Genomic DNA, 250,749 nt, shown 5'->3' with positions numbered 1-250,749 from the left:
GGACTCCGTGCCCAGCACAGCACAAGACTGGGATCCGGACCTTAGATGGCGGTTCGTGTAGTGGAGACCTTTCTGGACAACACTGCCAGAAGCGATGGGTTTCTGCCAGGAACTTTTCGATGCTGCTGAAAGAAGGGCTGACGGAGGTAATGTTCTTGTGTAAAAGCTTGTCTACGCTGCAATACCCTCTTAATGTGTCCCGATGAGTGCGACAACAGATGGAATGCCTTGTGAATTTGAACCTCTTTGTTTCTTTGGTGAAAAAAAATCACCGTTTTCAAAATTTTGGGTCAGACATCAAGTAGAAGTTTGCATGGGACTGTATGTTCAAGGTGAATGTAATGATAGTTATTAAAACAGGATAGCCATTCAGCATGTAATTAGGGCGAAAGAGACAATGTAACCACTATAAAATGGCGAAGTAAAGAGGTTATCAAGACAGATAAAGGTTGTTTTATTTTTATTCACCACTTCCGGAACCGGCACTAGCTACTTCTAGTTTTAGAAGGGGGCCATTTTGAATTTTAGATCTAGTTATATCAATCTTGTGTTTTATGGCTCAAAATTAAACCAAAATTGTTATGAACTTAATCTAGATTGATCTGTCTTCTTCCTGGCCATTTTCAAGGCTAACAGTTTAGAAATATTTAGGGCTTTTCTGTTGAGTGAAAAGCTCACTTCCCGTTCAAGATGGCAGCCATTTGAAACAACCCCTTAACTCAGCTGACATCAATTTCTCGCGGTGGCACTATATCAGATATCCATTAACACGTCAAAGATTACCTTTCTACCAAATTTCGTGCTTTTAACAGAAAGTGAAAAATTCTACCACTTATCCGCCCCATTATTCTTGATGTAGATCAATCTAAATCATCGTTTTTAATTATTGGTCTCAAACTAACTTCTATGTTCACTTTCGTTCCCGTTTTGGAGGGATTATGATTAGCATGTCATAATTTAGAACCAACAAAAGAGGTAAAATACTTTTTTCTCAGGTAAAATTTCGTTCGGTTTTATAGTCTCCATTAATGCTATCACCTGTCTTAATTAAAATTTATTTAGAATTTATGCATTTTAATGCTAATTATTGAGAGATGAATTTGAAGAACAGAAAGATTTAATGTGCCGTCATTTAATTTTTCAGCCTCAGAAACGTGCTAATTAGCAGGAAAATTTTAAAAAATAAACTCCATTTACACCAAATTTTCTGTATCACGCTATACTCAATGGAGTTGTTTCTCTCAGTTTTTCCGCTGCTTTGTCTTAAACTTGAGTTCAATGATGACGCATCCCGAAGAAAATCTTGGTGTAGTAGGAAATTGAAGTAACAGAGTGGTATAACAATAAAAATGTACCATCGGATTTATTACATTTCGTATATGCCACAAATCGAAATCGAAACTTAGCAGCTCGCAGGATGTTTGCCACGTGAATTTAGTTTAATGTTCTTAGCTCCCACGAGTCTCCTCTAAGAAAGCAATTTCTGTGTTGGTTTGGGCCTCATTATGAAATCGAGACTAAGTGCAAAATTTTTATTATGAAAACGTGAAAAAGAAACTAATTTTTGATATGAAAAGCTTATACTTAGCAGTAGTATGGGATATGAGGGGATCGACGCATTTTAAATTGTCCGACTGTTACACTTTTTATTTTCAATTGTCCGACTGTTGCACTTTTTAAAGGTTTTCGCTGCAATAATAACCAGGCTGTTTTACTTTTTCCCAAAAATTGCACCAAAAATTGCACCAAAAAACTGCGCAGAAAAACTGCGCAGAAAATTGCGCCAAAAAATTGCGCTGATTTTTTGCGCTGATATTTTTTTAAAAAAATAGAATCAATTATTTTTCCAAGTCGAAATATCCTCAAGGCATTTTCAGAAGAAAACTTTTTGGAATTCTATATTAAAATATCCACAAAAGTGCGTTTAAAATAATCATCATGTGAAATCATTAGTCATTTCTACGCTTGGTCTTTTATTTGGTTTTTATGGCTCAGGCGAAGCCAGGAGTTTAGCTTTTCGGCAGCGCAGCGCGAGCAGCGAAGCTGAGAAGCGCGAGCAGGGGATTGAAAAGCGTTAAAAACTCCCCCGAGGTTTCGGTGGGAGGAGGAGCGAAGCGACGATGGACCGAGGGGATTATTGCGATAATAATTTTCCAAGGTTGAATCCATAAATTGCGTAAATAATTTCCCAAGGTCAAATCCAAAAAGGCTTAAAGAGAAACCGCTTATATATAATATATTGAATGAGTGAATATAATATATTTATTTTAAAAAACCACTTAGTTAATCGTTTAAATTCTTTTATGAGATGTATAAATAATGTTAAAAAAATATTTATTGAAGATGTGAAAGAGATATCAGGGGAAGATATTACTGAAAGCATGGAATCTTATAAAAAGTTTTTAAAAATTAAAGAAAAAATTGGAAACTATTTGCATCATTATGAATTGATGATTGATTATGACTATATTTTGCATTGTTTATATAATCGGAAAATGATTGAAAAAATGTTTGAATGTGTGAATTGTAAAAAAATACAATTAGTTAAATGTGAAAAAAATAAATATATTGAAAATAGTGAGAATAAAATATATAGGATATTTACTAATTATAAAAATGAATTTTTTCCAGTTTGTTTTAATTGTGTTAATGATGGTAAAACTTTTGTAACGAAATTTAAAAAATATTTTTTTCCAGAAAATACAATATCATATGATAAATTTAAAAAAATACATCCGAATAGAAAAGAGGCAAAGCATTTTAGAAGAAACTATTATGTTCCAATTAGTGATGAAGAAGATAGTCGTTATGATGTTTTATCAAATTTAGGTATTTGAAATAATGTTTTATGGAAAAATCCTTAAGATTAATTAAGGATTTTTAAATGAAAAATTTATTCTTTGCTGTCAATAGCTTATCTCTTCGTCGTTACTTTTTTTCTTACGCGTAAGAAACGCATTCACACCATTATCCAAACACTGTTTCACTTTCTCGGAAATGATGTAATGCAGTGGGACTTCCCCACTTGCGTCTAAATTTAGTCTATTGTGTCCAAGGTCATGTGACAGTCGTATGATTCTATCGACCAATCAGGAATTGTCTGATGCATCAGACAGATTCTTTGTTTAAGATGATTTTGAAGGGAAGGAGTATTTCAGTACAAACATGAACAAGAAACGTTTCACCGAATTTGCGAATTACCTCGAAGCTTTTACACAGAGGACTATTGTTCAGTTCCCAAATTGCAAAGATTTTGTCGAAAGTGAGAAGAAAGAAATGTTGAAGAAATTTCCAGAGCTAAGAGCATCATCTAATCCCTCATCAGGACGAAGTAAGTTTGAAGTTATCAAATATACATTGAAGTCTGCAGTCAACGAGGAAAGACGCAAGTGTTACCATGAGGTTGAGATAAAAAGGGACTCCCCTGAAGCCTGTGTGGAAACCATCAATATATTATCAAGAGCTGTTGGAAACGCACATAGAGATATTTTGTTTTATTCTTCAATGCAAGGCGAAATTCTTTCAACTCTGAAAGAATTTTGCGGTGAATCATTTGTTCTTATTTTGCGAAATAATATCGACATCTCGAGGTCACACGCCTACTTTTTAATGAAACTTCACAAACTGATATTGGAATATCCAAGACTTTTGAAATGTGAACTTCCTCTTAGCTTTTTTCAAAAGAATTTTGCGAACATTGAGTTAATTTGTAAAAATGATGCAGAGGTATGGAAGGCTTAACCGCGTATCTTTGTTTATACTGTTTCAACTGTTTAATTTTTAAACAGTTTCACATTTTGCATATCAAAGGATTTTATCAAAACAAAGGCTTCTTTTTTTCTTCAACGTATTAAACAATATTGTGCACAATTATATATTGTATAGTAGAATGAATTGTGATTTATGTTCATCAGAAATTCATGAAGGTTTCAAGAATTTTGGAGAGTCTTGTCCTTTCTGTCATGAGCAGTTTGAAAATCGTAAGTCGAACGAACGCGAACAATGTTGTTGTGATAATGCTCATATAATTCTTGATAGAGGTTATTCAGTTTGTAAAAATTGCGGGCAAGTTGCTGGCTATAAAGTAGTAAACGAATATGTTAATTTCCGAGAGAATCTTTATCGCTTTCGTAAAAAGAGTGTTTACAATCGAAAATATCATCTTGAAAATATAATCGATGATTTATTGGCAGCATCGGTGATATGTGTTAATTATCAACAGAGGGGAAAAATACATCGTATTTTCGTCGAAATAAATAAAATTCTTCCCCATATTAATGGGAAAAGGAAACGTATTATCAGTATAAAATTTTTATTAGGACAAATTTTAAGCGCCATGGGATTAGAACACAGTCCGCTTGTTTGTATTAAGAGTGACCGAACATTGGCTAGTTATAAACAATATTGGGATAGTGTATTGGATTTGATTGGTGGTGAAATAGGTCAGTGAAATAACTTATCATACATCCTTGATTGTTTATCAACAATCGGTGTGTTGTCTAAAATATAATCATCAGCATGTTGTAGTTTTTTCAGGAGATCATCGTCAAATTCGCCACTTCTGAGGATTTCTTTTATAGATATTAACAAGTGCCCGTATCTTTGATAGGCGTAGTGACATTGGTATGTTTCAATGTCAAGATTTTTATGCTTCAAATATATTTGAATAAAAAGTGAAACAGCAGTAGCCGCAACAAGAGATATGCCTGAAGTGGGTAAACTACTGGATATACCACCAGCAGCAATAATTGCAGAACTGATGTTACCGATTAATTTCCATTTTCTATAGGATTTATAAGCTTTTTTGTAAATCCACATTTTTTTGTGATATGTTTTGTAATAAGATTTCAATTCATCAACTTGGTCAGATGATAATGTGTTGCTGACATGGTTGAACTCTGTTACATCAATCATAGTCTTTTATAATTATTGTCCATACAAAATTTTATGATTTTTTAAGAGCTTCATTAATCGTGCTGATTATTAACGGTTTTACTTTAGTACGCATCATATTCTCCAATAGTCCTTTGATGTCAGAATCCAATTGCACCAAAGATTGTCTTATACTATTGTCAATCAGTGGTTTGATAGTATCCTCTGTGTGGCTCTGGAGTTGACTCAGAGATATTGCATGATTTGGTTGTGTTCCATCTTTGATAATCAGATGACGGTCTTCTGTGTCAAGGTGATCATCATCATTGACGTGAATTGGTTCTTTCCATATGATATCTTGCTGCATTTCATGTCTGACTGTATATACAAACTTATTTCCGTTTTCATCTTCTACGTATGGCATTGTATATGATATTATTATATTAATATTGCTTTGTGATAAATAGTAAAATAGATGTTTCTTAATTTTGCGCATTGCAGTGAAACAATAGTATCGAATAATCTATTTACAGTTATCCATACTGTGTTAGCATCTTGAAAATCAAAGTTATAATTACTTTTTTGATTACTTAGAAGTGTTATAATAATTGTGTCTGTGACTCTTTCATAAGTTCTTCTCATAAGTCTTATATCTGTGATCCATATTTTTTTATCGAATCTGAGATAAGCGCCTTTTGTGACGAAATAACCATTATGTATAACATCTCCGAAAATCCGAACTGGTCCATTTTTTTTCTGTAGAAATTGTAAATTTACAGCTTCTTTATCATCTGTAGGATCAGCCAAATTTACGATCCTATTATTATTCATATTAATATCAGCGTACATCTCATTTTTCAACCCATCATAAACCCTCGGATCTACACTATCACTCCATCCTTTGATTCCATAAATAACCAAGTATCGTTCTGGGTTCTGGACTACAGCTGTACCATGAATTTGCAACGTTATACGATCAGGTGTGTTTTTGCTGTTGTTATTTATCTGAACAAGAAGTTTGCCGTACGTGTCGAATGCTCGGTAGACTTGTTTGTGAATATAGACAGTTGTTCCAACAGTAAACAATGATACATTGGTGGATTCAGGGAAATAATACTCGAATATCATTGTGAACGTACCAATGGGTAATGGATAAATGTTGAATGAGATACCACTTCGATAATCATTAGACCCAGAGTCCTTAGTCATTGTGATAGCATATGCTTTCTTATTTTGGTGAGCTGATTCTCTGAAATTGTTTTCAAACCCATTTACCCTGATATTATATTCTGAAGCTGATTCATCTGTGTCATACAGGTATTTGAATTCGTTTGTTTTGTGACTGCTAATCAAATGTGATTCAGCAAGTTTATCTTCAAAATACTTTTTATTTACACCGTCTTTATCATTGGTTGGCTCTTTAACATTTATCAACTTATGATCATCCAAATTTAAATCAGCAGTCATTGAATTGGTTCCATCTCTTCTCAGGGTGGTGTTTAAATTGGTATTAACTAAAGTTGAAACTGTATTGATAACATAGGTATCTCGATTGTCAACATAGTCTTTATCAGCTTTGAGATTCAGCTCAGCCACCCGAGCAGCAGCTGATGGCTCGCTCGATAATTCCAGAAATTTAACTGTATGACCACGCATGTCTAGATCACCATCCAATGCATCAGGATTTATACGGTTAAGAAAGTTTTGATCAACGTAGTGTTTAGTAACAGCATCATTATCATCAGTTGGGTGTTTCATATCTTTTATCCGATGTTGATCCATATCAAGATCACTATTTGAAACTTTTTGTTGGTATTTAGTATCACAAAAACCCAAATTGACAACATCATAGGTATTTTGTATATTAGCACCAAGATTGGTGATTTGTTTATTACCCATATCAAGGTTACCAGTCATTGGTGATGATCCATCCTTTTCCAAATAACCTGATAAATCAGGTGATGGTATTTTTTTAAAAGAATCATCAACGTACTTTTTATTCGCTGCTTGATCGTCATTATCAGGTTTTAAAACATTAATATCAAAAAATGTTTTCCGTCCGGTGATATGTTGTTCTGTTGATGTAACCATTATTTCGCTTTTAGCTCGTCCACCATGACCATCAAAGTTTTTCAAATCTGGTATATTAAGATGAATGTTTTCATAAGACTGATGCTCAGTCATTAATCGAACATCATTGGAGCTACCAGCACCGTCTGGTGTGTCTTGTAGATAGATACTATTGGTATGAACACTTCCACTGTTGCTGTAAATTACTGCTTTATTATTAATGACTGTACCTGATTGTGCTCCATCCAACAATTGTATTTGGCTCTTTGTGACAACATCATTGGGATCAGCTCCTTGTTTAACATTAACAAGTTTTTTGTTTTGTAAGTTATAATCACCATTATCTGTTAGTATAAAACCAACGCCTGGAGGTCCTTGAGGACCTTGTTGTCCTATTGATCCAGAACCTGTTGTAGAAGTTGTTTCATCATTGAAAATTCCCATTATACTAATTGATTAGACTGTTCCGTAAAAGTTTCTTTTTACAACTTTCATAGGTCTGTCCACATAGAGAAAATAATATGGTCTTTTGGTGGCTTTAATATATGTTCCCTTATCAACTCCCAATTCACGGGATATCAGACTCTGTTCATTATTGCTTGGGAAGTCGTAGACACAGAAATGTGAACAGTTTAACCTGATGTCCTTTGGAGTCTTGTAAAATGATTGACTAAGGTAAATAACAGAGCAGTTTTTATGCCGACCTCTTATAAAATAATCGATTAATGGTTTTTGGTTTTTATCACAAATAAAGTCATCGAATATGACAATCTTTTGTGATTCATCATCCATTAAACTCTCAACTGGAACTATCTGATCATTGCTATAAACTATCACATCATAACCAACACTATTTGATATATCATTTAGCTTTTGAATCATATCTTTATACTTTGGTTGTTCAAGATTTTTTGCATAAAGATGTATCTGGTCATAGTATAATAATGGCTTCATAAGCATGTGATAAAGAAGATTAGTTTTCCCCGAACCAGAATTACCGCATATAAGCATTCTAAATGTATCATTAGGCATAAATCCATACAGACGTTTGAAATTATTGTTTTCATTTTCATTGTCATAGTTTGGTATATCCATTATACTATTTTATTAGACAATAATAATATTTATTTGTATATGATTTATGAAAGATAAGTTTAGATAAGTTTATGTAAGCGAATAGTATAATGGACTTACAAAGATTAAAACAAATATCTGAAGCCAAGATTAAGGCTGGAATTTTAACTAAAGAGGTAAGAGACACGTTGAAGGAATACAAGCATAATAAACAAGATTTACAACAGGGTTTATCAGAAACGTTCAAACCAATAATTAAAGCTCAGGAAGAGACAAAACAAACAATTGATGCCAAACAAGACAAATTGATCAAGCAGCTGCAGGAAAACCAAAAAGCTATAACATCAGGACTGGAGAACATTGAGATGTCGGCAATTCAACCACCACAACCAAAACAACCACAACAAGAAACAAAACTGTCAATTGGTTATAAACCAGCTATGATGAAATCATCATATGAATCAAATCTGGACAAAGGATTCAATGATGATGAAATTGAGATAATGATGGAATATGAATTAATTCCACCTAGTTCACTATTAAAATTTATTAAGGATGGTAAGCTTACTTTTAATGATTATGATTATAAGGTTGGGAAAGTACTAAAGGAAATTGGTAGACAAAAAGGTGTTTTATCAAGAGGTAAAGGTAAAAATAAAAATGAAGCTAAAATCGATATTTTAAACATGAAAATGGAGGCTGTTAAAAAATACAGAAAAAGAATTCAACTCATCCCAGAAGGTCTCAAAACCCTCAGTGGTGAAGGCTTGCATACACAACCAAAGCGGAATGCGTATAAGATAAATCAATATGGTCAGTATGGTGGTCTCATAATTGATATCCCCAAATTGATGGGACAATTACGTCTTATTGCATCAAAAGATGGACAAAAAGTGCTTGATAAGAAGGTTGATTTTGACACCATTGATCTCCTCACAAAGAGATTCAATTCAAAAAAGAAATACAGTGATATAGCCAAAATGGTTTTCAATGAATTAAACCAACTGAGTGAAATTCCAATCCATAAAACCAGTAATAAGTTCAAAAAAATAGGGTCAGGAGTTGTCTATTTCAATAATATAAATGACCTACTTGACAGAATGGAACTTCTCGGCGGATCCATTTTAGCTGGGAATAACTCCGTTAAAAATGAATTTTCACAGATTGCCCATAAATTGAATCAACTAGGTACGATTTCCAATAAACAACTCATTGAGCTGTTGAAGAATTATGTATTCTAATGATATATATGCAAGAACGAGAAATAAAGATATCATCCGTTAATCGTCAAAAAATAGGTAGGAGTCAGCCTGAAGACTTTTCAATCAAGTTTAATCCACCAATTTATCTTGACAGCAATATGAAACATGAACTAGCAGTCAATTGTGTGTCAATGACTTATTCATGGCATAATATCAATAATAAAAACAACAATAATAAAATCAAATACTCCAAAGATAGTGGAGCTAATTGGGAAACAATCACATTTGTTGATGGTATGTACAGTTATGATGATCTCAATAATTATATTACACAAGCCATTGAGCAAAACGATGATAAACCAGCCAATGGTGTGGCTGTCAAACTGTATTTTGTTTTATCAAGTTATCGTGTCGTTGTCGAACTTGGAAATAAATGGAGATTAGATATATCCAATTCAAAATTCGGTGATCTGATCGGTTTTGAGCCCAAAATAATAACACAGACTGAATATAGCAGCAAACTTCCAAATATAACCAATAGTATTGATGTCATAAACATAAATTGTGATCTTATAACTGACAGTATTAGCGATGGAGTATTAACAAATACATTAATAATGATTCCAACAGATAATTTAAGAAGATCATTTCCATTTACTTTTGAGCCAAAAAGAGCTTTATTCAGTCCAGTTTCAAAGAATATTATATCCGAAATCAGAATAACGGTAACGGATGCATTAAACAGACCCATTGATTTAAATAATATAGATTGGTTTATGAGTTTAATTCTACGTTCAAGTTTTGTGTAATGAAATTGTATAATGAGACAAAGTGAATTCAAAAGAAGATTTGACCCAGAAATGGGTCGTTATGTTAGAAAGAATATTTACGATGAATCAATTGTTGGTGGGAATATATTTACATCAATTGCATCAAAATTATTCGGAAAAACAACCAAAGAATTAGCTAAAAAAGGAGTGAAAACAGCAGCTGAAAAGGCTGTTACAAAAACTGGAGAACATATTGGCAATAAAGCCGGAGACAAGATAGTTCAGTTATTGAGCAAAAAACAACCTCCAATTTTGTCACCTACTAGTGTGTACACTCAGCCAAAGGTGACAAAACAACTTTCTGATATGGAAATAGCAGATCGAGTGAATCAGATAATATCTGGTGGGAAAATCAGAAGGAGGAAAATTGTGTAATATAATAGTATAATGAAATCATTCAGGAATCCAAAATATTTTGAACGTTATGAAGATGTCTTTTTCGATCTTGAAACACCACTGAATACTGGTGATCCGGGAAACGACAATTCTCAGAAGAAAACCGGATACAGGTTTGTGGTTGACAACACGGGTGAGGTAACACCTTTCGACTGGTATAATGCCAGAATCTCAATGACCTTCAAAGTACAAACAATGGCTAACGCTAATATTGCGGCTGATGATCACAATGGGATCGTTAATGGATCTCATTCATTCATCAACAACTTCGATGTTAAACTAAATGGTCGGAAAGTTTATGACTGTAACGATGCAAATCAAGCTGTCAATATCAAGAATCTGTTGGAATATAGCCCAGTTTATGCTCAATCAACTGCAACAAATGAATTATTTTATTTGGATACAAAACGACATGCTGAAGAAAGACCTGCTCAGGCAAATTACAATAAAGGGTTTGCTGCAAGAAAAGCACTTTTGGGTTTATCAGCAGATGTTACAACAGAAATTACTCTTAACCGTTATTCATTTTTTGAGGCACTACGAGATGAACTTCTTCCTTCAACAAGAATGGAAATAAATCTACAAATTGAATCAGATAATAATCTTATTTGGCAAGCTGGGGCTGCGTGCCGTGTTATGATAATGAGGATGCAACTAGTTGTGCCAAGAATAACTTTCAATTCAGAAGGACAATCATTATACATTGATCAGTTTATGAAACCACATAAATGGACATATCTACGTGAAAACATCGAACGATCAAACAGTACTAGACTGCGATCTGGTATATTTACAATATCAACTGGCATCGAACGACCAAGACATGTGTTTGTGTTCATCATCAATGATGCCAATATTGGTGCACAAACGACTAATCCTTTCTTGTACAACACATTCAATGTTGCTAATGATCGAGCACTATCATCTGCTCATCTGGTTGTTGCAAATGGTAATGAATATCCTGATGTGCACTACAACCCATCAACTGATATGACACGTGTTTACCGAGATATACTGAAGTATGTTTATGCAAACAATGAATATGGACAAGGTACACTTTTGAATTCTTCTAATTTCAAATCATTATTCGGGTTTTTATACTTTGATCTAACAAAACAAAAGACGGATATTAGAGATGGAACAACGAAACTGGTATTTCATTATGAACTATCAGGTGCCACAAATGCAAACTATTCAATTTATGCCCTCACTTTATACGAACAAGATGCTGAACTTGTACAGAAAGACGGCAAGCTTTTATTCAGATAAATATAATTTTATCTACACATATCATATATAAGATATGACTAGCTATCATTCACATGGTGTAAAATTGTCTCAAGGACAAAAACAAAAATTAGCAAAAGCATTGAGAAATAATTCAGCAATAACAATCATATTATCACATGATGAACTAAATGGACCTGACCAACTTATGTTAACAAAGTCCCAAATAAATAGATTGCGAAAATCAATGGCAAATGGTACTGGTTCTGATATCAAAATATCAAAAACACAGATACGAAAAGCAGTCAAAATGGGAGGGAGCCTATGGTCATCATTATTCAGTCTTGGTGCTAGAGCACTTCCAGCTGTAACAAGTCTTGCTTCAAAAGCTGCTGGTCCACTGGCTACAGGAGCATTATCTGGTCTTCCCAGTCTTGGTGTTGATAAGATATTTGGAAAAGGAAAACAGGTTGGTGGGTTCTTAATTCCACAAAACAAAGTTGATCAATTGATAAAGTATAAAGATTGGTTGACAAATGAACAAAAGAAACAAATCGTTAATGCAATTCATACTGGTGGGCAGATTGTTATCAAACCGACAAAGAGTCAATCAGGTGGTTTCTTGGGTACATTATTGGCTTCAATTGGCGTTCCTTTATTGTTGAATGCATTGACAGGAAAAGGTTTACAAGTGGATAGAGAGAGATTGAGACGGTCTGTACCAGTTTATGTTCCAAAAAATACCAATGGTGGTTTGGTTCTTCCGGCTGATTATAGACCACCTCCATTTTATGGTACTTGGAAACAACCCATAGGCATGGGAGTAAAAAAAAAAAACCTCCAAAAAAGGAAAAGGGTTACTACTGGGAAAAAACAGTCCTTTCAAAAACATTCCACTAATCGGGGATATCTTGTAGAATTTATTAATACTCCGCTTAGCAATTTTGATCTTAATAATTGGGTTAAACAGCTTGGTATCAAATATTTCAGAGGAGTTTTCAGCAAAGATAAATTACCCATATCCATCAGAAACAATGAAGTGGGGATCATAAATCTTGATGATTATATCGGATCAGGCACACATTGGGTTGCATATCGAAATGGAAACAAATATGCTGAATATTTTGACAGCTTCGGATTACCTATGCCAAAAGAAGTGGAAAAATATCTTGCAACAAGTGGTAAACCTTTGATATATTCATCAGATGAAATTCAAGATCGAGATTCTGTATTATGTGGATATTGGTGTCTCTATTATCTGCTTGAAAGACAAAAAGGAAAATCGATTCTAGAAACAATTCATAATACCAATTTCCATTTGAATACTACTGATAGTGATAATCATGAATTCATAATAAATTATTTCAAAAATATTGTGTAATATATATGTATAAATGGTAAAATCGTATTGTGTTAAACAGAAAAAACAAACTGAATGTGTTGAACCTTCTGGTTATTTCCGCACAAAAAATAATAGATTAATGTTTTTTTGTACTTGTGCAGAATGCGGGATAAAAAAAACCAAATTCGTTAAACAAAATCAGGGAAACGGAGCAGCCCGCACAAAGGGGCGGGCATAATGGATACTTTAGCATCAACTGGTACTGATATGTTAATTCAACATGGTATCCCATGGTTGGGTAAAAAGGCTGTAGAAATGGGTAGATATTACGGATCTGAAGCATTGAGAAATCCCAAGCTACAAAAGAAGGCTCTTGATTATGCTTTAGAAAAAGCTACTCCTTTTATAAATAAGACAGGTTCTGAAATGCTTGATCAATTATCTACCAAAGTACGTCCTAATAAAAAATATGTTACTGACAGAAAGGATCTCGATGGGAGTGGTTTCGATCTTCAAAAACAACTAACCAAACTTGGAGAATTACATATGAGAACTCCTAAGGGGAAAAAATACAATTATTGTGGACCTGGCACAAAATTAGAAGAAAGATTAGCATCAAATGATCCCAATTATCGAGAACCAATAAATAAACTAGATGCTATTTGCCAACAACATGATATAGATTATAGTAATGCTAGATCATTATCCGATAAACACGTAGCTGATGATATTATGCTACAAAGAATATCTGAAATACCTTATCGTGAAAGACCTTGGGGTACAAGCTTAGCTCAAGCTGCAATAGCCACAAAGAAAAAGCTTGGACTTGGAGCTTCAAAAAACGCCAAAAACCGTCGAGTAAAAACTGGCAAGAAACATTAGCTGATGAACTGCATAAACCCATAAAGCGTAACTTTACTCGACGGCGTGTTATTGTTAATCATGTTGATGAAATATGGGCTGCTGATCTTGTTGAAATGCAACAGTTGAGTAAATGGAACAAAGGTTATAAGTATCTTCTCATGGTTATAGATATCTTCAGTAAATACGGCTGGATTGTTCCGTTAAAAGATAAGAAAGGTGAAACTGTAACCAAAGCATTCCAACAGATTTTCAAAGAAGGGGATAAACCAGAGTATCTATGGACTGACAAAGGCTCAGAGTTCTACAACAAACATATGAAAGACTTACTCCATAAACACAACATAAAACTCTATTCAACAGAAAATGAAGAAAAATCATCAGTGGTGGAAAGATGGAATAGAACAATCAAAACCAAGATGTGGAAGCAGTTCACTGCCCAAGGCAATACAATGTATCTGGATATATTACCCATGTTGTTGAAACAGTATAATATGTCTAAACACAGCTCAATCAAAATGACACCAACAGAAGCCAGAAAAAAGAAAAATAAAGGAACTGTTTACTTCAACCTATATGGTGATATGAGGCAACCAAAATTACCTAAGTTTAAAGTAGGTGACAAGGTCAGGATATCAAAGTATAAAAGAAAGCTATTTGATAAAGGTTATACACCAAATTGGACTGAAGAAGTGTTCATTATCGACAAAATCCAATACACCAATCCAATCACTTACAAACTGAAAGATCTCAATAATGAAGAGATACAAGGCAGCTTTTATGAAGCTGAATTGTTAAAAGCAAAACAAGAGGTCTTTAGAATTGACAAAGTCATCCGGAAAGATCACAAGAAAAAACAAGCTTTAGTGAAATGGAAAGGATATAGTGATGATTTTAATTCTTGGATACCGTTGAAGAATTTAATGGTTTAAACAGAAATTAATATATCATATATTATATATGGATAATATAGATTGGAAAAAAAAACTTTTCAATGAACTGGCATATTCACATGATGACGCACACTCCTGGAAGTGTATCATTGAAGATATTGATGAATTAAATGCTCTTGTTGACTTCCCATCAAATAAAAAAAAATTTCATGATCCTTATTGGAAAAATAAATTATTATACATTATTAAAAAAAGTAACTACCTTGACTATAAGAAAATTTACGAAAAAATAACAGCAACTAGAAGTAGAGTTTACGATGATGAAATCGATGATTATTCTGAATATTTCATGTTTTCAGAAGACTCTTCTGACTCTTCTGGCTCTTCTGACTCTTCTGATGATTCAAATGATTCAAATGATGAAACAGATAAAATGTCAAAAAAGTCTTCTAAAAAGCCTTTTGTAGTGAAACTGACAAAAAAAGATATAAAAAAAATGACGAAAAAAACGGGTGTTAATATACATTAATTTCTCCACATTTTTTTCTATGATAATTTTTATATTGATTTTTCATTGTTTGACCACATTCACAGGTATATGTTCTTTTAGCCCATTTTTCTTCATCGCTTAATAATCTCATTCTTTTTTCTCCTGTTCTTGATGATTTGATATAATCATCCGGCATATCTTCTTTTTTCACATATTCAAATTTGTAAGAAATACCATTCTTTTTGAAAATTCCAGTTTTGCAGTGGTTAATACCTTCGCAAACCATTTTTACTATCCCTGCATTAATACCAAGATATTGTTGAATAGCATACATACTATTAAAGTATGTCACCTCATTATTACTACAATTGATGGCTTTTACAAATTTTTTATTGGTATGATTATTTGCCACAAACGAATAATCACGTTTTTTATCAGAAATTTCTATCATATTTTATAATAGTGACAATTCTTTAAACCGTATAAAAAATGAAATCTACATTATTATTATATGAGTGATCTTTACATCGAATTATTATACAAATGTTATGAATATAATCGCCAATGTAATTCAGAAATATTTGATAATATGTTGAGATATTATAATTATCGAAATGATGAAACTCTTCTCGGATATATCACTGAAGATCGTTTAAAATATTTGAAAGAAAAATTCATAAGTGGAGAAAATGGCTTTTTCTCAACATTGATTAAAATATGTGAATGTTTACAACCTTTGAAAAATCGAAAAATTGAATTATTAATTGAATACGTTATTGATTCTTTGAAAAATTGATCTAGCATATACTGGTGATTCAATCTCCTGCTTCTTTTATTCGGTAGTGACCATATGCATAACTATTTATCCCATCATCTAGTATATACCTTTTATCATCAAAACATGACAATGAAACTTTGTTTAGTGAAAAACTCTTGAGGATATGCAAATCACTTCTGATCGTTTTCATGTTATGATACATTTGCTCGTTGTTAAATAATATATTTTTGTAATCCTCATGTTTAATGACTTTTTTAATCACATTTTTTGCAATACCTTTTGCAGTTTTATTGTTGGTACCATCATCTTTGGTGTATGAATACATTTTACTACGTAAACCAATGAATTCCGTTATTGGTTTGCCAGCCGCTTCATCTTTAAACTTACCTATTACCTTTTTATTACTAGCATCATAAAATGGATTATCTGCTGGATAATCACTGTTATCAAATTTATCTTTGTCGTTCCAAAAATCTTTGTAGGCATCTTCTGTTTTAATTTCATACGTTAGAGAATCAGTGTCTGTAAATAATAATTTTGCTCTGTTTCCGTATTTTGATTTCATGTAGTTATAATGAAAATCATATATTAGTGTTTTACTTATATCTAGAATACACATCCCAACATATGCTGGTCTATTTAATGTTAATGTCTCTTTTATCTTATGAACTGCTACTAGATTCTCGTTGAAAATTTTACTTGAAACATAGGTTGGTTTTGATGTTAATTGAACAAGTTTCTTTTCATCAGTGACTAACCTTACATCAACTCTTTTTCTGAGGTTTTCCATTGTTTTTCCAAATACACTATTATTCATAAGTTTAAAGAAATCTTTTTCAAAACTGTTTTTGGCATTAGTTCTTTTAAGAGTGTTGAAATCTATGTATTGTTTTAGCCATGGTGATTGATCAAATTCAAGTACTCTATAAACCTTGGTTATTTTCAAACCTAGATCAAGATATAAATGCAAATTTCTGTAATGTAATACATAGTTCCGTTTTTCAGACAAAGTTGGAATTAATTTATGAACCTGACCAATGGAAATATTATACTTTTCTTTAATCGTACTACAATAATTCGACAACATATTCTCTTTTACACAAACTTGTTCTGGTGCTATTGGAAAATCATTATGAAGATCATGTAGTGAGGTAGGATAATCCAAATCAACTTCCAATATTAATCCCTTTTTTGATGAGGAATCATACTTAGCTAAGTCAAGTTCATCGATTTTATTTTGAGACATCCATTTAAAACCTCCTGTTGGAAGATATTGTGACATAGCCCAACCATATAAATTATTTGCATCAAGATACATGATATAAGAAGATGGTTCTTTTTCATCATACTCTTTCATGTAGGGATTATTTGCTTTTCCATATCGATTAGCAATGTAACTGATACCACCTCTTAGACCTTTTTCAATAAATTGGAACATATCAATATCAGTCATAAGTTCTAATTTGATACCAGTCATTTTTAACATAGCATCCCAACTCAAACCCGGACTTGTGAAATAATGACACGGATCTAACTTATAATATTCCAAACACGTTTTTCTAAAATTTTCAAAAACATCTGCCAATAAAATTACGTCACTCGCTAAATAAAGATCATGATATACTCCCATATTTTCTACTTTAAAGGTTTTCCAAACTTTTTTTGCATGGTCATATTGCTCATCAGATATATGCTCATCATTCAATTGACTATAAAACTCTTCTTTTGATGGTAATTCAGTCGTTTTAAACTTATCAAAACTATCCATGTAATCATATGGGTATACACCTTTCTTAGTCATTAGATTGAAATATTTATCCTTTTTGAAAAATTCTCTCGTGTATTTCAAAGCATCTTTTGGAAGATTGTTAACAAGATTAGCAAGTGATTGGCTCATAAACTGAAAACTGTCAATAAATACCAAACTATTTCCCAACATAACAGCCATATATTTTTCCATGTTATTTGGAATGGCATTGACATTCATTTGACACTCCTCACCTTTTCCATTCACATATGTATGTTTTTTAACAATTTCACCAATCTGCTGCATTATAAAATGACTATCGTATCCTCTCAGATTATGAAAAACCACAGGTATCTTGCCAGTGAGTTTAAACGACAAATTGCAATCTTGATGTGCTGAACCTCTAAACAAACCTGTAATATGACAATGGTCCCTGACTCTTATATCTTTGTCATTATACAATATACCACAAATATGACACTTATCAGCTTTTTTAAATTGTTCTTCATCAACATTAGTCATTTTCAATGGCTTGTTGAATTTTTGTTTGATAATATTTTTGCAGTAACTTACTTCTTCTAACATTTTTTCCAAAAATTTGTAAACAGCATTTTCACCTCTATAATATTGAACATCCTTGGTATACTTATCATCGTAACAACAAACAACTTTATACCCATATCCACAATCTGTATGCTTTTGATAAGCATCTGTAAAAGATTTATCATTGTTCTGTTGGCAACCATGTATCCGTTCTGTTAAAGCTTCAAAGTCAGCATATATTACAAATGGAGCTGGTAATTGCTTGTGGTAATGGTTATATTTTAAAATGTTGTTATCTTTACTTGGCATTTTTATGGCTTGTGTACCATTTATTACAATACAGTTTTTCTTGTGGACATCAAACACATCTTTTGTGCTAAAACATTGCAAACAATGCATACAAAAATGTTTCTTATTTTTATGCTTGGTTTGGTTAAACATAAATCTATTAAAATCTTTGATGTACACAAAATGTTTATTCTCATTTTCAGATATAAGCAATAATTCCATATGATCTTCAAACTTTTCTTTTGAGACAAATAATGGATATGGTTGCTTATTCTCATAACCGAAAACATTGATATTGATTTTATTTTGTAATTCAATTTTATTTATCTGTTTGAGGGAAACAGGAAATACAACTCCATCATAATTCAATTCACTAACATATTTTCGGTCAGATTTTTTAATACGCTGTGGGTCTTTATCCATTGGACATAGATGCCTCACATGACACCATCTAAAACATTCATTGTCTTTATTCTGCAGATTAATTAATCCTTTCTTATTTTGTAATTCAATTGGCAGTTTAAGATACGATGAACCCTTCATTGGTTTATATCGTACAATATTCAGATAATGATTGTCGATTGATTTTATGATGATCCATCCTGAACCCTCTGATATCCATTGAGCTATCCTATTCAAGATTTGTTCTGCAGTCAATTTTAGTGCTTCAGCAATTTCTATTTGGTTGATGATCGTTTGAGCCTTACTGTTAAAATATGCCGTCTTGGATATAATTATATCACCTGTTGTTTTTTCAAACGTCACTTTCAGAGTTTCAATAAACTTCAAACCTTTCATGGATTCTAATATGTTTTTGATATAAAATCCTAGTTTTTGTCTTGTTTTTTGCAATTGAACTAAAGGGTCTGTTTCATCTATTATATTAACCTCATATGATTCAGTAAAACCTTTCAAAGCTTTATTCACTTGCTTTATTTTAGTTCGGGGAGGTGGAACTGGCTTAATATTTTCCTCATATTCTTTAATCATTTGCTTGACATTTCTCCTTGGCTCTGAAACTGGTTTTTTAATTATTTTAGTTCTTAGTGTTGTAACTGGTATTACTGGAACTGGTTTGTTTTTTGGTTCTATTAATTGTTTATTCATATTAATTAATTGTTCCATTTGTTTTGTTAATATATCAATATTCTTACTTTGCTTGGAAATAATTTGAAATAATTCAGATTTTGATAATTTTTCCAATGAATCCATATATATATGATTAGATTTTTTTTCTGGAATTTTCTCCATATTATATATAAGCGGTTTCTCTTTAAGCCTTTTTGGATTTGACCTTGGGAAATTATTTACGCAATTTATGGATTCAACCTTGGAAAATTATTATCGCAATAATCCCCTCGGTCCATCGTCGCTTCGCTCCTCCTCCCACCGAAACCTCGGGGGAGTTTTTAACGCTTTTCAATCCCCTGCTCGCGCTGCGCTGCCGAAAAGCTAAACTCCTGGCTTCGCCTGAGCCATAAAAACCAAATAAAAGACCAAGCGTAGAAATGACTAATGATTTCACATGATGATTATTTTAAACGCACTTTTGTGGATATTTTAATATAGAATTCCAAAAAGTTTTCTTCTGAAAATGCCTTGAGGATATTTCGACTTGGAAAAATAATTGATTCTATTTTTTTAAAAAAATATCGGCGCAAAAAATCAGCGCAATTTTTTGGCGCAATTTTCTGCGCAGTTTTTCTGCGCAGTTTTTTGGTGCAATTTTTGGTGCAATTTCTGGGAAAAAGTAAAACAGCCTGGTTATTATTGCAGCGAAAACCTTTAAAAAGTGCAACAGTTGGACAATTGAAAATAAAAAGTGTAACAGTCGGACAATTTAAAATGCGTCGATCCCCTCATATCCCATACTACTCTTAGCTCGCTTTCATAATGACGTTCACAGCAACTCGGAAATGGCCTATCAAATGGGGAAAGAAACGCTACCGTGTAGCACGAAAATTTTGCGGATTGGCTAGTTTTTGTGGTTTGCGGGAACAAATTTTTGCGGTTCGAGATGACTGAAATTTTTGCTGGGAATTAATTTTTGCGATGCTCTGTTCAAGCAGCAGAACATTTAAGTGGAAGAAACCTTAATACTTTTAACTTTTATTGTACGGTATGTTGAGTCACAGTTCACTCTACTTACATATTAGAGACATACCACTGTAATACCTTACTGCGTAAAGGGACTGAACAACAACGAAACAAAACAAAAAGCCTACCTCGCCTACTATGCACAACCAAACACTATATTGTTTTATAAGAAAGCAGTATGAATGTTTGAATTACCCGTAGCTGAAACCTTTCTAGGCATACAGAGGGGCTTTCGAGTGAAAGATGTAGCAAGTATACAACTTTGAGACCTAACTGGGAACGGCCTGCTAAAATGCAAACACTTTGCCCTAGTGTAACGCAATGAGGCAGACTTAGTCGGTGATAATAGTTCACTCTTGTTCAGTTGAAGTTTCAAGAGTTGAAATAACTTCTGTGCAGGCCGCCGCAGAAGCGCCACTAGAGCATGGTTGGTCTGTTTAAGTCCAATGTATATCGCGCCAGTGGCGCAGATCTATTAAAAGTGAAATTTTTGCGGCGTTTTATTTTGCGGGTGTTTTTTTCTGCGGGAACTAATTTTTGCGGATCGACGTCAAGCCGCAAAATTCGCAAAAATTAGGACCCGCAAAATTTTCATGCTACACGGTAACCCTTGCCCGCCCTCGCCTTCGCTCAGTATACCGAGAGCCTGGAACAGAGTGCAGAGCTAACCTCGTTGACAGGTTCTACGAGACACTGGGAACTAGGTTTACGATACATAAAGATATGAACATCCTCTGCGGCTGATTTATATCAATATTGAACAAGAATGGCGACAACAAACATGACAGCACAAGGAGAGAACGTAGCTGGTGAAAAATTTACTTGCTCCCCAAGTTTATCTAATGGAACACTGATCCAGCTGACATTTCTCTCCGTGTTGAACATTTTCATGTCTATAACAGCATTTCTGGGGAACACTCTGATCCTAGTCGCTCTCCGTAAGGCGTCTTCCCTTCATCCACCATCCAAACTTTTGCTTCGATCCCTGGCAACAACTGATCTGTTTGTTGGCCTTGTTTCAGAGCCTATGTATGCTATCTATTTAATGGCCATGGTCAGTGGGAGTTGGACAGTTTGTCGCTACGCCTTGGATTCTCTTTACATAGCAGGCTACATTTTAGCTGCAGTGTCTTTGTTGACACTGGCAGCCATAAGCGTGGACAGACTTCTCGCCCTCTTGTTGGGCCTCAGATACAGACAGGTAGTAACTCTGAAGCGAACATATGCGGTAGTGATCTGTTTTTGGGTTGTGTCAATAATCGCCTCAACCTTAAGCGTTTGGAATTCCCTCATACCATTGTGGTACGGCAATATAGTTACAGTTTTGGGTCTTTTGACTTCAATTAGCTCGTACACGAAGATTTTCCTTAAGTTGAGCCATCATCAAACTGTAGTACAAGCCAATTTTCAAGAGCAACCAAGCCAGGCCACTCCAATGAACGTAGCGCGATACAGGAAGACAGTCTCCAGTGCACTGTGGTTGCAGTTGACATTAGTTTTTTGCTATCTTCCATATGGTATTGGAGCTACATTGAGGGACCGAAGTATATCTTCGACTATTTTTTTCGCGTTCGAATTTACCACGACTTTAGTTTTTCTAAATTCGACATTAAACCCGATTCTTTACTGCTGGAAGATCAGAGACGTGAGGCGAGCAGTCAAAGAAACTGTGCGACAACTTTACTGTTCATCGAATTAGTACCTTTGGAATGATGCCATTCATTCTTTGTGTTCGATTAGAAAAGGAAGAAATTCGTGGTCGTCTTAGGTTTAACCGGAAAAAAGACAACTGCAAATCTAAACGATCGTTGCCACTGCCGAGCTTGTGATTCCTGTCTCACTTAACGCTTAAACAGATATATTCAAACCGACGCAAAGCGGAAAAAGACTTCGCGAAAAATTTCACTGGAAGTTGATTAAACGCCTCAAATCTAAATTCATCAACTCAGTGGGGCAAAGTCGACAAAGTTTACTCTTGATTTTGTTTTTAAAAACGGACGTGACAAGAATCATCAAGAGACGCTTGAATAGAACAAATAGTATGACAGAAGTTAGGATCTTGAACAGCATATAAAACCCTGAAATGTTAAAAACGACAATGCTGGTGGCAAAATCTGTCTCCTAAGATGACAATTGCATTGTAGTTACCGAAATTTATTATTTTCGTTCTTATTTATTTACATATTAATAGATGATCTGTAGCTAAATCGCGCTTTTTTAAACTTCCTGTAAAGATTTTAACAAGGGATAAATTCAGACAGATTAATAAGCACGGGAGCGCTTGCTTGAACACCTGCCGAGAACAGCCACTCTTCTGTCAAAGTCAACGACTTATTTACCCAAATTTGAATAAGAAAACTAATTAAGATGTCAATTAAATGACAGGAGTAGCAAATCCAGTGTTCTGTTCCGAAAAGTGGCACCAGCACACTCGTTTACCACTCGCTAATTTATGACTTATTCTCCGTTAAAAACATTTGTTTTGCAACTCCGAAACTTTACCCTTTACCCGCCTTATTGTTTTTCCTGAAAACCACTGCCCCATTGGCTGGAGAGCCTGACGTGATTCTCGAGTCTCGTCACTAAATAATGCAGTTTTTAGTTTGAAATGTTTCGAGGGCACAACCTGCTTCTTGTAAGTTTGCTGATAACACTTAGTAATAAACGGATGCCTTTTTTTGGTGCAGTTTTGGTGAAATCCCACTCTGGTGGTTGAACTTTTCCCATTGTTATTCTCTGGAGATGGCAAACAGAAGAAATAGGTCAAACTGCTGTTTTGCTCAGCTGGTTTGAAGAATGGAATGAGTACCTACTTTCCTTCCAAGTACACTGATCCAAGTAGCTATTAGTTTCCCATGCTAATGGAAGGAATAGGTGTAAACCAAATATATAACCCTTAGAAGCACCCAGAGTGGTCAGGCGTACAACTGTTATTTACATATCTATAGGCCTAAGCACGTCAAATGTGTCCAGCGCTGTCAATAATTCACGGAATTTAGTTTTTTTTTTGTCCTTGTGTAAAAAATTCAATGTTATTAGAAGAGTTTACACAATTAATTAGATTTGTAAAAAAACCTTCGAATTCTTGATGGACGATCTGGATCGGCCGTATACAAACGGTCACTATCAACCAAGTAAACGTTCTATGTCATATTTAATTTCAATATTTTGTTCTAAGGAGGACACTATATAAAGGATAAAATAATAAAAAGCAATAAATAATTATAACTGAGCGATAAAATACCTTTTTTTATTCGAAATGAGCCCGGCGCTAATAAAAGGTTTCGATTTGTAATTTCGGGGCAAGAGGTAGGCGCATTTTAAATTTATTGCGAAACATAATAACTCTTTCCTTTTCCTGAAAATTGATATCAGTGAAAAAGACAAACACGTATACATTAAAAGGTCTCTCTGTCACGGTCTCCTACGCTTTGTTGACATTATGCTTTTGGTTCGTGACTAAAGTGCTCCAACTTAATGCTCTATTCTTTTCGCCACAGTGCTTGGGTCACCCGAATATGCAAATTGCTGAGAAAATGTTCGGCAATGCACGTTTGTTCTATTAATTCTAACGTTTTAAACAGGCTGTTAACGTCTGACGCTTTTCTGAAATAAGAGAGTGGATTTATTGCAAGATTTTTTTGGGCTTTTTTTTTACAGAGTTTTGACGGACATTCAGTGTACCTATTACTAGATTTTCAGCAATTTAAACATATTTACGAAGGAAAAGATGTGAACTTATTGTTGCATAAAATTTGTTTTTGCTATTTTGACAAATTTGACATGAAAAAGGGGTAAACATATTGGAAGATTGAACTTTTTGCTAGATTTTTTGCCATTTTGACGAATTTGAAACGAAAAAGGAGAGAACTTAGTGCTAGATTTTTAAGTTTTTAACACATTTCCGATTGAAAAGAAGTGAACTTATTGCTCTATCATTAGTCACTAAAGCGATTTTGAGGTAGATAAGGAGTGAACTTATTGCTAGATTGTTTAGCTATTTTAACGCATTTACGACGGAAAAGGGGTAAACTTTGCAATTGCAAAGAAGTTTCTGGAAATTCCTAGAATGCTTAGTCACGCAATGCATGTACCAGAAGTTTCTACTGTCACACTATGGAACTGTCTAGAACATTCTACTAGATGATGTAATTATGATGTAATGCTACACAAATAGTTGCGTTGTAAGCTCCCACAACGTTCTAGAATACAATATTAATAATTGTATATAAGGACTCAGCTAGCTAGTAGTGTGGCTGTTGTTGTCGGTAGAGAGCAAAACTAAGTCACGTAGTTTGGGAGGAGATTTCATTGGAGACATCGACGTTTACTGAGGGTTTATGTCAGTGTGGAAATTTCTAGAATGCTTGGTCACGCAATGTATGTACCAGAACTTTCTACTGTCACGCTATAGAAATGTGTTGAACATTCTACTAGATGACGTTATTATAATATAATGATACACTTTATGGAAATGCAAAGAAATGTATAGTGGATCCAAGATGGTGGATTTCTTGACGTCATGATGTAATTCTCACGCCATGGAGCGTTATATAATTTTATCATTGTTATGCCATCAGTTTAAAGTAAACGTGTTTCAACGTACTGCACACGCAATTTTTCTTTCATGGCTTTAATATTCTTGGAATTACATGAAAAGCCTTTTAGTTTGGAATATTCATCATAGACTCTTGACAAGTAATAAATGCTTCCGCCGCATAAATTTCAAAATTATAACTGTGCCCAAAAAGCATGCTCAAAATGGCTGTCAGCTTGATTTGAAAGTTCGAGATTTCATGATAACTACCACAGAAAGAAAGTTGTACAAATATCTCCGCAGAGTTCTTAATCAAAGCCATAGAAAACAATGCTCAGCTATTCGTTGCTAATTCAACATGCCAATATGAATCTACCATAATATTCAGCAACGTATGCTTTATCTTCATCAATTTGATATCACATTGAATTCAACAACAAGGATTACGTTCAAACTCTCGATTGTAATTTAAATGGACAAAAAATTTTCTTTTCACTCAATGATTGCAAATTTATCAGTTTATTAATATGTTAATATGCAGTAGTTCCCCAAGTATTGCGCTTTTAAACAGCAGTGTTCAAAACTTCTTTTCACTGATATTCTCAGTTCTTCACGAGAATGTTAACATCGTCGTGGGTTCTTAATCCTGGCTGCCTTCAAGATGTCTTCAAGGCTTTTATAGATACCTCTCCTTCGACATCACTGAGCCATCAGCAATAATTTCAATCCATCACTCTTTATTCTGCCGTTTTACCCAATGTTTAATTTCTTCTACACCACCTCACTTTGCTCGTCGCAATTAAATTTCGTCTGCGTTGAGCCAAGAATAGCTATGGAGTGCTTTCTTCCAATAGATTTGGTAAACTCGGCCTCCATTCGGACGGTTATCTCTTCAAACACGTCCGGTGACTCTCCGTGCTCTTCCAAAATGCAGCGCACCAGCGCCTTGAGCAAATCGAAGCAGTGAATGAGTTCCCCAGCTCGTATGGGAATGTCCAACTGCCTCAAGCGTGATTCGTTTGGCTTGGAAAGCCTGAATGGTTTATCGAGCTGATCAACAAAGTCTGAAAGTTGACTGAGAGGAATGAATTGCTTTCCATTGGGTACAAACGCTGCCCATTTGCTGTAGTACCTGTCAAAGTCCTCCTTCGTGATAGCAAAATCGTCGTTTTCATGGGCGCGGTTCACATTTTCCAGTATAACCGCGATGTACATGTTGACGATAATCATGAACACGATGACGATGTAGGTAATAAGATAAGCGGCCGCTCCTAGCGGAGAGCCACAGTTGCCTTCTGGGAATCCTTGGTAAGTAGGATCACAGTCCGGTGGTTGAGCAGACAACGAACTCATTACGTCATTCCAACCTGAGCCCGTGGATAGCCGGAAGAGTAGCATCATTGAATTACCAAACGTCTCAAAATTCACGATGTCATCCAGGCTTCCTTCTTTCTTGACTCGGCCGAACGCAGACATGCCGATTATAGCGTAGATAAACAGGACTAAAAACAACAAAGTGCCAATATTGAACAATGCTGGCAGTGAGATCATAAGTGCCACAAGGAGCTGGCGAATTCCCTTGGCAAATTCAAGGACCCTTAGTAACCTGGCGATTCTAAAGATCCGCATAACACGTAGTAGACTGGGATTGACCACTGTGTTCCTGACGTTAACCTCGTCCAGCACCACTCCTGTAAGATAATCAGAGGTTTTACCAGTCGTTATTTTTCCACGAATTATACCATATCTTAAAACCTGTTTTAACATTTTCTATAGTTTGAAATCAGTAAAATAAATATATGTTGTAATTCATATAAGGGATAACATTTAGCATTTACATTAGCCAGTTTATTACTGATCACCAAAAATGGTATTTTGGTTGTGATTCAAAGCAGTAATTTTGTAAGAGAACACACTAAGGAGAAATCCAGACAACTAGCGAGATAAGTGCTGCAAACTGGCATCGTGAACTAATTTATATTATTTCTGGACGGAGCAGTGCAGCTAAAGTTGGGCTGATTCTGGGAGGGCCAATGGCTTTACGGTTAAACGTTTTATCAGTTAATCGTATCGTCACGTAGTAAATTCCAGGTTCCAGAAAGTAACCGGTTAACTTAACAATTTTAGGAAGAGAATACGAATATTTTTTTGGTTTCATTTGAAATCTCCATCAACAACCGTGATATAAATTCCCTTCACTGTATATTAGATCCAGCCAGGATATTTTTTTTTCAGTTTTTCTCAGACTCGAATACACATTAAAAGTACTGGCCCCGGTTGTACAAAGCTAAGAGCGGATAGCTTTTTTGGTTGGAGTGCATTTTACCCGCTGGATAGCTATTTATCCTCTGGATAGAGTTATCCGCTCTTTGAACAACCGGGGTCTGGTTAATGACAACAGGAATACATTACCAATAACAGATGACACAACTATGACAAAATCGAACACATTCCACGCCTTCTTGAAATAGTGCTGTCGTAAGGCAATGAGTTTGACTATGGCTTCAGCAGTGAATATTCCAGTGAACACCAAGTTTGATATCCGTGTTAGCCAGTCAGGCTTTAGTCAAGGAATCTACTCTAAAGTAACAATGAGAGATAATGAAAACATTTGCCTTTGGTACATACTTCAGTCGGTCTATGATGGGGCCTAGCTATTGGCTCTATTGCTTTGACTGTCACAGAAAGTAAACTCAAAAAAGGTCTATGCCACTTCTACTTTACAGTGCCTTGAAACGTGTATCGGTAAAAGAAGTCATTTAAAGCTAAAGTTATTGCACAATTGTAGGGCATGCACACACGTTGCGTAACTAAGTAAAGTAGCCTAGTGCTAATACACAAACACCCAGCAAGAGTCAGTATCATTTAAAGTCAATGTTGCCATATACTATCCAACACATTGTAACACTGCCCAAATATGGTGATGGTACACTGAATATTCGTCGTCCGTAGTAAAAGGATATCCTACGATATACGTACTTTGGTGTGTCGGGGAGAAAAAAATCGCAAAACAAGGGCTGCCTCCAGCTTTTCTGTAATGAAACTATGCTTTTTCATCAGTGTGTTGAATAATAAAACAATTATCCTGCTCAATCTTGCGGAATGTTCCCTGATTTTAGTATTAAGCGATATTCTGCGGGATTTCGCAGGATAATTGTTAAATAATTATATGCATGTATGAACGGATGACCAATTCAGCCCTGCGCGTCTGTTAGTTATGAGTCCGTACACCAATAGATTTCGTGGAATAAATCTTAAACTTGTACTACATGGATGTTAGTAAAGGATATTTAAGATTTCCGAGATCTGGGTCGACTGTCCGTGGTGCTGTATTGTCATCATGACCATGTTGCACATGATCACTGTCAGAATGGCGATCTCAAACTTATCTCCTGTCACCACGTCATATAACACACCACGGAATCGGTCCTTTAAACATGAAAGACAAAAATTACACAAGGACTAAGTTTTGGCATGCGTTCAACTTTTTTAAGCCTACAGCAAACAGACGCTCTGACTGGCAGATAGATGTGTTTTTATATACGACATTAATTGAGAATGATGTATTTAAACCAGCATTAGTTGAATCTGCTTGTATAAATATCGCTGATAAATAAATAAATAAATAAATAAATAAATAAATAAATAAATAAATAAATAAATAAATAAGTTGGAGCTAACATCAGTTTTGTGTTTGCAAAAACAAGTTGAAGCCACGGAGAGTTGCAGTGTTTACATGACTTTTACTTGGGTCCTTACATGCAGAAACATAGTAAGACTGTTTTTGATACAGTTTTTAAATGACTTGAACTCAAATACTGTTAACGCTTGATAGGTTTCCAGCCTTACATTGGCATCTATTGCTTTTTATCACGGCAACGATCATGTCCTCATTAAATCTACATCTACAGCCCACGTATCACCAGTGGCACTTTACCTTTGGCCTTAATCCTTTTGCGGCAGGTTTTTTCTTAGCTGCCTCTTTCAGGAAATTTACCCACTTTCTTTGTGAATCAGTCAGTAGCATCCCCATACTGCTTATTTCTTCGTACTGCAATTAGATGAATATCACCGCAGGGTCAGCACGACTAAACATCCCAGGTTCCGCGTTTCCCCCCTCACGCTCAACAAAACCGATCATTAAAGGAATGAATGGATCTAATGTAGAATCGACTTACTTGTCAAATTTTTGAGAGTTTGTACAACTTGTAAAATAAAGGGTATTAAAATTGACCAATCCGATCAACAGTCAGAGACCATTAGATGTACTTTTGCGGCACATTTTCCACATTTGAAAATGTCTTCAGAATCTGTCCATCACTAGTCACAATTGCTTTTGGTCCTCCACAAATCACAGAGTTGGCGTGGGGAAGGAGTTTAGCCTACAATTCATTCGATTATGGGATTATAGGGCTCATGGAAATTGAAACGGAGCAAACAGTTGTAAGGCGTTGTTGAAACTTCTTAACCAAACAGATTTTTTCGGTTTTGAATACTGCGAATGCATGTGAGTGACTTGATTTGTCCACAGAACTTACGTTTGTTTAAAATTTTCAAATTTTGTATTATTTTTAATTTATTAGATCGGTAAGAGAGCAAAATAAAGCTCACAGGTAACTTTGCCACTGCGAGAGCAATAATTTGATTGAAGGGCGAATGGGTGTTGTCATGGATGGAAGTCTTAAACACGCTTTTCCAGAGCGCCAAAAATATTAATTTGCACGTATGTCGCTCTTGCCACATTGTTTCAGTCAAGACTATGAACAGTTACACGATGTCCCCGATTAGAGTACCACTTCTTTGCCTATTTATTTTATTTATTTGCCCTTAATACATTAATGTAAGACAAAAGTAGCAATAAAGATATGGAGAGGAGACCCTCAAGAAACCATTGGGCTTATATGAAACGGTCAGCTCGAAAACACAATAAATACAAAACAGTGATACGTATGTGCGGCATGAAAAAAAAAAAAAAACCAGAATTCGTTTCTTGAAGGTAGGAAAGCTAGATCAACCTGCGGTATGTGTTGGAAGAGAATTCCAAGCTTTTGTGACCTCGATAAAGAATTGTAAAATGTATTAGTACGACAGGCTTCTGGTCATTGTTTCATACCTTTTTCTTCAAGGAGTTGAAGTTGTCAATTACAACACCAACAAACAGGTTGAGGACAAAGAAGGAACCGAGAATAATGAAAGCTACAAAGTAAATGTATGCAATCATATTGTTATCGACTTTGGGCTGCTGGTCTACCTGAAAAAGAGAAATAACTGAATCAACAAAATTAAAGAAAACAAACCGTTTCCTGGGTAGCGCAGTATGTTTGAGCGTTACAGGCTGGAGAGAGAGTGTTTTGCAATCATGTGATTTCAACAGCGCATATATTTTGTGGGTCACCCGCTTCCAATTTCTAAATCACTATACTGAAGAATCATCGTAACTTTTGTTTTGTACCAAAAATTGCCGGCAGTGCACACGAGTGTTTTTGAAATCGCATCTCGGAAATCACCACCAAAATATTCTGTGTAAATGAACCTTTTTCCCCCAATCCGAATAAAACCCGTCCGTTCTTATTGCACCCCGTACGCATCCATCTAGCCAGCCATTTCTTTGCCTTCCACGCTTCTTCGGTTATTTCTCAAGCTATGTTAAGTATAAAGATGCTATTGCTATAGTGCCATTAACTAAGTAAGTGTCCAAGTTTTTAAATTCATTGAACAGATGGCCATCCTCACACACATGTACAGACTGAGAAGCCGCTTTGTTTCTCCACTATAATCTGACATAAAGAATAAGTAAAATGGCACATTGCACACACTTAATACCTCAGTTGAATCAACGGCCATGTGCATGATATCAATCCAGCCTTCAAAAGTTGCCTATAATACAGTTCAAAACCATGGATTAATGATGATAACCTTGGCAATAACTTTCCTATAGTATCTGTTCTTAACAAATGGGTTTAAGACAAGATCTCTTCAAAGAAAAGTTATTACTTTTGCAGACAGCTAAGAAATAGTACTGCATGGTTGCTGGTTTTAGGAATGGCTATGGAATTGCCAATAGCAAAGGGAAGGGCTATATATATGGTTAACAAAATCCACTTTTTCAAACACCATTGAGGAAATCTTACGTTATTCATGTCAAAGTTCGAGCAAATATCAAACGACCACTTATAGCATTTAGCTACATCAATTTATTAACGTAGCGCATTGCTAGAGTGGTGAGAGCCAATGTGTAATTGCTGTAGTTACCGGAAATGTTTTGTAAATTTAATCAAGAAACAACAAAAGGTCAGAGAACAGGCCATAAATGACAGTGATGAAAACAGGTAGGAACTCACCACTTGGAAAAGTGTAAGGAAGCCATTGAGAACGTTATCAAAATTTACGTCAGCATTCCTCCATGTGTAATCTTGTTGGAAGCAAAGACATGCTGTTTTGTTCGGAACAACGCTGGCTGGTAATCTTTCATCATCTCGGTCGAAACACGCTTGGAACTTTCCGGAAAACAGCTGGACGCCAAGGATGCTGAATATCAACCAGAATAGAAGGGACACCACAAGCACGTTACCGATACCTGGAATGGCTGCGAATAATGCGTTGATGACAACCTGAATGTGTTAAAATGATGCGAATGGACGTGAACATGGATGGTAAGAACTGAGAAATGCATGAAAACTTACATAAAGCCACGACCAAACGAAAAAGCAATCAGATTGCGAGACAACCGAAGTTTGGAAATGCCCACTTGTCCATGGGAAAGTCACGTTTACAAAACTTGATAGCCTTATGGTCTTCCAAATTAGCCCAAGTAAGACATAACGGGTGCGATTATTGGACTTCTGAGTAGCTTTCTGCTTACTCAGGCGGCCTTTTATCGACTTGCATTAGCGACCAAACGGTGAGACCCGCGCCAAGTTTTGTAAATTTAACTTTGATCAAATTTAACTCCAGTCATCGCATTCAGCTGTTTCGACAAAGGTTGTCCAAAAAAAAAAAAACGTAAAAGCGTACGCAACAATGTCGAAAGGTAGTCTGGGAAATACCCAATAGATTTCAATAAACGCTCAGAATCCATAATGCCTCGGCGGGCGATATGGATTCTGAGCGTTTATTGAAATTTATTGGGTATTTCCCAGACTAACTTTCGGCATTGTCGCGTACGTTTTTACGCTTTTTTGGACAACCTTTGTCGAAACAGCTGTATGCAAGACCTGTCCAAACCAAGTTGTCGATGCCAGCTTACCATCTGAGGGGCCAGTTTGCTTGACTATAATTAGACAAATGCCATTGGGCAGAGATGCTATGTAGCTATCCTCATTGGTCCAGAATTAGCGTTGTAATACTCCAAAAGAAGGGTATCTTTGATTTGCTTTCAGGCGCCAATGAATTTTGTTGGTAAAAGTACGGAAACATAGACGCGCGGCTTGATGGAAAGGCATCCTGTATAATTACTGTTCTAACGTCAGGTTTATTTCTAACTGACGATTTTCATGGACTACTTCGAGAATAACGAGAACTAGTGCTGTCCAACGTTTTGATGATACTACCATCATTATCAAGGAAAAGTGAATGTTTCTTCGTGGTTTTCTGCTGTTTCAGTAAACCTCTAGTTCGCTGACGAATAGTGATTACAATATTTCATGAATGACATGTTATACTCTGGTCCCTACCTTCATTCCCTCCATCCGGGATATAGCTCGAAGAGGACGCAGCGCTCTCAACGTCCGAAGAGATCGAAACACTGCCAACTGTTTGTTTTCTGACAAGCAAGCCAGTGAGATCTGTGGCGAAAATATTGATAAAACGTTAAGTTATTTTCCTTCCTTTGGGCTAACGTATTAATGGATGAGGAAGTCTAGTAAAACTTTTAAAGAGTAGGAGGAAATTAAAAGCAACAACAACAACAACAACAACAACAACAACAACAACAACAACAACAACAACAACAACAACAACAACATCAACAACAACCAAACAGAGGAAAAGCCGAACAATATTTTTTTTACGGCACACTACCATTTATGACTCTACTACTTAAAAGAAGAACAGTTTCATAGCAAATTGGCAGTTATAGTGTCCTTCTGTTCTTAACATCAACCTCAAATGTTAATATGTTATAACTATGATTGCAACTGTCAACCACTTTAAAATCTTTATTACTCTCTATGTTACCAAAACTCACTAATTCTCTCGTTTTTATTTTCTATGAACAGTCTCACAATAAAACATTCCGAGCGATGGGTGAGGCCTCGCACTATGATCAGAGGTAAAAGAGCTAAAATTTTAAAAAAATCTAGCAACCAAAACCTTAGTAAACTTAGGAAAAGAAAACGGACAAAACAGAAGACAGATTATTCGCCAAAACATTATGGGTCGTTTGATGTTTCATTCAAAATCTAGGCACAAAAATCAAAGTTTAAATGGAAGGGTTTCTGTTATTTTGATTCGCTTATATGTAACGTCAGGAAAAGAAAACTAATACTACTGCTTATAACGAGCTCCAAAGCACGCTGACAAAGCCATTGCTGTGTTTTAACTCTAATACCCAAGTTCACTTGTTTTTGTTGGTGCTGTTGTTTTTTTTAATAGTTAAACTCACCGCTACAATAAATGCGTCTAAACAGTTCCATACTGAAGAGAAATATTTTACGACACCAAGGCCGAGAATTTTGAGCAGAAACTCCAATGAAAATACAGCAGCGAAGAAGTAGTTAAGAATTCCTAGCGCCTTTTGGAGCAGTGGTCTCTCGGGAAGGTGTATGTCCTCAAAAATCTGGAGAAATAAACATTACAGTTTCGATTACTTTTCGTATCTCCCGGCCAGTTTTCATCATTGTTATGTGAAGGAAGTTACCCTAGGCAGCGTCTTTTAACTTAAGTTTTATATATGGAATAGTTCCATTCTGAAGCTCCAGTCTTAAGCAGAATCTCTTTCCATCTTTACAATTGTACGAATTGGTCAAACTGGGAATCACGAGAACCGAGGATCACAAACAATTAACTTGCCTTGAAATTTCGGTAAATAGGCCATTTTCATGATGGCGTCATTTGACTACAACTACCAGAATTCATTTCGTTTTCTTTTTCAAATTCAAATTTTGTAATCCCAGTGAAGACCAAAGAACAATAGCTCTAATGCGCCGATCAAATCGAAACTTCAACATCCCCCCCCCGGGCAAACCCCGGGCATTTGACTATTTTCTGTGCCCGGGGGTGGGGAATTTGACCAGTAAGCCCTTCCCGGGGGTGGGGAATTTGACCTTGCCTGGGTGGGGTGGGGAAAATTGAACCTGAAGTGTCAGGTTTCAAATCGCTCCTTTTGGGCGCCGAAGCCGCTAACAGCTATAAACACGTGTTTGGATGGGATGTAGCTTTTGTGAGAGATTGGCTTACAAAAAAGGTCTTCAAAAGTGAGAGTGCTTAAATATTAATTATTTATAGATTGTATATAAACGATGTAGATTTTTTATAAAGTGAGTCAAGCTGCGGCTTTGTCCTGCAGTGAATAGTGAAAGAAATAAACACTGTCGAATGAAAAACCGTTTTGGCTTAAATTACAGAATATCTTGCCACTTGAACAACATTCTACGTAGCCGGCTAACTAATTAAGATGTATTTCTATTTCTTTAAACGATGTAGATTTTTTATGCAATGAGTCAAGCTGCGCCTTTGTCCCGCATTTATGTCTGCAGAGGTTTTTAGAATAGCCATAAAACAGCAGTGAGCAGTGAAAGAAAAAAAAAAACACTGTCGAATGAAAAACCGCCGCTTTGGCTTAAACTGCAGAATACCAAGTCGCTCGAACAGTCTACGTAGCCGGCTAACTCATTTTAAATATGTTATCACGTATTTCTCGTTAAACAACCTTTGCCGTGTTTCGGAGTTAGAACAGTTTACACTTGCCGATTGACATTGTCCGACTTAATAAATTCAATTTCCAATCATTTTTTAATAGTTTCAACGTTAAAGTTGTGGTTTTTGTAGGAACTCATGACAGCAGCCGACAAGGATTGTTCTTTAGGAGGGGCATTTGACAGACAAATCCGACGATAAGGTAGGGCATTTGAACACCATTTTGGCCCGAGGGGGCGGGAATTTGAACGATCCAATCTTCAAAAGTTCAAATGCCCGGGGTTTGCCCGGGGGGGGGATGTTGAAGTTTCGAGTTGATCGGCGCATAATTAGCATGAGAAAACAAAAAACTGAAGGATTCTGGTAGTTGTAGTCAAATGACGCCATAGTGAAAATGTCCTATTGTCCCATCGGGTACCACAAGGAAAATACGGAGAATTTTAGGGAGAATACCGTAAACTGCCGCTTAGAAGACCTGGGCTTATACAACTTCGTAAGGGGTTTTAGATGGGTTTATAAACAGAGGGGCTTATATCCAAAGGGGCTTATAACTGAAATAAAAAAACCGTTTCGAAACGAGCTATAGCAGTGTTGATCGAAATAAGTTTTCCATTCACTGGTTTTTAATTAAGCTTAAAACGTCATGATTAATCAAACTCATTATAAAATTTGGAACAATAATTGTACAGTAATACTACAGTAAGGCATCGAAAAGTTACTTTAATAGTATTTTACAATAGTTATACGGTAGTTATACAAAGAAGTACTTAAAGAGCAGATAATCAAAGGGAGTAATAAACTTATATTTCCGTAATAATTTTTCCAATTTTCTGTTGGAAGTAGTACAGAGTTGAAATATTTATTTCAAGCCTGGTGAATGAATGAGAATGATGTATTATTCCAGAAAGTGACACAGGCATACTCGGAAAGAAGAAATCCGAGTGCTAGTACAGAGTTCAGTTGTTAAAAGTGCTTAATATCACTCAAAACAAGGAAAGCTGAAGGGGGGCTTACATCCGGGGGTGGGGGGGGGGGGGTTATAAGCGGATGTATTTTTTGGTTTACAGGTAGATGATAACCCGACGGCAGTTTACGGTGTGCATATTGATATTTGTGCTTCAAGGGGTTAATATCTTACCAGAACGAAGCTACTGAACATAACAGTAAAGAGAATGAACCACTCGGTATACTTGTGCTCCACAAGACATCTGATACTGCATCTGAACTTAAGCCACGTAAAGTGCTGTTTTGAGGACACAGGAAACATGCAACACTCTGGCAGACAGTCATCTACCTCAACAATGTATCTGTTCGGTGTCCTTCCTGGAGATTTGGTACTAGCCATTATCGCATCTCCCCGCACTGGAGGGAAAAAGAAACTTGCATTCAACTGCTTTCATAGCAATGACATCTGGCCTGATTCTTTCTGGTAGTGATTTTATCCATGCAGATTGAGACATTTATTCTGAATAGTACACACTAAAATTACTTCCAATGTCTGAGAACTGTCTGACTGGACAAAAGGAGTGAGTGTGAAAGTAACGCGTAAACTGAATAACATGATGATAATGATAATGATAATGATAATGATATTTAACAATTATTTGCCGAAGGCGAAGTATATATTGGTGAATATTCCCCGAGACGAAGTCGAGGGGAATGTTCATCAATATTTACTGAGCAGTTCAAAACTCATGAACAATAACACTGTAAGATGTTAATTTAACTTGACTCTGTTTTTAAACATTTTAAGGGGGAGGTGGTTAATGCTTTCGTCAAGGTGATTCCAAACTTTTACAGCTGCATAGCGAATGTTGAATTTACCATAGTTTGTTTTGATGGTGTTGATGTAATAGGTTGATTTAGAAGCAAGCCTGGTATTGTATGAGTGTATGGATGCTACCAAATCTACTGTAAATTGTTCCAATTTACTTCAACTCTATCTTATTACATTTCATCCTTTCCCATTCCACAATCGAACATCCACATTATGCTGTTCTATTCCATCCCACCTCATTCTCATTACATCTCATCCTATGGAGTGTTTTTGATTTTCATGGCGGCCATAATGGAGGAACCAACCAATGAAAGATATTTGCATAGAGATAAAATTTATTTGCCATGCAAAGGAAAATCATTCTATTGTTTCGCCCCTCCAATATGACATCACATTAATTTGCAATGTTATTAAAAAATCTCGTATCCCCGTTCAACTTAATTTTAAATTATGCTAACCCTCCTGGAAGTTCCCGGATGTCCTGCTTGAGACGCTACCTTGCTGCCTACTCAGAGGGGTACCCTGGTTCGTCAGGTTGCTTTCGAGAAGTTGCACCTCGTACAGTTTGTATCGTTCTTTGAACGTTGCTACGAAGAGTCGAGTCTTTTTTGTCTTAGTAAGCTTCTTGAGAAGTTTCTTTAGTCTGGAATTGTTCCCTTCCTCATCATCAGAATCATTATCGCCGTCGTCAGTGTCAAAAGCACTCAACAGGAGCGCGATGAAGAGGTTGAGGACCTGCATTGAGATATAACCATGGCTGTCATAAGAAGGGTCTTGCTTTCTTCAGACTAAGGAACTGTTTACATGGAGGGAGGAAGATCCTAGCACTGGGAAGATCCTAGAAGGCGGATCATCCTAGCGCCGCATGTTTTTTGTATTCAGTTTACATGCAAAAGGTTGTACTTGGTCCTAGCGCTAGGAAGATCCTAAAACTATGTAAACCGCCTTCTCTCAGAATTTCCTAGTACTTGGGACAGAAGAGAAGAAACATGGCGGCAGCCTGGCGTTCAGCTGCTAAAGTCCGACAATTTTTCTTCGTTTCCTTCTCCTTTTGGTAACCACTCCGACCAAAATTTTTGCATGTAAACCAAACGAAAAGTTGTTTCGCCTTCTAGGATCTTCCTCCCTCCATGTAAGAAACCCCTTAGCAAGACTGGAATTAGAAGACGAAGGACTTGCCTATTAAGGATCCAACCACCGTATAAAAGAATCTGTCCTAGGAGAATTTAAAGTAACGAGAAAATACGCTGAGGAACTTAAGACTGAAATACTCACGATGAAATTTCCGATGACAAAAGCAGGTAAGAAGAACAATATGGCCATAAGGTTAGTGGCCCTCATACAATCCCAGAGGGGCTCGATCCACTCCCCACACAGCACTCGAAACACCATCATGAACGCGTGCCAAAAGTCATTGAAGTTCCAGCGCGGCACACCATCGTCACCAAACTTGTCCTTTGTGTAAGCGTCCCCAAAAACCTTTATTCCAACTACAGCGAATATATAGATGATTACTCCGAGAATGAGTGTGATGTTACCAACTGGCCCCACGCTTTTGGTTATCGCTGTCACTAGTTTCGCCATGGTTTTCCAGGATTGTGCAAGGTTGAGGACTCGGAACTGAAATGGCAAAGTAGGTAAAGAAAAAAGAGAGTCAGATGTGTGGTTACGGATAAATAAATAATAAATAAATCACTTTATTTTTAAAAGTGTCAATGTATTTAGCACAGAGCACTAATTTGGACACATTCCAGATTGAATTGGAATTTAGAAGTGTTTTTGTGGAGACGGGAAAACCGGAGTACCTGGAGAAAAATCTCTCGGAGCAAGGACGATAAACAACAACCTCAACCTACATATGACGTCGAGTCCGGGAATCGAAGCCGGGCCACATTGGTGGGAGGCGAGTGCTTTCACCACTGCGTCATCCCTGCTCCCCCAGATGGCGTGATCCGCTTACAATGTGGAAGGTTTCACATGCCGAGTTATGAGATTCTGAGAGTGTCCTCGTCGTTAGTTCTCACATTCTGTTTTCTCTTTGGGGAAGGAATGTGCGAAGGACTCTTGGTATTTTTTGTTTAAATGGTCTTTGAAATATCGAAACTTTATCTGCTAAATATAAATACCGTTAACAATTTTACGAGAACTTCGAAGTGTTAAATGAAAATTAAGTTTTGATCAGTGGGAATTTTGCAGATAGACACCACCAAAACCTTTATCCTAAAGCTCAAGTCAGCTAGAAGTGCAATTTTATTCGTGGAGATTGGTGACAGACCAAACCTACCAGCCTCAAGCTACGAAAAATACTGAAACTTCCACCAGACGCTGTAAGATACCCAGCAACACTTGCAATCACAATGAGGGCGTCAAATACGTTCCACCTGCTCTTTGCGTATGTCAGTGGTCCGAAGGCGATAAGTTTCCATATCATCTCAGCTACAAAGATTATCGTGAATACCTATAAATTGGATAATAATCTTTAATATCCTACAGAATTCAAACGTAAAATGAAATAGATTTTTTCTTATCTGTTTAACACTGGCAGAGCAGTTGGTTTATTATTTTCGGTATTTATTTTCAAGTACAAACTTCCTGGCTTCTTAAGTTGACCGTTGCCCCCAATTTCACATTATATAGGTTGCTTAGGAGTAAAACATGGATAAGCACAGTTTTAAAGTTGAGATGGTTTCTGGAAGTATTTTGTTCTTCAGACAAGAAACTTTACTCCACTTTGTCTCTCTTTACCCAGGAGTAAGGAAATGTTTTACAACACTGTATTTACTTATGGTCAAGCAAAGAAGGCTACTTGTTGTTGTATATGTAATAATCTCATCCAGGGAGCAATAGTAAAATTTCCCCGATTACGATTCTTCTTTACAGAGTGGGACCTATAAAAACAGGTTCTGTTATCCTACTCACATCATTGTCTTGATTTTAAATTTCTACAAGGTATGACTAAGCCATTGTGGATATTAGAATAAGCTTTTACATACCATATTACACAAGTCCAGGACTTTCTCAAACTTCTTTTCAATCCCATGATGATAGAGAGCAAGTACAATAGTGTTCAGCAAAATAACACCGATAATAACTGCATCAAACACGGCGCATTCCGCAACAGTACGCATGCGTTTTCTCAGGGGCTTCACAAATGGTAACTTGTTTAAACAAGTGTCGCATTTCGTCTTTGCAAATCGCAAACATTTCTGGACTCTTCCAATGAGACTTTGCTGATTACGGGCATCCCCTTGTTCCACCTTGGGAACTTCAGTGACAATACAGACCGTCTGTGTTACTTCAACCATGGCCCCTTTGGTCTTACCGAGTTTACGCAATGGTTTAAGGACCTTTAAGGTGTCTGAGTCTGCGGTGTAAGAAGCAGCGGTTTTCTTTAGGAGCACTTTTCGCCTCTCCTGATAAGCGAAACAATAAGAATAGTAAGAAAAAATAAACAAACAAAATATTAACAAGGACAAAAGACTCAACCGTGCCTTGTTTTGTTGCAAGGCACAGGAAGGGATGAGAGCGCTAAGAAGGTCGGGAAAGCACGAGCCACGGGCGAGCGTTTTCTCGCCCAATTTAGTGCTCTCGTCTTAAAATTTAATGCTTCCTGGTGTTGTGTAACATAGCAGAGTACAGTTGAGGATTTTTTTTTATTTCCAGAGGGGACGTGTGTTGTCAACGCTGTACTTGGGAATATGATATGGCACGCTAGTTTTGGCAAAACAGGGCGCTTTTAGCAATGTATCAAACATATTGATTGATAAACGAGAGAAAAGGTCAAAAAGATTCGAAACTTGACACGTTTACTGAACCTAAAATCTGATTCATGAATGAGAAAACAGAGCAGGCAGGGAAAGCGGTAAAAATAATGGTCCCAAGTGTTCAGGGAAAACCGGCTGAAACGACTCACTTCAACAGATCGAGATCGGGGGAGAGTCGGAGATTCAAAATAGTCCCTAAAGTACAAACTAAAATTAAAACGCCATAACTCGCTTTGCGCATGCGTTCCACGAGTCCTCCTGGGGTGTGAGAAATTAAAAAAGGCAATTTTCGAGTTGCTGTAAATTTGTTTATGAAAGCGAGGCTAAGTGCAAAGCTTTTCACATGAAAAGTAGTTTTCATTCAACTTTGCACTTAGCGTCGCTTTCATAATGAGGTTCAGAGCAACTCGCAAATGGCCTATTAGGATGACCTTATTTTTTTACGACTTGGATGAATTGAATAATAGAAACTTACAGAAAAGGTATCAGGGTTTTTTTTCTCCTACCTCATGTTCAATTGATTGCATTTCCTTTTCGTAGGACAAATACACCACAGCTAAGACAAGATTTAGCAGGTAGAATGAGCAGAAGAAAATCGTGATCACGAAGTAGAACACGTACCACACTCCTAGAGCCTTGGTAACCTAGGATGAATTGGTAAATATAAGGTGAATAATTGTACAAAAATAATTTTTATGGGATCGACTGCTGTAAAAGATATGGACAGAAGGAGAGTAGCAATAAGTTTTAGATGCAAAACGACTATTTTCAATGTAACAGACATATTTTGGTAGAAAATGTTGTCTTCTTCATTGCCAATGTCATAGAAGATGCATCATTAGCATTACGAGTTATGTATATTCAAATTTGTATATCTTCTGTAACATTTGCGCTGAAGAGGGTAGAAGTTTCTGGCGAAACATGTCTGTTAAACAGAAAATCTTCGTTTTTTATCTAAAACGTATCGACTGTCGTGTTGAAATTCATAGGAACTCGAAATGTGTCTTAATTTTCAAATATTACCAAACGTATTTACAAGTTATGTGGAAAGTCTTTATTTTCTTAAATAAAGTTTACGAAACAACACAGGAAAATGGACTGCAAAAGGGAACGTGGTGTACAAATTTTCACCCCTTAAAGGAGAAGTATCGCGCAAATTTTATGTCACTTCAAACCCCCAAAATATTTGTCTGTCAACAGATCAAGAAACAACAAAAAAAATATTTGTCCATTTTTGTTATCACCACAGTGCAATAAAACTGTCGATTACTGCCTCTGGCCAGAGACAAGGTTGGTCGGAATGGATTGAAACTTGAAAAGTTTTTAGGCTAACGCATTTTTGTTTCCAAAATGCGCTAGAACAGATCACGAGTTGTTCCTTTCACGAATTGAGTTGCTTTCTTTCCTCTCGTCGTTCTAGAATTATTTAGTAGCAAAGTGAAGGTCTTATTTCACCATTTTTAACAAAAGAGGTAAAAAAACCCACGACAATTCCCTTTTAAATTAACCCTTCTTTTCATTCCCGTTAAGACTTTTAATATTAGGTTCAGTGTTCTGACCATCACAGCTTTCCAAAACGTGCAGTTTTGTCCTTCTAATGGTGCTGTACATAGGTGAGGGATAGTTCTTTTGAAAATTTGTTCTTTGTGTTGTTTGGTTTGTTTTTAAGCCAATGAATGAATCCAAATGGAAATGGAAATAAGGCCTGAACACCTTGTTGTAAAGATTTTCCCAGTAGTCCATTGTAAGAATTTGAAAGGCCATCAGTAAGGCCCACCCAATGTTATCGAAGCTGGTGAAGCCGTGATCAGGGTTAGGTCCAACGTCCGCCACACAGGTGTAATTATCTGGACAAGACCTAAAAGAACAATATTCGTCATAAGGTTTGAACTATTATTACTGGGGAAAATACATTTGGTAAAATGTTCGGAATGAACAACAGAAATATCCAAATTAGAAAGAATCGTGTGTCACGTAATGTATTTCCAACCTTCGCTTTTACTCTCGACTCTGTGGATCAATTTCTAAAGTGTTGTCAGCACTCAAGTCAAAGCCCTTGAGTGGTTCCTTTTGTTTGGTGATGTTTATTTATTGCAAGTGGAAAAAAAAGCAAATATATCTGCCTTTGGTAGTCTTAAGACCAAAAATAGTGTGTTTGTTCAATATAGGTGTCTGGAATCTGTTATCTGTTTTTAACTGCACTTACCCGGCCCAGGAAGAGTTCCCACATATAACTGGTTCGCCCTGACGCATGTGCCACATACCTGATTAAGTAAGATAATTTATCAAATGTTTTAGTTTGTTGTATTTCAAAATCAACAGGCAAACAACAAGCAAGAAAATAAACCAAACAATGGCTTCATCACGCATGTTATCGCGACTGAGGAAAAGGCAATTTTCAATTCTGTAAGTAAGCTACTCTTGATCAAAGCAATATGCACTTTCACGCACTCTGATTGGTGCCTTACAACTTGGTTATCAGCTAATATCCTATCAGAAGAGACATCACCAAAGTAAACAGGGTAAATTATCAGAATGAAATAGGTATTCGTTTCGTTGGAAAGAGATTTATGCAACCTAGCAATGAGTGCTTCAATTTTTACTCTCCTAAGAACCTCGCAAATTAGCGGGCATTAATGCAAAAGACAGCTTAAAAAATCTACTTTTCTACCTCGAAGACGTTGCGAGTAGCTATAGCAAGCGGAAATTTCCTTTACGGTTGGCGTGTCGGATAAGAGATGATAGATAGGTCTAGATAGCCAATGAGGAGCGCAGCGCTGAGTTGGCAATAATCATCTCATATCCAACAACCGTGAGTGGAATAATTGTTTTAAACAATCAAAAAATATTGCTAGATCTTGCTGATTTCGCTTTGCAAAAACAACCAGAAGACAATTTAATGGTAGCTATTTCTCGTGCATAGTATAATAAAATGGCTCATATATTATGGCCGCTTAGCCAATCAAATCCCTGGAATTGCATTATACTATGATACGTTATTCCTTACTTTCATTCTGGATGTATTCCATGAAATCTACAGTGACGTTAGTGGGGATGTTGAGAACACACTTGTTCCTTAATTGCCCCACAAACAGCTGCAGTCCAATGAGCGCCATGACAACGAGAAAGAACAGAAACAGAACCAGGACATCACTCAGTAGTTTTAGAGAACGGAGTAACGTGTTCACCATGGCGCGAAGACCTAACAAAAGAAAGCGAAGATGTCTTGCTAATGCTCTCAGAATAAATAACTTTTGTTTTTCACAGGCTACATTTATGCATAGAAACAACTGAAAATATGTGAGCAGTATCTTCCTGTAGTGATGTTATAGCACAGATACCATGAAGTTATTATGTAATTTTGGCCGAAATATTTTCAAAACAAGTATGACCATTCCAATGAAAACTGTGAAGTAGTAGTTTTAGTTATTTTTTTCAATATGTCGTATCTTTTTAATTTTGAGCTTCCACGCTCCTAGGAATAAAAGAATTACCCTGTAAAGAAGGCATAATACAGACATGTCAGTATTCGCTAAACAGGAAGCCTTTGTCTTTCGATCATTCTGGTATTAAATCCAGCTTATAATGTGCTTTTAAGAACGTTAAGAAGCCTCTTACCTGATATAACGGAGATAGTTCTAAGAGCCCGCAATACACGAACTGTGCGGATAGCTGTAAAGTTTGCGATGTTTGGCGCCATCGTGATGTATCTATGAAATAAAACAATAGTAAAATGCAAAGTTTTAGAAACAAATTGGCCAAGTTCTCAGATGCGATGTATCGAGTAGTTTCCCCCTTCATGTTAGTTACCCTAAAACGACGACGATGAAATCCAGCCAGTTCCAAGGATCTCTGAGATAAGCGTAAGAATGAAGAATAAATCCACGTGAGATGATCTTTAGAATCATTTCTGCTGTGTAAATTGTGGTGAATACGTACCTGCAATGATTAAGTTAAATGATACTTTGTATTGCAATTCATAAAATCTCTGTTCGTTATTTACAAAATGCAGCTGATAAATACTTAGATTTTCTGCCTTAGGAAAGGCAAAAATTTGACAAAATTTATGTTTGACTTTACGGGATTTAAAAACTGTAAGTGTATACTTTGACAGAGTTTCAAAAGAAACTTTTGAGATTTTTCATACTCCAGTACAAAGATTTTATTAACTTTTCATAACTCTAGCCTGTTAAGGGTACAGAATTTCCAAGGAACTGCGTTTGGTCTGTAAATCACGCCTGGCCGAATATAAACTTTTGAGTTTATCAAACTCTTTTGGGGACTATAAAGCTTTAACGCCATTTTCTATTTTTGATTTTTGAATATAATTTTGCTGGGGGAAAAGCCTACAGGTTCTGCAAATTTTAAATAGCATAATACGACAAACTTATCTAATCAGTTAAATGACAGTTATCTCATAATTACTCAGTTTCCTCTGGAGGATCTGTAAGCGCAAGAAACACACAGTTTATAAGGATGACTATGATTACAAGCAGCTCGAAATATCTTGAAACAGTGCAGTCAAGAAAAGCTATCTATCTTTAGTGAAGAATAGTAAAACTGATTTTGAACAGCAATTTTAGAGGGCCGTTTTCACTCGTACTAACCGTTGAGTTAGCTCGTTGTTAACCCATTTAAATTGTGCTATCACTGTCATTACCGGCGGTAACAATGAGTGCTTCCATTTTAAAATTGTGTTCCTAAAACTAGACGAAACTGTCTCTTTAAATCGTTTGCTGGAACGATCTTTCGCACATGTGCCATCGTTCGTGAACCTTGCGGATAAACCTTACGCTTTGCTTCCCCATCATAACCTATTGTATTAAAACAATACTCCAGGTATGCAAGCGTATATCTTATCCTAATATAGCTTTATGAATCCTGCCCGGGTTTCTACATATAACCATTAGCTCGACGACAAATTTCTTATGTTTAAAGGATACTGGTTAGTGACTACACTCATTGTCCATAGTCTGAGAGGGTGCAGAGGACCAAACAGCCATAAAGCGCGCGCCTTGTTAAACCGAAACACTTGATGAACTATCGACGTTGTTCCGTGCTGACGTAGAACAAGAAAGGTGTCGTCGGCAGGAACCTAAATTAAATAAAATTTTCAGGAGAAATATTTTAAAATAGTACAAGAGAAAATAAGGGGACAGAGGGGGAAACTAGGGGCGTTGGCTGGGATATGTGAACTTCACTTAATTTATTTTTAGACATCGTCTGAACGGAAGTCGGTTTTCTCGAGACGTCCGTCCGTCCGGTCTGTGTGACGTCAGGAGCGTACCATCGCCGCATTGTGTAATGGCGGCTGTTGAATATTCAGTATGGCTTTCCTAAGTGGCATTTACGGGCGTCTAGATACCTTTGCGGACGTCTCGGGAAACAGACTTCCTTTTTCACGACGTCTATTAATAACTTAAGTGAAATTAACATGTCCCAAGGGCTATACTGGGGATCTCCCTCTCTGTCCCCTTATTTTCTCTTGAATAGCAAGTAAAAACAGAATAAGCGTTAACATTTCTATGTACTTATTATAAATTCAACTTTGTACTTAACTATTTAAAACTGAAGACGACAGAAGAGCTGGCGAAACATGTATTTAAAAATTAAAACTGTTGTCTTTTTTCTCAACCTTATAACTTGCTTGCTGCTATCCAGAACTTTTGGCAAAATCTTGATACTTTGAAAATTCATTTCCTTTTTTAAAACTTAGATGCGTTTGATTTTAAATGACATCTTAGCTTCTGAAACAAACATTTACAGTTTTTACGTTCAACGGTACTCACGTTGCCTTCCGTGACGTCATAATCCTCCAGCGGCATGTTCAAGAACAGGCTCGGGTCTTGTAAAGCTTGTAGGTTTGTCTCGTCAGAGCAAGAAGTTTTGCAAATCTCTGACGACTGCGAATCAGTTTCACATGTTGCCAGAGCTTGTATCTCGGATAATTCCGCCAAGCTGGCAAATGTCACAACCTTTTTCCGCCTTCGAGGGCTTGGTACCATTTTTTCATCGACGTTATCTCCTGCGAAGGAAGAATCGTCTTCACCATCTCTAAGCATCTTTCTAGGATACAAATGCTGATCCAAGTTTTAAGGCAAAACAAGCAGCATCTGAGGATATTTTAATAGATGTAACATATGTTAACGCTGTTCATCGTGGGGACCTAGAGGCTTTAATGTAAGTAATAGAACAAAACTTTGGCCAGACTATGTTACCACTTGATGCTCCTATCAGCTTTGGTTTGGAACTTAAGGATGTTGCCTACTATTGTTACTGCGCATACGTTCTGTGCATCTTGAGATACTCCGATTTCCTATGGGTGGTGGTTTAAAACTATGCAGAGAAAGCAGAACTTAGCAACTGCTCTTGGCATCCATAAAGAAAATTGGGGGTAACCATGCATTTTTCAGAGATTATAAAGCTTCAATTTGGAAAAAAACGCCATACATTGCTTCGTATTTTACTGCTTTTTAGAATAATTGTTGCTTAATTATTTCTAAAAATTACGTGGTTCCCCCTAATTTTCTTTTTGGATTTCCATAGCCCTTGCTAAGATCTGCTTTTCCCGCATAGTCATAAACCGCGCAAAAATACTTCGGTAGTAGTAGGCACCGTCCTTAAGTGTGAGTGGGTGTGTGTGGTGTGTGTGTGGGGGATGGGGGTGGGGGAGGGAGGAGGATGAGGAGAGGAAGAAGGGAGGGACAGGACGAGGATCGAACTTTCCGCTTACAGTATCTATATATCTTTCTGGGAACGTTTTGTGAACAAAAAAGGTACTTAGTTTTAATTTTAGCACAATTTTGTTAAAAAAACTTAAAAATCCCGATGACATAGCCCTTTTTTAAAAAAGGCACGATTGATATATTTTCTTATTAAGATATTGCCATGTACGTCCACGAGTTTAGTTGAAGTCAACTTTTAAAATTAACTTATGTTTGCCTAGCGAGATTTCCCGTGGGTTATATTTTTTTCTATTCATTACAAAACTTGAGAAGCGCGAGAAAATTACTAGGCCTCCTGTCGCGACGATATTATAAACACCTCATTTTTTATTTATTTTCGGAGATAGTGGACATGAATTTTCCCGCCTAGTCTCGTCAAAACATAATTTAAAACGTACTCTACAAAACCCGGTATTTTCGGTCAAGGTCGTAATAAATTGAAATTTAGATCCCTTGTATTGTTTTAATTTCCTGGTGTGAATTGGAGATTGTTATTAAGCTAAGCTTGACAGATACTCAGAAAAATTAATTAAGACGCTTTCAAAAAAGAATAAGTTTTTTTGTCAAAGGATTTAAAATTTCATAGCCTTTAAACATCTGGTATTGAAGAGTTAAGATCAGAATTTAAGAAATCCCTTTGTTGAGATTTCCAAAGAAAGTTTAATATTATTTCAAGCGATTGCGATGCTATATCCAAGACTGGCACAACCAAAACATGTCATGTTTTTTTTACATAATGCTACTCTTTCAATAACAAAAGGAAAACTGTAAGTCCTTGATCGATCTTCGCGGACTTGACCACTACAGGTGAGGCGCATGTAACAATGTTACAATTTTTTGTCAAAGTAGACATAAAGATGGATACACTCTTTTGCCTTCAAGTCTCAAACTATACTGATAAGATGTTTATTTTTGCGTGGTTCATAAAATTCAGTCATTAACATTTCGACGTCTGTATCATTTTATTTGTAAACTCCAATCCAATGGAGTATAATCAGCGAATGCCCTCTTATAAAGGTTATCTCGGTTCACTCATATTAGTTTAGCGACGATGGTACGACATCTTTCACGTTTCAAGGGTATTCATGAGTTCGTAAGTTTTGCTGTTCGACATAACCTCGAATACAACATGTTTTCTCTCCTTTTACAAAATGCCGCCATAGTTTAAGAATTAAACGTAATTAAGCGTACTTTTGTACGGTCAATGTTAAAGTCATTCTTTTCTTCAGGGTTGAAAGATTTTTAAGAAAACTGGTTCACAACGGAAAGACGTGCGAGTACTTGTCTCACTTTCGTCAATCTTATTCGCCCAATTCAAAGTTGAATCAAGAGACGTATTTCTAAAATAATAAATAACATGCATCAACTGTGGAAAGAACTTCTACCCAGCTTTAATTTAAATGTTGACAATTTAGGATTTTATCCACAGGCACAACCGCCTTGTACAGCATCATCTTGATGACAAGTATACCAGAGAGGTAGTTGTCGACAAACACATTGTTTGTCGGGCCGTGCTTGCCAATGAAACATGGCTAATTTTACTTCAAAAAGGTTTATCCCGGCGATCTTCTTTTGCAGTTGTCGTTATATTCGTTGTGAAAGGGCATAATTCTACCTGAGGTCTTGTTGACTTTCTTTCTTATTTGAAGGGGCCAAAAGCTAAGGCGTCTATTCCAAATTTTAAAAAAAAAGTATGGAAATTTCCTATTTTGGTTAAAAATGCAATAAAAATTCACCCCTACCAAAAAATAGAAAATAATTTGTATCTCTTTAAATGTTCCTCTGGCTGTGAAACGCACTTTCGTGGAATTTGCAATTGATTCTTTACTAGGGGCAATTCGCAGTTTTATGGGTTGACCAACTTTGCTTCAAAGCCTCTCATTTCACCCTCACTTTTGGCTGAGTTCAGATCAAAAAAGTATATTCAGTATCAAACGCGCCATTTAACGCTAAGAGAAGGTAATAGAACACACCATAAGCGGTCCGGAATCTTTGTCGACTGGGTCGAGTAATCATTCTAATTACATTTTTGACTGCATTTAAAGATCTGTTAGACGTGCGGTGCTGCGTGCAGAGTTTGGATCCAACGTTGAGGATTTTGCAGTTTCCGGTGTTGAGACAAAAGTATCATATAGTTCACGAATATAAGGCTTAAATTAAAACTATTTTGATAAAAGGAAAGCAACAAGATAAATTACTTCTGCCGTTTTCACTTTTGCCTTGATCGACTCGCAACCTCCTTAGATCATATAAAACGACTAATTACTGGGTTCTGTGTATATTTTAAAAGGTGGTATATTGAAAATGTGAACTCCCAAATGGTTCGCACTTGATATTTTGATCTTTAAAAGAATTTTTTTTTTTTTATTTTAAGAATGTTTGTTAGAAAATCAAGGGTAATTTTTTAATGGAAGGCCTTTGTTTAGACGATCGTCGTTCGGTTGTCGAAAGTAGGGAACTTATGTTAATCCTGGTGTTTAAAATTATCATTGTTTCTTTTGTTTAAAGCCATTTCCAAGGCCAAAATTATGATACACCTTAACATAAGTCTACGTAAATAACATGGACAAAACCGTTTTCTTCAAAAGGTCTAATTCTGAATTTAAATTAAAAATTAAAATCCAATTAAAACTACAATCGTACAAGCCACTGTGAATGTAGCTTAGCTTCAAACAACCTGGCATTTTTATGAAGCTTTTTTATTTTTTTTTCTTCTTAAAAGGCGGAGATTTTTAGAATACATTGTTTTAATTTGAGGACCACATGTCATTGTCAACAGTAAATTAATTCAGCGGCTTCTCTTGTCGAAGGCATATCCCACAATTCGTATTAAATGATAATTAATCATGGTAGTTCTTCTTTAACCCACAAGTTATGACTTGCTAGACACTATTTGTTTCCAAAGCTTTAATACTGAAACTTAACGATATTGTGGCTATTCTTGTTTCAAAAAGTGAGTCAGAAATTAGTAATTTTCAAGATATTTAGAATTTTTGGAAAAATTTTGACATTTTAGGAGAACTGGCGAAAAAGAAATGAACAAACAAACACACAAACAAACAAAAAACAGCTGGGCTATTTTTTTCGAGATGTGTTACTTGGCTGATTCTCAATCTTCGAGGTGGATTCAAGAGGAAAACTGGAAGTTGGGGTACTAACATGTTGAGTGTTTCATATTTTGCATATATCTTTAAAAATGTTCAAGGGAAACTGCCAGACGGAATATATTTGTTCCAGAGTTCAAATGGAGACTGGGGACGAGTTTTTAAATTTTCATTTAATCAGAAATAGGAGTCCATCACAAGAAAGATCACATTAAAATTAGTTAGTTTACCAATTTTGAGGTTCTGTCGTTAGATTGTAACCATGTAGAAGGCTTTCAAAAAGGAGAATAATTAGAGACTTTCTATGGATTTGGGAGACCATAGACATTCGTATGGAATTTGTGTGACCTTTAACAGGTCACGGCCTGGTTACTACGCAATGAAACATATCCAAACCTGGTAAACTTACTAATTTTTATGTGATCATCCTGGCGATAGGATTCACTTCTTCATATGCCGCAATTTGAACAATGTGTAAACTAGAGCCTAGTCTCTTTGTGAACTTCGGAACGGGCGATTGTTCTTATTGTTCATCAATAAATTTTCTTCCGACCAAAGATCAGTGAAACTGGTATTGCCAATATACAGCTCAACAATTTGACCTGCAAGGCAAACCGTTGAAATAAAAGAAGCGTAAGCATACTAGATATAAATGCAATGAAACAATCTGTTTGTTAATGAACTAGAAAACTAAATGCGTAAGTTTTAGTTTTGCAGACGGGTTCTATCCATCCAGGTATTTAATTTTTGTCAGCTGAACGCTATTGCTTCAGCAAATGAACACTATCACACCAAGTGATAAATTTAAACCAATCGGTCTCAGAGAAAATTTCTTGGTAAACTGCAATAGGCCATTTCGGAGTTGCTGTGAACCTCATTATGAAAGTAAAGCTAAGTGCAAAGTTTTTATTATTCATTCATTCATATGCAAACAAAACTAATTTTCATATGAAAGCTTTTGCACTTAGCCTCGCTTTCATAATGAGGTTCACAGTAACTCGGAAATGGCCTATTGCCATTATTACAAATTGTATATCATTGGATAACAAAATTCTTGAGTTTTGATTGGTTTAGCGACTATGCAATATCAGCCATTCTACCATGCCTTTAATTAAAACCGTCTTCTGGTCTTTCTTGCAAAATAGAATCAATAGGGTCCAGTAATAATTCTTGGCTATTTTTCAATGAAACAATTATTTTACTCCCTCTTGTTAGATGTGGCATGTTTATAGTTATCTATCATGCCATATCCAGCCTTCCCTTGTGGAAAGACAACGGGTTGTCTGCAAATATGGCGTAAATATTGTCTTTATCTAATTATCTGTGTTTTCTGGATCTATGATTAACCTGATAGTTCTCGCTCGTTGACTATCCGTTGTTAGCATAACCCGCTAACCAAGTATTAAGCAAACTCGCAATCTGATTGGCTAAACAAGGGCTTTTTAATTTTCGAAAGACTGCCGTAGGAGCGCGTGCAAGCAAAATTGCCACCTCACAAATCAACTAACCAGCTAGTAATAAACCACTTTAATTTTACCGCTTTTTGTTTTCGAATAGATCACGCACCAGCTCAATTATGTTAAAACAATAAGGCACGCTCTCAGTTCTGTAAACTTGAAAACTCAGCTCGAGGCATCGCCTCTTACTAACCATCAGCCGATGGAAACCTCGAGCTTGCCGTGGAGTTAAATAAAATAGTTAAATAAAAAACTTCGTTTCGTAGTCTAATAAAAAACGACCTAATTAATTGAAGAATATTTAGATATTCCCTTGGCGTTATTTAACGCAAATTGATTACTTCTTTTCAATATCGTTGATATAGGCTTCTTTTTTTAAAACGATCCAGCTAAGTAAGTTTCTCTATTACGTAGAAAAAGCCTTTAGATTCAAAATTTAAAGCATTTAGAAGTCACTTTGATCATATACGTGCTTTTTCTTGGCAGAGGGCAATCAAATACCCAATGCGTCTGAAAGGCGGAATATTTAACAGCTGCCTTAAAAGCCCAATTTTAATTAAAATGTTGGATCTGTTATAATTTCTGTCATCCTTCGGTTTATCGGCATGCGACCTATTTGCGTGGGATCAACACCACAGGTTAACAAATTTCTTAGGTAACGTTGGAGGCGAGAGAACAAATTTTAACACCGAGTTATCAAGTTTTTTTTAATATCAAGACTTTGCGTGGCAGATGGGGAACGAGTCATGAATATTAACTTCTCCCGCGTTATTAATAAATTGTCGCTTTCGTAACTCATTCATATGCGTCACGGAATTTTGTTCTCCGTAAATTTATCGTCATAACCAACAGTTTTGTTTGTCAATGACGTTTATACTTTCTTCGTAACTCTTGCTGTGCAAAAATAACATTTTAAACTGTGATAAATGTAGCCGCTTTGTCGAGCCACTGGCAAATTACTTTCTGGCAATTTCTCGAGGAGTACTGACGTCCTTGTATCATCATAATTTCTTTATTTCAAAAGCGCCGGACTTACGAAGTTAACGAGTTCTCTGAGTACAAGCTTAAGTGGAGCCTCAAGCGCATCGCATTGAACAAACGGAAGCGCCTTTGTAAAAGCTACAAATCAATGACGCACCTTTACCCTCACGAAATGTCGTATAAATTTTCTTCCTTAAGAAATAATTCGTCACATACCTAAAAAAATACTAGACTTTGTCTTAGTGCAGTACTGTCAGTACTGACTACCAATGCTCATGTATTTTTTAAAAATTTAATAACTCAAAACACGTCCAATTGATTCTTGTTTGGCTCACTTCAAAATTAATTCCAAAAAAGCCTGAAAACAATAATTTTGATCAGGAAATAAATTGTAAGGATCGATGTGATATCGTGTAAAAAGTGCCGTAAAAGCCGTATAGACTGATACAGCGTTAGTTTTACAACCATTTGAAAACCGCCGCTGAAATGATTGTTTTCTTGGTTGGGAATATTAACACCAAGCGGAGAAAAGAACTATTAATTTGACAAGCAAAGGAAGTCTAACGATCTTATGCCTTGTACACGAAAAGCACTGCACTAGAAAAAGCGGTACATTGACTATCGTAAATATAAATTATACAGTATTGCAAGACGAGTAGGTATTCCTCGAACACTACTTTAAATCTTGATTACATTTTAAACCGCTTTAGCTAAAACACTTATATAGCGCCCTCGAGCCTCTTTTAAGTGGTCTAACGTCCGTTCTATTATTTGACCAATGAGCTACGAGAAAACTGCAAACAGCTCCTTTTCAGATTAGAAATTTTGATTGACAGGCACGTGCTTGTCACATTTGAAAAGAAATTCACGCGGCGTATGTTTTTTACACTGACTTCTAGCTGCGTATGTTCGTTCGTTCGTTGCATTGTCCTTTAAGTATCACAAACAAATTTAAATATACTTGCAATTTTGTTTGTTCCTTCTAGAAGCAATCATTGATTGCCTTGACTCGGAATACCATTGAGTAATTTTACCACCATCGTACCCGCTGTTTACAACGTGACGACTTGAGCAGTTATTCCACAAAGCGCTCATTCATGGAAGAACTAAGGTAGGTGAGCTTCAGTTTGTTTGTCCTCTAAGCTTGTTTAGTTGCTTCGTGCCTACATGTTTTCTTTTTTAATAGTTGCGCCATCAACTCTAACTCCTACTTTCAAAACCTGAAGTAGCAATGATTTTTTGTTTCGTTTTTTATCTATTAGTGAAATTTGTGTGAAACATAAAATCATAACTAGTACTTTACTTTGAAGAAATTCAAAGCGGATCAAAACGCCGAAGGAATGAATTGATGTCGTAGGCAGTTTTATTAAAAAAAATTTCACTCTGAGCCAAAGTTGCAAACGCGCGCGTTTTACAGGTTTCGTTGAGTTACAAGACAAGCAATGTTTAATTTTTGCTTCTTTATACCCTGGAAAAAATTGTGGCAGGTGTCACGAAGAAGTTCAATTTTCCTTTCTGAGTATGAATTCATCTGAAAAGTATAGAATGCAGTACGAACTTGGTAAATATGGTATCTCGAAAACCAGACCTAAATCTGAGTTTGTTTTATGAACCAAATTTGACGTGCATGAAAAATAATCCGTTAAGTACTTGTGTTGAGCCAATTGTTTACAAAACGTTTTGAATATCAACTGGTTTAACATTTTCATTTTGTTGCGTTTTTAATAATAAATCCGTCGTTGACAGTATCTAAAATATAATTTAAAAGAAATACTTTTATTACGTGAATAAATTTCCTATTCCTAGGATATCATGAAACAGAGATAAACTGAGAAAATTGTGGCCGTTACTTAAGTGAACAAATGCTATACGTGTATAGGTGCGTAAAACAATACTTTAGCAATAGTCTTTTTACTCCAAGTGCCGTACGCAGGTGGATTGTGAGATCAGTTAAATCATCTCACTCCTCTTAGATTTCTATCTGTAAGATCTGATGCCATTAAATTCCAGTTTTTATTTTCTTATTGAGTTCGGTATTTTCCCCCATGTTTGCATTCCCTTCATCGGAGAGATTAAGAATTCCGCTTAAGGCAAACGGCAAAACGACAGAAATTAAACTACGTGACCATGTTTAATTTATCATTCATTAGCCGCTCGCTGTTTTCAGTTTCTCAGTAACAATTGAGTAGCTTTGCTTTAACATGAAAGGCCAGAATTATTTTGCACCGTTCTCATCTATGTCCTCTTTTTTTTGAAGAAAACATATTCTTACGTTTGCCGTTTGTCGTAAACGCGATTCTTAGTCTCTCTACTATGGCGTAAAATATCTGTAAAGTTTATAATTTAGTATTTTCGTTGGTTAACCTTCGGCCATATGGAACTCGAAACCCCGAATTACCGGCGGCTTTTCCTTATCTTTACTTACTGACTGAACGTTTCAGGTTAATATGAAGCCATGATAAAAATAAACTACCCCATCTCATTCAAGAAGCCGGATAACCAAGTAAAAATTTGTATTGAAACATTAAGGAGGCGCACTTTCATGTTTTACTACTTATAGCTGCAAGCTACAATGCTGTTGGGAAAGATATATATCTTGTTTCTCAACGTAAAACAATCAAGAAAATAAACAAACCAAAGATAATGGCCATAATTTTGTGTGTAAAGATTTCAGAGGTTCTCAAATGGTTTAATGTATAAATTGGTTTCACTTTGCGTTGGTTTGGAGAACAAAGAATAGATGCGTCATTTATACGGAAGGAACAATATCAAGCTAGCGGCATGCATGCGCAGGGAAAAACAGTGAAAATAAAAGCTATGAAGCACGCTAGAGCAGTTATATTAAACAAAACAAAATGTTTGGAAACAGTTATAGTTACCCAGCAAGGTATACATTGCGGAGGTTGTCTATCATGGTATATTTAGTAACAGAACATAAATCCCCATTAATTTAAATCGGACATTTACAGCATCCTGTTATTCCCGATGTCCGCTCATTCGCTTCACCAGTTCCGTGTGTCGGATTTATTTGACTACGCTTCATCGCTGCGCTAGACGCTCCGTGGACATTACTGATCTTAGAGGACTTGCTGCAAATATGAACCTATAGCTAGTAAATGCCTTCGCGATTGGTCGCCACAAGGGTTCCTGTAGTTTGATGGTTAGAGCATCCCATACATATGACGAAGATCACGTGTTCGTATCACATCGAGTACTTTTGTAGTCCTGTTGTCGTGAAGAAGTCAATACAGGTTGCTTACAACAATTTTTCTACTTTCCGTATTCTTCTTCAAAGTGATGGAGAGATATTTGTGGCGCAATGTTGACTTTTATCTAACCACTACCTTAGTAAAATGCAGCCAAACTACCCAATGCAATTATCTTTCATGTTCAGATGTTTGAAAGTACCCTTTTGGAGCGCGCGCATATATAGCGTCGTTTCTATGCCCACGAATACGTTAAACGTGTCCTTGATTAACTACGAAATCTACGCGGCATAAGGTATTCATATTCGAAATAGACAAACTAACCAAATCTGAGTATGTGATGTTGTCGATTCCCACCTTTTGGCCTTTACTGGGAAAGCCAGGGCCAGTTTGCAGCGTTTCAAATGATTTTGTGGAGCTCTATATTGGATCACTGGGATGAAGGCGGTTTACTGAGTTTAGGGAACACAAAGAGAGAGCAAGAAAATCCTTCGGAAGACAAGGAACGACTTCAGAAAACTCCCAGTCAGGTCATTGTGATGGTTTGCATCATGTGTGGTGATTTTTACATCGCCTTACATCGTTGCTATCTACTTGTTAACTCGCGCAAGTCCATCATTTTAACGATTGTCAAGTTTATTTATCCATTAATGCCATGCGCATGAGAGAGGCACGTCAACTCGGCTCCAGGGAACTGTGATCCATCAAAATCTGACTTGGACTGACTTAGATTGTTATGTTTGTTTGGTACAAACATAACAATTTTATTGTTTTGACTCTCGATAAAGCGGACACCATGAACTTCGCATGTAAAATAAATTGCAGTCTGATGTTCGTCATTTGTCAAAACACACTTCAAAACACTTCTGGAATGTTTATTCTCGCGTAAATTTCATTAGTGGTTGTACAACACTCTTGTGCCTTTTCCCTCCAGATTCTTTAGGAGAGACCAAGCCCTCATCCTCCATTCTTAACGACTGCTCAGCAGATTCACTACTGTTGATAAGCTTGTTCTTACACAATATTTTGGGTCGCCACGTAACTCATAAATAACTGGAATCTCAAGCCCCAGGCCGCCACCTCTGTTGATCCTCACACCCCGTTTTTACGGACTCTCGCTATTACGGACACTAAACGACGTCCCGAGGGTGTCCACTGTAACGAGAGTTGACTGTTTTTCATAAAAAAAATTCAACCAGATTGCCTCCTTAACGCATCCTGTCACGCTCATTAAGGCATGTATTTGTGAGGCTTTTTCCTATTTTATCGCTTGGTAACAAACATCTTCTGGCGTTAAACGTAATGACGACACAAGTGCGTCACGACCATGGTCCCCTTGGATGGTGTGGGAGCTTGTGTGTTAAAAGTATTACAATTATCAACCAGTTTGCGAATTTCTAGCCAATAAATGCTCGAAAACTTCAGGAATGCAGTACTGTTCTAATTATCTGGCAATCTACGGCCTTTTTTTTAAAAAAACGTCGTCAGAAATTCAGAATTCGAAATCGTCGAATATTTTCAGGTTCCTTGAAATTTTTTGGAGGTGTTATCAAAGAAGACGCTACAAATGGTCTTAAGTGGAGCAAGTCTTTATACAGTGAAAACGAATGAAAACGCACAGATTTCCAAAAAGGATACGAAACGTTTTTGAACAAGCATTTTTAAGCTCTCTAGTTTCTAACCTGAAACGCGCAACAAAACTCTATACACCTGGCCCCAGTTGTTCAATAGCCGGATAACTTTTTCCGCTGGATAAGGCACTCTTCAGCGTCTAAAATATACTTCACGTTAAATGTTTTCCAAGATTTTCGTACACTCCCCAACTAAGCAGTGGTTAGAGTGTGCATATTCTGTTGTACAAGAGGAAATACTGAAATCTTTGCACAGATTGAAACTGTCGGATAGTGACTTATCCACTGGATAAAGTTATCCGGCCTTTGAACAACTGGGGCCTGTAGTTTAAAGAGATGCATAAAACAATGAGTGAAAAAATAAAAATATCGAACAGTGCAGGTATTTAGCCATTTAAAGAAATAGTTGTTTCAGTGTTCAGTTGTACAGTTGTATCACGAGGTTTTTAAAACACGGAGTCTTTTTTATCCCTGCTGCTTTCAGACTGTTCTGAGTAGAAACTGACTCGGCACTTCTACATTCTTTAAACTGAAATTCCAGCAATTGGCGATGAAACGTAAAACTTTTGCTCAAGTCCGTAATCAAGTTCAGTACGTGGAAGGTGGAGACATTTAACGAAGTGAAATTGGTTTGTTTAGGTGACAAAGTGGAACTTTGGGTTATTTATTTTAAAAATGACTAAGGTTTTTGTTGATAGGTTAAAAGTCGTTAGAATTGGGTTTCTCTCGATGACATTTACTCAGGCGGGGAACGAAAAATGAATGAAACGAAACAAATTAATCTGTAAGAGAACGCAATTAGCGGTTGATTAACACAATTGGGGGAGCCAAGGTAAAAACTTTCAAATCATTTTTCCATCCTATCCAAAGCTCTCAGTGACGGAGATAAATATTAATATGTTTAAGATATAATTTTGCAAACGAGGAATTGTGCTTAAGTGCGGGATTATCACAAGAAGTGGAGATACTATGATGAAATCTCTCGTTCAATCTTAAAAAGCAATTTTCTTTTTTCTGCGATTTTCGCTTTCGCAAAATGAAATACCGCCGATTGCGGAGATACTGGAAATTTCGTACGTTCGATGATATCAGAAGTATGATTTAAGTAATAGTTTGTCACGCGGTCAAAAGGTTAAAAATCCCGGGAAATAGATTTTATCCCTGACACTCTAGGTTCAGGGAATTATAGGCATTTTGCAAAAGGGTTTTGTAGCAGACAATTCAAAAACGCCCTTCTAAACGATCTAAAGGTGTGTTGGGTCTTCCAAGAGGAGTTATCATTCCGAATCACTAAAACTTAGGTTTTGTTGCCTTTTTAACTGAACTGCAACATGAAATGAAAAAAAAAAACAAAACAAACAATCTTGTCACTTCGTACCTGTAACAAGCGATCCACGGTGGGTCAAAATCGAACACAAAAATCGCCAGTTGTCGGTGATTCTTGTTGCCTTTACCATTCGTCTGAGTTTGAGCTAAATGAATTTCATGCCATCTCTTAATTCTTATTTGTATTACCCCGTGCCCGCTAAAATAGATTTCAGCGCTAGGTGTTGACTTGGAAAATTATTTGCGGTCTCGAAACAAGTTGCTCAAGGTAAAGAGAAATTTTTCAACCAATGATAGGTCATGGCGCAAGTGCGCTGAATATTGGCGTCATTTCGTGTTTGTTCGTTGCCGGAAAATCCAACACGAACTATATTTAGTTCTGGGCTTTAGAAGAGAAACCGTACCGAACGAAACGAGCTCAAAAATCATTATTTACCATGGCTCTGTTTTCGTTGTGGGGATATGGTGTTTATCGTATCGTGTCATATCATTTGTTGCATTAAATATTCAACGGCATCTCGGCGCGTCGCAAACTCGTTACAGCGAAAAAGCGGCTTGAATTGCAATTCCATTAAGTTTTTAAGAATGTTGATTGGCACTTCGGTATATCATAACTTTCTGCTTTCACCTGGTCGCGGTTATTTAAACTCAAAAACCGCAAAGTAATATTTTATTCAAGGTAAAATGTGCCGTTCTTGTATCAGCTGTCGCGTAAAGTTGCTCGGGCATGGATGAGGAATGCATAGAGTTGGATGAGAATGTTTTCACTTCTCAATGGTTATCTGCAGACCAGCTATTAAACCAGGATGAGAGCTTTGTCGAGGATACGTCTTGTTTACGGAAATAAATAATTGTCCGCCCCTATTCTCATAGAAAATTTTCGCAGCTTTTATCAGTACGATGTGAATACAACAAAGTCACCGAGAGCGTACGAGAATTTGAAACAAAACTGCCCGAGATTGAGTGTCGTAACGCTGGTGAACTCTCGGAGACCACCGTTCGCCTTAAATAATGGAACTTTTTTCTGCTCTGAGGGGCTAAGGATAAGTCAAAGTCAATTTTGGTTTTGTAATGTGCTATCAAATCCTTATAAGTAAACAGCATTATAACTGAAATTTTGATTATATTGGCTGGAGATCGCAGCAGGCTTTTAAAATCTTGAGTGAGGAGATAGCATTCTTCTCAGAAAAAATAACAATTACGTTTGTGAAGTCATGATGTAGACAAAGTAACTTTTTAAACGTCTAACGCCTAAAAAAATAAAATAAAATAGAGTAAGACAGAAAGTTACAGGTTACTGAAAAATTTTCACAATAGCCCTACGACGCCTTGAGTAATTCAGACACTCAGCTGCCCTTATTAAAGCAAGATATATGTTCTGATTCAACCCAGTCATAACAGAAGGTAATTTTGTCATCCATCAGTAAAGCTGAGAAATATTCAAATGATATTTTTAGTTCGCCTCAATACAACGAAAAATTCTTTGAAAGCTCCAAGAAGAAGAAAGTTTTGCTGCTCTACCATGCAGACTAAAGCGATGGATTAATATACTTTTCGATAAAAAAAATGTCGAAAAACCATCCTACCAGCGCGGTTTTCTGTGAGTAAAATGTTTGAAGGGTGAAAAACGAAGTAACTCTTATTTGAGTTTGAAAATATGTTTGAATATTTGTCCCGCTCGCTTCTCAGAACAGATCACATTCGCGGTCGAATATTAGTGCGTAGTAACTGTCTATTAATCCAATCTGGAAATGTGGGATTTTGCGATTGAAAATTGGATTTACCGTTCTGTTTAGGGATAAACCAATATGTAAGCTGCAGTCCTAACGCTAGTTGCTCGACATACAAATCGGCGTTGTCGGAATCTGTACCTTTTCCTTTATTTATTTAACAATTAGATTATGAGCTCGAGATTTCTATCGCGTGATAGTTGATGAGGGCGAAGCCCGAATCAACTATCACGCATAGAAATCGAGAGCGAATAATCTAATTGTTTTAGTATAAATCTACTAGTCGTTCAAAACTAAACAAGTAAATTATCTATTTCCTCATCGCAGACACTTCAAAAACGTGACGAAGCGGGCGCCATTTTGTTGAAAATCGCTACTCACTATCTATCACAGAATAGATAGCGAGTAGCGTAGCCAATCAGAGAACGGCATTCGTGATAGAACACTAGTAGATTTATACTAAAAATATTTAGACTGCGTTCACGATCGGAAGTCGTTGAAGACGCATCGCGAATTATCTATCACGTATAGAAAGGAAGATCTAAACAGTAATAGAATTGTTTTAGCATAAATCTGTCACTGTTAATATTCCGCTGAACTGTTTCCGATGTGCTGTTTTTCATGCGTCGAGCACCGACCTTTTCGTTACTCGTGGCTGGCTATCACATATTATACAGTAACGAAGATTCTATGCGCGTTACGATTGGCCCGTATGTGAAACGCATACGACTTTATTGTGCGGTGTGACTCGTTGACGTTCACGTAAGGAGCCAAAGTTCAAAACAGGCAACGTTTTGCAAGTTATTTTGCTATGTGCCGGACAAAGACAGCAAGAGTTTCTCGCCTAATTTAACAGTTACTCTTTAAAACTGAAAAGAACCCGGTGATGGAAATGACTTCAAGCTAGAATTTTGCCGGCTGTCGCTGTTTCGCCACATCATGACGTAGTCTGTGATCTATGACTGAGCAAAGCCAATCAGATTGCGGCATTTATACAATTTACAATAAAACTAAGTAGATTCAGAGTGAAGACAAACAGGGAAGGAGGAACATGAAATCCAAGGAATCCGGATCACTCGGATTTTCAAAAACGAAAAAAATTAAAAATCTGAAAATGGTCGTTTCAGACGGTGTTTAATGGAGTGGAATTCTTGGCAATAAAAAAAACCTGTGATTCCACCTGTGCTGGGACGAAAAACACAAAACAAACAAAGAAAAAGCAAAAAAGAATGAAAAGAAGAAGATTGAGTGACCACTACCTGTCGGCTATTATTGAGTTAAAAAAAAAAAAGAAAAGAAAAAAAAAAAAAAAACAGGAACCATTTCAGACCAATTTCACGAAGCAGAACTTCCCTTCTGCCCACCGCTTCATTAAAACACAATTTTTTTTATTAAATTAGCAGAAGATTGTTGACACAGTATCAAGCAACAGGTGAGACAGTTGTATAACATAGTTCAATCCCACTGACTCGATATCCTAACGACTCGAAGGTCCATTGCTAACCCGAATGACTTAAGCACTTTCGTGTGTACAATGACGGCTCAAGTTATCAATTGTTACTGGCTAGCTCAATTTTTACGTTCACTGTTCAACCGCTTCAAATATGAAATAAATCAGCTCAATTGCCACACAAACCACAAGGAATACACTTAAAGATGGATTTGCACAGTCGCTTAATTTTACGCGCGTAAATCAAACTAGAGAAAATGTATGGACAGCTTACGTCCGCGGCAGAAGTTGAACTTGATTTCATGTGATTTATTATTCTCTATAAATTTTGTTTATGCACGTAAATTTACGCTAGTTAACGCAGGTAAAATTACACTGACGAGAGTCGAATTCTGCCTTCACTTTGGGAGATGAACGGCATAAAAGTCGAACATGGTGCCTGCAAATTCGATTTTTATTTGTAGCTTGAACTGGTTATATTCTACGCCACGCGGTTGGAATGAGACATATACTAGAAAAGGTGTAACTGTAATCAGGAACGTGCCGTTCATTAAAACACCTGCAGTAATGTGGTTAGAAAACGTTATTCACAAATGGCGGGAAGTTGGTTTCTCTTTGACCACATATAGTTTAAGAAATAGGTCACCTGTGACCACAGACGGTGCGAATGTAGGTCATTTAACGCCACAAATCTGAGCGAAATATAAGGTCGTGTATGACCGCAAAGAGCTGGAAGGTCGCTTATGACCGCATCAAATGAAGAGAATTGACGATATTCTTCAAGGTTGTAAGAACTAAAACGTTCAACTGTTGTGAACAGTCAGCGCGAACACTGGTCACAGTAAAAAACGTAGCAAAACGGCGAAAAATCAGCAACATTTCGATTTTTCAGCTTCTTTAATGAAATCACGGCATACTATGTGTACAAGGTACGAAAAAGTGATTGAAGGTGATTCGCACTTGTATTGCAAATAAGACATTTGATACGAACTCATTACCTTTACGGTGCCGGTATCCACTAGCGAGCTAGTATAGCTGAAAATTTACCATCATCAACACTCTTTTACTGGTTTCAGATCGTGAGAACTTAAAGACTTAGACGGAAATGCGACAAAAATAAGTTCCCATTGTTTAAATTGCGTTAAGGTGATTCTCGCGAAAGAAAAGTCGTCGTGAAAATTTCCTAAAACTTTCTGTGGTTGATCACTATTACGTTTTAGTATAAATCTACTATTGTTCTATCACGAATGCCGTTCTCTGATTGGCTACGCTACTCGCTATCTATTCTGTGATAGATAGTGAGTAGCAGTTTTCAACAAAATGGCGGCCGATTCGTTGCGTTTTCGAAGTGTCTGCGATGAGGAAATAGATAATTTACTTGTTTAGTTTTGACCGACTTGTAGATTTATACTAAAACAATTAGATTATTCGCTCTCGATTTCTATGCGTAATAGCTGATTCGGGCTGCGCCCTCATCAGCTATCACGCGATAGAAATCTCGAACTCATAATCTAATTAAAAAAAGATAGGTCACCGTCACCGATAGGTCACCGTGTTTGCGAAAGACCTACGATCCACTTAATTTACCCCATAATCGCTTGCAATATTTGCTTCCAGAAATGAGTTTATTTGATCAGTAATAGCCATGTCTGTTGGTAACAGAAGTTACACAGATAAAGCAGAACTTACAAAAAACGTTATACAAAGAATGTATGAAGAACAATCGACAATTAAAGATACATTTCTTGGCAGGGAAGCACAATATGAAGCAGTATCCACCCAATTCGTTTCTCGCAGTATCACTGTTTTATGCCTGTGAGTGCGGTGGGCAAGCCCGTATTTCTGGCAATAACTCATTTTTCTGTCGTCAAAAGTTTGCAAACATAAAGAGTATACTAGCTAAATTAAAATAACGAGATAAAAAAGATAGGTCGCGATGCTTGTTTAGGAGAAAATAACCTTTTTAGTTTTTTGCTGGACTTAGGCCCGGTTCATACGTCGAACTTTACTGACATGAGCCGAACCTAATACCTATTAAGGTCGACCCAAATAATTAAGTTCGGCAGTTGATTCAGACGTCAAACGTAACCGAAGTCGAACTTAATTAAAGCTAAAATGAGAAAGTAGATTTTCGTGGTCAGCGGCTGTTGTTTTTACTCAACAAGATTCAAAATGGCGGGAAAGATGAATTCTGACATGGAAGAGCTTGTTTGGTAAAGTAATAAAGACAGGCCAACCACGGCTCCTACTGGTCGAGATAGGAAGAATATGACCTTCAAAGCTAATTTGCTCTTACGAGTACGTCTTTCAAAGATCTCCCTTTTCTGTACGAAAGTAACTGGAAGGGTCTTTGTAGGTCTCCCTTAGCAGAGGCTGATTTTCTATCAAGTGTCATTTACCAGGAGCCATAATCAGGGATGGAGACCGTAACGAGATGACATTTTGACTTGTGGGCTTGTCCCCATGTGTTGTACCAAAAAATATATTTTTAGAAAAAAAATTGCGCCATACGCGCGTGCGCGCACGCGTGTAAACGGCCAGGATCACGCGTGGAGAAATTGAAATTTTTGTCTACCCGTTCAAAATGGCGTCCAAATTTTAAAATTCTGCCAGGGAATATCTCCTCAGTGCCCACATTTAAGGAATTAGACTCTCACAAAGAAAAGGTAACAATTGAAAGAAGACGGGAAAAGTTGGAATAAGCGGCCTATTGATCACATGACTCTCACAGTTAAGTCAAAAAGGCGCCAAAACGGTGGCGCTGCGTGCGTTGCTACTGTTGAATGAATGAAAAAAGCTTACACTCTACGCGGTGACGGACATGTACTCAGACAGGTAAGGACTTTTTTATCTTTAGTGAATTTTTTCTTAGCTGCTTTCCGTGTCACATATAAGGTAGTAGCCCCAAGCAAATTTGCGTGTATTCACGCGGGTTTATGACGTAAAAAGGGGGGAGGCAATTTTTTTCTAAAACTAGATTTTTTTGGTGCAATTCACGGGGACGCGTGGACCCCACGCTTACGGTCTCCATCCCTGATTATAGCTCCTGTATTTACTCATCTGAATTGTTTTAGGCTAGACACAGAAGGGCGATATTCCATAACAAACCTCAAAATGTTTTTGCGGGTTTTTAGTTTGTTTTGTAGTGCCGACATTCTTTCGCGGAGGTTGACTTCTGAAAGAGTTTTATTTATAAGGTTATCGAGGTAACCTCTGTTGCTTAATCTCTGTTTGAATAGAGAAATGTTTTCTTCAAATGTTGTTTTTGAAGATTTTGTTCTAAGAAGTCTTGACGCTTCGCTTTTGATATAGCCTGTATTGGAAAGTTTCTGTCGGTTTGAAGTGCGCGTGCACTTCAAGAATAGATTTTTCTTTTAATCTTTCGCATCTCAGGCAAGTATATTCAGTTGTTTCGAAACAAGAAGAACAAGCACATTCCTCTTTTCCCGCCATCTTGTTCAGAATGAAGTCCTTTGCGCACATGCCAAGTCGATGGAATACACAGACCTCTGGGATAGATATAATTTATATAATTTATACGTAACGTACGCATTTGGTTTGGCACATGAAAAGTTCGACGTCTGAATCGAAGTCGAACTTTTGCCGTTCTATTCGACTGGCGCAGTCGAATAGAACGGCGGGTCGACCCAAATACAAATCTGTCGATCCTAATTGATTCATACGTCGATCTTTACATGCGCCGAACCAAATGATTAGGTTCGGCTCATGTAAAGTTCGGAGCATCAAGGAAAACACACCATGTTTTCAACATGCGCGCGCTAATTGTGAATGGAATTAACTTTAATTTGTTCTGTGCTGTCTTTGGAATTCTCAAAGTATCACTTTAAACCCCAGTAGTGATCAGTAGCCAATCTCTCCTAAGAATGTCACTCAGCGTTATCAAACATAAAGAATAAAGATTAAAGGAGAACAAAAGAAAATGATCACCAGAGACGAAAAGTCTTAATTTTAAACCAAATTCTCCCAACAAGTATTGATGATATTGGGGATTAAAGGTTTGAGTAAATGCACTAAGTCATCACACATGCGAACAGGTTTAAGGAAACTATAAGGATGAAAGTGATCCGCTTGTGGTCCTGTTTATTATGCTTTACAAGGTGGTTCTAATTATTGAGTCTGTAGAGGAAATTCTAATGTGTGGCCATTCAAATGAAAGCTACTGAGCATTACATTCCTGTGGTCCTGTTTATTGTGCTGTCCAAGGTGGTTCTAACTTTTGATTTCGTGGACGAATTCTTAAAGTGTGAGCATTCAAATGAAAGCTACTGAGCAGTACATTCCTGTGGTCCTGTTTATTATGCTGTTCAAGGTGGTTCTAACTTTTGATTCCGTGGACGAATTCTTAAAGTGTGACCATTCAAATGAAAGCTACTGAGCAGCACATTCCTGTGGTCGTGTTTATTATGCTGTTCAAGGTGGTTCTAACTTTTGAGTCCTTGGACGAATTCCTAAAATGTGACTATTCAAATGAAAGCTATTGAGCAGTACTGAGTTTCCTGTGGTGCTGCCGTGTTGTACTGTACAGGGTGATTCTGTAGGCGAATCTGATAGTATGGTCATTCTAATCAGGTTCTCAGTTGAGCAGCCCATTCCAGTGCTCTCATATTTGTTTTGAAATGAGAAATTTTCGAAAGCAATTTAAATGTGTACAATGGCATTCCTGAGGATAAACGTCAGAGACGAAGGGGAGGATACTAAGTTATAAAATAGTACTAATGCTTTGATAAGATACTCAATACCCTGCTTGCATCAATAAGTTATGAGCCCGCAAGCAGGTAGAAGGCGTGGAGAGTTGAACGAACTTTTCTTTCTTCAAACGTTGCTTCAATCTTTCATAAACCGTTGGTAAAGTTGATTTATTCAGACTGGTCATCACTGAGGAAACAAACTAAAGGATTTTGTTTCCGTCCTCTGCCATCATGTTCGTGAAAAGCTCTATAATAGGTTTGTATTGTTCACAGAATTATTTTGCTTTTGGTTTTAGAATTTTAAACATTGGATAACAATGGGGTTTGTATCCTTCAACCTGCGTGTATGTAATAGTGGAAATTTTAATAATCGCAGCTGAATAAGCTCCTCTCACGTAATTTGTCGAAATTTGCAACGCTAAATTTGACACAATTTGTTTTCGGTTTCATCAATTTCCTTCAAACTCAATTCAGTTGTAAAATTCGTTACCGTTCATCTACAACCGGTTGAAAGTGAAAATTGTTATGTAAGCGAAAAACGGTCTATGTTTTATCGTACAATAAATGTTACCTATGGTTGTTGAGACATGTAAGGAGTATTCTAACAAAATTCTACCCCGAAAGAGCTTCTTTTTTCTGGATACCAAGCATTAAATCAAACTGTCGAATTATTTAAATATTTAGGAAGAGAGATATGTGAAAGAGTTCGAAATGATTTTATTTAAAAGTGCAGTATCCTTAAATGTTTCTCAATAATAAAGCCTTTTATCTGACTTTTAGAGAAACGATGCAATAAACCAAACCTTTGCCAAAAGAGAGCACCTTGAGATGTTTCAAATCAATGCACTAAAACTTAAAGTAAACGGAAAACACCAAGTATCGAGAAAAGTAATTTATTTGTCACCCTCAGAGGTGCCTGGTTGACACAAACAACTAAATCAAACAAGCAAAAGTCATCAGTGATTGACACAAAGAAAATCGTGTGTTGGCGCCTCATACAATCTACGCATTTATTGACATTTTTAAACCCCCAAAACACACTGTTGTAACTGTGATTGGTTACCGTAACCTAAAAGGCTGTTAAATAAGTTATGATTATGATGAAAACGGGAAGTTCTCACGCATCAGTCTATTGAATTATACGGCGGACATTTCGTAATAATGTGAATAGTTATCTGCTATCAGCAATCGAAAGTTGCTAATCCAAATAGACGTTGTATGGTGCCCGGTGCTGCTGATTGTAGCTTCGTAGCAGGATGAATGAGGTCTTCAAGAACGTTTACCACCAGGTGTGAAGCTATAAGTACATGAAGGTTTTCTTTATGAAATTTTAAAATTTGAAAACAAACACACCGCAAACAAACCGCGTCTGCATGCTGCATAGACTCTCTAGAAATAACTTAACAACCTATTGACTAAATCTGAGAACGACTCGACAATTTTTTTCACTGAATCTTACTATTTTTACTGTAAATCACTCTTTATGTTAGTTAACATGGCCTCCGTTCAGTCTGGTTTGATTGTAGATTTTTTCGCTGTCACGATAAATTAACACCTAGTTTGTTTCCGTTCTTGTAATCACTGTCTTGGCGAGATCAGGTTTGATAATTCGTCTCGTTTTAATTTCTCGCTTTTGCCGAATTAGCACATAATGACTATTAAACATAATGGTATCTTCATGAGTTTAAAATATAAATCTGTAAGATTAAAATTATCGTTAATATTGAGGAATTACAGATCGCTTTAATGTAAAATGTATTGCTGCGATTCACAAAAAATAGCAGCATTTCCCGCGAGGAAATCTCTCGAGATTTTTTCTATACTAATCATATGGCTCTCCAAGTTCTTGTCAACGCCAATGCTTTCTTTTTCTCTCAAGCAATCTCAAAATTCATCGCAAACAATTTACAATTGTCTGCATAAATTAACGTCGGCTACTATATATTATCCAAGCCTATATTGCTTGTCTCACATGACTGTGCTTAAAATAGTACTTATATTACTTCTTAAGCTGTCACTTCCTATGCAAACATTGTGAGTGTTCCATGTTGTGTTTTTATTGGCATCGGACTTCTAACGAGGTTTATTTTGTTATTCATATTCAGATCAGTTTGTACTTCACTGATTCAATTGCTCGTAGTGCATCAATGTGGCGAAACTTCTGCCTTTGAACCGTCAACTTGAATTTTTAATTTTTTTTCGTGTGAACCTACTGAATTCAGACGAATTAATTGTAGGTCAAATTGATCGCTGCTTAGTTTTACGCTGCGACAAAAATTATAAGGAACAACACTTTAAGTGGTACGATTACTTGTTATTGGAGGTATTTTATCGTTTGAGTTTGTCATTGAACGATTTATTTCTTTGTTGTCCTAACAATTTGTTCCTTAAAGCTTCTTGCCGAATAAATTTGTTACCAAAAACAAGCGTTGAATAGTACGAGTTCTTCATCGTTCTCAGCTGTCGTTCCTATGCTCACACGTTCAGTAGTTTGTGATAGGCAATTTTTAATCGCCAAAAGAAATCGTACTTTCGTATTTTTGCCTAGTAATTTTCATGCACCACAGCTGCAAAACTGTGATACAACCTCTTTCAATGTACGGGAATTGGTCTTGCTGAAAACAATTTCAGACAGTTTTCTTGGGCTTTTATTCCACTGTTTTATAAACGCGAATGAAATGCAACTGTGCTGAGTATTTATTTTTTGTTTTGACTTTCAAAGATCAGACTATATATTAACGTTCCTCGCCTTTCGTCTGGTAACATTTGATAGGATATTTTTACAAAAAAAATCCTCGAGTCCTTTCTTTGTTTTTAATTTTGACACTTCGCATATTTAGGCAGTGATTAAATTCGTGATCAAACGATCTCACCGACCAGCCTTTTCATTTACGTCATCATCTATGCTACGCTGTGTTGATCAATAGATATGGCTCTATTTTCTGCTTTATAATGCTCAAATGATAACTTCTCCAAGTTTCGTTTCTTCGCATATAGCGTGGTCATGAACCATTCGATACCGTGTTGCTTCGAGTCTTCTTTTTTCTGGTATAAAATTAAATGACTGCAACTTAGTTGAGTGGTTTGAGTCACGTGACGTTGATACATCTTTATTACGCAACAGCTTCAGTAGCTTCTCCCTATCGTAGTTTGCGTTTGTAAGTTTCTCCTTCACATGTCCATAATTGAAACTGCTCAGGACTTGTAAGCAACGACGACGGCGACGGCAACGACAACACCGTAAAACTAGAAATACGTGACTCGCAAAACCTCGCGAAGCTGGGGCTGGGTGGAAAGCCCTCTTTTCTCGTATTGTAGCATCAAATGAGGAGATTAAAAGGTGCATAGGATTTTTTTTTGATGAGTATGGTCTTTTCGTAGTTCCACGGGCTAGTTTGCGGTTGAAACTGATCTATTTCTGACGTGACGTAATGTACAACGGGCGTGCAGCGCTGTCGTGCTCGATGAATTTATTTCCCACGGAAAATAATTTTACCGCGGTCACAAAACGTGTAATTTCTTCAATGCAATCTTTCACAAAAAAGATTTCTAAAAGTAAGGGAAAAGATTCTGGAGAGATAGTTTTGTATCCAGTGAATATTGATGAACATTGCAGTTGAAATTTGATCATGCACGCATATTTTTTTCCGATGTATGCAAATTTTGCTCCAGACGACGCCAGACAGGCTGACGTCATTCATACTTTGTTTTTCACTGTTGCTAGGCACAAGTGCGGACACCTTCAAAGATATAACCATATTTATTATATGGCTGGCTCCGCGAGCGGGCAAGATGAGTCAAATCCTGCGCTGTGATTGGCTACCCGAGCGGGCAAGATGGAGCTATCTTGCCCGCTCGGGATTACCCGTTGCCCGTCCGCTTGGCTTCGAAAGTTTAATCCCAACAACAATGCAATCTTTTCTTCGATTTTCTCGTTGTTTTGGGGGTAAACGCTCACTAAAAAGTTCGGTAAACTCTCTCAACATTTACCTAAAGGAAAGGAAAGAGAATGGAATCGTCCTAGTGTAGTGAAAATTTTGTTTCAGCTACAATGAATGTGAGTTGAATCGGTGAGTTGCTCTGCGTGTAGTATTTTAGATAGAGTTGATTTTGTAAAACTTATGGTCTCAAGTCGAGTGCCAAATTGATAAGTTCTATAGGTTTGCAATGGTTGTATTTAAATCATAGCGTAATGGAAGTTGCGTTGAGTGTTTAGAGCAGTTCAGAAAAGTATTTTTTTCAAGTTCGCCGAAGAAGCTCACGTTTCTAATTTAGCCGCGCCTTGCTTGTTGTAAACAACAAAATCTTGTCAAAGTTTCGCCCAGTTTTCTGATTCACCCGTTTTTTTTTTCGGCTTATGTTTGCATATAATCTCAAAATCTATTGTTTCATTCAAGAATTAATGATTGGAAGCCGAAAACTGTGTAAAAATGTTTATTATTTACGCCACCGCGCGATCGGCTAAAATGGAGAGTTTGACGGATTCGATTCAAATCTTCCCGCTCTTGCGAAAATCTTAATCCTAAGATAATTTAGGATTCCTTGTTTTCCACGATTACATGCTAATCCAAAAATGCACTAAAAATAAATCCGGCTTGCACCGGCCGGCTATGAAGAATTTCTTTCCGAGTAGAGCAGTTTCATGTCCTGTTTTGTTTTGTTGTCGTAGTTTTAACTTGAAGGTAAAGCCATATAATAAATCCTTTATTGACCAAGCTTGTTCGGTCAAGATGGCTGGATATTGGCCTCGTTCTTTTTTTGCGTTTTTATGGACCTCGACTTCGTCTCGGTCCATAAAAACGCAAAAAACGAACTTGGCCAATATCCAGCCATCTTGACCTCACGCTTGGTCAATAACGCATATATATAATTATATCTTTCGCTCGAATTCGCGCGGCTTAGCTCCGCTCGGGCCGGCTCGGCCCGACAAATTTATTAACCTCGCTTCGCGAGGAACAATAGGTTTAATGAGCAAAAACAATCGTTCTGCACGTGCGTTTTGAATTTTTGTATATTTCTCTCTTCTCGTCGTAGCACAAATAAAATGAAGTAATATTTTCAAGTAACGCTTTCGTTGCCGTTGTCACGGTTGCTTAAGCTCTCTGTTGTTTTTTCAGAGGACGGCAACGAAACGTACCAAATTGTATAACGCAAGTGTAGGGGTAGTGTTTTGCTAATGAGAACTATTGTTTTCTAAAGTTCTCGTTGGCGCCGTCGTCGTTGTCGCTGCTCAAGGTCCCTCAAAATGAATTGTCTGTCATTCTGTCTGTCTGTCTGCCTGCCTGACCTGGCAGTCAGCGGGTCCATCTATGCCGGCGCTTAGTTTCTGTTGTCTGTCTGCGTGACGAGATTTCAGAAATAATGGTTTGGCTCGTCAGGTATTAATAAATTCAACTTATCACTATTTCAGACTTTCGTTCTTTTCCTATAAACGTTTTGCCCGAGCAGAAATGTCAGATACTTGTCTTGGGTCCATTATACTGACAGTAGAATAGATTTCCGTAAAATTTCAAGCTTTCGGTAATTTCCTATAATAATTGGGATATTTAATTTTGTGGACTTGACATTGATTTCAAATGTTAGTATCGCACTTAAAGTTTGATGCCTATAAGTTTAATAATGAATAAAATACTTCCTTAAAGCAATCCTTTCAGGCCTGTTTCATTGTAACTACTCGTAATATATTCAGGCACTTGAAAAAAACTCGTGCTTGAACATTTGAATATCTGAATCAGTAGTTATGTAATCGCTTATGCTTTACTGTGTTTACTAGCTAACACATTCAACTTCTCTTTCTGCTATAAATGAAATCAGATTATTATCACTTAACAGAGGACAGTTCGCGTTCGTTTCAAATTAGTATTAACACGACTAAGTTGGGTGAATTCAGTCACGTGACTTTGAAGTTTTAATTACGTAATAGCTTCAGATTCTTCCCTGTATCCAAGTTTGCGTTGTTATAGTTTTTCCTTCACATGTTTTTAATCGAAATTGCTTTGGACATGTTTATTGCCGATTGTATACCGTTTGCCCTAAATCAATCAAGTCCTATACATGGATAATAACTTTAGGGCGCATTCGATTGGATATACTGGCTCTTAATTTCTCCGGTCAATCTGTTTGATATGATTTCAGAAATATTGATGTTGATATTAATTGCTATTTGAATTGTGCGTTCTTTTCCTCTAAACTTTGTTTCATTACTAACGTGGAAAATTTGTCCTGACTGAATAATTATGGTGGCGTAGTAGGCTTTCCTAAAAATTTTCAAATTCAAGTTTACACTTTTTAAAATTTCAGTGGTAAAGGAATTTCACCCCATTTATTGAAGAGATGGAAACTTTTGGATCCTTCTCTTGACCGTTTTCCTGTTTGGATAATTAATACTCCTTAATCCTTTTCCACACGCCATAACAAGCGATAAAGCGGTGCCAAACAATTTTTTACTTGACATTGATAATGTGTTTTGACTTCAAATATAAGTCTTATACTTACGTTTCACGCCTATAGCGTTAAAATTTAATAATACATGTAATATTGCTATGAAAAAAATCCCTTTTTCCTTTCAGGTGTGTTTCATAATGACTATTCGCACATTTACGCACGTGAGATACTCGTGATTGAACCGTTGAATACTGAATTTAGCTCGAACGGCTTGTTCAGTTAAGTCATCAATTGTGCCACACGGTCTTGACTAAAAGATTAGACGCATTTTTTCCTGTAATGAAATGAAACAATTGCTTCTTCACTGAGCATTACTTTCAATTGAGCATTCAGACAACTCTTGAGGGATTTCAGTCACGTGAGTTTTAGTAAGTTTTAATTACGTAACAGCTTCAGATTCTCTATCCTTTTTTGCCTTTGTGAGTTTGTCCTTTACACGGTCTTAATTAGAGACATTTAGATTCTAGTACAAGTACGACTACGAACATGAGATTTGACTTGAAGTGTTTAGCGAAGTACTAAGAAGTCTAAGAAGGTATAAATACATCCAGGAAGCTTGATTTTACTCTTTGTAACGGACGAACTTGACGAAGTTTTTTGTTTTGAACGATGATAGCTAATCCCTTTCGTGATTTCAAAAAGACGAGAACGTCTACCTTTCGAGGACTGTTTTCGCCACTACGCCGTTGTCACACAAACTCGTGGTAAAATGATGAAGGCTATCCGGTTTGCCGCCAAAATGACACTTGTCCACGCGCGCGCGCTCTTTCTCTATTGAAAAATTTAATAGTCGTATTCGTACGCATACTTGCATCTAAAGGTATCTATTGAAAATGCTTAGGACATGTCTAGGCTCGAATTTAGACTCGTGAGCAGTTAACAGTGATAATTGCACCAAATCGGTCAAATAGTACAGAAGTCCATAGATATTAGGGCGCCCCAACAATTTATTTATTTACAACAATTTATTTACAAATTCAGATGATATAAAGGGCTTGTACCGCAGTTATGCAGGCTGTTAATTTCACTTGTCTATCTACATGACATGAGTTAGGGAAAATATGGCTCAGATTTGTCTTACTTCTTCAGTAATTAAGTTTCAGCGTCTCGTTAAAATTATTCTCACTTTCCGATTATTTTTTTGGTACCAAATTTTAATTCATGGAAATCGTACGGCATACATGAAAGTTATGAAACATGGCTCATATTTGTCTTACCTCTTCACTAATGAAGTTTCAGGTTCTCGTTACAAATTTTCTCACCTTCAGATTATTTTTTTGGTACCAGATTTTAATTCGGCTAATGGAAATCGTGCGCGTGCTGTGACTATCGGCAGACATCAAAGCTATGAAGTGAAGTTTTTGTTTTGCTGTTGTTGGAGTATTGAGCTCGCTTCAGATGGTTTCAGTTACTCTAAGTACTGAACATTTATACTGTTTTGTTTTCAAATATTCAGACTTGTACAAAATGTTCAACGTCTATTCAATGGTTTATAGAATACATCTACGAAAAAATCCTCGTTTCCTTTCGGTGTGTTTTCCTGATACTGGAATCTTTGAATGTTTCGACACGTGATGAACTTCGCGATTGAGCGGTTAAAAAGTGAATTAACCCCGAACATCTTGCTCAGTCAAATAAGCAACTATATTTCTTCACTGTGATGACTAACAGGTTGGATTTTTTTCTTTTCTTTTTTTTTTTCTTTCTTTTTTTTTTTTGCTTTAACATGAAATGTGGTTTCAGTCACATTAATTTTTATTACGTAACGGCTTCAGTTCTTCTCTCTATCCTAGGTTTCCTCTTTAAGTTTTCTTTCTTTACATGTTCTTAGTACATTTTTAGGCTCGATTATAGATTGGTGATCAGATAACATTGATAATGCTGGACACTTAATTGATCAAGTCAGAACTCAGTCCATAGGAAAGAGGATATATTCGGTCAAGTGTGACGGCTGTTAGTTTCCCTTGCCTATCTGCATGACACGATTTTAGAAATAATGATGTAGCTCTGATATTTCTCACCTCATTACTGTAGATTTTCAAGTTTGTTCACACTTGCAGTGTTTGTGATACTAATTTTTAATCGGAGGTGAAATCTATGAAATTCATCGTTTCATCTCTTCTTTTCTACGAGTATAATAGGAATTCATAAATTGACCAGCTCCGATCCCAGCAGAGCGATGTACCGATATCGTAGACGTAGTGGTTTGAAATTCCTTTCTTTCTGCAAGAAAGCCTGAAACTTGAAAGGAAGTTCACGCAAGTTGCGTACATAGCTGCAAAAGCTATTGCAAATCGTGTTTAGCCCCTTATCCCGAAACTAGTCAATAATGACCAGACTGGATTCATTTAAGAACGTTTCATCAGTAGGGGAAAATGTACGTTTGATTAACAGTATACTAACAGCGTGATGTTTACCATCGATCCATATCAGAGGCTTTCTTTCTGAGAGCTACTTTCCAATCCGATTACAGGGAAAAATCCCAAAAATACCCTGATTAAGGGGACTACTGAAAAGGAAAAGGCAGTTACTTTGAGAGGTGAAGAATCTTCATCAAAAAGGGTTCGGTTTGACACTGAAGACATAGAAATGGAGGGAGAAAGCGAGGACCCGGAAGTGGTCATGGATGAAGAGCCTAAAGGTCCCAAAGTGGCTCGGATGCCTTCCTACTTTATTGGAAAACCGCTGGTAGATTTTGACGCGGGCATGGGAAGGGTAAGTGAAATATTCCACTGAACAACTTGAAAACAGTCACTAGAAAATTAATCCACACAAATACAAGGGTATATCAGGGATTAACTCATTTTAACACTATAGTCCCTCTCAACCCAAATGGCGTGCTAAATGGTTTTCATTAAATAAATGGTTACCAACAGGGCTCCAGACTCAGGTAATCTCCATCTGTATTAATTACTTGAATGAATCCTTTCCGGGGTAGATTTATTTTTAAAACTGCTTTCCCTGGAATTGCCATTGTTGTTCTTTGATTGGGTATTTGAACTGTAGGCGTTCCAAAGGTCCCCTGAGACCCGTTCTAAAATTAAATCTACTCGGGAAAGGATTGGTTCCAAGGAAAAGTACGATGAAGGACTAGGCTTCGGGTCATGGGCTCCTGTTAACAGCAAATCGTGAGGAAAAACTAACAACATGCTCCGAGTAATTCAAGGATGTGCTGCACGTATATTGAAAAAGAATAACAGTCTCAGTATACAAGTCGACCTTGCCTACCCTCCCCCCAATAATCAATGTTGTGCGATTCCGTGATTCAGTATGGTTAAACCCTTGAGCATGTGTTTTCAACAAGATATTATTGTGTAATATGGGAGAAATTTGTTTTTTCGCGAGAGTGTATCAACCTTTTTCCAACTGCTTGTAGTAGAAGCAGCAGCACTCCTAATTGCTTCGTGTTGAAGAAACAGAGTAAGTTAACGTGTAAACGAAACAAGGCCTGCTTCCTCCTTGTGGCATGGATGTGCTTTTCTTTCAAGTGGAAGGTTCACCGAATTTTATTATCTTTTTAAGGTTCCTTGCAATCATACATTTCTCGTGGTTCGTCGTCGAGGGAATGCACGTTCTGATCACGTTTACAGATTCAACAAGGCCCCCTCATTGGGTCTGCTGGAGCCCCTCAGTCCCGTCAGGCAGTTTGCGATCAGCGTCGTAACAAATCGGTATCCTTTGAAATTGCAACAGGGGCCTATGCTCACTGGCCAGAAATGATGTGTTATCAGTCTTTTGGTACACTGCTTACTATTCTTATTTAAGTTTTAGGTCAGGTTAGAGGGTCATAGTTGGGCTATATCAAAAAAGGATCATAAGTGTTTTCTCACTTTCTCACAAATCATATCATGTTAGCCGTCCAAATATAGAGCGTAGGCATTTTATTCATGCTCATGCAGTTTGACGTCTCCTCCGTTTCTTCTTTATTTTTTAAAGAAAGAAAGTAAAAGAAAAATGAGACGAAAACATGAGATACTGTGCCAAAACGCCTGGTAGTTAAATTTTGTCGAACTAGAATTTTTATGAAACGAAATGGCATTTATGAAAGTTTGCGATCTCTTCACAACCTTGAATGTCTAATCCCTACGCGAAGGTTTCGATGCAAAAACACATTTGGCTACCTCCTCCCGCTAAGCGCCTTCCCAGTGTTTCTCGGATGGCTGGCCGGGATGTGGTGACGGTTGGGAAAAACGTAGGCTTTGTTACGTTGTCGCTATACAAAAAAGCGAATGAAAATGACAATGAATCTGCAGCTATTGGTCCTTAAATTTGAGTGCAGATATTTTGAGTCCTTTGTTATCCTCACCATCTTAGCCAACTGTGTGTTTCTCGTGGTTGAATGTGCACCGGATGAGGCTGAGTAAGTAAACTGTTTAAATTAGTACTTTAGAAGAATACGTTTTCTATTTTTGATAGTACTGTCTAATCACGCAAAGCTAAGGGCCTGTTTACATGGAGGGCGGATTGCCCGGGTACCCGGGTCTCTCGCAGACCATGTTGTTCGCCCTCCCTACAAGAATTTGATGAAAATTCATTTGAAATTTTCCTCTTGGTGTCTTAGGAAAATCTTAGATTAGGATCTTAGGAGGATTATAGTAATTATTTTAGGACAGTTTTGACAAAGTGCTGCTAGATTCTCGTGAAGAAACCTACCTAGGATATAAAAAAAAACATATTTCAAATATCTTAGAATGATTCATAAAAAATCTCTGATACGATTAAGCTTGCCTAATATAAACAACAACAACAAAAAAACAAACAATTAAGCCCTATTAAGGCCTTCTTGATAGGTGGTTGGATCGGTACTCCAAAAGAAAAAATGGCTAGCTTGGTTTTTAAAGGTCCGTCTGGGTCAGATTTACGTCAGACCCCTTGATTTCTAGGTCTAATTCAGATCATAAGAACCCAGAAATACAAGGGCCGGAGTGAGCTACATTTTATGGTAGTAGAAAATACAGAGCACCCCTGCAAGAACATTTATTTACTGCGGCAGCATTTGGGACAGACAGTTTTGTAAGTTCCTATGATGCTTGCATCAAAGACTTTATACAGAAGAAAAACTTCTTACCACTGCAGGCTTTTATTGCTGGGATCACATTTAAAGGTGGTTTCTGATCTTACCAACGTGTTTTTTATCTCAGGTACGTTTTCTGCGGTATATACACGCTGGAAATGATTCTGAAGATTTTGTCTCGCGGATTCATCTTTCATACATACGCTTACCTGAGGGATGCGTGGAACTGGCTAGATTTTATTGTCGTTGTTTTAGGGTAGGTATCATTCTTAGTAACCAAAGCACGCACTGAGCCCAAATTTTTAGAGGATTTTTTGATGTACAAGGCCTATTAACGTTTCCCTTGCAACTTAAATCCTCGCATTACTATAAGAATAGCCGGCAAAGGCCAGACAGCAAGCGAAATTTAAACAGGACTTTGAATGATAGTAGTTAGGTCTCTAAGACGTCTCTGTGATGCTATTAACAGGCTAAACGCGTCATTGCAGGTACATCACTGTGGCACCAAATATCGCCAACTTGACAGGAATCAGAACAATCCGTGTTCTTAGAGCGCTAAGAACATTTTCTGCCTTGAAAGGTAATTCAATTGAAACGCCTAACATCTCAGTTTAAATCAGGTAGACAATTTCAAGACGATATGGGCCATTTTGAAAATAGGGTAATCAAAGTACGAACTACTGACAGTGTTTGTATGGCAAAAGGAGGACAAGATCTCACTGAATAATTACCCTGATATTCGAGATCTGATTAACCCTTTAACCCTAAATATCAAAGAACAAATTCTCCTATCTTGTCCCCATACTTTTATTTTAAAAGCACTTGGGCCGAGAAGTTATTAAAATATCAGGTTCACCTTGGGTGATCACATCCTTTATTTCCAAGACCTGCAGGGGTTGAATAAGCATTGATATTACCAGAAAAAATTTGATGCTGATCACTGTTAGGGCTTAAAGGGTTAAGATACTAAGTCAAAATGGTTATATTCAGGGATATCTCTGGCCTAGGGAGTGGGGGCATTCCAATTTGTTTCTGGCCACCAGTACAAAGAATGTATTTTGTACCCTGCTAGCCCTGTTTCTATAATGGTAAGGTGGGTTTCAACACGAAAACGTCCACTCAGTCATTCGGACGACATCAGTGGGCATTAATGAGGTAAACCCTCTGACGGTTGAGGATACAAAAAAATACCTTTTGACGGTGATGGATAAATTCACAATCACTGGACTGGACTTCCATGAAACTTGCCTACCACCAGGTTCTTGTTTTGACTTTTAGCATGGAATAAATCTTGCTGTTTTCTCTTTAGGTCTCCGTGCTATGGTGAATACGTTACTCCGTTCCCTGAAGCTACTTAGTGATGTCTTGGTTTTGTTTCTGTTCTTTCTCGCTGTCATGGCGCTCATTGGTCTTCAGCTGTTTTCTGGAGAGCTGAGGAACAAATGCGTCCTTAATATTCCAGTTGGCAATATTTCCCTGAACATGCAAGAGCGAGCTCCAAACGAAAGTAAGGGACAGTAATTGTGCTATCGTGAAATTACTTAAATCAGCGGAACCAGGAGAAAAATACTACAGAGGAATTCATATAGGGTTGTGACTTAGCTATCTAGATGAACATCCTGACAACCTTATATCACGATTTCTGGTACACGGTATTTTCGACGAACATAATTACACTCCTTTTACTTTTTTTTCTTTTAGTTAAAAACGGCAAAATCCATGCCCTATTTTTGAGTAGAGACTGCGGTTTAGCTTTGTCTTTAAAGACAAAAGTTTCAAACCTTCCGTCCTTTTTCAGTCCCGAATGGCTCATAGACCTTGTGAGGGGCATTCGTTGGTGGGAATTAATAAGACCACATAGAGTGAAAGAAAAATTTTAGAGGGGTGCAATACCAGTGTCCTTGTAATTATGGAATCTTCACTCCTCTTCCATTGTGTTTACTGTCTACAAATGTCACAGTGAAGTGGACACTAAATTACTGAATAGTGAAAACGTGAAAAGTCATGATAAATAACAGAAAACCGTTTTTCCTTCAGGTTTTTGGTTTATGCATGAAGGCGAACCTTTGATTTGCGGAAACGGTTCAACCGCTGGGTAAATATCAACTCTTCAACGTAATTTTGAAAAAAAAAAAAAGAAAACTTGGTGAAATTTAATATTATATCAATTTATTAGTCATAATCTTCTCTCAAGGGCATTGTCATAAGCTTTCAGTCAATTTTTCTAATCGGATACCTTTGTTTTAGCTAATCGTTACACTGAGGTTGAAGGCAATAACACCAAGACTCGCTAAATCCAACCGATCCCAAAATTTCAAGATATTTGTTATAACTCTCAAACAATCTGTGTGCTAAGTGGGAACAGTGTTAACGTTGGAAAGAAAAAGTTTCTTGTCTGGAGAAAATCAGGTTTTTAAATCTAAATCCAAAGGATTGTTTTAACGCTTTATTGCCAGTAAAATACATTGCCCGATACATAATTCATTACAAGGGAAAATTAACTAAAATCTATACTTAAATTAAAAGAGCAGATATTGCGACAAAGGTGTCTTTTTACATTCTTATTCGAAAGCCATTCAACACAATGTCTTGACCAAATTAAAAGGTTTGAGAGGAGTACGTTATAGGCTGCACATTACATGTTTGGTAAGGCCAGAGGATTGCCATATTTCCTCAGTCGATTGTGTAACTCAGAGTCCAACTGACTTCAATCGCTTCTACCAGGATGCAAAATGTATGCTACATGAGAATAGGGTAAACTGTGACGAGGCGTGAACTTTACTGTCAAACAATGCTCTTTCTACGGGTCAGCAGTCACAGCAAGGATGAACTGATAAATTCACGGAATCAGCCATTGCAACCCTTTTCTTTGACACGAACCGCTTCTTTTTCCTGCCTTATTCTCATTTTTTCTCGATGTAGATCTTGTCCATCCAATTACACATGTATGCCGAACGCTGGTGAAAACCCCGACAATGGTTACACGACGTTTGACAACATTGGATGGTCACTGGTTATGGCTCTACAAATACTGACGATGGATTACTGGGAGAACCTTTACGACAAGGTAACCCAACCAACGAGAGTGCCACTATTTCCTTAGTCAGCTTGATATGTTCATTGGCCATGTATCAATTTAAGTTTCATTGTGCAATTGACACAATAGAGCCGTCCTAACATCTGAATTGTGCCAATTAGTTTTTATTGCAGTTCAATTTGCTCAGGAGAAAAGAATGAATCCTCCTACTTAAAAAAAGCCCTCCCGTTGGCTTACCTCTCTACGTTCCTCTTCTCAAAGAGTGTCACAACCCAACTATTGGGATTCATCATTATAAATAAATCGGTGATATTTAGGAAGGAAAGTAATTTATCTCGCAGGTGGCTTTTGGGGCGGTCCTCAGCTACACACAAATCAAATTGAAATTTAAACCTAAATTTGAAAATGTTGATCTTTGCAGAGGGAGAGAAACTGAAAGATCCGGAGAGCATTCCCTGTGTGCAAGGACGTGAACCAAGAACTGTTTTATCCCACATGTTATGCCAATCTGGGATTTGAAATGGGTGAAACGTTCTGTGCTCATTCGGCTCCCCAGTGTAGAATTCCAATTAACTCAAAATCGAATAAACAGGGATCGGTACAGATCTACCTTATCATTACTACCGGTAAACTTTCTCTTAATTCATTTGGCATTGTACTGTTTAGATCGTGAGGACTTCTGGGGTATGGACCGATTGTTTTTCGTTTAATTTTGGGTGTGGAGGAGGGTTGGGGTGCTGGGATGGCGTAGTGGCGAGAGCAAAAAATTGTTACAAACAGGTGAAGTTAATCAATCTACTATTTTGTTGAGATGGTAAGATTTGAATTAATTTAATTAATCCATTTGCTGCCTTTAGATCATCAGGTCCTCTGGAGCCCTGTACGTTCCGTATTTTGTTATCGGAGTATTCTTTTGTTCCTTTTATCTGATGAACCTGGTTCTTGCCGTGGTGTATCTGTCTTATGAGCTGGAGCTGTGTTCAGAGGAGAAAGAGGTAGTCGATGAGAATCCTTATAGAAATCCGAAATTATAAAGTGAATTTGTTGGTTTTGTACTAAGATAGTGAAAGTTTAGTCATTCTTGGACAACATTAACACTTTGACAACAATCTATTCAGGCGATACCGGGCAAAAGTCCTTGGGACAAAGCTTAAGTTATCCATACTAACATGAATATTCGACCTCTCCTCGGATTAAACGGCAATTATCCCGTTTAGGTAGAGTGTTTCCCTTCCTCCCCAAAATCGTTGTTGGCATGTAAGAAACATTTTGGGCACACAGACTCTGCATTCTGGACACACGGGCTCCACATCCAAAGTTGGGGAAGGTTGGGACAGCCAGGATTTTGTTCATGATTGTAGCTTCCATCTCGGGCAGAATTTTTGCATTCCGCTGATACCATAAACAACCCACTCGAAACTCAAACAAGGGCAGCAGCCAGATCCCAATTCACTAGATTAACTTGTTGATAATAGAGAAACCTTTATGTGTAGTAGGTAAGATTCTGTAACATTTCTATGGGCGATAAGGGTCGATGGATAAGAGTGTTCGAGTTCATCAGTTGCATTGAATATCATGTAAACTTGACTAAGTTCTCAGAATGTATGACCGCATGATTCATTTATTTCATGGAAATAGCCTCTCTCGGTTCTTATGGTCTCTATCAGTAGTCTCTTACCATTTGCCTTTGTTACTTAAAATTCACAGAGAGAAAAGAGGAATCATCTGCGGCGAACTGGAGCTTCATATCAAGCCGACGAGGAAACGCTGAAACGTCTAATTCCTTTGGATGGAAGCAAGCCACCTCCACCTAAGCCTGACGCCGTGGGCAACAGCGACTCAATCGAGGGTTCGTCCTCCAAAGAACACGCAGATAAACAACACGCCAAATTAAGTCACTGCCTCTTACCTGGTTGCACACTAAGAAGGGGAAATAAAACGAGTCTTTTAAAGTCCAATGCTGTTTTGCATATGGTATCATGCTGGAAAAGGATAAAAAAGTGTATGGTTGTCATAACCTCTCATTCTACCTTCGATGCTGTGATTGTGGTGCTGATACTCCTGAACACAGTCGTGCTGGCACTGTACCACCATGGGATTAATCCGGACTTTCGGCACGTCTTAGACTACGTGAATTTGGTGAGTAACACATCGTCACTGCCCCAGTTGCCTTCCTATTGGGGGATACTACCTGGAATTTAGGGTAGCGGTTTCCGAAAAAGATTGATCTCTTTTTTAAGGCCAAAATATATGCGATCTTTATGCGGACCGATTTGATCAAAAGCATTCCCAGTCAACGACGCTATTTTATACCCAAAACGACTCAGAAACTGTAATCATATACATTTTGGCTTATAGTAACAAAACACTCTGTATCAGTAATTATTGAAAGTGCAGCTAACTTTATCTGATGGATAAATCCCTATCTAGTAAATTAAAATACAAACAAACATTACATCCTCTGTAGAGTAATTTTATGTAATTGGTTCACCAATCCGATCAAGAACTGTGTCGAACCTTGCTGGCGCAGTTTAAGGGAGGTTATTCAACTATTCAATATTCAAGTTTCTTTGAGATATTTCTACGAGCCTAAAGCGAAAGATTAAACTATACCACGTTGTTCTTACTTCTTGTAACGCTGAAAAAGCAAAAAAAAATCCATGTTTAAACAAACCTTGAGAGAGTCTAATGTATTTTATTTTTAGTCTTACTGTTCCCTCATTTAAGATCCTTCAATATGAATTAAAGTGAGAACTAAACCTATTTAAATATAAATTTGCGGCAACTTCTGGCAACCATTTTCAAACACCGAAAAACGGATTAAAAAAACGAGGAGCAGCCGAGTTTTTATTTAATCAATTTCGTGGCTTTTGGGAATCGGATAAAACACTTTTCCGAGTGTTTGATGTAGCTTTTAAAACCATTAGTAATTGTTAAGAAAGCAAACGTTCACCACATTTTATGATAATTAAGATGAAATTTCCAAATTTACTTCACGGAAGCGATTTCCTTTTGGGTCTTCTCTTGAATTATTAATTTGCTTGAGAAGAAATGTTCAGTTACCTTTGGAAATAGGAAGCAAAATTTGGAACCCTCACTTGTGACAAAGACAGCGACTGTGTATGGGAATCGAACTTTAAGTTCTTTGTGTTTGAATTTGCTTAATACAGGTGTTCACGATGCTGTTTGCAGCAGAGATTGTGTTTCGCTTCGTTGCCATGGGACCGATGGCGTTTATCCACAGCCGTTGGAACGTGTTTGATACGACCGTAGTGTCAGGGAGCTTGTTGGGATACTTTTATAAATCTGCCGAGGGACTAAGCGTTTTTAGAACGTTAAGACTGGTAAGCTAGTAAGAAAATATACGCGAAAAAAACTTTTATTTGGCTTTTAAAATATGCACTGACGTACGTTTGTCTTGGACATTATTTATTAAAGCTTTCACCAACCAAGAAAAGATAATACAGTGGCGAGGGACACACAACAGAGTGAGACTCCAATTAAAGTGTGCCCTTGAAGATTTATAGAATACGCATAATTATAAAACCATTAATTCCTCTTAGTCTTACTGGAGGGTCTCGCAATATTTTAATTTTTTCCTGCCAAATAAAGGTTATGAATTTCATTAAATTTATATTTACATTTACGTGATTGAATTCAAAATTGAAGGTATTAACTTTTGGTGAGGAAAGAAAATCGCATAACTCAATAAAGTTCCTCGAAAACTTCCACGAAAACAAACGAGACATTTTCAGTTGAATGTTAGCACTTCTGAAACGGTAGCTTACTCACCAATGGAAAAAAATAAAAGACAAAAGATTACTAGCTTTTTACTCACCACTTTACAGCTGAGAAGCAGAAAAAACTGGAACATGTCTTGCAGTCGATTAACGAAAACGTAGTTTAACAAAACAATCTGGGGTAGCGCGTGGAGTAAGACTCCACGTAACGATGGAGGAACGACTGAACGACTGATATAATGGATGACAAATTACTTTTTTAGTTTAGCCCGAAATTTCAGCATTAAAAAAGGCTCGAGAAATTAAATTATTCGAAATTTGAAAAAAGTGATTGAAATTTCCAATTTTCTCACGTCACCGTTTGATTAACCATACTTATTTCACCTTTGACTTCATACGAAAGACGAGCTCTCATTTGCACAACAAAACGGTTACATTTTGTTCTTGATAGATACGAGTTTTATGTTTGGCTAAATCCTGGAAGACCATGGAGAGACTGATGAAGGCCATAGCTAGAAGCGTTGGGCCTGTTGGCAATATCACTCTCATACTCAGTGTCGTTATGTACATTTTCGCTGTACTGGGAATAAAGGTATTTGGAAAGGCTTACACGGAGGAGAAGTTTGGAGAAGATGGTGTGCCGCGCTGGAACTTCAATGACTTCTGGCACGCTATCATGATGGTGTTCAGAGTATTGTGTGGGGAGTGGATCGAGCCCCTCTGGGATTGCATGAGGGCCACAAGTGCTGCCAAGGCCATACTGTTCTTCCTGACCGTTCTAGTTGTTGGAAATTTCATTGTGAGTAGTGTTGGTGACTACAGATTGATTACTGAATGTTTTATAACCGGTAACCGCTTTAACAAGAGAGTATTTACTAATTGGTTGATTGGTTAACGATTGCTTGCTTGAGTGGTTGCTTCTTTGATTGATAAACTGGCTGATTGATTGATTAATTGATTGATTGTAAATATATTTCCTGTTTGCTTCCATGAAACATAGAACCAGAGACCGCTTTACCGAAAGATGAGTCAATAGATTGATTATAAAAAAATATTTTGTTTGCTTGTTTAATTGCATGATCTGTTAGACAGATTTAAAACTATTTTATCACGGTAGTTTTTCTAAAAATTACAATAGCCTCTTGGTTTTGACAAACGCCATGAAATGTAAACTAACAAGCCAGCGAGATACCAGGTGATTTTGTTCGCTCGTTGCTGTGATTGGTGGGAATCGTCAGGTGTGCCACCCCCTTCTGCGAAGGCAATTTTTTCCCAACCCTTTCGATTGTCAGGAAATGCGATTCTGTGATTCTTAAAAGTCGCCAGCAATCGCTGGTGTGTAAACTGAGTAAGGAACTTTAGGCTATTTGATTTTCAGCGCTCTAATCTCTCTAAAGGCAGCGGCACGGTTTCTTAAGAAACTAACCTTCTTTTGGATAGATATATTCACTGACTGACCGATCGGTTGATCAATCGATCCGCCTATTTGTTTACTTATGTTCATTAGTTAATTAATGGCTTGCCTGGCATGGCCATTGCGCTGGTTGATTGGTTACAGTAACGATTTCCTTTTTTTGTGACCATCGAACTGACTCTCTGCTCGTTTTGTTCATCACATTTTGCAGGTTCTCAACTTGTTTGTGGCACTTCTGGTAAATGCGTTTGACTTCAGAGAGACCGATAACAATCCATCCGATGAGGTGCGGTCTGTAGAAGGTCCATCCAGATGTTCCACGAAGAAGCTATTCCGTACCCGCAAGTCCCGCCTGTTTGTGGCCAAATACCGCGAGCCTTTTCGTCTGTATGAACTACAGGTATTGGAGAGTAGCCATTGCTCAGATCTAAACGCCAGGGGCTCACTGGCCATATGCGAAGCAGAGGGCACGAATCATAGGAAGGAATCTTATGACATACCCTGTAAAGGTTAGCAGACCAAGAATAACTTGAATGTCATATTGATGCTTTGCTTAGGGAAGAAAAATTAAACCGAGTTTGTTTCTTAAGCCCCGCTCTCTCCTCAGGATCGAGTTGTGAACACAAAGTGCTGCCTCGCTATTGTGACAACTTTTTAGCACAAAAAACTTGAGTCTCTTAATGACATTCTGTGCCCGGCTTTCTCCTACAACTTGGATATGCGTGAATAAACTGTCATCTCGGGATTGTAGGATATTGTCAAGCAATAAGTTCAACAGTCTATCCAATGGCAAAGATCTTACGTTCATATTTGAGGACTGAGCACTAAGATAGTGCCAAAAGCTTTAAGGTTTATTTATTTGTCATGGAAAATGGTTCGTTTCTCCTATATTGCTTAGTTGAACGGCCATTGTATAACATCATAGAAAACCAAGTCTCCATACATTCAGAGATATGAGTATTACCTACCTCTTGAACCCCTCCAAAAAGAATCCCTTGGCTAGTTGCGCGTGTAGTAAGTAATTTGCCACATAACTCAACTGGGATGATTCTGGCAAAAGCGGTCTAAAGCTAAGATAAGTTTTACACAATTTTGAATATTTTTTTTTAGTATTGGAAGTGATAATAACTTTTTTCAGGATTAACAAACTAGTTATTGATAGGGTTAAATTGAAATCGACTAAAAGAGCCTTTTTTTTATAAAGGGGCAGATATTTTTAATAATTGTATGTGAATTCTAATTTTAGTCCTTTTATCTCTTTTCATATGGTTGATTTCTCGATTTCTTGTATAGCTTTTTTAGATCTAGTTTTTTTGAACGCAGGACTCGTGTTGATAGCAGTTTTTATAACTGAAATGGTCATCCTGCATAAATATGTATTTATTTTTTTTTACGTTGTGAACTATTGGGATCGACGCGGCCTTCACCTCCAATCAAATGTGATTATTGTCACTTTTAGATAGCATATTGGAGATAGAGGACTCAAACACGCCAAACAATGAGCTACAAAATCCTGTGGACGACGCCAACTTTTCACCCAGCGGAACGCTAACCAAAGGTTGCAAAATAGAACGCGATGATCGAATCATTCCTGAAAATGGCACGGGAATTTCAACCCCGCTCCCTACCCAGTACATGATGGAAATAGATGATTGCCTTCCAGAGTACTGTGTGGACTGTCCGCTGTGGAAACCATTCTCACCGCGCCATTTCTGCTGGCTCAAGTTCCGCTGTAGGGTGCGAGTTCTCGTGGAAAAGAAATACTTTGAATGGTTTATTCTTGCCACGGTGTTTTTCAGCAGTTTCACGTTGGTATGTTGATTGTTGAATTTTTTTGTTTGTTTAATTGTTTTTGCAGTTCGTATAGAGTATATACAATCAGCGGTCTTTCTCCATGGGAGATATAAGGTTTTTAAATATTTAAGGCAACCTCCACTCTTACAACAAATTGACGTTGGAAATATTCTGTCTAAATTCTTAATTTTATTTTGAAAAGTGGAAAAGCATTCAAGTGTACTAAAAATTAGATATGATTGTCGCCTATTTTCGCTTTTAAATGTCCCGAGCCGCCATTTTGAATTTTATGATGTCATACCTTGCCGCTATTGTCAGAAGCCAGAAGTTCTTCAGTATGACAAAATTGGGCAACCGTATGATACGGAAATACTTTTTCATGTTTTCCGACGAAATATTGAAATAAGATTGTATTTTCAACAATTTAACGTTAATTTATTTCAAGAGTAGAGCTTTCCTTTAACCTTGAGCGCTTTTTAAAATTTGTAAGTAGACTTCAATGATTCGATAGGCCATTTGCCACACACTAAAATTGGCTCCGAGGCTTGAACCCTTTAAGCCCTAACAGTGATCAGCATCAAATTTCTCCTTGTAAGATCAATGCTTATTCAACACCTGACGTCATGAGAATTAAGAATACGATCACACAAGGTGAATTTCGCCCTGAACTTCTATAAGTATAGTATAGGAACAAGATAGGAGAATTTGTTCTTTGACATTAGGGTTAAGGGAATGAGACAAAAGAAAGCAAATAGAATTGAGGATAAATAATTGATTTATTTTGTTTGCCAATTTACTGAATACAGCTTTCTTGTCTTCATTCCCTATCTTGCAGATTTTTGAAGACGTTCATCTACATGAGAAGCCTAAGCTTGCTAAAGCATTAGAAATACTCAACTACGTTTTTGCTGCCATTTTCACCGCCGAATTCATATTGAAGACGATTGGTTTTGGACTCATAAAGTACTTCTCTTCTGCCTGGAACTGTCTGGACGCTTTTATTGTTTCAGTAAGTTGAAATACAGAAGTTTTGATATATGCATACTTACACTTATTGTAACTCCCAACCTGGGCTTTTCAGTCACATTGTTAATCAATCTCTTATCAACGAAAAACCTGCCGCAAGAGCAACTGTACGGAAACCCGACATTTACCATTTAGTTTGACTTATCTTAAACAACAAGTGCACTAGCGAGCTTAGTTACCACAGGTGAACTTCTCAACGAGTCTCGATCACTCCAAGTGTTGAAGTAAGAATAGTCGAAAAGATTTTGATTTCTGCTTTCCCGTGATTGATTGGATTGGGATTAACATGTAGCATTCACTCTGTTTATAAGGAAATTAAACTAGGCAGAAGAATATGATTTGATATGGAAATTACGAGAGGGAAAGAGGGCCTACGTTTTGAAAACTTAAACATTGGCTTGGCATGCTACAGACATGAAAAGCCAGCTTTCTCAAATTCCAATTCGACACGGAAAGAGTGGATGAAGGAGCCACTCTGTGAAAGCCACTGAAATTCCCTTCTATTTTATTTTTTTTATCTGTTTTACATCCACAAATTTGGCCAGTTTTGTTTCACTTTTAAAGTCCAGTCATACAGCTAGCTCACCGAATTTAACAACATGAAGTTTTTCCCTCCGTCGTAGCAAATCAAAACACACTGAAAAATCCAGTTTACCTTAGCATTCATTGCAATATTTATTTTTTGCAGATTTCACTTGCCTGCGTTTTTGAGAACAAGAACTTATCAGTGTTTCGTTCCCTACGTACATTGCGGGCGCTCAGACCACTGCGGGCCATCTCGCGACTGGAAGGAATGAGGGTAAATATTCGATTTATTTTTTGAATTTTCCTCAATAACAACCGAGATGTTAGGGTAAATTGTCTGCATAGATTACGTTTCGCCTCCACCGACGCAGCACCACAGTTTCTTTAGAACTTCCCCATTTTCCCTTCAAGAGTAGCCTACTTTTGTCGAATTATTATCATCTTTGTACTTTCGCAACTCAACTTACACATTTAAAGACTATTAGTGCGGTGAAAAACAGTTAAACTGAGACGTTTTGAATTAAAAAGCGATGCATTATGTTACCATAAAACATTAACTGGCTGGAAAAGAGTGGCATGCTACATGTGAACTTTCAAGCTAATTTACTATTGGACTTGCTCTTAATTTGTAAAAGACGTTGTAATTAGTCGCTGACGTCGACGGTATATTTTGTGATTTATTTTACCTATACATAAATTTAGGATAACATTTATAATTAAAACAAGCAAAATGGGCCATTCTAAAGGTCTTCAGTCGTCTCACTGAAGGGAGACCAAATGCCCAAAACTATTCATCTGGAAATGATCCGTCACCAGTCTTTGGAAAAGCTGCTAAAGGCAATTTGGAAATGACCTAAGAGAAAGTTTTGATAGTCAACATTGACAAATAATTAACCACCAGTATGTCTTTCCCCGCAATAGGTAGTTGTGAACGCACTGTTTGCTGCTATTCCAGGCATTGGAAATGTGCTGTTAGTTTCTCTTCTCTTCTGGCTGATATTCAGCATTCTTGGGGTCCATCTCTTTGCTGGAAAGTTTTACAAGTGCGTGGATGAAAACAATGAACCGTTACCCGCAAATGTTGTTTCGAACAAAGCAGAATGCCTTGGGCACCCTGACAAGTATCGCTGGGTAAACTCCAAAGTTACATTTGATAACGTGTTTGCTGGGTTTCTTGCACTCATGCAAGTGGTGAGTTGATTTGCCAGTTAGACAAATTTGCTCTTTACAATAGCAATACAATAGTAAACACCTTTAAAATTTGGTCAGGAAAATAATTATTTTCGAGGAGACCATTGTCTTCCGCTAAACTGGACTTTTACTCATAGTTATAACCTCAGACGTCGGAGGAAAAAAACAAGAGAAAGAAATTACTAGGGTACATTTGAAACTTATGAGGAATTTTTCTGACGATTCTTGGCTTTTTAAAATCAACAATTAAAATTTCAAGTTACAAAATAACCAGAAAGTAAGTAAAGTAAGTACGTTTTGGAATGGACACGTTTTTATCGTATGTACATGCAAATGACCACAAAACTGGGTCACCAAATAAAAATTGTAAATACGCACTCAAACATGGCGCTAAGCTCAATAATCGTTAAGAAACGTCGTGGGACAGTAGCACCTTTCTTAGATTGCATAGATCAAACCCGTCCCCCTCAACACAATGTTGGTTTCCTCAATCAAGCAGATTTTCCTGGCCAAAGAACGTTTTTCTTCGGGAACGGATAGATCTTTTATGAGGCAAAACGACTGATACTTTCATTGTAAACGTAATTGAAATATACATTTAACAGAGTTTTGACGACGATTGCAGTTCGTTTTGCAGTGTGAAGCAGGTTTCACCAGTACAGGTGTAGAATCCATTGTAGTAATACCTGTAACAGGACGTTTTCCCTAAGGACGAATTTTACATTACAATGAATAATTTTTTTAAGGCGACCTTTGAAGGATGGATGGAAGTTATGCAGGATTCTGTTGATTCTACTGAGGTAAATATTAGCACACCCCTTGTGAGAATACTTGCTGCATATTTTCAACTGTCTGGAGCAGCGCATTCTCTCCAATAAAATCTGATGCCCGAATAAAGAAAAGGACTGCAATACCGTTTACAGATAGGGCTGGATTATCAGGAAAATTATCGAAAATTATTACATTGGTGTAAAACGTTTATTAGGAATATCACAGGCAGTACAACCAAGGTAGAAGTAAATTGTCCACCCAGCCCTAGCTTTGCGAGGTTTTGCGAGTCACGTATTTCCAGTTAGTATTCGATGAGCCCAGCCAATATACGTCTTTTTGTATAAGTTCTTCAATTTGAGGCGCAAAAGAAACACCCCCCTCACAAAAGTACGTGTGATTTTGCATTATTTCTCTTAGGTGGATTTGCAACCAAAGTATGAGAACAAGTTGGTGGCGTACTTGTTCTTCATTGCCTTCATCGTCGTGGGATCATTTTTTGTCCTGAATCTGTTTGTTGGAGTCATTATTGATAACTTCAACACTTTAAAGAAGAAGGTGAGCTGTAATATTTCTGATGCTTTCTTCAGAATATTCTCAACCGAATCTTAATAACATGCAGTAAGGACATCAGAGTACACATGGTTCAGCAATAAGAAAAGGTTATTTGGCGGAACGCTGTGTTGTACAGTGGGTAATTTTACGCGTCCGTGTTTATTTTTTTCGAACCATTAGGCGAAAATAAAATAAGAGATGACGAGTAACAATGCTTGTTTATGCTTGGAATGTATTGTCTACAGTAGTCCTGAAATATTTAGTACAGAAATGGAACGCAATATCTTTTTAGTTGGTCAAGAGGGACTAAGAAAACGTCAGAAGGATTTTAGACTTGCCCTGGTCTTTTTTCTCCCATATTTTCCTGAAAGATACCGCGCATGCAGGATCCCACAGTAATGCCAGGTCTCACTGCTAACTTTTCTCTCATGGCTTTTCTGTTGTAGTACGAAGAGCTTAACAGCATGGGAATGCTATTGACTGACACACAGAGAAAGTGGGTCAACTTTCTCAAAGAAGCGGCTCGAAAAAAACCACCCACCAGACAGATTCGTCCACAGGTATAAAGTAATTCAAAGACTCCAATCCCTATTATCATAAACATTTGTTGTCTAGTTCCTGGGCATTTCTCTGTCTTTCAACTTGATCAATCCGTTTTGGGTCACGAGTAAGAGGGAAAAGCGAGGCTTTTCCCAGCCGTACGTCTCGGAAACGTCATCGAAACAAATTGACTGTGAGGGCCTGTGAGAAAGCCGTACATGAACTAAGCAAAAACATTTTGAAATTCACTATTTCTTCAGGGACACAAAGAGATTACGTTACTCAAACTAACACAGGTAACAAAACTGTCGCCTTGGATAACAGTTACTTTCTCCTAAACAAAATAATTATCTATTTTTTCATGTCCAGTCTTTTATATCTGAATCGAAGAGATTTTATAAAAGTACCTAGATGTGTATTTTCCACCTGTTAGCATTGCTTAATGCTGCTTTTTGTTAATTTTGCCGCCGCTTTTACTAATTATTATTTAATGTTGATTTTTCAATTTAATGTTATTTCGAAGTGAGCCCTCTCGATGAGTTTTTTTTTTCCTCTTAGGGCAAGCTTCGACAATAAAATATGTTTAAATAAAAAAAAAAAGGAAAACTTCAGGAGTACCAAAAATTTGACAAAGTATTGCAAAATGAACAAACACGTAGAATGGTTCTGAAAACAACCAAGGAGATTAATTCTTTCGTTGATATGGAATGTCATTACCGACTTTGTTGTATGCGAATCTTTTTCTTATATGAGTATGTAAAGGCCCATTTCAAGGGTTTCAACATTTTCTTCAACACGCGTTCAACACTTTGTTGAACCAAGTGTTGGGGGCGTTTGAACAGGTCGTCCAACATTGCTGAAAGCTTAAAAAATGTTGAAAGCTTGTTGAAAGCGTGTTGAATCAAATTTCAATCGGTTTCAATTTTAATTCAACATCCATACAACATTTGCTTTGTTCTCGAAAATGTTGAATGGTGTTGAAGCCGTTTGAACACTCCGTTCAACATTTGTCCAACATTTGCCCAACATCCGTTCAACTTTTGTTGAACGAATGTTGGTCAAACGTTGAAACCGTTTAAACGGGCGTTAAGAGAACGTGCATGTGAGCCCAACCTGATCGTGCACGTTTTCTATAGTTGCCATGGAAACTCAACACATGAACAGTTACAGAAAAACTTGTGACTGGCTCAGAATGGGCAGATTTCTTATGAATTGTTTATCACAATTTTCGTGAAGAGTACTGGCTGCCTGGAATAACCATAGGGGCTAGCAGAGCCAGGCAGCCAGTTGACATTAGCATAAGTCCAGCTGCCATAAATCAAGTGGACAAGAAAATGCAACTAAATTTGGAACGTGGAGTCACCATTTGTTGTTCTTTTAGCATATGTAGTATTACTGTCTTGAGTATTGTAGTTGATCTTCCTGTAACGTTTGATTTCCAGGAACGACTTTGTGGCGTGTTATATGACGTGGTAACAGGAGATAAGTTTGAGATCGCTATTCTGACAGTAATCATGTGCAACATGGTATTGATGACGATACAACATCACGGACAATCAGAACAAGTCACTGACGCCCTTCATATCCTTTCACTATGTTATGCTTACCTGTTCAAATGCGTGAGAAGTTGATAGGACCCCTTGTGCCGTTTATCATGAAAATAGGTCAATTGTCATGAAAACAGTATACATACAGATTTTACCAATCATGTAATCCATTGAAAAAAAACTACAACCTTCCTTGACCAATGTTCACGCATTTGCAATTTCGTTTTCACTGGAATATTTCTGTTGGAGGCCATTGTCAAGATTATGACGTTGAGGATGCATTATTTCAAGAAAGCATGGAATGTGTTCGACTTCATCATCGTTATCAGCTCTCTTGTGGGTATGTAAACTTGTTAAAAGAGCGGTTTTTAGTAACGAGTGTTACTCTTCTACTCTCTCTGACTGGTTTATTAATTTGCTCCACTTTGGCTACACATTAGAACTGAAAGAACGTGTGTTGCTCGCACGCATTTTCTCGACGTGACGCCATTTACTTTCATTTGCTTCGAATCTTGCTTCGTTGTGCCGTTTACGTCTGTTGTACACGCACATCTACATTGTAACTTGGCAAAGGTTGACCATCTCGCCATCTTGGCCATCTTGATTACGCGACACCCAATCGAAAAACCTCTCAGTTAGTTAAAACAACTTAGGTTAAGGGCTTTGGCAACCGTCACTAGGTTGTGACATTCATTCCAATGGGTATTTCCATTTATTTTGGTTTCTTGCAAAAAAACACCCAGAAAGTTCACTTGGTGTAAGAATAGAAATGTGTAGAAAAAAAAAAAAAAAACTTAACTTTTCAGAGATATCCTGTTCGACAATGAACCATTTCACTGACATTTTCTTTAGTATTTGAAGTCTTCAGTCCTTGGATGAAACCGTATCGCTAAAGTTTTACCATTCAAATGAATGCATTCAACAAACATTTTCTGTCTGTTTATTGCTGTACAAGGTGGCTCCGATTTTTGAGCCTGTGGATAAAATCCTGAAGAGTGACAATCTAGAGGAAGTCACTCGTTCCTTATGGTACGGCTTATTGTGGAAATCGTTCTAAAATTGGAGTCGTTGGGCGATCCAAATGAAAGCTATTCAGAAATAGTATCCTGTTGTACTGTTTGTCATGCTGAGCTAGGTGGTTCTGTGGCCATTCAGATGAAAGTTGTTGTACAGAAGCCGAACTTAATTCGTTTCGGCCTTTTTTATCCTGATAATATGCAAAACGAAGTATGTTATTGTTTTTCTTGCTTTCCCCTTTTGGAAGTGAAAGATTTAAACTTTCAAATTCCACCATACTAGGAATTTAACTCTCTGATTTGCTTCAATAGATGTGATGCTCGACGAATTCAATGCAAACGAAGGTGCAGTTAGTCCCAGTCTTCTTCGCGTCCTACGAATCTTCAGAATTGCCAGGCTGCTAAGGCTGGTGGAGTTTGCCAAGGGAATACGTCAGCTCTTGTGGGCTCTCATGATCTCGTTACCAGCCCTCTTCAACATTGGCACCCTGCTATTCATGGTCATATTTATCTATGCGATCATTGGCATGTCAGCTTTCGGAAATGTAAAACGAGAAGGCGATTTAAATGACACTGTAAACTTCGAAACGTTTGGTACTGCACTTCTGCTGCTGTTTCGCCTAGCTACTGGCTCTGGATGGAATGACATCATGGATGCGTTGATGCTGCAGCCTCCAGATTGCGATCCCACCTACCTGAGTCTTCCCAATGGTAACTGTGGCTCGTTCAGTGCTGTTCTTTACTTGGCCAGCTATATCATAGTCGTCTTCCTTGTAATTGTTAACATGTACATTGCTATCATTCTTGAGAACGTGAACCGCGCTCACGAAATCGAGGATTTCTGCATCACCAAGGAGAACTTCGACAGCTACTACATTACGTGGGGAACGTTTGTTCACGACGGAAAGACATACCTCCCGTTAGCCCAGTTATCGGAGTTTGTGTCTTCTTTGGAAAAGCCTTTCAAAATTGCGCAACCAAACTCAGATGCGTTGAGAGACATGGATATTCCTGTGAGAGCAGGGCAACTTATTCACTGCTTCGATCTACTGAAAGCATTGGTGCGACGCGTTCTGGAAGAACACGGGGAGTCGGTCGAAGTATTCAAGGATATCACCGTGAGAATGGAGGCTAGCTTCAACAAGTCGTTCCTTGCACAAAAAAGAATTTCCTCTTTGACTGGTTCCACTAAAACGTACCTTACTGATGGTTTGCCAGACACTATAACCTAAGGACTGTTGGAACAAACTTGAGAGGATTGCATTACTCTAGAGTAGAGTATACTTTACTGAGGTCGGGATCCAACCCCTATGAAGTTTTTGCTCACCAAGATGAAGTGACAACACTTGTAATTTGCTGGCTGGTGCGCAGTCTGAGTGAGAGATACCCAAGCCTCTTGCTTACTGGAAAAGTTATTTAAGCATTAAGCCCGACCGGTTCTACTGGAAAGCAAAGTTACAGAAGCTTTGATTTCTTCTAATCAAAGATCTGATAAGTTGCGGTATTTCGCAAAGAGCCTGTTTAACGCCGAGAGACAGACTTTTTTATCACTCTTAGATTTTTAGCGTGTTTTATATAACCTGGACATTAATTTGAAATCTAGCGTTTTCTTTTCCTGATAGGAAAATTTAGAATATATTTTTAATATATACGTTATCAGTACTTACCTATCAGCTGTTAAATTTTGCTTAATTGGAAAATTAGTTCTTGGTAAATTCAGCTGCTACGATTTCATGCACTGAATTTTCATACAGTATTTAGTTTTGAATAATTCAGTTTTTCATGCTTGCTAACGGTTTGTTTCGTGATTGATCAAAGCATTCTTATTATGCCCCTTTTTCAAACTTTGTAAACGTGACTGCAGTCCTGTTTGTCTGCCATATGGGAAATGCCTCCACTTGGTCAACATTTGGTTGAATTCTATCATTGTTTTTTGATGGCCATCAAAATAGCCGATCTTGTAAATATTAAGTCTATGATAGTATAGTAATCTCTCTTCCTACAAATAACTTTCGACTGCGAACACCTTGCTAACACGAATACCCAGTTATTACGGGGCATACAGGATTAAAATCTTGATTAAAGCGGGACTTGTATTTTCCTTTCATGAAATTGGTAACGGATGCCAAATATTGGTCGTATCGTGTCTGTTAGGAAGGGAGCTTACAGTGAATGAAACAACCTTGACGACCATTAATACATGTCATCTTAACCTGTGAACTTAAGAGTCTAAGGTTAAACCATATTATTAAAAACTGGATTATTGTATAATGTAATTCCAGGGATTTGATTGGCTTAGAGGCCAAGATATATGGGTCATTATACCATGCCCGAGACCATTAAATTGTCTTCTGGTTGTTCTTAAAAGCGAAACCAGCAAAGTATAGCAAAATTTCTTGATTGTTTTTAATGAAACAATTATTCCACCCGCGCTTGTTGAATATGAGATGATTATGGCCAACTTGGCGCTACGCACCTCGTTTGGCTATTTATCATCTCATACCCAACGCGCGCTCGTAGAATAGTTGTTAAGTATTTAAGTTCTTTTCTATTTAAGATCTTTGTCATACATATGAGGTAGATACTGAGGAAGTAGTTTATTTTTCTCAGTTGGTTTGTGTTTTCACTGCTTCATTTTTAGCTTGAGCTGCTGAACCTTGGTAGGGGGAGAGAGCGGCGGTGTACCCAGTCCCTTAACTTCAAGAACATCAATGCTATAACATTGAAACCTTTTAAGGTCTACACAATGAGGCGATGACGTCACATGCTTGGAAATTCCGAACAGACGCCATTTTGGATTCGCGACTTTCCCATAACCTCAGAGAACCATCAAAATTAAGGCAAAAGCAATTAAATTCAGCGTTTGTACTTATATATATATACAAGTAATGAGTGGAAAAAAGGTAGATAGTATCAAAAAACACGTTAAAATTACATTAAAAAACACATTAATTGAACTTAAAAGTAGCAGTCAAATTCCATAAAAACAGTCTTATGCGATTTTGTTGTCCTGACAACAACAAATTCTCTGAACAATCTCAATTTGGTACCAGCTAAATTTTAGGAAAAGTTTGTTTGTAAATTTAACAAAACTTTTAAACGTTTGAAAGCAATGTGGGCTCTTCCATCTCTCCCCCTCCCATGCTAAATATGATTGATACAAGTCAGAGTCAAAATATACGCTTCTTTTGGTTTCTTCTGGAGTAATGATAGTACAAGGCGACTTAACAATTAGCTATAGTAGCTACTGTAAATAACACAACCTTGTTAATTCCCAGTGTGCCTTAGTTTAAAAGGCCAAAGATTGATAAATAAACATGCAGAACCACAGGAAGGTAATTTAGTTCTTCTTTCATATTTGAATGGTCAAAGATGGGTGTGGGTTTTCATTCCAGGAGACAAAAGTTAGACTCACCTCATAAAGCAAAAGAAACAGCGTATAGGATAGGATTGGATAACTTTGTTTATACACGGTTTTTCCATCAGCTACTTAATTATCATTAATAACTAACTAACAGAAAAGACAAATTTTGTCCACACGTTTTCTAGGTTGAGTAGTTCAAGTCCTAAAACCTTTGATTTAAAGTATCTGACTAGATTTCGAGGTAATTGACCTCATTTAAAATGTGGGAAATTTGCGTTACCATCTGTCGCTTAATAATAAAAGGAAAATAACGCAAAAGCGCTACGTATAGTGAAATGACGCGGTCTACAGAAAGTGCCCTTTATTTTGAAAACATTACAGATTCTTGAGCAATCCAAACAATTGATTAACAGGGGACAAGTCTGGGCAAGTACATTGGCATAGGCTTAGGCTGCTTAGGCTATGTTCACACGGGACCGGTTCCAAATGGTTTCGATCTAAATATCGTGACGGATAGGCCTTTTGTTCACACGGGACCTGCCCACCGTACGGTGAATCCGTTCTCCAGGTCCGATAACAGGACCTCCAAAAAAAACAAGTCCAGTTTTGGAACCGTTTCGGTCCCAAATGGATCTGTCACCGAGTAAACACCTGGGACGAGTTGCATAAAACTTAACGGCGGGCGTAAATGCTATCGTCAGACGTTAAAATATTGAATGTGACTGGGATGAAGGTCTCGCGTTAGCAGTTACGCCCGACGTTGAATTTTATGCAACTCACCCCTGGACCGGTTCCTTCAGTGGTACTAGCAGCGAAGTTAAGCTTGGGTTTTAGTTAAATTTATTGTACTTCGGTCTTGAAGAACATGAGGAGGCAAATAGTCGTTGTTTTGGTCAGCATACTTCTTGGTTTTACTGCCTTAAGGCAGACGACCGTCCTCCAAATGGCTGTTAAGAGTCAATGTCTGAGAAAACCGGGCAAAATCTGAAAAAGCTGAAAGATGGGGGTCGGCCAAATTATTCCATACTAACATCATAGATAGGTTAGGTGGACTTATGGATAAATTTACTAAAGTTTACTCTTCAAGTGTTTTGGTATAGGAGAAATGAGATCCACTCTCCATCACCCCCTCAGGTCCTAGTTTTTCTGGTAAATTTGACCCAAATTTGACAGCCAGCAAAAACTGTACAATCTAGCGAACAAAGTTCATGTTTTGTACCTGATATAAATGGTCATAGAACTTCTTGTAAAAAGCCAGAGATATGCGAAATAAGCAAAAGTCACTCTACAACATTTAGTTTTGGAATACCTATATTTCGCATCTGCGAATGAGCAAGAAATTAGCCATTTTCGAACTCACGCAGAACACGCAACTAAATCTTCAGCAACAATCGGATGCTAAAACCAAACACTCTTACCTTCCCTCTATCACAATCATCAATAATCTTTTTGGGCCATTCAAACAGCAAGATGCTTCACCACCTCCATTACTCCTACTACTCGATGTCATGTACAGCACGACACGACGCAAGCAATGTGCCAATTAAGCCGCTCTTGGATTCCACATTGGATTTCTCCGCGGTTAAATATATGCCGGTTGACTAAAGTGGTCCCAAAAAAATCAGAACCCCTCTCTGGCAAATTTAACAGAAGGAAAATTTTAAAAGAAATTATACGAACTAAACAGAACGACGCCATCTTGAGTTGGATTGCTCTCAAGGGACTGGGACCTACTTATTTTTACTTTAGGTAGGGAGGGGAGAGGGAAGGACCTATCGCCGGCGCATTGTTGCTAGAAACGTCTGTTTGTCGCGATAAACAGCTCAAGATCTGAACAAATAATGACATGAACGAATCATGCTCTAAATAGAACCAGCAGAACCGCGCAATAGCGTGAAAAAATAACTTGATTGGATTTTTTTTGAGCGCGCGGCTTTTGATGTACATTTCCACCGTCAAAAAATCAGACATATCCAACTCCCGCGTTCTTCACAACTCGATAAAGCACGCTAAAGCATGAACAACTGGAATTGTTGAATTTAATAACAAAAATTGCAATGCCTTTATAAGAAAGTTTCCGTTTAGTAACTTCGAAAGAAGTACCGTTATTTGACACTTGTACTACATAACACTAGTAACACAAATCTCTGTACAATGTATAAGCAAACTGATCACAGTTATTACTCAATAAATTGACCCTCCTAGGTTAATCTCTCTACTCGACACGCTCCCCTCTGAATCACTGAGGAAAGCTGAAATATGATCTCTACCTTTACCGCAAGGCAATCAGATTGGATGTGTGAAATAAGTAGAAACAGTGTCATGGAATTGTTTTACCTTTAAAATAAACTGCGTAAAACTAAAGATAACTGACGGAAAATCTGCGCTTGATATTTAGAAAAAAGAATTTTCCTTGCAGATCCCCTTTGGGTTGGAATTTCCTTTTTCCTATAGATAACTGCCTTTTACAAGGTATGTTTGTTTTTGCTTCCGATCTTTTGTTTACTTATTTTGAACTTTGCTAGTTCCGTCGGTCTGTCAATGAACACATGTCGTGAAGCGAAATATTTACCTAAGAGCCCTCACTGAATACGCCATTTGCTTTTAATAAAAGCGTTGGACTTATCATTCCGGCTTGTCATGTACACCAGAAGGCCCTTAGGAGTATGCGCTTTTTGGTTATTAAAGCTGCTGTTGAAAACTTACACAACAAATTAACAAAAAATTAGTTTTGGCTGCATTATCTCCGCTTTGATACCTTGATAAATATGATACGAGACGGGAAGGAGGAGCTGCCGGACCGTCAAGAACGCTTATCAGAGAATAAACAAATAACATCAAGTTAACGTAGAATCTGCAACGCCTAACTCTTAAACTCTACTGGGATCATCACAAAATTGTCTCCGGGTCGAATAAATAAAGAAGTTATATATCGGTCCAAGGGAACAGTAATCTTACTATCAATTCAAAACATTCACCTTAAGCTTGTCCTCAAATTTTGAGGTAGCATCCTCCACTTTAAATCTGCTTGAATGGCCTTTTCGACAAGTGTTTATAATACACAGGGCTGAAACAATATTTGAAATGTTGATTTCAATTGAATGAGATGTTTGTTACATTGTAACAAAACAACGCATTTGATAAATTAGCAGAGATTTCCGAACTGATAAGAAACTACACGTAAGGTGAAAATATCTTAAGGTAACATATAAAGAGTAAATTAATTACCAAAAAAAGGTGAATTACGAGAAAATAATTTAAATATTGGCTTATTGTACATACCGGATCCTATTGGAACTGAAACTTGAAACTCCTGGTATATTTCTTCCGACACCTGTTTGTTTACCCGACGAGGATTTTTTAATTTTTTCGCTTCACCTCTGTGAGATGGGTGAGAACAACTGGATTTTAACTTCTGGTAATGTGTTGTTAATTCGTATTTGTGCTTTGGACATTTCGCTGTCTTCCTCTGATAGAGAATGCAATACGGCGCGATTGAGAATAACATCAGCCTCGTTAATCGTGTCCATAAGCCTCGACTTCGATCGACTGACACCCAGATTAGTTAGATAATCTGTTAAATCCTTTCTGCATGATTTTAGAGGAATAACATAAAGCTCATTTGGCGCGTATGGTGTGGGACCGCATATACTGGCAACAGTTGAAAATAAGCAGCTCATTTTGCGTTGTACATTACGTTTCTCAGTGCAATGTAACTACTGTCGCAAAAGACTGAAGCGGAGACCATATGTCACGTAATAAATGTAAATATGGTAAGAACAAAATTTTCATAAAATACTTTCGTACGTGTATAGTCTCTTACGATATAAAAGAATATGACGTTATTTTTTCGGATTTTTTCCTCTTTGTATTGAAACAAAATAGAGTTTCTGCAAGTGAATCTACAAACAAGACTTCCAACTGGGCTACGGTATTGTTTCTCTAAATTACTCTTGTGTTTTTGGCTCTTACTTGATTTGTTGTAATCCCGTCTTTGACAGTACAAGACAGCTTGACCCAGAAACTTCACCTAATTAAAGCCCACAAAATGCAAATTAAATTTCAAAACGATATTCCCTGCCCAGCAAGCATAACAACCTGTAGGCCATTTAATAAGCAAGGAAAATGGTTGTAACTCTCGTTGGTATCTTCATTTCCCAATAGCTTGTTATTCCTTGCCACTTACGGCATGAGCCTAAACCAGCCTTCCTTAAATCAAAAATCTTACTTATGAAAAACAGCGTGGAACAATCATCCATGGCCAGCCTTGGCTAGCCCCTGTCTCCCTTACAACCAATCAACTAGTTCCCAGTCTATCCCGAGTGAACAAATTCAACATGGCGTCGTTTTGTTTATTTTCGCGTTTTCTTAATTTTCTTTCCGTTAAATTCGCAAGAGAGGGGATTTGAATTTTTTGTGGAACTAATTTGATCAACTGAATATTTTTAACTTAGGACAAACCCAATGCGAAATCCAGGAGCGGCTTAAACAGCACATTGATTGCGTCGTGTCGTGCTGTACATGACATCGAGTAGTAAGAGAAATGGAGGTGATGTAGCATCTTGCTGTTTGAATGGCCCAAAAAGATTATTGATGATTTTGATAGATGGAAGGTAAGAGTGTTTGGTTTTGGCATCCAGTTTTTGCTGAAGTTTTAGTTGTGTGTTCTGCGTGAAGTCGAAAATGGCTAATTTCTTGCTCATTTGCAGATACGAAATATAGGTATTCCAAAACTAAATGTTGTAAAGTGGCTTTTTCTTATTTCGCATATCTCTGGCTTTTTACAAGAAGTTCAATGCCCATTCATATCAGGTACAAAACATGAACTTCGTTCGCTAGATTGTACAGTTTTTGCTGGCTGTCAAATTTGGGTCAAATTTACCAGAAAAACTAGGACCTGAGGGGGTGATGGAGAGTGGATCTCATATCTCCTATACCAAAACAGTTGAAGAGCAAACTTTAGTATATTTATCCATAAGTCCACCTAACCTATCTATGATGTTAGTATGGAATGATTTGGCCGACCCCGATCTTTGACCACCTGCCTGGTTTTCTCAGACAATAACTCTTAAAAGCCGATTTCTGAAATTGTCAAAAAATTTGGCGTCAGTCGTGAAATTTGAAATTCCTTCATATTTTGCCCATATAATCTCTATAGTGGAGTATTTTCAATTTTGTTAAAAGTTTCGTCAGCGTGTTATTTTTTTCGAAATCGGGCAAAGTTTGAAATACGGCAAATTAGTATCCTTTCAGTCTCGAAACTTACTGAAAATTACCCATTTTCATCTCGCTCGTAGAAAGAAACGCGATGTCCTCCATTAATGAAATGTTTACAAAATATAAACAAATCCCTCTTCTTCATAATGCACTAGTTAAATTTAGATAAGCTTGAAAATTGGAAATGCTTCGGTCGTTAGAAGAAACCCCATTTCGGCAGTTTAAAAAATTAGCAAATTTCATCCAATTTCAACACAAAAGAAACCCAATTGGTACGTCAAGTTTGAATTTAAAAATGGGACAGTGGTGAAGCACAACCTTTGTAGTTTACTGTGTTAAAATATTTTTGGCGGCAATGCAAAAGTATCCCGTCGAGAGACCAAAATGTGAAGGGTACTTTGACACGAGGAGAGCCTGTGAAACGAACAACGGCCGTCACGCTACAAATCAAGTCCTTTGTTAAATTATCACTTGCAACAAAGAATATGTTTTCTATAAGCTGTACAGATATTACTAATAGTAGCTTATTCTCCGTTGAACTCAGTAGGATAACATTTTGCATGATTTTGTCAACTCATGTTTTCTTACACATGTAGAAGTCAGGATTAGGCACATTTTGCGGCTAATTGCGTAATAGGAAACTGTTTACATTATTCTGCTTCGGCTACTTTCAAAAATACAACAGCCAAAGTATTTCTAAGCTTTACTTCATGTATTGATTGAGTTTTTAAGACAGGAAAGGCAATTACTTTAGAATTATCAAGTAAAGATTGTATAAATTCACTTAGAAGAGGTCAAAGTTAACAGCAGAGATCAGCTATGTGATTGTCGCGTCGCAGTATAAATATTTATGAAATTTAATATAAACTAGCAGTTTAATTTTCTAGCCCTGAATTGGGAAAAACTTGCTAAGGAGGACTTACCACAGTGATCTGATCTGCAGTGCCAGTAACTCTTTTTAAACGGAAAAAGTTGAAATCCTTGTAACTGCGTGACTCTGAAGCCGCCGTTACACGTTGAAACTTTTAGCTGAAACTTGTGTGCAACGGCGCTGCGAAACAAGTTTCAGCAGGCGTTGCACCGTGTAACATGGTCGGTTTCGTGAAACTTTTTCGAACTTCCGTTGCGAGACAAGTTTCACGAAAAGTAGAACCGCTTTCTACTTCTGCAACGGCTCGCAACGGTAGCAGTGGTGAAAAAACAAGAGTTTCACCGTGTAACACCACTTCGTGAAACTGGTCTCGTTCGCCGTTTCACACAAGTTTCAGCTAAAAGTTTCAACGTGTAACGGCGGCTTGACAAACTAAGGCGTGATCAAAACCGGGTGGGATCTGGTAACCTGACTATCTTCCCACGCCCAACGAAGGCGAACAAGTAACAAACGACAAACAATTCAGTATTTTACCTCTGTAAATATGTAGTTCTTCAAGTTCCTAAACCAGCCGTCTAGCCAAATATACACTCCCTGAGCTTGAAAAACGTTTTTTGTTTCTTAGCTGGGGAGGGGGGGCCGGGGGGGAGGGAGGTTCCTTGCGCGTGAGAACTCGCGGACGTTTAGAACACAGCTTAGTGCCCTTTTTTCAACAGTCGCGTTATATGTTCTACTGTACGACACTTATCTTTGCAAATATCAAGAACGAAGTGGACAGTTACTAAAATGTTTCCTTACTACAGCAAAAGGCTAACGTTAATGGTTGGAGGTTCCATCTATGATATAGTAGCAAGGATTAGGGACTAAATATGAGGAAATATCAGCATGGTATTTTTGTTATTATTAAAGTGGTCATTTCGTATTTATAAGCTATTTCTTAATCACAAATAACCTTACAAAAATGCAAACTGTTGAACCCTGTGTCGTAGTAGACTTTGTTCATGGGATATCTTGTCCTCCCTCATAACAACCATGTGTTACTGAATTGATTGACACAGTGTCAGAATAGTACTTTGGCTCTTTGGTATCATTACTTTAGTATGCGAAACTGTAGACACATTGTTGATCTTAAAGCTCGTAGAAAGCTTCGTTTATTAATCACGTCGCTGTCTCATGTCTGTGTTTTTTTAACCGCCTGCTCTAGAATTTCACTACTCAATTCTTTTTTAAAATGTCAATTCCAGTGTCGTTAATATCTTTTGGCCGAAAGACTCATCCTTATTATATTATTTCCACTTTTAAAAATGACTGTTTTTAAAGACGACTAAACAATTAAAATGCATATGTGTAAATTGAATGTCAATTCAATGTAACTTATGGTACTAAAACCATCTGATTTATGCAAACTGCATAAAGATACGTCGAGACTAGGAGCTAGTGAAAGTTCGTAAGGTACAGCAAGGTAACAGAAAGAGCGACTTCTCCAGTAAAGGGTAAGCGCTGTTACGATTCAACCTAGAAAGCCGGAGTGTAATTGATCGAAATGACTGCTGGTTGTACGCTCCCCCTTTCATGAGAGCATGGTTAATCTTCTTCTCCTCATACGGTCGCTTAGCGTATGAGAAAAGAACAAAACGCCTTATTGCGATAACTCGAATACGTCGTTTTCCTTTGTCCTAAGCATGTGAGGTAGCCTGTGGTTCTTCAACGCTCCTATTTCCCTAGATATAAGTAGCTTGAATGAAAATTGTTTCGCGGCATTTCCTTAAACCTCTCAGGAAACTGTGCAATGTTTTGATTGGCCCGTTTTGATCCAGCATATTTTTAAGGGTACACGTTATCCTCCAAATTAAACCTCAAACAATCATCCTCAAAAAATGGGGTTGACACTGATGTGTCTATTTTCATTCGTTTTCTTTGACATGATTTTTCATGTAGACGAAAAATATATGTTGAACATATATGTTGAACGTCTCGCCAAAATTATTTGAAGTAGAGAATTATTTACATCTGCGGTCATCCTGGATCATTCACTCCAGTTTTTAATTACGAACAAGGATCAAACTGGGACTTCACAAGAAGGGAATATGGAGCGTTAGTGCATGGCATTGTATTTTTGGTAGATGACGCTAGTCCACATTATTCATTGACACTGGGAAGGATAATTGAAGCTTTTCTTAACTTATGCGTTGTAATATGTCATATTTGTCTGGCAGGCCATGAAAATATTTTGCTCACCATAGCTTTGTTAATCTCATAAACCATGGCCATATCAAAAATATATTCTCTTACTTTCTTCACCTCTCTTATTTGACTTTACTTGGCATGATGGGTTAGGCTATAGGGAAAATCATGCGTTCAAGATAAATGAATTTATCCTGTTGGATTCGGAGTGAGCACGTGTGAAGAACATTTAACGATATGAAAATGTATGTTAAAATGTTCCATTAGTCCTCTGTTTTTCATTGTTTATAGAACAAAGAGGGATTGCCTTTTTATACGTGGCATTAATTTACCTTTGTATTGAGGTGCAAAGAACTGGATAACTGTGTCTACCGAAGTTTGAGCAGGTAATATTTTCGTGGTCAATCTTCTTCAAAGGGAAAGGGGGGTAGGGAAGCCGGGCTGACTTAGTGGCGAGGACGCGGGCCTTTCAACAGTTTGGCTTGAGTTCAGATCTCGGAGTTGGTAAAATAACTTAACTGGATGAGTTTGTTGCTGGCTCGCGTCCTTGCTCTGAGAATTTTTGCATGGTTTTGGGTTTTCCCTCTATTCACAAAAACCAACACTCCTAACTTCAAATCAGACCGCCTGAAATTGGCATTGTCGAATTGGCATGCTCGGTCCCCGCGTTATCCAAAGTCGATTTATGTTTTTTTACTTGTAAACTCGTTCGAGGACCGGGTGTCATCAGTAAGAACCCCTGTAGCACTGAAGTTTAATTGAGCTCCTTTATATTTCTCCAGGATATCGACTTCTATCCCGTGCAAGCAGTACGTCTGGAGATCAAACAAGCAAGGTGTCTCCAAGGTGAGATATGTTGTCGCTTCTTTCTTTCCTAGTCAACCGGAATCATTTGTTTAAAACATGCCCAAATAACAAATAATATTTTGGGACTATGAACGATCATAATCTTTGTTGAACGTAGAAAAGTAGAAAGATGCAAATGAGAAAAAGGCATGGAAACGATTATTGATAGACCCAATGCAAAAATGGCTGACATTTTAATATCTTTTGTTGGCATTCAAACTAGCTTCGTTCTTGAGTTCAAAAATTAAACGAATATTTTACCTTGAACTAAGCTGTAACCTGAGCAGGTTGGAATTACCACTGGATGTATAGAATGGCTCTTGTTCGACCGTTTTTTGTCCGAATTTAAATTTCAAAATTTGGTTGGTGTGGAGGGTTCGTAAAAAAAAATCGATTCATATCTAATAAAAGAAAAGTTCAGTTGTCACATTCAAGTACGCCGTCGGTCTCTTTGTTAACTGGCTTTATAGCTCTGAGGGCCGCAACCGGCTCAAACTACCTACTACTGTCAAATCAAAGGACAGTAACCTTAGTCAGCATTATTTTAAATTTGTGATCTTTGCTTCATAGTGGTTCGTATTTTCTACTACGTTTAGTGCTCGTGAATAACAGTTCATTCTTAAAACTCTATGACGCCGATAAACAAGGAATATTAATTCTTAAGTTTTAACGTTTTCGTACGTAGCGTTTTTCCATGCCACAAATTCGGTCATTTTATTGTTTCTTATTATTTTCTCCTTTTTTACAATAATAATGATTCACCCAACCACCCAAGGTCTGTTTGGTTATTTATTTGTGAAGCTAAAATTTGCACTAAATGTTTTAAGCAGTGTAGGCGCAGACGTGGAAACGCAAGAATGATATTGGAAGACCTTCTTGTAGCCTGCTACGCAGGCGTTCTTTGTCACTCCTTCTTGTCGTTTTCAACATCGTTGTGGAGCGTTTTGTACATCAAAAACAAATTAAACGGTCATTAGCTCTGATAGAGAATAATCTACAGGGTCTGGCCGTATGATAGCCTGGAAGACAAAAGATTAAAACGACTTATATTGTAGCTAGACCATCTCAACATTTTGGTTCACAAAGAGTCACGAACCCTCTATTTGGCTGTCTTTAGACAAACTTCTCCTACCAGAAATCGTCTGATTTCTTTTCTATGCAAGAATCCAAACTCACTTCTTGGATGCTGAAACAATCGACGGAGTATATATGCGCAGTTGTCAACTATTTATACATTTAAAATGGTAATTAAGGTAGAAACAGCTGTCTGGATAAGGTAGCGCTTGGCCGAGGTCTGAAACTGATGGTCCTCGCCGCCTATGGCCGGTCGGTAGCCCGCGACAACATTCGATATTTTCGGTTCTTCCGTCACATGCCAGGAGAAACAAATTTTATTAGTCAGCATCAAAAAAAGTTTTGACGTCGACGAATTCCAGTTTTTGAGCCTTAATGGCTTTGGTTTTCGGTTAGGCAAACGGTTTTACGCAGTGGGCGACACATGCTCCAAAAACATTTCTTTATTACAAAAAGATATTGGCAGGCAGTATCCAACTTTTATGTAACTTCCTGAGTTCATAATTTTTAAACTAAACTGGAATTCCAATCGTTGATTTGAAACATTATGATAGCCTCTCTAGATCACTGGCGATTTGGGTTAAAATAAATTTTTTAGGGACAAACCTGAACCTTTCTTTTGTTAGATACAAGCAAAGACCTGTTTGACCAAGCTGTAATTTTTCAGATCATACTGAACGAAAATGAAAGCGTTATTCAAGCAAGTAGTTTTGGCCCTCCTCTGTTTTGCGCATGTCACTCAAGCAGTCAAGCAGGACGCTGCCCAGATTGAGTATGCCATACTGTTTGACGCCGGATCGAGCGGAACCCGGATGGAGATCTACCAATTTCTGGCAAGTGGACCCTCGCTGCAACCCTCTCAAGTCATACAGCTTCGCCCTTCTCCCCATAAAGTAGAGCCTGGGCTTTCAGATTTCGCTGATGACCCTTCTAAAGTTGATGCTTACTTGACGCCTCTGCTGGAGTCCGCCAAAAAGACAATCCCACAAGACAAGCAGGCTTCCAGTCCAATATACTTGTTAGCCACAGCAGGAATGAGGCTATTACCTCAAGATCAGGCAAACGCCATCTTAGATGAAGTTAGAAATCTTTTTAACGACAAATCCAAATGTCCATTTTTGTTTGAGGACGATAATGATGCTAGAGTCATTTTAGGCAAAACCGAAGGAATCTATGGTTGGGTTACTGTTAATTTTCTGTCAGGGGTTTTCGGTTCAAATAAAAAATCCTTTGGGAGCTTAGATCTGGGGGGAGCTTCACATCAAAATGCCTTTGAAATAAACAAGAAGAACAGCGAGACTATGGTCATATACGTTGGAGGAAGAAACTATAGTGTCTTTAGTCGCTCCTATCTCGGGTACGGGCAAGACCAAGCTCGGGAACATTACTTAGATTCCATTGCTCAAAAGGCTAACTGTGCTATAAATCATGGATGTGTTGTAAAAAGTCCTTGCCATAATAAAGGTTTCAAAGAATCCCTAGCGTATGGTGGCCAAGAAAGTGTGTTTGAAGGGACGGCCCAAGTTGAACTCTGTCAACAAATAATTCGCGAGTTGTTTTTCTGTCGAACTGCAGATAAGCAAAAGTGTCCTTTCTTTGACCAACCAAAGTTAAAGGGGAATTTTTATGGATTTTCGGCCATTTATTACGTTTTGACGGGTATAGACGCCGTTTGCTCTGATTGCCAACACAACAAAGTCACGCCCAAAAAAATTGACCAATCCTCTAACGAATTTTGCAGTAAAGATTACGACGAGATAAAGGAAGACCCTTACGCTAAGGATAACTGTTTTGGGGGCAACTACATTTACGAGCTGTTAACTGCTGGCTACCAGCTTAGTCAACGTAAAAAAATAAGAGTGACCAATTCACTGCATGGATTTGATTTGGGTTGGACTTTGGGCGCCGTATTACATAACACAGGGATATTAAACGAATAGGTGATCCAGTCTTAGTTTGGTGCCTTGTAAGATGAATATGAGAACATATAAGAAACAAGGAAAGCTACATTACGATAAAGTCAAGGAGCCTTGTATGTTAATTTAATGGAATCAAAATAAACCGAGCGTTATTGACACGTATATAGCTTAGTTTTCTTGTTTGTTCTTGTGAATTAATTGAGGACCGTAGTCTTGTCGATATCTTTCCCTCAGTTCTAATTTATCTCAATTCTTCTTTCAATGCCGGCACTAATTTCAAAAAGCCGTATAGGAATAAATAAGGTTTTCAATAGTGGGTTCACGACGGCCATATTGGAGGAGCGAAACAACAGAATGATTTTCAAATAGAAGAAAGATCCTCGCAGTTACTACGCAACTTAAGCAGTTGCTAAAACGAAGACTTTGAAAAAATTTCCTTTTTCTTTTGAATGATTTTCCTTTGGGAAATAAATTATATTCTTATGCAAATATCCCCCAACATGGAGGCCATTAAAACAGTAATATTACAACAGAGACCTTCCGCACAATTTGCCGACAACAATTATCCATGACTTACGTACCTTTCAATAACAAATTAAAGGAATACTTTTTCAGACAAATTATACAGTTGTGACGGACATTTACCAATTAGAACCCACAAACATGACTACTGAGACCTGATCTTGCTAAATTAAGAAAAGGCTTTCAACTCAGGCCAAATATTAAATGCCGGCTTTGGAACAGCTGCAACGGAAGTTTTACAGCAAATTTTTAACCATCTATTGTCTATCTGCGTGCATTCATGATAATAACAATATGAACAATATGATTAAATTTAGAAATACAGTTGACCATAAAAATAAGCGAAAAAAAGGAACGACGTTTCGGTGTCATCTTGGCACCATTATCAAGTAAATAATGGCGCCAAGATGACACCGAAATATCGTGCCGTTTTCTCGCTTGTTTTTATAGTCAACTGTATGAACAATATGAAAAACTGATAATAACGGGAAATAAGCGTATATACTATAGGAGAACCCGTGACGTCATTGTTGTCATTTTGATACTTATAACGTTCGGTTATCAAAATGTTGTTTAAACCTACCACACACAAATTTTCCCCACGCTCTTTCAATTTATGAAGACCATTTATCTGTCCGCAGTAGTTAGTTTTGCCGTTTACGCTAAAGTATGCTAATGAGGTGAAACATTTAAGCAAAGATCCGCTATTTCAGTTTGGCCATCGTGCTAAGGAACATCACGTGGCATAACGAATGATTTTATCGGTGCATGGCGATACAATAATTTTCTTTACAAACAACAAAGAGGATACGGTTAGTGATGCACCTCAGGTATCTTTTACACGTTAGTAAAAATCGGTTGTTGATCTGACTTGTCAGATAACTGAAAATTGATATAAGTGTTTCGTGGGAAGGTGGCAATGCGCGCAGATGACGAAAGCAATTAATAAATATACCGCGCAAGAAATGAGCTTGGTTCTACTTTACTACTAAATTGCACAAATTATCGTGCAAGTTATTGAAATGTGGCTCACGCAGAAAGTTAAATCTACTCAGGCAACTGTTATTACCAGCCCACAACGCATGCACATATCCTGCTAAATTGCCCTTTACTCAGTTAGTTTTCAAAGTAAGAGTTTGAGTTTGAAAGCGCTTGTTCTTCGCCGGATAGCCGAACAAGAACCACCGCTGCTTAGCATCTTTCACTCAGGTAAGTTATTTAAGCTAAGCGACTGACAACTCGAAAAAAAACTCGATGAAGAAAACCAAATCAGCTGTCTTTTTTGTGATTTTACGAGCATACAGAGTGAAAGGTGACGTTTAGATTCACTGGCGGTAGCAGCGTAAGATCTGGCTACACATGATCTAGGTTTTCTCACTGACAAATTAATCCTTGTGCAGTTCAAAATTTGATTGCTGTAGTAAACAAGTATCAGTTTTGCGTCTTTCCAAGTTATGACATAACGAGTTATGTTTTCTGGTGTGCACACGAGTAACAAAATTTGTCAAGTTTGTTAGTTTCCTTGGGAAATCGCCTTGTTCAAAACTGGCGCTCGCATTTTCATAGGACGTTTTAAGAAAGTTCGTCACTCAGGACATCAGCTAAATTGTTGACGGTAATTCATAACAGCAAGTTTGTTCATCCTTGAGAACTTTTGCACCTGAACAACAAATGCATCGAAAAAACTGCCGAGGAGAATTTGCTGTTGTGTAAAAACGCAGGTTTCAACATTTGCTTCAAAGTATGTTCAACACTTGTGACACACTTTGTTGAACCAAATGTCGGGGCGTTTGAACAGGTCGTTCAACATTGTTGAAAGCGTAAAAAAATGTCGAAAGCTTGTTGAAAGCGTGTTGAATCAAGTTTAAATTGGTTTAAACTTTCATTGAGCATCGATTCAACATTTCCTTTGTTCTTGAAAATGTTGAACTGCGTTGGAAACGTATTCGCCCAACATATCCGTACAACTTTTTATGGAACGAATGTTGATCAAATGTTCAAACCGTTTAAACTGGCCTGAAGCAGTCTGTGTTAAACTTAAATGATTCAGAGACTTGAAACCGCTCGTATTGCTTCTCTCAATGGGCCTCAAATATTTACGAAAGAATTTCCGAAACAGTAGTGACGTTGTGATTTGGAGTTTTAATTAGGAATTCGAATCATGTTTTGTGTCATAGTTTGTGGCTACTGCCTCCTATTGAGGCGAAGCCACTATGTTATCGTGTTGAGTGAGTGTAACACTAGAATGCCGAACTTCACCCGATTTTTGACCCGATGTTCACCACGACAGGTTGACGAGATCTCAGTCCCCTTTCTTCGCATTGAAGGTTCTATTTTAATTCAAAATGGCTGCCGCGTCTTTCATGTTTTAATTTTCAAGGTGGTAGTTTGAGGTTCTTGGACGAAAACACAGGTTTTTAATACTGTAAATCAAAAGCCTGACAGCTTCTAAGGAACACTCTGCTGCTTAAACAGAGGAAATCATTGAGTTCATAGCCAAGAAATGCCTGTTCGAGATTGTGTCAAAGCGGAAAATGTGCGATCGCACATCATCGCAAACAAGATCTGCAAATCATCACATAGACTTTCTCGAGAATATTTGTGTGCTCTTGGGAATCCACTTTACAAAACATTACAGACTTGAATGTGAATTTTACCGTGCTTTCTGTTCAGTTGACCGATTTGTCATATTTCAAATAGCTTTGCGAAATTTTCCAAAAACGTGCTCAGTTTCATTTAGAGTCAAGAAATTATGCTTTTGAATTTACAGTTCGCTTGCATCTGCCGCCTTCACGTAGCTTAACTCGAGGCGAAAATTGAACAAAATTGTTTTTCAGGTCTGCCTGAATAAATTTTTTAATTAAGAAAGCTTATTGCCCTGTTGTCTGTGTGTCATGTGATCATAATTTCACGGGATTTCTTCACCACGCGATCTTATGTTAAACCATGGGATCTATCTGTCGTTGTGTAAGTAAACAAACCGATATCCTTCAGCACATACCAAATTCGCCTGTATGACAACACGATCAAATTACGCTGCAGGGTATTTAAAAATTTAAATATGTGTGATACGGCCAGTTTTCGATTTTGTGTGTGAATATGTATAAATCTTCTGCAACACTTATCTACCGTCTAGCGTCATTATAAAATATCTGTTTCTGTTTAATGCTATAACAATTGTGCTATATCAGTAGCCACACGCAGTCTTAGACGGCCTACTTTTATATTTATAACATAGAGGGCAAAACTACTGAATGCTGATTGGTCGAAACAGAGGGCATTTTTTCTAAACTTTCCTTTCACCGAGGGCAAAATTACTCACTCCTGATTGGTCGAGCGGCGAAAATACTTGCTCCTGGTTGGCTGAGCACGCCATTTCTACATTTTGTTGGTTTCTTCATTTTGTGCCGCGACAACAACGACTTCGATCTTTCAAGTTTTTTGGAGTTTGAATTTTTAAGCCGGATTGTTTGTGCCAAAAATACTTGGAAATCAAGTCCTACAGTTACAATGGAAATTCCTAAAGGTGAAGTTTCGTTTCTTACAAGAAACAGCAAGAGATTATTTGTTTCAAAAGCTAAAATCTTGATCCGATTTGTTTGGTTGAAAAACTGAAATCATTCACGCCGCGACCAAGTGCTTTCACCTCGCTACGGCTTCTTCTAACAAAAGATAACCGATCAATAACAACAGTGCCCTTTTGATGGGAGGAAGGAGTAGGTCAAATTCAGTGGAAGAAACTTCACTGCCAGTTCTTTCTTTGGACCCAAGGTTTGCTATTTTTATTGATCAGTTATCGTGTGATTATCAAGCCGCGGTAGAGAGCTTCACAGTGCAGGTGAATCAAAATTATTGATGCCTAACATCTGGTATAATTTTTGTTAGTTTGCTCATGAATTTAACTTGCATTGTCTCGAAATTAACGATTTATATAACAATCAACTTTTCTCGTTTTCTCTGTTTTGTACGCTAAGAAACAGGTGAATTGTGTGTTTGTTTGGTTTTTTTTTTGCTCACGGGTGAGTGTTTATATGTCGGGGCTGGCTGTTTTACGAAGTGCGTCGACAGTTTCAAGAAAATTTTGCCGTCTATGTTATAAACACATAATCGCAATGAGTCCTCGTAGAATTAAGGATTAATTTTCACTTCTATTTTTAAAGTTTTCGCGACTCGGACAATTTGCGAAAACTTTCAAAATACAAGTGAAAATTAATCCTTAATTCTACTCGGCCTCATATAATTCCATAAACTAAGTTCAGCGTCGCCTTGAAATGCAGTAATTTGATTGTTTATTTGCCCGCGGAGCTGGCGGGATGTTGGCTGAAGACTAGATTTTCCTGACGGTCGTTTTCGTTTTTCTCGACTCCGGCGAGTCGGTCGGTCGTAATGCTCTCTTTCGGCGCCACGAGCAGTCGACTTGTGTCAAGTATAGGCGAAGGCTAGTTATCGCGGCTTACGTCGCAAAGTAAGGTAAATGTTAATTGAATAGTCGACTTCGACTTATTTTCGTTCACGCTAAATCCTAAGTAGATATGAAAACAATCAATTCTCTAGTAACAAAAAATGCATCAATTACAAGACCAGAAACCGAAGCATGAAGCTTTGTAATATTGAATTTAACATACATTTCTCGTTGCAGGGGAAAGTATTTTTTCAGAGCTTATTTCCAGCACTGACGGGTCGGATTTGTTGTTTCCCGGTAAGGTATGTACTGAAAAATTGTTGTTCCGAAACGCAAAATATTTTGTGACATAGAGGCGAAAGGTTATTTAGTTCTTATTTAAAGTTGTTTGCCACAGGTCTTATTGTACTGAGGAATAGCAACCCGCACAGTCGATTCATACAGCAGCTCCTGAAAAAATAGTGAGTACCTACTAAAGGTGAACTGAATTCATGTTACAAAATGGACAGAAAGGCAGCTTGTTATAGAAATCCCTAAACGGAAACAACAACTAAATGACACTTTTTCTTGTAAAAGATGAAAGTGTACCGTGATTACTGTAACATTGAGCGCAATCAGTGATAGGTAGCTAAGGACTGTTTTTTGCTGGTGAAGAAAGCATAAGTTTCAATGTAACCACTGAGAAACGAGTGCGCAAGTTGGACAAGAAAAATGTTTTACTCCTTTTCTTTGGACTTGTTTGCAAAAGAGTTTATATGGAATCTTATGTGCGTGCGTTTACTGGCTCGCTGGCGAAACCGGGCTTGACACACTGGCAAGACTTCCATCTATTTTCTTTGCTTTTTTTTTTTAATTATAATCCTGTACAATTTCAGTGATACTGATAGGGATAGTGGATGCTAACTGGCTTAGTAACACTGGTTCAGCTTCCATTTACAAGTTTATAAATATATAAACACTCTTACTAAACAGAACTAGACCAACAAAGAAAAAAATTGACCTTGATTCGATGAATAATAATAAGTTGTTTGTCACAGGTCTTATTATACTGAAGAATAGCAACTCGCACAGTCGATTCACACAGCAGCTCCTGAATAAAAATAGTGAGTACCTACTAAAGGTGAACTGAATTCATATTACAAAATGGACAGAAAGGCAGCTTGTTATAGAAATCCCTAAACGGAAACAACAACTAAATGACACTTTTTCTTGTAAAAGATGAAAGTGTACCGTGATTACTGTAACATTGAGCGCAATCAGTGATAGGTAGCTAAGGACTGTTTTTTGCTGGTGAAGAAAGCATAAGTTTCAATGTCACCACTGAGAAACGAGTGCGCAAGTTGGACAAGAAAAATGTTTTACTCCTTTTCTTTGGAATTGTTTTCAAAAGAGTTTATATGGAATCATATGTGCGTGCGTTTCCTGGCTCGCTAGCGAAACCGGGTAGGACACACTGGCAAGACTTCCATCTATTTTCTTTGCCTCTTTTTTGAAATTATAATCATGTAAAATTTCAGTGCAACTGATAACCAGGTTCGACAGCAGGAAATCAGGTTAGCAGGGATAGTGGATGCTACCTGGCTTAGTAACACTGGTTCAGCTTCCATTTACAAGTTTATGAATATATAAACACTTTTACTAAACACAACTATTGATGATTTTATGTTATTATTTAAGTGTCGAAGTATTTAGCACTGTAGTGCTAATTGGGGACACTATAAATCAGCGAAATAAATATACAAACGGAACATAACATTTGTTAAAAATTCCAACTGGTGGGAGGCAAACCAGTTGGCTATTTACAGAGCGTGGCCTTGGATTTGAAAACGGCTACTGTGAAACAAATCCAAGTGGTCATAGCGGGACTCGAACCGTGGGCATCAGGATTACATGCTACGCGCCCTAACCATTAGGCCATGCCGTCTCCCTAAATTCCTTCGCATTTTTTTTTTTCAGAGAGATGGCTAAAGCTTCCAATCAGCAAAACGGAACAGAAACTGAAACAAGTTTCCAGGGGCTCTCTCCATCTGAGTGCATTGCCTGGCTTACAGTATTCATTGCCGAGTCTGTTGCTATAGTAATACTTAATTTCCTAACAGTTGTTGTTTTTATAAGAAACCGCAGTCTTCGTAAGCGCAGCATGTACCTAGTGATCAATCTGGCAGTTGCAGATATGTTAGTTGGAGGATATTCAGAAATCACACATTTTGTGTCGTTAGGAGAAGCATGCTCCTTCTGGAATACCCAACAACTACCTTTTGTCAACCTTGTTTACGCTTACATGCGGGACGCGTTTCTTGGAGCTTCTCTGACAAGCCTTGCTGCAATCTCGTTAGAACGAACGGATGCGACGTTTCGTCCTTTCAAACATCGTATTATTAAAAAGTGGGTGTTCGGATTTATTATTACAATAATTTGGGTTACATGTGGGTTGTCAGTATTTGCTATTTATTATTTAGTTAACTCCCCGGAAAGCTATTACTATACACTTGGTTCAATCATTGGTTTTTGTCTATTTGTTGTTTGCGTTTCTTATGCGTCCATTTTTGTCAAGATTTCTTGTGGAGCGCATCCTCAGCGCCATGGCGCAACCAGCAAAGAAAGGAAACTGACCAAGACGTTGTTCATCGTGACTTTGGTATCTTTGCTGATGTGGCTCCCGATTACGATATATTCTCTCCTGAAGGCCACATTTCAGTCCTTTCTTCCTTGGCGGGTGACTCGTCATCTTTATCATGCTTTCGCCGTTTTGTTTTATGCAAACTCCCTTATCAATCCTATTTTATATGCAATCAGAATTCCAGACTTTAAAAGAGCTCTCATTTCGCTCTTTAGACGTCGTCAGCAAAGACGAGATGAAATTATTCCCCTTGGTCTCTTGTGATTACTAACGGTATATGTTGCCCCATAATTTTGTTACAGGATAACTGGCGGGAAGCCTTAAATTGAAGTTGATTTCTTGAAGAAACAAATATAATGAAAAGGAGGGCAGTAGATAAAGAACTTGCCAAGTAAATTTCAAAACCTAATAAACAGGTCTAGTCTATTGCATTTGGCAACTTGTATTTCGTCATTCAAGTAATATTCGTATCGCATTGGTGGACCATATTCAGTGCAACATGATCTTGACAAAAATATATTTGTAATCTGGAGGAGTTATTTGTTTTGTTCTAGAATGACATATGTGTCCTTCCGGTCAGTTTTGTATTGTTTATGCAAGCGTTAGAGACAGATCCCTCCCTCCCGGATTGGTAGGACTGTCTAATATAGATAGACAAGTTTAATGGCCATTCGATGTTACAATTTAGTTCCACTAGTACTGTTGCAGAGCGGAATACGTTATTTCAGAATGCCAATACCAAGTTCTTTGTAAGCTCTTTGATAGACGAGGGCAGAGTAGATACCAAAATCTTGAGCACGTTCCTGCGACAGACGCATGCGTGGTCTGGGGAGAAATGTGTTAACAAGAAAACGCCTTAAGTTACAGTATTACAGAATGAACACATGTTTACGGATTCGTGTCTAAGTTTTGTAGCTGATTGAAGACTTCCAATAGCCAATTAGGTGGCGACTACTTGACCTGGGACCCGTTTCTCGAAAGTGCCGATAATTAACGGGACCAGAAAGCTCTTGTTGTTTACATTCAATATCGAGATTTCAATAGTTTTGTACATAATATGATAAAAATTTGAGTTAAAAAAATAAAATGAACTGGTTTGTTAGCTAGGATCCGCGCTTTTATTCTTTAGATTTTGATTTGAATATTTGATGTCGGGCCCGCAAAGTTACTGGGGCTTTCGAGAATCAGGCCCCTACTCTTTTAGGTCAGTAACTATTCCTTTAGTTTTGTATCACATCTGCTTCATTCATTCTTATTAGAGCATTATTAGCCTTAGAGGACTAAAGTACATACTCGTGCCTGAGATTCGTTAGGCTCTTAGGCCAGCAGACTCTGGGTACGAGATTGACTAAAGTATAGCCGTATCCAGGGTTACGTTTTTTTTGACGTCTTTTCTTATTGTCCATTAAGGCTCACGTAAAATAGTAATAAGAAATAACGATAATTTCCTAGCGCTTAAAAACTGATAAACAAATTAAATTGCCTGAACACTGCTACTTTGGTGTTTAAAGAATAACCTTTTGCACGTTAAAACGTTTGTTAGATTAGAAGACCGCACTTTTTCAGCTTGATTTTCTTTGCTTAAATATCCCAGCTGCATACAGCGCACATGTATTTACTACAAATGTGCTGCCTTCGAACGAAAATATCATCATTATACCAACAGTTGACAACAAAATAATTGAGAAACCAATTTGTGCTCTGCATTGATTCTCTTCCTTAAAGATGAGGAGGAAATTCAAATGATTCAGAAATTATAGGAACGACTCATGTCTAAGTAAAGTCAAGTTATCACACGTCATGTGATTGTCAAGCTTAGTTGTGCGAACACCAAACACCAAACTATGTTTCCTCAGGTATGATGTCTACAACTTGTACCAGCTTTCTTTCAACCAACGATTGATACGTAAAGAGAGAAAGCGATGATCTCTTGCTAACTAACAATTAGATTATGAGCTCGAGATTTCTATCGCGTGATAGTTGATGAGGGCGAAGCCCGAATCAACTATCACGCATAGAAATCGAGAGCGAATAATCTAATTGTTTTAGTATAAATCAACTAGTCGTTCAAAACTAAACAAGTAAATTATCTATTTCCTCATCGCAGACACTTCCAAAACGCGAAGAGGCGGCCGCCATTTTGTTGAAAATCGCTACTCACTATCTATCACAGAATAGATAGCGAGTAGCGTAGCCAATCAGAGAACGGCATTCGTGATAGAACACTAGTAGATTTATACTAATAAAGAAATACCAGGACAGAGGGTCACAATCAACTGACAAAATTTATCTGAGGAGGGCGAAAGAAATATTTGGTGTTAGTAGATACCAACTAATCAAACTCAAGATAGTCATTACCATTCACCTTGTCACAGTCTCCTGGATTTCGTAAGCATTTTTTTTAATTACTGGCGCTATAAACTAAAACCATTGCAGAATCGGTGAATAATTGTTAAGTTGAGGGGAGCGGTTTTAATTTGAGCGTCGTAAAACCAAAACCAAAGTAATTAATCTGGCGCAATGAACCAATCAGAACATTAAGCAAATACATGTAACCGGCCGGCGCCAAGCGAGCAAAACCTCGACTTGTTTGGCGTCAAAAAATCACAGTCTGAGCAATGAAGCAAACCAAAGCATTAGCGAAATTACTTTCGACACTCAATTTAAAGCCACTCTTTAGCTAGATGTTATAATGCATTCAGCTAACTTATTTATAGCAATTATATGTAAGACTTCTTTAGCACACTCTTTAAGTCATGTTAAAGTTTTATAGTAGCTTTTACCTCAGCTAGATGTTATAATGCATTAGCTAACTTATTTATAGAAATTACATGTAAGACTTCTTTAGCACGCTCATTACACTTGTATTTATATTATATTTTATATAGTAAGGTGTTTTCAATGGATTGTAGAAATCAATTTTCCTTTTGTTTAGTTGCTTTACTTTGTCTTGTAATTGGTTAGTAAATCTCGCGCCAAACTTTCTCAGCCAATGAGAAGTAAGACCAAAATCAATCCTGACTTGTCTGCACTGTTCTTCCCGCGCTTGGCGCCGGCTCCATGTACTTGAGTTGCATTCTGTCCACGTCTACATCTGTTGCGATTGGTTTGAGCAATTACTTAGCGTTTGGTTGAATGACAATCAATTGAAAACTGCTCTAAAATCATTTTTTCTTTACCTCAACTTGAAACTGTTGCTATGCGGACTCGAAACGTTTCTTGTTCATTTTCTGTTATGGTCTGATTGTGACATGTATTAACTTTTTTAAATTCAAATTAAGATATCAACTTTCAATACAAATTGGATGGTATAATAGTCCTTATCTGATTTTTAGTAATTTAAGTCTCAATATAGGTGTTTGATGCTATTATTTGTATCTCGGTTGATTTATGGTAATTAATACTGTTGTACTTCAGTCAATGTTGTTATCTTCAAGTATAGATATTTGGTAGATTAAGATTGAAGCTTCGTTACCTATTTCATAGTGATGGGTTATGATCGATGTATATTTGATTCATGTCAATTATGGTTAGTCTATGTGCATGCACAACGCAGCCTCAATAAATAAAACTTAAACTAATTGCCAGTTAGCCTTATTATCTTATGTTTCCTAACGGCTCTTCTTAACTTTCTGCGAGGCTTCACTACGATGGGCGTATTTCCTCTAATTCCTGGAACAATCAGAGTCATCACCACATAAACGTCAAAGTCTAATAGATAGACCATTCAGCGCCGAGTTGCCGTGAGCTTCATTTTAAAACCATGGCCAAGTGTAAAGCTTTTTATATGAAAATTAGTTTCGTTTGCATATGAATGGTAACTAATTTTCATAATAAAAACTTTGTACTTAGCCTCGCGTTCATAATGAGGTTCAAAGCAACTCGTAAATGGCCTATTGGTCAATCTGGTCAAGTTCTTCTTTGCTGGATGAAATTGTTGACAAGATCTCATTCAGTACAAGCAAAACAAAACAAAACAACAACAACAAAAACATCTTATTACCAATTAGCAAATGCCAGCCACTGCTCAAAATCTAACTAGCACTACTCCCATTACTTCAAGAAACTCATGCATTTATTTCAAACCTAATTAACAACCCACGCCGACCAACTGTTTCCCTCGCAGCTTCTCCACCGAGCTCATTTCTAGTTACCCATACCAAATTATGGCGCCCATCGTTACTGCTTACCGTCATGCATTAAAGACCCAAATAGATCCAACCTGTTCCCTGGGCTTTTTCCCAATTTTAAACGAAAAAAGCACCGGGGACGAGGTTGAAATAGACCCTTATCACACGGCGGCCATGTTGAGTCTCAGGAGAATAAAAGGCTTTTGTTTTTGCACGGCAAGCCTCACACTGAATTTGCGTCTGGCCGAGGCTTGCCGTGCGAAAACAAATCTTTTTATCCCCCCCCAAGACTCAACATGACCACCGAGTGATAAGGGTCTATTGTTCCCATAACATTTCTGAAAAAGGCACAGAATTTGTTGGCCTTTGCTAAAGTATTGGAAAAAAAAAAAAAAACAACAACGAAACAAAACAGCAACAACAAAAAGCTATAATGGTTCAAAGTCGGCGCCGGTAGAATTCGCCACGGTTAACATGGACTTGGAATAAAAACTGATTGTGCCTTGTGTATTGGATGCACCCTTAGAGTGACCCAACGTTTCATTTCCGGAAGGGTCTAATCGCTGCAGAAATCCGGATTTAGACGTAACAAAATCTAAAATTTTCTTTCTAGAATTAACTTTAGCGAAATGTCAGCATATAAATTCTAGGAAAACTAGCTAATCCATTTCGTTTTTGAAGGTATAAATATGTTTTTAAAAATGCGACAAATGGTTAGGCTTGATCGTCCGCCGCTCCCTCGGGACTGGCTTTCCTCTCCGAGAGGAGGTATCTTCGGGGGTGATCGTGGGCTCATTTCCCGAACCGCGGCTGGTAATTGAGCCTAAAAAAAGGCTCCTCGGTCGGTAGTCTCGGTAGGGGTGTGCCTCCCGTTCTCCAAATCCTGACCCTATTTCAGACTAAAACATGCCATTTTGCACTCCCGTTTTCAGACCTGGTTTGCAGCATTATTAAGGGCGCGTTTCTTTATCCACAATTCTGGAATAAGAATGGTTAGTACGGAATGCTAGGAATAATTCGGATTGTCTGCATAAAAAAAAACCCCATCGGTCCTGGCCGAGTAAACATTGCGTAACAAATATGGCGGCCGACGAAGAGGCTGCCATTAAAGCCGTTATCGCAGCAATTTTCCTCGTACTTTTGGTACAATGAAATTAGAAACAATGTTTCATTTTGTCAAAAAGTGTAACCTGAGTTTTTCTCCGGTAGAGACATATTTGAATCCGCAGCGCTCATCTCGCCGTCCGCCATCTTGGATTTTCATTCGCAACATTCTGTTCATTCTGCCCCTGGGAGCAGAATGGATAAAATGGCATTCTGTCCATTACGGAATAGGAATGCGGAGTAGAAAAACGCGCGCATTTTACATTCTGTCCATTCTCATTCCAGTATTGTGAATAAAAAACGCGCCCTAAGCTTCGCATTAGTCCCGAAGTCAAGAATTGGTAAAATTCACCCGAACGATTCGGCTTAAATGATTTATTTTGGATACTTCTCTTTCTATGCTATTCATTCGGAGTTGAAAAGCTCCCTTAAAAACCATACCCGATTTAAGACCATAATGTTCAAAATTTATACCCGTTTTCAGACCAAAACGGCTCAAAATCCATACCCTTTGGGACGGCACATACCGATATATCTTATAAAGGGGAGTATCCCCCCCCCCCCTCGGGACAAAAAGGCAGCTGGTATTTTCGTGAAGCTTCGCGGAGTTCATAAATTCAGGGAATGAAATTCCGTTTCCTAAAACTTTCTGCAACTAAAATTTTCAGCTAAAGCATCAGAACAGATCAAACAGTATTAGCTTACAAAAATATCCCTTTGATAGGTAGAAAACGATCTGAGAACACAGGAGAAAGCATATTTTAAGTATTTTGCTTAAATGTTCTCGTTGAATGTCCCTGATTTTAAAAAGACTCTTTATAGTGTCGAATATATCCTGACGAAAGTCGTTCTTTAATTTGTCCGGTCATAATTATTCAAGGTTGCCAGAGGTATTCTTCTGAATAATACAGAAAATATCTGTAGCAATCTCATGGCTATGTACAGGTAAGATGGTTTGCACCTTTTCAACAGAAGTTAATTGTGTTAAGTGTTGTAGGACTAAATCAATCAATTCAATAGAAAATCGACTTGAAAGACCCACACTACCTACAGTACTCCTTCCCAGTTCTCGTTGCAGGTTGACTCGGTATTGAACAAGGTCCATTTTGATTTGGGTATTGACTTCAGCGTCAATGGTAGTTTCCTTCAGCTCTTCACCTCATTGATCCTGGAGAAGATGAACAGCACTTGGTTGCTCCTGGGTAATGTCAACGACTATGTCTGCAAGTGCTTGTGCAAACTCACAGTCATCACACCTGCACTGACGACTGTGAAAGTCACAGCAAATGGGCAGGATCATGATTGTTGAAGACATCATGGTCAAAATTGCTGAGAATCATTTTCCTTTTGCACTGATTTGATTGCACAAAGTTCCTCATTTCATCAGACATGTTTTTTCTGATTTGGAGATATTGTAGGAGTTGTAAAAGATATCTGCCCTGGCTGAAAGACCATCTCTTCCAGCCCGGCCTACCTTCCTGGCAGTAATCCTTCATTGTGTGGGGGACTCCAATGTGGATTACACCTCTGATGTTGTTACAGTCGATCCCAAGGTCGAATGCAATGGTCACAAAAAGTATGAGGTGGATACATGTTTCCTTTACTAATTCTTCAAAATTAGATTTTGTTCATGCTCAGGGTACTGTGCATGGTACTGGCTGAAAAGCCTGTTTTTTGCTAAAGGCAGTGCAGACTAGAAGAGTAGTACTGATCTTTACCCATACTGATGCTGAAGAAAGGAAACATTCAGCACCAGTTACTAGATTCCCATAAATTAAGATTGGTGGCATTTGATTATTTTTAACTTTCAGTTCAACAACAATGGGTTGTAAAATTGATTCAAGTTTCCCATCTCCTCTATTTGGGCGAACATGATACGCATAGTATAGGTTTGCCCTGTTTGGGTTTGATTCAACAATAACTGGATCAGAGGGCCCCAGGGAATCTATTATACCACTCTTGGTGGCTCTTGCGGCAGTTCCTCTGAGGACCAGAAGTGGTACTGCAGGGAACAAATTGGACAGAACCCCAATCTTCCCTTAAGCTGGCCTAAATGAGCATCTTAGAACAGAAAACAAAAGCATTTGTTAATTCACTTAGTTCATTCACACGCATGCACCTCACCCACTATTGGTTACTCAAGGGTGATTTGTTAGATTGTTTAAGCGTAACCAAGAGACTGATATACTACAAATAAATTCCAGTAACAGTGGTGATTTCAGCAGGTGTTCCATGCAGGTGCTAAGGCAGTCTATTAAAGCCGATTAAAAATTACACAACCCTTGCAAAATGTTAAATTATCGGTTTTTCTAACATCTGGGTCATCATACTAATATTGTACAGGGAACCCCTGAATGACAGATTCTATTTGCTATCCAAGACAAACACAAAACCAAACGTATTTTTTCAGTAGGACTAGAGTTTGAGCTAATAGTAAACATCTAGATCCTGGAAGGAATAAGTGGCAAAGCCTGATTGCTCATCAAGGGACTGTCTATACAATAGCAAAAGCCACCATTGATTGTTTATAGAGTATATATTAGCTTAGCTTCGGTTCCTTTCCCCCAGGTGTGGAAAAGGGCCACTTTTATAGAATGTATCGAATACAAAATAATCAAGAAATGTGTAATTAAATGATAACTTTATTCTGAGGCTTTGATTAATGAAATAAAAGATGATAAATTAACAACATTCTAAAACAGCTTTTGAAATAAAATATATAAATACCATTGTAGAACCAAATGAGCCTCATCTATGACTATCGCTCGCACTCTCCTCTGAAATTCCTCTCCTTTTGACATCCTTGCTACGGTTTTGTTGTCCACAAAAACCTCGGGATGACCAAACAGCAAACTACATTTGTTAACATCTTTTGGGACCGTAACGTTCTGCTCTCCTTCATCTTCCACGATACTTTTTTAAAACACAGACATTCACACAGCCTTTTAACTTCTGCAACTGATCCCGGATCAGTGCATTTAACAGCAACACAACGATGACTATCGAGTCTTTCTGTTTACCTTCACTTTCAAGTTTGCATAAAATCAAAAATCCCAGGAAACCCTTGATAACAGAGCGATTTGCCAAAAGCCGTTGGCAACATAGTCAGTACATCCCTTTTCCCCAGACAAATGGCCCCAATCTCATCGTTCTGCTCCTTTTTCAATTCTAGGTTAGGATTTCCTAATTTAGTCACAGAAAATTCAAAACCATCGTGGAATACTTTCTCTACATTCGTCGCCATTTTGTCAAGATGCTTAAGTCTGCGTATTTGAACCTCATGACAAGAAACTTGTCATCCGAAACGCTTTATCCCAGAGTCTCTCGTTTCCCGCTACGCTGGACAAGGGTAACCAGGGCTCTGGAAACGAGATTGAGGAATAAACTATGTCAACATTTGCGCTTGTGATGAGAGTGTGAAAATAAGTTTTGAAATTACAACAAGAAGAAATTGAGGCAAGTCAAAGTCTACAAGGTATATCTGATGGACTGAAACGGTAATCATGTAGTTTTCCCCCCGAGATCCACCCTGGGTTTACTGTGTTGTCTGTACCGGATTCTCATCAATAACATTACAGGAAAAGTAAAACCGAAATTAACTTAAATCAAGTCAACAAATTAAAAACTATCGAAACATCAATGCGGTATTTTTTCAATACTATCCTCAAACAAAAAGCTGATATATTTAGGAGACTGAAGTTTGTCTTCCGCAAGGATCAAAGCTCAAGAGATGCGGATAAGCGCAAGACTTGCAATGTGTTTAATACGCTTAATCAATGCCGGGACGTTCACCAGGAATGAAACGAAAAAAAAAAAGAATTCTTTTCAGGTTGACTTGTTAAAATACTATTACAGCCAAAACTAGCTTTAATGTCTGTTTGAGATGAATCACTGATAGTAATAAAATGCTGACTGGAAAAACATAACATCATTCTGCATTATTGCTGACGGAAGGGCTGATCGAATTTTAAGATAAGAGTACAATCTTCATTTATAGTCCGACTTTGAGGAATTTAAATGCTCTGACATGTCTGCAGTCCAGATATTTGTAGTAGATTACATGTGAAGGCGTCAGATTTTTTGTTAAGCAAGCTAAAATGTTTGTCTTCTCCTTCCTCGATCGTTGTCTAAGCCAGTTGTCACTCGGCTGAGGTTGCGTGGCAAATGTTATAGGCGTTTCACCAGTAGGACAATTCCCAACATTTGCGCATGAAATGAAAAAAGACGAATTTGAAATAAAATTCCAAAATGAGAAGGATCAAGATGCTGAACAAAACCACCGCGACTGAGATTTTCTCTTTGTCGTTTTTCTTTTTCTTTTCTTTAGTTGCGTTTTTGCTATTATTTGGTGGGATGTAGGCGGAAAGGGAGATGGGGTGGGGGTGGAACATGGCAGTGAAAACTCAAGTTGATCAGAAGCATAGAGCAAATGCATTTGGTGATGATCGTTGTCAAACACGCTACTAAGTATAGCATGCAGGTTCTTTCCCTCTCAGAGGTAGTCGAGAGAGATAGATTTCTGGCACGAGGAAACTCCTCTTTCCTGTCTAGTTCTGTTTAAAAAATAGGGGGAAATCAGTAAAGGAAATAAAATTTTCTTTCATGCTCTCAGTTTCACTCAAATGAAAAAACTTTACCAGCCCTTTCTAGCAACAACACTATTTCTTCCTGAATTTCTTCATAGGGCCCGATCTTTTGTGTTTTTAGGTACGAACAAACGTCGATTTTACATCGATTAAGCATAACACATTGGAAATCTTGCGCATCTTTTCAGCTTGATCCGCACGGTCAGGTGCCATGGAGAAAGACAAACGTCACTCTCCTAAATAGATTAGCTTTTTGTTTGAGGTGAATACATGATTTTCGTTTCAGTCCGGCAATCAAATATACCTTGCAGACCTTGACTTGCCTCAATTTTTTCTTGTTGCAAATTTCAAAAATTATTGTCACACTATCATCGCAAGCGCAAATATTGACATTTATTTCTGTCCTTTTTGCGCGCTTGCGTATCACATTTTACATGTCACGCAATGAAAATACTAATCGCTTCGTACAAAAAGTTATGCGGAATTTGAGACAATTTTCAGCCTTGCGTAGGAGATGTGATATCGCCAAATATAATGCGAGTAACGATTGCAGACAAGTAAGAGCATTTCTTTATATCTTTAGCTTTCAGTCGCGTTTAATATCCGGTTGTGATCAAATGAGTCAAGTATTCTGTAACAATGTTGCACTATTTCTTCAGTATTTTTGACAAACACACAGAAAAACTAAGCTTGATTGGCAAGTGTATTTATACAGATGCGCATAGAGAAGATTTTTTGTTTCTACTTTCTGGTGATAAATGTATACAAAGGTAAAACAACGGAAGCGTTTTATCCATGTGGCAAGTCGAGAAACGGGCCGACTGATGTTACATTTACGTTACATGTTACATTTACGTCGGTGCGCGATCAGTGGACTTCATTCGCAATATTTAAGCAAATTCTATTTTAGGTCACGTAAAAAGGTAGGATTTACACTTTCTAGCTTAAAATAACGGTAGTTTGGAAGTGTAGCATGATATGAGAGACAGGGTATTGATTTCACTGATTTCAAGTTATTTCCCTGGGAAGGCTCTTTGATCTCGCTTGAACGTCTCAATACAAACTCGAAAATTTCACCTGAAAAGAATCATTTGATAACTTAATGGTTATATGGGGAGCACTCAAGTTTAAAGCTAGTTATTTACGTGTATAAAGGCATAAGATGAAACCAAAGACCTTGACTTTTATCTAAAGCTTCCGTGAACTGTACTGACGCGTGCAAAGTAACAGGAGGAACTTGCGAATTGTGTCAAGGTGCATTCAACACATCTCGACCTAGCGCGCTCCGTTTTTACGGGCCAAACTAAATATTTTAACATGATAAATAAGAAAAGTCGTCTGTTCAAAAAAGTTATTTTAATAGTAGCATAGTCGTATACCCCAGATGATATGGTCATTTGAAATATGGCAAAAATCACTCTATCTAAGGAATAGCAAACATTGCATCAGTTTACGTAGGCAACTTCAAATGAAATAATGTTCAGGCCGAGATAAAATATAGTTTGGAAGCAAGCACGAGGGATGTAAAAACGATTGTGAAAATAACATCTCGAGAAAACGTTTCCTTCTCTTTAACGCGAGTTTTTAAAATGTACTAATTTGCATAATTTAAATCGCGCCATTGCTGGAACTTTTGAATCTTATTTTTGAAAATAGTTCACCAAAACGGTCTTTTGGGGCAAATAAAAAGAAATTCGAATTTTTGCTTCTGTCACCGAATTCTTGAAAGTTACTGACAACGGCTCTTAAACAACAAATAAAAGGAACAATTTTTGAGATAAATTCAGTACAGTTATGATGGACATGTATAGCACGAGGGATGTAAAAACGATTGTGAAAATAACATCTCGAGAAAAAGTTTCCTTCTCTTTAACGCGAGTTTTTAAAATGTACTAATTTGCATAATTTAAATCGGGCAATCGCTGGAACTTTTGAGTATTATTTTTGAAAATAGTTCACCAAAACGGTCTTTTGGGGCAAATAAAAAGAAATTCGAATTTTTGCTTCTGTCACCGAATTCTTGAAAGTTACTGACAACGGCTCTTAAACAACAAATAAAAGGAACAATTTTTGAGATAAATTCAGTACAGTTATGATGGACAGGTATGAGTAAGAACCCTCAAACATGACTATCAAGGCCTGAACTTATGACAAATTTAAAGAAAAGGCTTTGAACTTAAGTTTAATCTTAAATAGCGGCCTTGGAACACCTGCAACGGAAGTTTTATAGCTTCGACCATCGAGAGTCTGTTTTCCTGTGACAACAGGATAATATCAGCGGGTATCCATTTTATGGGAAAAACGTGATAACATGAAAAAAATATATAATAAAGGGAAATAGTAATAAAATAAAAACTATCCAATAAAGAAACAATAGGATAATTTTTGCTGACGTCATTTTTTACATTTTGCCTCATTTGCATGAGAACAAACGGGCACTCTGAACTAAAAGAACATGTCACTCTTGGTCAGTCAGTGTAAATATCGTGTGACACTTGTGGTTGAATATTTTAGAAATTTGCTTTCATACCATGAGTTGGGTGGCAAGAGTTGCCATACATTATTTGCAAATTTTTCATACTCATAACGTTCGAATTCCTTTATAGAAATACTGTTTAAGCTACCACGCACCAATTTTCCGAAAATACTAGGTTTGCCAAGCTCTTGCAATTTATGAAGATCATTTGTCTGTCAGTAGCTAGTTTTGGTCTTATTCTAATGTATGCTAAGCAGGCGAAACATTTAAGCAAACATCTCCTATTTCAGAGTGGTTATCGTACGAGAGATAACTTGGCTTAAGATACGCGGTTGTTTTATCAGTGCACGGTGATAACGAGAGGATACGCTTGGTGATGCACCTCAAATATCTTTTATATGTTAGTAAGAATCTGTTGTTTATCTAACTTCTCAGATCACTGATAAATGATATTAACGTTTCGTACGAAGGATTCAGTCTAATTTAAGACTTTAGTTAATATGTCAATATGAATGATAGTTTTTTTTTTATGACAGCAATAAATATACCACGCATGCAAGAAATGAATTTAATTTTACTTTACTGCTAAATTGTACAAATTATGGTGCAAGTTATAATGCCAACTTGGAAAAATATTGAACCTGTGTAGGACTGCTCACCCCTTAGTAATTCCATGTCTCCAGCCGAGGCTAATTAGCCTTTACTATATCATAGTGCAGAAGATGGCGTGTAGATACAGGATGTTAGTACTTATTTCGCTCAAGGTACGCTGTGCTCAAGTACCTTAGTGTATCCGTGATTCCTCCATGGCCACCTCACAGAATCTCGAGTCTTCAAGGCTGGTGTCGTGCGATCAGTTCTTTGCCTACTAACCGAATAAGTGCGTCGTTTGCGCATATTTCAAATTTTGATTTGAACAGCCGGGTTCCAGATAGATCAGCATGAACTATTCAAAACGGCAGCGTTTTTGTGACCAGAAATCACCAAATCAAAAAGCTAAGGAAGCTGATATTTCAACGAAGACCCGGAAATGGAAACCTTGGGCACAAATTGCCGCAGAAACGAACAACAATTGTCCTCGACTTCAATTAAAAAAAATTGAAAGTAATATTTTTGAGAAAAATTATACGGTTGTGATGGACATGAACTCAAAATAACAACCCCAAAATATGACTATTGAGGCTTTATTCCACCAAATTAAGAAAAAGCTTTGAACTTTTGAGACCAAACTTTTAAGCTTAAAAATTTAAAAAGCCAGCCTTGGAACAGCTGCAACGGAAGTTTTATAGGAAACTTCGACCATCGATTGACAGGATAATATCAGCGGGTGTTCATTTTAGCATATGGACAAATAATAATAATAATAATAATAATAATAATAATAATAATAATAATAATAATAATAATAATAATAATAATAATAGTGAAATAACATGAAATAACAATGAAATAAAAACTAAGCATTGAAGAAACTGTAAGAGAGATCTTTGCTGACGTCATTGATCACATTTTGCCTCATTTGCATATATCAAACAACCAGCTCCGAACAAATGGACACTCTAAACTAAAAGAACATGTCACTCTTGGTATTCGGTTTAAATATTGACGAGACTGAGAAATTTGACTTGATAACACAAATTTACATTGTGAATGACTTGGTGGCAAGAGTTGCCATACATTCTTTACCAATTTTTGATCCTCACAACGTTCGTTTAACAAAATACTGTCTAACCTGCCACGCACAAATGTTCTGAAAATGCTCCTTTTGCCAAGCACTTTTAATCTATGAAGGCTATTTACCTGCCATTAGCTAGTTTTGTCCTATATGCTAATTATAATGTTGAAATATTGAGGCGAAGCATTAGCTGAAATGTCCGCTATATATCACAAACTTCATAGCCTGTTTCCTTTAATGACATAACGACATAAAAAAAAGATCAGTTTTTTTTCTTTATATTTAATGTCGTTATGTCACATGTCAACCAGGCTTCGTGTAAGTGGTTGACAAGTATCTATTTACGTAGACAGGTAAGTGATTAAAACAGGAAACTATTATTACCGGCTTACATTGTTCACAGCAGGTATCCTGCTAAATTACCCTTTACTCAGTTTTTCTTTTTCGAGTTAAATTTTGAAAGCGCTTTTTTCCGCCTGATGTCCGAACAAGAATCACCACTGCTCAGCAACCTTCACTCGGGTAAGCTATTTAAACTAAGGGAACTCAGAAAACTCTATAAGGAACACCAAGTCAGCTGTCTGTTTTTTAAGATGTTGCGAACACTAAAGTGTTGTTAAGATACGACGGTGCTACCAGAATAAGACCTGCTTGCACATGAGCTTGCTAGTTTTTCTTAATAACGAGTAAGAATGCAACAGCCTTTTTTTTATTCTCTTGTGTAGTTCAGGATTTGGCTAATCAATAACTGGCAAAACAGCTGTGGAAACTAAAATCTTTATAAGGAAAAATTTGCATCTCGACAAGATTGCTAGAGTAAACAAGTAGCATTTTTGCGTCTTTCCAGGTTATTATATAACGTTATATATATTCTGGAGTGCAAAAGGGCAACAAAATTTGTCAAATTTGTTGGTTTCCTTGAGAATCTCCCTGTCCAAAACGAGGGCGTTTTATTTTCATAGGACTTTTTAGGAAAGCCCAGGACACTTGCTAACTGGATAAGTTAGTAAGTTAGCGCAACATGTTAGCACAGCATGTTTGTTCATAAATGTTTGTTCATGTTTACCAACCATGTTTGTTCATACTTCGAAACTTTTACACCGGGAATCAGGTTAATTAGCTCGCGGAGCTGACGGGATGTTTGCCGAAGATTGTTCCGAAGTCCGTTTTGTTTTTCTGACCTCCCGATTCCGTCGCTAGTAATGTTATCTTTCTGCGCCATGAGAAGTCGACTTACTCTAGGCGGAGGCTAATTTTCGTGGCTTACATCGCTCAAGGCTTCTCCGCCGCAATAAAATATACCAGCCCGCGTGGACAATACGGCCAGCAACCAGGGTAAGGCTAAACCGGATAGCTCTTTTGCCGTCATCAAAAACATATCGGATAGGGCTACCGTTCACACACAAAACGTCGATTTCGTATCGATTTTTGTGCCGGAGCGATGCTGCGTTGCTTCGGTCTTCAAAGTGAATCGTCACAAATCGGATAGGTTTTCGTAACACTTTCTTGAGTTGTGTGAAGAGAAAATCGAAGCGAAACGGAAGTCATTAACGAGGAGCGAGGATTGGATTCCAGGAGAATGATATGGCGGCGGCAATGGTTCTGCTGTGTTTGTTCTGTTCGCGTAAAATGCAATACAGCATAGCGTAGACATAGCCTTAATGTTAAATTACCACACAGAAAAATATGGTGACTGTTACATTTACCCAAAATCCCTAGCGTATGAAAAACCTAAAAGCACAAATTAAAACACGCAGAAAAGTTCTATAAATTTAAAACCTAGCATACACAATGTTCTTGGTAGATGGAGGATTCTCACAAAAAAATATGGCTTCCTTTGTGCCTACTGGCTGTGTTAGGTTCCCAAGGCATTCCCAAGGCAGCCGCCATCTTGGATTTAACGGTGTTCTTTAACGTCCAACTTTATTTTCGTTCATGTTATATCCTTAGTAGATATGAAAACAATCAATTCTCTAGTAACAAAAATGCATCAATTAGAAGACCATAAACCGAAGCATGAAGCTTTTTTCTGTCAACTTAAAAAATATGTAATATTTAATTTATCATACATTTCTCGTTGCAGGGGAAAGTATTTTTTTCAGAGTTATTACCAGCACTGACGGGTCAGATTTGTTGTTTCCCGGTAAGGTATGTACTGAAAAATTGTTGTTTTGAAACGTTTCAACAACAAAATATTTTATGACATAGAAGCAAAATGTAATTTAGTTTTATTTAAAGTTGTTTGTCACAGGTCTTATTGTACTGAAGAACAGCAACTCCCACAGTCGATTCATTCAGCAGCTCCTGAAAAAATAGTGAGTACCTACTAAAGGTGAACTGAATTCATGTTACAAAATGGACAAAAAGATAGCTTGTTATAGAAATCCCTAAACGGAAACAAGAACTAATTGACACTTTTTCTTGTAAACGATGAAAGTGTACCGTGATTACTGTAACATTGAGCGCAATCAGTGATCGGTAGCTAAGGACTGTTTTTCGCTGATGAAGAAAGCATAAGTTTCGATGTCACCACTGAGAAACGGGTGCGCAAGTTGGACAAGAAAAATGTTTTGCTCCTTTTCTTCGGACTTGTTTTTAAAAGAGTTTATATGGAATCTTATGTGCGTGCGTTTACTGGCTCGCTGGCGAAGCCGGGCCTGACACACTGGCAAGACTTCCATCTATTTTCTTTGCTTTTTTTTTTTTTTTATTATAATCCTGTACTATTTCAATGCAATTGATAACCAGGTTCTACAGCAGGAAATCAGGTTGCCAGGGATAGTGGATGCTACCTGGCTTAGTAACACTGGTTCAGTTTCCATTTACAAGTTTATAAATATATAAACACTCTTACTAAACAGAACTAGACCGACAAAGAAAAAATTCACCTTGATTCGATGAACAATGATGATTTTATTTAAGTGTCGAGGTATTTCAGTACTGAGTACTGTAGTGCTAATTAGGGACTCTATAAATCAGTGAAATAAATACACAAACTGAACATAACGTTGATTAAAAACCCCAACTGGTGGGAGGCAAATCAGTTGGCTGTTTACAAAGTGTGGCCTTGGATATGAAAAGGGAGTTAGCGTGAAACAAATCTAAGTGGTCAGAGCGGGACTCGAACCCTGGGCCTCCGGATTCAATGTCAGGAGCGCTAACCATTAGGCTGTGCTGTCTTCCTAAATTCGCTTCGCTTTTTTTTTTTTTTTCAGAGAGATGGCTAATGCTTCTAATCCGCAAAACGGAACAGAAACTGACACAAGTTTCCAGGCGCTTTTTCCATCTGAGTGCATTGCCTGGCTTACAGTATTCATGGCCGAGTCTGTTGCTATAGTAACACTTAATTTCCTAACAGTTATTGTTTTTATAAGAAACCGCAGTCTTCGCAAGCGCAGCATGTACCTAGTGATCAACCTGGCAGTTGCAGATATGTTGGTTGGAGGATGTTCAGAAATCACAAAATTTCTTTTGTTTAAAGAATCATGCTCCTTCTGGAATACCCAACAGCTACCTTCTTTCAAACTTGTTTACGTTTACATGACGGACGCGTTTCTTGCGGCTTCTTTGTCAAGCCTCGCTACAATCTCGTTAGAACGAACGCATGCGACGTTTCGTCTTTTCAAACATCGTATTATTAGAAAGTGGGTGTTTGTATTTATTATTACAATAATTTGGGTAACATCTGGGCTGTCACTATTTGCTAGTTATTATTTAGTTAACTCCCCGGAAAGCTATTTCTATAGACGTGGTTCAGTAACTGTTTTTTGTCTATTTGTTGTTTGCGTTTCTTATGCGTCCATTTTTGTCAAGATTTCTTGTGGAGTGCGTCCTCAGCGCCATGGCGCAACCAGCATAGAGAGGAAACTGACCAAGACATTGTTCATCGTGACTTTGGTATCTTTACTGATGTGGCTCCCGTTTACGATATATTCTCTACTGTTGGCCACTTTTCAATCCTTTCTTCCTTTGCGGGTAATTCTTCATCTTGTGCAGGCTCTCAACGTTTTGTTTTATGGAAACTCCCTTGCCAATCCTATTTTATATGCAATCAGAATGCCAGACTTTAAAAGAGCTCTCATTTCACTCTTTCGACGTCGTCAGCAAAGACGACTTGAAATTATTCCCCTTGGTCTCTTGTGATTACTAAGGGCATTTGTTGCCCCATAATTTTGTTACAGGATAACTGGCTGGAAGCCTTAAATTAAAGTTGATTTCTTGAAGAAACAAGATATAATGAAAAGGAGGGCAGTAGATAAAGAACTTGCCTAGTGAATTTCAAAACCTAATAAACAGGTCTAGTATATTGCATTTGGCAACTTGTGTTTCGTCATTCAAGTTATATTCGTATTGCATTAGTGGACCATACTGTGTGAGATCTTGACAAAAATAAATTTGTCATCTGGAGGAGTGATTTGTTTAGCGTGATAGAGTGACATATGTGTCTTTTCGGTCAGTTTTGTATTGTTTATGCAAGCGTTAGAGACAGATCCTTCCCTCCCGCATTGGTAGGACTGTGTAATATAGATAGACATGTTTAATGGCCATTCGATGTTACAATTTAGTTACACTAGTACTGTTGCAGAGCTGAATATGTCTTTTCAGAATGCCAGCGCGAAGGTCTTTGTACGCTCTTTGATAGACGAAGGCAGAGTGGATAGCAAAATCTAGAGCACGTTCATGCGACAGGCGCATGCGTAATCTGACGAGAAATGTGTTAACAAGAAAACGCCTAAAATTACAGTATTACAGAATGGAGACGTGTCTACGGATTTGTGTCTAACTTTTGTAACTGATTGAAAATTTCCATAGCCAATTAGGTGGCTACTAGTTGACCTGGGGCCGTTTCTCGAAAGTGCCGATAATTAACGGGACCAGAAAGGTGTTGTTGTTTACATTCAATATCGAAATTTCAATAGTTTTGTACATAATATGATAAAACTTTGAGTTAAAAAAACAAAATAAACTGGTTTGTTAGCTAGGATCCGCGCTTTTATTCTATAGATTTTGATTTGAATATTTGATGTCGGGCCCGAAAAGTTAGCGGGACTTTCGAGAAACGGGCCCCTAGTCTTTTAGGTCAGTAACTATTCATTCAATTTTGTATCACATCTGCTTCGTTCATTCTTATTAGAGCATTATTAGCCTTAGAGGACTAAAGTACAATCTCGTACCTGAGAGTCCTCAGGCTCTTAGGCCAGCGAACTCTGGGTACGAGATTGACTAAAATATAGCCGTATTCAGGTTTTACTTTTTCTGACGTCATTTCTTATTGTCCAATAAGGCTGCCCTAAAATTGATAAGAAATAACGATAATTTCCTGGCGGTTAAACACCGATAAACAAATTAAATTGCCTGAACACTGCTACTTTGGTGCTTAAAGAATAACCGTTTGTACCTTAAAACGTTTGTTAGATAAGATAACCGCACTTTTTCAGCATGATTTTCATGTTTGCTTAGATATCCCAGCTGAACACAGCGCACATGTATTTACTACAAATGTGCTGCTGTCGAACGAAAATATCATCATTATATCAACAGTTGACAACAAAATAATTGAGAAACCAATTTGTGCTCTGCTTTGATTCTCGTCCTTAAAGATGAGGAGGAAATTCAAATGATTCAGAAATTATAGGCACAACTCATGTCTATGTAAAGTCAAGTTATCACACGTCAAGTGATTGTCAAGCTTAGTTGTGTGAACAACAGGGAATGATCATATGTTTCCTCAGGTATGATGTCTACAGCTTGTACCAGCTCTCTTTCGGCCAACGATTCATACGTAAAAAGAGAAGGCGATGATCTCTTGCTAATAAAGAAATACCAGGACAGAGGGTCACAATGCACTGACAATTTATCTGAGGAGCGCGAAAGAAATATTTCGTATTAGTAGATACCAACTACTCATGATCTAACTCAAGATAGTTATTACCATTCAACTTTTCACAGTCTCCTGGGTTTCGTACGCAATTTTTTTTTCAGTTACAGGATCTGTCTAGATCTATACTTTGATTTAGCTATAAACTAAAACCATTTCAGAATCGGTGAATAATTGTTAAGTTGAGGGGTAAGGTTTTTATTTTAGTGTCGTAAAACCAAAACCAAAGTAATTACTCTGGCCAATCACAACAGACGTAAACCGCACAATGCAACAATCAGAACATGAAGTAAATACATGTAACCGGCGCCAAGCGAGCAAACCGCGATTTGTTTGGCGCCAAAAAATCCCAGACTGCGCAGTGAAGCAAACCAAAGCATTAGCGAAGTTACTTTCGACACTCAATTGAAAACCACTTTCTAAGTAATCTTAAAGTTTTATAGTAACTTTTACCTCAGCTAAATGTTATAATGCATATAATTAGCTAACATATTTATAGCAATTACATGTAAGATTTCTTTAGCACGCTCATTACACTTGTATTTATATTATATTTGATCTGATTTCTAGCAATTAAGACAGTAAGTCTCAATATAGATATTTGATGCTTTTATTTGTATCTCGGTTGATTTATATTAATTAATACAACTGTTGTACGTCAGTTTCAATACATAGTCAATGTTGTTATCTCTATATTTGGTAGGTTTATATTCATTAATTAAGATTGAAGCTTCGTTACCTATTTTATAGTTATGAGTTATGATCGATATGTATTTGATTCATGTCAATTACGGTTAGTCTATGTGCATGCACAACGCAGCTTCAATAAATAAAACTTAAACTCGTTGCCGGTTAACCTTATTACCTTATGTTTCCTAACAGCTCTTCTTAACTTTCCGCGAGGCTTCACTAAACCACTGTATTCACCACACAATTTTTGCAATCTTGACCAGGTTAACAATTTGGCTTAGTTTGATTAGAATGGGCGCATTTCCTCTGATTTGTTGGAAAAATCAGAGTCATCACTACATAAAGGTCGAAGTCTAATAAATAGGCCATTCCCGAGTTGCCGTGAGCTTCATTTTGAAACCGAGGCTAACTGCAAAGCTTTTCATATGAAAATTAGTTTTGTTTGCATATGAATGGAAACTAGTTTTCATAATAGAAACTTTGCACTTATCCTCGCTTTTCATAATGAGGTTCAAAGCAACTCGTAAATGGCCTATTGGTCAATCTGATCAAGTTCTTCTTTGCTGGATGAAATTGTCGACAAGATCTCATTCAGGACAAGCAAAACAAAACAAACAAAGCAACAACAACAAAAACAACCCATGTAATTACCAATCAGCAAATGCCTGGCAAAGCTCAAAATGTAACTAGCACTACTTCCATTACTCCAAAAAACTCATGCATTTATTTTAAACCTAACAACCCACGCCGACCTACTGTTTCCCTTGCAGCTGCCCCGCCGAGCTTGTTTGGCTCGATTTCTGCCCCTCCCTCGGGTCTAGCTTTCCTATCACTTCAGGGGTGGGCGTGTGCTCATTTCCCGAACCCGGGGGATACTCCTCTTAAATCTTGGTTGGGGTGTGCCGCCCGGTTCTCCTAATGCTGACTCAAAACATGCCACTTTCCACACCCGTTTTCAGACCTGGCCTCTACAATCCATACGCGTTTTCAGACTTGGCTAGTAGCGTAATTAAGCTTCGCACCAGTCCAGAAGTCAAAAATTGGTAAAATTCACCCAAAGGATTTAGCTCGAATGATTTATTTTGGATACTTCTCTTTCTCTACTATTGATTTGAAGTTGAAAAAACAAACACATTTATACGCTCTTGTGGTTCCCTTGAAAACCATAACCGATTTAAGAGCATAATGGTTAAAATCTATACCCGTTTTCAGACCAAAACAGCCCAAAAACCATACCCTTTGAAGCGGCACATACCTATATAGCTTTTATAGGGAAGTACCCCCCCCCCCCCCTCCGGGACAAAACTTTCTGCAACTTAAATTTCAGCAAAAGAATCCGAACAGATCAAACAGTACAAAAATATTCCTTTGAAATGTAGAAACCGATCTGGGAACACAGACGGCATATTTTAACTATTTTGCTTAACCCTTTAAACCCTAAAAGTGATCAGCATCAAATTTCTCCTTGTAATATTAATGCTTATTTAACCTCTGGGGTCATGAGAATTAAGGATATTACTAGTAGTAATCGAAGATTATAGTGCGTCGACTTAGGCCCTTAGGCACCCTACTGGGTTGCATTAATCATGTTAAGATTACAGGAACCTGTAAGTATAGTTGCAAAACATTAGCTTATTGTCTCGGAACAATTGTCAACAGCCGTTAGAAACGTTTTATGCTACCAGTCCCAGGTGTTTATAGGGCATCCTACCAAGGATGCGGCGAATATTTCAGAAAGAAAAGGATCTTACCTTGTCTTGTACTTTTCGTTTTGTACTTTTTGTAGCGACCACGAGGAACGGGATGAAACGCACGCGGGACGTTAAGATGCTATTGTGACGATTTTATAATGAATGGTGAAAGAAAAGTTCCTCGGAGATGCATGACATGACCACACTGAAGAAACGTCTGTGTTTTTTTAAACCATTTTTGCACTTTTTGATATTTATTTTTATATCAATCATATCCGATAAACAACCTTTTCTCGATTTCTCGCGCTTAGTAACATGCATGTGCACAGAGGTAGATTCTTAGTGCAAAAAGCGGTTTTCTCCACACTGAGCAAGGGTTATATACCCGAAACGCGCGCGCGCGCGCGCGTGTGTGTGTATGTATGTGTGTTTTTTCAAAACATTATTAATATCTATTTTTATATCAATCCCATCCGATATACAATCCTATCCGATATACAACCTCTTTTCTCGATTACTCGCGCTTAGGAACATTTACAGCGGTAGGCTGCTGCCGCTGAACATTTACAGCGGTAGGCACTGGGTACGAAACGCGCTGGGCATGATGGACTGTCATATTCATTATGCTATTGTGACGGTGCGATTTTGCACCGACATATTTTCACGATGTTTTGCGCTAAGGAACACGGGCGCTGGGCATGATGGACAGTATTGGGACGACTCGATTAGGAAGCGTCTCCTTCGTCGACGCAATCACCCAAGGTGAATGTTCTTGATATGTTAATAACTTCTCCCCAGTACTTTATAAGAAAAGTTTGAGGAGGGTAAAGAGTTAAGTTCTCGTTGGATGTTCCTGATTTTAAAAGATTCTTTACAGTGTGGAATATATCCTGACAAAAGTCGTTCTTTAATTTGTCTCATCAGGAAAACGAAGCCTTTTCTAATAATCATGCAGCGAGGCAGAAAAGCAAGAAGAATACAACGTTTATCGACATGTTTTCGTCAACTCAATGTAAAATCTGGTCGTGGAATTGGGAACTGGGAACCGATTTTAATGTTTTCACCTAGTGAATTGACAGAAGGGTACAAACAGTATTTTCTATCAAGTAATGCTTTATACGTGATGTTTATATTGAACTCTTTATCAATGAACTGACCAAGGCAGGTAGCATACCTGCCGTTGCAACTTAGGCTTTACCACGTTAAAGGAACCGTGATAAGAAAATTATGGCCCCATCCACACCAATGTGTTTTCAAAAGTATTCGTTTTCATCGCAGTAAAAACAAAGCAAAATATTTTCATTCACACTAGCGTTTTTGTATCGTTTTGACCTGTCCACACTAAAACGTTCCAAAACGATAAAAACGACTGGGACCTGGGTTTGCGCATGTGTTGACAATCCTCCTTCTTGGATAGGTGCTCCGATTTGGAATGTGACGCTTTTTACGTTACCGTTTTCAAAAGTCTCCGTTTTTAGCTGTCCACACTAGAAACGAAGCATTTTCAAAACGATGCGTTTTCAAATGTCTCCACTTTTGAAACCGTTTTCGGAAGTCTCCGTTTTCATCGGCGTTTCGGGCGTTTTTGTGTGGATTATAGACGAAAACGTATCAAAAAGCATGCGTTTCAAACGAAAACGCATTTGTGTGGATGGGGCCTATGTCAGCCGAAAGTGGAATATCTATTTGAAAGACCTTATTTGCCCCATAGCTCAAACCTTAACAACGCTGTGTGATATAAGGCCAGTTAGTATTAATTTTCAAAAAGCCAAAACTACAATAAAAACCAAAAGGGTTGGGACGAATTCGCATTTACGATGTTTCCCTACGCACGCCACAGATAAAAAGTACGCGCGAACGATAAGCATCCGTTTTCCGCCACAACTCCCTTACAATGTTGAGCCCGCGTAATGAAAATGGGTTGTGGATTTCAACATTGTCTTGGGGGGAGGGGTGGGGTGAGTAAGATAGGTTTTAAACGAGAAATATGACTTCATTGGTCAGTCACTAACATTTGTCCCAAGACCTTTTGTCCTTGATTGTATAAGAATTTATAAGTCGTAATGAAACAGTTTTGTACTTCACTAATTTGCCGCTTTTTAATGGGAGTTAGCAAGCTGATATTACAATGAATGACTGAAGAACGGTTTCTTTTGAATTTTGTCGAAAAATTATTGCGTTTGGCGTATCTATAGCTAATAAAAGAGTATACATCCAGCTTAGAATTTCAGATAATAAGGATCAATTTCCTATTTTTTTACGAGTGGCATTTTCAGTTTTGGAAAAACTCGAAGAAAACAAAATGTTTTATTTTACACAAATGTGCATAGAACCATCGTTGGATAGGCAGATGTTTATTTTGCCCCACGTGCTATCTTTTCGTTGCCTGGTAACAGACTCCGCTTCATTTGATTATTGACTTTATTCCAAATTTAATATGAACATCCGCTTCGAGATACACATGAACTCTTCATAACAGTACTTCCGTATAGGAATAAAGACGTTTTTCAATAGTGTGTTCACGGCAGCCATATTGGAGGAGCGAAACAATAGAATGATTTTCCTTTGGGAAATAGATTATATTCTTATGCAAATATATCCCCCAACATGAACGCCATTAAAACACTCTGATATTTCAACGGAGACCCAGAAGTGGAAACCTTCAGCACAAATTGCCGCAAAAACGAACAGCAATTAGCCACGACTTACGTACCTTTCAATAACAAATGAATGTAATAATTTTTTAAAGATGAATTATACTGTTGTGATGGACATGTACCAGTTAGAACCCACAAACATGACTATTGAATAAATAACTAAGGAGAAAGTGCTGCCTTTGTAATAACATCTGCAAACGGTTAGACTTTCTAGTCTTCTCGGATAAGGACGATAAATCGTAGGTCTCGTCTCACAACCCTTGTTCATGATTACTTTGTGGGACGTTAAAGAACCCACACACTGTTCGCAAGAGTAGGGGACGTAGTTCCCGGTGTTGTGGTCTGGCCTTCTATCTTTCACACTCATGCTTGGGTTAAGTGGGTGGGTGGGTGAGATCGAATATGGACCAATAGCGGCTGCCAGAGGCGCCTTAACATGCTGACGTCCGATCTCACCCCACAGAAATGTAAACCGCCATGAGACTTGGTGATATGTGCGGTATATAAGAATTCATTCATTCATTCATTCAATGAGATCTGATCTTGCTAAATTAAGAAAAGGCTTTCAACTCAGGACAAATAATAAATGCCGGCTTTGGAACAGCTGCAACAGAAGTATTGTAGGAAATTTTTCACAATCTATCGTCTATTTTCCTTTGACAACAGGATAATATCAGCGTGCATTCATGGTAATAACAATATGAACAATATGAAAAACTAATAACGAGAAACAATCCAACCTCGTTCCCAGGGTCTCTCTTCTTCCCGCCTTAGCGAGAGAGAGAGAGACCCTGGGTGAAGCTGGTCACGTGACAGCACACGACAAACTTCTCCCCAGTAGGGGTACACTCACTCAATTAGTTTATTCGCAAGAGCCGATCAAAAATTTTCAAGCGGGTGCGATTTTATAAGCAAGCGAAATGCGAGAGATTTGGCGCAGTTTCGTGTCTTCGGCAAAAATCGTATATTAAGTACAATCTAGGGAATTTCAAACGGTCAATGAAGCAGAGGTTGATCATAAATTCTACAACTTGAATCGGAGTAATTTATCTACACTACTGAGTTGGAACTGATTCCATGAATTCTACCAGAAAAAGCATTTATTCAAGCTTAAACTGCGGTAATAAGTACATCTTTTGCTCTATAAAATGAAATGTAGTTCATAAAAAATTCTTTCAGTAACGGCATTATAATTCATCACTCACAAGAAAATACAAATACATTCTTCTTGTTAATAGTAATCTGTTTATTTACCGATGTAATTCGCGAAGCACAATATTGAATATCTATTTGGTCACCGATTTCCTGTGAATAAATACATTGTTTTCGATCACAATCAGCGCTCTGGGCTCAATTTTTTTTTCGTTTAACTACGTCTTAAAGTCAAGGACATAGGGAACAAACTAAGATGAAAAGTACCTTTGAATTATATTCACACGCGGCTTGTTTCAGTCCGTTGGCATTTCTGAACACTTCGCCTGCTTACATTCTATTGCCAAAAATTCTTGGTATTCCATTTGGCAATACTAAAATTGATCTTCTTTTGCATTTCACCCCATTTGGAGCTCTGTTAAAAGGCGTAAAGCCAGCGATACTTCTGTTCTAATCACCATGCCTGTTTAGGTTTTGACTCAAGCGTCCCCCATCGTCTGTCGGTTTCCCTCTGGCGTCCCGAAACGACTGTTTTTAAAATAATTGTTTTGGATTAACAACACTCTACCTGAGTGGAAGAAACGTGAACCTCTTCCAGGTCTCAAGTGAGTGTGTGATGTAGAAATGCTTGGTTGTAAAACCCCTTGTTGTGTTCGTAGCTGGCTTCTCCGTCCGTCTGAGAAAGCGACAACTGCATACCTTACTACCCCTCCCTAACGACAAGTTGTGTCAAGCACCCAGATTTTGGGTGCCACGTGACCAGCTTCACCCAGGGTCTCTCTCTCTCTCGCTAAGGCGGGAAGAAGAGAGACCCTGGGAACGAGGTTGGAAACAATCGTGAAATAAAAACTATCCAATGAAGAAACTATTGGACAATTCATGACGTCATTGTTGACATTTTGATACTTATTACGTTCGGTTATCTAAATGCTGTTTAACCTATCACGCACAACTTTTCCGAAAATATTAAGTTTCCCACGTTCTTTCAATTTATGAAGAGCATTTATTGTCTGCGCAGTAGGTAGTTATGTCGTTTATGCTAAAGTATGCTAATCAGAGGCGAGACGTTTGAAGAAAGATCCCCTATATCAGCGTGGTCATCGTACTTTAGGATATCACGTGACATAAGGTATGAGGTTGTTTTATCGGTGCAAGGAGATACAATGTCTTTCTTTACAAACAGAATAGAGGATAGGGTTGGTATCCAGGTATCTTTTTTACGTTAGTAAAAATCTGTTGTTGATCTGACTTTTCAGACGACTAAAAACTGACATTAATGTTTCGTGGGAAGGTGTCAATGCGTGCAGATGATGAAAGCAATAAATATACCGTACAAGAAATGAGCTTGATTCTACTTTACAGCTAAATTGCCCCTACCTCCCTTACAATGTTGAGTCCGGGTAATGACAATGAATTGTGGATTCCAACATTGTCTCGGGGGGAGTGGTGAGGTTAGTAAGATGGGTTTTTGCACGAGAAATATGGCTTCATTGGTCAGTCACACTAAATTGGGAGTCAATAGGAGGACTTTGTAACATTTGTCCCAAGACCTTTTGTCCTTGATTGTATGAGAATTTATAAGTCGTAATAAAACCGCTTTGAACTTCCCTGATTTGCCGCTTTTTAATGGGAGTTAGCGAGCTAATATTACAATGAATGACTGAACGGTTTCTTTTGAATTTTGTCGAAAAGTCATTCTGTTTAACGGATCTATGGGTAATAACAGGTTGCACATCTAGCTTAGAATTTCAGACAATAAGAATCCGTTCCCTATTTTTTTACGAGTGGCATTTTCAGTTTTGGAAAAACTCGAAGAGAACAAAATGTTTTATTTTACACAAATGTGCATAAAACCATTGTTGGATAGGCAGATGTTTATTTTTCCCCACGTGCTATCTTTTCGTTGCCTGGTAACAGACTCCGCGTCATTTGATGATTCACTTTGTCCAAAAATTAATATGAACATCCGCTTCGAGATACACATGAACTCTTCATAACAGTACTTTCGTATAGGAATAAAGACGTTTTTCAATAGAGTGTGTTCACGGCAGCCATATTGGAGGAGCGAAACAATAGAATGATTTTCCTTTGGGAAATAAATTATATTCTTATGCAAATATATCCCCCAACATGAACGCCATTAAAACACTCTGATATTTCAACGGAGACCCGGATGTGGAAACCCTCAGCACAAATTGCCGCAAAAACGAACAGCAATTAGCCACGAGTTACGTACCTTTCAATAACAAATGAACGTAATAATTTTTTAAAGATGAATTATACTGTTGTGATGGACATGTACCAGTTAGAATCCACAAACATGACTATTGAGATCTGATCTTGCTAAATTAAGAAAAGGCTTTCAACTCAGGACAAATAATAAATGCCGGCTTTGGAACAGCTGCAACGGAAGTATCATAGCAAATTTTTGACCGTCTATGGTCTATTTTCCTTTGACAACAGGATAATATTAGGGTGCTTTCATGAAAACAACAATATGAAAAATATGATTTAAATTAGAAATACAGTTGACTATAAAAATAAGCAAAAAAACGGAACGACGTTTCGGTGTCCGTTTTTCGCTTATTTTTATAGTCGATTGCATGAACAATATGAAAAACTAATAGCGGCAAATAACCGGGAAATAAAAACTTTCCAATGAAGAAACTATAGGACAATCCGTGACGTCATTGTTGACATTTTGATACTTATTACATTCGGTTATCTAAATACTGTTTAACCCTGACCACGCACAACGTTTCCGAAAATATTAAGTTTCCCACGTTCTTTAAATTTGCGAAGATCATTTATCTGTCCACAGTAGGTGGTTTTGTCTAAAATATGCTGATCAGAGGCGAGACATTTGAACAAAGATCCGTTATATCAGTGTGGTCATCGTACTATAAGATATCACGTGACATGAGGAATGAGGTTGTTTTATCGGTACATGGAGATACAATGTCTTTCTTTACAAACAGAATAGAGGATAGGGTTGGTATCCAGGTATCTTTTACACGTTAGTAAAAATCTGTTATTGAACTGACTTTTCAGATCACTGAAAACTGATATTGTTTCGTGGGAAAGTGTCAATGCGCGCAGATGATGAAAGCAATAAATATACCGCGCAAGAAATGAGCTTAATTCCACTTTACCGCAAAATTGCACAAATTATCGTGCAAGTTATTGACAAGTGGTTGACGCAGCAAGTTAAATCTACTCAGGCAACTGTTATCCCCAGCCCACAAAGCACGTATATATCCTGCTAAATTGCCCTTTACTCCGTTAGTTTTTAAAAGATAGAGTTTGAAAGCGTTTGTTGTCCGCCGGATAGCCGAACACACTGCTCATCATCTTTCACTCAGGTAAGTTATTTAAGCTAAGGGACCGAAAAACTCGATGAAGAATACCAAATCAGCGGTCTTTTTTGTGATGTTACGAGCAGACAGAGTGTAATGTGCGGTCTAGATTCGCTGGTGGCAGTTGAGTATAAAGATATGGTTACACACGATCTAGGTTCTCTCTGACAAATTAGAATGCGACAGGGGTTTTTCTTCCTTCTGCAGTTCAAAATTTGGTTGCTCCATAACAGGCAAAAAAGAGGTAGAAAAACGAAACTCAACAAGGAAAAACTTTGCATCTCGAGAAGATTGCTGCTGTAAACAAGTATCAGTTTTGCGTCTTTCCAAGTTATGACATAACGAGTTGTGTTTTCTAGTGTGCACACAAGCAACAAAATTTGTCAAGTTTGTTAGTTTCCTTGAGAAATAGGCTTGTTCAAAACTGGCGCTGGCATTCTCATAGGACTTTTTAGGAAAGCTTTTCACTCAGGACATGAACTAAATTTTTGAAGAATAATTCTTCAAAGCATGTTTGTTCATGCTTGAGAGCTTTTACACCTGAACAACAACAACAACAACAAAAAAGACATCGAAATTACCGCCGACGTGAATTTGTGCCTATGTAAAGGCCCGTTTAAATGGTTTCAACATTTGCTTCAACGTGCGTTCAACACTTTGTTGAACCAAATGTCGGGGGCATTTGAACAGGTCGTTCCGAACATTGTTTAAAGCGTGTTCAGGAGATCAAGTTGAAATTGGTTTAAACTGTTATTCAATATCGATTCAACATTTTCTTTGCTCTTGAAAATGTTGAATCCCGTTGGAACCGTTTGAACACTCCGTTCATCCAACAATCGCCCAACATCCGTACAACTTTTTGAACGAATGTTGGTCAAATGTTGAAACCGTTTAAACAGGCTTGGAGAAGTCTGTGTTAAACTTGAATTATTGAGAGAGTTGTAACTGCTTGTATGGTTTCTCTCAATGGGCCTCAAATATCTACGAAAGAATTTTCGAAGCAGTAGTGACGTTGTGACTTGAAGTCTTAATTAGGAATTCGAATCATGTTTTGTGTTCTTATATTAACTTCAGCGTCCCCTTGAAATGCAGTAATATGATTATTGATTTGCCCGCGGAGCTGGCGGGATGTTGGCTGAAGACTAGATTTTCCTGAAGTCTGCTTTCGCTTTTCTCGACTCCGGCGACTCGGTCGCTTGTAATGCTCTCTTTCGGCGCCACAAGCAGTCGACTTGTGCAAGTCTAGGAGAAGGCTAGTTGTCGCGGCTTACGTGGCAAAGCAAGGTAAATGTCAATTGAATAGTCGACTTCAACTTATTTTCGTTCACGCTATATCCTAAGTAGATATGAAAACAATCAATCTCTCGTAACAAACAATGCAGCATTTACAAGACCAGAGACCGAAGCATGAAGCTTTTTTCTGTCAACTTAAAAAATATGTAATATTGAATTTAACATACATTTCTTGTTGCAGAGGAAAGTATTTTCAGAGTTATTTCCAGCACTGACGGGTCGGATTTGTTGTTTCCCGGTAAGGTATGTACTGAAAAATTGTTGTTCTGAAACGCAAAATATTTTGTGACATAGAAGCGAAAGGTTTTTTAGTTCTTATTTAAAGTTGTTTGTCACAGGTCTTATTGTACTGAAGAATAGCAACTCGCACAGTCGATTCATACAGCAGCTCCTGAAAAAAATAGTGAGTACCTACTAAAGGTGAACTGAATTCATGTTACAAAATGGATAAAAAGGCAGCTTGTTATAGACTGAAATCCCTAAGCGGAAACAAGAACTAAATGACACTTTTTCTTGTAAAAGATGAAAGTGTACCGTGATTACTGTAATATTGAGCGCAATCGGTGATCGGCAGCTAAGGACTGTTTTTTCGCTTGTAAAGCAGCCATAAGTTTCAATATCACCACTGAGAAACGAGTGCGCAAGTTGGACAAGGAAAAGTTTCGTTCCTTTTATTTGGACTTGTGTTTAAAAGTGTTTATATGGAATCTATGTGAGTGAGTTTCCTAGGTCGCTGGCTGAACCGGGCCTGAGAAACTGGTAAAGACTTCCATCTATTTTCTTTGCTTCTTTTTTGAAATTATCATGTAAAATTTCAGTGCAACTGATAGCCAGGTTCCACAGCAGGAAATCAGGTTGCCAGGGATAGTGGATAATGCCTGGCTTAGTAACACTGGTTCAGCTTCCATTTACAAGTTTATAAAGATATAAACACATTTATGTCCTTCCCTCGGTTATATTACTAAAAACTGGGGTACTGCATTGGCTGAGCTCTGTTTACTGGGCAATAAAGACACAAATGCCATATGGGTCAAAATGGCTATGGGAAAAGCCCATAGCCGCTTTAATTGTAATAAACAGAATCACAAAACTAGTGTACAAAATAAGTTTATCAAAAATACTTTCACCACATTGGCTACATAAAAATATTCAGCCCAGTAAAGGTGAGGGCACAAAAAGGCCAAAAGCATTCTTGAAAAAGCAATGATGCAGCCCCACCCCAGGCAATGCAGTACCCACTGAAAACAAGAACAGTACCAAATTTGGTGACTAAGGAATAAAGATACTTATTGTATGCTGCCCCTGCAAGACATACACAAGTAACTGCCAAAATAAATGAGGGATTGAAACTGCTGCCCATGAAGATAACTTGAAACCTCTATAGAAATATTGCTGGTCAAGAAAAGTTCTATACATTAAAATGTTTAACATGGAAAATTAATAACCTGAGAGTACTAATGCATGCTGCCCCTGCAAGACATACACAAGTAAGCCATAAAAGAAATGAGGGATTAAAAACTGCTGCCCCTGCAAGACAATTCAAAAACCCTCTTTATAGAAATACTGCTGGTCAACTCAATAACGTGATTTAGTGCCAATGTATGCTGCCCACGAAAGACATATACAAGTTACCTCTAACTTAAAAAGGGGGTGAAACTGCTGCCCCTGCAAGACAATTTGCAACCTTCTTTTAAGCAACATTGCTGGTCAAGGAAAATATTATACAATGTTGAATGGAATACATTAGTAACGTAAGGGTACTAATGAATGCTGCCCCTGCAAGACATACACTAATACCCCCATCGAACAGATAAGGATAGTAACTGTTAGAAACTCCTGATTCCAAGCCCCTGTTGCTTCTATTGAATCAAATTAAGGCACAAATAATATACAGCCTATATGTAGCTAGATATTACCTAGTTGGGAAAGTTGGCAATGCGAAATGCTGTTGACTTCCAATGACCAATCCACTAATTTGTGCCTCAGTGAAGCCCTGTTCGGCTGCATGAGAAGCGGCACCAATTCTAAAACTGTGGCCCTTATACCTAGAAGGGTCTAAATTACAATGAACAAGGGCTCTAGAAAGGAAATTAACAAACATTTCCCTGGAAACTGCTTGACTCCTAGTAGAAACAAATAGTGGCCCAGGCTGATGACCTCTTATGCTTAGGTACTCCAACATTACATTAACCGGACAAAAATTCGCTAAACAAGAAATTGTCAAAGAAAAGGTAGGACGATTGTAGCTGTGTTTGTAATTACGAAAAGACAATTTAAGTGCCACAAAATGTTATTTTGAATCAACAAGCTGAGTTAGCTGATCAAGCTGCAGAGGCACGTCCGGCTTATTACTCGACACAACAGTCATTTCACCAACCCTAAGGAAGGCATAAAAAGCTAAAGAGCACATGGCCAAAAAAGAGCTGCATTTTCCCTAGAGATGGCCACCACAGCAGCAGCCTGGACTAATCTGTGCAAAATAGGTAAGGTCAGAGGTAGCCGGCTGTCTAGTCGGAAACCCACCTTCCCATAACCTTTCAACATCTGGACTATAAAGTAAAAAGGACCGACCTGGAACGATAACGGAACAAGCAAAGTTGAGAAATCCGGTGAGGGACTGGACTTCCCGCAAGGTAACCTTCTTCCTTTTAAGAAAATCTGATATAATGCCTATAAACTTGTCAACTTTGTCCAGTGGTAAGCAAGCTTCCATATAACGAGAATCGAGCTCAAGGCCTGAGCTACCAGTGGATGTGATGGACCAGGAGCAGAAGGTGGCTGTGAAGTTGAATGTGAAATTGGAGGCAGTAGAGGAGCAAGGTTGTTGGTGACCTCTTGCATAACAAGGGCCAAGATCTGGTTGACGATGACACTAGAAAGTACAGGCAAAACGTCCTGACCAGGGCCATTGTATCCAGCAAGAAGCTCTGGTTGACTGTGAGCAGGACTACTTCCATCTGACTGATCTCTGGTGGCACCTGCTTCTGAGCGCTGAACAACAGCAGTGGCAACGTGTTGGGTTGATTGAAACTTGGACAACTTAAAGGTGGCCAAAGGTGCTGCCTTTTGCTTTGTTTGTTTAGGAGGCATCTGAAAGGAAAGTGAAAAAGAAAGCCAGGAGCCCTCGAAGTACAATGAAGTTGTGCCTGGTGCATACCACAGTACACAAGGATGAAAACCCTCAAATAGAATGGGATTGAAGCCCGAGAAAAAACAAATGAGGAGCAAAGCCCTCACCAAAATAAAAACGTTGATCGAAGTCCAAGTAAAATAAAAGTGAGGTTTGAAGCCCTCAAGGTAATATCGACTTGAATAGAAGCCCAAGATAAAATAAAATTGAGGATCAAACCCCTTAAATAAAGATCAACTTGGATCGAAGCCTAAGAATTAATAAAAATTGAGGATCGAAGTCCTTAAACACACAAATGAGGATCAATGCCCTCACCATAATATAAACTTGCATCAAAGCCCAAGTAAAATAAAAAGTGAGGATCAAAGCCCTCAAAGTAACATTAACTTGGATCGAAGCCCAAGAATAAACAATAATGAGGATCGAAGCCCAAGAATTAATAAAAATTGAGGATCGAAGTCCTCAAAGACACAATGAGGATCGAAGCCCCCACCATGATATAAACTTGATCGAAGCCCAAGTAAAACAAAAAGGGGGGATCGAAGCCCTCAAAGTAATATCAACTTGGATCGGAGCCCAAGAATAAACAAAAATGAGGATCGAAGCCCTCAAAATAAGATCAACTTGGATCGAAGCCCAAGAATAAATAAAAAGTGTGGATCGAAGCCCTCAAAATAAGATCAACTTGGATCAAAGCCCAAGTAAAATTAAAAAGTGAGGATCGAAGCCCTCAAAATAAGATCAACTTGGATCAAAGCCTAAGAATAAATAAAAATTGAGGATCGAAGTCCTCAAACACACAAATGAAGATCAAAGCCCTTACCATAATATAAACTTGGATCGAAGCCCAAGTAAAACAAAAAGTGGGGATCGAAGCCCTCAAAGTAATAGCAACTTGAATTGCAGCCCAAGAATAAACAAAAATAAGGATCGAAGCCCTCAAACTAAGATCAACTTGGATCGAAGCCCAAGAATTAATAAAATTTGAGGATCGAAGTCCTCAAACACACAAATGAGGATCAAGGCCCTCACCATAATAAAACTTGGATCGAAGCCCAAGTAACAATAAAAAGTGAGGATCAAAGCCCTCAAAATAAGATCAACTTGGATCGAAGCCCAAGTAAAAATAAAAAGTGAGGATCTAAGCCCTCAAAATAAGATCAACTTGGATCGAAGCCCAAGAATAAAAAAAAAAAAATTGAGGATCGAAGCCCTCAAAATAAGATCAACTTGGATCGAAGCCCAAGTAAAAATAAAAAGTGAGGATCTAAGCCCTCAAAATAAGATCAACTTGGATTGAAGCCCAAGTAAAAATAAAAAGTGAGGATCGAAGCCCTCAAAATAAGATCAACTTGGATCGAAGCCCAAGAATTAATAAAAATTGAGGATCGAAGCCCTCAAAATAAGATCAACTTGGATCGAAGCCCAAGTAAAAATAAAAAGTGAGGATCGAAGCCCTCAAAATAAGATCAACTTGGATCGAAGCCCAAGAATAAATAAAAATTGAGGATCGAAGCCCTCAAAATAAGATCAACTTGGATCGAAGCCCAAGTAAAAATAAAAAGTGAGGATCGAAGCCCTCAAAATAAGATCAACTTGGATCGAAGCCCAAGAATAAATAAAAATTGAGGATCGAAGCCCTCAAAATAAGATCAACTTGGATCGAAGCCCAAGTAAAAATAAAAGTGAGGATCGAAGCCCTCAAAATAAGATCAACTTGGATCGAAGCCCAAGAATAAATAAAAATTGAGGATCGAAGCCCTCAAAATAAGATCAACTTGGATCGAAGCCCAAGTAAAAATAAAAAGTGAGGATCGAAGCCCTCAAAATAAGATCAACTTGGATCGAAGCCCAAGAATAAATAAAAATTGAGGATCGAAGCCCTCAAAATAAGATCAACTTGGATCGAAGCCAAAGTAAAAATAAAAGTGAGGATCGAAGCCCTCAAAATAAGATCAACTTGGATCGAAGCCCAAGAATAAATAAAAATTGAGGATCGAAGCCCTCAAAATAAGATCAACTTGGATCGAAGCCCAAGTAAAATTAAAAAGTGAGGATCGAAGCCCTCAAAATAAGATCAACTTGGATCGAAGCCCAAGAATAAATAAAAATTGAGGATCGAGGCCCTCAAAATAAGATCAACTTGGATCGAAGCCCAAGTAAAAATAAAAAGTGAGGATCGAAGCCCTCAAAATAAGATCAACTTGGATCGAAGCCCAAGAATAAATAAAAATTGAGGATCGAAGCCCTCAAAATAAGATCAACTTGGATCGAAGCCCAAGTAAAAATAAAAGTGAGGATCGAAGCCCTCAAAATAAGATCAACTTGGATCGAAGCCCAAGAATAAATAAAAATTGAGGATCGAAGCCCTCAAAATAAGATCAACTTGGATCGAAGCCCAAGTAAAAATAAAAAGTGAGGATCGAAGCCCTCAAACTAAGATCAACTTGGATCGAAGCCCAAGAATTAATAAAAATCGAGGATCGAAGTCCTCAAATACACAAATGAGGATCGAAGCCCTCACCATAATATAAACTTGGATCAAAGCCCAAGAATAAAGTCCTCAAATTAAAATTATCTTACGTCGAGACCCAAGAATTAACAACAGGTGGGGATCAAAGTCCTCAAAATAAAATAACCTTGGATCGAAGCCCAAGAACAATAACAATTGAAGGAGCAAAGCCGTTTCCACAGCATAAACTAGGACCAAATCCTTCAACATTACATAAACTAGTATTGAGGCCCTAGAAAAAATTAAACACTTGTTGAAGCCCAAACACTTAAAAACAAAGAGGGGATCTCAAACAATAAAAGGAGTCAAACTTGGCGCCGCAGAAGCGTGACCCACATAAAATAACTTAAAACAAAGGGATAAACAGGCATTTAAATAAAAACAGGGAAGGTAATGGCTAATTAAAAGGTCAAACAAAAGACAAAGCCTGTAAAATGGCGGCACGATAACTACGATATAAACGATACTGTCCTAAACGATTAACGTGAACCCCATCGGTTAACAATAACTTTCCAGCCTTATTATAAAAACCCTAGTGAAACCAACAAAAAACGTAAGGAAGGGGCGCTAAAAGTGAACGAACTAATTCATTGCAGACGGCCACCTTGTCGTTGAAAGCACATGGCGAACGACGCGGGATGACATGACAAGCAAATATCGCTTTTACCGAAAAGCGATCGTGCAGTAAACGAACCAAAACTTCGATGGAAGCAGCTATAAGCGAGTGCTCCTCAGTAGAAAGATCATTGGTACCGATTTCTAGGATAACTATATCCGGGAGTAAGCGAGAAACAATAACAAGATCGTAAGACCAAAGCTTAGGGACATTGCAGCCGCCATGCCCAGACAAGCTAACACGTGCACGGCTTGCAAGATTAAAATCAACGAAAGAGTGACCCCAAACTAAAACCCGGGGCAAGTCGGAAGACATTACAGCGGAGAAAAGACAAGGAAAACAAAATATGTTACCTTTCAACGTCCTTTCGCATTAAAGTAGCGAAAAACTTTCGACGTCCTTTCACACTGAAGTAGCGAGGCAGAATGGGACATAACTCCGGGTCCCCACGCGATTTACAATGCGCTCTAAAGGGGGTACAAAGGAATGCCCCCAACCACTCAACCTGTCCTGAATCGATAATTACTCATTTTTGTCTAAAATTCATATTAATTGAATGAATAACACAACTTCTCGGGTAGGGACATAAAAACTCTATTTGTAAACAAATATTTCATTTACTAAACAGAACTAGACCAACGAAGAAAAAAAATTACCTTGTTTCGATGTAGTGCTAATTGGGGACTCTATAAATCAAACTGAACATTACGTTGGTTAAAAACCCCAACTTATGGGAGGCAAACAAGTTGGCTACTTGAAAATCGTAGCCTTGGATTTGAAAACGGTTACCGTGAAACAAATCCAAGAATCCAGGGCCTCCAGGTTACATGCTAGGCGCCCTAACCACTCGGCCGTGCCGTCTCCCTAAATTCCTTCGCTTTTTTTTTTTTTCAGAGAGATGGCTAATGCTTCCAATCAGCAAAACGGAACAGAAACTGAAACAAGTTTCCAGGGACTCTCTCCATCTGAGTGCATTGCCTGGCTTACAGTATTCATGGCCGAGTCTGTTGCTATAGTAACACTTAATTTCCTAACAGTTCTTGTTTTCATCAGACACCGCAGTCTTCGTAAGCGCAGCATGTACCTAGTGATCAGCCTGGCAGTTGCAGATATGTTGGTTGGAGGATGTTCAGAAATCTCAAAATTTCTTTTCTTTGGAGAATCATGCTCCTTCTGGAATACCCAACAACTACCTTTTGTCAACCTTGTTTACTATTACTCGCGGGACGCGTTTCCTGTTGCTTCTCTGACAAGCCTCGCTGCAATCTCGTTAGAACGAACGCATGCGACGTTTCGCCCTTTCAAACATCGTATCATTAAAAAGCGGGTGTTTGCATTTATTATTACAATAATTTGGGTTACATCTGGGCTGTCACCATTTGCTATTAATTATTTACTTAACCGCCCGGAAAGCTATTGCTATAGATGTGGTTCATTCATTGGTTTTTCTCTAATTGTTATTTGCGTTTCTTATGCGTTCATTTTTGTCAAGATTTCTTGTGGAGCGCATCCTCAGCGCCATGGCGCAACTAGCAAAGAGAAGAAACTGACCAAGACATTGTTCATCGTGACTTTGGTATCTTTGCTGATGTTGCTCCCGTTTACGATATATTCTCTACTGTTGGCCACTTTTCAATCCTTTCTTTCTTCGCGGGTGCTTCTTCGTCTTAATGGTGCTTTCATTGTTTTGTTTTATGCAAACTCCCTTGCCAATCCTATTTTATATGCAATCAGAATGCCAGACTTTAAAAGAGCTCTCATTTCACTCTTTCGACGTGGTCAGCAAAGACGACTTGAAATTATTCCCCTTGGTCTCTTGTGATTACTAAGGACATTTGTTGCCCCATAATTTTGTTACAGGATAACTGGCTGGAAACCTTAAAGTTGATTTCTTGAAGAAACAAGATATAATGAAAAGGAGGGCAGTAGATAAAGAACTTGCCAAGTGAATTTCAAAACCTAATAAACAGGTCTAGTCTATTGCATTTGGCAACTTTCGTTTCGTCATTCAAGTTATATTCGTATTGCATTAGTGGACCATACTGTGTGAGATCTTGACAAAAATAAATTTGTCATCTGGAGGAGTTATTTGTTTAGCGTGCTAGAGTGACATATGTGTCCTTCCGGTCAGTTTTGTATTGTTTATGCCAGCGTTAGAGACAGATCCTTCCCTCCCGGATTGGTAGGACTGTGTAAAACGCCTAAAATTACAGTATTACAGAATGGAAAAATGTCTGCGGATTTGTGTCTAAGTTTTATAGCTGACTGAAAATTTCCAATAGCCAATTAGGTGGCTACTAGTTGACCTGGGGCCCGTTTCTCGAAAAAGTATTCTGCTGTTATTTAGTGCGCAACAGCAGAATACAGTTTATGAAATAGAATCCATATGAAAATTAGCCATGTGGAATTTTTCGTGTTGAGCCAATGACGTCACTTCCTGTAATTTGAGCCCCAACTTCAAAAACAAGGCCAAGTAATGGCGGCCGTGAAATCTCGAATAAAAAGCTAAAAAAAAAATTCTTCCAATCACCGTAAAGGATTGAAATTTGGTAACATGAGTAAGAAGGTCATATTCTACACGAAAATGCAAAAAGATGGAAAATGAAATTTTCGTCCCAGTGGCACTTTAAAGAATAACCTTTTGTAGTTTTAAAACGTTTGTTAGATTAGATAACCGCACTTTTTTAGCATGATTTTCATCTTTGCTCAGATATCACAGCTGAACACCGCGCACATGTATTTACTACAAATGTGGTGCTTTCGAACGAAAATATCATCATTATACCAACAGTTGACAACAAAATAATTTAGAAACCAATTTGTGCTCTGCATTGATTCTCTTCCTTAAAGATGAGGAGGAAATTCAAATGATTCAGAAATCATAGGCACAACTCATGTCTAGGTAAAGTCAAGTTATCACACGTCATGTGATTGTCAAGCTTAGTGGTGTGAACAACAGAGAATGATCATATGTTTCCTCAGGTATGATGTCTATAGCTTGTACCAGCTCTCTTTCGACCAACGATTCATACGTAAAAAGAGAAGGCGAGGATCTCTTGCTAATAAAGAAATAATAGGACAGAGGGTCACAATGCACTGACAAATTTATCTGAGGAGCGCGAAAGAAATATATAATGCTAGCAGATACCAACTACTCATGATCAAACTCAGGATAGTTATTTCCATTCACCTTTTCACAGTCTACTGGGTTTCGTACGCATTTTTTTTTTCAGTTACAGGCGCTGTCTAGATCTATACTTTGATTTAGCTATAAACTAAAACCATTTCAGAATCGGTGAATAATTGTTAAGTTGAGGGGTAATTAAGGTTTTTATTTTAGTGTCGTAAAACCAAAACCAAAGTAATTACTCTGGCCAATCACAACAGACGTAAATAGCACAATGAAACAATCAGAACATGAAGTAAATACATGTTATTGGCGCCAAGCAAGCAAACCGCGATTTGTTTGGCGCCAAAACATCACAGACTGCGCAGTGAAGCAAACCAAAGCGTTAGCGAAATTACTTTCGACACTCAATTGAAAACCACTTTCTAAGTCATCTTAAAGTTTTATAGTAGCTTTTACCTCAGCTAAATGTTATAATGCATATAATTAGCTAACATATTTATAGCAATTACATGTAAGATTTCTTTAGCACGCTCATTACACTTGTATTTATATTATATTTTATCTGATTTATAGCAATTAAGACAGTTAGTCTCAATATAGATATTTGATGCTTTTATTTGTATCTCGGTTGATTTATGGTAATTACTACAACTGTTGTATGCCAGTTTCAATACATAGTCAATGTTGTTATCTCTATATTTGGTAGATTTATATTCATTAGTTAAGATTGAAGCTTCGTTACCTATTTCATAGTGATGAGTTATGATCGATATATATTTGATTCATGTCAATTACGGTTAGTCTTTGTGCATGCACAACGCAGCTTCAATAAATAAAACTTAAACTCGTTGCCGGTTAACCTTATTATCGTATGTTTCCTAACAGCTCTTCTTAACATCCCGCGAGGCTCTACTAAACCACCGTATTCACCACACAATTTTTGCAAGCTTGACCTGGCTAACAATTTGGCTTAGTTTGATTAGAGTGGGCGCATTTCCTCTGATTGGTTGGAAGAATAAGAGTCATCACTACATAGAGGTCGAAGTCTAATAAATAGGCCATTCCCGAGTTGTCGTGAGCTTCATTTTGAAACCGAGGCTAACTGTAAAGCTTTTCACCTGTATAGAAACTTTGCACTTAGCGTCGCTTTTCATAATGAGGTTTAAAGTAACTCGTAAATAGCCTATTGGTCAATCTCGTCGGGTTCTTCTTTGCTGGATGAAATTGTTGACAAGGTCTCATTCAGGACAAGCAAAACAAAACAGACAAAGCAACAACAACAAAGACAACCCATGTTATTACCAATCAGCAAATGCCTGGCACTGCCCAAAATCTAACTAGCACTACTCCCATTACTCCAAGAAACTCTTGCATTTATTTCAAACCTAACAACCCACGCCGAACTACTGTTTCCCTTGCAGCTGCCCCGCCGAGCTCGTTAGGCTCGATTTCTGCCGCTTGCTCGGGTCCAGCTTTCCTATCAGTTCAGGGGTGAGCGTGTGCTCATTTCCCGAACCCGGGGGATACTCCTCGGAATTCTTGGTAGGGGTGTGCCGCCCGGTTTCCCTAATCCTGACCCAAAACATGCCACTTTCCACACCCGTTTTCAGACCCGGGTCCCGTTTCTCGAAAGTCCCGGTAACTTACCGGGCCCAATAAGTATATTTTTAAATGTTTTTTCACCGATTACACAGTGATTACAGGTATGGTACTTGGCCAATGTTATCATAGAATTATAAGATTTTAAAATTTAGTATTGAAAGCTAACAAAAATTGACTTCTTTTAAGAAACATTATCACCAAAATCACTTATCGGGCCCGGTAAGTTACCGGGACTTTTGAGAAACGGGCCCCTGGCCTCTAAAATCCATACCTGTTCTCAGACCTGGCTTGTAGCGTAATTAAGCTTTGCACCAGTCCTGAAGTCAAGAATTGGTAAAATTCACCCGAAGGATTCAGCTCGAATGATTTATATTGGATATTTCTCTTTCTCTACTATTCATTTGAAGCTGAAAAGACAAACACGTTTATACGCTCTCGTGGTTACCTTGAACACCATACCCGATTTGAGACCATAATGGTCAAAATCTATACCCGTTTTTAGACCAAAACGGCTCAAAAACCATACCCTTTGGAGCGGCAAATACCTATATAGCTTATGCTGGGGAGTATCCCCCCCCCCCCCTTCCTCGGGGACAAAAGGTCAGCTGTTTTTTTCGTGAAGCGTCGCGGAGCTCATTATTTCAGGGAATGAAATTCCGTTTCTTAAAACTTTCTGCAACTTAAATTTTCAGCTAAAGCATTAAAGAACAGATCAAACAGTATTAGCTTACAAAAATATCCCTTTGAAATGTAGAAAACGATCTGGGAACACAGAAGAAAGCATATTTTTCTCAAATGTTCTCGTTGAATGTCCCTGATTTTAAAAAGACTCATTATAGTGTCGAATATATCCTGACAAAAGTCGTTCTTTAATTTGTCCGCCATCGTAAGACCCTCCTCAGTATGCTCGGTCCCCGTTATGCAAGTGTCGCGGAGCTCATAAATTCAGGGGAAGAAAGTGAGCGTTTCCTAAAACTTTCTGCAACTTAAAGTGCTACTATGACGAAATTCTCGTCTTTCAAATCTAAGCCATTTTAAAACATAAACAAGTAGTCTGTACGAGAAGAAGAATGCTGTTTACTATTTTCAAATATCGCTTTTTGTTCCAGAGATATTCAAGCTTTTAAAATATGCAAATTAGCCAAGTGATGACGTCCTAATATCAACCGAAGTTTAATCAAATATTATGAAAAAGATTTCTCAGCCAATTTGTATCAGAAATGCTTGATTCTTTGCATTGACATTGTTCTAGGTGCGCTCCACAATATGAGTTTATCAATTTTGTTACCATGGCAGCATACTCTTTGCTAGCCACCGTTGGCGTTCCGTTTTGATATTTGCCAATGGTACCCCATCTGCATGATTCAGCAAGCGTATAAATTTGTTAGGTCGAGTTCGTAGCCTTGTTAAATGTTTTTCAAGCTAAAAATCACTAAAATATTGAAATCAGGCTGGAGGGGACTGGAAAAGAGTGAGTTGCCATGGGAACCAAATTTTTTATGGCTGTAGGTGTATTGCTTTTAGAACTATTAGCCTGCCAGGTTTTAATGGTCAGTACTGTAAATTGACTGAGATAGCTCTATTTATATGCTTGATGGCCTGCTTGATGTTATATTGAGTTGATAGCATGACGTCATCAGTCCTCTCATTTACATATTCTACACATTTTTTAAAGTTAAATATCTCCGGAACCATTGCAGATATTTAGAAACAGTAAACGGCGTTTTTAACCTTTCCTAGAATTCTATGTGATAAAACTTAAAATTCAAGAGGTAAAAATTTGATCACAGTAGCTTTTTGGCTTAAGCATCAGAACAGATCAAACAGTACTAGCCTATAGAACTATCCCTTTGAAAGGAAGGAAACGATCTAGAAACGCAGACGGCATATTTTAAGTTTTTTGCTTAAATGTTCTCGTTAAATGTCCCTGATTTTAAAAAGGCTCTTTACAGTGTCGAATATATCCTGAGAAAAGTCATTCTTTAATTAATAATAATCAGCGAGGCTGAAGCGCAAAAGGAATGCAACGTCTATCGACATGTTTTCGTCAACTCAATGTAAAACCTGGTTGTCGAATTGGGAACTGGGAACCGATTTTAATGTTTTCACCTAGTGAATTGACAGAAGGGTACGAACAGTAGTTTCTATCAAGTGATGCTTTCTTTGTGATGTTTATAAATTAGCCTTTATCAATGAAGTGGCCGACGCAGGTTGCATACCTGCCGTTGCAACTTAGGCTTTACCACATTAAAGGAACCGTGATAAGAAAGTTATGGCCCCATCCAAACCAATGTGTTTTCAAAAGAATCCGTTTTCATCGTAGCGAAAATAAAGCAAAATATTTTCATCCACACTAGCGTTTTTGTATCGTTTTGACCTGTCCCGGCACTAAAACGCTCCAAAACGATGAAAACGACTGGGACCCGGGATTGCGCATGTGTTAACCAACACCATCTTGGATGGATGCTCCGATTTGGACATTTTCAAAATGATACGTTTTCAAACGTCTCCACTTTTGAAACCGTTTTCGGAAGTCTCCGTTTTCATCGGCATTTCGGGCGTTTTTGTGTGGATGATAGGTGAAAACGTATCAAAAGTATCCGTTTTTAAACGAAACGCATTAGTGTGGATGGGGCCAGTATGTCAGCCGAAGGTGGAATATCTATTTGAAAGACCTTATTTGCCCCATAGCGCAAATTTAACAACACTGTGTGATATATGGCCGGTTAGCATTAATTTTTGAAAAACCAAAACTACAATCAAGACCAAAAGGGTTGGGACGAGTTCGCATTTACGATGTTTCCCTACGCACGCCACAGAAAAACAGTACGCGCAAACGATAAGCATCCGTTTTCCGCCCCTACCCCCCTTACAATGTTGAGCCCGCGTAATGACTGAAATGGGTTGTGGATTTAAACATTGTCTTGGGGGGAGGGGTGGGGTAAGTAAGATGGGTTTTTGAACGAGAAATATGACTTTATTGGTCAGCCACAATAAATTGGTAGTCAATAAGAGTACTTTGTGACATTCGTCCCAAGACCTTTAGTCCTTGATTGTATGAGAATTTATAAGTCGTAATGAAACCGCTTTTTACTACACTAATTTGCCGCTTTTTAATGGGAGTTAGCAAGCTGATATTACAATGAATGACTGAAGAACGGTTTCTTTTGAATTTTGCCGAAATATTATTGCGTTTGGCGGATCCATGGGTAATAAAAGGGTATACATCTAGCTTGGAAATTCAGGCAATAAGAATCCGTTCCCAACTTTTTTCCCGAGTGACATTTTCAGCTCTGGAAAAACTTAAAGAGAACAAATTGTTTTATTTTACACAAATGTGCATAAAACCATCGCTGGATAGGCAGATGTTTATTTTGCCCCACATGCTATCTTTTCGTTGCCTGGTAACAGACTCCGCGTCATTTGATGATTGACTTTATTCAAAATTTAACATGAACATTTGCTTCTAGATACACATGAACTCTTCTTAACAGTACTTCCGTATAGCAATAAAGACGTTTTTCGAGTGTCCACGGCAGCCATATTGGAGAAGCGAAACAATAGAATGATTTTCCTTTGGGAAATAAATTATGTTCTTATGAACGCCATTAAAACACTCTGATATTTCAACGGAGACCCGGAAGTGGAAGCCTTCAGCACAAATTGCCGCAAAAACGAACAGCAATTAGCCACGACTTACGTACCTTTCAATAACAAATGAAAGTAATAATTTTTTGAGATGAATTATACTGTTGTGATGGACATGTACCAGTTAGAACCCACAAACATGACTATTGAGTTCTGATCTTGCTAAATCAAAAAAAAGGCCGTTCAACTCAGGCCAAATATTAAATGCCGGCTTTGGAACAGCTGCAACGGAGTATTATAGGAAATTTTTCTCAATCTATCGTCTATTTTCCTTTGACAACAGGATAACATCAGCGTGCATTCATGATAATAATAATATGAACAATAAATTTAGAAATACAGTTCTACATAAAAATAAGCAAAAAACCGGAACGACGTTTCGGTGTCCGTTTTTCCCTTATTTTTATAGTCAATTGCATGAACAATATGAAAAACTAATAACGGGAAATAATCGTGAAATAAAAACTATCCAAAGAAGAAACTATAGGACAATCCGTGACGTCATTGTTGACATTTTGATACTTATTACGTTCGGTTATCTAAATACTGTTTAACCTATCACGCAAAATTTTTCCGAAAATATTAAGTTTCCCACGTTCTTTCAATTTGCGAAGACCATTTATCTGTCTGCGCAGTAAGTAGTTTTGTCGTTTATGCTAAAATATGCTAGTCAGAGACATTTGAACAAAGATCCGTTATATCAGAGTGGTCATCGTACTTTAGGATATCACGTGACATAAGGTATGAGGTTGTTTTATCGGTGCAAGGAGATACAATGTCTTTCTTTACAAACAGAATAGAGGATAGGGTTGGTATCCAGGTATCTTTTACACGTTAGTAAAATCTGTTGTTGAACTGACTTTTCAGATCACTGAAAACTGATATTAACGTTTTGTGGGAAGGTGTCAATGCGCGCAGATGATGAAAGCAATAAATATACCGCGCAAGAAATGAGCTTGATTCAACTTTACCGCTAAATTGCCCAAATTATCGTGCAAGTCACTGTTTGACAAGTGATTCACGCAGAAAACTAAATCTACTTGGGCAACTGTTATCACCAGCCCACAAAGCACATATATATCCTGCTAAATTGGCCTTTACTCAGTTAGTTTTCAAGGTTAGAGTTTAAAAGCGCTTGTCCTTCGCGGAATAGCCGAAGAAGAACCACCACTGCTCCGCATCTTTCACTCAGGTAAGTTATTTAAGCTAAGGGACCGAAAAACTCGATGAAAACACCAAATCAGCTGTCTTTTTGTGATGTAACGAGCAGTGAAAGGTGCGGTTTAGATTCGCTGGTGGTAGCAGAGTAGAGCTTGGTTACACACGATCTAGGTTTTCTCACTCACATATTAGAATGCGACAGGTTTTTTTTATTTGGTTGCTTTATAACAGGCAAAACAGTCAGGGAAAAACGAAACTCGACAAGGAAAAACTTTGCATTTCGAGAAGATTGCTGTAGTAAACAAGTATCAGTTTTGCGTCTTTCCAAGTTATGACATAACGAGTTATATTTTCTGGTGTGCACACGAGTAACAAAATTTGTCATGTTTGTTAGTTCCCTTGAGAAATCGCCTTGTTAAAAACTGGCGCTCGCATTTTCATAGGACTTTTTAGGAAAGCATGTCACTCAGGACATCAGTTAAATTGTTGAGGATAATTCATCAAAGCAAGTTTGTTCATCCTTGAGAGCTTTTACACCTGGACAAAAAAAAAAGGGATCAAAAAATCTGCCGTGGAGAATTTTCGCTTGTGTAAAGGCCCGTTTAAATGGTTTTAACATTTGCTTCAACTTGCGTTAAACACTTTGTTGAATCAAATGTCAGGGGTATTTGAACGGGTCGTTCAACATTGTTGAAAGCTTGTTAAATCAAGTTTAAATTGGTTTAAACTTTCATTCAACATCGATTCAACATTTCCTTTGTTCTTGAAAATGTTGAATTGCGTTGTAACCGTTTGAACACTCCATCCAACATTCGCCCAACATCCGTGCAACTCTTGTTGAATGAATGCTGGTCAAATGTTGAAACCGTTTAAACGGGCCTGGAGCAGTCTGTGTTAAACTAAATGATTCAGAGAGTTGTAACTGCTCGTATTGCTTCTCTCAATCGGGCCTCAGATATCTACGAAAGAATTTCCGAAACAGTAGTGACGTTGTGTCTTCGAGTCTTAATTAGGAATTTGAATCATGTTTTGTCTTTTTATATTAAGTTCAGCGTCGCCTTGAAATGCAGTTATTTGATTGTTGATTTGCCCTCGGAGCTGGCGGGATGTTGGCTGAAGAGTAGATTTTCCATAAGTCTGTTTTCGCTTTTCTCGACTCCGGCGGCTCGGTCGCTCGTAATGCTCTCTTTCGGCGCCACAAGCAGTCGACTTGTGTCAAGTCTAGGCGAAGGCTAGTTGTCGCAGCTTACGCGCAAAGCAAGGTAAATGTTGATTGAATAGTCGATCGACTTCAACTTATTTTCGTTCACGCTATATCCTTAGTAGATATGAAAACAATCAGTTCTCTAGTAACAAAGAATGCATCAATTACAAGACCAGAAACCAAAGCATGAAGCTTTTTTTGTCAACTGAAAAAGTATGCAAATATTGAATTTTACATACATTTCTCGTTGCAGGGGAAAGTATTTTTTCAGAGTTATTTCCAGCACTGACGGGTGGGATTTGTGGTTTCCTGATAAAGTATGTACTAAAAAATTGTTGTTTTGAAACGTTTCAGCGACAAAATATTTTATGGCATAGAAGCAGAAGGTTATTTAGTTCTTATTTAAAATTGTTTGTGACAGGTCTTATTGTACTGAAGAATAGCAACTCGCACAGTCGATTCATACAGCAGCTCCTGAAAAAAAAAGAGTGAGTACCTATTAAAGGTGAACTGAATTCATGTTACAAAATGGACAAAAAGGCAGCTTGTTATAGAAATCCCTAAACGGAAACAAGAACTAAATGACACTTTTTCTTGTAAAAGATGAAAGTGTAGCGTGATTACTGTACCACTGAGCGAAATCAGAGATCGGTAGCTAAGGACTCTTTTTCGCTGGTGAAGCGAGGAGAAGTCTCGATGTCACCACTGAGAAACGAGTGCGCAAGTTGGACAAGAAAAACGTTTAGTTCCTTTCCTTTGGAATTGTGTTCAAAAGTGTTTATATAGAATCTTATGTGCGTGAGTTTCCTGGGTCGCTGGCGAAACCGGGCCTGACACACTGGCAAGACTTCCATCTATTTTCTTTGCCTCTTTTTTGAAATTATAATCATGTAAAATTTCAGTGCAACTGATAACCAGGTTCTACAGCAGGAAATCAGGTTGCCAGGGATAGTGGATGCTACCTGGCTTAGTAACACTGGTTCAGCTTCCATTTACAAGTTTATAAAGATATAAAGACTTTTACTGAACAAAACTAGACCAACAAAGAAAAAATTCACCTTGTTTCGATGTAGTGCTAATTGGGGACTCTATAAATCGGTGAAATAAATACACAAACTGAATATTAAGTTGGTTAAAAACCCCAACTGGTGGGAGGCAAACCGGTTGGCTATTTGCAAAGCGTGCCCTTGGATTTGAAAACGGCTACGGTGAAACAAATCCAAGAACGGAGGGCCTCCAGATTACATGCTAGGCGCCCTAACCACTAGGCCATGCCTTCTCCCTAAATTCCTTCGCTTTTTTTTTCAGAGAGATGGCTAATGCTTCCAATCAGCAAAACGGAACAGAAACTGAGACAAGTTTGCAGGAGCTCTCCTCATCTGAGTGCATTGCCTGGCTTACAGTATTCATGGCCGAGTCTGTTGCTATAGTAACACTTAATTTCCTAACAGTTATTGTTTTTATAAGAAACCGCAGTCTTCGTAAGCGCAGCATGTACCTAGTGATCAGCCTGGCAGCTGCAGATATGTTGGTTGGAGGATGTTCAGAAATCCCAAAATTTCTTTTGTTTGGAGAATCATGCTCCTTCTGGAATACCCAACAACTACCTTTTGTCAACCTTGTTTACGTTTACATGCGGAACATGTTTCCTGTAGTTTCTCTGACAAGCCTTGCTGCAATCTCGTTAGAACGAACGCATGCGACGTTTCGTCCTTTAAAACATCGTATTATTAAAAAGCGGGTGTTTGGATTTATTATTACAATAATTTGGGTTTCATCAGGGCTGTCACTATTTGCTATTTATTATTTAGTTAACCACCCGGAAAGCTATTTCTATAGATGTGGTTCATTCGTTGGTATTTGTCTATTTGTTGTTTGCGTTTCTTATGCGTCCATTTTTGTCAAGATTTCTTGTGGAGCGCATCCTCGGCGCCATGGCGCAGCCAGCAAAGAGAAGAAGCTGACTAAGACATTGTTCATCGTGACTTTGGTATCTTTGCTGATGTGGCTCCCGTTTACGACATATTCTCTACTGTTGGCCACTTTTCAATCTTTTCTTCCTTCGCGGGTGATTCTTCATCTTTATCAGGCTTCAACCGTTTTGTTTTATGCAAACTCCCTTATCAATCCTATTTTATATGCAATCAGAATGCCAGACTTTAAGAGAGCTCTCATTTCACTCTTTCGACGTCGTCAACAAAGACGAGTTGAAATTATTCCCCTCGGTCTCTTGTGATTACTAAGGGTATATGTTGCCCCATAATTTTGTTACAGGATAACTGGCGGGAAGCCTTAAATTGAAGTTGATTTCTTGAAGAAACAAATATAATGAAAAGGAGGGCAGTAGATAAAGAACTTGCCAAGTAAATTTCAAAACCTAATAAACAGTTCTAGTCTATTGCATTTGGCAACTTGTGTTTCGTCATTTAAGTTATATTTGTATCGCATTACTGGACCATATTCAGTGCGACATGATCTTGACAAAAATATATTTGTAATCTGGAGGAGTTATTTGTTTTGTTCTAGAATGACATATATTTGTCTTTCCGGTCAGTTTTGTATTGTTTATGCAAGCGGTAGAGACAGATCCCTCCCTCCCGGATGGGTAGGACTGTCTAATATAGATAGACAAGTTTAATGGCCATTCGATGTTACAATTTAGTTCCACTAGTACTGTTGCCGAGTGGAATATGTTATTTCAGAATGCCAATACCAAGTTCTTTGTAAGCTCTTTGATAGACGAGGGCAGAGTAGATACCAAAATCTTGAGCACGTTCCTGCGACAGGCGCATGCGTGGTCTGGAGAGAAATGTGTTAACAAGAAAACGCCTTAAGTTACGGTATTACAGAATGGACACATGTTTACGGATTCGTGTCTAAGTTTTGTAGCGGGTAGCACTAATCTACGGAACTGCAGATCGCGGAAACGCGGAACCTGCGGAACCTGCGGAACCTGCGAAACCTAGAGAAATAACTTGTTTTTTTTCTTTTGCTACTTACATACCAGGTATAAGATTACAGCTGATTTCATTGCTGTGTATAAACCCGGATTTTATTTATTTTTAACATGATTCGACCAAGAGAAAATGAGATTTTCTCCTGATTTGACGGTCATGATTCGACCAAGAGGTTACCAAGCTCATCGACGAACTCGCAAAATCACGAAGGTTCTGCACAAGACTTGAGGTGGCGGGTGATTTATCACCAATATTTGTACGGGAGCTCGATAAATAAAACAGCCAAATGAATGCTCTTTTTACGAGTACCGCATTTGTTTCAAAAAATCCATAGATTGTATCGGCAACGTGGCGAGGTGAACCGAAAGAGAAGAAAAGGACGGCAATAACACTTGCGTGGTACATCAGCCATAAAACGACAGTATGTTGCTCTCAAGAATTCATTTCTCTGTTTGGCAATCACCCTCAGCTGAAGTTCAGAAAAGCAAAACAATAAGCTTGGGACGTTTGGCAACCAGCCATTTCATATACCATCATATACTAGAAGAGATGGAATTTTGAGGGAATAATTTATGTATACTCTGGTGTAACTGCAAACTTTGTTCGACTTCAAACAAAGGAAAATAATGAGTTTTGTACGTAAAACCAAGGCGCAGAATCGATCGACACATTGTTGCAATGCTAAGCCGGGTCCCTGTAACGGCGTGAAACCAGTCTTGGAATTCATCTATATAGAGTTCCGGCTTGCTCCTTATCATCGCCTCTAAAACTTTGTTTTCTCTATCTGTTCCAATACCAGGCAAAGAAACGTTTATGCTAGCATATATTGTTCAAGATATTGTTCAAGAAACCAAACATAAACAAAACAAACACGAGCTTACAAGACAAGATTCTTTGCCGTCCTTTTCTTCTCTTTCGGTTCACCTCGCCACGTTGCCTATACAATCTACGGATTTTTGAAACAAATGCGGTACTCGTAAAAAGAACATTCGCTGTTTCCTTTATCGAGCTTCCGTACAAATATTGTTGATAAATCACCCGCCACCTTAAGTCTTCGTGCAGAACCTTCGTGATTTTGCGAGTTCGTCGATGAGCTTGGTAACCTCTCGGTCGAATCATGACCGTCGAATCAGGAGAAAATCTCAATTTCTCTTGGTCGAATCACGTTAAAAAATAATTAAAATCCAGGTTTATAAACAGCAATGAAATCAGCTGTAACCTTATACCTGGTATGTAAGTTGCAAAAGAAAAAAAGCTAGTTATTTCTCTAGGTTTCGCAGGTTCCGCAGATTCCGCGGTTCCGCGGTTCCCCGGTCTGCAGTTCCGAAGATTAGTGCTACCCTTTTGTAGCTGATTGAAGATTTCCAATAGCCAATTAGGTGGCTACTAGTTGACCTGGGGCCCGTTTCTCGAAAGTCCCGATAATTAACGGGACCAGAAAGCTGTTGTTGTTTACATTCAATATCGAGATTTCAATAGCTTTGTACATAATATGATAAAACTTTGAGTTTAAAATAGCAAAATGATCTGGTATGTTAGCTAGGATCCGCGCTTTTATTCTTTAGATTTTGATTTGCATATTTGATGTCGGGCCCGAAAAGTTACCGCCGGGGCTTTCGAGAATCAGGCCCTTAGTCTTTTAGGTCAGTAAGTATTCATTCAATTTTGTATCACGTCTGCTTCATTCATTCTTATTAGAACATTATTAGCCTTAGCGGACTAAAGTACAATCTCGTACCTGAGAGTCCTCAGGCTCTTAGGCCAGCGGACTCTGGGTACGAGATTGACTAAAGTATAGCCGCAATTAGGTTTTACTTTTTCTGACGTCATTTCTTATTGTCCTAAGGCTGACCTAAAATTGATAAGAAATAACAATAATTTCCTGGCGGTTAACACCGATAAACAAATTAAATTGCCTGAACACTGCTACTTTGGTGCTTAAAGAATAACCTTTTGTAGTTTAAAACGTTTGTTAGATTAGATAACCGCACTTTTTCAGAATGATTTTCATCTTTGCTTAGATAACCGCGCACATGTATTTACTACAAATGTGCTGCTGTCGAACGAAAATATCATCATTATACAAACAGTTGACAACAAAATAATTGAGAAACCAATTTGTGCTCTGCATTGATTTTCGTCCTTAAAGATGGCGAGGAAATTCAAATGATTCAGAAATTATAGGCACAACTCATGTCTATGTAAAGTCAAGTTATCACACGTCAAGTGATTGTCAAGCTTAGTTGTGTGAACAACAGGGAATGATCATATGTTTCCTCAGGTATGATGTCTACAGCTTGTACCAGCTCTCTTAATTTCGGCCAACGATCCATACGTAAAGTGAGAAGGCGATGATTTCTTGCTAATAAAGAAATAGCAGGAAAGAGGGTCACAATGGACTGACAAATTTATCTCAGGAGCGCGAAAGAAATATTTAATGTTAGTAGATACCAACTACTCATGATCAAACTCAGGATAGTTATTACCATTCACCTTTTCACAGTCTCCTGGGTTTCGTACGCATTTTTTTTTTCATTTACAGGCGCTGTCTAGTGTTCTATACTTTGATTTAGCTGTAAACTAAAACCATTTCAGAATCGGTGAATAATTATTAAGCTGAGGGGTACGGTTTTTATTTTAGTGTCGTAAAACCAAAACCAAAGTGATTACTCTGGCCAATCACAACAGACGTAAACAGCGCAATGAACCAATCAGAACATGTAGTAAATACATGTAACCGGCGCAAAGTGAGCAAACCGCGATTTGTCTGGCGCCAAAAAATCACAGACTGCACAGTGAAGCAAACCCAAGCATTCGCGAAATTACTTGAAAACCGCTTTCTAAGTGATCTGAAAGTTTTATAGTAGCTTTTACCTCAGCTAAATGTTATAATGCTTATAATTAGCTAACATATTTATAGCAATTACATGTAAGATTTCTTTAGCACGCTCATTACACTTGTATTTATATTATATTTTATCTGATTTATAGCAATTAAGACAGTCAGTCTCAATATAGATATTTGATGCTTTTATTTGTATCACGGTTGATTTATGGTAATTAATACAACTGTTGTATGTCAGTTTGAATACATAGTCAATGTTGTTATCTCTATATTTGGTAGATTTATATTCATTAATTAAGATTGAAGCTTCGTTACCTATTTCATAGTGATGAGTTATGATCGATGTATATTTGATTCATGTCAATTACGGTTAGTCTATGTGCATGTACAACGCAGCTTCAATAAATAAAACTTAAACTCGTTGCTGGTTAACCTTATTATCGTATGTTTCGTAACAGCTCTTCTTAACTTTCCGCGAGGCTTCACTAAACCACTGTATTCACCACACAATTTTTGCAAGCTTGACCTGGCTAACAATTTGGCTTAGTTTGATTAGAATGGGTGCATTTCCTCTGATTTGTTGGATAATCAGAGTCATCACTACATAAATGTCGAAGTCTAATAAAAAGGCAATTCCCGAGTTGCCGTGAGCTTCATTTTTAAACCGAGGCTAACTGTAAAGCTTTTCACCTGTATAGAAACTTTGCACTTAGCGTCGCTTTTCATAATGAGGTTCAAAGCAACTCGTAAATAGCCTATTGGTCAATCTCGTCAAGTTCTTCTTTGCTGGATGAAATTGTTGACAAGATCTCATTCAGGACAAGCAAAACAAAACAGACAAAGCAACAACAACAAAAACAACCCATGTTATTACCAATCAGCAAATGCCTGGCACTGCCCAAAATCTAACTAGCACTACTCCCATTACTCCAAGAAACTCATGCATTTATTTCAAACCTAACAACCCACGCCGAACTACTGTTTCCCTTGCAGCTGCCCCGCCGAGCTCGTTAGGCTCGATTTCTGCCGCTTGCTCGGGTCCAGCTTTCCTATCAGTTCAGGGGTGAGCGTGTGCTCATTTCCCGAACCCGGGGGATACTCCTCGGAATTCTTGGTAGGGGTGTGCCGCCCGGTTTCCCTAATCCTGACCCAAAACATGCCACTTTCCACACCCGTTTTCAGACCCGGGTCCCGTTTCTCGAAAGTCCCGGTAACTTACCGGGCCCAATAAGTATATTTTTAAATGTTTTTTCACCGATTACACAGTGATTACAGGTATGGTACCTGGCCAATGTTATCATAGAATTATAAGATTTTAAAATTTAGTATTGAAAGCTAACAAAAATTGACTTCTTTTAAGAAACATTATCACCAAAATCACTTATCGGGCCCGGTAAGTTACCGGGACTTTTGAGAAACGGGCCCCTGGCCTCTAAAATCCATACCTGTTCTCAGACCTGGCTTGTAGCGTAATTAAGCTTCGCACCAGTCCTGAAGTCAAGAATTGGTAAAATTCACCCGAAGGATTCAGCTCGAATGATTTATATTGGATACTTCTCTTTCTCTACTATTCATTTGAAGCTGAAAAGACAAACACGTTTATACGCTCTCGTGGTTACCTTGAACACCATACCCGATTTAAGACCATAATGGTCAAAATCTATACCCGTTTTTAGACCAAAACGGCTCAAAAACCATACCCTTTGGAGCGGGAAATACCTATATAGCTTATGCTGGGGAGTATCCCCCCCCCTTCCTCGGGGACAAAAGGTCAGCTGTTTTTTTCGTGAAGCGTCGCGGAGCTCATAATTTCAGGGAATGAAATTCCGTTTCTTAAAACTTTCTGCAACTTAAATTTTCAGCTAAAGCATTAAAGAACAGATCAAACAGTATTAGCTTACAAAAATATCCCTTTGAAATGTAGAAAACGATCTGGGAACACAGAAGAAAGCATATTTTTCTCAAATGTTCTCGTTGAATGTCCCTGATTTTAAAAAGACTCATTATAGTGTCGAATATATCCTGACAAAAGTCGTTCTTTAATTTGTCCGCCATCGTAAGACCCTCCTCAGTATGCTCGGTCCCCGTTATGCAAGTGTCGCGGAGCTCATAAATTCAGGGGAAGAAAGTGAGCGTTTCCTAAAACTTTCTGCAACTTAAAGTGCTACTATGACGAAATTCTCGTCTTTCAAATCTAAGCCATTTTAAAACATAAACAAGTAGTCTGTACGAGAAGAAGAATGCTGTTTACTATTTTCAAATATCGCTTTTTGTTCCAGAGATATTCAAGCTTTTAAAATATGCAAATTAGCCAAGTGATGACGTCCTAATATCAACCGAAGTTTAATCAAATATTATGAAAAAGATTTCTCATCCAATTTGTATCAGAAATGCTTGATTCTTTGCATTGACATTGTTCTAGGTGCGCTCCACAATATGAGTTTATCAATTTTGTTACCATGGCAGCATACTCTTTGCTAGCCACCGTTGGCGTTCTGTTTTGATATTTGCCAATGGTACCCCATCTGCATGATTCAGCAAGCGTATAAATATGTTAGGTCGAGTTCGTGGCCTTGTTAAATGTTTTTCAAGTAAAAAATCACTAAAATATTGAAATCAGGCTGGAGGGGACTGGAAAAGAGTGAGTTGCCATGGGAACCAAATTTTTTATGGCTGTAGGTGTATTGCTTTTAGAACTATAAGCCTACCAGGTTTTAATGGTCAGTACTGTAAATTGACTGAGATAGCTCTATTTATATGCTTGATGGCCTGCTTGATGTTATATTGAGTTGGTAGCATGACGTCATCAGTCCTCTCATTTACATATTCTACACATTTTTTAAAGTTAAATATCTCCGGAACCAATGCAGATATTTAGAAACAGTAAACGGCGTTTTTAATCTTTCCTAGAATTCTATGTGATAAAACTTAAAATTCAAAAGGTAAAAATTTGATCACAGTAGCACTTGAAAAAAATGTTTGGCTTAAGCATCAGGACAGATCAAACAGTACTAGCCTATAGAACTATCCCTTTGAAAGGTAGGAAACGATCTAGAAACGCAGACGGCATATTTTAAGTTTTTTGCTTAAATGTTCTCGTTGAATGTCCCTGATTTTAAAAAGGCTCTTTACAGTGTCGAATATATCCTGAGAAAAGTCATTCTTTAATTAATAATAATCAGCGAGGCTGAAGCGCAAAAGGAATGCAACGTCTATCGACATGTTTTCGTCAACTCAATGTAAAACCTGGTTGTCGAATTGGGAACTGGGAACCGATTTTAATGTTTTCACCTAGTGAATTGACAGAAGGGTACGAACAGTAGTTTCTATCAAGTGATGCTTTCTTTGTGATGTTTATAAATTAGCCTTTATCAATGAAGTGGCCGACGCAGGTACCATACCTGCCGTTGCAACTTAGGCTTTACCACCTTAAAGGAACCGTAATTAGAAAATTATGGCCCCATCCACACCAATGTGTTTTCAAAAGTATCTGTTTTCATCGCAGCGAAAACAAAGCAAAATATTTTCATCTACACTAACGTTTTCGTATCGTTTTGACCTGTCCACACTAAAACGCTCGAAAACGATGAAAGCGACTGGGACCTGAGTTTGCGCATGTGTTAACCATCCTCCATATTGGATAGATGCTCCAATTTGGACTGGAACCGATAGCATTTGACGCTTTTTACGTCAGCGTTTTCAAAAGTCTCCGTTTTTACCTGTCCACACTAGAAACGGAACATTTTCAAAACGATGCGTTTTCAAACGTCTCCACTTTTAACACCGTTTTCGGAAGTCTCCGTTTTCATCGGCGTTTCGGGCGTTTTTGTGTGGGTGATAGGTGAAAACGTATCAAAAGGTATCCGTTTTCGAACGAAAACGCATTAATGGGGATGGGGCCTATGTCAGCCGAAAGTGGAATATCTATTTAAAAGACCTTATTTGCTCCATAGCTCAAATTTAACAACGCTGTGTGATATATGGCCGGTTAGCATTAATTTTCAGAAGGCCAAAACTACAATCAAGACCAAAAGGGTTGGGACTAATTCGGATTTACGATGTTTCCTTACGCACGCGACAGAAGAACTGCACGCGCGAACGATAAGCATCCGTTTTCCGCCCCACCCCCTTACAATGTTGAGCCCGCGTAATGAAAATGGGTTGTGGATTTCAACATTGTCTTGGGGGGAGGGGTGGGGTGAGTAAGATGGGTTTTAAACGAGAAATATGACTTCATTGGTCAGTCACAATAAATTTGTAGTTAATAAGAGTACTTTGTAATATTTGTCGCAAGACCTTCTGTCCTTGATTGTATTAGAATCTATAAGTCGTAATGAAACCGCTTTGTACTGCACTAATTTGCCGCTTTCTAATGGGAGTTAGCAAGCTGATATTACAATGAATGACTGAAGAACGGTTTCTTTTGAATTTTGTCGAAAAATTATTGCGTTTGGCGGATCCATGGGTAATAAAAGGGTATACATCTAGCTTGGAAATTCAGGCAATAAGAATCCGTTCCCAGTTTTTTTTTGCGAGTGACATTTTCAGCTCTGGATAAACTTAATGAGAACAAATTGTTTTATTTTACACAAATGTGCATAAAACCATCGTTGGATAGGCAGATGTTTATTTTGCCCCACGTGCTATCTTTTCGTTGCCTGGTAACAGACTCCGCGTCATTTGATGATTGACTTTATTCAAAATTTAATATGAACATCCGCTTCTAGATACACATGAACTCTTCATAACAGTACTTCCGTATAGGAATAAAGACGTTTTTCAATAGAGTGTGTTCATGGCAGCCATATTGGAGGAGCGAAACAAGAGAATGATTTTCTTTTGGGAAATAAATTATATTCTTATGCAAATATCCTCCAACATGAACGCCATTAAAACACTCTGATATTTCAACGGAGACCCGGAAGTGGAAGCCTTCAGCACAAATTACCACAAAAACGAACAACCATTATCAACGACTTACGTACCTCTCAATTACAAATGAAAGTAATAACTTTTTACACTGCTGTGATGGACATGTACCAATAGAACCCACAAACATGACTATCTTGCTGAATTACGAAAAGCTTTTAACTCAAGCCAAATATTAAATGCCGGCTTTGGAACAGCTGCAACGACAGTATTACAGGAAATTTTTGACCATCTATCGTCTATTTTCTCTTGAGGACAGGATAATATCAGCGTGAATTTATGATAATAACAATACCAATCATAATTTGACTATTGGACAATCCCTGACGTCATTGTTGACATTTTGATACTTATTACGTTCGGTTATTAAAATGCTGTTTAACTTACCACGCACAACTTTTCCGAAAATATTAAGTGTCCCATGTTCTTTCAATTGATGAAAATCATTTATCTGTCCGCAGTAGGTAGTTTTGTCGTTTATGCTAAAATATGCTAATCAGAGGCGAGACATTTGAACAAAGATCCGCTATATCAGAGTGGCCATCGTACTTTAGGATATCACGTGACATAAGGTATGAGGTTGTTTTATCGTTGGAAGGAGATACAATGTCTTTCTTTACAAACAAAATAGAGGATAGGGTTGGTATCCAGGTATCCTTTACACGTTAGTAAAAATCTGTTGTTGAACTGACTTTTCAGATCACTGAGAACTGAAATTAACTTTTGGTGGGAATGTTGTCAATGCGCGCAGACGATGAAAGCAATCAATATACCGCGCAAGAAATGAGCTTGATTCTACTTTACTGCTAAATTGAACAAATTAACGTGCAAGTTATTGACAAGTGGTTCATGCAGAAAGTTAAATCTACTCAGGCAACTGTTATCACCAGCCCACAAAGCACGTATATATCCCGCTAAATTGCCCTTTACTCAGTTAGTTTTCAAAGTTAGAGTTTGAAAGCGTTTGTTCTTCGCCGGATAGCCGAACGAGAACCACCACTACTCATCATCTTTCACTCAGGTAAGTTATTTAAGCTAAGGGACCGAAATACTCCATGAAGAATACCAAATCAGCTGAGCAGACAGAGTAAAATGTGCGGTTTAGATTCGCTGGTGGTAGTAGAGTATAAAGATATGGTTACATACGATCTAGGTTTTCTCTAACAAATTAGAATGCGACAGGGGTTTTTCTTCCTAATGCAGTTCAAAATTTGGTTACTCTATAACAAGCAAAACAGTGGTAGAAAAACGAAACTCGGCAAGGAAAAACTTTACAGCTCGAGAAGATTGCTATAGTAAACAAGTATCAGTTTTGCGTCTTTCCAAGGTATGACATAACGAGTTATGTTTTCTAGTGTGCACACGAGCAAAAAATTTCTCAATTTTGTTAGTTTCCTTGAGAAATCGCCTTGTTCAAAACTGGCGCTGGCATTTTCATAGGACTTTTTAGGAAAGCTTGCATTGTCACTCAGGGCATCAGCTAAATTGTTGAGGATAATTCATCACAGCAAGTTTTTTCATCCTTGAAAGCTTTTACACCTGAACAACAGGTGTAAAAGGCCCGTTTAAATGCTTGTGCTTGTGTAAAGGCCCGTTTAAATTGTTTCAACATTTGCTTCAAAGTCTGTTCAACACTTTGTTGAACCAAATGTCGGGGGCATTTGAACAGGTCGTTCAACATCGTGAAAGCGTTAAAAAATATTGAAAGTTTGTTGAGAGCGTGTTCAGGAGATCAAGTTTAAAATGGTTTAAACTTTCATTCAACATCGATTCAACATTTCCTTTGTTCTTGAAAATGTTGAATTGCGTTCTAACACTCCATTCATCCAACATTCGCCCAACATCCGTACACCTTTTGTTGAACGAATGTTGGTCAAATGTTGAAACCGCTTAAACAGGCCTGAAGCAGTCTGTGTTAAACTTAACTGATTCAGAGAGTTGTAACTGCTCGTATTGCTTCTCTCAATGGGCCTCAAATGTCTACGAAAGAATTTCCGAAACAGTAGTGACGTTGTGACTTGGAGTCTTAATTAGGAATTCGAATCATGTTTTGTGTTTTTATATTAAGTTCAGCGTCCCCTTGAAATGCAGTAATATGATTGTTGATTTGCCCGCGGAGCTGGCGGGATGCTGGCTGAAGACTAGATTTTCCATAAATCTGTTTTCGCTTTTCTCGTCTCGGGTGACTCGGTCGCTCGTAGTGCTCTCTTTCGGCGCCACAAGCAGTCGACTTGTGTCAAGTCTAGGCGAAGGCTAGTTGTCGCGGCTTACCTCGCAAAGCAAGGTAATAATTAAATAGTCGACTTCTACTTATATTCGTTCACACAATATCCTTAGTAGATATGAAAACAAACAATTCTCTAATAACAAAAATTGCATCAATTACAAGACCAGAAACCAAAGCATGAAGCTTTTTTCTGTCAACTTAAAAAAATATGTAATATTGAATTTAACCGGCATACATTTCTCGTTGCAGAGGAAAGTATTTTCAGAGTTATTTCCAGCACTGACGGGTCGGATTTGTTGTTTCCCGGTAAGGTATCTACAGAAAAATTGTTGTTTTGAAACGTTTCAACAACAAAATATTTTATGACATAGAAGCAAAATGTTATTTAGTTCTTATTTAAAGTTGTTTGTCACAGGTCTTATTGTACTGAAGAATAGCAACTCGCACAGTCGATTCATACCGACAGCTCCTGAAAAAATAGTGAGTACCTACTAAAGGTGAACTGAATTCATGTTACAAAATGGACAAAAAGGCAGCTTGTTATAGAAATCCCTTAACGGGAACAAGAACTAATTGACACTTTTTGTTGTAAAAGATGAAAGTGTACCGTGATTAATGTAACATTGAGCGCAATCAGTGATAGGTAGCTAAGGACTGTTTTTCGCTGGTGAAGAAAGCATAAGTTTCGATGTCACCACTGAGAAACGAGTGCGCAAGTTGGACAAGAAAAATGTTTCACTCCTTTTCTTTCGACTTGTTTGCAAAAGAGTTTATATGGAACTTATTATCGTGCGTTTACTGGCTCGCTGGCGAAACCGGGCTTGACACGCTAGCAAGACTTCCATCTATTTTCTTTGCTTTTTTTTTAATTATAATCCTGTACAATTTCAGTGATACTGATAGGGATAGCGGATGCTAACTGGCTTAGTAACACTGGTTCAGCTTCCATTTACAAGGTTATAAATATATAAACACTCTTACTAAACAGAACTAGACCAACAAAGAAAAAAATTGACCTTGATTCGATGAATAATAATGATTTTATTTAAGTGTCGAGGTATTTCAGTACTGAGTACTGTAGTGCTAATTAGGGACTCTATAAATCAGTGAAATAAATACACAAACTGAACATAACGTTGATTATTTAAAAACCCCAACTGGTGGGAGGCAAACCAGTTGGCTGTTTACAAAGCGCGGCCATGGATATGAAAAGTGAGTTAGCGTGTAACAAATCTAAGTGGTCAGAACGAGACTCGAATCCTGGGCCTCCGGATTCAATGTCAGGCACCCTAACCATTAGGCCGTGCCGTCTTCCTAAATTCGCTTTGCTTTTTTTTCAGAGAGATGGCTAATGCTTCTAATCAGCAAAACGGAACAGAAACTGAAACAAGTTTCCAGGAGCTCTCCTCATCTGAGTGCATTGCCTGGCTTACAGTATTCATGGCCGAGTCTGTTGCTATAGTAACACTGAATTTCCTAACAGTTATTGTTTTTATAAGAAACCGCAGTCTTCGTAAGCGCAGCGTGTACCTGGTGATCAACCTGGCAGTTGCAGATATGTTGGTTGGAGGATATTCAGAAATCACAAAATTTCTTTTGTTTGGAGAATCATGCTCCTTCTGGAATACCCAACAACTACCTTCTTTCAACCTTGTTTACGTTTACATCGCGGACACGTTTCTTGTAGCTTCTTTGGCAAGCCTCGCTGCAATCTCGCTAGAACGAACGCATGCGACGTTTCGACCTTTCAAACATCGTATTATTAAAAAGTGGGTGTTTGTATTTATTATTACAATAATTTGGGTTACATCTGGGCTGTCACTATTTGCTATTGATTATTTCGTTAACCACCCGGAAAGCTCTTTCTATAAACGTGGTTCATTCACTGTTTTTTGTCTATTTGTTGTTTGCGTTTCTTATGCGTCCATTGCTGTCAAGATTTCTTGCGGGGCTCATCCTCAGCGCCATGGCGCAACCAGCATAGAGAAGAAACTTACTAAGACATTGTTCATCGTGACTTTGGTATCTTTGCTGATGTGGCTCCCGTTTACGATATATTCTCCACTGTTGGCCACTTTTCAATCCTTTCTTCCTTCGCGGGTGATTCTTCATCTTTTTCAGGCTTTCATCGCTTTGTTTTATGCAAACTCCCTTATCAATCCTATTTTATATGCAATCAGAATGCCAGACTTCAAAAGAGCTCTCATTTCACTCTTTCGACGTCGTCAGCAAAGACAAGTTGAAATTATTCCTCTTGGTCTCTTGTGATTACTAAGGGCATCTGTTGCCCCATAATTTTGTTACAGGCTAACTGTCTGGAAGCCTTAAATTGAAGTTGATTTTCTGGAGATACAAAATATTTTGAAAAGGAGGGCAGTAGAACTTGCCAAGTGAATTTCAAAGCCTATTAAACAGGTCTATTGCATTTGGCAGTGTGTTTCGTCATTCAAGTTATATTCGTATTGCATAGTGGACCATACTGTATGAGATCTTGACAAAAATAAATTTGTAATCTGGAGAAATTATTTTTATACCGACGCATGTTCTCATTAAACAAAAGGTATAGTTAAAGCGCTAGCTTTGTTGAAAACACTGTTACTAGAAGATTTCCCAGAAGCGAGAATAACAGACAACTTTGTTGGAATAAATTTGGCCACGGTTTGTGGCAAGTTTAATTGAACAAATTATCAAACTCATAAAACAGCAATAAAAATTAAAGTACAATCTCCTGTTGATAAATGGGGCGACAAAATTTCGCCTGGGTTGGACTCTGCCCACGCATCAGGAAAAAACGTTAACGTAACAGGTGGTGAACATGGGAAGGAGGTGGGAAAGAGATTTCTGGGGATCTGTTCAATCTGATGGCGAGGAGAAGAAGGAAGACTACCTCGGAAAAATTTCTATTTCATAACCACGCTTTATCATTTGCTCTAAGCTCATTGGCTACCTTACGGTGCTATCCGCACCTGGTACGACCCACCTCCACCGGATTATCACGTGAAGACCACGCCTCGATATAAATTACATTATGTCGGGCCATAATGTTTGGTTTTATATCGACGCATGTTCTTATTAAACAAAAGGTGCAGTTAAAGCGCGAGCTTTGTTGAAAACACTGTTACTAGCAGATTTCCCAGAAGCGAGAATAACAGACAACTTTGTTGGAATAAATTTGGCCACGGTTTGTGGCAAGTTTAATTGAACAAATTATCAAACTCATAAAACAGCAATAAAAATTAAAGTACAATCTCCTGTTGATAAATGGGGCGACAAAATTTCGCCACAAGCCACACTATGTGGCTTAAGCCCCAACGAAAAACAAAGCTCGCACTCAACTACGGAAATGGCAATGTAATGAGGTGAGAAGGCGTGCCGAGTCGCAGCCCATTGTCTGACCGACTCCACAGGCATCCCCACCCACTGCGGATAGAACCCAAAAGTGACATGTCTAACGAGTTGCAGCCCAATGACTGACCAACGCAAAAAGTCTAAGAATAACAACAACTGAAGGCCGTAAACGTTGCTCCCTTGGGGCAACGGAAATACATATAAAATAACATAGTCAATAAAGGTAGAACGAACGTGAACGCAAAAGAAATAAAATTAAAATCAGGAAAGAAGTGATAATGCAAGCCGAGTCGCAGCCCAGTGTCTGACCGACTCAACAGGCATCCAGACTTTGAAAGTAATGTCTAACAAATTCAAAACGGGTAGTGACAGCATTATAGCAGCCCCTGTCTGAACTAACATGCTGTATATAATGGCCATAAAGGCTGTATATAAAGGCTTGGCATGAAAAACCCCATGTGCAAAAAATATTAGTTCGCCTGAAGAACTTCCGACCTCAAATAGACTTTAAAAGCATCGGATTTCCAACGACCCAGAGCACGGATTTGCGCATCAGAATAGCCCCGATCAGCGGCATGACAAGCACCGCCGATACGAAAACTATGACTTTTATAGCGACTGGTGTCTAAACCACAATAAGCTAAGCACCGCTGTAGTTCGATATTGAATTGGTGAGCAGAAATTGGACTCATATCGGCGTGACAAAATAGCGGACCAGAACCATGTCCCCGCAAATGGCAGTATTGAATAAGGGCTTGGACCGGGCAAAATGTGGAAGAAACATCCCGAGTGACTAGAATATCAAATGGACGACGACTAGTGTTGTGCTTATACTCTGAAATCGTAATTTTCGCCGTGTGAATATGGCCATCGTTGGACAAAAGGGTCAGATTACGATACTGGATAACCGAAGGCGCAAATCGGGTGCTCTTGGCAGTCAGTTCTCCGATGCGAAATAAGCCGTAAAACGCCACTAGAAACATCGCCGAAAAAAGAGAACGCTGAAATGCCGAAGAATTAGTAAGGCTAAGGGCACGAACGAGCTGATGCAAAACAGGTCGAGTCACCGGAAGACGGATATCAACAGGATGTCGACGGCTAAGAGCCGTTAACAGTTTTTGAATTAAAAACGATTTCGTAGGGTCTGGGTGGCCTTGTAATTTGTGTACGTAGGAAATAGCTGAAAGATACGAACTAATGGTGGAAAAGGTCAATTTACGAAATGTAAGATAAGAAATAAAAAGAGGAATGCATGCTCGAGGTAGTGGTAAAGGAGGATCTCCGGAATCATAAAAGTGAACGTAAAATTGGCGGAAAACAGTCCACCCACGCTGGTACGTGCGACGCGAGCTGGCTGTCAGAGAGGAGCTTAAGAGACTTCTTAAGTTAGCTCCCAATTCTTCGGCATTAGGTTCTCGGGTAGTGGAGTGGGATTTTCGTCGGCTTCTGGAAATATGGCCTTGAAGTTCTCTACCTGGGAACGGGAAATGTAATCGGCGCTAGAATTTTGTAACCCAGGAATATGACGGGCTTGAAAGAAAATATGATGTCTAAGGCAACTTTACACTAGATCTCTTAAGAGCACCATGATGTCCTGGTGTTTCGATGTCTGCTTATTGATAATGTCAACCACTGCGGCATTGTCTGAGAAAAATATGATACGCTTATCTGCCATGAGTGACCCCCAGACGTGGACGGCAATAACAATAGGAAAAAGCTCTAAAAAGGCTATGTTAAAGGTTTTCCACATCTCGGGCCAAAGGCCCTGTAGCCAATGGCAGCCAAAAACCGCACCAAATCCTATAGAACCAGCCGCATCAGTATAAAGATGAAGGGTGTCTGAAGTTTCCCAAATATCACTAAAGAAAAAGGATTTACCATTAAATTCGTCCAAAAACCGAAGCCAAACCAAGATATCTAATTTGGCACCCTTCGAAAGACGAATGTGATTATGCGGCTTTTGGATGCCTTTGGTAAGATCGATCAAGCGGCGGAGAAAAGCGCGGCCAGCCGCGACAACAATGCACGTGAAATTCAGTAAACCGATTAAGGATTGAAGTTCTTTTAGGCTGACTGTTCGAAGCGTGTAGAAATTGCGTAACATTAAGCGACATTTTAGAAGCTTGTCGTCAGGTAGGCGGGCCTCAAAGCGTATGGAATCAAGTGTTATTTCGGCAAACTGTAACACCGTGGCTGGACCGACAGTTTTCTCCGGCGCAAGAGGGACGCCAATATGATTACACATTAAGATAAAATTTTTCAAGTCACGGTCGCATTGATCTCTAGTTTTGGCGATGAAAAGAAAATCGTCTAAGATGTGCAAAACCGCGCAAGCACCGAAATGGTTAATAGATAACCATTCAAGTGCCGTACTAAAGCATTCAAAAATAGCACATGAACTAGACAATCCCATGGCAAGAGTTCTGTCAAAGTAGTATAAATTATCCCAGCGGATGCCTAATAAGGGATAGTCAGCGGTATGAATAGGGATAATGCGAAAAGCGGACTTCACATCAGTTTTGGCCATAAAACAACCCTTCCCTAAACGTTTGATTAACTTCGTCGCGTCGCCCACCGAGGCATACTTAACTGTTGAACAATAATCAGGAATAAAGTCATTGACAGAAGAGCCCTTTGGATATGATAAGTGGTGAATCAATCGGAACTCGGATGGGTCTTTTTTAAGAACAAGGCCTATGGGCGAAGTGTGAAAATTTGAAAAGGGGGGAGTTGTAAAAGGACCAACTATACGTCCCGCATCACATTCCTTCTGTAACTTAGCACTAGTGACTCCCGGAAGGTCTAAAGCACTCCTGAGATTGGGGCAATCCAAAGCACACCGTTCACCAACAAAATTTATTCGAAAGCCAAAACGAAAACCCTCGACAAGATAATTGCTTAAAACGTGATTATAACCCTGTAGCAAAATTTCAAGACGATCCACGTTTACTGGTGTTACTGGCGGACTGTGAAGAACCCTGCGTTTGAGTTCCTCCTCGCGCGCCTTTAAAAGGGGTTCGGGGTTGGGGTGCAGAACATTGGCTACCCGGATGTTGTGCCCCACACTTAAAACACTCATGTTTGAACTCACAGCCCGAACAGTGCTTACCGGCTTGGAACGCCCAACAAGTTCCTTTTGGGAAGAATTGCGAACGAAACCGGGAACGATTCTGCACAGCTGGTTTGTTAGTGGACGGTTGTGCTCTGCGAAAACTACTAGATGCCCGTAACCACAATTCCCAGTGTGTTTGATCCCAGGGGTATTGCTCTGGGGCTGATTGCCTTAAATACCGAAACTGTTCGTCATACCAAATCCAATCCCCAGCCTTGTGAGCCAAATCCCTTACTACGTCACAGTATTTCATCAACAGGGGGGTCTCCGCCTTAAATTTCTCAGAATAAACAGAAACAAAAATTGTAAAAGCGGAGACCCATTGGTGGATAGATTGAATCCGCTTGGAATTATGTAAGGGTTCTAGTGTTAACTGGGGGTGGATAACAGATCCTACTGAGGGTGACATAGAAAGGGAATATTTCCCTTCGTTGTGAGGGGAAGAGGATAATAACGCCCCAAAATCTACATATTCGTTGGCGAATATTTTCGCTTTCAGTTTAGAGCTAACCCTAGCACTTAGAGGGACAGATATACTCGTGAACGTCGTCTTCGGCCGTGAATCAGAAGAAACTACGGGAGAGGGTACGCCCCCTGTTTCAGTACCTGACGAGTTGTCCTGGATAATATCAATCACCTCCGCACTGACAGCGTCATCAAGAGCGCCAGAGGAACCCTGGGGAGACACAGGCAAAACGGCTGGTGGAGGTCTACTGCTTTCGAGAAGAACAGCTAGATTTTCTGGCGAGAAGGCAGTCTTGATGGCTTGAGAAACCACGGCAGATATGGTTGATGAAATGGCGGAAACGTCCAAGGAAACTGTGCCTCGGGTCAAAGAGGTGTCGTCAACACGGACTGGAACGCTCTCGGAAACTGTGTTCACTATGGAGGCTCGAGGTTTTTTGGCTCGTTTTGAAGTTGCAGAAGCCGTGGAAGTCGTAGGGGCGGCACGCTTTTTAGGAGGCATTTCTTACAGAATACAATTGATAATAAAATATGAGAAGGCAGACAACAACGCTGGACGTCGGATTACTAAAATAACTGTGACAATGCATGTAGCTGTAGCCGCCCGGTATTGTTGTCTCGAAACGAAACAGAATAGATCTTGCGAGGAGCGTTTTTACGAAAGAAAAATCAGGACATGCGCCAAGCCGGCGAGGTAATACGAATCTAATCGAAAGTTAAAAACCAGAACAAACATACAAAGAAGGCCATTTCTGTCAGGAACAAAAACAAGTGCAAAATCACAAAATGCCAAGTGCATTGGACACACCCCTGGAGGGGGCGATCAATAGTTGTACACTGATAAGGCAAAGTGATTGCACAAAAATAACAATGCCAAGGCCGTCAATTGCACGGTATGTTATAACCGCGACTTGAACATATTTTGCACGGCATGTTATAACCGCGACTTGAACATATTTTGCACGGTATGTTATAACCGCGACTTGAACATATTTTATCCACCAAGCCACACAGGCAATGAACAACACCATGTGTGAACAATAGGCTAGGCGGGAAACAAAACACATTGGCCTGGCGAACAAATAAAACTGAAATGGCGAGAGAATTGCAAATTGAAAGCAAATTGATGAAGTAGAGCAAACTAATTTTTGGCCTGTACAGACCGCAAGCATCGTAAAACCGCCCCTCTCAAGCTACGAAAAAATTTGTAGTGACCTAAGGAGTTGAGGTGAACGCCGTCCCGTGCTAGAAAGCGTGATTTACAATTCCAAAAGCCTCGGTGTCGCCAATAAACAACGTAAGGGAGCGGCTCCAATACGACCTTTAGATACTTAGTTAATAACTTCACTTGGTTATTAAATAGAGGAGCATCCCTGCGAAAAATCGTCTGGCAAACACAGACCAGCCGCACACCGTATGACTCATATAGCAAACGAGTTAGATCCTCAAGAGCCGAGCCAGTTTCAACGGCGGATATGGTTGAAAGATCATTTGTACCCAATTGTAAAACAACAATGTCCGGGGCAAAGGACTGAACTATCGTCAAATCATATTGAACAACTTTAGCAATTGTTCTTCCCCCTATGCCATGCCATTTGATACAAAGATCCCCAGGTATGTGTAAGTTTTCCGTAAATTTTTGGTTAAAATTGTGACAAAGAAAATCGTGGAAACGGCGAATAAATGAGTGGCCGAGAACTAAAACACGTGTCTTTGCCATAATAGAAAGCAGAAGAGGGAAATCCAAAATTTGAACCAAATATAAACTAAAGGAGTTTAGATCTCCAATAATTGAGAAAGAAAACAATTAATGAGCTACTTGCCTGAAAAAGGATTTCTTGGCGATCTGTTAAAGAGATTTCTGGGGATCTGTTCAATCTGATGGCGAGGAGAAGAAGGAAGACTACCTCGGAAAAATTTCTATTTCAAAACCACGCTTTATCATTTGCTCTAAGCTCATTGGCTACCTTACGGTGCTATCCGCACCTGGTACGACCCACCTCCACCGGATTATCACGTGAAGACCACGCCTCGATATAAATTACATTAGTCGTGGTTACAGACACCTTGGGTTTGGGGCCTTCCGGAGGGTAAATGGCTTGGGTTCGGTTTAGCTCAGGTTTCATGTTACCCTTGGGGATGCGGTTACACAGTAAAAGAACTCCCCTCAGGGAAAAATATAATTAGATATGATTTCACACTGACCATGACGACCATGCATGCAGTTTGGTGGGAAACGTACAGATCGACATGCATGACACAATTAAGTCGAGATCTTGGAAGCTTAATTTCAGTGATTCTCGTGCTAATTATTCGACAGTCCTCCATAAATATAGCAATCCAACAGTTTTTTTGCGAGAAGACAGCGAAGAAGGCGCAAAGAAATACCCGGCCGTTGTAGTAGGAATCTTCGTTTTGACTATCGTTCCTATAAACAGATAAACAAAAAGATTACAACTTGATCAACTTAGTAACTGATAGTCTGAAGAGGGAACTCGTGAAAATAAAGAAAGAAATACTCACAGTGATGTACGAAACCCTGCCATATCACCTTGTGCTACCAGTACAGTAAGCGCGAAATTAGCCAAGCGTATCAGAGGTCAACTCAGAGCATAGCAGGCGATTTCCTGTGTTAGCTACGTTCTGCATGATGATTGGCCAAGCCACCTCAGGGAGCAGATAAACCGTACTTTTCAGTTCAGGAACTGCCATGGGAAGTTCTTTTGTTCTCTTCGATGTATCCATGGAAATAACCCAAAGGCAGTTTCGGTCTGGGAAAAGCGGTTACACACAAAAACATCCTTACCCGTGGGACAATGCTTGTTACCCATGGGTAAAAGGGCTAAGTGTAACCACAACTATTATGTCGGGCCATAATGTTTGGTTGTTTATCATTCTAGAACGACATATGTTTCTTTCCGGTCAGTTTTGTATTGTTTATGCAAGCGGTAGAGACAGATCCCTCCCTCCCAGATTGGTAGGACTGTTTAAAATAGATAGACAAGTTTAATGGTCATGTTACAATTTAGTTACGCTGTTGCAGAGCGGGATATCATGTTATTTTAGATTTCCAGCGCGAAGTCTTTGTAAGCTATTTGATAAAGGAGGGCAGAGTGGATACCAAAATCTAGAGCCCGTTCTTGTGACGAAAGCATGTGTTGTCTGACGAGAAATGTGTTGACAAAACGCCTGAAGTTAAAGAATTACATAATGGACACATGTCTTTGGATTCGTGTCAAAGTTTGTAGCATATAGATTTCCAATAGCCAATTAGGTGGTTACTAGTTGACCCGGGACCCGTTTCTCGAAAGTCCCGATAATTAACGGCCCGGAAAGCTGTTGTTGTTTACATTCAATATCGACATTTCAATAGTTTTGTACATAATATGATAAAAGTATCAGTTAACAAAACAAAATGAACTGGTTTGTTAGCTAGGACCCTCGCTTTTATTCTTTAGATTTTGATTTGAATATTTGATATCGGGCCCGAAAAGTTACCGGGACTTTCGAGAATCAGGTCCCTAGTCTTTTAGGTCAGTAACTATTCATTCAATTTTGTATCACATCTGCTTCATTCATTCGTATTAGAACATTATTAGCTATAGAGGACCAAAGTACAATCTCGTACCTGAGAGTCATCAGGCTTTTTGGTCAGCGGACTCTTGGTACGAGATTGACTAAAGTATAGGCGTAGCGCATTCAGGTTTTACTTTTTTGACTACATTTCTTATTGTCCAATAAGGCCGACCTAAAATAGTAATAAGAAATAACAATAATTTCCTGGCGCTTAAACACTGATAAACATATTAAATTCCCTGAACACTGCTACTTTGGTGCTTAAAGAATAACCTTTTGTACTTTTATTAAAACGTTTGTTAGATTAGATAACCGCACTTTTTCAGAATGATTTTCATCTTTGCTTGGAGATCCCAGCTGAACACAGTGCACATGTATTTACTACAAATGTGCTGCTGTCGAACGAAAACTTCATCATTATAGCAATTCAACAGTTGACAACAAATATTTGAGAAACCAATTTGTGCTCTGCATTAATTCTCTTCCTTAAAGATGAGGAGGAAATTCAAATGATTCAGAAATTGTATGCACAACTGATGTTTAGGTACAGTCAAGTTATCATGCATCATGATTGTCAAGCTTAGTTGTGTGAACAACAGAGAATGATCATATCTTTCCTCAGGTATGATGTCTACAGCTTGTACCGTCTTTTTTTTTTTTTCGGTCAACGATTCATACGTAAAGAGAGAAGGCGATGATCTCTTGATAATAAAGAAATACCAGGACAGAGGGTCACAATGCACTGACAAAATTTATCTGAGCAGCGCTAAAGAAATATTTAATGTTAGTAGATACCAACTACTCATGATCAAACTCCAGATAGTTATTACCATTCACCTTGTCACAGTCTCCTGGATTTCGTACGCATTTTTTTTCAATTACAGGCGCTGTCTAGACCTATACTTTGATTTAGCTATAAACTAAAACCATTTCAGAATCAGTGAATAATTGTTAACTTGAGGGATGCGGTTTTTATTTGAGCGTTGTAACAACAAAACCAAAGTAATTACTCTGGCCAATCACAACAGACGTAAACAGCGTAATGAACCAATCAGAACATGAAGTACATACATGTAACCGGCGCCAAGCGAGTAAACCGCGATTTCTCTGGCGCCAAAAAATCACAGACTGCGCAGTGAAGCAAACCAAAGCATCTGCGAAATTACTTTCGACACTCAATTGAAAACCGCTCTTTAAGTCACCTTAAAGTTTTATAGAAGCTTTTACCTCAGCTAAATGTTATAATGCATTTAGCTAACTTATTTATAGCAATTACATGTAAGATTTCTTTAGCACGCTTATTACACTTGTATTCATATTATATTTTATATAGTAAGGTGTTTTCAGCGGATTGTAGAAATCAATTTTTGTTTGGTTGCTTTACTTTGTCTTGTGATGGTTGGAAAATATCGCGCCACACTTTCTCAGCCAATGAGAAGTAAGACCAAAGTCAATCGTGACTTGTCTACACTACTTGTTTGACATTCTGATTGGTCCACGTCTCCATCTGTCGCGATTGGTTTGAGCAATTACTTAGCGTTTGATTGAATGACAATCAATTGAATACTGCTCTAAGATCATTTTTGCTTAAGCTGAACTTGAAACTGTTGCTATGCGGATTCGAAACGTTTCTTGTACTTTTTCTCTTGTAATCTGATTGTGACATGGATTCAATTTCTTTAATTCGAATTATGACATCAAGTTTCAATACAAATTGGATGGTATAATAATCCTTATCTGATTTTTAGTAATATAGATGTTTGATGCTATTATCTGTATCTCGGTTGATTTATGGTAATTAATACTGTTGTACTTCAGTTTCAATGCATAGTCAATGTTGTTATCTTCAAGTATATATATTTGATATATTAATTAAGATTGAAGCTTCGTTACCTATTTCATGGTGATGGGTTATGATCGATGTATATTTGATTCATGTCAATTATGGTTAGTCTATGTGCATGCACAACGCAGCTTCAATAAATAAAACTTAAACTAATTGCCGGTTAGCCTTATTATCTTATGTTTCCTAACGGCTCTTCTTAACTTTCTGCAAGGCTCCACTACGATAGGCGCATTTTCTTCTAATTCCTGGAACAATCAGAGTCATCACTACATAAACGTCGAAGTCTAATAAATAGACCATTCAGCGCCGAGTTGCCGTGAGCTTCATTTTAAAACCATGGCCAAGCGTAAAGCTTTTTATATGAAAATTAGTTTTGTTTGCATATGAATGGTAACTAATTTTCATAATAAAAACTTTGCACTTAGCCTCACTTTCATAATGAGGTTCAAAGCAACTCGTAAATGACCTATTGGTCAATCTGGTCAAGTTCTTCTTTGCTGGATGAAATTGTTGACAAGATCTCATTCAGGCCAAGCAAAACAAAACAAAGCAACAAAAACAAAAACAACCCATCTTATAACCAATGAGCAAATGGCAGCCACTGCTCAAAATCTAACTAGCACTACTCCCATTACTCCAAGAAACTCATGCATTTATTTCAAACCTAATTAACAACCCACGCCGACCAACTGTTTCCCTCGCAGCTTCTCCACCGAGCTCATTTCTAGTTACCCATACCAAATTATGGCGCCCATCGTTACTGCTTACCGTCATGCATTAAAGACCCAAATAGATCCAACCTGTTGCCAGGGCTTTTTCCCAATTGTAAACGAAAAAAGCACCGGGGACGAGGTTGAAATAGACCTTTATCACACGGCGGCCATGTTGAGTCTCAGGGGCCGGCCGAGGCTTGCCGTGCGAAAACAAATCTTTTTACTCCCCCCCAAGACTCAACATGACCGCCGAGTTATAAGGGTCTTTTGTTCCCATAACATTTCTGAAAAAGGCACAGAATTTGTTGGCGTTTGCTCAAGTATTGGAAAAAAAAAAAAAAAAACAAGAACAAAAATCTATAATGGTTCAAAGTCGGCGCCGGTAGAATTCGCCACGGTTAACATGGACTTGGAATAAAAACTGATTGTGCCCTGTGTATTGGATGCACCCTTAGAGTTACCCAACGTTTCATTTCCGGAAGGGCCTAATCGATGCAGAAATCCGGATTTAGTTGTAAGAAAATCTAAAATTTTCTTTCTAGAATTTTCTTTAGCGAAATGTCAGCATATAAATTCTAGGAAAACTAGCTAATTCATTTCGTTTTTGAAGGTGTAAATATGTTTTTAAAAATGCGACAAAGGGTTAAGCTCGATTTCCGCCGCTCCCTCGGGCCTGGCTTTCCTCTCCGAGAAGAGGTATTTTCGGGGATGATCGTGGGCTTATTTCCCGAACTGCGGCTGGTAATTGAACCTAACAAAAGGCTCCTCGGTCGGTAGTCTCGGTAGGGGTGTGCCTCCCGTTCTCCAAATCCTCACCCTATTTCAGACTAAAACATGCCATTTTGCACTCCCGTTTTTAGACCTGGTTTGCAGCGTTATTAAGGGCGCGTTTCTTTATCCACAATTCTGGAATAAGAATGGTTGGTACGGAATGCTAGGAATAATTCGGATCGTCTGCATAAAAAAAACCCCGTCGGTCCTGGCCGAGTAAACATTGAGTAACAAATATGGCGGCCGACGAAGAGGCTGCCATTAAAGCCGTTATCGCAGCAATTTTCCTCGTACTTTTGGTACAATGAAATTAGAAACAATGTTTCATTTTGTCAAAAAGTGTAACCTGATTTTTTCTCCGGTAGAGACATATTTGAATCCGCAGCGCTCATCTCGCCGTCCGCCATCTTGGATTTTCATTCGCAACATTCTGTTCATTCTGCCCCTGGGAGCAGAATGGATGGAATGGCATTCTATCCATGCGGGAATAGAAATGCGGAATAGAAAAACGCGCGCATTTTACATTCTGTCCATTCTCATTCCAGTATTGTGAATAAAAAAACGCGCCCTAAGCTTCGCATTGGTAAGAATTGGTAAAATTCACCCGAACGATTCGGCTCAAATGATTTATTTTGGATACTTCTCTTTCTACGCTATTCATTCGGAGTTAAAAAGTTCCCTTAAAAACCACACCCGATTTAAGACCATAATGTTCAAAATCTATACCCGTTTTCAGACCAAAACGGCTCAAAATTCATGCCCTTTGGGACGGCACATACCGATATATCTTATATAGGGGAGTACCCCCCTCCCCGGGACAAAAGGTCAGCTGGTATTTTCGTGAAGCTTCGCGGAGTTCATAAATTCAGGGAATGAAATTCCGTTTTCTAAAACTTTCTGCAAATTAAATTTTCAGCTGAAGCATCAGAACAGATCAAACAGTATTAGCTTACAAAAATATCTCTTTGAAAGGTAGAAAACGATCTGGGAACACAGGAGAAAGCATATTTTAAGTATTTTCCTTAAATGTTCTCGTTGAATGTCCCTGATTTTAAAAAGACTCTTCATAGTGTCGAATATATCCTGACAAAAGTCGTTCTTTAATTTGTCCGGTCTGTCACTTCTACCATAATTATTCAAGGTTGCCAGAGGTATTTTACTGAATAATACAGAAAATATCTGTAGCAATCTCATAGCTATATACAGGTAAGATGGTTTGCACCTTTTCAACAGAAGTTAATTGTGTTAAGTATTGTAGGACTAAATCAATTAATTCGATAGAAAATCGACTTGAAAGACCCACACTACCTACAGTACTCCTTCCCAGTTCTCGTTGCAGGTTGACTCGGTATTGAATAAGGTATTTTTTGATTTGGGTCTTGACTTCAGCATCAAAAGTAGCTTCCTCCAGCTCTTCACCTGGTTGATCCTGGAGAAGATGAACAGCACTTGGTTGCTCCTGGGGAATGTCAATGACTATGTCTGCAAGTGCGTGTGCAAACTCACAGTCATCACACCTGCACTGACGACTGTGAAAGTCACAGCACATGGGCAGGATCATGATTGAGCAGGATCATCATGGTCAAAGTTGCTGAGAATCATTTTCCTTTTGCACTGTTTTGATTGCACAAAGTTCCTCATTTCATCAGACATGTTTTTTCTGATTTGGAGATATCGTAGGAGTTTTAAAAGATAAAAGTTATCCACAAAAACCTCGGGATGACCAAACAGCAAACTACATTTGTTAACATCTTTTGGGACCGTAACCGTCTGCTCTCCTTCATATTCCACGATACTTTTTAACTCGCGAATGCGCGTAGCGCGATGAACGAGTTATAGCGATAGCTGACTTTTGACTTCGGTGAGGGTAAAAGGCGGAAAGAGTTTGCGGAATGGTATGTGGAATGGCGTGCGGAATGGCATAATTATGCGAAATACGATTTATGTGGGAAATAAATTAACTGAAGAGCGCGTCATGTTTTCGCGCCAATTTTATAAGAGCAGCAGCTTTTTTGATGCTGCGGACTCTTGCTAAATATTAACAACAATTCGAGGATTTGATCGTCTGATTGTTGATTTGGAAGAAGTGAGGGTAAAGAAAGCGATGAAAACTGTTTATAGTTTTCGCATTCAAGGAACTATGAGTAAATCCGTAGTAAATTAAATTTCATGTTCACTTTACTTCATGCGACTTCGGTTGACAAAAATAACGTGGCAGCGTGAAGACTTCTCAGGACAAAGATTGATCCTTTACCGAGGGCAAATAATGAACATGTTTTTCTTTTTTTTTAAACCCTCGGTAAAAGATCAATTCTCATACCCTGTATGCTCGATGATTCATTTATCATGAGCGGGAAAATGAACAACAATTTGACCAAAATGCATTTGTGATAAGAATAGTTTCACAACCTTTCAAACAACTAGCGTCGATAATTAGACACCATACTGTCATCTGCTTTTTTGCTTTAGGTCTTTTTTGCTTTTAAATCTTATTTTAGGTTGGGACGTCTGGCACTGAAAGACCTTAATCAAAGACGGATATGTTTAGTTCGATAACGCGTAACTGAACTATAGCTACCTGAATCGCCGTATTAAATAGATAGGTAGCTAGCTCAGCAGCTCAACAGTGACTTGCGTATTCGTCGCTCGACGAAAATGTAAGGTGAGAAAAAGTAGAACATAATGATAAAATGACCGAGTTTAAATTCAAAATTTCTCACATAATAGTTTTGGCCTCGGACTGATGTTATTTCTCCAGTCTGGTGTTGCTTTTTGTCTAGGCTACTCGCTGCCACGTTCTTTTTGTCAACTAGAAATTTAATTTATTCTTAGTTCCTTGAATGCGAAACTTCATCGATTTCTTCAATGTCACTACCTAACCAGCGATCAGACATGTTCTATCCCAGGCGTATATTTTCTACTCCTAGATTTGTTGTTTGGTTGTTTAATAGTCCGCAACATCGAAAACACTGCTGCTCTTATAAAATTGGCGCGAAAACAGGATGCGCTCTTCAGTTAATTTATTCCCCGCGTAAATAGTATTTCGCATAATTATGCCATTCCGCACGCCATTCCACATACCATTCCGCAAACTCTTTCCTCCTTTTACCATCACCGTTTTGACTTGGTTTGTTGGTTGGTTGGTTGGTCGGTCGGTTGAATGGTCGGTTTTGTCGTTAACTTTCGGGCGTGCGCAGTGAATGAGTTTTAAATTCAATTAGTGGAATAAAAAAACGCGAACATTTATTGTTCACGGCGCATCAGGAAATTCTTATTCGATATGTAGAGAATAATTTGACGATCATTTAGTGCAAGAATGGAGATTTTTCGTTCAATCTGAGCAAAGTTACAAGTTTTTTCAGATTTTCAGAAAGTCCGGGGTCGTAAACTCAATTAGTGAAAAAAAAAATGTGAAAATTTTTTTTCACAACGCATCAGAATTCTCTCATTCATTCTGTGGAGAATAATTTGACAATCATTTTAGTGTAAGAATGGAGATTTTTCTTTGAATCTGAGCAAAGTTATAGGTTTTTTCATTTTTTTCTACAAAGTGCGGTTTCTTTTAAGAATTAAAAATAATTTAATTTAGAAATAATTTAATTAAAAAATAATTTAATTTGTCAGTTTTCACGAAAGTGGAACGTGCCATGTCACGCATCATTGACGTCGTAAACAAAATTATGCAAATTTCTGGTGTAATGAACACTTTAAGATGTGAAAACAGGTTTTGCCTTCACAAAACGGAAATACGGACGGACGGGGAAACTCTTCAAAAACTCTTTGGTAAAGGCCTTTCTCCTGGGGAACACTCGCTGGCTGCGGAAGGACCGAGATCTCTTACGGCAAGCGAATTTCTCTGAGACAGTAAAACCACACAGAACTTGGCTCCAACGTAGGGTTTAATACCAAAACTATAACCTCGCGTACAGTCAAAACATAAGCAAGGATATAACCAAGGATGCAACCAAAGAAAATCTTACAAAGCACCTGTATTTAAGCCTAAGCTAGTAAAGCGTTTGAATTACATCATTTTGCAACGAGTCAGATTACAGAATACAACAGTCATTTCTGAAAGTCTATTGGATAAAACCTAAGCTTACTCTGAAACATTAATTACTTTCGAAAGCTACACAGGTGGATAACAGTTTAACAAAAGGCTAGCGCAGGTTACAATAACACTTCAACGCTCAATTACAGTTATGATCTTATAAGAACCGTTTACGCCTAATTGAATACTACAGGTTGTGTTTACGGTTTATTGAACTTGAAACTAAGGAACTTATTATTTTCTACGTTGGTTTTTATATTTTTATCAGCAAAGCAAATTAAACTAAATGTCTAGAAATCCTCTCATCACATTCCTCCCACCTTAGCTCGAAACCCTCCTGGGTCGAGCAATAAAAATAGAAAGAAAACAAGTAATTTGGAAAAAAGCACAGCGATGAAAATTTGAACACGGTTGGTTACGTGAATTGCTTGATTTGTTTTGAAGTGGTTTTGTAATTTTTGTTTTTGTTTTTGGTGGTCTTTTAAAATTTTGTATTTGGTTTTGTGCCTGAACCGCGGCATAAACCGAGCTACCTAATATAGCGGCCTCGGGGGTTCATTAAAAGAAAAAGGCTTGCGCATGCATAACTTACTCTGACAATGTACGAATGTCAATAAATCTTGTTAGCACACTGGTGCATCCAATCTTTCAAATAATCATTGTTGATTTCCTCTAACATTTCTCACCTAAATCTTATTTTCTTTAAACGTTTCCAGTACTTTGAACACTCTTATAACTTATGACTGGCAACGAATGATTTCGGGATCTCTTTAACACACAATTGTCTTACTGCTCGGGTTCTTTCTTTCTGGAGCTCACCAGTAAGGTTGCCTACACTTGGACTCAGATCACTTAAGGCTAGTGCAAAAGGTAAACATGAAAAATTGGACTTGAATTTAGCAGAGGTAAAGGGATCTTGCCAGTTGTGGGCAAATATTCTGGTCATCAACTCGCTATCGTGGTCAAGGGAACGCGTAGAAACGTTTTCCGATGCGTTGAATGCTATTTGGTTACCACTGTAACACTCGCAGCTCTTGGTCTCCTTTACTGGCCGCATTCTTTCTAGGCTCTTGGCTTGCGAAGTTGCGCATAGATATAGTACAACCAGGAACAACAGCCATAACGACGAGGTGAGAGACCCATGTACACTTCTACACTCTGTCGTGTTTCTTGGCAAATTAGTCAGTCGCTGAGCTTTCTTGTGATCGTCAAAGTCGGTCTTTACAGCAGACATGAATTTCGCGGGTTTAGCCTTCTTGAAAGGTCGAGAGACGTAGGTGGCCATTACACGTTCACTCTTTGGGACTGACGTTTTCTTGAGCTTCGAGGACTTATCTACTAGAGAAACGCACTTGATTTTCAAATCTATCACAGCATCCTTCTCGACTAAGAAATCTGATCCAAGTATTGCCTCAAAAGGAAGGTTTTGCATAACGTGGAACTGACTTTGGTACACAACACCACTTATTTCCACTGGTATGTCAATCTGTCCTAACACAGGTACTCTGTCGCCACTGATTGCGTTAACAGACGGAACTAACCCATCGGTCATTTTTGCTGCGTACTCACGACCATAGATCTTCCTCACAAGGTTTTCATTTATAGCGGAAATACATGCTCCAGTGTCTATGAGTAAGTCGACTGGATGACCTTGTAACCTTCCACTTAGGAACACATTACTACTCACAAATTCCGCTACGTGCATCTTCTTCTCTGGTTGTTGGACATTGTTGCTTGTGTTGCACGTTTGTATCTGAGGTATTTGTTCTGATAGAGGCTCTTCTTTGCTGATGATCGTCACTTGACGGTTGATTTTCTTTAGATCTCCTTCAGTGGGCGAAGAAACGGTGACTTTAATGTCTTCTTTGTAAACGTGCTTGTAGGGCTCAGGTAACTGATTACCGGAAGGTTGATCGCGATGGTGGAACGTTCTCGCGTGGGATGTCTGGTTCCTTGGTCGATTGGTGTGTCTCGGAAAATGCCTCTTTCCGGAAAAGGAATTAAACGCACCCACACAAGCTACCCTTTTCCAAGGTGCCGGGCCTACTGGGGTCTCAGTATCTCCAGCTAAACGGGAACCATTGAAACACTGATTCTCTCTCGGATTAGCTGCAATGCTGTCAGATGATGCCTGAGCAGCTGGCTGCGATGAGATTGGATATTCTTGTGGGAGCTGTTGTTGTGGTAAATCACGCTGGTGGTAGCTACTGTAATAAACATTCTCAGGACAGTTATACTGATAATGACCAGGACTGTTGCATTTGAAGCAAATTGGTCTTCTATCTCGGATCCTCGGGCGTGGTTGTTGGTCGTATTGTCGACGTGTAGGCTTTCCTCTGATTCGAACTTCAACTGTAAGATCTTGAGGTTTGCTCATCCTGGTGGAGCAAGCACCTATGTTCCTATTGAAAGTGCTTGTAGACTGTCCGGTGTCAGGACTGAGGGAATTTGATCGGTTTTCCTGTACTGTCTTGGGAACTGTTTGGGGGGTCTGTGCTGGCTTAGTACTGCTGTCGGCATGGTGGACTTCATTGAAGGACGTGCCTCTGTTATCCGTAACTGTAACTGGGTTGTCAATTGAGTCTTTTGTCTTAATCTCAGGATTCACGGCGGCTGGGCTTCCTGTGTTAACACCTCCGCTGGTGAATCCAGTTCTGTCTTTTCCTCCCTCCATCTGTTTAGCAGTGTGCGTGTGTGTTGAATTGTCGCCTTTGGCTGTCAAATACTGTATGGTGGCATCTGTCTGCAGTGGTGAAGGTAGCTTGGAAACTACTTCGGCGCGGCTTAGCTTCTCTGGTCGAGGACCGGGACGTTCAATTATGATTTCCTGTAGTTCAAAAGGATCAATGAAGTCCGATGAGTAGGCATCACTTGTCCCTGGATAGGGAGGTGGCTGGACATCTTCTGGAGGCGGTTTGTTCTCCATCACTGGTGGTATGGGCTGAGAGGCTCCCACATCAGTAGTCTGGATGTGTCTGTATGTTGTAGGCCACAAGGGATATGGCACTGGAACTGGTAGATCAAACATGGCCACATACCCGTTTTCATTGTGAGACGAATACTCCTTGTCTGAACGTGGTGGCAAGTCGAGGGTCGGATCTAACTGGCCAGCGGTATTCTCTTGGAAAGGAGTGCTGTGGCTGTTCTTGAGGGTCTGATCTGATTTAAGCAACCCTGGTGTTGATGTAAAATCTGTGGATGGTGGCTCGGTAGGTAGCAGGGTTAACCAAGGTTTTGTAAACTGATCAGACGGCAGTAAAAACTGGTTAGCGGTCTCTGTCTCTTTGGAACCTTCTGTCAGCGCGGAGATGGCTGGGTGTGGTATAGTTTCTTCTTCACCAGGCCCTAGGTCAAAGTCAACCAAGCAGTCGTACCCTTCCTGTCTGGTTTCGTAATCGTAGTAAGAATCCCAATCACCGGGGTATTCAGGTCCGTCGAGTTCACTCGCCTCTTCAAATTGGCTGTGGGGCACTGTGACATCCATGAACTGTCCCAATGAAGGATCACTTTTATTGTCAAAAGCAGCGACATGGTTCGGTTGTCGTGGTGGGGGCAAGGCTCGCGGGCGTGCCTGAAATCCCGTCGATTGCATTCTTGTATCAGGAGCGGGCAACGCGTATCTGGGTGCCGGCTGTCTATCACGGTTTCTTCGTTGTGGACAACTGTTCTGATAGTGACCACTCATGCCACAAGAAAAACAAACAGGTCGTCCATCTCTTGATCGTTCCCGATCGTTTCGTATCCCTTGTCGCCGCTGGGCCATACCATTAAGGCGTTGATCCACACGTCGGTCCAGGCTTCTCATTTCATTAGTCAGTTCCCGGATAAGTTTCATAATCTGTTCTTCTTTTCCAGGCTCAGAATAAGCTGCAACCCTGTCCTGGTTGGTCGGTGGAGACAATAGGCTATCAAGTTTCTTTGTTAGGGTGTCCATTTGCGCTTGCATAGCTTGTTGTTGATTATTTACTGAGCTGTTGGTACCTGCTACCATGGTGTTGAGTGTTTGTGTTAACTGGTTTAACTGGGCCGTCATAGTTGCTTTGGAATTGTTCATGGTAGTTTTCACTGCTGCTGCGAGGCGAGCCATCTCTTCAGCCTCTTGAAAACTCTTTGGCTGTTTAAGAAGAACAGTTTCCCTTAAGTCGGCCCTTAATCCCTGCACAAAATATCTCATCTTGTCGGCGTCCGAGATCTTTATTCTGCGAAACTTGTTAGTTAAATCATTTAGATACGTGTCAAGCGACTCAACAGGTCCCTGCTGACGGGTGGTAATTGCTTGCCAAACAATCCAGCTTTGGTTGTCGTTCGCAAATCTTTCTCTCAAAGCGTCACGTAAGTGTACAAAAGTGTCCTTCTTGTCTTCGGCCAGGGAGTAATAAAAGTCTTCCGCAGGTCCCGCAAGATTCAATACAAGTTCAGCCAGTGCGGTGGGACTATCTGTGTTTATTCGTCGTAGCTTTAAGTAATTCTCTACTTTATCCAGCCAACGGTTAATGTCTTCAGAGTCAAAACCATGGAATGAAGCAGGCCTTTGGGAACCAGTCGAATCAGGAATTGGGGCTTGTTCCATGACATTGATAGTCCTCTGGCGAAATTCCCGATTTTTCTGTTGCTGAGTTCTCAATTCTTGTTGCAGGTGGGCCATTTGCTCTTGCATTTGCTGTAACAGTTCTGCTTGCATGATACCTGTTGGTAGTGTTTCACGCGTAATTGATTCCTCCTTGGTTGGTGAAAATAGGTTTGATTCTCCTCCGCTATTATCACTTGAACTGTCGTCAGAGTCACTAGTATCACTCGAATGTTGTTTCCCTAACGAACTCAAGTGTCCGTTACAGCGTCGATCTTCTTCTCCGCTGTCCTCGTAGTTTAACCTTTGGGGAAAGTGTTTGTAAATATCAGAAGGTGAATTTATCACTGGTATGTGTTGCCCACCAGCTCCAAAGGCGTGGGCCCTAAACTGGTCACCAGAAACAGGTGTTGTGGTTGTTGGTACCTGTTGGCCACCTGCTGAGTGATTGTTTTCCTTAATGTTCTCCTCTACTTTCTCTTTTTGTTTTCCTTTCTCTGAATTTTCTCCGTTCCAAAAGTCGTCAGGATCGCTTATATCCTGTACCTCTAATCCAACGCGAACTTTTTCTCGCGAACAATGGGCTCTCTGGAATTCTGTGGCCACGTTACTTGAACTGGTTTCCTCTTCGTGGCTGGGCTCGACGCTGATATCGACGGGTTCCAGATTCGTTTTATTAACTCGATCAGCGTTTTCTTGGCGGGCTGGGGATTTACCGGGACAATTCTCTACTCCGGCTCTTGCTTTGCGTCGTAACTCTGGGGCTATTTTACTCTCATCGAAGGGCAAATCGCATTCAACAGCAACGTCAACCTTCTTTTTAGGTGTACTGGTTCCGTACAATAGTTTTTGGCTTCTCAAATTATACGGCTTCAATTTCCTTCTGAATAACTTCGACATGAAACTGTCAAATCTCTCTCTCTCTTTCTTTACTTACTTGGGCGTCCTTTGGTTACTCGCTCCAAGGGGTTACATCCTGTTCTGTGTTGTTCCAGTCGTCTCCGATAATTCTGCCGTAAGTACCACTCTCCTCCACCAGTGTGAAAACAGTTTTCTTTTCACCAGTGGGAAAACAGGTTTTGCCTTCACAAAACGGAAATACGGACGGACGGGGAAACTCTTCAAAAACTCTTTGGTAAAGGCCTTTCTCCTGGGGAACACTCGCTGGCTGCGGAAGGACCGAGATCTCTTACGGCAAGCGAATTTCTCTGAGACAGTAAAACCACACAGAACTTGGCTCCAACGTAGGGTTTAATACCAAAACTATAACCTCGCGTACAGTCAAAACATAAGCAAGGATATAACCAAGGATGCAACCAAAGAAAATCTTACAAAGCACCTGTATTTAAGCCTAAGCTAGTAAAGCGTTTGAATTACATCATTTTGCAACGAGTCAGATTACAGAATACAACAGTCATTTCTGAAAGTCTATTGGATAAAACCTAAGCTTACTCTGAAACATTAATTACTTTCGAAAGCTACACAGGTGGATAACAGTTTAACAAAAGGCTAGCGCAGGTTACAATAACACTTCAACGCTCAATTACAGTTATGATCTTATAAGAACCGTTTACGCCTAATTGAATACTACAGGTTGTGTTTACGGTTTATTGAACTTGAAACTAAGGAACTTATTATTTTCTACGTTGGTTTTTATATTTTTATCAGCAAAGCAAATTAAACTAAATGTCTAGAAATCCTCTCATCACAAAGATCTTGTCAGCTTTCATAGAGGTTTCAAAGGGAAAAATGTTTCATTTTCGAAATTTACAACTGGTAATTTATGGGAAAGCAAAAGGACGCGGTCGATAAATAATTCTTATTTAGCAAGAGCTTGTCATAGTTCATTATTTTTACTTGAGGATTGCGTGGACTGAACTCCAAAGGAAAAATTTCACGCAGTTATGTCGGGCATGAAATGTAATGCGATACTTTGTTGAACATATTTCCTTTTGTGAGATCGGCTTGCCCTACAGTAATTTTGTAATTTTAATTCCCAAAAAAACTTCACTTGCCCATCGGGCAAGTGATGGTTAGAATCCACTAGTCCGATCGCAAAATCCAGTAGCCCCGGACTATCGGACACGAATTTGCATGACGTAGCTGCACATGGCGTGCCTCTATGAACTTTGAATAAAAAAAAAAAAACGCGATTTTTTTTTTTAATCGGCGCATCAGAATAATCGGCTTATTCAATCTGTAGAGAATAATTTGACAATCTTTTTATAGTACAAGAACGGTTGTTTTTCGTTACATAATCGGGCAAAGATATAATTTCTTTTAGCTTTCAAGGAAGTTTCCGTAGCCGTCTAAATTTCAATTACTATGTGTCATCTGCATTCACGAGTTGGCTCACAGGAGCCTTTGATTTTAAAACACAGACATTCACACAGCCTTTTAACTTCTGCAACTGATCCCGGATCAGTGCATTTAACAGCGACACAACGATGACTATCGAGTCTTTCTGTTTACCTTCACTTTCAAGTTTGCATAAAATCAAAAATCCCGGGCAAATCTTGATAACAGAGCGATTTGCCAAAAGCCGTTGGCAACACAGTCAGTACATCCCTTTTCCCCAGACAAATGGCCCCAATCTCATCGTTCTGCTCGATCAATTCTAGGTTAGGATTTCCTAATTTTGTCACAGAAAATTCAAAACCATCGGGAATAGAGCGTTTTCATTCACGTGACTACCGGCCATATTGGTTTACTGAAACAAAAAAAAGTATTTGCATGAAAATAGAGTTCAATTCCCAGAGGTTTAGTTTGGGACACCAACATGGCCGCCTTTTCTTCGTTTTGGGACACCAACATGGCCGCCGTGACGTCATGTGAAAACGATCTATACTTTCTCTACATTCGTCACCATTTTGTCAAGATGCTTAAGCCTGCGTAGTTGAACCTCATAACAAGAAACTTGTCATCCGAAACGCTTTATCTCAGAGTCTTTAGTTTCCCGCTCCGCTGGACAAGAGTAACGAGGGCTCTGGGAACGAGATTGAGGAATAAACTATTGTCAACATTTGCGCTTGTGATGACAATGTGAAAATAAGTTTTGAAATTACAGCAAGAAGAAATTGAGGCAAGTCAAAGTCTACAAGGTATATCTGATGGACTGAAACGGTAATCACGTAGTTTTCCCCCCGAGATCCACCCTGGGTTGACTGTGTTGTCTGTACCGGATTCTCATCAATAACATTACAGGAGAAGTAAAACCGAAATTAACTTAAATCAAGTCAACAAATTAAAAACTATCGAAACATCAATGCGGTATTTTTTCAATACTATTCTCAAACAAAAAGCTGTTATATTTAGGAGACTGAAGTTTGTCTTTCGCCATGGATCAAAGCTCAAGAGATGCAGATCAAGCTCAAAAGAAGCGCAAGACTTGCAATGTGTTTAATACGCTTAATCAATGCCGGGACGTCCGCCAGGTATGAAACGAAAAAAAAAAGAATTATTTTCAGGTTAACTTGTTAAAATACAATTACAGCCAAACCTAGCTTTAATGTCTGTTTGAGATGAATCACTGATGGTAATAAAATGTTGACTGAAAAAACATAACATCATTCTGCATTATTGCTGACGAAAGGGCTGATCGAATTTTAAGATAAGAGTACAATCTTATAATTTATAGTCCGACTTTGAGGAATTTAAATGTTCTGACTTGTCTGCAGTCTAGATATTTGTAGTAGATTACATGTGAAGGCGTCAGATTCTTTGTTTCTTTTGGTAGATTTCCATTTCTTTCAAGAACTTATTTTCAAAAAAATTTTTGAGAAATATTGAATCCTTTTACTTTTACGAGTGCTAGAAGTGAAAGCAGTCTTGTCGATATTTTCACCTATCGTTCGCATTAATCCCCCACTCGGCCAAATAGGGAGCGTGACGTAACAAAAGGACATCGTGCAAAAATATCCGAAGATTCACGGTAATGCTTCAATTGTAAACAGAGAAAATGGTTGAAAAATGTGTGGTTTTCGGATGCAGCAACTCTCGAAATGTAGAGAGAGGAATGAGCATGCATAAGATTCCTTCTGAATCCTTCTGGCGTCCTTTTCTTACGTCACAGCTAAGAAAGTCTCAAATATCGGACGCTTCCCGTTAGCTCGTTCCCAATGAGCCCACGAGACAGAAATTTGTCCAGCGGGGCTTAAAGCGCCGAAAATTTAAAAATTTCAGCAACTTTTAGCGCTCGTAAAAAAAAAAAAGGATTCAATATTTCTAAAAAATTTTTTCGAAAATGAGTTCTTCACAGATATGGAAATCTACCAAAAGAAAACAAATTGAAGGGTTAGGGGCACTTTAACAAACAAGCTACTGAGTATAGCATGAGGGTTCTTTCCCTCTCAGAGGTAGTCGAGAGAGATAGGTTTCTGGCACGAGGAAACTCCTCTTTCCTGTCTAGTTCGGCAATCCGCACTTACCTGTAATGCTCGCTCGAAAGTAATGGAATCTACTTTCAGAGAAATAAGACTCTACGTCGCTTAATGGTCAAATTTATGAAAGACAATTGAACCTTAATTCAGGACGCGTCAGCACCTGAAAGAGGTTGAAAATTTTAGATAATATTTTCTGGCGGGCGCACTGGTGTTACAGGACAAGGGGCACGACTGGTATTTTCAGATTTTCGTGGTCGGCCTAAGGGATGGTGTTTTCAATCTCGTACGGGCGTCACTGGTCAAGTCTGACATAGCCTCTCACTCAGACGTTCTAAGGGGTTCGTCACGCATTCCTGTCCGGAGAGTGCTTGACGAACCCCTAAGAACGTCTGCGTGGAAGGCTAAGTCTGACGTTGTCATTGTTAAATCTTCCTAGCGTGCTCCAGAGTCTAGTGATTATTCAAATTATAGTGGTCTTTATATGGCATTGGTTGGTGTTAACCCACCGTATTGGCAATGAACAACGATTCTTTGCCGTTCATTCCGCGGTCTCCCTTCGTCATTAAAGATTTGTAACTTTTCCACTTCTCCAACGATGGTCGTACCTCTCTCGGTGGTGAGAGCATATAAAGACGAATGGAAAGTTTCAATCGTAAATTACGATTCCTGGAAAAAAGTCAAGTGAATTTCTGTTTAAAAAAATAGGGGAAAACCAGAAAATGAAATAAAATGTTCTTTCATGCTCTCAGGTTCACTCAAATGAAAAAACTTTACCCGCCCTTTCTAGCAACAACACTATTTCGTCCTGAATTTCTTCCTAGGGCCCGATCTTTTGTGTTTTTAGGTACGAACAAACGTCGATTTTTCATCGATTAAGCATAACCGCATTGCAAATCTTGCGCATCTTTTCAGCTTGATCCGCACGGTCAGGTGCCATGGAGAAAGACAAACTTCACTCTCCTATATAGATTAGGTTTTTGTTTGAGGTGAATACATGATTTTTGTTTCAGTCCGGCAATCAAATATACCTTGCAGACCTTGACTTGCCTCAATTTCTTCTTGCTGCAAATTTCAAAAATTATTTTCACACTCTCATCGCAAGCGCAAATATTGACATTTATTTCTGTCCTTTTTCGCGCGCTTGCGTATCACATTTTACATGCATGTCGCGCAATGAAAGCACTTCGCCTCGTACAGCCTTGCCTAGGAGATGTGATATCGCCAAATGTAATGCGAGTAACGACCGAGACATGTAAGAGCATTTCCTTATATCTGTAGTTTTCAGTCGTGTTTAATATCCGGTTGTGATCAAATGAGTCAAGTATTCTGTAACAATTTTGCATTATTTCTTCAGTATTTTCGACAAACACACAGAAAAACTAAGCTTCATTGGCAAGTGTATTTATACAGATGCGCATAGAGAAGATTTTTTTGTTTCTACCTTCTGGTGATAAATGTATACAAAAGTAAAACAACGGAAGCGTTTTATCATGTGGCAAGTCGAGAAACGGGCCGGCTGATGTTTAATTACATTTACGTCGGTGCGCGATCAATGGACTTCATTCGCAATATTTAAGCAAATTTTATTTTAGGTCACGTAAAAAGGGAACATTTACACTTTCTAGCTTAAAATAACGGTAATTTGGAAGTGTAGCATGATATGAGAGACAGGGTATTGATTTCACTGATTTCAAGTTATTTCCCTGGGAAGGCTCTTTTATCTCGCCTGAACGTCTCAATACAAACTCGAAAATTTCACCTGAAAAGAATCATTTGATAACTTAATGCTAATATGGGAAGCACTCGAATTTAAAGCTAGTTATTTACGTGTATAAAAGCATAAGATGAAACCAGAGACCTTGACTTTTATCTAAAAGCTTCCGCGAACTGTACTGACGCGTGCAAAGTAACAAGAGGAACTGGCGAATTGTGTCAAAGTGCATTCAACACATCTCGACCTAGCGCGCTCCGTTTTCACGGGCCAAACTAAATAATTTAACATGATAAATAATAAAAGTCGCCTGTTCAAAAAAGTTATTTTATTAGCAGCATAGTCGTATACCCCAGATGATATAGTCATTTGAAATATGGCAAAAATCACTCTATCTAAGGAATAGCAAACATTGTATTCTTTACGTGGGCAACTTCAAATGAAATAATGTTCAGGTCGAGATAAAATATAGTTTGAAAGCAAGCACGAGGGATGTAAAAACAATTGTGAAAATAACATCTCGAGAAAACGTTTCCTTGTCTTGAACGCGAGTTTTAAAATGTACTAATTTGCATAATTTAAATCGCGCCATCGCTGGAACTTTTGAATATTATTTTTGAAAATAGTTCATCAAAACGGTCTTTTGGGGCAAATAAAAAGAAGTACGAATTTTCGCTTCTGTCGCCGAATTCTTGAAACTTACTGACAACGGCTCTTAAACAACAAATAAAAGGAACAATTTTTGAGATAAATTTAGTACAGTTATGATGGACATGTATGAGTAAGAACCCTCAAACATGACTATCGAGGCCTGAACTTATGACAAATTTAAAGAAAAGCCTTTGAACTCAAGTTTCATCTTAAATAGCGGCCTTGGAACACCTGCAACGGAAGTTTTATAGCTTCGACCATCGAGAGTCTGTTTTCTTAGGACAACAGGATAATATCAGCGGGTATCCATTATATGGGGAAAATGTGATAATATGAAAAAATATATAATAAAGGGAAATAGCAATAAAATAAAAACTATCCAATGAAGAAACAATAGGATAATTTTTGCTGACGTCATTGTTTACATTTTGCCTCATTTGCATATATCTAAGAACAAATGGGCACTCTAAACCAAAAGAACATGTCACTCTTGGTCAGTCAGTGTAAATATCGTGTGACACTTGTTGTTGAATGTTTTCAGAGAAATTTGCTTTCATAACACAGGTTTGGTGGCAAGAGTTGCCATACATTATTTGCAAATTTTCCATACTCATAACGTTCGAATTCCTTTACAGAAGCACCATGGCAATTTTCCGAAAATACTAAGTTTGCCAAGCTCGTGCAATTTATGAAGATCATTTGTCTGTCAGTAGCTAGTTTCGTTCTTATTCTAATGTATGCTAAGTAGGCCAAACATTTAAGCAAACATCTCCTATATAAGAGTGGTTATCGTACGAGAGATAACTTGGTTTAAGATATGCGGTTGTTTTTATCAGTGCATGGTGATATAACTAGAGGATACGCTTGGTGATGCACCTCAGGTATCTTTTACATGTTAGTAAGAATCTGTTGTTTATCTGACTTTTCAGATCACTGATAAATGATATTAACGTTTTGTACGAAGGATTTAGTCTAATTTAAGACTTTAGTTTTTATGTCAATATGAATGATATATTTTTTTTTTATGAAAGTAATAAATATAACACGCATGCAAGAAATGAATTTAATTTTACTTTACTGCTAAATTGTACAAATTATCGTGCAAGTTATGATACCAAGTTGGAAAAATATTGAACCTGTGTAGGACTGTACACCCCTTGGTAATTCCATGTCTCCAGCCGAGGCTAATTAGCCGTTACTATATCATAATGCAGAACATGGCGTGTAGATACAGGATGTTAATACTTATTTTGCTCAAGGTACGCTTTGCTCGGGTACCTTGGTGTACCCGTGATTCCCCCATGGCCACCTCACAGAATCTCGAGTCTTAAGGCTGATATCGTGCGATCAGTTCTTTGCCTACTAACCGAATAAGTGCGTCGTTTGTGCATATTTCAAATTTTGATTTGAACAGCCGGTTCCAGATAGATCAGCATGGACTATTCAAAACAGCAGTGTTTTTGTGACCAGAAATCACCAAATCAAAAAGCTAAGGAAGCTGATATTTCAGCGAAGACCCGAAAGTGGAAACCTTGGGCACAAATTGCCGCAGAAACGAGCAGCAATTGTCCTCAACTTCAATAAAAAAAAATGAAAGGAGTATTTTTGAGAAAAATTATACGGTTGTGATGGACATGAACTCAAAATAACAACCCCAAAATATGACTATTGAGGCTTTATTCCACCAAATTAAGAAAAGACTTTGAACTTTTGAGACCAAACTTTTAATCTTAAAAATTTAAAAAGCCAGCCTTGGAACAGCTGCAACGGAAGTTTTATAGGAAACTTCGACCATTGATTGACAGGAAATATCAGCGGGTATTCATTATAGGATATGGCCAAACCGTGATAAAATAATAATAATAATAATAATAATAATAATAATAATAATAATAATAATAATAATAATAATAGTGAAATTACATGAAATAACAATGAAATAGGAAACTAAGCATTTAAGAAACTGTAAGAGAGATCTTTGCTGACGTCATTGTTCACATTTTGCCTTATTTGCATATATCAAACAACCAGCTCCGAACAAATGGACACTCTAATCTAAAAGAACATGTCACTCTTGGTATTCGGTTTAAATATTGACGAGACTAAGAAATTTGACTTGTTAACACAAATTTACATTGTGCATGGCTTGGTGGCCTGAGTTGCCCTACATTCTTTGCCAATTTTTGATACTCACGACGTTCGTTTTTCAAAATACTGTCTAGCCTGCAACGCACAAATGTTCCGAAAATGCTCCTTTTGCCAAGCACTTTTAATCTATGAAGACTATTTACCTGCCATTAGCTAGTTTTGTCTTTTATGCTAATTATAATGTTGAAATAATGAGGCGGAGCATTAGCTGAAATATCCGCAATACATAACAAACTTCAAAGCCTGTTTCCTTTAACGACATAAAGAAAAGATCAGTTTTTTTTCTTTATATTTAATGTCGTTATGTCGCATGTCAACCAGGCTTCGTGTAAGTGGTTGACAAGTATCTATTTACGCAGACAGGTAAGTGATTAAAACAGGAAACTATTATTACCGGCTTACATTATTCACAGCACGTATCCTGCTAAATTACCTTTTACTCAGTTTTTCTTTTTCGAGTTACATTTTGAAAGCGCTTTTCTCCGCCTGATATCCGAACAAGAATCACCACTGCCCAGCAACCTTCACTCAGGTAAGCTATTTAAGCTAAGGGAACTCAGAAAACTCGATGAAGAACACCAAGTCAGCTGTCTGTTTTTTAAGATGTTACGAACACTAAAGTGTTGTTTAGATACGACGGTGGTACCAGAATAAGACCTGCTTGCACATGAGCTTGCTAGTTTTTCTTAATAACGAGTAAGAATGCGACAGCCTTTTTTTTATTCTCTTGTGTAGTTCAGAATTTGGTTGCTCAATAACAGGCAAAACTAAAATCTTTACTGATATAAAGGAAAAATTTGAATGTCGAGAAGATTGCTAGAGTAAACAAGTAGCAGTTTTACGTCTTTCCAGGTTATTATATAACGTTATATATATTCTGGAGTGCAAAAGGGCAACAAAATTTGTCAAATTTGTTGGTTTCCTTGGGAATCTCCCTGTCCAAAACGAGGGCGTTTTATTTTCACAGGACTTTTTAGGAAAGCCTAGGACACTTGCTAACTTGTTGAGGATAATTCATCACAACATGTTTGTTCATACTTCGGATCTTTTACACCGGGAATCAGGTTAATTAGCTCGCGGAGCTGACGGGATGTTTGCCGAAGATTGTTCCGAAGTCCCTTTTGGTTTTCTGACCTCCCGATTCCGTCGCTAGTAATGCTATCTTTCTGCGCCATGAGAAGTCGACTTACTCTAGGCGGAGGCTAATTTTCGTGGCTTACATCGCTCAAGGCTTCTCCGCCGCAATAAAATATACCAGCCCGCGTGGACAATACGGCCAGCAACCAGGGTAAGGCTAAACCGGATAGCTCTTGTGCCGTCATCAAAAACATATCGGATAGGGCTACCGTTCACACACAAAACGTCGATTTCGTATCGATTTTTGTGCCGGAGCGATGCTGCGTTGCTTCGGTCTTCAAAGTGAATCGTCACAAATCGGGTAGGTTTTCGTAACACTTTCTTGAGTTGTGTGAAGAGAAAATCGAACCGAAACGAAAGTCAATAACAAGGAGCGAGGATTGGATTCCAGGAGAATTATATGGCGGCGGCAATGGTTCTGTTGTGTTTGTTCTGTTCGCGTAAAATGCAATACAGCATAGCGTAGACATAGCCTTAATGTTAAACTACCACACCAAAAAATATGGTGACTGTTACATTTACCCAAAATCCCTAGCGTATGTAAAACCTAAAAGCACAAATTAAAACACGCAGAAAAGTTCTACAAATTTAAAACCTAGCATACACAATGTTCTTAGTAGATGGAGGAATCTCACAAAAAATATGGCTTCCTTTGTGCTTACTGGCTGTGTTAGGTTCCCGAGGCATTGAGGAAAAATGTACAGCCGCCATCTTGGATTTAACGGTCTTCTTTCTCATCCAACTTTATTTTCGTTCATGTTATATCCTTAGTAGATATGAAAACAATCAATTCTCTAGTAACAAAAAATGCATCAATTAGAATACCATACACTGAAGCATGAAGCTTTTTTCTGTCAACTTAAAAAATATGTAATATTGAATTTATCATACATTTCTCGTTGCAGAGGAAAGTATTTTCCGAGTTACTTCCAACACTGACGGGTCGGAGTTTGTTGTTTCCCGGTAAGGTATGTACTGAAAAATTGTTGTTTTGAAACGTTTCAGCAACAAAATATTTTATGACATAGAAGCAAAAGGTTATTTGGTTCTTATTTAAAGTTGTTTGTCACAGGTCTTATTGTACTGAAGAAAAGCAACTCCCACAGTCGATTCATACAGCAGCTCCTGAAAAAATAGTGAGTACCTAGGTGAACTGAATTCATGTTACAAAATGGACAAAAAGGCAGCTTGTTATAGAAATCCCTAAACGGAAACAAGAACTAAATGACACTTATTCTTGTAAAAGATGGAAGTGTACCGTGATTAATGTAACATTGAGCGCAATCAGTAATCGGTAGCTAAGGACTTTTTCGCTGGTGAAGAAAGCATAAGTTTCAATGTCACCACTAAGAAGCAAGTGCGCAAGTTGGACAAGAAAAAAGTTTTGTTCCTTTTATTTGGAATTGTGTTCAAAGGTGTTTATATGGAATCTTATGTGTGTGAGTTTCCTGAGTCGCTGGCGAGACCGGGTCTGACACACTGGCAAGACTTCCATCTATTTTCTTTGCCTCTTTTTTGAAATTATAATCATGTAAAATTTCAGTGCAACTGATAACCAGGGTCTACAGCAGGAAATCAGGTTGCCAGGGATAGTGGATGCTACTTGGCTCAGCAACACTGGTTCATCTTCCATTTACAAGTTTATGAATATATAAACACTTTTACTAAACACAACTATTGATGATTTTATATTATTATTTAAGTGTCGAAGTATTTAGCTCTGTAGTGCTAATTGGAGACACTATAAATCAGTGAAATAAATATACAAACGGAACATAACATTTGCTAAAAATCCCAACTGGTGGGAGGCAAACCAGTTGGCTATTTACAAAGCGTGGCCTTGGATTTGAAAACGGCTACTGTGAAACAAATCCAAGTGGTCATAGTGGGACTCGAACCGTGGGCATCAGGATTACATGTCCGGCGCCCTAACCACTCGGCCATGCCGTCTTCCTAAATTCCTTCGCTTTTTTTTCAGAGAGATGGCTAATGCTTCCAATCAGCAAAACGGAACAGAAACTGAAACAAGTTTCCAGGAGCTCTCCTCATCTGAGTGCATTGCCTGGCTTACAGTATTCATGGCCGAGTCTGTTGCTATAGTAATACTTAATTTCCTAACAGTTATTGTTTTCATAAGAAACTGCAGTCTTTGTAAGCGCAGCATGTACCTGGTGATCAACCTGGCAGTTGCAGATATGTTAGTTGGAGGATGTTCAGAAATCTCAGAATTTCTTTTGTTTGGAGAATCATGCTCCTTCTGGAATACCCAACAACTACCTTTTGTCAACCTTGTTTACTATAACTCGCGGGACGCGTTTCCTGTTGTTTCTCTGACAAGCCTCGCTGCAATCTCGTTAGAACGAACGCGTGCGACGTTTCGCCCTTTCAAACATCGTATTATTAAATAGCGGGTGTTTGCATTTATTATTACAATAATTTGGGTTACATCTGGGCTGTCACTATTTGCTATTAATTATTTAGTTAACCACCCGGAAAGCTATTTCTATAGATGTGGTTCATTCACGGGTTTTTGTCTAATTGTTATTTGCGTTTCTTATGTGTCCATTTTTGTCAAGATTTCTTGTGGGGCGCATCCTCAGCGCCATGGCGCAACCAGCAAAGAGAAGAAACTGACCAAGACATTGTTCATCGTGACTTTGGTATCTTTGCTGATGTGGCTCCCGATTACGATATATTCTCTACTGTTGGCCACTTTTCAATCCTTTCTTCCTTGGCGGGTGATTCGTCATCTTTCTCATGCTTTTATCGTTTTGTTTTATACAAACTCCCTTGCCAATCCTATTTTATATGCAATCAGAATGCCAGACTTTAAAGGAGCTCTCATTTCACTCTTTCGACGTCGTCAGCAAAGACGAGTTGAAATTGTTTCCCTTGGTCTCTTGTGATTACTAACGGTTTATGTTGCCCCATAATTTGTAACAGGATAACTGGCTGCAGCCTTAAATTAAAGTTTATTTCTTGAAGAAACAAAATATAATGAAAAGAAAGGCAGTAGATAAAGAACTTGTCGAGTGAATTTCAAAACCTAATAAACAGGTCTAGTCTATTGCATTTGGCAACTTGTGTTTAGTCATTCAAGTTATATTCGTTTTGCATTAGTGGACCATATTCAGTGCGACATGAATTTGAGAAAAATAAATTTGTCATCTGGAGGAGTTATTTGTTTAGCGTGCTAGAATGACATAATTTGTGTCTTTCCGGTCAGTTTTGTGTTGTTTATGCAAGCGGTAGAGACAGATCCGTCCTTCCCGGATTAGTAGGACTGTCTGATATAGATAGACAAGTTTAATGGCCATTCGATGTTACAATTTAGTTATACTAGTACTGTTGCATAGCGGAATACGTTATTTCAGAATGCCAATGCCAAGTTCCTTGTAAGCTGTTTGATAGACGAGGGCAGAGTGGGTACCAAAATCTAGAGCACGTTTCTGCGACAGGCGCATGCGTGGTCTGGCAAGAAGTGTGTTAACACCAAAACGCCTGAAGTTAAAGCATTACATAATGGACACGTGTCTTCGGATTCGTGTCAAAGTTTGTAGCATATAGATTTCCAAAAGCCATTAAGGTGATTGGTAGTTGACCTGGGGCCCGTTTCTCGAAAGTCCCGATAATTAACGGGCCCGGAAAAGCTGTTGTTGTTGACATTTACGATCGAGGTTTCAATAGTTTTGCAGATAATATGATAAAACTATCAGTTAACAAAACAAAATGGACTAGTTTGTTAGCTAGGACCCGCGCTTTTATTCTTAAGGTTTTGATTTGAATATTTGTTACCGGGACCCTTCGAGAAACGGGCCCCTAGTCTTTTAGGTCAGTAACTATTCATTCAATTTTGTATCACATCTGCTTCATTCATTCTTATTAGAGCATTATTAGCCTTAGAGGACTAAAGTACAATCTCGTACAACAACAACAACAATTTATTTACAAATTCAGATTATATAAGGGGCTTGTCATACAAATAGCCACAAAGCTAGTCGAGGCGGGCATGACGAGCACGAGAACATAATGGAAAAAAAATTACAATAAATTACAAACATGCTGGAAAACAGAAAAACTTAACTTTACATAATAACGCAGATTTAGATAAGACTATGCATCAAAATTAAAGTAAAGAGAGTCCTCAGGCTCTTTGGCCAGCGAACGCTGGGTACGAGATTGACTATAGTATAGCCGTATTGACGTTTTATTATTATTTTTTTGACGTCATTTCTTATTGTCCAATAAGACTGACCTAAAATTGATAGGAAATAACGATAATTTCCTGGCGTTTAAAAACTGATAAACAAATTAAATTGCCTGAACACTGCTACTTTGGTGCTTAAAGAATAACCTTTTGCACGTTAAAACGTTTGTTAGATTAGATGACGCACTTTTTCAGCTTGATTTTCATCTTTGCTTAGATATCCCAGCTGAACACAAAGGACATGTATTTACTACAAATGTGCAGCTGTCGAACGAAAACACTTTTTCAGCATGATTTTCATCTTTGCTTAGATATCCCAGCTGAACACAAAGGACATGTATTTACTACAAATGTGCTGCTGTCGAACGAAAACATCATCATTATACCAATTCAACAGTTGACAACAAAATAATTGAGAAAACAATTTGTACTCTGCATTGATTCTCGTCCTTAAAGATGAGGAGGAAATTCAAATGATTCAGAAATTATAGGCATAACTCATGCCTAGGTAAAGTGAAGTTATCACACATCATGTGATTGTCAAGCTTAGTTGTGTGAACAACAAAGAATGATCAAATGTTTCCTCAGGTATGATGTCTACAGCTTGTACCAGCTTTCTTTCGACCGACGATTCATACGTAAAAAGAGAAGGCGATGATCTCTTGCTAATAAAGAAATACCAGGACAGAGGGTCACAATCAACTGACAAAATTTATCTGAGGAGGGCGAAAGAATTATTTGGTGTTAGTAGATACCAACTACTCAAACTCAAGATAGTCATTGCCATTCACCTTGTCAAAGTCTCTTGGATTTCGTACGCATTTTTTTTCAATTACCGGCGCTATAAACTAAAACCATTGCAGAATCGGTGAATAATTGTTACGTTGAGGGTAGCGAACATTAAGTAAGTACATGTAACCGGTGCCAAGCGAGCAAAACCGCGATTTGTTTGGCGTCAAAAAATCACAGTCTGCGCAGTAAAGCAAACAAAAGCATTAGCGAAATTACTTTCGACACTCAATTGAAAGCCGCTCTTTAGCTAGATGTTATAATGCATTCAGCTAACGCTAACTTATTTATATCAATTACATGTAAGACTTCTTTAGCACGCTCTTTAAGTCATGTTAAAGTTTTATAGTAGCTTTTACCTCAGCTAGATGTTATGATGCATTTAGATAACTTATTTATAGCAATTACATGTAAGACTTCTTTAGCACACTCATTACACTTGCATTTATATTATATTTTACACAGTAAAGCGTTTTCAATGGATTGTAAAAATCAATTTTCCTTTTGTTTAGTTGCTTTACTTTGTCTTACAATTGGTTAGTAAATCTTGCGCCAAACTTTCTCAGCCAATGAGAAGTAAGACCAAAATCAATCGTGACTTGTCTGCACTGTTCTTCCCGCGCTTGGCGCGGGTTCCATGTACTTGAGTGGCATTCTGTCTACGTCTACATCTATTGCGATTGGTTTGAGCAATAACTTCGCGTTTGGTTGAATGACAATCAATTGAAAACTGCTCTAAAATCATTTTTTCTTTACCTGAACTTGAAACTGTTGCTATGCGGACTCGAAACGTTTCTTGTTCATTTTCTGTTATGGGCTGATTGTAACAAGTATTTATTTTCTTAAATTCAAATTAAGACATCAACTTCCAATACAAATTGGATGGTATAATAATCCTTATCTGATTTTTAGTAATTTAAGTCTCAATATAGATGTTTTATGCTATTATTTGTATCTCGGTTGATTTATGGTAATTTATACTGTTGTACTTCAGTTTCAATACATAGTCAATGTTGTTATCTTTATATATATTTGGTAGATTAATTAAGATTGAAGCTTTGTTACCTATTTCATAGTGATGGGTTATGTTCGATGTATATTTGATTCTTGTCAATTATGGTTAGTCTATGTGCATGCACCACGCAGCTTGAATAAATAAGACTTAAACTAATTGCCGGTTAGCCTTATTATCGTGTGTTTCCTAACGGCTCTTCTTAACTTTCTGCGAGGCTTCAGTAAACCACCGTATTCACAACACAATTTTTGCAAGCTTGACCTGCAAACAATTTGGCTTAGTTTAATTACAATGGGCGCATTTCCTCTAATCCCTGGAACAATCAGAGTCATCACTACATAAACGTCGAGGTCTAATAGATAGACCATTCAGCGCCGAGTTGCCGTGAGCTTCATTTTGAAACCGAGGTTAACTGTAAAGCTTTTCAGATGAAAATTAGGGTTTTTTTGCATATGAATGGTAACTAATTTTCATGATAAAAACTTTGCACTTAGCCTCGCTTTTATAATGAGGTTCTAAGCAACTCGTAAATGGCCTATTGGTCAATCTGGTCAAGTCCTTCTTTGCTGGATGAAATTGTTGACAAGATCTCATTCAGGCCAAGCAAAACAAAACAAAACAAAACAACAACAACAACAAAAACAACCCATCTTATTACCAATCAGCAAATGCCAGCCACTACTCAAAATCTAACAAGCATTACTCCCATTACTCCAAGAAACTCATGCATTTATTTCAAACCTAACAACACAGCCGACTAACTGTCCCCTCGCAGCTCCCCCACCGAACTCATTTTTAGTTACTTATACCAAATTATGACGCCCATCGTTAGATGTAGATGCTCAACGTCATACATTTAAGACCCAAATAGACCTTTTTCACACGGCGGCCATGTTGAGTCTCAGGAGAATAAAAAGCTTTGTTTTTCACGGAAAGCCACGCACTGAATTCACGTCTGGCCAAAGCTTGCCATACCAAAACAAAGCTTTTTACTCCCCCAAGACTCAACATGGCCGCCGAGTGATAAGGATCTATTGTTCTCATAAACATTCCTGAAAATGCCGCAAACTTTGTTGGCGTTTGCTCAAGTATTAAAAAAAACCAAACAACGAAACAAAACAACAACAACAAAATGCTATAATGGTTCAAAGTCGGCGCCGGTAGAATTCGCCATGGTTAACATGGACTTGGAATAAAAACTGATTGTCAGTCTATGGGTGCATCCAATACACAGGAAACCCAACGTTTCCGGAAGGGCATGATCGCTGCAGAAAACCGGATTTAGTCGTAAGAAAATCTAAAATTTTCTTTACGAAAATGTTAGCATATAAATTCTAGCAAAACTAGCTAATTCATTTCGTTTTTGAAGGTATAAATATGTTTTTAAAAATGTGACAAAGGATTAGGCTCAATTTCCGCCGCTCCCTCGGGCCCGGCTTCGCTCTCCGAAAAGAGGTGTCTTCGGGGGTGATCGTGGGTGCATTTCCCGAACAGCGGCTGGTAATCGAGGCTAACAAAAAGCCCGGGGGGGGGGGGGGGTACTCCTCGGTCGGTAGTCTCGGTGGGGGTGTGCCGCTCGCTCTCCAAATCCTGAGCCTATTTCAGACTAAAACATGCCATTTTGCACTACCGTTTTCAGTCCTGGTTTGTAGCGTAATTATGCTTCGCATCAGTGCCGAAGTCAAGTATTGGTAAAATTCACCCGAACGATTCGGCTCAAATGATTTAATTTGGATACTTCTCTTTCTATTCTATTTATTTGGAGTTGAAAAGTTCCCTTAAAAACCCTACCCGATTAAAGACCATAATGATCAAAATCTATACCCGTTTTCAGACCAAAACGGCTCAAAAACCATACCCTTTGGGACGGCTCATACCGATATATCTTATATAGAGGAGTACCCCCCCCCCCCCCCAACCCTTTGGGACAAAAGGTCAGCTGGTATTTTCGTGAAGCGTCGCGGAACTCATAAATTCAGGGAATGAAATTCCGTTTCCTAAAACTTTCTGCAACTTAAATTTTCAGCTAAAGCATCAAAAAAGATCAAACAGTATTAGCTTACACAAATATCCCTTTTATAGTGTCGAATATATCCTGAAAAAAGTCGTTCTTTTATTTGTCCGGTCTTTCACCTCTACCATAGTTATTCAAGGTTGCCAGAGGTATTCTTCTGAATAATACAGAAAATATCTGTAGCAATCTCATGGCTATGTACAGATAAGATGGTTTGCACCTTTTCAACAGAAGTTAATTGTGTTAAGTATTGTAGGACTAAATCAATCAATTCAATAGAAAATCGACTTGAAAGACCCACACTGCCTACAGTACTCCTGCCTAGTTCTCGTTACAGGTTGACTCGGTATTGAATAAGGTATTTTTTGATTTGGGTCTTGACTTCAGCATCAAAGGTAGTTTCCTTCAGCTCTTCACCTGATTGATCCTGGAGAAGATGAACAGCATTTGGTTGCTCCTGGGGAATGTCAACGACTATGTCTGCAAGTGCTTGTGCAAACTCACAGTCATCACACCTGAACTGACGACTGTGAAAGTCACAGCACATTGGCAGGATCATGATTATTGAGGACATCATGGTCAAAATTGCTGAGAATCATTTTCCTTTTGCACTGTTTTGATTGCACAAAGTTCCTCATTTCATCAGACATGTTTTTTCTGATTTGGAGATATTATAGGAATTGTAAAAGATACGTGCCCTGGCTGATAGATCATCTCTTCCAGCCCGGCCTACCTTCCTGGCAGTAATCCTTCATTGTGTGGGGGACTCCAATGTGGATTACGCCTCTGATGTTGTTACAGTCGATCCCAAGGTCGAATGCAATGGTCACAAAAAGTATGAGGTGGGTACATGTTTCCTTCACTAATTCTTCAACAATGAGATTTTGTTCATACTCAGGGTACTGTGCATGGTACTGGCTAAAAAGCCTTTTTCTTGCTAAAGGCAGTGCAGTAGAAGGGTAGTACTGATCTTTACCCATACTGTTGCTGAAGAAAAGGAAACATTCGGCAATGGTTTCTAGATTTCCATAAATTACGGTTAGAGGCATTTGATTACTTTTAGCTTTCAGTTCCACAACAATGGGTTGTAAAATTGATTCAAGTTTCCCATCTCCTCTTTTGGGGCAAACACGATAAGCATAGTATAGGTTTGCCCTGTTTGGGTTTGATTCAACAATAACTGGATCAAAAAGCCCCAGGGAATCTAGAACCAGAAGCGGTACTGCAGGGAACAAATTGGACAGAAACCCAATCTTCCCTTAAGCGGGCCTAAATGAGCATCTTAGAACACAAAACAAAAGTATTTGTTAATTCACTTAGTTCATTGACAGGCATGCACCTCACCCACTATTGGTTACTTAAGGGTTATTTGTTAGATTGTTTAAGCGTAACCAAAACACTGATATACTACAAAAAAATTCCAGTAACAGTGGTGATTTCAGCAGGTGTTCCATGCAGGTGCTAAGGCAGTCTATTGAAGCAGATCAAAAATTACACAACCGTTGTAAAACGTTAAATTATCGGTTTTTCTAACATCTGGGTCATCACACTAATATTTTACAGGGAACCCCTGAATGACAGATTCTATTTGCTATCCAAGACAAACACAAATCCAAATGTATTTTTTCAGTAGAACTAGAGTTTGAGCTAATAGCAAACATTTAGATCCTGGAAGGAATGAGTGGCTAAGCCTGATTGCTCATCAAGGGACTGTCTATACAATAGCAAAAGCCACCATTGATTGTTTATAGAGTATATATTAGCTTAGATTAATTCCTTTCCTCCAGGTGTGGAAAAGAGCCACTTTTATAGGATGTCTCGAATACAAAATAATCAAGAAATGTGTAATCAGGGAATGTTCATTATTTATGGGGAGGGGGGGGGAGTGGCTGGCAAATGGGACGGGGGGGGGAAGCGAAGTCTACTCCCCTATTTAGGGGGGGGGGGGGGTCAGAAAGGTTTTACTCTGGATCTGGGGAAGAGAGTGGGGGAGAAATAGTTTGAAGGTTGATATCATTAGTTTTGGGTTTTTTTAAATTCTTCCAGAACTGCATGACATTTAATGTACTTGTACCACAGTAAATCAAACCATAATCTCACACCAATAGTTTACACAGCAAATGGGTTCCATTCAATGGATTTGCTAGTTAGATATGTTTGGATTTCACTGGCTGCACAAACAGATAGCCCGCCCTCAGAAATAAGTTGATCTAGGTCTTTCACTAGAACGGTTGGGTGAAGGCTGTCAGTCTTTTGCAAGCAGATCATGTCATCTGACAGTGGCAATACGACTTCTTCTGCACTTTGCCAAGTCAAGGACTCCACAACTGCAGCTTGGCACAGTCTTTTTCACTTTTCTTTCCTCTGTTTTTCCTTTCTCTTGGCCTCTTTCCACCTCGTACTCACTCCACTTTTTTAAGTGTCTGCCAGTTGCACAAACACCCTCTTTAGCTGCCTTGTGATTACACTCTGTATTACTTCCACCTGTACATTAACATACGTCATAGTTTCATCTACTGCTAGTGGAGCAAGCAAAAGGCAGGCGAGTAAAGCGCTAAGTGGAGGATGAGAGTATGGTTTGATAATAAATGCTTCATTGGGGGGGAAGGGAGTCAAAAACGTTTACATGTTCTAGCTAGGGGGGTGGGGGGGGCAAAAAAGTTATCCTTTATCATTGAGGGGGGTACAAAAAGTTCCAAATGTCCCGTTTCCCCATTTGCCCCCCCCCCCCCCCCCTCCCCATAAATAATGAACACTCCCTTAAATGATAACTTTATTCTGAGGCCTTAATTAATGAAATAAAAGATGATTAATCAACAACATTCTAAAACAGCTTTTGAAATAAAATATATAAATACCATTGTAGAACCAAATGAGCCTCATCTATCACTATCGCTCGCACTCTCCTCTGAAATTCCTCTCCTTTTGACATCTTCGCTACAGTTTTGTTGTTCACAAAAACCTCGGGATTACCAAACAGCAAACTACATCTTTTGGGACCGTAACCTTCTGTTCTCCTTCATCTTCCACGATACTTTTTTTTAAAACACAGACATTCACACAGCCTTTTAACTTCTGCAACTGATCCCGGATCAGTGCATTTAACAGCAACACAACGATGACTATCGAGTCTTTCTGTTTACCTTCACTTTTAAGTTTGCATAAAATCAAAAATCCCAGGCAACACTTGATAACAAAGCAATTTGCCAAAAGCCGTTGGCAACACAGTCAGTACATCCCTTTTCTCCAGACAAATGGCCCCAATCTCATCGTACTGCTCCTTTTTCAATTCTAGGTTAGGATTTTCTAATTTTGTCACAGAAAATTCAAAACCATCGTGGAATACTTTCTCTACATTAGTCGCCATTTTGTCAAGATGCTTACGCCTGCGCAGTTGAACCTCATGACAAGAAACTTGTCATCCGAAACGCTTTAACCCAGAGTCTCTCGTTTCCCGCTCCGCTGGACAAGGGTAACGAGGGCTCTGGGAACGAGATTGAGGAATAAAATATGTCAACATTTGCGCTTGTGATGACAGTGTGAAAAAAAGTTTTGAAATTACAACAAGAAGAAATTGAGGCAAGTCAAAGTTTACAAGGTATATCTGATGGACTGAAACGGTAATCATGTAGTTTCCCCCCCCCCCCCCCCCCCCCGAGATCCACCTTGGGTTGACTGTGTTGTCTGTGCCGGATTCTCATCAATAACATCACAGGAAAAGTAAAACTGAAATTAACTTAAATCAAGTCAACAAATTAAAAACTATCGAAACATCAATGCGGTATTTTTTCAATACTATCCTCAAACAAAAAGCTGATACATTTAGGAGACTGAAGTTTGTCTTTCGCGCTTTCAAGCTCAAAAGAAGCGCAAGAGTTGCAATGTGTTTAATACGCTTAATCAATGCCGGGATGTTCACTAGAAATGAAACGAAAAAAAAAAAGAATTATTTTCAGGTTAACTTGTTAAAATACTATTACAGCCAAACCTAGCTTTAATGTCTGTTTGAGATTAATCACTGATGGTAATAAAATGTTGACTGGAAAAACATAGCATCATTCTGCATTATTGCTGACGGAAGGGCTGATCGAATTTTAAGATAAGAGTACAATCTTAATTTATAGTCCGACTTTGAGGAATTTAAATGCTCTAACTTGTCTGCATTCCAGATATTTGTAGTAGATTACATGTGAAGGCGTCAAATTCTTTGTTAAGCAAGCTAAAATGTTTTTCTTTTCCTTCCTCGATCGTTGTCTAAGCCAGTTGTCACTCAGCTGAGGTTGCTTGACAGATATTATAGGCGTTTCACCAGTAGGACAATTCCCAACAATTGCGCATGAAATGAAAAAAGATGAAGTAGGAATAAAATTCCAAAATAAGAAGGATCAAGATGCTGAACAAACCACCATGACTGAGACTTTCCCTTTGTTGTTTTTCTTTTTCTTTTCTTTTGTTGCCTATTTGCTATTATTTGGTGGGATGTAGGCGGAAAGGGAGATGGGTTGGGGGTGGAACATGGCAGTAAAAACTCAAGTTGATCAGAAGCATAGAGCAAATGCATTTGGTGATGATCGATAACAAACACGCTACTAAGTATAGCATGCAGGTTCTTTCCCTCTCAGAGGTAGTCGAGAGAGATAGGTTTCTGGCACGAGGAAACTCCTCTTTCCTGTCTAGTTCGGCAATCCGCACTTACCTGTAATGCTCGCTCGAAAGTAATGGAATCTACTTTCAGAGAAATAAGACTCTACGCAGCTTAATGGTCAAATTTATGAAAGACAATTGAACCGAAATTGAGGACGCGTCAGCACCTGAAAGAGGTTGAAATTTTCAGATAATATTTTCTGGCGGGCGCACTGGTGTCACAGGACAAGGGGCACGACTGGTATTTTCAGATTTTCGTGTTCGGCCTAAGGGACGGTGTTTTCAATCTCTTACGGGCGTCACTGGTCAAGTCTGACGTAGCCTCCCACTCAGACGTTCAAAGGGGTTCGTCAGGCGTTCTTGTCCGAAGAGTGCGTGACGAACCCCTAAGAACGTCTGCGTGGAATCCTAAGTCTGACGTTGTCATTGTTAAAACTTCCTAGCGTGCTCCAGAGTCTGGTGATTATTCAAATTATGGTGGTCTTTATATGGCATTGTTTGGTGTTAACCCACCGTATTAGTGGTCATTCCGCAGTCTCCCTTCGTCAGTAAAGATTTGAAACTTTTCCACTTCTCCAACGAAGGCCGTACCTCTCTCGGTGGTGAGAGCAAATAAAGACGAATGGAAAATTTCAATCGTAAATTATGATTTCTGCAATTATGAGTCCGGCAATCAAATATACCTTGCAGACCTTGACTTGCCTCAATTTCTTCTTGTTGCAAATTTCAAAAATTATTTTCACACTATCATCGCAAGCGCAAATATTGACATTTATTTCTGTCCTTTTCGCTCGCTTTCGTATCACATTTTACATCTCACGCAATGAAAATACTTCGCCTCGTACATATCGCCAAATATAATGCGAGTAACGATTGCCGACAAGTAAGAGCATTTCTTTATATCTATAGTTTTCAGTCGTGTTTAATATCCGGTTGTGATCAAATGAGTCAAGTATTCTCTAACAATGTTGCACTATTTCTTCAGTATTTTCGACAAACACACAGAAAAACTAAGCTTGATTGGCAAGTGTATTTATACAGATGCGCTTAGAGAAGATTTTTTGTTTCTACTTTCTGGTGATAAATGTATACAAAGGTAAAACAACGGGAGCGTTTTATCATGTGGCAAGTCGAGAAACGGGCCGGCTGATGTTTAATTACATTTACGTCGGTGCGCGATCAGTGGACTTCATTCGCAATATTTAAGCAAATTCTATTTTAGGTCACGTAAAAAGGGAACATTTACATTTTCTAGCTTAAAATAACGGTAGTTTGGAAGTGTAGCATGATATGAGAGACAGGGTATTGATTTCACTGATTTCAAGTTATTTTCCTGGGAAGGCTCTTTGATTTCGCTTGAACGTCTCAATACAAACTCGAAAATTTCACCTGAAAAGAATCATTCGATAACTTAATGCTAATATGGGGAGCACTCAAGTTTAAAAAAAGCTAGTTATTTACGTGTATAAAAGCATAAGATGAAACCAGAGACCTTGACTTTTATCTAAAAGCTTCCGTGAACTGTACTGACGCGTGCAAAGTAACATGAAGAACTTGCGAATTGTGTCAAGGTGCATTCAACACATCTCGACCTAGCGCGCTCCGTTTTCACGGGCCAAACTAAATATTTTAACATGATAAATAATAAAAGTCGCCTGTTCAAAAAAGTTATTTTATTAGCAGCATAGTCGTATACCCCAGATGATATGGTCATTTGAAATATCACTCTATCTAAGGAATAGCAAACATTGTATTCTTTACGTGGGCAACTTCAAATGAAATAATGTTCAGGCCGAGATAAAATATAGTTTGGAAGCAAGCACGAGGGATGTAAAAACGATTGTGAAAATAACATCTCGAGAAAACGTTTCTTTGCCTTGAACGCGAGTTTTTAAAATGTACTAATTTGCATAATTTAAATCGGGCCATCGCTGGAACTTTTGAATATTAGTTTTGAAAATACGGTCTTTTGGGGCAAATAAAAAGAAATTCGAATTTTTGCTTCTGTCGCCGAATTCTTGAAAGTTACTGACAACGGCTCTTAAACAACAAATAAAAGGAACAATTTTTTAGATAAATTCAGTACGGTTATGATGGACATATATGAGTAAGAACCCTCAAACATGACTATCGAGGCCCGAACTTATGACTGACAACTTTAAAGAAAAGGCTTTGAACTTTAATAAGTTTAATCTTAAATAGCGGCCTTGGAACACCTGCAACGGTAGTTTTATAGCTTCGACCATCGAGAGTCTGTTTTCCTATGACAACAGGATAATATCAGCGGGTATTATTATATGGGGAAAACGTGATAATATGAAAAAAAAAATATAATAAAGGGAAATAGCAATAAAATAAAAACTATCCAATAAGGAAACAATAGGATAATTTTTGCTGACGTCATTTTTTACATTTTGCCTCATTTGCATATATCTAAGAACAAATGGGCACTCTAAACTAAAAGAACATGTCAGTCTTGGTCAGTCAGTGTAAATATCGTGTGACACTTGTGGTTGAATATTTTCAGAGAAATTTGGTTTCATAACACAGGTTTAGTGGTAAGAGTTGCCATACATTATTTGCAAATTTTCCATACTCATAACGCTTGAATTCCTTTATAGCAATACTGTTTAAGCTACCACGCACCAATTTTTCGAAAATACTAAAGGCCGATTTAGACGGTACAACTTTTGCTTACGACTGTCGCATGCGATTTCTGGAGCGCGCGCTGCTCGCGTCATGCAAAAAATCGCACACAACTCATCGTCACTCAACAATGCCTATCTCTACGATTGTCGTAGGATTTTAAAACATGTTTTAAAATTCTACGACATCTTTTTGTGACGTACACGACAGTCATAAGCGAGTTGTAGGTTTGATTTACACGAAACAATTCGTGTCGTAGGCCTGTCGTAAGCTAGTCGCGGCGACAAAGTCTTGCCGTGTAAATCGCCCTTAAAATTGCCAAGCTCTTGCAATTTATGAAGATCATTCGTCTGTCAGTAGCTAGTTTTGTTCTTATTCTAATGTATGCTAAGTAGGAGAAACATTTAAGCAAACATCTCCTATATCAGAGAGGTTATCGTACGAGAGATAACTTGGCTTCAGATATGCCGTTGTTTTTATCAGTGCATGGTGATATAACGAGAGGATACGCTTGGTGATGAACCTCAAGTATCTTTTACATGTTAGTAAGAATCATTTGTTTATCTGACTTTTCAGATCACTGATAAATGATATTAACGTTTTGTACAAAGGATTCAGTCTAATTTAAGACTTTAGTTTTTATGTCAATATGAATGATAATTTTTTTTTATGAAAGCAATAAATATACCACGCATGCAAGAAATGAATTTAATTTTACTTTACTACTAAATTGTACAAAGTTGGAAAAATATTGAACCTGTGTAGGACTGCTCACCCCTTGGTAATTCCATGTCTCCAGCCGAGGCTAATTAGCCTTTACTATATCATAGTGCAGAAGATGGCGTGTAGATACAGGATGTTAATACTTATTTTGCTCAAGGTACGCTTTGCTCGGGTACCTTGGGGTACCCGTGATTCCCCCATAGCCACCTCACAGAATCTTGAGTCTTAAGGCTGATGTCGTGCGATCAGTTCTTTGCCTACTAACCGAATAAGTGCGTCGTTTGCGCATATTTCAAATTTTGATTTGAACAGCCGGTTCCAGATAGATCAGCATGGGCTATTCAAAACAGCAGTGTTTTTTGTCACCAGAAATCACCAAATCAAAAAGCTAAGGAAGCTGATATTTTAGCGAAGACCCGAAAGTGGAAACCTTGGGCACAAATTGCCGCAGAAACGAACAGCAATTGTCCTCGACTTCAATAAAAAAAAAAATGAAAGGAATATTTTTGAGAAAAATTATACGGTTGTGATGGATATGAACTCAAAATAACAACCCCAAAATATGACTATTGAGGCTTTATTCCACCAAATTAAGAATAGGCTTTGAACTTTTGAAAACAAACTTTTAATCTTAAAAATTTAAAAAGCCAGCCTTGGAACAGCTGCAACGGAAGTTTTATAGGAAACTTCGACCATCGATTGACAGGATAATATCAGCGGGTATTCATTATAGCATATGGACAAACCGTGATAAAATAATAATAATAATAATAATAATAATAATAATAATAATAATAATAATAGTGAAATAACATGAAATAACAATGAAATAAAAACTGAGCATTGAAGAAACTGTAACAGAGATCTTTGCTGACGTCATTGATCACATTTTACCTCCTCTTCATCTATCAAACAACCAGCTCCGACAAACAAATGGACACTCTAAACTAAAAGAACATGTCACTCTTGGTATTCGGTTTAAATATTGACGAGACTGAGAAATTTGCCTTGATAACACAAATTTACATTGTGGATGACTTGGTGGCAAGAGTTGCCATACATTCCTTGCCAATTTTTGATCTTCACGACGTTCGTTTATCAAAATACTGTCTAACCTGCCACGCACAAATGTTCCGAAAATGCTCCTTTTGCCAAGCACTTTTAATCTATGAAGACTATTTACCTGCCATTAGCTAGTTTTGTCTTTTATGCTAATTATAATGTTGAAATATTGAGGCGAAGCATTAGCTGAAATATCCGCTTTATATCACAAACTTCATAGCCTGTTTCCTTTAATGACATAATGACATAATGACATGGGCATAACGACATAAAGAAAAGATCAGTTTTTTTTTTCTTTATATTTAATGTCGTTATGTCGCATGTCAACCAGGCTCCGTGTAAGTGGTTGACAAGTATCTATTTACGCAGACAGGTAAGTGATTAAAACAGGAAGCTATTATTACCGGCTTACATTGTTCACAGCACGTATCCTGCTAAATTACCCTTTACTCAGTTTTTCTTTTTCGAGTTACATTTTGAAAGCGCTTTTCTCCGCCTGATATCCGAACAAGAATCCCCACTGCTCAGCAACCTTCACTCAGGTAAGCTATTTAAGCTAAGGGAACTCAGAAGACTCGATGAAGAACACCAAGTCAGCTGTCTGTTTTTTAAGATGTTACGAACACTGTAGTGTTGTTTAGATATATACGACGGTGGTACCAGAATAAGACCTGCTTGCACATGAGCTTGCTAGTTTTTCTTAATAACGAGTAAGAATGCGACAGCCTATTTTTTTATTCTCTTGTGTAGTTCAGAATTTGGCTAATCAATAACAGGCAAAACAGCTGCGGAAACTAAAATCCTTATAAGGAAAAATTTGCATCTCGACAAGATTGCTAGAGTAAACAAGTAGCAGTTTTGCGTCTTTCCAGGTTATTATATAACGTTATATATATTCTGGAGTGCAAAAGGGCAACAAAATTTGTCAAATTTGTTGGTTTCCTTGAGAATCTCCCTGTCCAAAACAAGGGGGGTTTTATTTTCATAGGAGTTTTTAGGAAAGCCCAGGACACTTGCTAACTTGTTGAGGATAAATCATCACAACATGTTTGTTCATACTTTGGAACTTTTACACCAGGAATCAGGTTAATTATCTCGCGGAGCTGACGGGATGTTTGCCGAAGATTGTTCCGAGGTCCCTTTTGGTTTTCTGACCTCCCGATTCCGTCGCTAGTAATGTTATCTTTCTGCGCCATGAGAAGTCGACTTACTCTAGGCGGAGGCTAATTTTCGTGGCTTACATCGCTCAAGGCTTCTCCGCCGCAATAAAATATACCAGCCCGCGTGGACAATACGGCCAGCAACCAGGGTAAGGCTAAACCGGATAGCTCTTTTGCCGTCATCAAAAATATATCGGATAGGGCTATCGTTTACACACAAAACGTCGATTTCGTATCGATTTTTGTGCCGGAGCGATGCTGCGTTGCTTGGGTCTTCAAAGTGAATCGTCACAAATCGGATAGGTTTTCGTAACACTTTCTTGAGTTGTGTGAAGAGAAAATCGAACCGAAACGGAAGTCAACGAAGATCGAGGATTGGATTTCAGGAGAATTATATAAGGCAGCGGCAATGGTTCTGCTGTGTTTGTTCTGTTCGCGTAAAATGCAATACAGCATAGTGGAGAGATAGCCTTAATGTTAAACTACCACACCGAAAAATATGGTGACTGGTACATTTACCCAAAATCCCTAGCGTATGAAAAACCTAAAAGCACAAATTAAAACACGTAGAAAAGTTCTATAAATTTAAACCTAGCATACACAATGTTCTTGGTAGATGGAGGAAGGTCGCAAAAAAATATGGCTTCCTTTGTGCCTACTGGCTGTGTTAGGTTCCCAAGGCATTGAGGAAAAATGTACAGCCGCCATCTTGGATTTAACGGTGTTCTTTATCATCCAACTTTATTTTCGTTCATGTTATATCCTTAGGAAATATGAAAACAATCAATTCTCTAGTAACAAAAAATGCATCAATTAGAATACCATAAAGCGAAGCATGAAGCTTTTCTTGTCAACTGAAAATTAATATGTAGATATTGAATTTAACACACATTTCTCGTTGCAGGGGAAAGTATTTTTCCATAGGTTATTTCCAGCACTGACTGGACGGGTGGGATTTGTTGTTTCCCGGTAGGGTATGTACTGAAAAATTGTTGTTTTGAAACGTTTCAGCAACAAAATATTTTATGACACAGAAGCAAAATGTTATTTAGTTCTTATTTAAAGTTGTTTGTCACAGGTCTTATTGTACTGAAGAATAGCAACTGGCACAGTCGATTCATACAGCAGCTCCTGAAAAAATAGTGAGTACTACCTATTATAAAATAGCCAGGGTCAAGCAAGTACTGTAATTGGTAAAACTGAGTTCTTTATAAGTCTACAATGTACGAAGCATACGTATGGTGCGTGCATTATAATTGTACATATGCACGGAGAGATTTTTTGCCCGTGAAAATCTGAGAAATTCACCGTAAGTCCGCCATTATGGCCGAACAATTTCCCTCGTTTGACTGCGGTTTCGAGTCTCTCTATGATATTGTAAACACTAACCGATGGTTATCGAGCTCTGAGGTTGTATCTGTCCAAGTTGAATCCAAAGTGCGAAGCCCTCTTTCAGCTGGACCCTCGACGCGACTGGACCGAAGCAAACGACGCCGTGCAAACCGTCTGGTACGAAAATCGCCCGCTCGGTGTTAACACTCTGGGCACTATGATGAAAGAGATCAGCGAAAAGCCGGGCAGTGCTGTCCACCGTCTACACAAATCATCGAGCAACAGGGATATCCTTGTGGTCAGAAGCGGGCTTGGCAGATCGGCACATTTGCCATATTTCGGGCCACAGAAACCCGAACAGTCTCCAACATTACAATTCCCGGCCATCGTCAACTCAGCTGAGAAAGTGCAGTGATGTTCTGTCGTCTGCTCTAACAGGATCCATTCAGACAACACAGAGGAAGCAAATGTCTTCCAAACAATTCCAGTCCGTTTCTTCTCGACAACCAAGAGAAATGTCATCCGCAGTTGTAGAATAACACCGATCAACATCCTCCAACACCGCGGTGATTCTCATGGCATGTTTAATTCGTGCACTATAAATTCAGTTCAAATAAACTTGAATCTCCCTTAATCCACAGATAAGTGAAGTATTTGAACTTTTGAAGAGAATCCTTAGCTTGTTGTTTAGCTTTTTCGAGAACTTTTCGCTTCAAATGACTCTCGTCGTGAACGATACAAAACGTTTTTCATTGGTTTTCTGTCAAATTTTGAACCAATGACATTGCGTCTGACGTGTAAGGAGAAAGTTGATATTGATTCATTAAAATTCGCACTGTTCTGACGAGTTGCGATTGTTTATATTTAATAGAAGAAATAAAAAAACTTGTTCCTCGTGCATTGTTGAGTTATATAAGCACTTTGGAATTTTCAAGAACACTCGAGAAGTGCAGAGAGGCACTAGCCTACGGCTCGTGCCTCTCTGCACTTCTCTCGTGTTCTTAAAAATTCCCGCGTGCTTATATAACTCAACAATGCACTCGGCACGTTATTTATTTCTTTACTAAAAGTGAACTGAATTCATGTTACAAAATGGACGAAAAGGCAGCTTGTTATAGAAATCCCTAAACGGAAACAAGAACTAAATGACACTTTTTCTTATAAAGATGAAAATGTACCGTGATTACTGTAACATTGAGCGCAATCAGTGATCGCTAGCTAAGAACTTTTTCGCTGGTGAAGCAAGCATAAGTTTCAATGTCACCACTGAGAAACGAGTCCTTTTATTTGGTGTTCAAAAGTGTTTATATAGAATCTTATGTGCGTGAGTTTCCTGGGTCGCTGGCGAAACTGGGCCTGAGACACTGGCAAGACTTTCATCCATTTTCTTTGTTTTTAAATTATGAGCATGTAAAATTTCAGTGCAACTGATAGCCAGGTTCTACAGCAGGAAATATGGTTGCCAGGGATAGTGGATGCTACCTGGCTGAGTAACACTGGTTCAGCATCCATCTACAAGTTTATGAATATATAAACACTTTTACTAAGCAGAACTAGACCAACAAAGAAAAAAATTCACCTTGTTTCGATGAATAATGATTTCGAAGTATTTAACACTGCAGTGCTAATTGGGGACCCAATAAACAGTGAAATAAATATACAAACTGAACATTAAGTTAGTTAAAAACCCCAACTGGTGGGAGGCAAGCCAGTTGGCTATTTGCAAAGCGTTACCTTGGATTTGAAAACTTGGCTACCGTGAAACAAATCCGAAAACCCGGGGCCTAGGGATTACACGCTACGCGCCCTAACCACTAGGCAATGCCGTCTTCCTAAATTACTTCACTTCTTTTTTTTTTTTTCAGTGCAACTGATAGTGCAAACCATATGACCGGACCAATGTCCTAGCATATGGCGGACCATGTGCGACCTAAGATCTTACTCTTTCTCTTGGGTCTGTTTTGTCAGCCCCCTGTCCATATAGATATTGGATATGACTGTAGAAGAACATTGCACGAGTTACCCCTTGTAGGCTTTCACTTTCTCAATGATTGTGTTACTACATGACAGAGCTAGAGATAGATCTGGGAAAATGTCTCATGGCCCGAAAGCCTTTCCTAGTAATGTCAGCCTTTACTCAGTTTCTAATTATTAAATATCCGAGCATTATTACCGTAATATTAAGGCTTTCAGTGTCATTAACTTCTTCCACATCGCTAACTATGACATTCTTTCGCTCTCTCACTAAATTAAAAGCGTGCGCGCTAACAATCAATTTCAGCTTCGAGATAGTCTGGGTACCAGAGTCGTTGTCGTTTGAATAAAACGTCGTGTTCAAATCTCGGTTAGATCAACAAACTTAACTGTTTTATCCAGGAGCGAGGTAAAAAGACTCAGTTATAGCTGTTAAATTTTCAAAGGTGAGCAGTTAATTTGCCGTTCTTCAGCTCCGTGTTTCAGCAGTTTACATCTCCAACTTGTTTCATCTACGAGGAGACTTAATCCAGCCAGCTGTAATAATGCAAAATAAGACCTCTTCTTCTGCAGACACCGGACAGTCAGGTACAAAGAAATATAAGTTTATAATTTGCTGAAACTGCATAGAATGATACATGTCAGCTCAAGCACGTAGGGCCAGCTGTGGTGCCGCAGTTTGAAACGTGTGGTAGAGAGTTTCACCCTGAATTTTTTCATAATTTTCTCCCTCGCTAAGACGTTTACATATTCCTTCGTGGTTTTCGTTGTTTGGCGTTTTTTGAACTCTCTACCGGGTCTGTTCACTGTGCCCCTGACGAGATTGACAGACCTTCTGAGCAGACGGAGCTTTATTTTGCTTTTGTCACTCTATGCTGTTTCTTAATTATCTTTTTGGTGAGCTCACTAAAATACGTGCGTAAGAATTTTAATCATTATTTAACGTTAAGAAATGAGAACGAAAGCTCGTCGCTTCTCACTCGTTCCAAAAAGATAAGCGTTTTAAGTTTGAACTAAAATATCAGAAAATCAATTCCTATAAACGCACAGAACTGCAAACAAAAGAGCTGTCCACTCGGTCGTTCAGCTGTTCATCTAGGTGCGCGGGTTCGTTCACTCGGTTTCTCGTTCGTTCGTTTTCTCCGGCGAGCGCTAGGTGGACGGTTAGATCGTTAACTCGGTCATTTGGCTATTCGCTCGCTCGCTCGGATGTTAGTTCGCTCGTGATTCCGTTTGTTCGTTCGTTTGCGTTTCTGGTTTGTTCGGTTGTTCCTCCGTATGCCCAGTTCTTAAGCTTCTTGCTATTCATGGGCATAAACTTGTTATAAACAATAAAATTTAACCAATTAAAAGCTCTATTAAAGCATTGCGAAGAAGTTCCTTCATGTCTTAATACCTATGGATGTCATGCTAATGAGAAAGACTTCTTTTTTTAATTGTGACACAAATATCTGACAAAAAAGTTAGCTATGCTAAGCGCACTTAAGTCTTTCAAAAGTAAGTTTCTTCTTTCTGCAATTTTTCATTAATTTAATTTACAGCCTTTAATGATTAATAAGTATTTCAAGAACAAACAGAAGCCCCCAATTCGGCAAAACAACCGTGAAATTGGCAATTGGCGATGTTCCTTCGGTCGTGCGGTCGTGCAGATATTCGGTTGTGTCTGTTCCCTTTGCCTTGTGCCATTGGGGCATATCTTGTCTGGTTATTAAGTTAGTCATTCAGTGTTCCGGCATTGTGTTCATTCTTCCTTCCGTTTGTCTGTCTCTTCCGTACTTTCGTACGGGTTCTGCCTCCTCCGCCAGTTCTACTGGTGGCACGGCTCCGGCTTACTCAAAATCCTATCATGGGCTCATACATAAAATTTAACCAATAACATTTACCAATTAAAAGCTGTATTAAAACATTACAAAGAAGTTCCTTCATGTTTTAATACCCGTGGCTGTCTTGCTACAGAGAAAGACTTCTTCTTTCTCCGATCTGACACAAACATGAGATGGCTAATGCTTCTAATCCGCAAAACGGAACAGAAAGTGAAACAAGTTTCCAGGGACTCTCTCCATCTGAGTGCATTGCCTGGCTTACAGTATTCATGGCCGAGTCTGTTGCTATCGTAATACTTAATTTCCTAACAGTTATTGTTTTTGTAAGAAACCGCTATCTTCGTAAGCGCAGCATGTACCTAGTGATCAATCTGGCAGTTGCAGATGTGCTAGTTGGAGGATGTTCAGAAATCACACATTTTGTGTCGTTAGGAGAATCATGCTCCTTCTGGAATACCCAACAACTACCTTTTGTCAACCTTGTTTACGTTTACATGCGGAACGCGTTTCTTGCAGCTTCTCTGATAAGCCTCGCTGCAATCTCGTTAGAACGAACGCATGCGACGTTCCACCCTTTCAAACATCGTATTATTAAAAAGTGGGTGTTTGGATTTATTATTACAATAATTTGGGTTACATCTGGGCTGTCATTATTTGCTATTTATTATTTAGTTAACCACCCGGAAAGCTGTAACTATAGATGTGGTTCATTCATTGGTTTTTTTCTTTTTGTTATTTGCGTTTCTTATGCGTCCATTTTTGTCAAGATTTCTTGTGGAGCACATCCTCAGCGCCATGGCGCAGCCAGTAAAGAGAAGAAACTGACCAACACATTGTTTATCGTGACTTTGGTATCTTTGCTGATGTGGCTCCCGTTTACGATATATTCTTTATTGTTGTCCACTTTTCAATCCTTTCTTTCTTGGCAGGTGATTCTTCATTTTCATCAGGCTTTCGACGTTTTGTTTTATGCAAACTCCCTTATCAATCCTATGTTATATGCAATCAGAATGCCAGACTTTAAAAGAGCTCTCATTTCACTCTTTCGACGTGGTCAGCAAAGACGAGTTGAACTTATTCCCCTTGGTCTCTTGTGATTACTAAGGGTATATGTTGCCCCATAATTTTGTTACAGGATAACTGGCTGGAAGCCTTAAATTGAAGTTGATTTCTTGAAGAAACAAATATAATGAAAAGGAGAGCAGTAGATAAAGAACTTGCCAAGTGAATTTCAAAACCTAATAAGCAGGTCTATCGCATTTGGCAACTTGTGTTTCGTTATTCAATTTATATTCGTATTGCATTAGTGGACCATACTGTATGAGATCTTGACAAAAACAAATTTGTAATCTGGAGGAATTATTTGTTTATCATTCTAAAATGACATATGTGTATTTCCGGTCAGTTTTGTATTGTTTATGCAAGCGGTAGAGACAAATCCCTCCCTTCCGGATTAGTAGGACTGTCTAAAATAGATAGAAAAGTTTAATGGTCATGTTACAATTTAGTTACAATGTTGCAAAACTGAATATGTTATTTCAGAATGCCAGCGCGAAGGTCTTTGTACGCTCTTTGATAGACAAGGGCAGAGTGGATACCAAAATCTAGAGCACGTTCCTGCGATAGGCGCATGCCTGGTCTGGCGCGAGAAATGTGTTAACGCCTAAAGTTACAGTAGTACATTATGGACACATGTCTACGGATTCGTGTCTAAGTTTTGTAGCTGATTGAAGATTTCCAATAGCCAATTAGGGAGCTACTAGTTGACCTGGGGCCCGTTTCTCGAAAATTGCCGATAATTAACGAGCCCGGAAAGCTGTTGTTGTTTACATTCGAGATCAAGGTTTTAATAGTTTTGTAGATAATATGATAAAACTATCCGTTCAAAAAACAAAATGTACTGATTTGTTAGCTAGGACCCGCGCTTTTACTCTTTAGATTTTGATTTGAATATTTGATGCCGGGCCGAAAAGTTACCGGGGCTTTCAAGAATCAGGCCCCTAGTCATTTAGGTCAGTAACTATTCATTCAATTTTGTATCACATCTGCCGCATTCATTCTTATTAGAGCATTATTAGCCTTAGAGGACTAAAGTACAATCTCGTACCTAAGAGTCATCAAGCTCTTCTCTCGGTACGAGATTGACTAAAGTATAGCCGTATTCAGGTTTTACTTTTTTTTTTTTTTGACGTCATTTCTTATTTTCCAATAAGGCTGACCTAAAATAATAATAAGAAATAGCGATAATTTCCTGGCGGTTAAACACTGATAAACAAATTAAATTGCCTGAACACTGCTACTTTGGTGATTAAAGAATAACCGTTTGTACTTTTAAAACGTTTCTTAGATTAGATAACCGCACTTTTTTAGCATGATTTTCATCTTTGCTTAGATATCCCAGCTGAACACAGCGCACATGTATTTACTACAAATGTGCTGCTGTCGAACGAAAATATCATCATTATACCAACAGTTGACAACAAAATAATTGAGAAACCAATTTGTGCTCTGCATTGATTCTCGTCCTTAAAGATGAGGAGGAAATTCAAATAATTCAGAAATTATAGGCACAACTCATGCCTAGGTAAAGTGAAGTTATCACACATCATGTGATTGTCAAGCTTAGTTGTGTGAACAACAAAGAATGATCATATGTTTCCTCAGGTATGATGTCTACTGCTTGTCCCAGCTCTCTTTCAACCAACGATTCATACGTAAAAAGAGAAGGCGATGATCTCTTGCTAATAAAGAAATACCAGGACAGAGGGTCACAAAGCACTGACAAAATTTATCTGAGAAGCGCGAAAGAAATATTTAATGTTAGTAGATACCAACTACTCATGATCAAACTCAAGATAGTTATTACCATTTACTTTGTCACAGTCTTTTGGATTTCGTACGCATTTTTTTCAATTACTGGCGCTATAAACTAAAACCATTGCAGAATCGGTGAATAATTGTTAAGTTGAGGGGAGCGGTTTTAATTTGAGCGTCGTAAAACCAAAACCAAAGTAATTACTCTGGCGCAATGAACCAATCAGAACATTAAGTAAGTACATGTAACCGTCGCCAAGCGAGAAAACCGCGATTTGTTTGGCGTCAAAAAATCACAGTTTGCGCAGTGAAGCAAACCAAAGCATTAGCGAAATTACTTTCGACACTCAACTGAAAGCCGCTCTTTAGCTAGAAGTTATAATGCATTCAGCTAACTTATTTATAGCAATTACATGTAAGACTTCTTTAGCACGCTCTTAAAGTCATGTTAAAGTTTTATAGTAGCTTTTACCTCAGACTTATTTATAGAAATTACATTTAAGACTTCTTTAGCACGCTCTTTAAGTCATGTTAAAGTTTTATAGTAGTTTTTACCTCAGCTAGATGTTATAATGCATTTAGCTAACTTATTTACAGCAATTACATGTAAGACTTCTTTAGCACGCTCATTACACTTGCATTTATATTATATTTTACATAGTAAGGTCTTTTCAATGGATTGTAGAAATCAATTATCCTTTTGTTTAGTTGCTTTACTTTGTCTTGTAATTGGTTAGTAAATCTCGCGCCAAACTTTCTCAGCCAATGAGAAGTAAGACCAAAATCAATCGTGACTTGTCTGCACTGTTCTTCCCGCGCTTGGCGCCGGCTCCATGTACTTGAGTTGCATTCTGTCCACGTCTACATCTGTTGCGATTGGTTTGAGCAATTACTTAGCGTTTGGTTGAATGACAATCAATTGAAAACTGCTCCAAAATCATTTTTTCTTTACCTGAACTTGAAACTGTTGCCATGCGGACTCGAAACGATTCTTGTTCATTTTCTCTTATAGGCTGATTTTGACATGTATTCATTTTCTTAAATTCAAATTAAGACATCAACTTCCAATACAAATTGGATGGTATAATAATCCTTATCTGATTTTTAGTAATTTAAGTCTCAATATAGATGTTTGATGCTATTATTTGTATCTCGGTTGATTTATGATAATTTATACTGTTGTACTTCAGTTTCAATACATAGTCAATGTTGTTATCTTTATATATATTTGGTAGATTAATTAAGATTGAAGCTTCGTTACCTATTTCATAGTGATGGGTTATGATCGATGAATATTTGATTCATATCAATTATGTTTAGTCTATGTGCATGCAAAACGCAGCTTCAATAAATAAAACTTAAACTAATTGCCGGTTAGCCTTATTATCGTATATTTCCTAACGGCTCTTCTTAACTTTCTGCGAGGCTTCACTATTATGGGCGCATCTCCTCTAATTCCTGGAACAATCAGAGTCACCACTACATAAACGTCGAAGTCTAATAGATAGACCATTCAGCGCCGAGCTGCCGTGAGCTTCATTTTAAAACCATGGCTAAGTGTAAAGCTTTTCATATGAAAATTAGTTTTGTTTGCATATGAATGGTAACTAATTTTCATAATAAAAACTTTGCTACTCCCATTACTCCAAGAAACTCATGCATTTATTTCAAACCTAGTTAACAACCCACGCCGACCAACTGTTTCCATCGCAGCTTCTCCACCGAGCTCATTTCTAGTTACCCATACCAAATTATGGCGCCCATCGTTACTGCTTACCGTCATGCATTAAAGACCCAAATAGATCCAACCTGTTCGCAGGGCTTTTTCCCAATTTTAAACGAAAAAAGCACCGGGGGCGAGGTTGAAATACACCTTTATCGCACGGCGGCCATGTTGAGTTTCAGGAGAATAAAAAGCTTTTGTTTTTGCACGGCAAGCCTTGCACTGAATTCGCTTCTGGCCGAGGCTTGCCGTGCGAAAACAAATCTTTTTATTCCCCCCAAGACTCAACATGACCGCCGTGTGATAAGGGTCTATTTTTCCCATAACATTTCTGAAAAAGGCACAGAATTTGTTGGCGTTTGCTCTAGTATTAAAAAAAAAAATAAAAAACAAAAATAACGAAACAAAACAACAACAACAAAAAGCTATAACGGTTCAAAGTCGGCGCCGGTAGAATTCGCCACGGTTAACATGGACTTCGAATAAAAACTGATTGTTCCCTGTGTATAGGATGAACCCTTAGAGTGACCCAACGTTTCATTTCCGGAAGGGTCTAATTGCTGCAGAAATCCGGATTTAGTCGTAAGAAAATCTAAAATTTTCTTTCTAGAATTTTCTTTAGCGAAATGTCAGCATATAAATTCTAGGAAAACTAGCTAATTCATTTCGTTTTTGAAGGTGTAAATATGTTTTTAAAAATGCGAGAAAGGGCTAGGCTCGATTTCCGCCGCTCCCTCGGGCCTGGCTTTCCTCTCCGAGAAGAGGTATCTTCGGGGGTGATCGTGGGCTCATTTTCCGAAACCGCGGCTGGTAATTGAGCCTAACAAAAGGCTCCTCGGTCGGTAGTCTCGGTAGGGGTGTGCCTCCCGTTCTCCAAATCCTGACCCTATTTCAGACTAAAACATTCCATTTTGCACTCCTGTTTTCAGACCTGGTTTGCAGCGTTATTAAGGGCGCGTTTCTTTATCCACAATTCTGGAATAAGAATGGTTGGTACGGAATGCTAGGAATAATTCGGATTGTCTGCATAAAAAAAAACCCCGTCGGTCCTGGCCGAGTAAACATTGCGTAACAATTATGGCGGCCGACGAAGAGTCTGCCATTAAAGCCGTTATCGCAGCAATTTTCCTCGTACTTTTGGTACAATGAAATTGAAAACAATGTTTCATTTTGTCAAAAAGTGTAACCTGATTTTTTCTCCGGTAGAGACATATTTGAATCCGCAGCGCTCACCTCGCCGTCCGCCATCTTAGATTTTCATTCGCAACATTCTGTTCATTCTGCCCCTGGGAGCAGAATGGATGGAATGGCATTCTGTCCATTCCGGAATAGAAATGCGGAATAGAAAAACGCGCGCGTTTTACATTCTGTTCATTCTCATTCCAGTATTGTGAATAAAAAAACGCGCCCTAAGCTTCGCATCAGTGCCGAAGTCAAGAATTGGTAAAATTCACCCGAAAGATTCGGCTCAAATGATTTATTTTGGATTCTTTTCTTTCTATGCTATTCATTCGGAGTTAAAAAAGTTCCCTTAAAAACCATACCCGATTAAAGACCATAATGGTCCAAATCTATACCCGTTTTCAGACCAAAACGGCTCAAAATCCATACCCTTTGGGACGGCACATACCGATATATCTTATATAGTGGAGTAACCCCCCCCCCCACCCCTCCCCCCGGAACAAAAGTTCAGCTGGTGTTTTCGTAAAGCTTCGCGGAGTTCATAAATTCAGGGAATGAAATTCCGTTTTCTAAAACTTTCTGCAACTTAAATTTTCAGCTAAAGCATCAGAACAGATCAAACAGTATTAGCTTTCAAAAATATCCCTTTGAAAGGTAGAAAACGATCTGGGAACACAGAAGAAAGCATATTTTAAGTATTTTGCTTAAATGTTCTCGTTGAATGTCCCTGATTTTAAAAAGACTCTTTATCGAATATATCCTGACAAAAGTCGTTCTTTAATTTGTCCGGTCTTTCACCTCTACCATAATTATTCAAGGTTGCCAGAGGTATTCTTCTGAATAATACAGAAAATATCTGTAGCAATCTCATGGCTATATACAGGTAAGATGGTTTGCACCTTTTCAACAGAAGTTAATTGTGTTAAGTGTTGTAGGACTAAATCAATCATTCAATAGAAAATCGACTTGAAAGACCCACACTACCTACAGTACTCCTTCCCAGTTCTCGTTGCAGATTGACTCGGTAATGAATAAGGTCCATTTTGATTTGGGGATTGACTTCAGCATCAAAGGTAGTTTCCTTCAGCTCTTCACCTGATTGATCCTGGAGAAGATGAAGAGCACTTGGCTGCTCCTGGGGAATGTCAACGACTATGTCTGCACGTACTTGTGCAAACTCACAGTCATCACACCTGAACTGACGACTGTGAAAGTCACAGCACATGGGCAGGATCATGATTGAACAGGATCATCATGGTCAAAATTGCTGAGGATCATTTTCCTTTTGCACTGTTTTGATTGCCCAAAGTTCCTCATTTCATCAGACATGTTTTTTTTCTGATTTGGAGATATTGTAGGAGTTGTAAAAGATATCTGCCCTGGCTGAAAGACCATCTCTTCCTGCCCGGCCTACGTTACTGGCAGTAATCCTTCATTGTGTGGGGGACTCCAACGTGGATTACGCGTCTGATGTTGTTACAGTCGATCCCAAGGTCGAATGCAATGGTCACAAAAAGTATGAGGTGGATACATGTTTCCTTCACTAATTCTTCAACAATGAGATTTTGTTCACGCTCAGGGTACTGTGCATGGAGTGGAGGTACTGTGCTAAAGGCAGTGCAGTAGAAGGGTAGTACTGATCTTTACCCATACTGTTGCTGAAGAAAAGGAAGCATTCGGCAATGGTTTCTAGATTTCCATAAATTAAGGTAAGAGGCATTTCATTCTTTTTAGCTTTCAGTTTAACAACAATGGGTTGTAAAATTGATTCAAGTTTCCCATCTCCTCTATTGGGGCGAACATGATACGCATAGTATAGGTTTGCCCTGTTTGGGTTTGATTCAACAATAACTGGATCAGAGAGCCCCAGGGAATCTAGGACCAGAAGTGGTACTGCAGTAAACAAATTGGACAGAAACCCAATCTTCCTTTAAGCGGGCCTAAATGAGCATCTTAGAACAGAAAACAAAAGTATTTGTTAATTCACTTAGTTCATTCACAGGCATGTACCTCACCCACTATTGGTTACTCAAGGGTGATTTGTTAGATTGTTTAAGCGTAACCAAAACACTGATATACTACAAAAAAATTCCAGTAACAGTGGTGATTTCAGCAGGTGTTCCATGCAGGTGCTAAGGCAGTCTATTGAAGCAGATCAAAAATTACTCAACCCTTGCAAAATGTTAAATTATCGGTTTTCCTAAAATCTGGGTCATCATACTAATATTGTACAGGGAACCCCTGAATGACAGATTCTATTTGCTATCCAAGACAAACACAAAACCAAATGTATTTTGTCAGTAGGACTAGAGTTTGAGCTAATAGCAAACATCTAGATCCTGGAAGTAATAAGTGGCTTAGCCTGATTGCTCATCAAGGGACTGCCTATACAATAGCAAAAGCCACCATTGATTGTTTATAGAGTATATATTAGCTTAGATTAGTTCCTTTCCTCCAGGTGTGGAAAAGGGCCACTTTTATAGAATGTATCGAATACAAAATAATCAAGAAATGTGTAATTAGGGAATGTTCATTATTTATGGGGAGGGGGGGAGGCTGGCAAATGGGAGGGGGGGGGGCAAGCGAAGTTTACTCCCCTATTTAGGGGGAGTCAGAAAGGTTTTACTCTTGATCTGGGGAAGAGGGGGGGGGGGGGAATAGTTTGAAGGTTGATATCATTAGTTTTGGGTTTTTTTAAATTCTTCCAGAACTGCATGACATTCAATGTACTTGTACCACAGTAAATCAAACCATAATCTCACACCAATAGTTTACACAGAAAATGGGTTCCATTCAATGGATTTGCTAGTTAGATATGTTTGGATCTCACTGGCTGCACCGACAGATAGGCCGCCCTCAGAAATAAGTTGATCTAGGCCTTTCACTGGAACGGTTGGGTGAAGGCTGTCAGTGTTTTGCAGGCAGATCATGTCATCTGACAGTGGCAATATAACTTCTTCTGCACTTTGCCAAGTCAAGGACTCCACAACTGCAGCTTGGCACAGTCTTTTTCTCTTTTCTTTCCTCTGTTTTTCCTCTCTTGGCCTGTTTCCACCTCCTACTCGCTCCAACTTTTTAAGTGTCTGCCAGTTGCACAAACACCCTCTTTAGCTGCCTTGTGGTATTTTCCATACTAGTGATTACACTCTGTATCACTTCAACCTGTACATTAACATACGTAATAGTTTCTTCTACTGCTAGTGGAGCAAGGAAAAGGCAGGCGAGTAAAGCGCTAAGTGGAGGATGAGAGTATGGTTCGATAATAAATGCTTTATTGGGGGGGGGGGGGGGGGGTTCAAAAACGTTTGCATGTTCTAGCTGGGGGGGGGGTGCAAAAAAGTTATCCTTTATTATTGAGGGGGGTACAAAAAGTTCCAAATGTCCCGTTTCCCCATTTGCCAGCCCCCCTCCCCATAAATAATGAACACTCCCTTAAATGATAACTTTATTCTGAGGCCTTGATTAATGAAATAAAAGAAGATAAATAAACAACATTCTAAAACAGCTTTTGAAATAAAAAATATAAATACCATTGTAGAACCAAATGAGCCTCATCTATGACTATCGTTCGCACTCTCCTCTGAAATTCCTCTCCTTTTGACATCTTCGCTACAGTTTTGTTGTTCACAAAAACCTCGGGATGACCAAACAGCAAACTACATTTGTTAACATCTTTTGGGACCGTAACCTTCTGTTCTCCTTCATCTTCCACCATACTTTTTTAAAACACAGACATTCACACAGCCTTTTAACTTCTGCAACTGATCCCGAATCAGTGAATTTAACAGCGACACAACGATGACTATCGAGTCTTTCTGTTTACCTCCACCTTCAACTTTGCATAAAATCAAAAATCCCAGGCAACGCTTGATAACAGAGCGATTTGCCAAAAGCCGTTGGCAACAAAGTCAGTACATCCCTTTTCCCCAGACAAATGGCCCCAATCTCATCGTACTGCTCCTTTTTCAATTCTAGGTTAGGATTTCCTAATTTTGTCACAGAAAATTCAAAACCATCGTGGAATACTTTCTCTACAGTCGTCGCCATTTTGTCAAGATGCTTACGCCTGCGCAGTTGAACCTCATGACAAGAATCTTGTCATCCGAAACGCTTTATCCCAGAGTCTCTCGTTTCCCGCTCCACTGGACAAGGGTAACGGGGGCTCTGGGAACGAGATTGAGGAATAAACTATGTCAACATTTGCGCTTGTGATGACAGTGTGAAAATAAGTTTTGAAATTACAACAAGAAGAAATTGAGGCAAGTCAAAGTCTACAAGGTATATCCGATGGACTGAAACGGTAATCATGTAGTTCCCCCCCCCCCCCCCCCCCCCCGAGATACACCCTGGGTTGACTGTGTTGTCTGTGCTGGATTCTCATCAATAGACCTTTTTCATAAATGGCGGCCGATAAATTGTTCTTTTGTTTTCATGAAAGTTAGCCCTACTAGCCTCGTCAGCATGTGCAAAATTCAAAAGAATTTTTACTCTGAAATGAGGTTAGTAGGGCTAATTAACATATATTGAAAAGAATAATAAATCGGCCGCCACTGATGAAAAAGGTCTATAACATTACAGGAAAAGTAAAACCGAGATTAAATTAAATAAAGTCAACAAATTAAAAACTATAGAAACATCAATGCGGTATTTTTTCAATACTATCCTCAAACAAAAAGCTGATATATTTAGGAGACTGAAGTTTGTCTTTCGCCATGGATCAAAGCTCAAGAGATGCGGATCAAGCTCAAAAGAAGCGCAAGACTTGCAATGTGTTTAATGCGCTTAATCCATGCCGTGACGTTCACCAGGAATGAAACGAAAAAAAAAAAACAATTATTTTCAGGTTAACTTGTTAAAATACTATTACAGCCAAACCTAGCTTTAATGTCTGTTTGAGATGAATCACTGATGGTAATAAAATGTCGACTGGAAAAACATAACATCTTTCTGCATTATTGCTGACGGAAAGGCTGATCGAATTTTAAGATAAGAGTACAATCTTCATTTTGAGGAATTTAGATGCTGTGACTTGTCTGCAGTCCAGATATTTGTAGTAGATTACATGTGAAGGCGTCAGATTCTTTGTTAAGCAAGCTAAAATGTTTGTCTTCTCCTTCCTCGATCGTTGTCTAAGCCAGTTGTTACTCGGCTGAGGTTGCGTGACAAATATTATAGGCGTTTCACCAGCAGGACAATTCCCAACATTTGCGCATGAAATGAACAAAGATGAAATAGGAATAAAATTCCAAAATACGAAGAATCAAGATGCTGAACAAAACTACCGCGATTGAGATTTTCCCTTTGTCGTTTTTCTTTTTCTTTTCTTTTGTTGCGATTTTGCTATTATTTGGTGGGATGTAGGCGGAAAGGGAGATGGGGTGGGGGTGGACCATAGCATTGAAACCTCAAGTTGATCAGAAGCATGGAGCACATGCATTTGGTGATGATCGTTAACAAACAAGCTACTAAGTATAGCATGCAGGTTCTTTCCCTCTCAGAGGTAGTCGAGAGAGATAGATTTCTGGCACGAGGAAACTCCTCTTTCCTGTCTAGTTCGGCAATCTGCACTTACCTGTAATGCTCGCTCGAAAGTAATGGAATCTACTTTCAGAGAAATAAGAGTCTACGTAGCTTAATGGTCACATTTATGAAAGACAATTGAACCTAAATTGAGGACGCGTCAGCACCTAAAAGAGGTTGAAATTTTTAGATAATATTTTCTGGCGGGCGCACTGGTGTCACAGGACAAGGGGCACGACTGGTATTGTCAGATTTTCGTGTTGGGGCTAAGGGACGGTGTTTTCAATCTCGTACGGGCGTCTCTGGTCAAGTCTGACGTAGCCTCCCACTCAGAGGTTCTTAGGGGCTCGTCACGCGTTCCTGTCCGGAGAGCGCGTGACGAACCCTTAAGAACGTCTGCGTGGAAGGCTAAGTCTGACGTTGTCATTGTTAAATCTTCCTAGCGTGCTCCAGAGTCTAGTGATTATTCAAATTATAGTGGTCTTTATATGGCATTGGTTGGTGTTAACCCACCGTATTGGCAATAAACAACGATTCTTTGCCGTTCATTCCGCGGTCTCCCTTCGTCATTAAAGATTTGTAACTTTTCCACGTCTCCAAAGAAGGCCATACCTCTCTCGATGGTGAGAGCATATAAAGACTTATGGAAAGTTTCAATCGTAAATTATAATTCCTGGAATTAAGTCAGTGAATTTCTGTTTAAAAAAATAGGGGGAAATCAGAAAAGGAAATAAAATGTTCTTTCATGCTTTCAGTTTCACTCAAATGAAAAAAAAATTACCTGCCCTTTCTAGCAACAACACTATTTCGTCCTGAATTTCTTCATAGGGCCCGATCTTTTGTGTTTTTAGGTACGAACAAACGTCGATTTTTCATCGATTAAGCATAACACATTGCAAATCTTGCGCATCTTTTCAGCTTGATCCGCACGGTCAGGTGCCAGGGAGAAAGACAGACTTCACTCTCCTAAATAGATAAGCTTTTTGTTTGAGGTGAATACATGATTTTCGTTTCAGTCCGGCAATCAGATAGACCTTGAAGACCTTGACTTGGCTCAATTTCTTGTTGTTGCAAATTTCAAAAATTATTTTCACACTATCATCGCAAGCGCAAATATTCACATTTATTTCTGTCCTTTTCGCGCGCTTGCGTATCACATTTTACATGTCACGCAATGAAAGTACTAATCGCCTCGCACAAAAAATTATGCGGAATTTGAGACAATTTTCAGCCTTGCCTAGGAGATGTGATATCGCCAAATATAATGCGAGTAACGATTGCAGACAAGTAAGAGCATTTCTTTATATCTATAGTTTTCAGTTGTGTTCAATATCCGGTTGTGATCAAATGAGTCAAGTATTCTGTAACAATGTTGCACTATTTCTTCAGTATTTTCGACAAACACACAGAAAAACTAAGCTTGATTGGCAAGTGTATTTATACAGATGCGCATAGAGAAGATTTTTTGTTTCTACTTTCTGGTGATAAATGTATACAAAGGTAAAACAACGGAAGCGTTTTATCCATGTGGCAAGTCGAGAAACGGGCCGGCTGATGTTTAAATACATTTACGTCGGTGACTTCTTTCGCAATATTTAAGCAAATTCTATTTTAGGTCACGTAAAAGGGAGCATTTACACTTTCTAGCTTAAAATAACGGTAATTTGGAAGTGTAGCATGATATGAGAGACAGGGTATTGATTTCACTGATTTCAAGTTATTTCCGTGGGAAGGCTCTTTGATCTCGCTTGAACGTCTTAATACAAACTCGAAAATTTCACCTGAAAAGAATCATTTGATAACTTAATGCTAATATGGGGAGCACTCAAGTTTAAAGCTAGTTATTTACGTGTATAAAAGCATAAGATCAAACCAGAGACCTTGACTTTTATCTAAAAGCTTCCGTGAACTGTACTGAGGTGTGCAAAGTAACAGGAGCGACTGGCGAATTGTGTCAAAGTGCATTCAACACATCTCGACCTAGCGCGCTCCGTTTTCACGGGCCAAACTAAATATTTTAACATGATAAACAAGAGAAGTTGCCTGTTCAAAAAAGTTATTTTATAAGCAGCATATTCGTATACTACCGATGATATGGTCATCTGAAATATGGCAAAAATCACTCTATCTAAGGAATAGCAAACATTGTATTCTTTACGTGGGCAACTTCAAATGAAATAATGTTCAGGTTGAGATAAAACATAGTTTGGAAGCAAGCACAAGGGATGGAAAAACGATTGTGAAAATAACATCTCGAGAAAACGTTTCCTTGTCTTGAACGCGAGTTTTTAAAATGTACTAATTTGCATAATCTAAATCGGGCAATCGCTGGAACTTTTGAATATTATTTTTGAAAATAGTTCACCAAAACGGTCTTTTGGGGCAAATAAAAAGAAATTCGAATTTTTGCTTCTGTCACCGAATTCTTGAAAGTTACTGACAACGGCTCTAAACAACAAATAAAAGGAACAATTTTTTAGATAAATTCAGTACAGTTATGATGGACAGGTATGAGTAAGAACCCTCAAACATGACTATCAAGGCCTGAACTTATGACAAATTTAAAGAAAAGGCTTTGAACTTAAGTTTAATCTTAAATAGCGGCCTTGGAACACCTGCAACGGAAGTTTTATAGCTTCGACCATCGAGAGTCTGTTTTCCTATGACAACAGGATAATATCAGCGGGTATCCATTATATGGGAAAAACGTGATAACATGAAAAAAATATATAATAAAGGGAAATAGTAATAAAATAAAAACTATCCAATGAAGAAACAATAGGATAATTTTTGCTGACGTCATTTTTTACATTTTGCCTCATTTGCATGAGAACAAATGGGCACTCTGAACTAAAAGAACATGTCACTCTTGGTCAGTCAGTGTAAATATCGTGTGACACTTGTGGTTGAATATTTTAGAAATTTGCTTTCATACCACGAGTTGGGTGGCAAGAGTTGCCATACATTATTTGCAAATTTTTCATACTCATAACGTTCGAATTCCTTTATAGAAATACTGTTTAAGCTACCACGCACCAATTTTCCGAAAATACTAGGTTTGCCAAGCTCTTGCAATTTATGAAGATCATTTGTCTGTCAGTAGCTAGTTTTGGTCTTATTCTAATGTATGCTAAGCAGGCGAAACATTTAAGCAAACATCTCCTATTTCAGAGTGGTTATCGTACGAGAGATAACTTGGCTTAAGATACGCGGTTGTTTTATCAGTGCACGGTGATAACGAGAGGATACGCTTGGTGATGCACCTCAAATATCTTTTATATGTTAGTAAGAATCTGTTGTTTATCTAACTTCTCAGATCACTGATAAATGATATTAACGTTTCGTACGAAGGATTCAGTCTAATTTAAGACTTTAGTTAATATGTCAATATGAATGATAGTTTTTTTTTATGACAGCAATAAATATACCACGCATTCAAGAAATGAATTTAATTTTACTTTACTGCTAAATTGTACAAATTATGATGCAAGTTATAATGCCAAGTTGGAAAAATATTGAACCTGTGTAGGACTGCTCACTCCTTAGTAATTCCATGTCCCCAGCCGAGGCTAATTAGCCTTTACTATATCATAGTGCAGAAGATGGCGTGTAGATACAGGATGTTAATACTTATTTCGCTCAAGGTACGCTGTGCTCAAGTACCTTGGTGTATCCGTGATTCCCCCATGGCCACCTCACAGAATCTCGAGTCTTCAAGGCTGGTGTCGTGCGATCAGTTCTTTGCCTACTAACCGAATAAGTGCGTCGTTTGCGCATATTTCAAATTTTGATTTGAACAGCCGGGTTCCAGATAGATCAGCATGAACTATTCAAAACGGCAGTGTTTTTGTGACCAGAAATCACCAAATCAAAAAGCTAAGGAAGCTGATATTTCAACGAAGACCCGGAAATGGAAACCTTGGGCACAAATTGCCGCAGAAACGAACAACAATTGTCCTCGACTTCAATTAAAAAAAAAATGAAAGTAATATTTTTGAGAAAAATTATACGCTTGTGATGGACATGAACTCAAAATAACAACCCCAAAATATGACTATTGAGGCTTTATTCCACCAAATTAAGAAAAAGCTTTGAACTTTTGAGACCAAACTTTTAAGCTTAAAAATTTAAAAAGCCAGCCTTGGAACAGCTGCAACGGAAGTTTTATAGGAAACTTCGACCATCGATTGACAGGATAATATCAGCGGGTGTTCATTTTAGCATATGGACAAATAATAATAATAATAATGATAATAATAATAATAATAATAATAATAATAATAATAATAATAATAATAGTGAAATAACATGAAATAACAATGAAATAAAAACTAAGCATTGAAGAAACTGTAAGAGAGATCTTTGCTGACGTCATTGATCACATTTTGCCTCATTTGCATATATC

The 250,749-nt window shown here is 38.2% G+C and overlaps 8 protein-coding genes, 2 long non-coding RNA genes and 1 pseudogene across 23 annotated transcripts; 5 read left to right on the top strand and 6 right to left on the bottom strand.

Moving 5' to 3' along the window:
* The first annotated feature begins 21,457 nt into the window (after nucleotides 1-21,457).
* LOC146487325 (melanocyte-stimulating hormone receptor-like) lies at nucleotides 21,458-24,067 on the top strand. The gene has a single exon (XM_085085615.1). It carries the CDS (start codon nucleotides 21,477-21,479, stop codon nucleotides 22,407-22,409), a length of 933 nt encoding a protein of 310 aa, XP_084941741.1. The 5' UTR covers nucleotides 21,458-21,476; the 3' UTR covers nucleotides 22,410-24,067.
* A 1,130-nt stretch (nucleotides 24,068-25,197) lies between these two features.
* On the bottom strand, nucleotides 25,198-59,209 carry LOC146487324 (sodium channel protein 1 brain-like). The gene is made up of 24 exons (XM_085087135.1): nucleotides 59,126-59,209; nucleotides 46,433-46,756; nucleotides 45,587-45,738; nucleotides 45,069-45,149; nucleotides 44,454-44,582; nucleotides 44,262-44,353; nucleotides 43,651-43,845; nucleotides 42,850-42,907; nucleotides 42,357-42,501; nucleotides 41,150-41,287; nucleotides 39,873-40,292; nucleotides 39,164-39,337; nucleotides 38,155-38,499; nucleotides 37,338-37,614; nucleotides 36,241-36,464; nucleotides 33,850-34,023; nucleotides 32,921-33,031; nucleotides 31,589-31,858; nucleotides 31,071-31,124; nucleotides 30,361-30,498; nucleotides 29,185-29,298; nucleotides 28,538-28,676; nucleotides 27,660-27,791; nucleotides 25,198-26,938 (listed from the first exon to the last, which is right to left on the bottom strand). The coding sequence occupies exons 2-24, from the start codon at nucleotides 46,703-46,705 to the stop codon at nucleotides 26,019-26,021; spliced, it is 4,755 nt and encodes a 1,584-aa protein (XP_084943261.1). The 5' UTR covers nucleotides 46,706-46,756; nucleotides 59,126-59,209; the 3' UTR covers nucleotides 25,198-26,018.
* Nucleotides 53,812-98,912, top strand: LOC146487323 (sodium channel protein 1 brain-like). 3 transcript variants are annotated; one of them, XM_085087116.1, is made up of 24 exons: nucleotides 53,812-54,021; nucleotides 75,880-76,121; nucleotides 76,929-77,077; nucleotides 77,686-77,766; nucleotides 78,548-78,676; nucleotides 78,909-79,000; nucleotides 79,730-79,927; nucleotides 80,458-80,515; nucleotides 81,343-81,487; nucleotides 82,315-82,452; nucleotides 83,165-83,596; nucleotides 84,628-84,801; nucleotides 85,649-85,996; nucleotides 86,823-87,120; nucleotides 88,071-88,423; nucleotides 89,241-89,414; nucleotides 90,120-90,230; nucleotides 90,878-91,147; nucleotides 91,894-91,947; nucleotides 92,336-92,473; nucleotides 92,917-93,030; nucleotides 94,453-94,591; nucleotides 94,766-94,897; nucleotides 95,886-98,912. In XM_085087116.1, the coding sequence occupies exons 2-24, from the start codon at nucleotides 75,996-75,998 to the stop codon at nucleotides 96,803-96,805; spliced, it is 4,773 nt and encodes a 1,590-aa protein (XP_084943242.1). In that variant the 5' UTR covers nucleotides 53,812-54,021; nucleotides 75,880-75,995; the 3' UTR covers nucleotides 96,806-98,912. The 3 variants fall into 3 exon arrangements, with proteins under 3 accessions (XP_084943242.1, XP_084943250.1, XP_084943237.1); XM_085087124.1 differs by having other exon boundaries at nucleotides 53,812-54,025; XM_085087111.1 differs by lacking the exon at nucleotides 53,812-54,021 and adding an exon at nucleotides 67,029-67,218.
* A 7,492-nt stretch (nucleotides 98,913-106,404) lies between these two features.
* Nucleotides 106,405-111,232, top strand: LOC146487322 (ectonucleoside triphosphate diphosphohydrolase 1-like). 7 transcript variants are annotated; one of them, XM_085085578.1, is made up of 4 exons: nucleotides 106,405-106,518; nucleotides 107,501-107,595; nucleotides 107,992-108,055; nucleotides 109,797-111,232. In XM_085085578.1, the coding sequence occupies exon 4, from the start codon at nucleotides 109,813-109,815 to the stop codon at nucleotides 111,067-111,069; it is 1,257 nt and encodes a 418-aa protein (XP_084941704.1). In that variant the 5' UTR covers nucleotides 106,405-106,518; nucleotides 107,501-107,595; nucleotides 107,992-108,055; nucleotides 109,797-109,812; the 3' UTR covers nucleotides 111,070-111,232. The 7 variants fall into 7 exon arrangements, with proteins under 7 accessions (XP_084941704.1, XP_084941730.1, XP_084941711.1 ...); XM_085085585.1 differs by having other exon boundaries at nucleotides 106,406-106,518; nucleotides 109,763-111,232; XM_085085569.1 differs by having other exon boundaries at nucleotides 106,406-106,518; nucleotides 107,992-108,067; nucleotides 109,763-111,232.
* A 1,398-nt stretch (nucleotides 111,233-112,630) lies between these two features.
* Nucleotides 112,631-169,167, top strand: LOC146487318 (adenosine receptor A3-like). 5 transcript variants are annotated; one of them, XM_085087055.1, is made up of 4 exons: nucleotides 112,631-112,779; nucleotides 116,210-116,269; nucleotides 116,370-116,433; nucleotides 117,929-120,835. In XM_085087055.1, exon 4 carries the CDS (start codon nucleotides 117,933-117,935, stop codon nucleotides 118,854-118,856), a length of 924 nt encoding a protein of 307 aa, XP_084943181.1. In that variant the 5' UTR covers nucleotides 112,631-112,779; nucleotides 116,210-116,269; nucleotides 116,370-116,433; nucleotides 117,929-117,932; the 3' UTR covers nucleotides 118,857-120,835. The 5 variants fall into 5 exon arrangements, with proteins under 5 accessions (XP_084943181.1, XP_084943164.1, XP_084943189.1 ...); XM_085087038.1 differs by having other exon boundaries at nucleotides 116,210-116,274; XM_085087046.1 differs by lacking the exons at nucleotides 112,631-112,779; nucleotides 116,210-116,269; nucleotides 116,370-116,433; nucleotides 117,929-120,835 and adding exons at nucleotides 147,970-147,997; nucleotides 149,464-149,523; nucleotides 149,619-149,683; nucleotides 156,433-157,728.
* On the top strand, nucleotides 134,644-139,297 carry LOC146487321 (uncharacterized). Its single transcript, XR_014857469.1, has 3 exons — nucleotides 134,644-134,711; nucleotides 134,815-134,878; nucleotides 135,779-139,297. It is a non-coding gene; the product is annotated as an uncharacterized LOC146487321 (long non-coding RNA).
* Nucleotides 150,307-151,944, bottom strand: LOC146487320 (uncharacterized; annotated as a pseudogene).
* On the bottom strand, nucleotides 150,307-152,769 carry LOC146487319 (uncharacterized). The gene has a single exon (XM_085087021.1). It carries the CDS (start codon nucleotides 152,368-152,370, stop codon nucleotides 151,951-151,953), a length of 420 nt encoding a protein of 139 aa, XP_084943147.1. The 5' UTR covers nucleotides 152,371-152,769; the 3' UTR covers nucleotides 150,307-151,950.
* A 13,123-nt stretch (nucleotides 169,168-182,290) lies between the features above and the next one.
* Nucleotides 182,291-184,264, bottom strand: LOC146487317 (uncharacterized). Its single transcript, XM_085084578.1, has 2 exons — nucleotides 184,175-184,264; nucleotides 182,291-184,088 (listed from the first exon to the last, which is right to left on the bottom strand). The coding sequence occupies exons 1-2, from the start codon at nucleotides 184,262-184,264 to the stop codon at nucleotides 183,060-183,062; spliced, it is 1,119 nt and encodes a 372-aa protein (XP_084940704.1). The 3' UTR covers nucleotides 182,291-183,059.
* On the bottom strand, nucleotides 184,069-188,073 carry LOC146487316 (uncharacterized). The gene is made up of 2 exons (XM_085085555.1): nucleotides 186,308-188,073; nucleotides 184,069-184,448 (listed from the first exon to the last, which is right to left on the bottom strand). Exons 1-2 carry the CDS (start codon nucleotides 186,666-186,668, stop codon nucleotides 184,390-184,392), a joined length of 420 nt encoding a protein of 139 aa, XP_084941681.1. The 5' UTR covers nucleotides 186,669-188,073; the 3' UTR covers nucleotides 184,069-184,389.
* Nucleotides 188,074-189,503: 1,430 nt separating this feature from the next.
* LOC146487315 (uncharacterized) lies at nucleotides 189,504-238,543 on the bottom strand. Of its 2 annotated transcripts, XR_014857453.1 has the most exons (5): nucleotides 238,475-238,543; nucleotides 237,979-238,391; nucleotides 216,203-216,714; nucleotides 215,518-216,109; nucleotides 189,504-189,669 (listed from the first exon to the last, which is right to left on the bottom strand). It is a non-coding gene; the product is annotated as an uncharacterized LOC146487315 (long non-coding RNA). The 2 variants fall into 2 exon arrangements; XR_014857449.1 differs by lacking the exons at nucleotides 237,979-238,391; nucleotides 238,475-238,543 and having other exon boundaries at nucleotides 216,203-216,788.
* Between the last annotated feature and the right edge of the window lie 12,206 nt (nucleotides 238,544-250,749).

Source organism: Pavona decussata, unplaced genomic scaffold (assembly GCF_977016875.1).
Source record: "Pavona decussata unplaced genomic scaffold, jaPavDecu1.1 SCAFFOLD_16, whole genome shotgun sequence".
Lineage (NCBI taxonomy): Eukaryota > Metazoa > Cnidaria > Anthozoa > Scleractinia > Agariciidae > Pavona > Pavona decussata.
The sequence above is the reverse complement of the archived record's forward strand: the minus strand, read 5'-3'. Positions and strand labels throughout refer to the sequence as shown.

Coding starts and splice junctions, on each gene's coding strand:
- LOC146487317 (XM_085084578.1), bottom strand. CDS start 184,264: ATGGCAGATAAGCGTATCATATTTTTCTCAGACAATGCCGCAGTGGTT. Junction 184,089..184,174: donor CGAAACACCAGGACATCATG/GTGCTCTTAAGA, acceptor ACAAAATTCTAG/CGCCGATTACATTTCCCGTT.
- LOC146487322 (XM_085085604.1), top strand. CDS start 109,813: ATGAAAGCGTTATTCAAGCAAGTAGTTTTGGCCCTCCTCTGTTTTGCG.
- LOC146487318 (XM_085087029.1), top strand. CDS start 133,043: ATGTCCGAACAAGAATCACCACTGCTCAGCAACCTTCACTCGG. Junction 133,086..166,536: donor GCTCAGCAACCTTCACTCGG/GTAAGCTATTTA, acceptor TTCTCGTTGCAG/GGGAAAGTATTTTTTCAGAG. Junction 166,601..167,591: donor ATTTGTGGTTTCCTGATAAA/GTATGTACTAAA, acceptor TTTTTTTTTCAG/AGAGATGGCTAATGCTTCCA.
- LOC146487316 (XM_085085555.1), bottom strand. CDS start 186,668: ATGCCTCCTAAAAAGCGTGCCGCCCCTACGACTTCCACGGCTTCTGCA. Junction 184,449..186,307: donor TATCCAGGACAACTCGTCAG/GTACTGAAACAG, acceptor CTTTTTCTTTAG/TGATATTTGGGAAACTTCAG.
- LOC146487324 (XM_085087135.1), bottom strand. CDS start 46,705: ATGCTTAGAGATGGTGAAGACGATTCTTCCTTCGCAGGAGATAACGTC. Junction 44,354..44,453: donor TTCATCGTCGTCGTTTTAGG/GTAACTAACATG, acceptor TTTATTTCATAG/ATACATCACGATGGCGCCAA. Junction 31,125..31,588: donor TCCTTACACTTTTCCAAGTG/GTGAGTTCCTAC, acceptor ACTGTATTATAG/GCAACTTTTGAAGGCTGGAT.
- LOC146487319 (XM_085087021.1), bottom strand. CDS start 152,370: ATGCCTCCTAAACAAACAAAGCAAAAGGCAGCACCTTTGGCCACCTTT.
- LOC146487323 (XM_085087111.1), top strand. CDS start 67,194: ATGTTCGTGAAAAGCTCTATAATAG. Junction 91,948..92,335: donor ATTCTGTTGATTCTACTGAG/GTAAATATTAGC, acceptor TATTTCTCTTAG/GTGGATTTGCAACCAAAGTA. Junction 94,592..94,765: donor ACAAGTCACTGACGCCCTTC/ATATCCTTTCAC, acceptor ACCAATGTTCAC/GCATTTGCAATTTCGTTTTC.
- LOC146487325 (XM_085085615.1), top strand. CDS start 21,477: ATGGCGACAACAAACATGACAGCACAAGGAGAGAACGTAGCTGGTGAA.